Genomic DNA, 248,798 nt, shown 5'->3' on the forward strand with positions numbered 1-248,798 from the left:
GCGCTCTCTTCTCTGGCCCTCACTCGCTGCACAAACTTCTTTGCTCTAGGTCGCGGGGTGCAGCGAGGAGGGTGCGGGGCGAGGCTGGAGGCGCAGAGGCGAGAGCTGCCTGGTGGGCGGGGCAAGCGAGTGCGCGCCGCGAACCTGGCCTGTCTGGAACCCAAATTGGTGAATCTGCGTCCTGTGGAAAAATACAAGCACATCCTCGACCGCTAGTTAATAATGAGTCAGGACCCTTCCATTGTCCTGAGAGAAGGTCCTTCCATTTGACTAATGGCTTTGCATTCAATTGCTCTGGGCACCAATGGCGAAGCATTGCAGTAGTTCCGGCGGAATCGGCATTTAAAATATTTATTACAAAAAGAGCATGTTGCAAGATTTGATGGGGAGAGCTATACTTAAACTCCCCTTCTTTTAATTTTTGAATTTGAAGCTTTAATGTTTGATGTGCTCTTTCCACAATGGCTTGTCCCCGGGGATTATAAGGGATGCCTGTGTTGTTTAATTTGAAGCTGTAAACAAAATTCCTGAAAAGACTTAGAAGTGTAAGCAGGAGCACTGTCAGTTTTCAGAGCTTTTGGTAGGCCCAAATATGAAAAACAAGTAAAGAGATGTTGTATAACATCTTTAACTGCCTCTCCGGTATAAGACGTTGCAATAATGACATGAGAAAAGGTATCTACAGTTACATGAACAAAGAAAAGTTTTCCAAATGAAGAGACATGAGTTACATCCGTCTGCCAGAGTACGTTAGGTTTGAGACCATGAGGATTAACTCCCATAGGTAGACTATTATAAACAGTGGGGCAATATAAGCAAGAACGCACAATCTCCCTAGCAGTTTCTCTGGGAATTTGGAATTGATATCTTAAGGCAGTAGCATATTGATGATGAAGTGAGTGAGAGGCTCTGGCCTCCTCAATCACAGTAGCCACTGTATTTCTGGTTAAGTCAGCCAAATCATTAAAGGCATTTAAAGGGCCGGGCAATCCGGAATGAGCCCGAATGTGTCCAGTGAAAAATATTTTATTTCTTTTCCAAATTTGTTGCTGTAATTTAGTTAACAAATGAAATATGGTAGTTTTATTTTTAGACAAAAACCACAGTTTCAATGTGTGGAAACAACCTGACAATATACTGAGAATCAGAATAAAGGTTAAATTCTTCATCTGCAAACATAGCAAAAGCCTCTATGACTGCTGTTATTTCAGCTCTTTGAGCTGAAGTTTCCCGTGTTTCTAAAACCTTTTGGTGATTTTTAGTAACTATGGAGGCTTTACCATTTGTTGACCCGTCAGTAAAGGCTATCTGAGCATTCGGAATAGGAGATTGTTTACATCTGACAGGAAAAATAACTGGATGTCTGGATATAAAATTTAGCAAAACATGTGAAGGTAAATGATGCAAAAATTTTGACCAAAATAGTTTCCTATAGCAATCTGCCAATTTTCAAACATTAGAAGAGCATCAAGTTGTTCCTTATTATATGGAATTACAATTTCTGATGGCTCTTTACCAAATAATTCAATGCTCCACTTTTTTCCTTTTAATATCAACGTAGCTATCAATCCTGGATAAGAAGCCACTATTTTTTTAGCTTGGGCGGGGAGATGGACCCATTCTAGGGGGCCGTTTTGCCATAAAACTCCCGTAGGCGCGCAGTTGGAGTAGCTAAGCAGAGGAATTGCCAGTTTGTCTGTAAATTAACTCTTTTTACATAGCTATCAGATAGGGCTGCTTCTACTTTGTCTAAAGCTTCCTGAGCTTCAGCAGTTAATTGTCTTTTAGAAGTTGGGTCAGGATCCCCACGTAAAATATTAAAAAGAGGCTTTAATTCAGCAGTGGTTAATTTTAAATAAGGTCTGATCCAATTAATATCTTCTAAAAGTTTTTGATAATCATTTAAAGTAACAAGGTGATCTTTTCTCAATTTTAATGGGACATGAGTTACAGTTTCTGAACTGATAACCTGTCCTAAGTAGGTTATGGGCAGATTGACTTGAATTTTCTCTGGGGCAATTTTTTAGCCTCTGTCTGTTAATGCCTGGGTCAAATCCTGGAGGACAGTTTGTAAATGAGCCCTATCAGGGTGGGCAATTAAGATGTCATCCATATAATGGATCATATAGACTTGTTCATATTTACTTCTAACATCTTCTAAAGCAGCACTAACAAACTTTTGACAAAGGGTGGGGCTATTTTTCATTCCTTCCACTGAAACCATAAATAAGGCTGTTTAAAATTTTCTGATGGAAGACTAAAGGCAGATCGCTTTTTATCCTCAGTATTTTTATCCTCAGTATTTATGGGGGGCTGTTTCGCCATAAAACCAATTTTTTGTCTGGCTACCCCAATTACACCTATGGGGGTTTTATGGTAAAAGAATTGTCAAGCAGTTGTCAATTTAATTTTTTAAATTTTTAAAATTTACATTTTAACAACATAAATTTAGGGATATGTTAATTTAGGTCTAATGTTTAGTTTAGGTCTCTGTATAAATTTAAATAATAAATGTATAACCTCCTTATCTCATTTTGGTAAACAAATATATCTAAATGCAAAATGTATTTATATATGTATTTATACATGGCAACAAGTATAAACTTATTGACATAATATACTTGAATTAATCTTTATAATTAATATGTTAATTAATATATATTACAGCAATACAACACGTACACAGCTAATACCAGCCAACACAAACCAATGTACTACAATAATATATGTCACACATATATAATTATACAGTATATAGAACATATATCATCACAGCACATCAAACCATACCAATTAATATCAGCCACACACATTATATTACTGCAATATATATTTGATTATACAGTATATATATAATATGCATATACAGTATACATACTCTGTTTGTGGGTTGGATGTAAATGAGTGGTTGAAGCGCTCAAGGAGGGATTCATGCCTAACCTATCCAGGACCACAAGGTAACAGCATCCAATCTGGTCTCCCCGTCATCAGTCTCATCCCCATCAGTGAGTGAGGGTATCTGTTTGCAGGGAGGACCGGCCCCTCCCTGCATGCAGGCATCATGGCCCCCATTCTGCCCCTTGATAACACCGCAGTGCATGAGACTCCTGCATGGCCTGCACTGTTTCTCAGCTCAAACCTTTGCCACACAGCTCCCTGCTGCTTGGACCACCCTCCCCATCTTTTTTCAACTTCAGAACATCTTTCGTGATAAAACTCAGGGGTGAGAGCTGCATCCAAGGTTGCAAATTACCTCTGAAACTTTGAAACCAACTGTTTATGGTCTGTTTAAACCCTCCCACCACCACCACCACCTCCCATCCGATTATACCCAAAATTAAGGTTGGTGACTCAGTTATTTTTGTACTTCCTGGCATATCAATAAAGCTTTATTGTACTTAACTGTCTACGAGTTCTTCACCATGATTTTATTAAGTCAAAGAGAAAGCCATAACATTCGTCCTTTAAATCATTCTTGCTGGACTCAAGCCTCTATGAATGTCAACCAGTGTGAAGCCCCTTCCTAAAACACGTAGCTCCCAAGACCGTTGCCCTCTGGTCCCAGGCTGCGTGTCGGAAACCCTTCAGATCTGCTTGTATGCTGTGGAAATGGATCCTTTGTCACTTTCATTTGTTGTTATTCTCTCCCATTCTGAGGGCTGTCTTTTTACCTTGCTTATCCTTTCCTTTGCTGTGCAAAAGCGTTTAAGTTTAATCAGGTCCCACTTGTTTACTTTTTTTACTTCCCATGAATCTAGGAGGTGGGTCAGGGAGGATCTTGCTTTGATTTATGTCATCAAGGGTTCTGCCTGTGTTTTCCTCTAAGAGTTTTACACTTTCTGGTTTTACATTTAGGTCTGCCCTTTTTTCTTCTGCGTCAAGAGTTGCTTGTATCTGTGCCTTTTAGGCTTCAAATCCTTTTCGGAACAGGTTGAGGCACGGGCAACGTCAACGAGGATGCTCTTTCCCTTGTTCCCTTTAAGTGTCCCCACGTTGCCACGGTCTCCACAGCACCTGTCCGAAGGCTGAAACAGGAGTGCGTTACTGTTACTACTGTGCAGGGCCGCGGGCCTGGCCCCTCCAACTGAGCGCCTCCTAGATAACAGGACCGGTGGGAGCTGGCGCCGAGTCCGCAGCCGCGCTCGAAGCTCTGAGCGTGGCCGCGTCCGCAAGCAGCCAGGGCCCCGCGCGCCGGATGGCGCGTGCGCGCTCTCTGATTGGCCGGCGGAGCCGGCGCCTGAGCCAATGGGAGCGCACCTTGTTGTCAGGCGCGCAGCCGGCCGGCGCAGGGGGTCCGGCCGCCCTGGCGGTTGCTGTGGAGACGCCTGGTGAGCCCGCGGGCGACGGGGTTGCGGTGATCCGAGGTTGGGGCGCGACTCTGAGGGCTGGGGTGGGGGCGGAAGCCTGAGGTGCGGCGGGCGCGGGGCCCGGCCGCGAAGAGACCGAGGCCGGGAGCCGGAGCGGCCTGGCGGGGGCCTTTAGTCAGGTCCCTGCTCAGCCCAGCGGCCTCAGTGGGGGGCTTCGCCTGGGGACGGCGGTCGCGGCGCAGGGCCCCGCGCTGACCCCCCGCCTCGCGTCCTTCCATTTCACCTTCGCGGCGGTGCTGCGCGGTGAGCGCCCCTTGCGGGTGGTATCCCGCGTCCCCGGCTCCCCCCGCGGCCCGGCGGCTTCAGGCTGCAAGCCGTGGCCGCCCCGCCGCCTCCGGGCCGGATCGAGTCTCCGGACCGCGGCGGGGGGCGCTGCGCAGGCGGCTCTGGGGCCTCTCACTTCTCGGGGGCCTGGGTCACTGCAGGGCATGCTGTGTATGCGGCTTCCACGCGGCTGGGCTTCCCTCCGTGTGGCCCTTTTGGTTGTTGCTCAGTCGTGTCCGACGCTTTGCGACCCCAGGACTGCAGCACGCCAGGCCTCTCTATCCATCGCCAACTCCCGGAGTTCACCCAAACCCATGTCCATTTGAATCGGTGATGGCATCCAAGCATCTCATCCTCTGTCGTCCCCTTCTCCCAACTTCAATCTTTCCCAGCATCACTGTCTTTTCCAGTGAGCAGGCTCCTCTTTGTTTTTTTATAATATTATTATGTCTTGTGACTATAATGTGTATACTTTTAGTGATATAAGTACTTGGGGGCTCTGCATTGTCTTGTACTTCAGACACAGCCAAAGACAGTATGTAAGAGTGGGGCAGTGTTTTCATAACATCTTGTTTAAGGACACCGAAGTTTGAGTCTTATGTAAGTTTTATGTAATTTTCATGTGTCCCGAAGTTTTTCAGCCATTTGAAAATGTAGAAATCATTCTTTGCTCACTAGCCCACTGTTTTGCTACAGCCCAAGAGCAGAGGATGGTTTTTACATTTTTTAATAGTTGAAAAGCAAACTCAGATTAGGTCCATCGTCCCCCGCCACCCCCCATCCCCAAGATTGGGAATGCAAGGTCATGTGGTAGCTCTGTTCTTAGTGTTTTAAGGAACCTCCAGACTGTGCTCAGTAGCGGCTGCACCAGCTTACATTCCCGCCAACAGGGTGAGAGGGTTTTCTTTTCTCCATGCCCCCCAGCGCTTGTTGTTTGTAGACCTTTTAATGATGCCTGGGAAACAATGGCAACAGTGAGAGGCTTTGCCCTGGGGGAATCCAAAATCTCTGCAGATGCTGACTGCAGCCACGAAATTAAAAGATACTTGTTCCTTGGAAGAAAAGCTATGACCAACCTAGTCAGCATATTAAAAAGCAGAGACATTACTTTGCCAACAAAGGTCCATCTAGTCAAAGCTGTGGTTTTTCCGGTGGTCATGTGTGGATGTGAGAGTTGGACTATAAAGAAAGTTGTGCGCCGAAGAATTGATGCTTTTGAACTGTGGTGTTGGAGAAGACTCTTGAGAGTCCCTTGGACTGCAGGGAGATCAAACCAGTCCATCCTGAAGGCAGTCAGTCCTGAATATTCATTGGAAGCACTGATGCTGAAGCTCTAATACTTTGGCCACCTGATGCGAAGAACTGACTCATTGGGAAAGACCCTGATGCTGGGAAGGATTGAAGACAGGAAGAGAAGGGGACGACAGAGGATGAGATGGTTGGATGGCATCACCGACTCTATGGACATGAGTTTGAGTAAGCTCCAGGAGTTGGTGATGGACAGGGAAGTCTGGTGTGCCACAGTCCATGGCGTTGCAAAGAGTCGGGCACGACTGAGCGACTGAACTGACTGAATAATTAGTGACGTTAAATGTATTTTCGTGCGTGTTTTGCATGCTTAGTCACATCCGACTCTTCGGCCCCATGGACTGCAGCACACTAGGCTCCTCTTTCCGTGGGGACTCTACAGGCAGGGATACTAGAGTGGCTCACCATGCCCTCCTCCAGGGGACCTTCCTAACCCAGGGATGTGACCCAGGTCCCCGCATTGCAGGCGGATTCTTCGCGGTCTGAGCCACCCGGGAAGCCCCGTGTGTCTTTTGCGTCTGTGTTTTTATTCTTGGTGGTGCTGGGTCCCCGTTGCTGTGTGGACTGGTCTCTAGTTGGGGTGAGCTGGGGCCGCTTTCCGTTTGCTGTGCACGGGCTTCTCACGGTGGGGGCTTCTCCTGTTTAGGAGCGCGGTCTCCAGGGTGCCTGGCCTGCAGTGCTTGCGGGTTGAGGACTCCATGGCACAGGCTCAGTAGTCCTGGCACGCGGGCTTAGTTGCCCCTTGGCATGTGGCATCTCCCCTACCGAGGACTGAACCTGTGTCCTTGTTTTGGAAGCATGGAGTCTTAACCACTGGGCTGTGTGTCCAGGAAGTCCTATATGTCTTCTTCAGAGGAGTGTCTATTTAGAACTTACGCCTATTTTTTGATTGTGTATTTTTCAATATTGAACTGTGTAAGCTGTATTTGTATATTTTGGAAATTAATTCGTTGTCAGTTGCACCATTTGCAAATATTTTCTCCCATTCTGGAGGTTGTCTTTTAAACTATGCTTGGAAAAAAAATAAATAAATAAACTATGCTTGGATTTAGTGGAAAGTTGCAACAATGATGCAGTGAGTTTCCAAATGTTTCTCCCCCTGCTTCCCTAACTTTAACATCTTATATAATCCTAGTGCAATTGTCAGTAAAAGGAAAGTCATACTGATACAATATTATTAACTCAACTGTCATTTTTCTGCATAGTCACAACCCTAGTCCTTAAAGTTATTCAGTGTTTTATTAACTTCTTGGCCTTGCTACTTTTTGTCTAATATTGCTCAATTTAGGCTGTCTGCTGTTTTCTCATGATTAGAGAGAAATTATGCATTTTAGGCCAAAAAACACAAACATGCTCTACCTGTGGGGTAAGATTTTAGAAATGTTCGTATTCTGAATACTTTATCTTCCACTACGAACGTATTCTGTTACCTGTATACATTTTGTGGAGACGGGCATAGGCGTTCCACTGATGAAGTTTTCTCCTATTTGGCCACATGAAATGTCCGTTTCTCCTTTATGTGTGCACTGAATTGGTAGGTATGTTATATTCCCAAATAAGATGTGTATAAAGTTCTAGAATTCGAAGAAATGTCAGTGTTCTCCCAAATACACCAGGATGCCAGGCTGTACGAGGTTAACTCGGATGATTTTCCTATTGATGCAAAAATAAATAGTTGGATTTTAAAAGATCTGTGTTCTGGACGATACATAATCCCTTGGCACGTGCTTTTCTCTTGCTCCCTACCATGCCCCTCCCGCCGCCCCCTGACTGTTTGGTGATCACAGTGTCCATCCCAGCGTAGTTGATGGTGAAGCCAGTTTCCAGAGTTAATCAGCAGCATGTTTTGCTTGTTTAAATGTAGAAGCCAGCAGATGAAATAGCTATCGACCTAGTGGGGTTGTGTCTTCCTTGTCTGTGAAGGAGACTGTACTTTTTCCTTCCTTGTAAGAGCCCTTGGAGAACACAGAGCCCGTGTGGAGGTCGTAGCTGAGAGCTCTGTTGGCGGGAGTCGTGTCATTTTGTTTTATACGAGTAGAGCTCGTATTCAGTGCCTGCTGGGCCCGCACGGGGCTCTGTGCTGACCCCCGGGTGCGCCGTTTCCTGGCGCCTCGCTCTGCCCTCCCTGGAGTGTTTGGTGGTGCTGCGTCTTCATCCCACCCCTCAGGCTGGAGCCCGGTGTTCCCCGGCACCCTGCTGCTCCCTGGAGGCCCCCGAGGGCTCAGTTCTGTGGGTTTCCTCCTGGGGCGTACCCTCTGCTCCCCACGCTGCAGTCAGGCTCCTGCCCTGTCTTCCTTTACCAGACCCCACAGATCCGTGAGTGTGGGCCTGTCCACACAGCTGTGTAGCCTCCACCACTGTTCCCACCCCAGAAAGGAGCCCTGTTCCCCACAGGAGTCACCCCCGTCTGTCCCTCTCCCCGGCCCCCACCTCCTTCCTGCTTCTGTGGCCTCGTGGAGTCTGGACGCTGCACATAAATGGAAGCAGCGGTCTGTGGCATTGGTGATGGCTTCTTTTAATGGCTGTGTCCTCATGGTTCATCCAGGTGGTAGCAAGTGCAGCACTGTGGTCTGTTTTGTGACCGGATAATAATCCATTGGTTGTCTGGACATCCCACATTTTCTGTGTCCATCTGTCAGCTGATGGGCATTTGAGTGGCTCCCACCTGGAGTCTGTCATGAGTAATGCTGCTGTGAACGTTTGTGGGCGAGTTTTGCTATGGCCCTGTCTCCGTTTCCCTCGGGAGTGGACTAGCGTTCTGAGCAACTGCCACTGCCAGCAGGCTTCACTGCTTCATTCCCACCTGCAGGGTGTGAGGGTCGGATTTCTGCACGTCCTCACCAGTCCTGTCGTTTCTCTACAGATTTCACACTGGTCTGCCTGCCTCTAAGTTTTTGCCTTGTATTCCGCGTAGTTTTTTCTTTTGCATTGCCCTCTCGCCCTCCAGGCCCCTGCACCCCTCCCACCTGCCGCCTGCACCCCAGTCTTAGCGCAGGCCTTCCTCCTTCACTTTCCCCATCCCGGCGGGCGACCTGGTCTCTACCTGCTGCCTGTGTTTCCATTTTATTCAACTTTTGAAGAAATAACTGTTTGTCGATCTACTACTTGTGCTGAGCAGTGAGCCCTGGGGGCATGTCAGACTCACTCCTCCGTGTCCCCAGTTGTCTGGCCAGGGCAGGCGCTCTGTCCCTAGGCCAGGGGCTCCCCAGGTGGCAGACCACAGGGCGGTCCCGAGGTGCGCTCGCCTGTGTGCCCGGAGCCAGAGGCCGTGGTTTTGGACCCGGTTCCTGGTGGCCTGGCTCTTCTGGACCCCCCTCAGCCTGTCCTCCCTCCCTAGGAGCCCGTGGGCCGCCCTGCCCCGCCGCCACCGCCGGGTGGCGCCAGAGGCTCTGACGATGGTATGTGCTGGTGCTTGGCCTCGCCTCCCCCCCCCCCCCAACCCGGGCGAGGGGCGGTGCTAGGGTGGGCCCTGAAGGCCATCCGAGTGGGGCTGTGGGCACCTTCGGGGGTGTGGGTGTCCAGCTGGCAGAGCCGCGTCTCTGTGGCAGAGAGACACAGCCCGTGTCACTGGAGTCAGTTTCCCGATGCCTGGGTCTTCTGCTGCATCAGGCTGCTGCTGGGTGTCCTCAGCCTGTCCCTTCTGTAGTGGACATGTTCCCTAAGCAGGTTGGCGTGGTCCTTCAGAACGTTCCAGGTCCCCTTTCCCTGGGTGGTCCACTCAGCCCCACATCTGGGGAGGCCGTAGCTGTTTGAGGCGGAGTGTGTTACAGAGAGCTGTGCGCCTTGTAGGTTAGTGACGAGACGAGCCACGTTTTATCTAAAAGCAGCTCTTCTCCTCCCTCACACCTCTGCCTCTAGATCCGAATCGCAGCCTTAAACGCCAGCTCCACGGTCGAAGACGACCATGAAGGAAGCTTTAAAAGTCACAAGACCCAGACAAAGGAGGCACAGGTGTGTGGTCACGGGCTCCTCCTCAGCTGGCCCTCCTGGGGTCTGCGTGGTTCTGGCTGATGTGGCCACCCTCCCAGGAGCTGTCAGCAGGGCTCCTGGGACCTTGGCCTTGCTCGGGCTGTGCCCTTGGCGCGCTGCCTGCTGCTGTTCAGGCTCAGCTGAGCCCACCTCGCTCGTGTCCACCTGGGGGGCCGCTGAGCAGTGAGCCCCTGGCAGGGTGGGGCCTCAGGGCCGTCCCCACCGCAGCAAGGCCGGCTCACACGGCCTGGAGTGCAGCCCCCGCACGCGCGGTCGGTTGGCTCGAAGAGACACACCTTTGTGGTCTTGGAAAACGCCTCCCATCTTGGTTTTCAGGAAGCAGAGGCGTTTGCCTTGTACCACAAGGCCCTGGACCTGCAGAAGCACGACCGATTTGAGGAGTCCGCCAAGGCCTACCACGAGCTGCTGGAGGCGCGCCTGCTGCGGGAGGTGAGTGCCCCGGGCTTTCCCGCCTGCGGAACGCCCTCCTCGCGGGGGTGCTCCGAGGTTGGGCGAGTCCGGAGAAGCACGCGGAACAGTCGCAGGCACAGAGACCCCCAAATGCCCTTCCTACTGGGGCGTCACAGTCTACCGGGTGGGGCGCTCTGTCCCCTCTCAGTGTGGAGGCGGCCGTGTGAATGGCTCGGGGCCTTATGTTTCGTGAAGTGTCAGAGCCGGGCATGGTAGGGCCACCAGGCGGCTGGGCGCCAGTGCTCTGGACGCTGCCATCCACGCTCGGGCCTCAGGCGTGACAGGCGTGCTGGACGCGTCCCTTCCCTGTCTTGCTGCCCAGATGGCCTGCAAACTGCTTCCTGGGGGTCTGGCCTTTCTCGTCTGTGTGCTTGGAGCTGGGGCGGGGGCGGAGGGGTCCTTGAAAGACCCCCGGGGCCACACTGTTCTCCAGTGGAGGGTGGTTCCGGACTTGCCCCCAGGCCTGCACGGAGGCCAGGGGCCCTGCTGACGGCCTGCGGAGGCTTCAGGGCCTGGCTCTCACTTTGCGCCTCTCTGCCACGTTCCCAGGCGGTTCCGTCTGGTGATGAGAAGGAGGGGCTGAAGCACCCTGGGCTGATGCTGAAGTACTCCACATACAAGAACCTGGCGCAGCTGGCCGCCCAGCGGGAGGACCTGGAGACGGCCATGGAGTTCTACCTGGAGGTGCTCCCCGCAGGCCTCGGGCAGCCCCTGGGGGCCAGTGGCTCCCCTGTCGTCCCTGGGCACTCTGGGGGGCTGGGCCGGGGCTGTCCCCTCGGACGCCTGCTGGAGGGGCGGGGCTGACTGAGCACGCGTCTGTGGCGTTGCTTGCAGGCGGTCATGCTGGACTCCACGGACGTCAACCTCTGGTATAAGATTGGACACGTGGCCCTGAGGCTCATCCGGGTGCCCCTGGCTCGCCACGCGTTTGAGGAAGGGCTGCGGTGCAACCCTGACCACTGGCCCTGCCTGGACAACCTCATCACTGTCCTGTACACCCTCAGCGACTACACCAGTGAGTGGGGCGCGGCTGAGTTTTGCGCGCGCTGCGTTGGCATGCAGGCGGGCGGGCAGCTTGGCTGAGCTCGGGGCCTGCGTTGATGTGCAAGGGCTGTCTGCCCAGCATTCAGGGGAAATGGAGACGCGTTTGCTTCCCCACCATGCTCTGCTGGCTCTGCTGGCTCTCTTCCTCGGTCGCGGTTTGCCGCTGGTGCTGTAGTGGGAAGACAGGCTCCCTTCAGCCTTCACCCCTACCCACCCCCGCTGCCTCCTGCCCCACGCCTGCTCCTGTGATTTGCTGATGGATGGCCTGGCGGCTGCAGCCTCACTCCCAGTGCCAGAAGCGCCCTTTCTCCTAGCGGCTTCTGCTTCCCCCTCTGTAGAGCCGCGTGGCTGCTGGAAACACCTGTGCCAGATAACAGCCCCCTCTGCCTTGTGGTGGCGTCACTCGCTGCCCTGCCTGGCCCTCTGCTCTGCAGGGGGACACATGGCCCCTTGCGGGCCATCCCGAGGTGGGCACTGACGGGGTGCTGGGCCTCCTGGGCCGGCTCCTCCCGGCAGCTATGCAGGAGGGCCCTGGGCAGGACAGGGTGCAGGGGAGCTGGCCTCGGGCACAGACGTGCTCCAGCACCCAGCCTGGGTGAAGGTTTCAGCCAGGAGGCTGGCTCTGGCGGCTCTTCCTTCCCTTTCCAGGGGCGGGTGGGGCAGGACGGGGTGGCGGAGGCTGGGAGGCTGGGCCCACACCCCTCCCTGGCTCCGTGTGTTCGAACCTGGCCAGCTGCTGGGTCCCTTCCCTGTGGTGACTGCCCGAGGCGACCCCAGCCTCTCCCCAGGTCCCCAGAGCCAGCTCAGCCGCCCCTGCCCCCTCCAGGTGGGGCGGGCACGTCTCGCCGCCTCCGCTGTGGGGCCTCTGCTGTCTGTCCCTTCTCTGCACGTTTAACATCTCAGGCTCGCACGTGGGGTCAGCTCCGGCCGCGGGCCCTCGTGTCCCAGCGCAGATGTGCGTGTGCGTCTGTGGCCGTCCGCGTGTCACCCTGTTTCCCTGTTTTGACTCTGGTGCTTGCATCTTCCCGTCTCCCTGGGGCTCGTCCTGGAGCTCGGGCGCCCCCTGGAGGCCCGGCCTTCGGTATTCTGCCATCTCTGCACCCCGGCTCAGGCTCTGCGCTTGGTAAACCAGTCTTGAGCAAAAGATGGCCTCGGGGACTGAGTGGTGTGTGTGCCTGTGAGGGCGGAGGGCCGTCCCTGAGCCGAGGAGGCAGGCCTCCCTCTGCTGCAGGCACGGCAGCTCTGCTGCAGCCCCCGTCTTTCTCTCTGCTCCCACCCCTCCCCTGGGAGCCGTGCTCTCCTTCAGTGGGTGTCTGGCGGGGCGGCCTGGCTCCACCCTCCCTCCGGTGCTCCGTCCTGGCTTTCCTCCCCTCTCCCCACTCTGTCCTTCTCTGCTCATTCCTGATGGGAGTGCCTCGCATCCCCACTGACTGTGGAGCTGGGCCGGGCCCTGGGCCATCCCATCCAGAGCAGAGCGAGCTGGCAGTAGTGCTCCGGTTTGCAGGCAGCTGGGCCCTGTAGGGTGGGTTTGCTGGGTCAAGGGTCTGTGTGTGACACCGCCCCCCACCCCCCCCCACCACCGCTGTTTCCCAGAGAGGTTGTCCAGCCTGTCCTCCCCTCCCCGGCAGCCTCGGGGTTACTATTTTCAGAAGCGGTTCCTGATTGGATGGGTCCAGGTAGTGTCGCATCCTTGTTTCCCCGGCGTCTCTTGGGCCCCAGAGCAGGGCCCCTTCCCTGGCGTCGCTGGCAAGGCCAGGGTGTCAGAGTGCAGCCCGAGGTCACGCCTTTCTCTTCTCCAGCGTGCCTGTACTTCATCTGCAAGGCCTTGGAGAAGGACTGCCGCTACAGCAAGGGGCTGGTGCTCAAGGAGAAGATCTTCCAGGAGCAGCCATGCCTCCGCCAGGACTCCCTCCGCATGTTCCTCCAGTGGTGGGTCCCTTATGGTCTGTCCTGCCCGCGCCTCTGCTTCAGGCTCTCAGGGCTGCCTCTGTCCGCCTTGCTGCCCGCCTTCCCCTCTCCGAGGCTGGGCTTTCCGCACTGCCCGGCCCGCCTCTGACCCGCCCTGCCTGCCTCCGGGATGGGGCCCTTTGCAGCCTGACCGCCCAGTCCTCCTGTCTCCCTCCCCGGGAGGAGAGTGGGCCTGGGCCCGGCAGGCGCTGGGCTGGCCCTGCTGGCCCTGCCCTGTCCGCTTCCCTGGCTCCCCAGCGCCCTCACTGGAGTCCCCACCTCTCCCTGGCCCGCTCTCCTGCCTCTTTCGTGTTCTGGCTCCCAAGTCCCCCCTTGGCAGCTTGCCAAGCTTGGGCTGCCTCCCTCGCCACTCCCCCCGTCCGTGGTGTCAGCTTGGCCCCGGGAGTTTTCCACTGGGAGTTAGTGGTCATTTGTCCCGGTGTTTATGTGTCAGGAGACCGTGTCTCTTGTTCCCACCCGTCCGACGGGACTGCCCTTCTTTGGGGAGGCGGGTGATGAGCCCACGAGTGCCGGGGAGCCCTGCAGGGAGGGGCCTCTGCTGGCAGAGGTGTGTCCGTGGGAGGCACGCCGGGGCCTCAAGCTCCCGCCCTTGCTGTTGACTTCCATGGGCTTTGGTGAGCTTGGCTGCTCTGAGGGCTGTTTTTGGATGGGCAGTGTGGGATAGTTAAATCCTTATAAGCTCTTCAGCAAAGGATGGGAGTAGCGTGTGGTTTTTCTGCTGTCAGTGCGGTCCTGCTGAGGTGGATGAAGGCCCGTTGCCCGGTTGTGAGCAGATTAAAGGGCGTTAGTCACGCTGTGTACATGGGTGTTAAGGACGCTAATTACTGCCCTTTCCAGCCCAAGTGGTAATTTTATTTGTGGGAAGAATTAACACAGACCACAGGGTGTTAACTGCACGCCGGCATGTAGGATCTGCACCGTGGCGCTGTGCCCCGGTCACGCCTCTGTCCCTTGCACTCTCAGTGACATGTCCATCCACGAGGTGTCGGTGAGCGCGGCCGAGGCGCAGGCCATCGTGGACGAGGCCCTGGGGCTGCGCAGGAGGCGGCAGGCGCTGACGGTGCGCGAGAAGGAGCCGGACCTGAAGCTGCTGCAGCCCATCCCCTTCCTCACGTAGGTTGTCCGGGGTGCCAGGCGGCCGCTGGGCGCTGCATGGGCGGGGACACGGGGCACACACGGGCAGGTGGCCGCAGGACATGATCCGGGCCTCCCCTGCCTGGATTCCTGGGTCCATGCCGTCTTCTACCTGCCGCTTGCCACGCTCCTGTCAGCCCCGCTCACCGCCCGCCCCAGGAGAGAGGGGGCGGCGGACGGGGGCCCTCAGGGCTCTGAGGGACTAAGGGTGGGTGGGGAGCCCACCCCAGGGCCTGGTGTCCTGCTCGAGAGTCCACGCTCACAATGGGGCCACGCTGCTGTGTGGGTTGGAGAGGGTTTAGGGCCAGAGCTGGAGTGGGCATGGGTCAGGCAGGGGGAAGCCGGTGCAAAGGCCCGGCAGCGTGTGGGCTGTGATTTTGTTTGCAGAACTGAACGAAGCTACGCAGCTGAGGGTGTGTTGGGCGGGGTGGGGCAGTGACGTCCGGCAGGCAGCACCATGGCGACAGGTGGAGGCCTTGGTTTTTAGTCTAAGGGCCTGGGAAGCTGTTCAGGGATGGGTGGATGGGTACCTTATGCCACACTTTGTCATACCGCAACACCACATGGCACGCAACACGACACGGGATGACACGTAGAACACAGGACAGACAGCGGGCCACGTGGCCATGGCGCACCTCAGCACAACACAGCACGCGGCACGCTGGCTCACGGTGGCACACACGCTCTCGGCCTGTGCCCAGCAGGCTCCAGCCCAGGAGCTGTTGAGCCCCTTTGGAGCACATCCCTGTCAGTAGCCCTCCCCCAGGAAATCAGACGAGTGGCCGCCGCAGGGCGAGCCTACCGGGCGGTAAAGACGGGACCTTGCTTAGAAGGGCTTATCGCGTGAGCCCGCAGCTGCCCCTGCCTGGTGGGGCTGAGATGCCTTGGGGCTCCTGCGTGGAGTGCGGGGCGTGTGGGCTCCACTCCAGCCCAGCGGCTCCACCTCAGCGGTCAGTCGCCCTGGCCCCCCGCCCTCACAGGGATGGCGGCCTGGGCTCTGGGCCCCCTGTGGTGTGTGCTGAGCCTGCGTGGTGACCCTTTCCCTGCAGCTGGAAGTGCCTCGGTGAGAGCCTGCTGGCCACATACCACCACCTCACCACGTGCGAGCCCCCGCGGCCCAGCCTGGGCAAGAGGATCGACCTGTCTGACTATCAGGACCCTGGACAGCGCCCTGTGTCCCCCGAGGAGGTGGCGCCTGTCAGCGTGCTCCAGCCAAGCCCTGCCAGCGCCAGCCCTGCAGCCTCCGTGGCAGAGCCTGTGCTGACGTTCACCCCCGTGCCCACGGCCAGCTTCCCACTGCACAGCCCCAGCCTGCTGGAGACGGGCGTCCCCACCGGTGAGCGGGCCCCGGGGAAGGCTTCAGGGGACCCCATCTGCTGAGCAGCAGTGAGAGTTGGAGAGCCCTGCCCTCTCCAAAGGCCGGGTCCTGCCACCACCTGGCCCTGCAGGAGAGCTCCGGGCTGCTGGCCGGCCTCCCTCCACAGTGGGGCCCTGGGGGTGGGGTTGGCCTCGGGGACAGTTCCTCAGGCCCCTGCCTGCTGTGCTGCTGGGCACTGACACTCCCAGCTTAAGCAGCAGCCAGCAGTCACTGCCGTCTGTGGTCATGTCCATTGGAATGGCATTACTGATTTTTATCATCATTGGAGCCTTCCAAAAACACTTCGGACCAAAGCTTCTGAGCCTTTTCTTGATTTCTGTGTCACTGATAAAGCCTATGTGGCAGCTGAAGAAGGTTCTGAATGAACATGTATGTAATGGTTTCTAACTTTTTAACTTCATCACGAGTGACACCTGTCTGCTATGAATCACATGACCCTCTTGCCCGCATCCTGTCACTGGGCCTTGGGCCTGGGCAGTCAGGGTGCCTGCTGCTTGCTTAGCCCCGTCCCAGGACAGCCAGTGGGGGGGCTTTGACCCTGAGACCCTGGCATTCTGTAGCTATGGAAAGTAGTCTTGAGGCCTGGCCTGTGGGTGAGAAAGGGGTGAGGTTAAGGGATGTGAACTGGCCTTTCCTCAGGCTCTGTTTTGATAGAGGGGATGGAAATTTCCTGAACGTCCGAGGAGCCACACATTAAACGCGCAGGCAGGTTATAAAAGGACTGAGCACTTTGAGGTGCGTTTCCCTGGCCCAGCTCTCCTGAGCTTCCGACTCGCTCTCTTTGTAAAGGTGATGTCTCCGGGGGAGATAAATCCAAGAAAGGGGTGAAACGGAAGAAGATTTCCGAGGAGAGCGGGGAGACGGCGAAGCGGCGGTCTGCCCGCGTCCGAAACACCAAGTGCAAGAAGGAAGAGAAGGTGGACTTCCAGGAGCTGCTGCTGAAGTTCCTGCCGTCCAGGTGCGGCCTGTCGGTCTCGGCAGAGGAAGCACACAGCCTCCCGCCTCCCTCCCACCTCTGGTTCTGGGGCCACCCTCCCCTGTGGGTGCCTCCTCCGCCCCTGGATGGGGGCCTCCGAACGTCCTGAAGGCAGGAAGCGGGACTCGCGTGTCTTCAGAGCGGGGGCTGCCTGCTCATGCCTCACGCCTGGGCCTCCCGTTGTTCAGGCACAGATGCCAGGACAGCCCGTGGGAGGGGCCCATGCTCAGGGAGGTGCCCGCTTGGCTTCTCCAGGCTCCGCAGGGTCCCTGGAGCTTGAGAAAGTGGATGGCGGGTTTGGGAGGCGTCCCATTTCTCGGGCTCCTGAGAGAAGCCTCCCAGGAGGAGGTGGGCCCGGCTGCCCGGGGAAAGGGGTCTGCGCCCCGCGCTTGTCCCCTGGGTCTTCTCTGGCCCCGCTGTCTTGCCCTGTCCCCTCCCTCAGACACTCTGGGCCTCAGTGCCTGTGCTCTCCCGGGTACGGCACTAGACTTCCTACCCCCGCCCGAGCGCAGAGAGCAGGCGGGTTCTCTCTGCCCACCGACGTTTGAGGGGCACGTCTCGTAAGCCAGGGTGTCCTCTCCCGTGCCCTGTGTCTGTGTCTGTGAGACTCTACCCCGTTTTCTCCCTCCTGTGGTCCTGGGGTCTGGTAGGTGGCCGTGTGTCTGTGAGCATCCTTCTTGGGTCCTCAGCTGGCTCTGGCTCCTGACCGTCGGCTCCAGGGTGGTGCATTCAGGCTGACGAGGGCGGGGCCGGCCAGGAGCTTCCTGTGGCTTGTGAATCTCTCTGGCCACAGGGTTTGGTTTTCCTAGTTCTCTGCTTTTCTGTTTCTTTGGGGAGAGGGACGTGCCCGAGTGGAGCCGTTCTCAGCGGGAGCAGGACGTGGGCTCTCAGGTGGCTTCCTCCCGAGCAGAGCAGGCCTCCCGGCGGGAGCCCCGGGGTGCTTCACCCTACCCCCTCCCGCTGCCCTGCCTGGGTCCTTGTTCCCCAGCCCTGCTGGTGGGGAATAGTGTCTTCCTTCTCTTTTACCTTAGTTTCAACTGCTGGTTTCCTGTGTGGTTTTCACGTCAGCTTCCTCGAATGGCTGGCAGGGGCTCACAGTGGCTTGCTGGGTGTGGTCCCCAGAGAGGGCAGCGGTGCATTTGTGCATCCTTGGGGGGCGGCGGGGACAACTGAAAGCAGAGTCCCTGGGGGGTCTGCCAGGAGAGGTCCCCCTCCCCTGAGCCCAGAGCACTGTGAGGCATCGTGGAGGTGCTGCCTGCCCCCCCTGCTCCCCCAGCCTGCTTTGGCCTCAGCATGTGGAGGCTTGGCTGACTGCTGTCCAGGCGAAGTCCTGCGGCCGCTGTCTCCAGTTCCCTGTGGGTATGAATCCTATGTGGGTCCTTTCTGTGTTTCCCACTTGAAGGTCAGCTTCCTGTGGACAGGGGTCGCCGCAACCCCGGCTGTATTCCAACCTTGGCCTGATGCCTGGTGACCACCTAATGGGATGGGTGAAGGCAAGCATGGGCCAGACCTGGCCACGAAGGCTCGCAGAAGTGGAGCCCCCTTCCCTGGGGCCAGCCGGGCCGGTGTGAGTCTGGTGTGTTCCCTGCAGGTTGAGAAAGCTGGACCCTGAGGAGGAAGACGACCCCTTTAACAGCTATGAAGTCCCGCCAGAGGCCAAGCTGGAGAGCTTCCCCAGCACGGGGCCCCACAGGCTGTCCTCCGACTTGGCCACGTTCGTGGAGTCTGGTAGGAGGGGCCACGGGCGCTGCTGGGGGCATGTCTGGGCGGGGGCCCGGGGGTGGCCCAGGGCTGCCCGGCTCTGTCCCACCTGAGCTCTGAGCCCGGCCGGCTGAGGCGCTGGACCGCCTGGCGCGGGCCTTGCTGGTCCGATGGTGCGTCTCACTGTTGGGGGTGGCTGAGCGCTGGGCGCTGTTCTGCCGCCTGAGACCGTGCCCCCTCGGGCCTAGAGGTTCAGACAGGTGCACCCACAGCTGTGGGGGGCGTGGGCTCGCCACACTGCTGTCCTCCTCTCCCGAAGAAGGCAGGCCTGGCGTGGAGGACCCCCTCACGTCGGCCCCCCCAACTCATGTCGGGCCCCCCCCTCACGTCAGGTGCCCTCTCACGTCGGGTCCCCCCTCGTGTCGGGCCCCTCCCATGTCGGGTCCCCCCCTCCCTTCGGGGCCCCCTCACGTCGGCCCCTCCCTCCTGTCAGACCCCCCCTCATGTCGGGCCCCCCATCATGAGGGCCCCCCCTCACGTTGGGTCCCCCCCCCGATGTCAGGCCTCCCCCCTTCACGTCGGGTCCCTCTTGCATCTGGTCCCCCCTCCCGTCGGGCCCCCCCTCACGTTGGGGCCCCCTCTCCTTTCGGGCCCCCCACCTCACGTCAGGCCTCCCCACTTCACGTCGGCCCCCCCCTCCCGTCGGCCCCCCTCACGTTGGGTACCCCTCCCTCACGTCGGGCCCCCCTTGCATCTGGTCCCCCCTCCCATCGGACCCCACCCCTTGCAGTTGGGTCCCGTGTTGGCCCCCCCTCACGTCGGGCCCCACCCGTGTTGGCCCCCGACTCCCTTCAGGCCCCACCCCTCCCATCGGGCCCCCCCTCCCGTCAGCCCCCCATGTCGGTACCGCCCCTCACGTCGGGGCCCCCCCTCCCGTCGGGCCCCCCCATGTCGGCCCTCCCCTCCCTTCGGGCCCCCGCCCTCACGCTGGGCCCCTCCTGCAGAGGAGCAGGACGTGCAGGCCTTCCTGCTGGGGAACCTGAGCAATGGGGGCATCCTGGAGCTGATGATGCGTTTCCTGAAGAGCATGGGCCACAGGTTCCTGCTGCGCTGGCCGCCGGGCCTGGCGGAGGTCGTGCTCAGCACCTACCACAGCTGGCGGAGGCACAGTGCCAGCCTGCCCAACCCGCTGCTCAGGGACTGCAGCAACCGGCACATCCAGGTGGGTCTGCGGGGCGCTCTGGCCCCTCTTCCTTGGAGGAGGACAGCTGCTTCTAGGGGCAATGCTGGGGCGTTCAGGGCTCCCAGAGGTGGAGGAGCCCCGGCTCACAGGTGCTCAGGGGCCCCTGGGCAGCAGCCTCTCCTGGGACACTCCTGGGACTGCCTCTTGGCAGCATCTGCCCGGGTCTGCTCCCCCGGGGCAGGGTGGAGCGGTGGCGGTGCCGAGCTTTGGTCCCTGGACGGACTGCTTGGTCACTTCTTAGCTGTGCCCCCTTGGCTGGGCTGGCACCTCCTTACTGCTGAGCCTCAGCTTCCTGGTGTGCGGGGGAGCCATGCACCCACCCCGGGCGCTGTCAGGGCTGAAGGCCTGTGCTTGGCTGGTGGCAGGGCCACCTCTTGCATGGGATGGTCCCCAGGACCAGAGGCGGGTGGGTCTCACCGGTGTTCCTGAGTCCGTCCCAGGGAGGTCCGTCTGTCTGTCCTTAGATCCAGCAGCAGCCACTGGTTAGGACTCACGGAATGGATAGCCGGTAGAGAGCAGAGTGGCGTCCCCATCAGGGTCAAGTCTAGCTGAGGCTTCTTCTGTCCCCACCCTTGGCCCTGGGCCCCGTTGCTGACCCCGCACCCGTACTGCAGGAGATGATGCTGATGTCCCTCTCCTGCATGGAGCTGCAGCTGGACCAGTGGCTGCTGACCAAGGGCCGGAGCTCTGCAGGTAGGCCCCTTCCGTGTTCCCTGGAGGTCCACTTTCTGGAGTGGGCAGGAGCCGGGGACCGAGTCACTCCTCCAGGAGCACATTTCCTAGGTCACTTCATCAGGCCAGGAAAGACCTGGGTCTCTGAGAAGTGGCTGGGCCCCACAGGAGCCACCCACCTGCTGGTGACTCGGGACGAGGGCCGTGCCATCTCCGTTTCCTCAGTTCGTCACAGGACGCCTTGCGTGTCCCCAGATACGCCAGCTCAGTCCGCTTGGTGAGGGCCACGAGCCCAGGGTTTCTGCATCCCTGTTGGGCCTGTTGGGCTCTGACGCCGGCCACTTGGGGCCATGTGGCTCCGCGGGCTCAGGGCCTCAGCGAGCAGGAGGGCATCTGGGCCCCGCTCACGAGGTTGACTCCTTCCGGCCTGACGGTTTTCAGTGTCTCCTCGGAACTGCCCCGCAGGCGTGCTGAATGGCAGGTTCGGCCCCGACTTCCCAGGGGCCCACTTCCTGGGGGACCTCCTGCAGCTGTCGTTTGCCTCGTCCCAGCGGGACCTGTTCGAGGACGGCTGGCTGGAGTTTGTGGTCCGCGTGTACTGGCTGAAGGCTCGGTTCCTGGCGCTACAGGTTGGTCCAGGGGCAGCTGCTTGGGGAGGAAGCCTGGGCACCCAGCAAGGAGGGGAGGGGCTGGCCATGTGACGCAGAATGTGTGCACACGCCCGGTGGCACCTGGGCACTGGGCTCGGCTTCAGGAAGCGGGGTGTTGGGGGGACGTCAGGCCCCTGGAGCCAGCACGCCCACCGCCCATCTAGCCACAGCAGCGGGAGGGTCTCGTGGGCCCCACAGACCTAGAGAGGTTGCCTTGCAGCCTTGGCCCTTTGCTTGTGCTTCCCGAGAGCTGTGTGGAGCACCGGGGCAGGCTAACTGGCCCCCAGCCCCCTGAACACCGTGGCACCCTTCAGTTGGTTCTGGAGTGGGGCAGGGCCAGTCGAGTCACAACTCTGCCACCTTCGCTTGAGCTCTGGACAGGTTCTGGGCCGCGTGCCCCGGCCACAGGGGTCACCGTGCCCCCTGGGGCCCTGGTGTGAATCATTCGTTCATTCACCCATTCAGCAGATACGTGCTGAGCCCCACTCTGGCCAGCTGCTGTGTAGGGGGGAAGGTGGGCATTGGCCAGCCCACCCCCATGGTGCCCCCCATGTGAGGGGCTTAGGAGGCAGGCCCTGGCGAGCACGGTGAGTGCGCCTCCTCTGCCCAGGGAGACATGGAGCAGGCCCTGGAGAACTACGACATCTGCACGGAGATGCTGCAGAGCTCGGCCGCTGCTCAGGCCGCAGCGGGGGCTGAGCAGAGAGACGTGGTCATCCGCCTGCCCAACCTCCACAACGACTCCGTGGTCTCCCTGGAGGAGGTGAGCAGAGCTTCCTTGACGGTGTTTTCCTGTCAAAGGCCGGACCTGTCCGTGCGGACTAGGAGACAGGGCGGGAGGGGGCCTGGGAGAGGCAGCCCTGGTGTTCAGGGTGCCGTGGACTTGAAGGCTCCACCCTGATGGAGCACCTGCTGGGGGCCGGGGGCCGGGGGCCGGAACAGGGTGGGGGGTGTCTGCTGGGGGTGGGGAGGGTTTTTGCTTGGTCCCCAGGCCCGTGTGTGGGGGCAGCTCCAGCAGATTGAGGGGAAGCCCCCAGAAGCAGACCACCACTGCTCTGGCCCAGGGCTGGCCAGCGGCCTGTGGTTCTCCTCCTGTCCTCACTGTGCAGCCCCCGACCCCCACCCACAGCTCCGTGTCTGTGACACGTCCTTGGGCTGAGGGTGGCCATCAGGCCCTGCAGAGGGGCTTCAGGGCCAGGCCCAGTGCAGCAGCCTGCTACCCCTGTCCCGCAGGCCTCCTGGCAGAGAGGGCTCCAGGGGTCGGTGGTGGGTGCTGGCCTCTGGCGGGGGCCTGCTTGGTCTCTGAAGCCTCGTACCCCGGCCCAGGGGTCTGGGTTGCTGAAGTGTGACTGGGAGGCTGGCTAACTGTTTTGGCGCTCTCTGTCTGGAGTCTGTGCTTTTGGGGTAGTTGTGTTTTTCGGTGTATTTGTTCTTTGGAGACTGGAACGCCTTGACCCTCACAGAGGTACTGTCTGTAAAGCAGCCGCTTGCTGTGAATGCCTCTTGTCTGCGTCTGATAAGGGCAGAACCCTGGCCGCCTCAGGGGGCCCGCAACGGCTTGGTCAGCCAGTGATCCGGGCCTTTTCCAGATTGACAAGAACCTGCGGTCACTGGAGCGGTGCCAGTCTCTGGAGGAGGCCCAGCGGCTGTACGAGGCCGGCGACCACCGCGCCGTCGTACGCCTGCTGCGCCCCACCTTGCGTCCCAGCGGCTGCGACCGCGCCAAGCACCTGGAGTTCATGACGTCCGTGCCCGAGAGGCCGGCCCAGCTGCTGCTGCTGCAGGTGAGTGCTCCCGCCTCGCCCGCGCCCTCTGCCGTCTCCTCTGAGGGAAGCGGAGCGAATTCCTCCCCGAAGCGGCAGTGGGCGAAGGTGGTCAGAAGGTGCGCTCAAGGGAACCCCGCCTTTGGCTCTCAGCCTCGCGTGGCTAGTCGGGCTCAGCCATCCATTCACCTGATGGTCCATCTGCCTTTTTTTGCTTTTTATTTTCTTTTTTTCTAAATGCATTTTTCTACTTTATTGCTTGGTCTTCTTTTACTGGTTTTAAAATTAACTGTTGAGTACGGATAAAACTAGCTGAAACCCGTGTACATCGACAAAACAAAAGCACGGTGAGCTAACCAGCCCCGGAGGGTCGCGCCGCTGAGGGGAAGGAGTGAGCGTGGGTGAGGCCTGTGTGCGCTTTCAGCCCCTGCATGCCCCGCCCCCAGCGCCCAGGGCCTAGCCGGGCGTGGCGTCTGTGGGGCAGGGCATTCCCGAATCTCATCCCGGCCGGATGCTCGCCCTTGCCCCAGAGGCCTGCTGTGGGGCCTCACAAGCTCGGGCGTGTGGGCGTCCTGCCCGGCATGTGGGCGTGGAGGAGAATGCCCGGGGCGTGCTGGGCGGTGCGGGCTGGGCTGGCAGCTCCTCCCTCAGACTCGTTACCTCCCTGGGGCCTTCCGCTTGGGTTTGGGAAGGGAGCCCCGGCTTCTCTCAGGCTTCGTGAACTGGAAAACAGATAAGAGGTGTGGCTGGGAGCAAGTGGAACCAGAAGGGGAGGCAGGGAGTGAGGAGGAGGGGAGAGGAGGTCAGGCAGCCCTGCGTGAGGACGGGGAGGAGCTGCGATGCCCTCGGTGCCCTCACTGGGGGTAGGGGGCAGCCAAGTGTGTCCAGGGAGGGGCCACCCAGGGGCTCAGGTGCTCCTGCTTTGTGGTCTGGAGCTTCTGGGTGAGAGGACAGCACCACCACCCCCCCCACTGCCCACAGCCCCGGAGGGATGGGCACCTGCTGAGGAGGCACCACGCTGAGCTGGGCTGAGACGAGGCCGGCTGGCTGCCCGGGAGCTGCTGCTGCCCGCGCAGGAGTGACTTGATGTTTGCCCAGCTTCCTGTTGGCGGAATGTGCTTTCTTTTTGGTTTGGACGCTTCTGATAAATTAAAGGTCTTAATCTTTTCCCACTCAAGTGCTTTTGTCAGTTTTTTCTGATTTTAAATTGCAGCTTCTGAAAAAAAAAATAAATTGCAGCTTCTGTTTTCTTTGATGTACAGAAGTTTTGAATTTTTAGCGCATCAAATCTCTTGATGTTTTCACACGGTGGTGCATTTGTTCATTATGCTTGGAAAGCCTTTCCGAGGCTCGAGCAGCCTTCGTCCTGTGGTTGCAGACTCAGGGTGGAGCTCCTGCAGTGCGCCTGGCACGAGGCAGGTGGGGGCCCTCTGACGGAGCCTGCTCTCCACAGCGAGGCCGGCCGGCGGCGTGACAGTGCACAGGCGGGGGTCCGTGCGCTGGGCTTCTCCCAGCCACGGTAGGTGTGGGGTTTGTGCTTGTAACCCGCTTCTCCGAGCGTTTGTAGGGCGGGAGCCTGACTTGGAGCCCCCTCTGGGACACGCAGGAGGCTCAGTCGCCCCGGGTAGATGAGCTGCCTGCCGCGTTCTTCAGCATAGGGTGGTTTCCTCACGGTCGTGTGGATTCCAGTCCTGATGTTTTGGGTTGCTGTTTTAGCACGATGTTACTGCAGGTCGTTATGTCTTCTGACTGTGCGTTTTCAGTTTATAGGCACCCTGGTGAGTTTTGCGTGTTAGCTTCAGACGTAGCCGCTTTACTGCATTCCCATTATCCCTGGCGGCCTGTTTTGGGGGGATGGTCTGTTGCCCCAGGCAGGGGTGACCTGTCCTCAGTCGCTAGCAGGTACTCTTCTGCCTTCTGGCTTTTTCTGGCCTCGAGCACTGGGAGTGGTGTCACGCGAGGGTGATGCTGGGGGCCCCAGTCTTTTCCTTGACTTTGTCACAGCCTCACCTCCTGTGTGCTCTCATCGAGAGGGCTCGGCTCCAGCTGCGGCCTCCACCTCTGCCCATGGGCTCAGCACACCTCAGCGGCTCCTGCCCGATGCACCAAGAAACACAGGACGGCCCTGCCATCCCCGCCCCAGGCCCCAGGGCCCAGGGGAGCGTGGCTGCCGTGTGTCCTTACCCTCTCCTCCTGCGCAGGACTCCCTGCTCCGGCTGGAGGACCACCGGCAGTGCTTCGAGTGCTCCGACGTGGCTCTGAACGAGGCGGTCCAGCAGATGGTCAACGCCACCGAGACTGCCGCCAAGGAGCAGTGGGTGGCCACGGTGACCCAGCTGCTGCAGGGCATGGAGCAGGCTCTGTCGGCGGATGGCAGCACCCTGCGGGACTTGTCCGCTGCCGGTGGCCTCACCCGGCTCACCAACAACCTCATCCAGGTAACCTGGCCGCTTCCCTCCCCGCCTGCCCCCAGCCAGCGCCTGCAGCCTGGCGAGCTGCCCGCCGTGACACCCCGTCCTGCAGGTCATCGACTGCAGCATGGCTGTGCAGGAGGAGCCCAAGGAGCCGCACGTGACCTCCGTGCTGCCCTGGGTCATCCTGTACCGGGTCATCCGGCAGGAGGAGGACGCTTTCCGCTCCCTGTGCCACCAGCAGCAGCTCCAGAGCCCGGCGGACGAAGGTGCGGGGATGCAGGGGCCTGCCTCTTGTCTGTCTGCATCAAGCTACGAGCACGTCTGGGCTCGGGTGCCAGAACTTTCCTGGACGGAGGCAGAGGCAGCGTCTTCGCGGACCGGGTGGTGGGGCAGGGCCACGGAGCGCGCCCTGCTTCCCGTCGAGTGCAGGGGGCGAGCCCCGTGCGGAGTGGGGCCCCGGGGCCTCGAGCCACCGGCCGCTCCTGGCTGGGGGCCTGGGCGGCACAGGGCACGTGGGCACGGGCTCCACTGCGCGGCTGTGACCGCAGGCCAGTCAGGCAGCCTCGCCCGCTCTGGGGACAGTGGCACGTCTCAGAGTCGCCGGAGGGCAGCCGGAGCAGCAGAGTCGCAGCCGCAGCGTGGGCTGGGCCAGCTCCAGCGGCGGTGCTCAGGGTGGGCCTGCGGGGCGAGCAGGGCCTTCACAGGCTGGCACTGGAGCCTGGGCAGCACCTGCGGACCTGTGCTCAGAGGGCGAGGCTAGAGCAGACCAGTGGCTCAGTGGCGTTCGGCCAGGAGTGTCGATACCTCCACCAAGTGCGCTCTATCCTTCGGTTTTCTTGCGTTTTCAGTATAAACTTGATGAAGGTACACGTGACTTTTATATAGCTGTGATTACCACACACACGTGTATGTGTTTATTCACCAGCTTGAAACTGCATTTACTGGGGGTTTTCGCTAGTCCCTGGCCGGGTCAGCCAAGCGCGCGAGCAGTGCAGTCAGCCGTGTTGCGGCGCCCACAGAGCCCATGTGCTCTCCTGCTCGGAGGGCTGCACTCTGCAGCTGTCTGTCAGCGGCTCTCTGCTTGTCAGGCCTCTGTGAATGAGAACTTCTGGGCCTGACGGTTCATGGTCAGGGGGAGAAGCAGGACCACCAGCAGCACCCACAGAGCCCTGTCTGAGGCCTGGTGGATGGCCGGGCAGGGGGGACACGCAGCCGTGGGGTGGCTGGGCAGGGCCCCCGGAGAGCCGGGCGTGTGGGCAGGCTTGGGGAGGCGCAGGCAGAGGAAGGCGCCCGCCCGTCTGCAGCCGGGAGCTCCCTGCTTGGCCGGCGGCGCTGCTGTCTACTGGGCCACACTGGAGGCAGCACCTCATGCGCGCCTTTTTGCTTCTGCTAAATTGACCCTTTTGGATAAATTTTTAGAACAGATATCTTTAGAACTCTTGACAAGTAGAGCCTCTATGTTTTCAAAAAAAGTTCTAATGGTGAAAAATTAAGGTTTACACCTATAAACGTGGATTATTTTTTTATAAAAATAATACAAAAAGTTTTGTGGATTAAGAGTCTTCTGTTAATTATGTAAACACAATGTAGTATTTTTAAAAAATTGCCAATAAGCAAACAAGGAAAGGAAGACAGTCCAATGCCATAAACCTTGAACAAGTGGGTGGGGAGACAGGAATCCCAGTGGGCTGGCTGCCCGTGTAAACCAGAACAGCCAGGAGCATACGACTGGACCCGTGGGGGGCGGTGGAGAGCTCACGGTGCTGGAGAAGGTGGAAGACGTGGAGGACAGAGGTGGTCCAGTGTGGGGTGAGGGAGCCCCCGTGGCCGCAGGGAACCCTGTGTCACGTTCAAGAAGAGGTCCCTGAGTGGTAGCTTTAGCACCGAGCCTGCAGGTCAGAAGCGTGCGGTGTGTCCCCTAAAGGCTGATACACAGCAGTCTATATCCAGGTCCATCGTGGCCAAGGGGGTCTTCTGAGGACAAAGGCATGTTAGGTTTCTAAACTGAAGAAGCAGTTAAAACGAGGCTTGTTTCAGATTTTTCCCTGGCACGGTTCAGTGCCATTGGAGTGACGTCTGTGTGTCGACGTGGTTCTCACGGCAGGCACGTGTGGGCCGAGGCACGCAGCCGGGTCGTTTGTAATCACAGTGGACTCCAGCTCCTTGAGGGCGTCTCAGGAGCATGGCTGGAGGACAGTCAGTAATCCAGCGGGAGGCAGGAAGGGAGAGCGCCGGGAGGGAACGTGCCTCGGGAGGGAGCCAGCAGCCAGGCTAAGCGCGTGCAGAGCGGGACATCCGCGTTATCCCGGGCAGCACCGGAGCAGTGTGCACGAGCCGGCAGATGGAGCCGGGACAAGCCGCCACCGACCCAGGTGGCAGAGCATCCAGAGGGCTTGAACTTCCTCGTGTTCTGACTTTTTTAAGCAGTGCTTTTCAAAGCTTTTTTGGCTGGGACTGGCCAGTAATAGAAAGTCTGACACAGGTGTCGTGAAGGAGCCCTGGTTCTGCTGGGCGGGGCTCGCCCTAGTACTCTCTGTCCTGAGCCGACGGTTAAGGCTCAGAGTCTGAAGCACACCAGGAGTCCAGAGCAGCTGGCGACAGTGCCAGCGCGCACAGGCATTAGCCGGGACTTGGTCGCTCTTCCTCCTCCTGTGACAGTTAGGGAGACCTAAATGTGAGGGTTTGGAAGTTAAGCAGTGGTGTGTGCAGTGTGGGCTCTACCGTTGTGCATGACTTACCTGTGTCTTTCAAAGTGCCTCACATGTGCATGGAGAGATGCTTCCTGGGATGTTCACCAGATGTCAGCCCGGTTATGGCCGGGGCCGGCGGGCGGGGCGCCCTGCCGCCTGGGGATGGGCCCTCCCTGCTGTATACCTCCCCGCGTGAGCTGAGCTGCTTTCTGATAAGCGCCTTCTAGGGTGGTAAAGCCAGACGCGTCATCACTGATTTAAAAAGAAAAAGATGAGAAAGGAAAGTGGGGCAAGCAGGGGGCCCACTGTGGGGCCCTTGGTAGATGGGGCGGGGGCCCGCTGCTCCCCGCTGCGTGCACGCTGACACCCTGTCGCCCGGTCTCTCCCCAGCGTCGGCCGAACCACCCATGCTCCCCTCGTCCCTCATGCTGCTCAACACGGCCCATGAGTACCTGGGCCGGCGGGCCTGGTGCTGTAACTCGGACGGGGCCCTGCTGCGATTCTACGTAAGTGCCGCCCCCCGCCCGCCGTCAGCCCTGATCTGGAACGTGCGTGCACGTCCTGTGTGGCTCTCTGCCCTCTCCGCCTCTCTCTCTCTAACACTTAAACTTGTTGACTCTGTTTCTTTGGTGATTATAGATTCATTCAGACTAAAGTCTGAATTCATTCATTCTAAAGTCAGTTCTGTTTTTCGGAGTAGGGTTCACGTAAGCATGAAATTGTTCAGGCGTTTGCTTCGGATTTTACAGCCTCTGCAGTGCCCCTCCCCACTCCAGTGTTCCTGTCTGGAGAATCCCAGGGACGGGGGAGCCTGGTGGGCTGCCGTCTATGGAGTCGCACAGAGTCAGACCCGACTGAGCGACTTCACTTTCACTTCTCACTCTCATGCATTGGAGAAGGAAATGGCAACCCACTCCAGTGTTCTTGCCTGGAGAATCCCAGGGACGGGGAGCCTGGTGGGCTGCCATCTATGGGGTCGCACGGAGTCGGACACGACTGAGCGACTCAGCAGCAGCGGCGGCGGCAGCGGGGCCCCTCGTCCTGCCCATGTGTCACCACCAGCGTCCCTTATCTGCGCTTCCTCGTCCTTTGTTGAGAAGTCTTGCATGCGCTTGGTTGCAATCAGTTTCTTCACCTAAACCAGCTGTTGGCTAACCAGTGTTAACCAGCTGTGAGCCTGCTTTCTCTTTGCTTTCTGGGTCGTTGAGTAGCACTCTAATATTAATTACTTTTTACTGTGTGTGGATTTGCTCTGCTTTTTCTAACTTACTGAAGTAAACGCTTATGTTGATCACTTTCTTTTTTTTTTTTAATTTTATTTTATTTTTAAACTTTACAATATTGTATTAGTTTTGCCAAATATCGAAATGAATCCGCCACAGGTATACCCGCGTTCCCCATCCTGAACCCTCCTCCCTCCTCCCTCCCCTACCCTCCCTCTGGGTCGTCCCAGTGCACCAGCCCCAAGCATCCAGTACCGTGCATCGAACCTGGACTGGCGACTCGTTTCATACATGATATTATACATGTTTCAATGCCATTCTCCCAAATCTCCCCACCCTCTCCCTCTCCCACAGAGTCCATAAGACTGATCTATACATCGGTGTCTCTTTTTCAGTCTCATATACAGGCTTATTGTTACCATCTTTCTAAATTCCATATATATGCGTTAGTATACTGTATTGGTGTTTTTCTTTCTGGCTTACTTAACTCTGTATAATAGGTTCCAGTTTCATCCATCTCATTAGAACTGATTCAAATGTATTCTTTTTAATGGCTGAGTAATACTCCATTGTATATATGTACCACAGCTTTCTTATCCATTCATCTGCTGATGGGCATCTAGGTTGCTTCCATGTCCTGGCTATTATAAACAGTGCTGCGATGAACATTGGGGTACATGTGTCTCTTTCCCTTCTGGTTTCCTCAGTGTGTATGCCCAGCAGTGGGATTGCTGGATCATAAGGCAGTTCTATTTCCAGTTTTTTAAGGAATCTCCACACTGTTCTCCATAGTGGCTGTACTAGTTTGCATTCCTACCAACAGTGTAAGAGAGTTCCCTTTTCTTCACACCCTCTCCAGCATTTATTGCTTGTAGACTTTTGGATCGCAGCCATCCTGACTGGCGTGAAATGGTATCTCATAGTGGCTTTTATTTGCATTTCTCTGATAATGAGTGATGTTGAGCATCTTTTCATGTGTTTGTTAGCCATCTGTATGTCTTCTTTGGAGAAATGTCTATTTAGTTTTTTGGCCCACTTTTTGATTGGGTCATTTATTTTTCTGGAGTTGAGCTGTAGGAGTTGCTTGTATATTTTGGAGATTAGTTGTTTGTCAGTTGCTTCATTTGCTATTATTTTCTCCCATTCTGAAGGCTGCCTTTTCACCTTGCTAATAGTTTCCTTTGTTGTGCAGAAGCTTTTAAGGTTAATTAGGTCCCATTTGTTTATTTTTGCTTTTATTTCCAATATTCTGGGAGGTGGGTCATAGAGGATCCTGCTGTGATGTATGTCAGAGAGTGTTTTGCCTATGTTCTCCTCTAGGAGTTTTATAGTTTCTGGTCTTACGTTGAGATCTTTAATCCATTTTGAGTTTATTTTTGTGTATGGTGTTAGAAAGTGTTCTAGTTTCATTCTTTTACAAGTGGTTGACCAGTTTTCCCAGCACCACTTGTTAAAGAGGTTGTCTTTAATCCATTGTATATTCTTGCCTCCTTTGTCAAAGATAAGGTGTCCATATGTGCGTGGATTTATCTCTGGGCTTTCTATTTTGTTCCATTGATCTATATTTCTGTCTTTGTGCCAGTACCATACTGTCTTGATAACTGTGGCTTTGTAATAGAGCCTGAAGTCAGGTTGATCACTTTCTAATACACCTGCAGTAAAGATTATTGGTTTTCCCCAAGTACATTTTTAGGTGCATGCCATAAGTTTTGATATTTGCTGTCTTCATGTAACCCATTTCTAACTTTACTGAGTTACGTTTAGAGGATCTGGTCTGTACTGTGCCTGCTGCTGCTGCTAAGTCGCTTCAGTCGTGTCCGAGTCCTAGCGACCCCATGGACCGCAGCCTACCAGGCTCCCCCATCCATGGGATTTGCCAGGCAAGAGTACTGGAGTGGGTTGTCTGTGGAGACTCGCTTTTTATTTCTAGTCTTGATGGAAAATGCCACTGATAGTTGAAGAGGGCTTGCGTTTGCTAACAGCAGGGCATAACGATGTGGCATAATCTGTGGCTCTGCCTCCACAGATTCACCCATTGGCTGTTGAGATCACCTTCTCTGAGGGCCTCACTGGTGTCTGCCATAGGTCCCCGCGGCCCTAACGGGACTCACCGTCTGCCGCGTGACTAACTCTAATTCACACCCCTCCGGGGCAGCCTGAGGGTCCCACGGGCAGCGACGGTGTCCACCGTCATCCTGGACGGTGCCCAGCATGAAATGGTGCTCATGTAGAGGCCCGGGGGGTAGGCAAATGGTGACTTGAATGAGTGTGGCCAGAAGCCGCCTGGGTGCTGGCAGCAGGAGGCTGGGCGGGCCCTCCTCAGGCCCCGTGGAGTGGCCCCAGGGCTGGCGGGCCTCCCCCAGGCGCCTCTTCCCACCCGCCCGCCTGCTAGGTGCGCGTCCTCCAGAAGGAGCTGGCTGCGCCCACCCCCGAGGACGCCCACCCGTACAAGGAGGAGCTGGAGACGGCCCTGGAGCAGTGCTTCTACTGCCTGTACAGCCACCCCAGCAAGAAGAGCAAGGCCCGGTACCTGGAGGAGCACTCAGCCCCGCAGGTGAGCGCTGCCACCCCGGCAAGAAGGGCAAGGCCCGGTACCTGCAGGAGCACTCGGCCCCGCAGGTGAGGGGCTGCCACCCCGGCAAGAAGGGCAAGGCCCGGTACCTGCAGGAGCACTCGGCCCCGCAGGTGAGGGGCTGCCACCCCGGCAAGAAGGGCAAGGCCCGGTACCTGCAGGAGCACTCGGCCCCGCAGGTGAGGGGCTGCGGCGTCAGGGCAGCAGGCCCAGCAAAGGAAGGGCGTCCTTGCAGGAACGGGTGTGTGACTGTGAACTGATTATCCAGAAACGCGGCAGCGTGGCAGTTCTTCAGTAGATTTTTCCCCCTAGTTGGAGTCATACAGATAATTCCTTAGAGAGTTTCCATTCATTTGATGTTGGGTTTTCAGACTGCAAGTAGGTGTTAGCTCATGGCCCCTGAACACAGTCAGTGAAGCTTTGATCTGAGGGAGCCCACCCCCAAAGTGCGCGCTCCTGTGGGCACAGTCCTGCTGTGACCCCTTCGCTGTGCAAACTGCCCCGGCCCAGAGCAAGCCCTTGCTCAGTATTTGGCAGCCAGGTGACTGCCCTCCAGTGCGGCCGTGTGGACTCACTCCGGCGTCTGTCTTTGTGGAGGCCGGGCTCGTGTTGGTTCACGTCCCCCGTCACGCATGTGGGTGTGGGGTCGCCGTCCGTGAGCCGTGTTTCAAGTGCACAGGTGTAGTTTCCGGCTTTCCCGTGTGTGTGACCTTGCTGCCAGGGGCCACCGAGCGTTCGCATGAGGAGCTCTCACCGTGCATGCCCCGATTGCACTCCGACCGCCTGTCTGCCTGCAGGTGGACCTGCTGTGGGAGGACGCCCTGTTCATGTTCGAGTACTTCAAGCCCAAGACCCTTCCCGAGTTTGACAGCTACAAGACCAGCACCGTGTCCGCCGACCTGGCCAACCTCCTGAGGAGGATCGCCAGCATCGTGCCCCGCACCGCGCGGCCCGCCCTGAGCCTGGACAGAGTGTCCGCCTACATCGAGGGCACCTCTGTCGAGGTCGGGGTGGCTGCTGGCCGGGGCCCGTCTCCCGCACCGCGGCGCCTGTGCGCCTCAGCCCCTCACGCTTGCCCTCTCGCCTGCCAGGTGCCCTGCCTCCCTGAAGGGGCCGACCCCTCCCCTCCAGTGGTCAACGAGCTCTACTACCTCCTGGCCGATTACCACTTCAAGAACAAGGAGCAGTCCAAGGCCGTCAAGTTCTACATGCACGACATCTGCGTCTGCCCCGACAGGTGAGCGGCTGGCTGCGGGAGGGCGGGGCTGGGCGAGGTGCCCCAGAAAGAGGAGGGCGAGGGCACGGAGCCCTCTTCCCCGGTCCCGGGCGGCCCTCTGCTCCTGGCCCGCGGTGGAGGGGGCTGCCTGGCTCCAGCCTGCTTGGGCGCGGAGGGCGAGGGCACGGAGCCCTCTTCCCCGGTCCCGGGCGGCCCTCTGCTCCTGGCCCGCGGTGGGGGGGCTGCCTGGCTCCAGCCTGCTTGGGCACAGCCTCTGCTCCTGGTCCCGCCCCCAGCCCTGGGGAGTCGGCTGGACACCTGCTTCCTCCAAGGCCACATCTCTCATCGTGGCTGTTTGCATCTTTGGGGCGAGGCTGCCATGGTGGTGCTGATCTGCGAACCGGTTGTACCTGAGGCCCAGGCTCTCTTCCCAGTGAGCAGGCCCTGGTGGCCTCTGCCCGAAACACAGGGCCTGGCTTGCCCCTCCCGAAGGGCCAGCTCAGTCATGAGGTCCGGCTCGCTGGACTGAGAGCCAGCAGAGAGCCAGCCATGCCTCAGAGAGCCAAGGTCGAGAGAGGTCCCTCTGCGGGTGACCTGTGTCTGAAGGGTCTGAGGGGCACTCGTGGGCAGCCTTCCTGGGCGTTCTCGGGGATGGGGAGGTCTGCCTCATCAGTGAGTGGGGGGCTTGGGTGTGAGGGGAGAAGCCAGCATGTGCCTCTCACGGCTGAGGGAGAAGCCGCCTGGAGGAGCCCTTGGGGACCCTGTGACCCCGTGTCCGTACCACACACTCGTGTTGGTGACCAGGGTGGCGGAGCCTGCCCTGGCTGCAGGCAGGCCCGTGGGTGCTGCTGTGGCAGGTATGGAGGGACCTGCCCAGGCAGAAGGCCCCCAGCTATTCCCACCGTGCTCCCCCCAGCCTCCTCCCCCCGGCTGGCGAGAAAGGCTGCTCACCATCTGCTCAGGCCTCCCCTTCCCTCATCCCCAGGCCCAGGGGGCGGAAGTGCCCGGGAGAGAGCCAGGGAACTTTGTGAGCCGGCAGGCTCCCCGACATGGCATGGCCCGGGGACGCCAGGGGCCGGCTTTACGGCTCCGCTCAGATGGGTGGAGACTGAGCTACCGGAGGGCAGTGTGTCCATGTGGACGCTGCTTCTCTCTGTTGTGCGCTGAGAATGCTGGCCTCTGAGGGCCCACATGTGGCCTCGGGTCTGAGAGAGGCCCCTGCGTCCCCCCCGCAGCCTCTCTGGGGTGGTCTCAGGATGCTGGGTCTTGGGCATCCCATGGTCCCCGCGCTGTCATCTGGCTGCTGGGGCCTGCCCTGGGTCCCGGGGACAGCTGGTGGAAGCTGGGTGACGGGGGTCTCAGGGTCTGAGCTGCCCCAAGCTGAGGCTCAGGGAGGCTACGGGGCATGAGGTCCCAGCTGCAGGACAGCCCCTGTGCACCCCTCGGAGCTGCCCTGTGGGGCCACCTTCCAGGCAGGGAAGTGGAGGGCAGCAGGGTGGCAGGCCTGGCCTGTCAGGGTAGTGCCCGGGCGCTGGTGAGGGGCCTGGAGACCTGTGCCCTGCACGCTCCTCGGGTGGGTCTCTGGCTCGTGGTGCCTGTGGCAGCAGTGTGCTGAGCCGTGCTCCGCCGTGCCTGCAGGTTCGACTCCTGGGCGGGCATGGCCCTGGCCCGGGCCAGCCGCATCCAAGACAAGCTGAACTCCAACGAGCTGAAGAGCGACGGGCCCGTCTGGAAGCACGCCACGCCCGTGCTCAGCTGCTTCCGGCGGGCGCTCGAGATCGACAGCTCCAACCTGTCCCTGTGGATCGAGTTCGGCACCATGTCCTACGCCCTGCACTCCTTCGCCTCGCGCCAGCTGAAGCAGTGGAGGCCCGAGCTGCCTGCTGAGCTCGTGCAGCAGGTGAGGGCGGTGGGGAGGGGCTGAGGCCCTGCTCCCTGCACGCCCTGGCCGGGGGGTGAGCGCTGGTCAGCACAGGCTTCAGGGCCATGGCAGAGCCATTGTCTCCTCCCTCTTCCTTCCGAGGGGCTTGTTGAGTCCTTGTGAGACTGTCAGCACCGTGCTGGGGTGTAGGGTGGGTGCTGTCGGGGCTCCCGTGGCTCCTCGAGGGGACACAGAGGAGCTCCGCGGTGCGTCCAGGCACGTGTGGCAGGACATCTTTGTCCAGGGAGGTTTCCCTGGAGAGTAGGCACGAAGGGGCCTGCATGTGGACTGTCTGTGGTCAAGGCCGCTGATGGTCGTGGGGCCGCAGGGAGGCCTGGGGACAGCAGACGCTTAGCCAGTGGGACCCTCGCCCCGGGCGAGCACCGTCAGCTTGCGCTTGAGTGAGGTCTCTGTCGCCAAGCCGAGGACCCCCCAGCACCTGCAGAGCAGCACACGGGCTTGCAGGGCCTTGGCCTCATGCCTCCCCTGACCTCTGCACAGCGCGCTGATTTGAGGCGGCCTGGGCCTGCGGAGCCGTGAGGAGCGCGCAGCGTAGGGAGCCGAACTGAGGCAGGAATGCTTGCAGGAGAGGCTAGTGTAGAGCCCTGGGGACTGCCCCAGGGACTGTAGAGGGCTGGTGGGGGTCCCAGAGTCAGATGAGGGCCCAGGGTGGTCTGGGGGCCATCTCAGGGCTGTTGGGGGTCCCAGAGTTAGATCCGGGGGCCTCCTTCAGGGCTGTTGACCCCACAGTCAGACGAGGGTCCTGGGGGGTCCGGGGGCTGCCCTCAGGGCTGTTGCGACCCCACAGTCAGACGAGGGGCCCTGGGGGGTCCGGGGGCCGCCCTCAGGGCTGTTGCGACCCCGCAGTCAGACGAGGGCGGGCGTGTCCCCTGCAGTTGGAGGAGCGGCGGGACAGCATGCTGGAGACGGCCCGGCACTGCTTCACGTCGGCGGCGCGCTGCGAGGGTGACGGGGACGAGGAGGAGTGGCTCATCCACTACATGCTGGGCAAGGTGGCCGAGAAGCAGCAGCAGCCGCCCCCCGTGTACCTGCGGCACTACGGGCAGGCCAGCCACCTGCTGCACGAGGAGGCCGCCCGCTACCCCAAGAAGATCCACTACCACAACCCCCCCGAGCTGGCCATGGAGGCCCTGGAGGTGGGCTGTGCCGGCCCGGGCGGGCGCGCGCTCCCGTCCCAGCGGCCATCCCCTCCAGGGTGCTCACAGTCCCTTCTCGGGAGCAGCGTCAGCCCAGCACTGCAGCTCCAGGCCCTTGTACCTGCAGCCTGCTCCCTGGGTGCTCGGCGGGGCTCCCAGCTGGGGCACGGGGGAGCCGAGGAACTGCGACCCTCTGGACCCCTGGGTCACGGTCTTGCATGCTCCTCCCAAGCAGACTGTGCGCCCTGCCTGGGTGTGCGTGTGGGTTCAGGTGGCACGCTCGGGGTCCTCCCTGGCGCGCACGTAGTCCACGAGGCGGGTTCCAAGGACATGGTGCAGGCCTGAGGGCTCCTGGCTTCCTGGGCCTGGGGCTCGTCAGCGCCTTTTCAGGCTGCGTGTCCACCCCACCATTCCTCTGCCCAGAAAGCAGCTGGGAATCTGGGGCAGAGTCTGCTTGCCTACCCCTTTTTTGTATTTATGTATTTGCTTCAGTTTATTAAGTTAACAATCATTAGTGGTTAAGGAAACTAAGAATCGAATTGTTCGAAAGGATTTAAACTGAAAAGTTGAAAGTCCCCGGCAGTCCCAGTTCCCCGCTCGCGGTACTCTACGTTAACAGCTGGGTCCTGTCCTTGTCTTTCTGGACGTGTTTCCTGTTAACACGCAGACACGCAGTGACGTGCTCAGCACTTGATAACCAGTCTTTCTCCCCTGTTGAGACGTAGTGGGAGGGCCTGGCAGGCCCCCCCCGCCGCAGGCACCCAGCCCCTTCTCTGGTATGGCCTCTCGTCTCGGTGCCCGCGGTGCAGGGATGCCTGTGCAGGCGCTGTCCGCTCTCCACGGTGCCGGCCGGAGGAGGAGTGCAGGGAGGGCGGTACTGGATGAACCCTGGGGGGGTCGGGGGCGGGCAGCCCTGCTCGGCCTCTGGGGGCGCTGCTCACGCCGTGTCATCGTCGTCTCAGGTGTACTTCCGGCTCCACGCGTCCATCCTGAAGCTCCTGGGGAAGCCAGATTCTGGGGTCAGCGCGGAGGTCCTGGTGGGCTTCATGAAGGAGGCTGCAGAAGGGCCCTTTGCCAGGGGTGAGGAGAAGAACGCACCCAAAGCCTCAGAGAAGTGAGTGGGGTGCTCCTGGCGGCCGGGTAGGGTGGGGTCTGCTGCGCCGTCGAGAGCTCAGCAGTCAGGCCAGGCCCCAGGCACCCAGTGGCAGCTGGGGTCCTTCTGTTGAACCCCAGATGCAGAGGCTGCTTGAGCGCCCTGCACCTCCCCGTCACCTCCCAGCACAGCTCTGCCTGCGTGGACGCTGCTCAGTGCAGCGTCCTGCCCCAGACCCAGGCAGGGGTCCTCTCTAAGCCTCACTGAGCTCAGGGTGCTGGGGCCGTGGTGTGATTGCCTGGCGGGCCTCCCCGGGGTGTGGGTTACCTGGTGTCCATGTCCTGGAGCTCTGGCTCGGTTCGCCCCATCTCTGGGCCCACGCCCAGCCGGGCTCTGTGCTCTCAGCTTGTGGGACAGGTGGGCACACGTGTGGACGCCACCCAGGTGGGACGCAGTGTGCCCAGAGGTGATCGTCAGAAAGGGCCCTCCAGGCACAGCAGGAACAGGCTTCGTGTGATTACAAGTCTTTTTTTATTTTGACTTGAAAACTATACAAGTGATGCGCACAGACGCTAGTTGCAGCAGCTCCGGCGGGCGTGAGCGTGGACTGGCACGTGGCGACCTACCCGGCTGTCCCCAGGGCGCGCTCTGTGCGTTCGCACACGCTCCAGGGCCGCACTCAGCTCCCGGCTCCTGGACTCTGTGGAAACGCGCCCCCACAGGAGCTGGCGGGTTGGCGGCCCCGCAGTGGGTCTGGGACTGACTCTGAGACGCTACCCACCCGCGGGCACGTGCTACTCCCGAGCGGAGCCCCGGGCGCCGTGCTTTCTGCGGCCTTTTCCTTGTGCACATGTGAGCATGGCCACACACTGACCAGGATGAGATCCCTCAGACCCTGGGCGTCACACGAGGTGCTGGGGGTGTGGGTTGGGTGCTTCCAGGGAGGCATCTACCTGCTGTGAGACTTGAGCTGGCAGCAGGCGCAGCCGTAAAGATTGGGCTGCGACTGGCTAGGGCTGGTGCCCGAGTGGGGCCCTTGGGGCTACCCCTCCAGCCCTGGGACGGTGTCACTCAAGGAGACGGGTGCCACCCGAGGGGACAGTTGCCACCCGGGGACAGGGGTCACCTGAGGGGCTGGTGCCACCCGAGGGGAAGGGTGCCACCAGAGGCACGGGCCCCGCTCAGGGGAGATGGGCCCTGACGCACCTGCCTTCCGGCCCGCAGGGAGAAGGCCTGCCTGGTGGACGAGGACTCCCACTCTTCAGCTGGGACACTGCCGGGCCCCGGAGCCCCCCTCCCCTCCTCTGGCCCAGGTCTGACTTCCCCACCTTACACAGCCACTCCGGTTGACCACGATTACGTCAAATGTAAAAAACCCCACCAGCAGGCCACGCCGGACGGTACAGTCCCTGTTCCCCCTCCCGCCAGCCCAGGGCGGCACGCCAGTCCCGGGGGGGCGCTTCGGGCAATGAGTCGCTTTGTTGTGTGAGGGGGTGCTGGGTGTGGGGTGACACGGGCAATGTTGCGGTCTTCATCAACCTCATGGACTCACTGTGACCCTCTGCTCCCCACATGCTCAGGGCCGCCACCTGCCCTGCCCCCAGGGGCCTCCCCGAGCTCGCCTTGCCCGCTGGGGGCGGGGGACCTGAGAGGCCTCGGGGATGAGACAAGCTGGCGGGGGATCGGCCGGCACCCCCCGCGGGCCGGGCAGGCGGCGGCCGGTCACGCATTCTCACTGACACCGCAGGCCTGCATGCCGGCCTCGCAGTGCGGCCTCCTCGTGCTCCCCGCCTGCGCAGGGCGCACCTGCCCGCGGGCCTGGGGGCCGCCCAGAGCCCTGGTCCCGCGTCACCTGGCACAGCAGGACCCGGGCAGGGCCCCGAGGGCAGGCGCGGGAGCAGGGCCCGCAGAGCCGCAGGAGGGCCCGGGGCACGCTCGACCTCCTGGGCTGCCGTCTGTGCCCTGAGGGGAGCGCGTGCTGGCTGGGTCCCCGCCAGGGCTGTGGGTGTGCGTGTGCAGATCTGCGTGGGTGGTCTGAGTGTGTGCTGTGTGTCTCCGTGCCCTCTCACCCGCCCGCCCCGAGCAGGGAGCACGGATCCGGAGCTGGCCGGCCTGTCCTCCCACTACGACCCCACAGACATGCCCCAAGCAGGGCCTTCCCCACCCCGCACCTCAGGGTGAGCCCTCTTGGGACCTTTCATCTCGAGGACACTGAGAAAACACTGGAAACGGGTCCCTGCTCGGGAAGTCCTTTCTGCCAGGTGCTCTCTGGAGGACTCGGGGCCAGGCCAGCCTCAGGGTTGGCAGCACCGCTCGGGTGCCCCGCCCTGGCACACGCCTGTGCATGGCGCTGGGGAGCAGAGCACTGCAGACAGGTGCTGGTGTCACGTGTGCTGGGCACCTGGCTTTGGAAGCATGTGCAGGGAGCCGTGCACACAGCCCAGGCGCCACCTCAGCCCTCAGGCTACCCTGCTGCCCGCTGGACAGGGCGCTGAGCGCCGGGCCCACCTCAGGCCGCACTGCTCCTGAGGACAGCTCTGCCTCAGCCCCAGAGGGCGGATGGGTCAGCTCTTACCTGGAGAGACTGGGAGAGGTTCCGGAAGGTGGCCCTGGTCTGTGTAGGGAGTTTGACGACTGCTCACCATCTTCATGATCGCTTAGCATAGCGTCAAAGGCCCGGGTGCTCTCTGAACTGCCCACACCAGGGTGGGGAGCTTTCTGCTGCCCGCCCACAGCCCTGGGGAGAATGCCTGGAACCAAGCAGTTCCCAGGCAGCGGGAGGTGCGCATGGCTGACCGAGGGCCCCGGCTGGGCCAAGAGGGGCAGGCAGACAGCGCAGGGCCTCTGCTCCGCAGCCCTGCAGCCTCGCCTCTGCCCGCCTCGGGAGATGCTGTGGAGGATCTCAGCACCAGAGTGCGCTGGCGCCTTCGGGGTGCTTCCAGAGATGGCTGTTGACACGGGCTTGACCCAGCAGGATGAGAGCCCTGAGCAGGTCCTGTGCTCCCCAGCGCTGCGGTGGGGTGCCAGGTCCGGGTCCCTGCGGGAAGCTCTGTGCGGTGGCTCCGGGCCGGGTCCCAGGTGTGGCACCGGGCACCCGTGCTCGCGGTCACCTGGCAGGCTTGGCCGTGGGTCCTGTCCCCTCTGAGGGAGCGGGCTGAGGGCAGGAAGCTGCAGGGCTAGTTGGGGCAGGGCCAAGGGCGGCTGGGGTCTCAGGTGGGCAGTGGGGAGTCCCCACTGGGAGGCCCCTGCAGGCCGAGGGTGCTGGGTGTGTGTGTCTCCCTGGTGGGGGGTCGCTGCCAGCAGGGTCCAGGGAGTAGGCCTGACAGAGTGGCCCGGCCCTGGCATGGACTGGCCAGGGCCCTTGCTGTCTCCTTACTTCCTCCACGTCACCTTGGAGTCCCGGAGCGGGCGGGGGCCTCAGGTGGGCCCTCCAGGCAGCCTGTGGCCCTGCCCTTGGGGAGTCCTGCTCCCTGAGCCAGGTGTGGGCACCGCCCTGGCCCACTTGGATAGGAGCAGGTGTGAGTCTGTGAGCTGTGGACAGAGGGCCTCCCAGGGTGGGAGGCCTTGCCAAGGGCGAAGCTCAGCCAGGACGGGGGTGTGCGGGTCAGGAGGGCAGGAGCCGCCGGGCTGGGGGCTGTGGGGTGCCCGTGGGCCCGTGTGCAGCAGAAGCCCCGGGGTGGGTGGGCCGTGCGGGCCCTTGGGCAGCCCCCGCAGCACGCATCGTCACTGCCACGCCACCATTCCCCCACCTGTGTTGTGTCCACCTGTGCCCGTCCCTGTGGTCGCCCGCACTGCCTCCGCCAGCATTGCCCGTGCCACCCCTAACCCTGAGCGCGCTGCCCCGGCCGTCCCGCTTGCGCTGCCCAAGCTCGCTTCAGGGACCGAGCTGACGCATGCTGGCCCTCGGTGCGGCTCCCTGCTGCCCGCGGCCAGGGCGCCTCCGCGTCGCTGTGCTGTGTTTGGAGAATATGTGTCTGATGCGCTTGGCTTCCGTCCCGGCTCCAGCCGGACGCACCGCAGCCCCGGCCCCCTGCACCGCCCGCCTGCCCGGCAGGCCCCTCTGTCCCAGCTCCAGCTGGACGCACCGCAGCCCCGGCCCCCTGCACCGCCCGCCTGCCCGGCAGGCCCCTCTGTCCCAGCTCCAGCTGGACGCACCGCAGCCCCGGCCCCCTGCACTGCCTGCCTGCCCGGCAGGCCCCACCATCTGCACTCCTGTCGCTTTGCTGCTTTTCACTTAGAAAGGCTGCGAAGGCAGCAGACTCTTGCGTGGTCTCCCAAGGACAGGGCCTGGGCGTGTGTCTGGGTGGGGCGGGGCAGCGTCCTTGAGGACAGGTGGACGCAGGGCAGGCTGTGTTCTGGGCACAGACCAGCCCACGGCTCCTGGGCGCTCCTGCATCCCATAGGGCGGGCCCAGCGTCGGGCCAGGGCAGGGGCTGGGAGAGGGCTGGCCCCTGCGCCTCCTCTTCCTCCCTCCCCTGCGCCTCCTCTCCCCCACTCCCCTGCGCCTCCTCCCCCCTCCTCCCCTGCACCTCCTCTACCCCGCTCCCCTGCACCTCCTCCCCCCTCCTCCCCTGTACCTCCTCTTCCCCCCTCCCTGGTCCTCAGGCCGCAGCTCTTCCTGGTGTCTGGGGAGTGCCTGCTGGTGCTCAGCCTGGGAGAGGGCGCTGTTGGGGGAGTCTAGATGAGGCCTCGGTTGGGTCTGCGTGTCCCTGGGGCAGTGCTCAGTGCCCCGAGGGAGCGTCGTGAGCTGCCTCTGGGGTTTAGTGGGTCAGGAGAACTTCGTGGAGGAGGGCCATTTCAGGCGAGGGACCGTGGGAGCAAAGACATGGAGCTTGGAGTTTGTCATGGTGTTCGGATGCTGAGTGACCAGGTCGGAGAAGAGAGACCCTGAGGGGAAGCTGCTGCTGCCTTTCTTGGGAGTGTGGAGTGGGGTCCCGGTGTTTCTTCTCCAGGACATCTGTCCAGTCTCCTAGGCCTGTATGGGGGGGCCCCGTTCCATGGCCAGCCCTGCTCCCGGTGGACGAGTCCTTTCCTGGTGGTCATCAGGGCCTGACGGGGCAGACCTCGCCAGTTTAAAGAGTTCTGAAAATACTGACTGCGCTCAGGTTAACTTTTCTTAGAAGCCTGTTGTTTTCTGGCCAGCGGAACAGGGTCATCCTGTTGGGGTTCAGCAGCCAGAGTGGCCACAGTTCTGACCACACCGGCATACGGTTCTTTCCTTGAGCCTTCATGTAGCCCAGCTAAGGGACTGGATGGCTGTGGGCCATTTCCAGTCATCCTGCCAGAGCGAACGGAGAGAACACAGCAGGAAGCACGTGTCTTGTCAGCAGAGCTCTTTGGGGCTGGCCTGGGAGTCCTCAGAGTCTAGGGGGTGTGGGCTGAGTCAGACCTGCCTGAAGAGAGCCCCAGGGGACGGGCCCCCCCTTAGTCAGCGGGCCGGGCCCTACTCCCTGCACCCCCAGCTCTGTCCCCTTGCCCTGGGCCCTGGGCTCCCCCTGAAGGTTGGGGAGGGGTGCCTGGGTGGTGGGTGGTCCCCAGGGTCCACCGTGTGCCTCTCCCTGGAAGGCCCTCCCATCCAGCCCTGTGGGTCTCCCGGCTCTCCACTGGGTCTGGCCCTGCCTTAGGACTGGGGCCTGGAAGCCCCCAGCATAACCCCTGCAAAGGCCTCACGGGGGCTTGACTGGCTTCTTGGTGTGAAACCTTGCTTGCTTCGTAGTACTGGAAATCAGGATCGTTTTCAGCAGCCTCACGCTGACCCTCTTAGACACACAGAAGATAGGAAAGACCTGTCCCAGGGCCTGTAGTCCCCAGTGGTGGCCGTCTTTGCAGCGACACACGTGTCCTCTGGTTCGCAGGCATGAGCACCCACATGCTCTTGCCCCCCAGGCCCGTCTTCCCTAGAGCTGCAGGGCACTGTCCGACGGTGGCCCTGCAGGCTTCAGGCCCTTTCCCTGTCCCTGCTGAGCTGCAGCCTCTTGTGACGGTCGTATTTTACTTCTCTGATTGGTTTATTCACAAGTCTTTTTACGGAGTAACGTAGCATCTGCACTGGGGTTGAGACGTCTTCAGGGACTGAAGTCTGTCCTCGGGTGACGTGGTCCCACGTCATGGGCGGCGAGCCCCTCCCCTCCGTCAGGCTCCTGCCTCGAGCTCGGTCAGCTCACGCTGCGTGGCTGCGGTTCTTCTGCGGACAGCGATAGTTTAGATAAAGTAAACGTGGAGAGGAGGGGCGGGGCGTCTGTGACGCGGTTGTGTCGATTCCTTGTGTCTCGACAGTGCTCTTTCTACTTGTGTGTGTGTGTCTTAGATTTCTCGGGGACTTGGGATAGCACGTGTAGGACAGAAGACACTGAAGGCAGTGAGGTTCGTGCCCAGAACGGGCTTCGGTCTGTGCTCCCAGGCGTGAGGTGGAGGCTGGGCGGGGCTGGGCCTGCCGTCACTGGGCCTCCTCAGGGGCCCCCCGCCCCGGAGTCCAGTTCCCCCGACGCTGCCTTCTGCTCAGGGCCGGCTGGTCAGCCGGAAGGCTTCTCAGGGTCCATCTCTGCCTGCCACTCATTTCGGCCTCTGTGTGCCCCTCAGGGGGGTTCCTCCGTGTCCTCACCCCTCTCCCTGCAGCAGAGTTCTTGTCCTGGAGTCGGCACCTGCTGGCCTGGGCTGGGCCTGGCCGGTCCTCTGCGGTCTGGGTGCCGCCGCGTAGCCGGGGGGCCGGGTCCCTGCGTCTTGCGGTGGGAGCGCTGGGGCCCGGGGCCTCGTGCAGGGCAGGCGTTTCCCGCGGGGCTTCACCTGCCCTGTGCGGCCCGGTGCCTTTGGCTTTGCTCCCTCGAGGAGAAGGTCCAGCCAGGGCTTCACGCCCTTCCCCCAGCCGTGGCCCGCACCCCGGGCGGGGCCCCTCGTCTCCCCTCCCCTCTCTTCCTCAAGCAGCTGAGAGGTGGTGGAGAGGCACCCGTGGGCGAGCCCAGGCCTCTGTACTGTCACTGCAGACCCACCACACGTTGGCTAACGGCGTGGGCTGAGCCCTGAGCTTCTCAGTCACGTGTGCCTGTTATGGCAGGAACGCCCTGCGGTGGCGTACGGCCACTACCGCGCGTCTCCTCCCAGCCCCACGTTCCGCCGGATCGTACTGGCAATGCGTGGTCAGCCTCGGCTGGAGCACTCATGGTGCAGGAGCCAAGGATGTTACAAGCACAAGCTTGTCCCTCAGAGCCAGCTGTCAGACATGCACCGGAGCACCGCTCCCCAGGGAAGGAAGCCCTGGGAGACTGGTGCCTCTGGGAGGGGCTCGATGCCTCCAGGGCGGCAGGCCGGGCAGTGAGCAGTGGCTGCGGGGGGCTCCCGGGGAGGCCCCTCTGGGCCCCGCTGCGCAGCTCACCCACCGCTGCTCTCCTTCTCCCCAGAGCGCAGCCAGGACAGCACAGCCGTGGCACTCTCGGACTCCAGCTCCACCCAGGACTTCTTCAGTGAGCCCGCCAGCTCCCAGGAGGGCTCCCGGAGGCCCTGCGCAGAGAAGAGGCCGCCCGCTCCTATCTCCCAAGCAGGACTGCCTGGTAAAGACCTTCCGGCGACCACAGAGGAGAAAGGTACGGAGCCCTGACTCGGCACGGCTGGTCGGCCGGGTGTCCTGCGAGTGGCCTGGCCTCTGCCCTGGCGCCTCCGCCAGTGCCCGGGACCACAGTCAGCCAAGTCACTCACAGGCCGGGCCTTGGTGCTTCTCCCGAAGGGTGGGAATGACCCCCAGGCCTGCTTGTGGGTCGTGGAGTTCAATGCAGCATCTCAGGAAGGTGTGTGACGCTCAGTGAGCACTGGTGACCCTGTCCTTGTCAGACCCCCGGTGTCCCGTCTCACACGTGCTCCTTGTCAGACCCCCACACGGTGTCCCGTCTCACACGTGCTCCTTGTCAGACCCCCGGGCCCGTGCAGGCCCCACGGTGTCCCGTGCATCACTTGCTTTTTGGTCTGAACCCCCCCGCCTTTCTTGGCAGGGCCCTGATCTGGCCCTGGGGTCTGCCCAGCTCCCCACTCCTGTGATCCCCAGGCCCCACTGTGGAAGCCAGTGGTCAGCCCCACTTCTGGCCTTGCTGGGAGGCTGCAGGCAGGCGGGCAGTCCTGGCCATGCTCTGAGGCCAAGGCTGGTTGGCCAGCCATGGATTTTGAAAGCGTTTCCACGTTGGCCCAGCTGGGGCTCACAGCTGCTTGGCAGATAGCAGCAGCAACAGCCAAGCCTCCTAGCATCCCTGGGAAAAGCACTGGCTGTTCCCATTTACTGGACAAGTACCTGAGGTCCAAAGGGCTGAGTCTGCACCCTTATCTGCCCCCCATGCTGCCTGTCTGGTGGGAGGGTGGTAACCTGTCCTTGGGGTCCAGGCCTGGCTCCAGAGTCACCACACAGGCCCTGGATGGGACAGCCTGGGCTCAGGGGCTCATGTGTGGGTGTGGCCATGTGGCCAGAGCCGTGCGTGCTAGGGAGGCCCCCAGCTGTGTGCTCCCTGCCACCTGTCCCTGCTGCCTCACCACATCCCCGAAGGGTCAGGGACGGGGCATTGATCGCGGGTGGTGGGTGTACTGGGTTGGTGCAGAGTGCCTCTGGTCTTTCCCTAAGATGGAGAGGGAGACTGGGGTTGGGGCGCTGAGCCTGGAGCCGCTGCCCTGGGTGGGGGCATCTCGCCTGCCCCTGCGGACCGTGTCCTCGCGCCCCTGCGCCGCCTGGAGGCAGACAGCCTGTGCCCCATCTGCGGGGCGCCCTGCGCACAGCCCCAGCTCTGCTGCACACCACCTGGGATGCCCTGTGTTTTCAGGGAGGAGGCGGAGGCCACAGGGGCCTCAGTGGGCCTGGGGGCAGAGCCCCTGCTGCAGGGTCTCCCTGTCCCGCTGTGCGGCTGTCAGAGGCGTTCCTGTCGCTGGTGCTGCCGGCCACGAGGAGGGCTCTGGAGCCGAGGTGACGCTCTCTCCTTGTTCTCAACGCAGGGAAAGCCGAGGAGTCCTCAGAGAGCAACGAAGGCTCCCGGGCCACCGAGCAGGGCAGTCAGAAGCCTGCCGCCGACGCCCCGGGCCCCGCTGGCGGCCCTGCCAAGCCCCAGATGCCTGGGCCAGCCCCGGGGGACGGGAGGAAGCGGGCGGACACGCCCGGGGAGCTGCTGGCATTCCCACAGGGGCTGCCCACCGGGGCAGAGGAGCAGCGGCAGTTCCTCACTGAGCAGTGCGTGGCCTCGCTGCACCTCTGCCTCGGCCGCTTCCCACAGCACTACAAGAGCCTCTACAGGCTGGCCTTTCTGTACACGCACAGCAGGACCCACAGGGTGAGCCCCCGCAGCAGCCCTGGGCTCGCGTGGGCGGGGCGGCTGGGAGGGGGCGTGGCTCGCGTGGGCGGGGCGGCTGGGAGGGGCGTGGCTCGCGTGGGCGGGGCGGCTGGAGGGGGCGTGGTTCGCGTGGGCGGGGCGGCTGGGGGGGGCGCAGCTCGCGTGGGCCTCCTGGCCCTCTGCAGCCCTGGCGGCCTCCTCCAGTTCCGGAGGCAGACAGTGTAGACTCAGCAGCAGGGCCCCAGACGTAAGGGCTCCCGTGCTTCCCTCCAGGCCTCTCGTGCAGGCGCTTAGCGTTGGTGGGGGAGTGGGGTCTGTCTGCGTCCTTTTCTGGGCTCCCCACTCACCCGGAGGAGCTGGGGAGACAGCCCCCCAGAGCTGCATTCACACGGGGCAGATCTGCAATACACCAGTGAGCCAATGAGGCGAGTCCCATCGTGACGGGTCCCACAGGGAAAGTAGTGGGGCCCAGGCAGGCTGCGGTGCTGCTGTGTCTGGAGGAAGGCACCGCTCTTGGAGCCCGAGGGTGGAGGAGCCCTGGTGGCTGCAGGGAGGGGAAGGCGTTGCCCAGGCAGGCGAGGGGCTGGCAGGGTGGCCCCCGGGTCCGGCTGTGGCCTCCACTCTTGTCTGGCTCCCCCGCTCAGTAAGGCCCGGGCTCAGGAGCCGCTCCCCCCAGAGGCCCGTGCTGGGGGCCTGAAGAGGCAGGGAGGGCAAACAGCCTGAGCAGAGCTGACTGTGGCGGGAAGCCCCCTGACAGCTGCTGTGGGGCGTGGCGCGGTGTGGAGTGGCTGTGCGTGCGGCAGGCCGGCTCCCCAGGGCAGGGCACACGGGCACTGCAGCCTGGCGGGGGCTGCGGGCTCTCCAGCTTTCCCGGCCCCTGTTGCACGTCCCTGCCAGCCCGGCCGTGCCCGGGCCTTCTGCACCTGGCAGACCTGGGTTTGAATGAAGCTCCTCAGGAGCAGTCTGTGGGGCCTGCAAGCGCTCTTGCCTCCTCTAGAAGCAGGGCTGAGAAGGGATCTGGGGGGTGAGATGCCCTGAGAACGGAGGGGCGGTCACCGGCTGCTGGAGGGAGAGCGGGGCTGCCGCGCAGGCCCCGTGGGGCCCCGGGCGCCTCCGCACTCCCACAGATGGCTCTAATCTGGGCCTGGGGTTGGGCCGTGCGGGCTCCTCAGTCTGTGTCCTTGCTGGGCGGGTTTTCAAAAAGCAGGAAACCACACTTATGTCAGCTGTAGAACTCGGGGGCGCCGTCCACAGTCCTGCTGGTGTGAGACAAAGGCCGCCCTGTGTGTGTATTTGCACACACGACAGTGACCGTCAGTGGTCACATCCTCTGCTCGACGTCAGGCAGCCCGGCTCCCGGGGCCCAGCCGTCTCCACCGCGCCTCCCCCGACACTCACCGTGGGCCTGTCCCTGCTCACTGTTGGCCCTGTGCTCTTCTGCAAATTAGCCCAGGTCGTTTGGGTCCCCTGTGCTGGGCTGATGGGCTGTGGGGCCTGTGGGGTGGGTGTGGGCCCAGTGGCAGGGACGAGGCTGCCCAGCTGTCTGTTCTGTGGGGCCATACCGCACGTCTGCAGCTCCTCAGTCCCCGCATGTCCCGCCTGGTGGCCTGCTTCCCCAAGATGGACTTCCCTTTCTGCAGCAGCCGGGGGCCCCGCAGGCTGCTGTTTGCTCTGCACAGAGGCCTTGCTGGGTGGCTTTCAAACACCTCGCTGCCTCACAGGCTGAGCGCCGGGCCCGGTGGGGCAGCCTGCCGTCCTGGGGCCTGGCCAGAGCTCTTGGTGGCCTGTCTCTGACCAGCGGTGACCACCTCCCACACAGCTGTTGGGTAACAGACGCTTCCTGCTGTGCGGGCTCAGCAGCAGTCCGTTTCCTTGTCGAGCCCGCCTGGGCGTGGTGGTGGCATCTCCATGCTCCCCGCTTATGGCTCTGTGGCTGCCCCCGGCAGAGCGGCCCCAGTGGAGCCAGCCTCAGAGCCCTCGGGTCCTGCCCAAGGGCCCCACCCGAGGACCACAGCCCGTCTCCTCCGTGTTGGCACCACCCAGGCTTGCGGCACCCCCAGCCCTTCTGTAGTCGTCCGTCCCTGGGGACCCTTGACATCCCCCAAGGCTGCTCTCCAGCCCAGGGTCAGCTTTGCTATACACCAGACTCCCGCCTTGGGGCCCCCAAGGTGTGGCTTCTGCTGGCCCGCGGTGGGGGGCACGCCTGAGGACACAGGCTCCTAGGTGCTCCCACGCCTCGGGGAAGGCCACCGCCCCCGAGCCCGGTGCCTGCTGCTCGTGGTTCTCCAAGGGCTTGGTCTTGGCAGGAGTTGGAGTCCTAGGCCATGGCATTGCTCATAAAATTGTGGTTCCCACCATCCACGTGGGCCACGCAGAGACCTTGCAGCACAGGGGTCCTGGAGCTCACTGAAGAATGACTCTGTGTGCTCCACCAGCCTGCTGCCTCTGGTTCACCTGGAGAACCGGGGACCCCACCTGCTGCGAGGGATCAGGACTGAGTGGGTTACAATGTGCTCCTGGAGCCAGACAGTCTTGGAAAAGGACGGACCTGGAAAACTCACACGTCCCAATGTCAGAGCTCACTGCAAATCTCCAGTAATCAAAGCAGGGTGGAATATTATTCAGCCTTAAAAAGAAAGGACACTCTGATGCCTGCTCCAACACGCATGTCCTCAGTGAAATTAGTCAGACACAAAAAAAGAACAAATCCGGTGGAACTCCACACACGTGTGGTCCCAGGACCTGCTGTTGAATGGGGACAGGGCTCAGATTGGCAAGGCGAAGAGTCCCAGGGGGGCTCGAGACACGCTTGCACAGCGGTGTGGACGCACGATGTCGTGAGCTGCTCACTTGAAAGTGGTTCCTCTGGTGGAGTTTGCATTACGTGTTGCGTCACAGCTAAAAGGAGAACCAGTGTGGCGCTGCTCTCGGGGGCGATCACACATCAGCGCAGGCGAGTCAGGAGTCCAGCAGTGAACGGGTGCGTCTGTGGTCACTAGATGTTCAACGAGGCTGCCACAGTCCTTTCGTGGCAGAAAAGGACAACAAACGGCGCTGGATAACTGGACAGCCAGAGTGAAGTCGGAGGCCTGCCTGTGCGCTCAGTCGTGTCTGACTCTTTGCGACCCCATGGACGGCAGCACGCCAGGCCTCCCTGTCCATCACCAACTCCAGAGCTTGCTCAAACTCATTTCCATGGAGTAGGGGATGCCATCACAGTGTGTACAGAAGTTAACTTGAAATGGATTGAAGACCTCAATTTCAGAGCTGAAACTACAAGACTCCTAGAAGAAAACATACACGTAAATCTTAGTGATCTCGGGTTAGGCGATGATTCCATAGATACGACGCTAAAAACACAGGTGACCGGAACAGATGAGTAAACCAGACACCATCAAAATGGGAAACTTCTGTGCTTCAAAGGACACTGCCAAAGCGGGAAGAGGATCGGCAGGGTGGGGGAGAGATGTGCAGATCACGCATCTGACAAGAGACTAGTATCCAGGAGCCACGAAGAGCTCTGACAACTCGTTAATTAAAAGCCAGCCCAACTTAAAAATGGGCAAAGGCCCTGAATAGACATCTCTCCAAGAAGACACACGCAGGGCCAGGCAGCAGCAGAAGAGACGCCCCACGCGATGACCCATGAGGGAGATGCAGCCCAAGCCACACCGGGACGCTGGCGCCCCCATGCATGGCGCCTGGGTGTTGCCTGCCTGGAGGTGCCCGCCGACCCCAAGCAGCGTGCTTCCCCGTGCGGGCTTCCTGCTTCTCCCCCAGTGGTGCAGGGTTCCCGTGCCAGGCTGCTCTTGCCATCCTCTGCCCACTCTGGCCCTCCTGGGTCACGGATGTCCCAAGAGAAGCCGAGCCTGGGCCGGGCATGGTGATGGCCCGGCCCCTCCGTGCCGCTCCCTGCACCCCACCCAGAAGCAGGGGCTTGTCTGGGCCTCCTAGTGAGGACAGACAGAGGAGGGCCTGCCTGGCCCGGCCCCGCCCGTACTCCACCGCGGGGCCTTCCCCGTGCCCCCCAGCCCCGTGCCCCCCAGCCTTCCTGAGCCTTGCCTGCTTCTGGGGTCCTCCCCTCTGGGCCGTGGCAGTACCCTAACAACAGCTCCCACCGGCGTGTCACTAAGAGGCTATGCCCAGTGACAGAGAGTGAGGCTGGCAGAGGGGCCTGAGCCACGTGAGGTGAGGGAGGGGCCTCAGACCCCTGAGCATGGGCCAGCCCTCCCCCTCAGGCTCAGCTGGTGCAGCCCGCCCGGGTCTTGGGAGAGGGGTGGCCCACAGCCTCTCTGCTCAAGCTGTGTGAGGACAGGCAAGTTCATGCTGCCCGCCAGGTAGGGACGTGCGACCGGCCTTGTGAGACCTGAGGCATCCCCACACAGAGGGAACTCAAGGGAGACACTGGCCTCACGCCCGCCCCAGCCTCCTGCCTCCCAGGGATACCTCCCCGAGAGCTTGGCAGGGGGGAAGGCAGGGCAGGCCAGAGGCTCATGTCACCAAGGTCAGGGCAGGCCAGCTCCTAGGAGGAGGAGTGGGTGTGCAGACAGAGGCTTTCCTGCTGGCATCCTGGCCCTAGGAGTGGCCCAGTGGCCGCCGGCATCCTCCACGTGGGCAGCGGAGGCCCGGAGAGGGTGGTCTACTCCCCAGGGCTGCGGGGCACCCCCACACAGGCCAGCACGTGCGTGTAGCTCTGCCAGCAGATCCGGGCACCCGCGAGCCTGTTTGGGGGGCAGCGGGAGTGTTTCTAACAGCACGGCCTCATGCGCCAGCCTCCTGGCTCCCAGGAGCTGTCTGTGGGAGGCTGACGGATCAGCCCAGTCTGCGCTCCCCTCAAGGGCCTGGTGTTCAGGCCTCGCCCTCCCTGCTTCCACCGAGAGAACCGCGGCCTGAGCCGTGGACGGAGCCCCTCCCACAAACTCGCTTCCCCTGGCGGCTTGTAGCCCCGGCTCCCCCGGGCCTAGGGCTGTCATTCGCGGACTGACAGGTCAGCCTGGACCCTTTAGGCTGCTGGGGGACCCCGGCCGACAGTGGGGTGCTGGGTCCATGCAGCATCTTGCGCAGCTGGGCAGGGCCAGGCATCCCTGTCTGTGCCCTCCCTAGGCAGTCCGCGGCCGTGCTCTCCTAGGTCAGCTGTGCGGGGCGTGAGACCAGCTCGGAAATGTACCCGCGGCCGGGTGATCAAGCCAGGGCCGTGGGCGCCACAGGACGGCTGTCTGTGGGCGCTGCTGCTTGGCTGGCGCAGCCTGGAAGGACGGGACTGCCCCCCTCCCCGTGGGTGCCCGGAGCTGCCCACACACTCACTCCCAACCTACTTCTTGCTTCCCCAGAACCTCCAGTGGGCCCGCGACGTGTTGCTAGGCAGTGGTATCCCGTGGCAACAGCTGCAGCACATGCCGGCACAGGGGCTCTTCTGCGAGAGGAACAAGACCAATTTCTTCAACGTGAGTACTTTGCCTTGTTGATTTCCGCGGCTGTGGGCTGCTGGCGCCTGTCATGGGCGACGGGCGCGGGAAATGACCCCGGGGTAGGCGGGAGGGCGGCATCCTCAGAGGCCTTGCGGGGTGGCGCAGGCGAGAGCGCGCCAGGCTGGGGAGCGCGCCCTGCTTGTCGAGAGGCTCCTGGCAGGTGGCTGCCCCTCCCGGCACCTGTGGGAGAGGCCTGGGGAGCTTGGCGGGGCTCTGGGGCCGCACAGGGGGCTCCGTGCGAGGGTTCCCAGGCCTGTGCCCTGCTCCCCCCGTGGGGACCTGGGCACCGGGGTTGGCTGGGGCCGCGCTGCTGCAGAGAAAGCGAGTGTGGCCAGTGCTGGGCTCTGAGTGCCCTCTGGTGCTTCACACAGGGTGGGGTCCCGCCCCTGGGGCCCCGGGAGCTCGCGGCTGCCCCCCGGCCGGGCCTCGCTCCCTCGCTCTGCTGGCACAGAGACCGCTGGTCTGCACTCTCGCGATCTCACCTCTGGATCCCCGGCCTGCCCACCCTGTCCTCAGGGGGGTGCTTTGGCATGTCACACAGATCCTCTGAGCTTTGCTTTCTCCTGTGTTTTCCTGGGTTCCTTGTCACGTCTTGGGAAAGCGATCGGCGGGACTGGCCTGGGTCAGAGCTTGTGGGGGGCAGGACTTAGGTCTGGAAGGGTGCGGCAGACGCCGGCTCTCGAGCTGAGAGGTGACCAGGTGGGGGTTGTCTGGGTCCACAACACTTCCCCTCCTACTCAGGCGTGACCTGGGGTTGAGCGGGGCTCTCGAGCTGGGAGCCTGTCCCTGCCAGCCTCTCCCTGAGAGTGTTTCATAGGCAGGTGGTGGACAGAACCCACAGTCAGTCTGTGTGGTACTGGGGGTTTGCAATGCGTGAGGGCCTCCCTCCCACCCAGATGCCCAGGCTGCAGCCACCGGCCCTCGTCACGTGGGTGTCCTTCCATGGCCTGCCCACTGTGGAGCCCACTGACGGGGCTGGGGGGTCAGGATGACCCCTTTTCTCCCTCCCAATGAGCTGAGGTTGCCGCCTTGGCCAGGGGTGGGGCGGAGGCCTGGGGGCTGGCCCTGAGGAGGTACCGGCAGGGCCATTGTGGCCCCCTCGTCCTCGGGGCTGGGGCCGGGAGACCCATCTCCCGCTTGTCATGGGCAGCGTCTGACAGCCGTGGAGCCACGTCGGGCACGCTGTAGCTGCCAACAGCTGAGTCGCACAGCTGAGCCCAGCCCTGGGCGCCCTGCCCTCCGTAGCAGCATCGTGGGGGGCAGCTGCCGCTCCTTCCAAGTGTTCGTGCGCAGAATCAGGCGTGCCATTCACCTGAGAAGACATGCCTGTGTGTCTGTGTGGGGGTGTTTTCTGGTGGTGGTATCTTGACCCTGAGTCTTGGGGATGTTCCCCGAGGGCTGCAGGCCACCCGCGGCCGTGTGTGCGTGCTGGCTGCGGGGCTGGGGGCCCGATACTACGCGCCCCTGATGCGGCCCCGCCCAGACGCGGGTGGGAGGGCGGCCAGGGCAGAGGCAGCACCGGGCCCTCCTCGGGGCGTGAGGGGGCTGGGGGCCCACAGCAGAGGCCACATGCAGCGTCTGAGGGAGGGGCATGGACTTGGCACGTATCCAGCCCCCCTACCCCCGCCCCCAGCCTGACTGGGGCCCCGGCTCCCACCCACCCCTTCACTGCCCTGGAAAGTCCCACCTGTGGACTGAGCCGGGGCGGGCTGGGTCCCGGCCCAGGCTTGTCTCTGGGGCGGCCATGGCCCCAGCACCCCCACCCCCGACAGGCAGGCCGGCCGGGCCTTCACCAGAGCAGACCCAGGGCTGCTGCGCGGTGCTGGCTGAGGCTGCAGCCCTGTCCGCCTGGCACGGTCTGGCCTGGGCCCCAGGGAGGGACGGGCAGACGGCATGTGGCCGCGTGACTCAGTGGTGGCTCCTCAGGACAACCGTGCAGGGAGCGGGGAGCCCAGCGTGGGCACACAGGCTGGCGGGAGGCAGCGAGGCAGGGCTGGGCCTGCGGGCGGTGCCCTCCTGACCCAGTGCCAGCTTTGAGGGTCTGCAGAGCAGACCAGGGATGCAGAGGCCGGGGGCACGTTTCTGAGGCCCAGAAGCTTCCAGGGCTTCTCGGGCAGGCGTTTGCACGTCTGGTGGCAGGCCTGTGATGGCTGGAGCTGGGCTGCTCTGTCCAGGGCGCACCTCTTTCCCCTGGTAGTCGATCCAGAAACATTCCCATGGTAACGAAACCAGAGACGGCGCTCCTTTCTTCCCCAGAATGCTCACCGATTTTAGCAAGCAGGTTCTTTTCCTGTTTCAACCCAGTTTCCAGGCTGAGTGAAAGAAGGGACGGGAGCGCCCCAGCTGGGCACTCTTCCCGCATCCTGGGCTGTGCCGGCAGCGAGGCAGGGACCTGAGCGGGAGGGAGCAGAGTGGAGGCGCGGGCCACCCCTCCCCTCAGGCCCGCCCCCAGCTCAGGCTGCAGGGACCCACGGCACCCGGGCCGGTCTCTTGGCCTGGCCGGCTGGGCTCCCGCCCTGCCCTCCTCACAAGGCCCAGACCCGGCACAGGACTGCCCCCGGCAGGTGATCATGACAGGTGGGTGGGAGCCCTCGGCACGCTCTGGGCCCTGAGGACCGGAAGGCGGCCTGCTTGGGGCTTGAAGGTGGGTGCAGCGGGGGGCCTGGTACCAGACGGGCCCAGCTAGAGGGTGGGGGCTTGCCCGGCTCAGGTGGGGCAGCCTGAGATGCGAACGTCGCTGTCCACACGCACCCCTGGGCCCGCCTGTGCGGCCTGGCGCCCACGCCTGCCCTCCCGCCACGGTCGGAGGCTGTGGCTCTGCTGGTACGGCAGCGCCCCGACCCATCTGCCCCGCTGCCTGGGCTCTCAGAACCAAAGCAGCTTGCATCTTGGTCTGCCCGTGGGGTGCCCAGGGCGACAGGGGCCCCTTCCCACACCCAGGCCTGTCCCTTTGCCCCGGGGGCTCTGGCACACTCGGCAGGCACCACACCCGGTGGTCCTGTCCCAACTCCACGCTGCTCAAACCGACAGGAAGCACGGTCGTCAGGAGTCGTCTGTGTCGCGACGTGCCTGTGCCTTGGAGCTGAGTGCTCCCCAAGGGCCCTGGTGGGAGGAAGGCCCCTGCTTGGGAGCCCGCGGGGAACACCTGCCGGATGGGCAGAGCAGGAAGAGGAGTCCCTCCATCCCTGGCGCCCTTGCTTCTCGGCAGGTGTCTGTCCCACCCTGACTGCCTCCAGTGGTGGGTGACTGGGGGTCCGCCAGCCCCACCCAGCTGCAGAGGCCGGTGCTAGGGAGGGCCAGGCCCAGGTCCTGGCCAGGAGCCCCTGAGTTCAGAGACGGTGCCCAGCGTGCAGGTCAGGCCTCGGCTGGCACCCACGCCCCCGGGGAGAGCACTGCTGTGCCGGCTGGACGCGGCCTCCAGGGCCCAGAGCTCCCCAGCAGTACCTGGCGGGCAAACATGACCCCCTCCTGCCCTCGAAAGCCCCGGGGGTCTCTGCCGGAGCCAGCCGCAACAGCAGGCTTGGCTGTCCTCCCCCCGCCCTCCCTGCTCCACGCCTGGGGGCCGGTGGGCAGTCCTGCCTCGGGGGCTTGATCCGCCCCTGCCACTGAGTCACCGCACCGCCCCCATCAGCGGCCCCAAGTGCTGGCCCTTCGCAGGCTCAGCCCAGGGAAGAGGTGCTGCTCTGCACATACCGCATGTTTCTGCCCCCCCGGCGCCCGCTGGGGCCAGGGCCAGGCCAGTCCAGAGAGCACGCCGCCACTGGCAGCAGCCCCCGGCTTGTCCGAGGCTGGGCCCGCCACGTCCGCATCCCTCGGCTCAGCTGGCTGTGACCAGTCCCTCTGCCCACACCTCGAGGCGCGTGTCGCCGGGTGTGGAGCCGACTCGTGCTGGGCCGGGGGCAGCTGGGCTGAGAGAGGTCCCGGGGCCCCAGGCCCAGGCGTAGTGGAACAGGCAGTCCTGTCTCACGGAGGCGCCAGCAGGGGAGGCGCCTGGCCGGGGCCGCACTCCCAGTCTGGGCTGGAGGAGGGACGAGGGCTTCGCCCTGTCTCGTGCCGAAGCGTGGCTGGCGGGAGGGTGAGATTGGCACTGGCCCCACGCTGGGGTCAGCCTGTCGGCGATGAGGGGCGCATGTGGCCTGGGCAGGAGACCACAGCTTCCCTGGGCACGGCCCGAGGGCACACGGCCACAAGGGGCAGGCGTGTCCCTCCCCACGGCCTGCACCGCTCCGAGCCGCCGGAAGGGAGGCGGGGGCCGCGAGCGCAGCAGCACCGTCCTGACGTCGGGGTGAAGGGGGGACCAGGGGACACAAGAGAAGTGGGCGTTCAACCCGAGGACACCCCAGCCCGGGCTGTAGTGCCGGTCCACCCGCCGCAGCGGTATTTTTAGCATTGTTGAAATGATCGATGGGCTGGTTGCAGAAGCAGAGTAAACAGAAGAGTCACTTCAAGTTCTCCAGGGAAAAAAGGCCCAGTTTTTAAGAGCCTTTAAAAGGTTAGCACACTTGTGATTTCTTAGCTGCGCCGAGGTCTCCTTCCTTCTCGGCCCCTGGCTCTGCAAGCTTGGTGGACTTTGTGGCCTTCTCGCGCTGGGCCCGGTTCGGTCTGGAGCAGGTACCTAAGGCCTTTGGGTGCACAGGATGCCCAGGCCCCGCCCAGACAGGAGCACGGCGGTCATAGATCTCTGCACTCCAGGTGGGCTGCCCCCGCTGGCATGCTCGCCTGGCCCCTGGAGGCCAGTGTGGGCTCACCGTGCTGCCCCCTGCCAGGATGCTTGGGCAGAAACAGGCAGTGGGGGTCTTTAGCCCCTGGCATCCTTGAGCCTACTGTGACAGCCCCCCCCAGGGGGGTGCAGAACTCAGCTCGGGGCCCACGTCCTGCAGGCAGCCTCCGCACCAGTTTCTGACCAGCCCAGGCCAGCAGCTGGGAGCTTGCCATGTCATGTTCCTGAGAGCAGTCTCCAGCGGGGACACCTTTCCCACTGCAAGTCCTTTCTCAGAAGCCGGCTCCCGGGACTGGTGGCCCTGCTGAGGCTTTCTGAGGCAGGCACGTAGCAGGCTCAGCTTCGTCCCCTGGGATGCCGCCCCGGGCCAGGCGCTGTCTGGAGGACTGCAGGGGGGCAGCTTCCGGAGGAGGCCCAAGGTTTAGAGCTGCTCAGACCAATGATGGAGAGGGCCGGGGCGGGGTGTGTCTCCTGGGGCCACGGGAGCAGGACCCGGTGGGACTCCCTGAGGCCCTGGCTGGGGTGGTCGTGCCGCAGGGACCTGTGCTGGGGGAGGGAGGCAGGGCTGCGCCAGTCTGCTCGGTCCTCTGGCCCCATGGGGCACCCGGCTCACTCCAGGTCCAGGCCCTCCCCATGGCGCCCAGCCTGTGGCCGGGTGGTGGCCTGCAAGCCCGGGCACAGGGTGGGCGGATCCCCCAGGGCGTGGAGCCGACCCGCCATCGTTCCCTGAGCTCAGGAGTGTCCCGCGTGGTGGCCACCAGGGCTGGGCTTGCGGGCCGTCTCCCTTGCTGTGCTGGTCAGCCTGTGGGGGCCTCCATCCACGTGCTGCACCTTGTGGACACCCCGTCCACGCCAGGCCTGACCGTGGGCCTCCTGTACGCCCACGGGGGGCCTGGCATGCCGCCCTGCCCGTGGGTTCACCCTGCTGTTGACCTCCTGGTCCAAGCCGTCTGAGCTCAGTTTCCCCATGTCCAAAGGCCAGCCAGCTGGATGAGGTCAGTGGTTTTCCAGCCCTTTTTCCAAAAGCGCCTTCTCACACACCCCGTTGGCACACACGAAAGGGCAGCAGCTCCCAAAGTCAGGAAGGGTTGGGCCCACCTGCTCTGGCCGCGTGCTCCCTGTTGGAGGGGGCCTGAGCCCGGGGGAGATCCAGGGTCCCTGCCCTGCCACCCCTCTGCTTGCCAGCCAGGGCTTCCCTGCTCAGATGCCATGCTACCTTTCTTTCTACTTTTCCTACTTGGAAAGTTTGACCGAGTGGCTTCTGAGAGAGTGGCATGGAGTTTGAAATCCGAACCAGAGTGGCAGGCTCTAGGAGCCCCCCGCCTGGTTTCCACGGTGACAGGCTACAGCTCCCAAATGCCCCTGAGGGTGGAGCACGGGCTCCCTCACAGGCCTGGCCGGGGACACACACACACGGCCAGCCCCGGGCCTGCCCCACACCTGGCCCCACCTGTAGCTGGTGGCTTTGGACAAGATGGTCAGCACTGGTTAGACTGTTTCTTGTCTGCCGAGTGGGCCTTACCAGACTCACCTCGGGGTTATTGAGGACCGCATGTGTCTTGGGGCCACCGCATCTAGGAGCGGGTGCAGGGAGGCCCCACGGGCGGGCACAGCCACAGCTGGGACAGGGACCTCGTGGAGCAGAGCTCACCGGCCCACTGGGAGGGGGTGCAGGGGCTCAGGGCCAGGTGGGAAGGATGTTGCAGGAATGTGGTTGATTAAAAACAAATTCTGAAATGTCGACCCCTGATCACGTGTAGGAAGCTGGAAACTAGGGTGTGCCAGGGTAGGTGGAGCTTCCCCAGCAGGCCCAGCCCAGCACCAGGCTGGCACAGGCTCAGGCTCCGGCCCGGCCCGGGCCCCGGCAGCGCTGGCCTGGGCTTCATTTCCAGCAAGAGGCCCAGCTGGCCCTCCTCAGGTGGGCTGGGGCGCCCTGGGCTCCAGGAGCCCCGTGGGTGGGGATGACGCCGCACACCTGTGATGGGGGCCGGGCTCTGCGGGCCGAGCCTGTTCCCCTGCGGCCGTTCCGCTGGAGCTGCTGGCTGTGTCTGTGGTCCGTGCTCGATCCCTGCCCGCCTCAGCTCGCCCCTCCCCGCGGAGGACCCCAGGTCAGTTGTCCAGGAGAGACACCGGGCACAGGCTGAGGCGCAGATGCCCCCAAGCCCATGCAGGCCCGCGTGGAACTGGGGTTGGGGTGGGAGGAGTCAGCCTGGTTTCCTCTGTGTGCATGTCAGACCCGGCTTTTCTAGGATGTGGCCCCTCCTGAGGTGAAATGGGGTGGCTCAGCAGTCCCGCCGAGACGGCCGCTCTCGTTCCCAGGCCCCTGATGTGGGGCGGGCGTAGAGGAGCCGAGCCCTAGCACCCTCTTGTTCCACGGAGATGCTGGTGAGCCCCGGCCAGGTCACCAAGACCTCTGAGCCTGCCAGCCCCTTGCTCCATGCTGCCCACCCCTCCAGACCCCTGGCATTCCGCCCACGTGGGCCCCCTGACCGTCCCCCCTCCATTTGGGGGGTCCTCGGCCATCAGCACCCAGCCCGGACGCCTGCCCCTTCTTCCCGAAGCCACTCTGGCCCCCACCCTGTCCTAGACCTACCAGGTCAGCCAAGCTGGCCGTGGCCATGGCCGAGCCTCCCCACGGCAGTCTTGGCATCCACGGTTGGGCCTGTGGGTCAGGCCCTGGTAGGCGTGCTCAACGCGGAGCTGAGTGTGGCTGCAGGCACAGCCGTCTGCTGAGGTGGATGCCGCCCCAGGCCACGGGGACAGGGTCGTCCTTGCACACGGCCCTCCGTTTCCCCGGGTAGGCCCCCGTTCAAGCCCGTGTCCTCACTCACAGGTCAGATAGGCAAAGTAGCTGGACTCGGTGCTGCCCGCGACCCTCTGCAGAGCACAGTCTGAGCTGCTCCTGAGCACCAGAGGCTCTAGTGGGAACATGGCAGGGTGGCAGCTGGGGTCTGTGCGCCTAGGGGGGAAGGCAAGTGCCTTTCCAGGCCACTGGGGGAAGGAGAGGGGGCTGGCGCGCTTCCAGCAGAGAGGCTGCCCCGGCGCACGACAGACGGAGCCGGCACCCCACAGTGGGGAGGCCCACGCCTGCACGCCAGCTGGCAGCATGAAGGCCCGGCGCCGAGAGCGTGGGCTGGGAGCTCCGAGACGCGTTCCTGCCACTTGGGCAGAGCTGGACTCAGCCCTGGGAAGAAGGGGGTTAGGTCGGGGGAGGGCTGGGTTAACAGCCCGCAGGCAGGAACCGGAGCAGTCTGCAGGCCTGTGTTGGCTCAGGTCTTACAGGGTGGCTGTGCGGGGCCCCTGGGCCACGTGGTCCCCGTGGACAGCACAGCCGGGGGTGCCTGGGCAGCAGCCAGCCCTGAGTCTGGGGGTGCGGGCCTCAGGTGTGTGTGGCGAAGCACAGGTGCGTGTTTCCAGGAGGGGGTGGCCACTGGAGAGGCCTGCGCTGCCCAGCGAGCACGAGGGGTCCAGAGAGGTGCTAGCAGGCCTGCCGTGTGCCCCGCCGGCCGCAGGCCTGGGGCCTTGCCCGTGTTTGTCTGGGTTCCACACCCCGGGCCACCACACGCCTCTTGGCCTTGGAGTCTTCCTTTCCATTCGCACACAGATGACAGTCCCCGCCCGAAGGCCTCTATTCGTTCTCTGCTGCTCATTTGACAGGGACACCTGGAGACTCCTGGGCTTTACCTCTGGTCTTCTTGCTTTTGTCTGCCCTGCCAGGGGTTACTCGCGCAGACAAGTCGAGTCGAGCAGTCCCACCTCCTGTGGCTCCCTCTGGCTTTGGTGGCCACCTCTGGGCTCTCAGGCCCCACAGGGGTGCAGGTGTTTACCCGAGAGGTGGTGGGGAGCAGAGAGCAAGCAGGGATGGCCAGGTGGGGCCGCGCGAGGACAGCCGGTGGCCCGAGCTCCCAGCAGGTGACGATACGAGTGTGGACAGGGCGTGGCTGCTGCGACCTGACACGCGGCCCAGGCTCTCCTGGCCTGAGACCCAGCGCTGTGGGCACAGCCTCGAGGTGGCCCATCTCCCTGTGGCTCTGTGCTCTCTGGGAGCCCAGCCCAGGTCCTTCCAGTGCCAGGCGGAGTTATGATCCTCCAGGGGGGTGCCAGACTGCTGCTGTGGCCCTGGACACAGGGTGGCCCGGGAGTGCAAAAGCTGCCGGCTGAAGGCTGGCCTTGGGCCTGTTTGGATCAGGGGCACGTGGCAAGCCCGGGAAAGCTGGTGGGCAGGAGCCAGCCTCGGCAGGACAAGTGGAAGCTACTTGGCTTGGGGGGGCTGTCACCAGGATGGGCCAGGCGGCCCTGAGGCCTCTGGGTGTCGGTCAGAGGAGAACGGGTCAGTCCTGGTACTGCTGGGCTGGGGAAGCAATGGTGTGGGGGCTGGTGCCCGGCCTGGGCTGGATGCAGCGTCTCCCATCAGCTCTGCCCCTGCTGTGCCTCTCAGCCGGGGAGGGGGAGAAGCAACCAGGGGCTGGGGGGTGACTCCACGGGGCCGCCCCACGGAAAACACTGGGGAAGGCGCTGTGTGCTCCCGGCGGCTTTGGCTGCCCTTCCAGGAGGGACACCCACTCTTCATCCCTGAGCACTGCGGAGCTCTGCAGAGGGGTCCTGAGCCTGCCGGGCCTCTTGCCCAGCCCCGCTGCTCCCCCCAGTCTCATCTGCTCCTGGAACTCACAGCCCAGCTGGCGAAGCCGCCCCTCCCAGCTGGAAAGCCCCCTGCAAGGCGCAGTGGCTTCTAGCCTGCCCTCCCTGCTGGAGGATGGTCCTGGGAGAGTCGGCAGTCCAGCTCCCAGCGCCGCACTGGGTCAGCAAGGACAGCCCCCCACTCACCCAGGCCTCTGCCCCGCACAGGGCATAAGTCCAGGAGCCCCGGGCTCAGAGCTGCGCGGTGCAGGGTGTGGACAGCCCGGCCTGCCGCACGCTGGCTCCTGTCGCCCTGCCGTCCACCCTCCTGGACGTCCCTGCCCCACTGGGCCTGGGACGCCCGGTCCCACAGCTTCCCGTGGCAAGGGCTATGCCCCCGGTACCGCCGGGGGCCCGGCCCGGAATCTGCTCCGATTGGCCGGCCAAGTCAGTCGTGCCTCTGGGCCTGCTTCCAGGCCGAGCAGCGAGCGCCCGCGCCCCGCCGCCCCGCCGCCCCGCCCCGGCCCGCCGAGCGAGCCTCCGCGCCATGGCCCGGCGCCCGCCCTAGCTCCCTGCACAGATGCCACGGCGGAGCCGGCGGGTAGGAACTTGCCTGGGGCGGGCCGCGGCCGCCTTGCCCCTCTGCCCGCGGGCTCCCCGCACTCCGGAGCTTCGGCTCAGTCCCCGGGGCCGGCTCGCGCGCCCGACCCCCCGCCCGCCCACCCGCCCGGCGCGGCAGGAAGCCCGCGGGCCGCGGTTTCCCGGGCGCCGCGGCGGAGGAAGTCGGCAGGCAGCGGGGCCGCGGCGCCCCCTGCCCCCGGCCGGGGCCCGCACAGCGCCAGGTGGGCGGCGGATGGGCGGGCGCGCGCGCGGGGGCGGCGGGGGCCGGGAGAGAAGCCCGCCCGCGAACCCCAGGCGAGCCCAGCCGGCCCGCGGATGCCGCGAGTGGGCGCGGGGGTGTGCGCTGCGCCAGCCGCCCGAAAGCGAAAGCCGCCCGCCCGCCGCCGACCCGGCAACTTCGCGGCGGGCGGCGCGGGCCCGGAGCTGCGCGGGCCGCTCCCGGGGCTGGTGAGCCGGCCGGCGGGTGGGCAGCGGCGCCCGGCGCGGTGCTTCCCCGGCTATAAATAGCTGCCGTGCGGGGGCGGGAAGCTGGTGCCGGGTCCGGCGAGCGCAGGGCCTACTCCCCGCGCGGGCCGGGCCGCTGCCCCGCCGCGAGTGGGCGGGAGGGCGCGGGCGGGGCCCCGGCGCAGTTGCCAGGTGGGCTGCCTCCGCGCACTTCGTTGTTTGTCATTTCTGTTTCTCCCCGGAGGGGGAGGGGACGAACAGTCTGGCAGTTCTGGGGACCCCGTGTTGTGCGACGTCTCATCTGGCAGAAGAGCCTGGAAACGGGCGGGCGCCGGCTGCAGGCAAATGGCAGGCTTCCCCAGCCCCTGCCTGCGCGGGGGACTCTTCCCGGTGGACGGCGCGGGGACTCCCTTGCCCTTCTCGGCCCAGCCTGGAGAGCTCCCGGGGCCAGGGCAAGGGCGCCCCTGGCGGCTTCTGTGCGACCCTACGGCCAGAGGCGGCCCTCAGGGCTTTGCAGAGGAGGCCTCAGGACTTCCTGCCCCCAGGGGGTGCTCAACTTAGCCCGGCCCTGGCAGGCCCTTAACCCAGGGCCTGGAGCCAGCTGGTGGCCCTGACTGCTGTGGGAGGCGCCCGGCCCGTGGCTCAGCAGGGCTTCAGGGAGATGGGGAGCAGACAAGCTGGACACTCCGTCCTACTCCACCGGGGCAGTTCCTAGAGGAGATGGAGCCGTCTGGGCCTGAGAGGGGAGAGGTGGTGCCCGGCTGGCCAGCCCCGGCTGTGCCGCTGCCCCCCGTTGGGGACAGGCCAGGTGGATGCCGGGGGCGGGGCGGGAAGTAGGCTGAGATCTGCTGCCGCCGGTCCTGGAACTGGTCTCTCCCGGGGAGGTGTGAGTGGGGCAGAAATGGTGGGGCTTGCCCCGTGAGTACTGTCGGCCTGTGGGCAGCGGGCGCAGCCTTGCACAGCCCTTCCTGTTGCTCTCCAGGTGGCCGTGCTGTTGGGGAGGTTTGCATGGGGTACAGGTAACAGGTGTCTCCCCAGGACAGTGGAGGACGCTGGTATCCTCCCCAACAAGGCCGTTCTTGACCTCAGAGCCTCACTGTCCAGAGACCGACCCCTTCCTGGCTCCGCCCGGGGTCAGCCTGCAGCACCGAGGCTGTCCTGGAAGCAAAGTCTTCGTGTTTCTCTGGGGGAAGGGCCCCTGCCCTCCCACCCTGGCACCCACCCCCGCCCCCGGCGCCGCTGAGGGCTCCCCCTAGGCCCCTGCTGCGTGGAGTGGGCCGGCAGCAGGCTGTCCTGGCCTCGCCTGCTGGGAGCGCTGAGTCACCGCTGCGCCCTTGCCAAGGAGGGGCAGGAATCCCTCTGTTGGGGAAGCGGGTTCTCCCTCGGGCGCTCTGTGAACTGAGCAGCTCTGGGAAGGGGGCCGGCTCGGGGCTGAGGGCTGGGCTGGCCGGGACAGACGGAGTCCTCCCCGCATCTCTGGGCAGGCAGCCTCAGCCTCTGTGGGAGGGGTCCAGCCCCAGGGGGGGGAGAAGAGCCCTTACCTGGCCTCCTTCCTGCTGACGGTGAAGATGCCTCCCTGGAGGCCCCCCTAGAGGGCACTTGGGGAAGTAGGGGCTCCCCCGCGGGGTGATGTGCTAGGGTCACTTGAAGTGATGGGTAGTTTGTGATGACGAAGGAGAGTCTCACGTGTGCTCCATTACCGAGTTAAATACTAGAACGAGAACTTCGTGTTCTCCATGCCATCTGCGCAGGACACCTGGGGCACGAGGCCAGCCCTAGGGGGCTGTCCCTCCCCCGCCTCCCCACTGGGCTGAGGCTCCTGATGCAGGCTTCCTCCCTGGCTTTTCCTGAACCACCCCCTCCCCAGAGTCCTGGCTCTCTCCCCGCTTCCTCCTCAGCCCAGCCTCTCTCCTGTCCCCTCGCCCTGGGGCACAGACCACACCTCCAGGATGATTGCCCAGGTCCTGGGATGCACTTGGCTTTCTGTGCAGTTGCCCGGCCAAGCTGCCCTGGGGGACCCAGGGGCCCCCCTCACACCAGCAGGGCTCCATCCGGGGCGCAGACCGCCCAGGCCTGCCACCCATGAGCTGCCCCAAGGTGGAGGGCACTCGGAGCAGGGTTTGCGGCCTTGACCTGGAACGTTCCTTTTCTGGAGAGTTTTGTAGGTCGGCCAGGTACCCCCCCAGAAGGTCACCTCTATGCAGGCAATAGCAGGCCTACTGACCGAGAGGCACACAGAGGAGTTCAGGGTCCAGGGGGCCGAGGGGCAGGAGGCAGGTCGGCCCCTGACACCGCCCTGGAGCCCCTGCTCAGGCGGGCTGGGCTTGGGAGAGCCCCAGGTGGACGCGGGCCCTTGGGAGCCGCCTGCCTCTTTCCACCCGAGACCTCTGGGCCCGCGGGCCCGCCCTCCTTGCTCCCTCCCCCGGGCCCCAGGCACAGCTCTTCTCGGCCTTCCTGGGTGCTGCCAGTGGGGCTTCTCTCCCCTCTGCCCACCTGTTAGAGCCGCGCGGGTGCTGGGGCACAGGCGCGTCCCGTGCATGTGGCAGTGGGGGTCAGTGGGGGTAGCCGGCAGCCGGAGCTGGAGGACAGGCCCGCACCGGGGCCCTGGGGCTTGGTCAGGAAGCCTCTGAGGCCCTTGGGGTGCTAGGGAGGCCCCTGGCTTCCCCGCACGCTGTCCCCCTGGTGGGAGACTGAAGTGACTTGGTGTCGCTTCCTGGTTCCCCGCAGCCCCAATTCTCTGTAAGTCACAAGCCGCGTTGCTGACTTCTCAGTCCTTTGTGAGCGTCCAGGGAGGGTGCGCAGAGCCCAGGCCAGCAATCTGGCCCCGGCACCCTGGTCCCGGTCCCACCCCAAGCTCCCTGGGCCACCCTGCACACGGTTAGTTACATACTCCGACTGTCCCTGCTGGTGTGGACACGAGACGAGTCCGGGTCTCCACTCAGCCCCCACGGCCTGAGCCTCGCTGTCCCCCCTCCCAGAGGAGCCTGGCCCCCGGGGCTGAGCAGGGCTCGGGCTGTGTGTCTCGCGGCCTTCTCTCCTGGCGTTTCCCGGCCACATGCTTTCCCGGGGGAGGCTCTGTCTCCACCCTTGGTGTGAAGGGGCCTTGACTGAAGGGCAGGGTCCGTGAAGGCAACAGGTGGGCCTGGGGCCCTGGAACGACCCCGAGGTCTGGGATCCCGAGCGGTGGCCCAGCTGGTGGGTCTGCTGTGAGGGCCGGGACCAGTCTGGGTTGCTGCCCTCTGTCTGCCTGGCTCAGAGCCGGCCCTGGGCCCCATGGAGAGGCTGTTCCGGCCACCCTCCTCTGCCCAGGGAGTTGCGCTCCTCAGTGGCCCACGCTGAGGCGTCTAGGGAGGTGTGGACCGGCCGGCCAGCCGGGAACTCCAGGGCAGCAGGGAGAGGAGCCCTGGCCCATCCAGTAAGAGGCTCTCCTCAGACCCCGGTGTGCTTGGCTCAGGCTGAGCTGTGGGCCTTAGCAGTGCCCCGTGCCCAGGGGGGCCTCTCCCGTCCGTCCCCTCCCCAGGACCCCCCTCCAGGCCCCGCTTCCCAGCAGCCCTTGAGAGCGGACTGCCTGTCCGTGGATCAGCTGCTTCGGCCCGCTTTCCTCAAGAGCAGCAGAACGTGCCCAGCTCTGGGCTGCAGGGAGGGTTCAGGAGCTGGTGTTAAGCGCTTGGGGCTTTCCTGGTAGCTCAGCTGGTAAAGAATCCGCCTGCAATGCAGAAGAATCTCAGTTTCTCATTCCTAGGTGGGCAAGATTCCTTGGAAAGGAGATAGATTACCCACGACAGTATTCTTGGGTTTCCGGTGGCTGAGACAGGAAAGAACCCGCCCGTGATGCGGGAGACCTGGGTTCGGTCCCTGGGTCCGGAAGATCCCCTGGAGGAGGGCATGGCAACCCACTCCAGTATTCCTGCCTGGAGAATCCCCACGGACAGAGGAGCCTGGCGGGCTGCAGCCCATGGGGTCGCAAAGAGTCAGACACGACTGAGTGACTAAGCACACGCATTACGCTAGGCCTAGAGTCTGGGGCTCCATGAATTATCCAGTAGGCGGTTGCGGTTGGTCTCAGTGACCTCATCCACCCGCTGGCAGCCTGGAGCCTGAACAGCGGGCAGCAGGGTCAGCTGAGATCCTGCAGAGGAGCCGCCAGGCATGCGGGTGAGCTCTGAGCACGCTGAGGCCACCACTGAACCCCACTGCCCCCCAGTGCCCACGCGGGCGTCTTCCTGGCCAGGAAGGAGCCCCCGCCTGCCGCCCGGTGGCGGGCGCCTTGAGGAGCAGGCGAGCCGTGGCCCCCAGCCCCACCAGTACCACCGCCTTTGGTGGGGGTCCAGCTCCCCACCGTCCTGATCCAGCCTGTCCCTCGGGCCCCCAAGCGCATCTGGGTCTTCCTGTCGGGCCCTGCTGCCCACGCCCTTTCCTTGGTCCCAGTGTGACCCCTGCCTCCCCGGGGCCTGCACACAGCCCTCTCTGGGTGGTGCAGGGGCCTCTGCTGCGGGAGGGGTGGGACGTGGCCGCTTCCCTTCCCTTCCACACATGGCGTCCTCACCCGGTGCCTGGTCACTCAGGGGGCTCCCCGTCTCTGCAGGGGCTTCCGTGGGAGGCGCTCCCGCCCCACCCTGGGAACGGGACGAGGCTCACCTTTCCCAGATGCCGGGCTCAGCACAGCCCACAGAGGCGGGGGCGGGCCTGTGGGCTTGCTCACCACCTGCCCACCTGTGGCCCCGCAATCTGCCCAGGGCTCGTGGTAACCGCTTTCCTCTTGACCTTCTGTGCACTCTGCCTGATTTCTTTTTACCTCCTGATTTTCTGAAGTTGCTGGTCTTAATGTTCTGCCCGCATGTCTTTACCCGGCCTGGGGTCAGTAGGAAAGAGCCTTGTGTGAGGGGGTGGGAATCAGGCCCGCCCCAGGAGTGCTGCCCCCGCCCCAGGAGGCTGGGTGAGGGCTGTGGCCTCCAGGCTGCCTGCCCCTTGCTGACCTTGGCTCCCCCCGCCACCAAGAGCAGGTCCAGCCAAGCCGTGCACCCGGAGTCGTGATGGTGACACCCCAGACTGGGCGGGCCCCACTGGGAGGAGCAGCGTGTGGGAAGCGGGCACGGGGAGGGCAGCCTTGGAGGGCGAGATGGGCAGTCACCGCCTCCACGTGACCAGTGGGCGGCAGGCGACTCCTTGGTGCCATCCGGCAAGTGTCCTCATCGAGGCCCTCACTGCCTGCAATGACCCCATGGGCTGGCAGTGGCGGGAGGCCCAACCCCACCCCCCACCCCGCCGTGACTCTGTGCCCTCTGCGGAACATCTGTGTGCACCCTGGCTCACCTCGCACACCCCTCTCCCCACCCCAAGTGTGTCTCCATCACTGGCCCTGTGCAGACTGTGGCAGGGACCACGGGGATGCCAACAGGGGCACGGGGGAGCATGGGTCCCTCCTGGGTCTCACTCGGCTGCCCACGATGCCCTTCTAGCCCCTGCGGTTGCACCTCAGGTGGGCTGCACCCCCGAGCTGCTGCAGAAGCCGCGCCCGCCGGTAGGAGATGCAGCATTGGGACCCCGGCCCCATGTTGGCCGGATGGTGCTTGTCGGGCAGCGCAGGGCTGGCTGCTCGGCCTTCTCCAGAAGGGCCCCCGTGTCCACTGCAAACCGGTGGCCAGGCTGCAGGACCTGGCCCCGAGGGTGTGGAGTTCCTCGCTTGCCTGAAAGGCTTAGGGTAGGGGGTGGCCTCGCTTCCCCCCAACCCTACCCCGGGACTGCTGGAGCAGGAGGAGGGGCCACGGGCGGTCGTCCGGCTCCCCAGGACACGGCACCGTGGGCCCCACAAACAGGAGGCAGCGCTGGGGCTCATGGTGCCATCCTTCCTGGGCAGGAGTTTCTCCAGGGTGCTGGCCACGGGGCCCGCCTGGGAGCCTGCCCCGGAGACACAGTTCCTAAGGTCCAGCACCCAGCCTGGGGCAGCTCAGAGGCGTGAGCTTCTTCTGTTCACTGGCCCCCCTCAGCCGTGCTGGCCGTCATCCCCCCTTGACTGGTCCTGTGCAGGTGGGGAGGTGCCATGGGAGCCATACTGGGGGTGCTAGCTCTGATCCAGGTGTCTCCTGGGGCTAAGCACGGCACAGGGTCAATGGGGGGGCTCCCACCATCTGGCAGACAGTGGGGTCAGCCAGGAGGGCAGTGGAAGGGGTCCCGGCCGCACCAGAATGCTGGGCAGACAAGAATTGAGGGAAGGCGGCATCCAGTGTCCCCGGGAGCGGCCGCTCACTTTTGGAGGCCCTCAAGAGTCTCCAGCACTGCTGGATGGAGCGCTGGGGACGGCCAGGCCTGTGGCTCGCCTGGCCTGCCCAGCTGCTGCGGTTCACTTGTGATCTCCCACTAGGAGCAGGTGCCCCCGCACCGTCAGCCCGTGTGGTCCTCTCACGCCCGGCTTATCCGTTCCTCAGGGCATCTGGCGGATCCCCGTGGACGAGATCGACCGGCCGGGCAGCTTTGCCTGGCACATGAACCGCTCCGTCGTGCTGCTGCTCAAGGTCCTGGCCCAGCTGCGGGACCACGGCACCCTGCTCAAGGTCTCCTCCATGCTGCAGCGCACCCCGGACCAGGGCAAGTGAGTGCAGCCCGCCAGGGTCGGCCACAGTCCTGTGTGACGGCCAAGAGTAGTGGGCCGAGCCCACTCCCCAGCCCTGGGGCTCAGAGCCTCACCCCGGGGACCGGGGACACACGCAGTGCCGGTGTGCGGAAGGAGGCCCCGGGAACACTTCCGGGAGCAGAGGGGCACGGACCGCCGTTGCTGCGCGGCTCTGACCCGTGGCCTCCCCTGCACGCTGCAGGAAGTATCTGCGAGATGCTGACCGCCAGGTCCTGGCACAGCGGGCCTTCATCCTCACTGTGAAGGTGCTGGAGGACACGCTGAGCGAGCTCACGGAGGTGCGCACCCCACCCACCAGCGCCATCCAAGGGGCCCTCAGCCCACGCCCTCACCCAGCCAGCCCCCCTCCAGGAGCTGCGCTCACCGTCTCCTCGTGGCTGGGCACTCTGAGGCCAGTCACCACCCTAGCGGGGGGGTGACCGTGAGCCAGGGCTGTCGGCCGCCGTGCCCCCTGCCCAGGGAGCCTGGCTGGGCCTGGTGGGGGGCCTGGGTGGGCTCATCCCTGCAGCCAGCGCACTTGCCGGCAGGGCAGGGCGGCTGCTCCTCAGAGGCAGAGCCATGGCCAGGGCCCTGCAGGCAGTGCTGTGGCCCCAGCCCTGACCAGCGGGCAGACGGGCAGGCCCAGAGTGGCCTCAGTGGGAGAGGCCGGGGTGGGCACTGCTGGTGCCTGGGGCAGGAAACACCAGAGACCACTCGTCTAATTCTCGCTTTCCTCGTAGGGGTCGGAACGCCTCGGGCCCAAGGCCTGCGGCTTCCCTGGAGCCAGGATGACCACAGACGTCTCCCACAGGGCCAGTCCCGAGGACGACAAGGAGGGTCTCCCGCACCCCAAGAAGCCCCCTCTGGGCGACGGCTCAGGGCCAGGCGCCGAGCCAGGGGGCAAAGTGGGTCCCCTCAACCACCGGCCCATGGCCATGGATGCAGGGGAGGGCGCAGACCAGGCCGGGGAGCGCAAGGACAAGGAGAGCCCCCGGGCCGGCCCCGCTGAGCCCATGGACACGTGTGACGCCACCGCCCGAGGCGCGGACCCTGAGCGGGGGCCACCGCCCCTGCAGCCAGGCTGCCCCCCCAGGGACCGGGGCCCCGAGAGCCGGCCCACCGAGCTGTCCCTGGAGGAGCTCAGCATCAGTGCCCGGCCGCCTGGCCCACCTGCTCTGGCCCCGCCCACCGCCACCCCCACCCCCGGGCCCAGGCCAGGCACCCACCCCGAGGAAGCACCCCTGCGGCCCAGCCGCAAGAGGAAGCTCCTGGAGGACACAGAGTCCGGCAAGACGCTCCTGCTGGACGCCTACCGCGTGTGGCAGCAGGGCCAGAAGGGCGTGGCCTGCGACCTGGGCCGCATCGAGAGGATCATGTCGGAGACCTACATGCTCATCAAGCAGGTGGGTGGCCTCAGGCGGGCCCCCGGAGGCCTCGGAGTACACGTCAGGTGGCGCCCCGCAGTCCCTGATGGTGCCATCCTCGGTGCTCCGCAGGTGGGCGTCTGGTCATCCCTGGAGGCCCCGTGGGTGGGCGTCATCATTCCCCACCAGGCCCCGCCGGTGGGTGTCCAGTCATTCCAGGAGGCCCCACAGGTGGGCGTCCAGTCGTCCCCAGCCACTCCGAGGTGTCCTACTCTGAACCCCAGAGAGGTTCAAATATGTTACTGCTGCTGCTGCTAAGTCGCTTCAGTCGTGTCTGACTCTGTGCGACCACATAGATGGCAGCCCACCAGGCTCCTCCATCCATGGGGTTTTCCAGGCAAGAGTACTGGATTGGGGTACCATTGCTTTCTCCACGAATATGTTACAGTTTTACTTAACTATATCTCGGGAAAGCTGGGGAGGTATGTGCTGAAAGAGACAACTCTCTTCTAAACGTCTGTAACTAGTCTCAAAGGAAAGGAGGCCGCCTTGCAGAAGCCTGGTCAAGCCGGGCGGGGAGGCCCTGCCACCTCTCTCCTCTGCTGCCTTTTGTGTTTTTCAGTCCCTCAGGCATAGGTTTTTATTTTCCCTCTAATTAGAGAAAAATAGGTTCTTTCCACAGGAAGAGCCCCGGGCAGTGTCAGGCGGGCACAGGGTGAGCCCCTGACATCTCCCTCCCGTGTCCCTGTACTGCTGTCTCTCTCAAGCATCAGCAGTGACTTTGTTGTTGTTGCTGATAAACTAGGAAACATAAGCCCTGGATTTCCTGCAGGCGAGGGCAAGCCCTTTCCCCACCCCAGGCCGGCGTCTCCCCCTACCCAGGGCCACCCCCAGGCCCCCTCTCCCCGCCTCACGCCCACCTCTGTCCCCTGGGCTCCCTCAGCCCAGCCCACCACCCAGATTCCAGGGGGTCAAGGGGGCAGCTTGTCACCCAGGCCCCCCCAGCCTCCGCCCCCAAGGGTGACGTCCCGCGGCCACAGATGTGAACACAGCATGGCCAGCTGGTCCCTGAGCAGCAGCCCTGGGGGCTGGGGCCCGGGGCAGGGCTGGGACCCCCCAGGAGCAGCATGTGGGGCTTGTCTTGAGAGCCGTCATTGAGGCCCACTGACCGCAGGCATGTCCTTGCTCAGGTGGACGAGGAGGCTGCCCTGGAGCAGGCCGTGAAGTTCTGTCAGGCCCACCTCGGGGCTGCCGCCCAGAGGCAGGTAAGCGTGGCCCCACCCGTGCCAGCCGCCTGGTGTGTGGCACGCAGCCCCAGGCTGCAGGCTGGGACTGTCCCTGTGGTCGGGGGGCCCAGGGCAGGTGGGCGGCAGGCAGCTGAGCCTCAGGTCCTGAGGGAGGGACACAGGGTGGGGCCCAGACCCCGGCGCTGAGTGCGGGCCGCGTGAGGGTCCCGTCACCCCTGCAGCCCCCCAAGCCCGGGCACGGTCCCCGCCCCGTGGACCTCACCTGCGGAGGCGGCTCCTCGGCATGGAGGTGGCACTGGGGTGGGCCAACGGGAGCCCACAGGCAGGGCCCAGCCTCTGTCCAGCCTCCTTCGTCTGGGAAAAGCTGGCTGTGGGGCCGGGCTGGGGCAGGGCCGGCTCAGGTGACCCCGGAAGGTGGAGCTGGCCGCAGGCTGGTCTTGGTGTGGCCTCTCGGTCTTCAGGGCTAGCCTGGCCACCCCACCCCACCCCAGCAGCAGGAGGGCAGGGACCCCACTCTCACTTCCTGCCCCTGGGGGACAGGTCTTGTCTCGCCCGCCCTCCTGCTGGAGGTCCACTGGAGTGGCAGGGGCGTCCACACCAGTAGATCCAGGGACGGGGCACCTCCCGGAAAGCAGATGTCAGGAGAGACGGGGTCAGGATGGGGCGCCAGGTGCCCCCAGGACGCTTGAAGCTCCTGCAGCCTCGGGCCAGGGTCCCCCTGGCGATTCAGAGGGGACAGTGGGCCCAGGGCCGGGGCTCTGCCGCTGGGCACCGTGCGGGGCCCCTGCCCCACCTCACAGCTGCCTGCGCAGAGCCGTGGCCGTCACCCCCCGAAGTGGGGGGCTTCAGACGAGCAGGGAGCTGTGTGCCTGCGGGCGGGAGGCCCCGGAGGGCCCGGCTCCCTGAGGGCCGAAGGGCTGTGTGGGGGGCTTTGGGGCTGCAGCCTTGAGCCTGGGAACCGCCTCCGGCAGACCCCGCGTCACTCCCACTCTGAGGCCCTTCCCACCATGGCCTTGGGAGGTCACTCTCCAGGACTGACCTGTGCTGCAGCCGCCGCCTTGGGTGCCCCCGTCCTGTGCCCCAGCTCCCAGCTGCACCATCCTCCCAGCTGGCACCCAGCAATGGGAGGGTGCAGGTCCCGGCCAGCCTGGGGCCCCTCTGCCTTGCCCTGGACGTCCTCAGGCGGGGCCCCCGGCCCCCCCGGCCCCCAACGTTGGCAGGGTGTGCCCCCCTCACCCCCACTCTGCCCCCCCAGGCAGCAGGGGACATGCCCACCACCCCGAAGCACCCCAAGGACGCCCGAGAGAATGTTTTCCCCGCGGCCACAGCCCCCGTAGCCCCTGAACCCACGCCGGCAGACGCCCCGCCGCGGCCCAGCGACGGCCACGCCAAGCCTCGCCTCGTGTCAGCCACTGCCTCCACCCCAGACCCGGCCAAAGACCCCGGGCCCCCGCGGCTGCAGAGGCCTGAGGCCGCCCCCAGCACGTCCTCCCTGCGCCCAGGTGAGTCTGTGCCCTCCACCCAGCGGGCAGGCCGAGCAGAGCCGCGGCGGGCCCAGTCCCCCAGCAGGCCTGTTGCTGCAGAGATGTGGGCGCCTCCCGTCCGGTGACCCCCGAGTGCCATCTCCACCCTCTGCCCGCGTGTTCCTACTCCCATGGAGGCTCAGCAGAGTGCAGGGTCCGGACCCCAGGTTCACGCGCCCTCTCAGCAGTCTGCGCCCCCGGAGACGGGCCACAGGCCAGCGGACGCGGGGCTGGGGCTCCATGGGCAGGAGGAAGCCCCGATTCCTACCACACTCAGGTGCCCCTGGGAAGCGCAGCCCGTGGTGGGCAGGGGAGCCCGGCCGACCTGGGAGGGCGCACACGCACGCACGCACACTTGTGCCTCTCCCTGCCGGCTCCGCACGCCCGGGCCGGCGCCTGGAGGCGGCGGTCAGCTAGGAAGCCCCCGCCCCTGATTGAGCAGCTCCGTGGGTCACTCAGCCAGGCCCCCCGGGACAGCTGTGTGAGGACGGGTGTGCCCAGCCTGGCGGGGACAGCTCAGCACAGCCCCTGGGGCCACTGCGGAAGGGCCTGGAGCAGACGCCCCCGGGCCCGCGTCACGGCTGTGCCACCCGCTCCTGCTCCTGGCCGCAGGGTGCCCGCCACTCCGCCTGCTCTGTGAGGCCCAGCGGGGCAGCTCCGGGCCCCCCAGGGGTCGTGTCAGCCTCTGCCGCACGTGGACTGGGCCCTGGGAACCCAGAAACAGCTGGGCAATCAGAGCGAGAGGGCAGGGCCAGCCCATCGTCCAGGGGCTGGAGCTGACAGCCGGGTGAGGAGCAGCTGGCCAACCCCGCTCCTGGGGATGTGGCGGGCGTGGCAGGAGCGGCCGGAGGAGGAGGAGGACAGGAGGCCCCGGCCGGGGGCCTGGGGGCGCACTCCCAGCCCCCTCCTCGTCCGAAAGGTGTAGCCTGGCAGGAGGGACCATTTAGCCCGCTCCGTCCTCAGCTGGGTCGTTCGGGTCCAGCGGCCACTCCTGGGCGCTGGGGTGGGGCCCTGTGGTGTCGGGCTCACTGGGTGTTCATGTCCAGGCGAGTGATTAGCAGCCTGGCACCACTCGGGCCATTGTGTCGGAAGAGGCCTGCACGGTCACGGGCATGGTCGGGGTGGAAGGCCCTGTCCCGGGGGGTGGGGCGCACGTCCCCCACGGCCGCTCTGTGTCCCCCCAGGGGCAGAAGAGCCGGCGGGAGGCGCAGAGGGCCCGGGCTTCCCGCCCCAGGAGCCGCAGGACAGCGAGCATGTGAAGACGGCCCCCGAGGGCCCTGCGGCAGAGGCCGCCCCCCGGACTGGCGCCCAGCCCGCCTGCAGCCAGGGTAAGGCCCAGCATGACCCCGGGGCCAGCAGGCGGCGGGGGTGTCCCAGCAGAGGGACCTGGAGACGGCGGGGGCGGGGGCAGATGAGAAAGGCAGGGGCACCCGAGTCCCCTGCTCCACACTGCCGCGCAGATGGGAGTGGTTCGGGTGGTGCGAGGCCCAAGCCGAGGCCACTTGGCCCAGATGGAGCTGAGGGGAGGCCGGGGCGGCCGGGAGGCCGGGCTGGGCAGGGGACATGGCGTCGCGTCCACGGCCCTGCCTGAGTCAGAGCCAGTTCCCAGCAGCCAGGCCCCCGGGGACTCCGTGGGGCGGGGCCTCTCTCAGACCCCTCTTGGGACAGCAGGGCCGCTCCCGCTCCTTTTAAAGCCACAGGGCGGTGGACGGGCGTGGACATCAGCCAGCCTGCGGCTCCTGGGCGCACAGGGGTGTGGACGTGGGCCAGGGCGGGCTCTGGGACGTGAGAGCTGACGAGGTCTGGGAGGCTCGGGGCTCCCCGGCGCCCCCAGCGGACACACTGCTCCTGAGCCCCCCACCCCCACCCCCACCCCGTCTCCGCTTCCGCCAGCCAGAGCCAGGCCCTCAGGGAGGCAGGGAGACAGGAAGCGGCCTGGGAGCCAGCACCCTGCGGTCTAACACGGCCAGAGGGGAGCAGGGTGACGAGGCTTGCAAAGGACAGGCTGGCCTGGGAGGCTGCGGACCCTGCTCAGCCTTCTGGGTCCGTCCCGCAGTGGCCAGCTCCAAGGCGCCCGGCGGCGGGAGTGCCCCACCCCCCGAGGGCCCCCTGAGCAAGGCTGAGCCTGGCCGGGCCAAGTCACGCCTGCTGCCCAACATGCCGAAGTTGGTTATCCCCTCGTCCACCACCAAGTTCCCCCCCGAGATCACCGTCACGCCGCCCACCCCGACCCTGCTGTCACCCAAAGGCAGCATCTCGGAGGAGACCAAGCAGAAGCTGAAGGTGACAGCAGGTCCTGGGGGGCCCCGGGTCGGGGGCGCGGGTGGGCTGAGGCTGGGCCGCCACTGACCCCTGCCCGCCCGCCCGGCGCAGTCGGCCATCCTGTCTGCACAGTCGGCCGCCACGGTGCGGAAGGAGAGCCTGTGCCAGCCGGCGCTGGAGGTGCTGGAGACGTCGAGCCAGGAGTCCTCGCTGGAGAGCGAGACGGACGAGGACGAGGACTACATGGACATCTGAGGCCCGGCCCAGCCCTGCTGAGGACGAGGACCACATGGACGTCTGAGGCCCGCGCCAGAGCTCCACAGGGCCTTTTTTATGACCTGTCGACTTTGTAAACGCGCCCCCTCCCCGCCCAGGCAGCGCGTCCACGCTCCGCGGGCTCTGCCTGGGTCAGCGGTGGAGGATCCGTTTTTTTTTGGTTGCTTTTCTAATAAAGATGAAACAGTCACCTCGGTGTCTTTGTCCCTCAGGGCGGGGTCCCCATCCAGGGCTTCTGGGCCCCCTCCCCCGGGGACCGTCAAGGCAAGGCAGCCCCCACCCCTGGACGGGGCACAAGGCTGAGGGTGCAGGAGGGTCCGGCTGGGCGCAGGGGCTGGCCTGCACCCCTGGGTGGCGGGAACCCAGAGCGTGGGTCTGCACTGACCACTTGCACACCGCACTCCCCCTCCTACGGGACCGGCCCTGTGCCTGTGGGCTGAGTGTGAGACAGCAGTGTGGGCCCCCATCACAGAGGGAAGCGTCTGTAACGCAGCGGCAGGGCGGCGCTGGCCGTGTCCTGCCACCCTGAGCCCGTCCGTTCTGGGCACGCATGTGCTGGAGGGGCCCGGCCTGCCCCGGGGCCTTGTCTGGACGGCCAGGGTGGCACAGAGACCCTCCCTGCTGCCCGCTGCCCCTCTCCCTCCCAGCATCCTGAGAAGACAGACACCCAAGAGGCTGGGCACTGCCAGGGTCCCCAGCCCAGCACGGGCGGAACCACGCGGGGACCCGGGGTGCTGGGCTGGCCCTAACTCGGGCCCCTTCCCGGCCGCAGGGCTCCGCCGCTTCCCCACCCGGCCACCCCCACCGTGCAGTCCTGGCCTCCCCCGGCCCTCCCGTCCAGCTCTCCTCTCTGTGCAGCCAGAGCGCCCCCTCCCCCTCGTCCACAGACCCCCGGCCTGGAGTCAGCTACACCACGCTGGCATGCTGCAGCGGGGAGTCTGGCTAAAAGACACCAGGGATACCCCCCCAGTAGAAAGGTGCTCGGTGGGGCTTGGCCGAGAATACACCCCCCGCCCCGCGCAGCTGCGTGAAAAGGACTGGTGAGGGCTGGTTAACAGGTACCGGGCGGCTCTGCTGGAGGAATCTTGAGTGGTCAGCTAAGAGGCCAACCCGGTGCTTCTGTCAACACAAGGGGCACACCTTGGCCAGGGTCATGTCCGTACAAAACTTCCACTTGCAAAGTACCTGCTTAACTGGGGAAGTTATGCTAAAAGGAGATTCCCAACCTAAAACGAGCAGGTTGGGCTTCCTTTAATATTCCAAAGTTTATATTCTTGCAGTTAGAAAAAGCTGGCCATAAGATCAAACAGACTGAATGGATGACTGATATCTGGAAACTTCTCTTAAAACTATATCAGAACCAAAAAAAGGCTGCTAACGGCCTGTCACTGACTCACTCTCTCCCTCTACCTGTATCTTCTTCTATCTGAATTACTTGGTCAGATGCTATCTCATTTTTTTCCTTTCTCTTCCAACTCTTCCACCTCCTGCTGTTTGCCTTTACGCAGCAAAGGAGAAGTAAAGAGAGAGGGAAAAAAACCACCTTTTAAGGAATACTCTGGCTTGATACCCAATCATCATTCTCTAATCAGCACGATCATCCTTTGCTTGACTCCACCTTTTAGAAGGTTTAGACGAGGATGTAGCTGCTCTGGTCAGAAAGACGGTCTAGGTTGGTCCGAGTTACACAATTAACGCTTGTTAGACTGCTGGACCAACTTTTCAGAACCACCAAAAGAAAGAAAAGGCGGTAGCTACGAAAATTTATGAACGCTCAGTTGTGCCAGCTGAGTACACAATGCCAGCTGAACGTGAACCAAGTCCCAACCAGCTTAATTCCAACCAGTAGAGAAACTTAGCTTGAAAAACAAAAGGAAGTCCCGAGGAAATAAGTCCTAATGAGGAGAACCTGATTTTCTATCCCTGTTGCCTTGAGATCAGAGCTCCCAGGATCACTTACCTTATCATGAAAATGAAGAAAGAGAAACAGGGAATGAAGCCTTTAAAAATATTTCTTACATACTGGTGAGTTTCATACTGAGATATCTGATTCACGACTAAGTTGAGAAAGTGAGGCTAGGTCTCTTGTGTTTGAATGTATGGCTCTGTATGTGTCTGTCTGTCTTTGTAATTCTAATGAAGTTTAATTTGTAAGTGAGCTCTGATTTAATAGGCCTAAAGAAAAGTAATTGCCTACAAATCAGAAAAGGCTAAGTTCAAGAGAAATTAAGCTAAGTGAATTTCAGGTTCACATGAACTGGGAAATATTCAATATTAAATTATACCTAGTATTTAATGTTTAAGTTTGTTGGCCTAATTAATATAGAAATGTATGCATTTATCAACATCAAATATAAGACTAAGTATACTCCTATCATTCGGCCTAAAATAACATTATATCTGTTACAACTTTGTCAGCAAGGAAATTAATATGAAGAAACTTTTTAGGAAAGAAAATGTAAATGGGTTAAAGCTTTTCAATAAACTCTACTAAGAGTAATTATGTTTTAGTCTGTCCAGATTTTAGTAAATTGAATTTCTAGGGTTCTGCTAAATTAAGTGATGGAAGTTTACTTAAATGGGTAGGGTACTCCCAAATAAAATGATACATTAATCACTGATAACTGGCTTCCTCTTACAGAGAAACTCACGGCGTTTTGGACTATTAATGAATGTTTGATGCCTTCTTGAGATGTTCTCTATGAGAAAGCAAATGTTTTTTAGAAATTGTCATTGGTGTTTACGCTCACCAGTCTACAGAATGCTAATATAAAGGTCAGCCCATGGTTGCTTACAGAAAGTAGGATGTGTGTTCTCAGTACAGAAGGCGTGAGGAGTGGAATCACATTTTATTAAGGGAAAAGGAAGGATGTCTGACCTAAGAGGTGATTGTTTTTGAATGGGCAAATTAAGTGATGTCTGCAGAAAAGTTTTGGAAAGTGGACTCCAAGAGAAGAATTTTGTGCATGGTACAAGTTTTCTTAACATGTTGAACTGCCTTTGATAACAGACTGTAATTTCTTTACTTTTAGGTAATCTGCTCCGTATTTACCTTTGAAATCTTTTATTGTTACTTTGCTTAAGTGAATAACTTGTTTCACAATGGCCTGTGATTATCTCTGAGTGTTTTAAACCCTTTTGATATTCTTTGCAAAGTTTCCTAAGTCTTTTTGACCTCTCGCTGACTTTGAGTGCTTCAAAGAGCCTTCCTGAAATATCCCAAAAGTGAAAGTGAAACATCCCAAAGAGAGATACAGACTGGCTTCATCTGATGCGTGGCATTGCATGGGAAGCATTGTCAAATCCTAAAATCTCATACGTGGCATTGCATGGGAAGCATTGTCAAATCCTAAAATCTCATACGTGGCATTGCATGGGAAGCATTGTCAAATCCTAAAATCTGATACGTGGCATTGCATGGGAAGCATTGTCAAATGAGCAATAGTCTTCTCGGGCTATAGTGTATGGCAAATGTTACTAATATACATATTTTAAAATGTATATGGAGTTCCTAAAATTCTGACAGGTGCTGGTCAAATGTCAGTCATAATTCTAGTTATTACCTGCAAGTGAGGTATGTCACAGCAGTAACCCTGTTACTTTATCAACTGTAATCAGAACTTACTGGGTTGAATCTGTTTTACAGGAGTAAGGAAAACATTCCTTTCAAACTAATTATGACTTATAGTAATTTGGTAAATTATACTTTTGCAAGCAGAATTGAAATATTTAGCTTTTTTTTCTCTATTGGCTCCCTCCAGAGTTTGTAAACTCTCAGGTTTCCAGCAGCTTTAACAGACAAATTAGGTAAGCTACTTCACCATCAGGTATAAAAATCTCAAGGTATTTTGGCAACCTTGTAAAGGGAGGAATTCACCTCGATATGTAGGTGAGACATGTGATAAGCTCTTGGCCTGACCTTCCTGGCCCTGAGAGGTCTTTGTTTTTTTAAGAAGTTCAGTCTGACACTCCTTATAAAAAATTTCGGTAAAGCAAAACCCTATGACCAATTATAGTTGTATAAATTTTCAGGCCAAGGTTTTTTTTTTTAGATCAGACTTATTTTTGCAAACAAATTAGTTTTAATTTGAATATATTTGGTAGAAATTAGAATAATTTTAGAGAGAAACAGATTACGTTTCAATGAATGTTAAATCCCAGTTTTGTTAACAGAGGTCTGTATTTACTGACTCACTTCCCAGATAAGTTCCTTGCTGTTATGCTATGTTAATGGAAAGTTAATTGAATGATTAAAAGGACATTCTAAATTTTATTTCTGAAGCTTATCTCAGTAATCTCAATTTCCACAACCTCCAAACAGGGGATTGTGTATACCAGAAAGGACTGTCTCCAGCCTCGGTGGAAGGGCTTTCTATCAGTGACTCTTAACTAGCTCATGTGCAGTGAAAGTGAAGGGAAATTGACCCTTGCAGTGATTCCCTCTTCTATTGGCCCTGCACCAGCCTGGTCTACAGACAGCGCTGCCGATGTCAGACTCACCTTAAAAGGATGCTCAGAGGCAATTACACTTAGACCAGGACGAGAGGAAGATGACCTCAGAAGCAGCTCACCCAGGACGCTGCACCTGACGTGTATGATCGTTTATGATGTTGTCTTGACTTCACAGACCTTTGCGTATAAATCAAATGTTTTTCTGTCTTGAACATGATCCTATGCTAGTTTTAAAAAACCGATCCAAGTCCTGGGTTGTGGCCAGTCACCTGTGTCTAGAACGTCTAGGTTCCCTGGTGGGTTTCTCCACCCCAAGGCTCTAACGGGATGACCCTTAGAAATGTTTTCTAGAAGAAAGTCCAGTCCCCTGTGGGCTACTCTTGATATCACTAGGTGGGACCCTCTCAGCTGGCCAATTAAGAATGCCTGCTCTGACCCCAGCCGTAATATGGATCTCCCTCCAAGTCACTCAAGCTCAGTCAGAGTAACAAGCAAATTCAGTCAAGGAATAAAACAACCAGGCTGTGGTCATTTAAGATTTAAGGCCTCCTTTATCTTGGAGGCAGTTAAGTTATACTAAGGATAGCCAGCCTAGTAACACTAGGAAACACTAGGCTGGGAGCCTGATGCTAATATCCCTGAAAGATAGAGCTGTACTATGTCAGACGGCCTGAGGATATACTGGGCTACACCTAATGGAAATTCCTGGCTTAATTCTTACTTGTGACTTTAAAATACTGCTAGCTGTGTTAGTTGTACTTTGAATGTTTTATGAGATTATTGTCTCTTGTGTTAGTATTACCAAATGCGCGACTGAACCTCCGACAAAAATGATGACTAGGGGACGTGAAGCAGTTGATCCGCATGCGATCAACGATTGTGATAGTGCAACTCTAGATATGGCAAGACAGAACAGGCGGGGGTTTTCCCGGACCTTCCCACACGGGGTAAGACAGCTGGTCCAGAGTCCTCGGTTACTGTTGACAGACTTAGTCCAGTAACAGCCCACCAAGTGGCCTGTCTGCAAAGTCTTTGCAGACCCAGGAATGAGCCCTTCTAGCAAAGTGGCACAAAATGGTCGCAAACGGCCTGCGAAATGCCTCCCAAAGTACGGTCAAGTTTATCACCGTGAGGGAGTGGCCCCCGCCAAGGGTGCTCGCATCTGCCTCCACAAGGATTAAGTCATGTGCCCCTGCAGCAGTGACCTCCAACCCCCGCTGAAGGAGTTCAGGGTGGAGAGCAGGAACCGGGCCCTCTGTGCTCCAGGACAGAGGTCTTCTGGCAGGACAGGTCTTCTCAGGAGCTGACTTGATAAGCCCAGTTCTTATACCTCCTCATATCTAGAAAAGCTCTAAAATCCTTCATGGTGACAACTCTTCTTGTGACCAGCGAAGGCTTCACAAGACTCTGTAAAAATACGTCCTTGATTGCACGCGCCTCCCCTGCAGCAAAGTCACACGTACAGCGGGCTCCCCGCTGCTGCTTTGGGGCGGTCTCTCGCAGCCGTGTGAGGAGCTGTCTCCTGGCTGCAGGCCTCGGTTGTCGTTCGGTGGCTCCGTCATGTCCGAGTCTTTGCGACCCCGTGGACTGCAGCCCGCCAGGCCTCCCTGCCCCTCAGCATCTCCCAGTGTTGTGCCACGCGTTCCGGGAAACAAGCTCACTCAGAACAAGAACAACGCAGATAGCGGACTGCAGTTTACCGCACCGGCGGGCCCGAGGCAGTCTCCTCTTGGCCGAGGACCCGACCAGCATTTGTGAAATCTTTTACGCCCATGTGTACGTGTCTGAACCCACCACCCCAAAGTCTCCTTGAGACTCACATAAACCAAGGAAAATGCAACCCCAGTCACCCTCAGAGCAGTCACGGGCTCTGAGCTCCTGTGTCAGTCAAACAGTTAGCCGATAATCAATAAGCCTGAGGCTACACTCCGATAGATACAGAAAAATTTATGGCCTGTCTGGAGGAAAGGGTGATCAGTGTATGTTTTCTCTTGGGCTATGAGTCACCTAGAAACGATCTTCAAGGTTCCCCTGTCTGGAGGGGGTCTTATCCTTCTATTGTTGTTTTCATAGGCACTAAACACAGAGGAATATTCTGAAAGAGATGGGAATACCAGACCACCTGATCTGCCTCTTGAGAAATCTGTATGCAGGTCAGGAAGCAACAGTTAGAACTGGACATGGAACAACAGACTGGTTCCAAATAGGAAAAGGAGTACGTCAAGGCTGTATATTGTCACCCTGCTTATTTAACTTCTATGCAGAGTACATCATGAGAAACGCTGGGCTGGAAGAAGCATAAACTGGAATTAAGATTGCCAGGAGAAATATCAATAACCTCAGATATGCAGATGACACCACCCTTATGGCAGAAAGTGAAGAGGAACTCAAAAGCCTCTTGATGAAAGTGAAAGTGGAGAGTGAAAAAGTTGGCTTAAAGTTCAACATTCAGAAAACGAAGATCATGGCATCTGGTCCCATCACTTCATGGCAAATAGATGGGGAAACAGTGGAAACAGTGTCAGACTTTATTTTTCTGGGCTCCAAAATCACTGCATATGGTGAGTGCAGCCATGAAATTAAAAGACGCTTACTCCTTGGAAGGAAAGTTATGACCAACCTAGATAGCATATTCAAAAGCAGAGACATTACTTTGCCAACAAAGGTTCGTCTAGTCGAGGCTATGGTTTTTCCTGTGGTCATGTATGGATGTGAGAGTTGGACTCTGAAGAAGGCTGAGCGCCAAAGAATTGAGGCTTTTGAACTGTGGTGTTGGAGAAGACTCTTGAGAGTCCCTTGGACTGCAAGGAGATCCAACCAGTCCATTCTGAAGGAGATCAGCCCTGGAATTCCTTTGGAAGGACTGATGCTGAAGCTGAAACTCCAGTACTTTGGCCACCTCATGCGAAGAGCTGACTCATTGGAAAAGACTCTGATGCTGGGAGGGATTGGGGGCAGGAGGAGAAGGGGACGACAGAGGATGAGATGGCTGGATGGCATCACTGACTCGATGGATGTGAGTCTGAGTGAACTCCGGGAGTTGGTGATGGACAGGGAGGCCTGGCATGCTGTGATTCATAGGGTCGCAAAGAGTCGGACACGACTGAGCGACTCATCTGATCTGATCTGATCTGAAACACAGAGTTCAGAGTCCATTGGAAAGGTGGCCCAGTATGATCAGCATGAACAGGCCTAAGATGGAGTCCAGGCCCTATGAATTCCTTCTTCACCAGAGCTTGCTCAAACTCACGTCTATCGAGTCGGTGATGCCATCCATCCATCTCATCCTCTGCTGTCCCCTTCTCCTCCAGCCTTCAGTCTTTCCCAGCATCAGAGTCTTTTCTAATGGCTCTTCCCATCAGGTGGCCAAAGTATTGGAGCTTTAGCTCCAGCATGAGTCCTTCCAATGAATATTGAGGACTGATCTCCTTTAGGATGGACTGGTTGGATCTCCTTGCAGTCCAAGGGACTCTCAAGAGTCTTCTCCAGCACCACAGTTCAAAAGCATCAATCCTTCGGCGCTCAGCCTTCTTTATGGTCTAACTCTCACATCCATACGTGACAATTGGAAAAAGTCCTTATTTTGCCCCAAATAAAACTTAACTCTCACGCTGTGCATTTTTTCAAGTCCGTGTTCCCCAAGCCATGGTCAGGGCCCTGGAGCAAGTCCCAGTACCAGCCCCCCCAGGCTGGCTTGGGGACCTGAGGACCACCGGGGCAGCTGGCCCCAGCAGTGCTGTGGGTGCCCAGCATCTGCTTAGCAGTTGTGGCTACACCCCCCTCCCCCACCCCTGCTGGCTCTCTGGATCGCTGCGGGGGGCGGGGGGCAGCAGGGCGGGCCAACGACAGGGAACCAGGCTGGCTGACCCCCCAGGGCCCCGAGGCCTCTCACAGCCCAGGGCCCCCCCCCAACCCCCCACCGCTAGCGTCAATTCCCTAAGGGGTCCAGGGCCCTGTGCCCTTCGGTTGCCTTGAGAAGCCACCACTGTCCAGACCCAGCCCAGGTGGCAGGGCCCGAGTGAGTCTCCGACCTGGTTCCTCCCCGCCTACCCTGGCCTTGGAGGCTCCCGGAAACCACCTCTCCCAGTGACCTCGCCGCCTCTCCCCGTCTGGGCCTCAGTTTCCACACCTGCATAAACAGAACAGAGGTGTGGAACAAGGGAGAGATTATGCAAACGCAGAGTGACAGGGCAGGGGCGGCTCCTGTTTGGCTCCCAGCTTGGGGCAGAGGCGCCGCAGGAGAGCACAGATGACCTCGTTTCTTCCCAGAACCCCGCCAGCAGCCCAGAGAGCCCTGCAGAGAGGAGACCAGGGTCCGGGCCTCAGCCCCCCACCCTGCCCCCAGGGTTCACCTGCAAAGGGCTCCTGGCCCCGCCCCCTCCCCCCTTCTTTCCCCTCCACCCACCGGGGGCATCTCCGCCTTCGCCCAGCCGGGGCCCTCTCCTAGCGCCTACACAGCAGGCTGCAGGCAGGCACCAGCAGGAAGGTGCCAGCTCCCGCACCCCACCCCGGCTGTGGGGAGGACCTGGGAAGCCCAGCTCCCTGTGGGGCAGCTGAGGTGCGAGGCCTGTGGCCCCAGGACCCCGGGGGGCTGGAATCCCAGGATGGCAGGGACCACCGTACCTTCTCCCCACCGCAGCATCATCCCTTCCCCGGCGAAGAGTGTGGCCCGGTGGAGCAGGCCTAGGGGGTGGGGGGTGGGGACTGGGATCCAGGGTCTGAGCGGCCGCCCCCGGACGTCCGGCTTCAGGATGCCGGTCCCCTCCCCTGGGTCTGGGGCCGGAGGGCCAGGAATGTGCTAACGGGGCAGCTTGAGCCCTGCTGGCGCTTCGGGCACCTGTGGACTTTGAGAGGGGACCGGGAGGGGCGGGGCGGGGCGGGGCGGCAGCGCGGGGCGGGGCCGGGCTTGGGGAATATTTGACCCGCCACCTCCCGGCCCCTGCTGCGCCGTCTGCAGACGCGGGCCGCACCATGAAGCCGACCCTGTTGCCCTGGGCCCTGCTGCTGCTGGCGACTGTCCCCGGCCCGGACCTCTGGCCTGCTGCAGGTATGCCGCTGCCCTGCCCTTCCGTCCCCTGTCTGCCTGCTGCAGTCAGACCCAGCGCAGAACCTCCCCGGGCTCAGACTCTTGTCCATCCGTCTGGCTGTGACCACACTGGGGTTGATGCCGTTCAGTCGCTCAGTCGTGTCTGACTCTTTGCAACCCCATGCGCGGCAGCGTGCCAGGCTTCCCCGTCCTTCAGCATCTCCTGGAGTTTGCTCAGATTCATGTCCATCCTGGGGCGTGCTAAGAAGAAGAAGAAATTCTGGGGAGCCCAGAGCCAAGGAGCTGCTGGTCGGGATTGGGGTGGGGGTGTTCTGGGCTATGCCTACTCTAAGCTAGCTGGGAGCCAGAAGGCGGGTCGCAGGCCGGGAGGGAGGTCGCCAGGGAGGGTGAGCACAGCCAAGCCCTTGGACTGAGTGAGACCCGAGCCCTGAGAGAGGAGCCCTCAGCCCCACTGGGCCCCCTGGCCAGCTGGAGGCAGGACAGTGGGTCCCTCTCAGGGTGGGCTGAGCCCGAGGAAGTCCTGGGAAAGGCCCTGGACTCCGGAGTCAGGCCCCTGACCCCCGCCGGGCCGGGCCAGGCTGGTTTTCACCCGTTCCCCAACCCCCTCCCGGCCAGCTTCCCATCCTAGGAAGCAGCGACATCCCCCTGCCGCTTATCTTACTTGGGGCTTCACTTAGCCTCCTGCCCCACCCTCAGGCCATCACAGCCTCGGTCAATAAATATTTATTGACGCTCCTGAGTGCCAGGCCCTGCACTGCGCGAGGCACGACCGCAGTGGTGGCTCAGGCCCAGGCTTGGCCCTTGACCAGCCCCGGGGTGGGGGTGGGGGGAGGCTGGGACGGGCCAGAGGGGACAGGGGCCTGCACCATCCCCCGGGCTCCACCCTCCAAGCCGCGTGGCCAGGCCAGCCCCAGTGGGTCGGCTCCCCACAGCGCCCCCCCACCAAACTGCCCTCTCCCCTCTCCTGGCCAGGCCGAGTCCTCTGCCGGAACTGTCCCCTAAAAGGAGGGGAGTACCCCTTGCCTTCTCCCCCGAGGGTGGGGCAGGCTCCTTCAGGACCTTAACCCGTGGTGGGCAAGCCTGCAATGCCCAGCAGAGAGAGGGACAAGTTCAGCCCGGCACCGGCCCCTAGTGGGCCTCCAAGGGGACTCTTCGCAGCCACATTCCCAGACCCCAGGCCGGCGAGCGGGGGGGGTCCTTCTCCAGGCTGCCGGTCCACTGATGTTTTAGGGAGTGGACGCAGCTCCCGGCCCATGTGGGGGGTGGTCAGGCACTTGTGGCCATCGAACACACCGACTTGGATGCTGAGAGCCAGTCTGCCCGGGGAGGGAGGCGGAGAAGGAAATGGCAACCCACTCCAGTACTCTCACCTGGAAAATACCATGGACGGAGGAGCCTGGTGGGCTATACAGTCCACGCGGTTGCAAAGAGTTGGACACGACTGAGTGATTTCACATGTCCTCAGATCTCCGCCGATTCCAGCCAGTCATTCAGGCCCTCGAACTAAGAATTAACCGCCAGCACCTCCCCCACCCCGCCGCCCCCGACTCTGAGCCCTGCGGGTTTCCGCTGTGTCCCTGTGGTGGTCAGCGCCGTTCCCGGCCAGCTTTCTCCTGGGGCTACTTGTAAGGGGCTCCCGGGGAGAGCGAGGCGGGCACCCTGTGCCACATGGCCCTCCACGCCCTCCACTCCAGGTGCCCAGCTGAGCTGCTCCCAGCGCTGCGGAGACCAGAGCGGGCCATGTTCCTGCCACCCGACCTGCTTTGGCCTGGCCAGCTGCTGCGTGGACATCCGGGATTTCTGCCTGGAGATCTCGCCCTACTCTGGCTCCATGATGGGGGGCAAGGACTTTGTGGTCCGGCATCTCAACTGGCCCAACCCCGCTGACAGCGTGATCTGCAGGTGGGAGGCGCCCGAGGGGCACTCTGGGGCCCACCCCCTGGTGGGCTGGGTGGGGCCCCAGGACCCAGGGCTGGGGCTGCTGGCCTGATGCGTTCCCTGGGAGGAGGCTGGGAGCCTTGGAGAGGCTCGGCCCCCGCAGGCCCAGCCTGTCCACCCCCTCCGCCCCTCCAGCTTCAAGGAGAGCATCCAGACCCACGGCTACGTGGACGCCTCTGGCCGAGTGCACTGCGTGTCGCCCCTGCTCTACGAGTCCGGCCGCATCCCGTTCACGCTCTCCATGAACAACGGCCGCTCCTTCCCGCGCTCGGGCACCTGGCTCTCTGGTGAGCCCTGATGGTGACGCACCCTCCCGGGCCCGGTGCCCTCACAGGGACTCTCCTGGGTGATAATCTGGTCGAACCGGTCGCTCTGGAGGTCTGCCCCGGGTGTGGGCTCCCCAGACTCCTTTCTCCACCCACTGGCATCCACACAGGGGTTCCAGCCCAGAGGGAGGAGGACTGTGGGGGGCTCTGCTCTGGCCAGGGGAGGGGAGGAGCCAGCCCGGGGGCAAAGATCAGGGCCCCTCCTCTCCCAGCCCCTGACCTTTCCTACTACAAGGGCACCATGGCTCCCGAGGGACTGCCTTGGGACGTCCCCACAGCTCAGAGAGCCCCGGACCTCCTCCCCTGGACGCCCTGGGCCCCAGGCCTTCCCTCAGCTCACCTCCCGCCCCCCGCCAGTGCACCCAAGTAAAGTGTCGGACTCCGAGAAGAGCCAGCTGGTGAACGAGACCCGCTGGCAGTACTACGGCACTCCTGGCACGCAGGGCAACCTCACCCTGACCTGGAACACCTCGGCCCTGCCCTCGGACACCGTCACCATCGAGCTGTGGGGCTACGAGGAGACGGGTGAGGCCAGCAGGGGTCATGCCCCGACCCCCACCGGGAGCCTGGAGCTCACGGACATGGGAGAAAGGAAATTCCAGGTGGGGGGAATCCAGCCAGGGATTTCGAGCCGGAAGGTGTTGGCAGGAGAGGGCAGCTGGCTCGAGCGGCACAGGGAAGAGTGGCCGCCTGGGTACCAGGGCTGGAGGGGGGCTGGAGGAGGTGCAGACGTTTGCAGCTCCTGGATACACAGCTTGTCCTGGAAATAGAAAAGACGTGCCCCGCCCCATCCTCAGAGCCCCTGGAGGACTAGCAGGCCTTGGCCTGGCTCCCTCCCCCAGCAGGGCAGGCCCTCGTGTGGGGGCCATCTGTCTGTGGCACCCACCTCCACCTGTGCCCCCGGGGTTCCTGGGTCAGGCCCCGGGGCTGATGAGGCCTTCTCCCCCTGCCAACCCCTCAGGGAAGCCGTATTCCCAGCAGTGGGCAGCAGCGTGGTCATACCTGTATTCCTTGGCTACCAACATCCACAACTCCGGTTCCTTCACCTTCACGCCGAAACCTGCCCCGCAGAACTTCCAGAGATGGGAAGTGGGTTCCCTCCGCATCGTGGACAGCAGACACAGCGCAGGGAAGCCGTAAGGACCGCCCAGGAGGACGAGCCCAGGGCCTGTCTGCTGCCCTACGGGAGAGGGGGTGCGGGGCGGGGCGGGGCCAGGGCTGGGGCAGGGAGGGCAGCCCCCAGCGTGCGTGCGTCCCCCACAGGGATGTGCAAGCGATCTGGAGCAACGAGCACGCACTGGCCTGGCACCTGGGTGAAGACTTCCGGATGGACCCTGTGGCCTGGGCCCGAAACCAGTGCCTGGCCTGGGAGGAGCTGGAGGACCAGCTGCCCACATTCCTGGAGGAGCTGCCCGACTGCCCCTGCACCCTGGCCCAGGCCCGGGCTGACTCCGGCCGCTTCCACGTGAGCCCCCCAGCCCAGACAGGGACCGGGAGTGGGTGAGGGGCAGGCTAGGGCCGGCTGCCCCCACCAGCAAGGGCCACGCTACTGGAGGCATCACAGGGAGGGGAGGGGGAGGCCTGGGAGGTGAGGCTGGGGGTCCGAGGCCCCGGAGGGGTAGGGGATGGCGGAGCCCCGAGCCCGTGCAGGTGACAGCCGCCAGCCCCTCTGCAGACAGACTACGGCTGTGACCTGGAGCAGGGCAGCGTGTGCACCTACCACCCGGGCGCTGTGCACTGCGTGCGCTCGGTGCAAGCCAGGTGAGCCCGAGATGGAGGGGGGGGCGCAGGAGGGGCGGGGCCGGACCCAGGGCCGTCCTGACCCGTCTGTGCCCGCAGCCCCCGGTACTACTCGGGCCAGCAGTGCTGCTACACTGCGGACGGCACGCAGCTCCTGACTGCTGACTCCACCGGGGGCAGCACCCCGGACCGCGGCCACGACTGGGGCTCACCCCCCTACCGCGTGCCACCCCGCGTGCCGGGCCTCTCCCACTGGATCTACGACGTCATCAGCTTCTACCACTGCTGCCTCTGGGCACCTGAGTGCTTCCGCTACATGAACAGACGGCCCTCCAGCGACTGCCGCAGCTACCGGCCCCCGCGCCTGGGTGGGTGCTGGGCTGGGCGGGCGCTGGCCAGGGCAGAGGCAGGACAACCCGCCTCACCTTCCGATCCCCCCAGCCTCCGCTTTCGGGGACCCACACTTCGTCACTTTCGACGGCACCAACTTCACATTCAACGGACGTGGCGAGTACGTGCTGCTGGAGGCAGCGCTGACCGACCTGCGGGTGCAGGCGCGGACCCAGACCAGGGTGACGCCAGAGGGTGAGGCCGGGCCCCGGGGGCTCTGGGGGGCACAGGGTCATCCCTGGGGAGGGGGAGTCTGAGCCCGGTGGACCCCATTTTGCACCCATCATCCCAGGCTCTCAGGACCGAGGCACGGGGCTGACTGCGGTGGCCGTCCAGGAGGCCAACTCAGACGTGGTAGAGGTCCGGCTGGGGGACGGGGCGGGGGTCCTGCAGGTGCTGCTGAACCAGGAGGTGCTCAGCTTTGCGGAGCAGCGTTGGATGGACCTGAAGGGTGAGTGGAACGTTGGGGGCCCCATCTGGGGGTCCTGGCAGGAAGGGAAGGGGGCGCAGGGTGGAGTCAGGGTGTGAGGGCCGACAGCCAGTCCCCCCCTCACAGGACCCTGGTGTGGGAGCTCCCTTCAGGGCCTGGGCACTCAGACCCGCCACCCGGGGTGGGGGAGTGTCAAGGTAGGCTGGGCCCTGGGGACTCCCTCCTGGCCCTGAAGCCCACGGTGCTAGCCCACGCATCCCAAGGCTGTGGGGTCAGAGCCCAGTGCCCACAGGGGCGACCCTGACCCCACCTCCACGTGTGCCCAGGTATGTTCCTGTCGGTAGCCGCTGGGAACAGAGTATCAGTCATGCTGACGTCAGAGGCCGGCCTGGAGATCAGCCTCCAAGGGCCATTCCTGAGTGTGGCGGTCCTGCTGCCTGAAAAGTTCCTGACCCACACGCAGGGCCTCCTCGGGACATTCAACAACGACCCAGCCGATGACTTCACCCTGCGCAGTGGGGAGGTCCTGCCACCCAGCGCCAGTTCTCGAGAACTGTTCCGGTTCGGGGCGGACTGTAAGAGGCCACAGGCAGGAGCACAGAGGGCACGGCCCTGGGAAGGGCTTGGTGGAGGTGCGGGGAGCCCCCAGACCCTCCCACCCGCCAGCCCTGATGCTGTCTTCCCAGGGGCCGTGCAGAATGCCTCCTCCCTGCTCACCTACGACTCCAAGTTCCTGGTGGAAAACTTCAAGGAACGGCCTAAGCATGACCCCACTTTCCTGCCCCTCTTCCCCGAGGAAAGCTCCGCGAGCCCCAGCCAGGCGAGTGCGGCAGCTGACCTGTGTGGGGACGACAGTTTCTGCAAATTCGACGTGGCGGCTACCGGGAGCCTGAGCGTGGGCAACGCCTCGCGAGTGGCCCACATGCAGCACCGGCTTCGCGTGCAGAGCCTGCAGCCCGGTGAGCGGGGCGGGGCGGGGCTGGGGGGAAGGCGCGGGCGAGGGGGAGGGCGCCTGGCGCTGGGACATGGCCCCCCAGGCTGGTGGCAGCAGGCGCGAGCTCAGGTCCGATGTCTGCGCCCCGCCCCTACACTAGTGGTGTCCTGCGGCTGGCTGGCCCCGCCTGCCAACGGACACAAGCAGGGCGAGAGGTACCTGGTGGGCTCCACCGTCCGCTTCCGCTGCAACAACGGCTACAGCCTGGCTGGGGCAGACGCCAGCACCTGCCAGGCTGACGGCACCTGGTCCTGGCCCACCCCCACGTGCCAGCCAGGTGAGAACACCCCGCCCACCAGAAGCCCCGCCCACAAGTCCTTGCCCTACCCACACTGCCTAGCCCCGCCCATCAGCCGGCCTAGCCCCGCCCACCGGCCCCTGGCCTGCCCACGCACACTGCCTCGCCCCGCCCACGCGCCCGCGCGCCCGCGCCCCAAGTCCACCCCACGCGCACGTGTGCGCACGCCTGCGCCTGGTTGCTAGGTGCACTCACAGCCCACCACCTCTCCAGGACGGAGCTACGCGGTGCTGCTGGGCATCATCTTTGGAGGCCTGGGGCTGGTGGCCCTGGTTGGGCTTGGCTACTGGCTCCTACGCCGCAGGAAGAGCAACACGTGAGACCCCTCTCTCCCAGGCCCGGTCCACTCCTCCTCGGTTCTCATGGGCCCGCCCCCGCACCCCCACCCCCACCCCGGGCGCGCGTGGGACCACCGTGCCCGCGCTAGACCGCAACTCTGTTGCAGGGCCGTCTGGGGTTCGCAGCCCTGAGCGAAGCACACTTGGCCAGTGGCGCGAGATGCACGGGGCCTCCCCGAGGCCAAAGCCGAGCCTCCAAACTTCCAGGAGCCTGCACCCCAGTACTTGAATCCTCGGGTTCCTAGCGCCAGACACGTGGAACCCGTACACCCGGTACCTGAGCTTTTCAAGCCGAGTGCCCTGCTCTGTCACCGAAGGCCCGAACCCCGAACTGTAACCGGGAAGCTCCCGTGGCTCTGTTCCCTGCATACCCCAAACCCTAGTTCTCCAGGCCCTGGGCTCTGTACCCTCAAATCCTGAGGCCTGTCTCCCGAACCCTGACATGCCAGCACCTGATGTGCAAAGGCCAGTACCTCAGATCCCGTTCCCCTGACCCCCAGTGTGAGCCTGCTGACCCAGCAGTGAGCCCCAGGGCCGAGCTGCCTTGATTCCCAGGCCCTGAGCCTGGCTGCCCGGGACTGTGGCTGGGTCCAGCCTTGGGCATGGACCTTCTAAGCTCCAGTCTTGTAACTCCAAGTCTTACGGAACGTCTCCTGACAGACTCCTTGCCTGTGGAGGCAGAAAACAAGCTTTGGTGCCCCTCTGTGGTGTCTGTGCTCGTGGCGTGCCTTATCCCCGGGAGTCCAGTGGTCGCCCTGGGCGGTGCACGGCACCGAGAGTGACTGGCCTGTCCCCAGGCTCCGACTGTCCGTTTGTAAAGTGGGATCTAGAACAGTGACTGTGTCATGGGAGCGGAAGCGTGCATGGGGCACTACGCTGGGCACCCAGCTCTAGCCCAGCCCCAGAGGCAGTGTGGGAGCGCCATGCCCAGCTGGTCCAGGCCCCTGGACCCTTTGCCCAGGACTGTCCGGAGGCAAGTGTACAGGACCCAGGCCTCTCGTGAGGGTACTGAACGGGTGCTCTGGGGGGCCTGGGTAGGATGGTGCCGGGTTTCCATCAGAGGTCTCAGACGGGGAAGTGCCAGGGCTTGTGGGTTGGAGGTGGGTGCTTGCTGCCTGCTGCCCAGGGCTGGTGGCTCTGCCTGAGAGGAGCGAGGGTCAGGGAGCAGCCTGGAGACACCTGGCGCCCTGGGTAGGGGGCCCTGAGCAGAGCCTTCTCGCAGCCGTGCTGAGTGGCCACGTGAGGGCAGCAGAGGCTAAGAATTGCGGAGGTGGATGCTACCGGGGACCCAGGCCACCAGGGAAGGCCGGGCAAGTGCCCCAGCAGGCTTGTAGTCACCGCCTCGGCCAAGGTTCATGCAGGCCCACCTGGGTGGGGGACGCCTCGAATCCCCAGTCTTGGAAGTTGTACAGGTTACCCAAGATCCAGCAGGCTCTGACCTCCCTACCTCCTCAGCCCTGCCTTTGGCAGAGGGTCCTGGGCAGAGAGGCCTGGGCTGGGAGGGGGGCGGGCAGCAGGTCCCCCTGCCGGGAGTCTGAGGGTGCTGCGTGTGGCGGGGTGTGTTTCAGGGAACAGGGCAAAGGTGGGAGGGTCCCGGGGGTGGTACCCAGTCAGTGCGTGTCCTTCCAGACCCCACCTGGCACCTCCCCACCCCTGGCTTCCAGCTCAGGACAGGGGGGCTGAGTGCCCACTCCTTGGCCCCTGGGAAGGTACTTTCCTCCCTGGGGATGAGGTCAGGCTGGGCTGGCCCCCATCAGCCGAGCCCCGCACCTCCCTGGCAGGGCCAGGCTGGGCACTTGTGGGTGAGCAACATGAGGGCGGCAGCTGAGGCCTGAGAGGGAAGCCTGGCCTCCTCCTGGCTCCCCACCCACCCCGTCCCTCTGGGCCCTGGAGCCACCCCCCACCCCCACCCTGGGCAGGAGAAGGGATCCATTGTGGCCCTGGCCCCAGACGTCAGGCTTTCCCAGTGCCAGGGGCCAACCAGCCTGGGAAGCCCCAACACCTGGCAGAGGTTTTCCCAGGGCCCTGAGAGAGTCGGGGTGCGGCCAGGCCTGTGTGAGGGTGCAGGGTCCCAGGGCTGGGCACAGGGCCCCTGGAAACATCAGTGGTGGGGACCCTAGCCTCAGAGAGGTGTCCTCCCCAAACCGTAGCCCCAGGACATGACAGCCCCAGAGCCCATTGCAGGGGGAGGGGAGGAGGCCACGGAGCCACATGGGGGCCTGGGCCTCAGCAGCAAAGGCCCCTGACACCCCCAGCCTCCCGAGGAAGGAGCATTCACATCCCCTCCAGCTTCCCCCTCGGGTCTCCTGTTGGCTGAAGTCCGGGCAGGGACCCCTCGGGCAGGCTGCTTCCTCCCACAGAGCCCCAGGTGACCCAGTGCCCGCCCCGGGCCAGGCCCTTGCTGGGAGACCCCCGTCCCCGTGGTGTGTCCTGCTCGGGAGGAAGGGGTGACCAGGCCCTGCACTGTGGGGGCGGGCGGCGCTTCCTGGGGGAGTCCGCCTCCGGGCAGAGGACGGAAGCCATTTATCTGAATAGGGGCTCAGCAACCTCCAGCGGCCTGTGCCCCTGGAGCAGTCCCGTTGCTGCCTGCCCGCAGAAGCAGGTGGGGAACTTTCCAGGCTGGCCCTTAACGCCTCCCCAGGCAAACCCCTCCACCCGCCCTTTCCCCTGCTCCCACGGACTAGAAGCCGTGCCAACCTGTGAAGGGGCCCTCGCCCCAGCCTCTTCAACGCATCCAGTCCTGCTTTGGGAACAAAAAATAAACTTGTCTGTGAGTAAGCCGTGGCACGTTCTGGGTCTGTGTGCTGCAGCGTTTGGTCCTGTACACCAGGCCCAGAGGCGAAAAAGACCCTACATCTGTCACCAGCGCTGAGGACACACACTGTGCGCAAGGCTTTAAATCGTTCAGACGGACCCTCCAGTGTTCACAGCAGCAGAGTCAGTCACGACAGCCAGAAGGCGGAGGCAGCTTAAGGGTCCATCAGCAGATAGATGGGTGAACAGGTGCGGCGTGTCTGTGTACAACGGGATACCGCTGGGTCATACACGTGCTTCAGTGTGGATGAACCTTGAGGCTGTTGTGCTGAGTGCAATAGCCAGACACAGGACAACCACTGTCTGAGCGGGACCCTGAGAAGTGGTCAAGACAGTCCGCTTTCTGTTGTGTGTATTTCGCTGCTGCTCTTTAGTTGCTAAGTCACGTCCGACTCTTGGTGACCCCCATGGACTGCAGCCCACCAGGCTCCGCTGTCCATGGGGTTCTCCAGGCAAGAGTACTGAGGTGGGTTGCCATTTCCTCCTCCAGGGGGTCTTCCCCGACCCAGGGATGGAAACCCGTATCTCCTGCACTGGCGGGCAGATTCTTTACCACTGAGCCACCAGGGAAGCCCCACTTGTATTTTACTACAATTAAAAATCTTAAAACCCGAACGGAAGGATTTCCTTACCACTCAGTCCCCAGGCGGTGGACCTTGAGCCACGCCCAGGATCTTGTTTCTTCAGAACACTGCTGTTCTTTTTAAGTTCACTGCTGTTTTCTCTGTTACGCTTGGGGCCTTCTGCGTCCTCTTTGCCCCTCCCAGTCGCCGAGCTGCTCTGTGGGCTCCTATAGAGAAAGGCGTTGTGGCGTCCGATTTTATGATGAGACGTCTGTGCCGTGTGTGAGGCAGGTCAGGACACACCTGTCTCACGTGAATATCTGATGGACTTGGCATTGTCCTTTGAAACACAGTCCCTTCCGCACTGCACCGCTCTGTCTCCTCTGTCAGAGGTCAGGTTTATTACTGTACTGGAGCCTGATCGCCTTAGTCACCGTAGCTGGCTCCCGACCTCTGGTGATGTGCGTCCTCTGTGATGCTCTTCCTTAAGACCGACTGCAGTGTGGGAGACTTGGGTTTGACCCCTGGGTTGGGAAGATCCCCTGGAGAAGGGAAAGGCACCCACTTCAGTATTCTGGCCTGGAGAGCTCGATGGACTGAATAGTGCAGGGGGTCACAAAGAGTCGGACACGACTGAGCGACTTTCACTTTCACTCAGGACTGCCTGGGCTAGTCCTAGCTCTTGGTGTTTCCACATGAATTTCAACATCAGCTTACAATTTACACACACACACAAAACCCACAAACAGACCCCCCGGAAAAAGTGAGGACTTCTGTTAGAATTGCATCGGATTTACGGGTGGACATGGGGAGAATTGGTCTCTTCGCCGTCCTGACTCTCTTAGTCCGTGAACATAGTACAAGCTTCCGTTTATTCAAGTCTTCTTCACATCCTGCAGTTATAGTTCGCAGCCTTGGTCAACGTAGGGGTCTCGAATACCTGTTTCTTTTACTTTCAGGCTTGGATTTTTCAAAATGCTATCATAAGTGATTTCAGTCCAAAAAGAAATGTTTCCGTCTGGGAGGGATCCGTAGAGAGCGGTGATCTTTGCGTGTTTCCCTGGCCCCAGCGGCCTTGCACGAGTCACTGGGGTTTCTCTCGCTTCCCTGTTAAGCGCCTGCACACACGGACGGCCTCTGTCCTCCTTGCCAGCTCTTTCTCCTTCTGTTTGTCTTTCCCACCTGACTGCCTGGGCAAGGACTTCTCTTTCCGTGTGGAAAGAAAACAGTGAAAGCCAGCAAACGCCGTGTGTCCTTCTCAAGAGAAGCTGGCCTCGGTCTCAAAAGGAAGGCGGTCAGGTTTCGCCGTGACGTATGGAGTCCAGTAGGGCTTCATAGCCGCCATTTACCAGATTGAGGAAGTTTCCTTCCGTTCCTAGTTCCTGCGAGCTTTAGTGCTCAGTGGAGTTGGCAAGTGTTGCCAGACGCTTTTCTGCGTTTGTTGAGAGGGTGGATGTTTTTTCCTCCTGTTCTGTTCGTGCGTTAACACAGGGAATTGCATCGCTTGAATGTTTGCTTTTGTTTGTTTGGCCACGTTGCCGGGTTTGTGGGATCTTAGTTTCCAGGCCAGGGATTGAACTCAGGCCCTTGGCGGTCCTAACCACTAGACTGCCAGGGAGTTCCCAGAATTGCTTGATTTTGTAATGTTCAACCAATCACATATTCCCAGAATAAACCCAAATCGATAGTGGTGAATTCATGTATCATTTAGGAATGTTTCGTCTCTGTGAGCGAATGAAATCACTCTGTACTTTTCCTTCATGAAACGTTCTCGTCAAGTTTTGTTCTCAGGATTCTGCTGGCCTCATTAAAAGTTGGGCAACATTTTCTCTGTTCTGGGGAAGTTTGTGTAAGACTGTATTTTTTCCTGGTATCAGTGTTTGGAAGCATTCAGAGACGAATCCTTTGGGCTGCAGCTGTTTTTTCTTTGTGGGATCTCGTTGTTGTTTGAATTGGCACGTTTACCAGGGAGGTTGAACAACTGTGTGCGCTGAGATCACCATTTGTAGTTCTCTTCCCAGGGCCTCACGGGTCACATCCTTGTGCCTCTTTCTAATGGATTCTTGGTCTTTGCTATTAAATATTTAAGTATTTAAATATTAAAGAAACCAGGCTCAGGCCATGTTATGTATTGAAACTGTCTTTCCCCAAGGTTGTCGTTGATCTTTTAAAATATTTTCCACATCAACATTTTAAATTTCCATGTGTTCAGATCTATTCTCTTTTGAAAACAGTCTTGGCCATGCTGCTCGTCGGGTGGGATCTTAGTTTCCTGACCAGGGATTGGACCCCATCCCCCGCATTAGAAGCGCAGAGTCCTAACCGCTGGACCGACAGCGAAGTCCTAGTTAACCCTTTCTTTCTTTTTTTTTTAAAAACCTTTTTATTTGTGAGTTCCAGGTGACCAGTGCAGGGACTCAGCCACACACACACACACACACACACACACACACACCCCATCCAGGCGGCCACGTGGCACTGGGCAGGGTTCTGTGTGCTGTGCAGCAGGTGCTTTCCGGTCATCCATTTCAAATATAACAGTGTGTACACGCCCATCTCAATCTCCCCAGCATCCTTTTAAAAAAAAAAACAACATGGCTTCTTGATTTTATGTCATGCCCAGTAAAGGACTTCCCTACTCAAAGATCATAAATAGAACATTCTCTCATTTTCTTACAATATCTGTATGGTGTTTTCGGGGAGTAGTTTCATTTCTAATGAAAAATTTTAATTTTGGTTTTTCTTTTCAGTTTCATTTTTAAATGGGTTTATTCTTAAATCTTGGTCCGACTGGAGTTTAATTTGGTATAAATAAAAAGAGCAGGGGTCCCGCTTACTGCTTCCCCAGATGGCGGCTACCTGCGTGCTCTCGTGCTGATTGTTAACCATTCCTCTTCTCCCCACTGCTTGACGTGCTCCTCGAGCAGAGGCACAGAGTCCCGTACGTATTTGCGTGTCTCTGTGGACTTCGTGGTTGACGGTTTCTGAGGTTTACTTGAGTTTTTGTTTGTTTGCTTCACAAAAGCACTGATGCAATTTAGTGAGCAGGTGAAGGTCTTTATAATCAGTGACGCTGGACCAGCTGCCGAGGCAGTTATTTTATAACTTTTTCTTTCTCACTGGAGGGTAATTGCCTTACGACTTTGTGTCGGCTTCTGTTACACACAGCACTGAATCAGCCATGAGACGGTTCTACATGTATCCCCTTCCTCTTGAGGTCCCTCATCCCCACCCCCGCAATTATTTTAGATTTCCCATTTAGGCCTAGGGTTCATCCCAAATTAATTTCTGTATGTGGTAGGAGGGAGGGAGTCAAGACTCCTTTACTGCACCCGCCTCCCAATTCCACCACTTGGGAACTTACACTTACACTTACACTTACACTCCAGGACCCTAGGAGCTTTGGGACGTCAGTATTCTCAACATGGGCTTCCCCTGTGGCTCGGGTAGAGAATCCGCCTGCCAGTTCCAGGAGATGCAGGAGACCTGGGCTCCATCCCTGTGTCGGGAAGATCTCCCGGAGAAGGTGACGGCAACCCACTCCAGTGTTCTTGCCTGGAGAGCCCCACGGACAGAGGAGCCTGGCGGGCTACAGACCACGGGGTCACAGTCGACGCGACTGAGCGCGCACTTTCTCATTGCGAGACGGGGGTCATCGTGGCTCCCTTCCATTCGGGAGAATTACGTGGATTCGTACGTGGAAAGCAATAGAGCGGCTCCTAACCTCGGCCAGTGCCCAGCAGACGTTGGTGTTGTTTTGAGATATTTATTCACGTGAAGGGAGTACCCGTGGGTCTCTTTCAGCGTTTGAGTGTTAGGTCCATGGGCTGTTTTTTTCTTAATCCAGAATGAGTGTTGGCTTCCGTCAGACGCCTCTCCGTGGAGATGACCCTGGGTTTTCTCTGCTGAGAGGGGAGTCCAGGCCCTCACAGACATTCCCAGCCGTCCTGCTGTAGGGCCCGCCGGGGACATGCTGTCCTTTTGAATGTGTTGCTTGGAGTCTCCTTTCGAGTATTGTTTTTTTTGAGGACTTTGTGTTGAGTTTCCCAAACACAATTGGCAGGAGAAGCCTATGGTCCTAATGGCAGGACACTGGGGAACTTTCCAGAAGGGTGTTTGAGGTAGGCCACTGTTCCTGCAATGTTCTCAGCTTTTCTGTGTGATCGCTGACCCACCTAGATCTTTCCTCCTCCTGGGACCTGTAAGCCTGCCCAATTAAATCTGAATTTCTGATAAACAGAGATGTTTTTACTAAGTGTTAAGTACCGTAATCCTATTTATCCTAGAAAGGTTATTTTGTCAAGTTTCCAAATTTATTTTTATTGAAATGAGGCATCTTTTCTAGTACTTTTAACTTCCTCTATAGCTTACGTTATTTCCCCATTCTCATTTCATTCTTTGCGTATTTACACTTCCTTAATTTTTACTGATTGGCTAGCTAACAGCTGTATATTTTTTCCAAGATCTGTTCTGACTTCAAATTCTCAATTTCTGCTTCAGTTGTTCCTAAATTCTTCCTCTTGCTTTCCCTACTATTCTGATTGTTCTTTTACTAACATCTTACACGAGATGCTGTTTTGATTATTTTAATGTAACTAACTAGGACAATGGATTTTCCTCTGAGCCCTGCGTGCATGCGTGCTCAGTCATGTCCGACTCTTGGTGACCCCATGGACCGTGGCCCGCCAGGGTCCTCTGTCCATGGAATTTCCCAGGCAAGAATAATACTTGAGTGGGTTGCCGTTTCCTACTCCAGGGGATCTTCCTAATCAAACCCACTTCTCTTGCACTGGCAGGCAAATTCTTTTCCCTCTCACTATGTTCTGTGGGGACTGATCTGTATACATGTGAATGTTATTTTGAAGATACTGCAGTCTTGGCTTTGATTGCCTCTGTTTAACGAGATGTTTACAGAAGCTGTAAGAGTCACTAACTGGGCTGGGAACGTGCCTCGGTTGGCGTGGCTTGTGGCCCACGAGAGACGTGGGCAGGACCAAGCAAGTCTTGCAGGGTGGGATGAGCAGGGCGTGGGGACTGGGTTTCCTCCAGGGGCCCTGGAGGCCAAGGAGGGCCACGTGTGGCCTCCTCGCAGGATGAGGTATGCATTTGGAGGGTCACGGTTGTCTTGAGTGGGGAGTGGACTGAGGTGGTGGCAGCGGCCAGGAGGCAGAGAGAGGGATAAAGATGGAACCAAGGCCAGGCCACGCAGATGGAGGGAGAGGCCTGGGTGACCGTCTCGGAGCGGGGAAGGGAGACCACTGGAGAGTGTTTGGCTGCCTTAGAGCTGGCTTCTGGTTTGGCGTGTTGAGTCCGAGGTAGGTGCCTGAGGGTCCAGGTGCTCAGGAGGTGGGAGGCAGGTGGGTGGGTGGGTATGTGAGTCTGATGTTCCAGAAAGCTGGGTGAGAGCCTGGGCGGGGAGGGAATGCCGGGAGCCGGCATACTGCATATTGAGTGCATATTGCATATTGAGTGCATATTGCATATTGAGTGCAGCACTTGCCACAGCATCATCTTTCAGGATCTGGAATAGCTCAACTGGAATTCTATCACTGCCGGGAGCCAGCGTGAGGAGCTCCGCCCATGACAAAGGTCATGAGGAAGGAGGCTCGGCAGACGCAAAGGCGGGATCGAGCCTCAGGAGTCCCCCTGGAAATTCTCGAGCATCTACCCCCAAAACCAGAGTCTGCCTACTTTCTGCTTTGTGCTTTCACCTACACCTCTGACTTTACGGGGGGCTGTCCCCCACTACCTCTCTGAAAAAAGAGTTAACTTACAGCTCCAGTTAATAATTCCTGGGTGTGACAGTGTTTAACCTACAAACTCCTTTGGAAATCCTCTAGCCTGCCTGAATAGGTTTTTCCGGCCACATGGGATTGCTCAGAGCCTCCCAACTGTGAGAGGCATGAGATGTTCTAAACTGTCTAAATACAGATTCCTTTGAGCAGTTAAAAGATTGATTAGAAATTGTATTGGTGAAGGGATTTTCACTTGTTGGGCCAATGTTGCTGCTAAGTCTCCATATCCCTTACCTGCTGTGTCCCTGGCAGTGTATTGATTAATATAATTGGTGTAAGTAGTAGCTTTAATGTTTGTAACCTGGGACCCTTGAGTTAATTCTTTTTCTTGTTATAGCCCACCTCACCTTTGCTCTGTAGGAATGCAACTTTATCTAATGCTTTTGGAGGGTGGCTCCTGACCAATCACCTTTAGAGAAAAATAAGTTTTCTGAAGAAAGGGTCTTAAAATGTTAACAGGCCTCCGGGCCAGAAGATGATGCAAATCACCTAAGCTTTTGCATATGATAAGTTTGCAGGAAGAAAGCCTGGCTTGCTGCATGACTCTACCCCTTCCCCCATTATCCTCTATGCACAACTTAAGGTATAAAAACTACTTTGGAAAATAAAGTGCGGGCCTTGTTCACCGAAACTTGGTCTTACCACATCGTTCTTTCTCTTACCTTCTGGCTGAATTATTCAGCCTCTTTTCTCCACTGAGTTTCCTCACTGAGCTATCCTTATTCCATTACTCTTTATATCCTTAATTAAAGTTTAATTAAGCAGTTGTTTCCTGATCCTCGCCGACGCCGTCCCCGCTTCGAATTCCCTGGATCCACCGGGGCTGGACCCCGGCAAGGGAACCCACCAGCTCACGGGAGGTAACTGAGCTCCCAGTGGGGGCAGGAGCGCATCCACATGCAGGGACACAGTGACGAACGTGGGTGCCACTGGGAGGCCCTGCGGGCAGGCGAGCAGCGTGTCTGAGCCCCTCAGTCTGCTGCGTTCTGTCCCCCTGGGCACAGGAGCCAAAGCCCTCCCCTGGCCCGAGCGGCCGGACTCCAGCCATGCGGAGGTACGCCTCTGGGGGATGTTTGGGCTGAGACCAGAGTCCCCGATGCTCCCAGGAATCAGGGTGTGGGCAGGACCTCCCCCCAGGTCAGCCCACCACGAGCATTCCCTCAGGAAGGCCAGCCCGTCTGGCAGCTGGCAGCGCCGTCCCCAGTGGCCGGGGGCTCCTGGGTCCAGAGCAGCGGTTCTCAATCGGGGGTGACTGCTGACTGGCCGGGGCAGGGGGCTCGTTTAGCTAGGCGAGGCCAGAGACGCTGCTCTGCATCCTACATTGTGGGCACAGCCCCCCAAAACGTCAGCCGTGCTGAGGGTGAGAGCAGGTTGGAGATGCGGGCTGGGGAGTGCTTAGGTCTCTCATCTTCCAGCCTTTGCCCGGGACAGAGGACAAGCTCCAGGACGGGCCTGGGCCAGACTCCCAGGAGCCAGGGCCAGGCGGCCCCAGGCCACACCCCAGCCTTCCCCCCAAGCCAGTAGTCCAGGCGGCCATGTGTGGAGCCTTAGCAAGTGTCCAGGGGCGCCTTGGATGAGCGCCAGCCCGGCTCTGGTTTCCCTGGCCCCGTGGTGGCGTGTGTGCAAGACGGTTAGCTCTGTGCGTGGCCCTCTCCACCTCGACACCGAGTCAGGCATGGTGCAGTCTCTTCTTTAATCTCGGACTGGAGGATACACAGGTGGGGAGCGGGGCTTCCAGGGGGCAGGGGCACAGTCGTGGGTGAGGCCTGGAGCGGCCAGGGCCGGGGATCTGGTGGGGAGACTCGACCCCCACAGTTGCCCATCTGCTGGGCTGTCCACCTCTTTGCAGCTCCAGGCCAACCGTCCGGCCCAGGGGCCCAGATCCTGCCAGAGCGCTTGATCCCCAGGTCAGGCTGGCCTGGCGCACGCGGGGCGGGACCCCAAATCGGGAGGGAGCAGCCTTTCAGTAGCCCGAGGGCTCCCCGCCCTTCCGCGGGTCTGCTGCGGCGTGCACACAGGCCCCATCCTGAGACACAGCCTGGACCACGTTCAGGAAGAAGGGCCTCTTGTTCTGCTCTTGGCCCCGGTCCTGGAGCCCCTTCTGAACCTCCTGGAGGGGAGAGGAGGCCAGCCGGTCACAAAGGGGACGGGGCCCAAGCAGGGAGCTGAGGACCCCAACCTGGACAGGAGTAGGGGCGCAGGTCTGGGTGAGGACAGAGGGGCGCTGGACGCAGCCTCGTCTGCAGGACGCAGAGTCTGTGGCCCCCCACTCCACAGGCCCCAGAGCAGAGGCCTGGCTCCAGAGAGGACAACGGAGTCCGTGGCCCCGTCTGGAAGGACCTGAGACAGAGCCTCACTTCTGCCCTAAGTTGAGGACACCAGGGCCTCAGCGTAACCCCAGAGGAGTCCAGGGCTTCAGTGGAGAAGGTAGGTGGTGGTGGGGGACTCGGTTCTGAGGGTCTGGAAAGCAAAGCCTCTAGAAGGCAGAGCCTGGGCCCTTTGGAGCCCCGAGTCCTCCATGCTTAAGAAGAGCCCAACTCAACATCAGGAGGAATGGCCCTGCTGCCATGTTATTGGTAGCTTGGGATCCGCTCTCTCAACACCCACGAGAAGACGGGGGATCCCGGATGCCAGGGATGTGGCAGGAAGACTCCCCAGGGCCCTGCTGGTGGAGGAATCACTGGAGGCTTCTGAAGACCCACGAGTCCAAGGACACAGGCAGGCCCCAGGCCCCAGTGGTCCTCGCGGGTGAGGTGCTCTGAGCACGGCCCTCATGGCTCAGGTCTGAGACGGTGCGTCAGGGCCCAGGTATTGGTGTCTGAGGGGCCAAGTGCCCTGCCTGGCAGACTGGTCCCCACGCTTGCCCGTCTGTGACTCTTAACAGAGACCCTGGAGATGCATGGAGACCTGGCCCAAGGCATACAGGAGCTGAGGTCCCCACCCCCAGGCTCTGAAGGCAGGCATGGAGGCATCTGCCTCACCTGGCTGAAGCTGGGCTCGAACTCCACCTGGCCCTTGCTGTCCACGTGAAGGATGGGGGCCTTGATGGCGGCTTGCAGGTCAAAGCCCAGCCACAGCTTGTTCATGATGGCCTGCAAGGAAGAGGACGACGCAGGGAGGAAGGCGGGGGAGTGGGGGTACCAGCCACCCTCCCCAACCCCTCCGGGGACAGCAGGGCCGCCCAGCGAGGGCGCGTTCTAGCCGGGAGTCCCCAGAATCACCTGAGCCACCGCAGAGATAATGAGTTCCCCGCCGGCCCCGCCGATCACGAGCTTCGACCCCCGGGCTGTGCTGACCAAGATGGAGGGGACCATGGACGACGGGGGCCGCTCACCTGGAACTGGGGGCCAGACAGGAGTCAGGGCAGATTCGCTTCCCAGCCAGCCCCCCAGGGCCGCCCGCTCCGTCTCCGTCAACCGAGGCACGATCCACCGACGCCAGACCGGCCCGCCTTCCCTCACCCGGGGCTGGGGGCGGGGGGGGCCTGTGCTCACCGGGCGAGGGGGTGGCTCTAGAGCCCTGTGAGTGCCGCCAGCACAGGTCCAGAAGCTCGTTGTTGAGAAGGATGCCCGTGCGTGGTGAGTACACCATGGCTCCAAAGCTGCGGACGGAGGCGGGGCTGGGCGCCGACTGCGGGGTGCTGACTCACACAGCCGTCCAGGAGCCCCTGGCTTCAGGGGCCGCCCCCAGCACGCCGGAACCGCGCTCCCCTCCCCGGCCCCGCCCCAGAGCCCCCTGGCCCCGCCCCCAGAGTAACTCCCTGGCCCCGCCCCGGCCCCGCCCCGGCCCCGCCCCGGCCCCGCCCCAGCCCTCCTCAGCACCATCCTTCTGGTGTGAGGCGCCTTCCCCATCCGCTCTGAGACACCGGGTGAGCACCCGTCAGCCAGAGATGCCCGGGCGCAGGACCCCTTTGACAGGAGGAGAGGTACCGCCCCCCACCTACCCCGCGGACACAGCAAGTGGGGGCGGGGCGCCAGGCCCAGGGAACCCAGTGCGGCCCGCCCGCCCGCCTGCCCCGAGCCCCACGCACGGCGTGTTGATGGTGCTGGTGGCGGCCACGGCGCTGCCGTCCTCGCCCAGCACGGATACGTGGGCCGTGCCCATCCTGTGGGTCCAGGCCCCGGCCAGGCTGTAGTGGTCGAGCGGGTGGTCTCCCCGGTCGTCCATCTGCTGGCGGATGTGCTGGGCCAGGGCCTCCCCCAGCAGGTCCTGGGAGGCGTTCTGGGGACGGCAGACAGGTGAGGGGGTCCGTGAGTGGCCTGGAGGGGCCCACGCGGCCCTCCCGGCTCCCTGCTGTCCCCAGACCGACCACACCTTCCTTGCTCCGGCCACTGCCAGGCCCTCCCGTTCCAGAGCCAACCGTGTTCACCTCCCTCTGGCCTCACCTGCCAGGTGCTCGGGGTCTGCGCAGGGCGCTCACTGGCCTGACTCTGAGCCCTGGGGCGGGGACAGGGCTGCCCACCAGCCCAGGACACCTTACCTGGACCTCTGGGTGGCTTCGAGGGTCCCACAGCCGCCACCTCTGCCCCCCAGCGAACTTGAGCGTCTCCACGAGGTGATGGTACAAGTTCACTCTCCCCTCCAGCCCCGCCACCGACTCGGCGGTAAAGTTGAACCCTGGGGGACGGGGTGGGCGAAGGTGGGGGTCATGTCGTGCAGTGGGCTCGGACTCCGCGTCCTAACCCCCAGGACCCGTGAGTACTGCCCCCCACAGAAGAGTGTCCCCTTCTGCAGCAATCGTGTCAGTAGCTGAAGGCTCTTGGGAGGAGCGGGTTATCCCGTGGGCGCTAAATGTAAGACATCCGCGTAAAACAGACACGCAGGACAGGGAAGCCGTGTGGTCGCAGATGCTGACCGGACGCAGCCCCCAGAAACTAGAAGAGGCAGAAAACAAATGCTCCCCCCGCCAACCGGCCCTGGAGGGAAGGTGGCCTTGTGGACACCTTGATTCTGAATTTCTGGCCTCCAGAACTAGCAGAGCATAAATTTCTCGTGGTCTAAGCCAGCAGGTTTTGGTGATGGGTGATCATTTGTTAACGGCAGCCCCAGAGAACGTAGTCAGCATCGGACAGTCCCAGCCCTGGACACGGCTGGGGCCCCCGCCAGGGCCCCTCCCCCCCACCCTGCAGGCTGCTGTAGTCTGGGCCTCAGGCCTAGGTGCACACACTCGACGGGCAGCTCACCACCTGCTCCTCTGCGCCGGGTCGGGGTCCCCCGGGGTGGGGGTGAGGGGCTCCGCAGGAAGATGACGGCAGGCGCCCCTGCAGAGCCCTAGCCGCCCCCAGGTCTGCTCTGGAGCACACCGCTCCCCGGGCCCGACCCTCAGCCCCGGACTCCTGCGGGGCGGGGCCTCACCTTTGAGCACGTTGAGGACGAAGCTGAGAATGGCGCCCCCAGCAGGCGGCGGCGGCGAATACAGGGTATAATCCCCCAGGGGCACGGCGAGGGCATCCACCACCTCAGGCCGGAAGGATGCCAAGTCCTGCCGGGTCAGCCGGCTACCTGGGCGAGGCGGGGACGACTCCGTGTACAGACAGGGAAATGGAGGCACAGTGTCAGCCAGGGGCCCAGGGTCACACAGCGGGGCTCCCCTCACCCCCTAGCCTTCCAGACCCCCGGGAGGGGGTTGGGGGGGTGGCAATGCTGGGTCTGTGGGCAGTGGCTCGGGGCTGGGGGATGGGTGGGCAGACCGGAGATGGGCAGGTGGAAAGCAAGCAGGGAAGATGGGGGAGGCGCACTAGCCTCTGAGGGGGGCCAGCTCCAGGCCAGGAGCCCCCATGACCACCGATAGCTCCCGTGTTGAGGCCCGAAACCACGGGGCCCTGCGCCTCAGGGGTGTTGACTGCAGGGTCCCTGGGCCCAGCAGCAGGCAGGATTAAGGAACAGCCTCTTGAAGCCTGGGAGCCGCTGGCCCTCCCTCAGCCCCAGCACCCAGACCCCGCTTTCTCTGGCCGGGCAGGGCAGTGGGACCTCGCACGCTGACCTTCCTTGGCGATGTCCTCCAGCAGCAGCTGGCCCAGCCGCCCTGTGTAGAGGGCCTCTGCGCCTTCTGTGGCCACGGTCTCCAGGGTGGCAGCCAGCATGGGCCACGGCAGTGGGTCCTGAGACCTCAAGGGTTCTGTCCCATTGAAGAAGAGCTGTCTGGGGGGTGGGGGGCGGCCTCAGGGGGGGCCGGGTCCTGGAGGGCGGTCACACTTCCGACCCTACGGGAGGCAGTCCTGGTCTGCGGTCCTGCGGGGCTGCGGTGGACATGGGGGCGGGGGTGGGGGGGTGGGGGGGGCAGGTTCTCCAGGACTGGGTGGGGCTGACACCCTTCACGTCTTATCACCGGGTCCCAGGGAGGCCACAACCCCTGCCAGGCCTGCATCCACCCAGGGCCTGAGGTCCTGCCCTCCTGGAGGACTGGTCAGTGGGCAGCCTGGGTGGGCCCAGAGCGTGAGAGGGGGAAGGGCAGAGGGGAAGGAGGGAAGGGAGAGTGCAGGGGTGGGAGAGAGGACAGGACAGTGGGGAGGAGGGCCGAGGGGGTGTGCAGAGCCCAGATCTGTGCCCCCGGAGCCCCATCACGTGGGCAGAAACTCCCTCTGGCCGGAGCCCTCCAATGAGGTGCTACCACGTGGAGGCGGAGGTCTGTGAGCTGAGACCAGGACGCACTCATCATCCACGGCCCCCGCCCCACCCCGCCTCCAGGGTAGACCCTCCAGCTGGAGAAGGGGCTGAGGAGGGGCCCTGGGCCTCCATCAGCGCTCACCTCAGGGACGACTCCGTAAGGGAGGGGCGCAGGAACGGGCTGTGCAGGAAGCTGGAGAGGATGGTGGGCACACGGAAGCCCCCCCGGAGCAGCGCGATGGTGGGCATGAACAGCTGTGCCCAGGGCAGGCGACCGTGGCGGCGGTGGGCCTCAGCATAGCCCCGGAGCTCCCCGGGCACCCCGATCCACTGGGCACCTGCACGGCACAGGGTGTCAAGCCCCTGCCCCGGGGGCGACCTGTGCCCTCGGGCCCAGGGGCTCTCCATCACCCCACTCCTGGCCGCCTAGCCCCCTCCCAGCCATGGCAGCCCGAGTGAGCTTTCTGTAGCTCACATGGAAGCACATTCCTCTCCACTTGAACCCCCTTGACTCCCATGGACTTCTGCACAAAGTCCATGACCAGGTCCCTGGGGCTCAGGAAAACTGGCCCCAACCCCGCCCACCAGCCCAGTCCACCGACCCAGGCCACCGACCCCGCCCACCACCCCAGGCCACAGTCCCCAGTCCACCAGCCCAGCCCACCAGCCCCAGACCACGAACGCATCTCCACCTTAGTCTCCGGGGCCTTTGAAGTGGTCACTGCTTGGATCACCCCTCCCAACTCAGAGAGCCCTCCCCCAGGAAAAGAGCCCCAGCCTGGGGGTTAGAACCTCCACAGGGGCTCCCCATCCCCAGCTGCCGCCCCCCAGTGCCAGGGTGTCTCAGCCAGTCCAAGAGGCGCCCTGTCCCTTCGGGATGTGAGGTTCTAACCCAGTGGCTTGAAACTCCAGTACTTTGGCCACCTCATGCGAAGAGTTGACTCATTGGAAAAGACTCTGATGCTGGGAGGGATTGGAGGCAGGAGGAGAAGGGGACGACAGAGGATGAGGTGGCTGGATGGCATCACTGACTCGATGGACAAGAGTCTGAGTGAACTCTGGGAGTTGGTGATGGACAGGGAGGCCTGGTGTGCTGCGATTCATGGGGTCGCAAAGAGTCGGACACGACTGAGCTGAACTGAACTGAAGCCAGCGGCCTGGTGGGGTGGGGCAGAGGTGGGGGGAGGTGGTTCTCCAGGGTCTCACCTATGCCCAGAGGCTGGGCCTGCTCGCACTGGTCCAGCAGAGCTGGGATGGGGTTGGAGGGCACCGTCTCCCTGGCATTGATGACTTCCACCTTCCCTGGGGTTGGGCAGGGCGTTCGGGGTGTCAGGGGCGCCCCGGAGGCTGCCAGGCCTCGCCGCACACCACGACAGCCCAGGTGGGGCTCTGGGCCTCTGTGCTAACTCCTGGAATGGGCTCAGCAGGGTGGGCGTGGCGAGATCCAGTAAGGGGCGGGGCGAGGCCTTGAAGGGGCGTGGCGGACAGAGCCCATCCTCCCCACGGGGGGTCCCGAGAGGACTCACCTGTGGTGGCGTTGTAGATAGTGAAGATGACCCCTCCACCCAGGCCCATGCTCTGGGGGTTGACGACCCCGGTGCAGACCAGAGCCGCGATGGCAGCGTCCACAGGCGAGCCGCGCTGCTGGAGGATGGCTCTGGGGAGACCGGGCGCTGACTAAGCAGCCAGGCTCCTCGGCCCCTGCCTTCCCCCCACACCCGGGCTTGCTCTGCCAGCCTTCACTGGGGAGTGGGCACAGCTGGGTGGCCTGCCGACTGCCACCACACCCCAGGTTAGTTCAGAGACCACACCAGGCTGCCCCCTCAGGTCCAGCGGCTCGCAGACTCACTGCACTCTACAGGTTGCAAATTGCGATGTCCTTTACACTGCCTCTGGCCACATACAAGGTTCTTCTCAGTTTACAAAGTGCTCCTGCGGCTGTCCTCCCTGGTCCTCCCAGCGGCTGGGCCCGCGCCCTCCACCCCTCTCTGCAGCCCGGGCTCCTGGGTGGAACGTGGGGACCCTGGGAAGACCCCATCCTCCCTAGATTCCTCAGACATGAAGTGGAACAAGGATGCCTCCCCTGGGGACCCTGCATGGCATTTCCAAGTGGTCACAAAGCTAGGAGTTGCCGCCGACCCTCAGGTCTCCCTAGAGGGTCTCCCAGAGAACCCAGTGCTCGCAGGGTGGAAGGAGGGAGACGTGGTGAGTGGAGAAGGGACAGGAGGCAGCCGCAATGGCGGCACAGTGAGGGGAGGGCCCTGGAGGAGTCGCCCCGTCCTTCAGCAGCTGGGGCAGCTCCGGGCTCCCCCCCATCTCTCGGACTTCTGAGAACAGCAGCAGGAAGTGGAGTCACAGCTTGACAAGGACAGAAATCAGTTGGGAAGAAAACCACATCCGCTTCCTGGCCAGTGGGGGCTGCAGAGCACAGACCCTCTGCAAAGGCTTGGGGGCGCAGGGTGAGCCGGGCCTCCCGGCAGGCCCCGCCCCTGGGGGCCGCGTCCTCTCAGTGGTTCTGAGGCTGAAGCCTGACCTCTTTACTCATGTATTCATTTGCTGGGGCTTAACTGCAGCACAGCAGGACGCTGCTCGGTTGTCACATGTGAACTTTTGTTGCGGCCTGTGAGATCTAGTTCCCTGAGCAGGGATCGAACCCTGACCCCTGCCCTGGGAGCACAGAGCCTCAGCCACCGGGCCACCAGGGAAGTCCCCTGACTTGTTTTTGTTTAGTCACTCAGTCATGTGACACTCTTTGTGACCCCATAGACTGTAGCCCGCCAAGCTCCTCCGTCCTTGGGATTTTCCAGGCGTAAATACTGGAGTGGGTTGCCATTTCCTCCTCCAGGGGATCTTCCCAAACCAGGGATCGAACCCGGGTCTTCTGTATTGCAGGCAGATCCTTTACTGCTAAGCCAGCAGGGCCCAACTTGTTTGCATCTTTGCAAATATGGGTTCAGGGTGGGGGGGTGGCACAGCGCTTCTCGGGGGGGTCATTCCCCTCCTGGCCCCTGGGACCCCCCTCCAGAGACCAAGCAGCCTACCCTGCAACTTGTCCCTGTCATCCTTGAGGGAGCCATGAGGGAGGGCCCAGGACAGGAGGGGGCAGGGCCAGATGGCAGACAAAGGGAGGAAAGAATGAATGGAAAGAGGGAGAGAGCTGGGAAGAGGGGTGACCGTGGGACGTAGGGGCACAGACGCCCTCTGCCCAGCAGTGCCTGGCGGCAGCGGCTCAGCCACCATGCCCCTCAGTCCAGCGCTCTCCCTTTCGGATCACAAAGCGCTTCTGATCCTGACCATGGCCCTTGAGGCAGACATTCCGGGAAGCAGATGGAACCAGCAGGGAGGCGGGTGCTAGCCCGGGCTCCCGCAGCCCAGCTGGGTAGCAGGGCAGGGGCCAGGAAGGGTGTCCTCGTGGGAAGCCTCCACGGGCTGGGCTTCCTGGAAGAAGGTCTGGTCAGTCAGAAAACGCCGGCTGGGGCCCCTCTCCACAGCCCCCTTTCCCCGCCCAGCGAGCATCAGTCACTCTGCCAGCCGCTGGCCTGGCTCCGAGCCCTGACATGCAGAGGGGAGGCCGTGGGGGGACACAGTGCCATCGGGGGCGGGTTTCCCAGGGCCAGGACGGGGAGCCTGCTCTCAGGCATCACTGAGTGCACCCTGGCGGCCAGTCCTCACATACGGAGCCTGTGCCCTCCTCACCCACGTCCCGGGGAAGACCCAGCCTCGGAAAACGGTCAGGGCCTCCCTGAAGGCGCTGGGCCCATCATCGGGGTCAGTGAGGGCCAGACCAGCAACACTGTGGCAGTGTCCCTCTGGGCCTCCCAGCCTGAGGTTCAGGCCAGTCTCACACGCCACCTCCGCTCTGCCCGGACGGTGGTTACCCTGGGCCCTGTCTGCCCCCATGCACATCTGCTACCAGGTCTGTGCAAGGGCCCTGGGGCCTCTTCCCCCAAACCCACGCAGCCCCCACACGCCGGCACACACACACACACACACGTGTCTTCTCCACACTCTCGCCGCTGGTCACACAGTCTCTGGGAGGGGCCGGCGCCAAGGCCCACCCAGCTCCCACCCACCTCTTACTCACCGCCCAATGTCCGAGCATGTTTTGGAGTCCGCAGCGACTGCGGCGTGGGCAAAGGCCTGGGGGCCGCAGTGGACGCGGTGCCGAGAGACGACCACGGTGGGCACGATGATGGCCAGCGCCAGCACCAGCGCCAGCAGGACCAGGCTGACCGCGGCCCCGCGGCCCTGGGCCATGGCTCTGACAGGCCCAGGGGAGAGGGGAGGCAGGTGGGCACGCAGCTGGTGGACAGGGAGGTGCACAGGGAGGCGGGCAGCTGAACGGACAAGGTGAGCAGATGGACTCACGGGTGACAGGACAGGTGGACCACCAGACGGGGGCCACAGACAGACAGATGGGCGGACAGCCAGATGGCGGGACGGAGGAGGATCAGACAGACAGACAGACAGAGTTGGATGGGTGGACAGACAGAGGTTTCCAGATGAGCAGCAGGCAGCCAGGTGGACAGTGGGTGTGTGGACAGACGGCTGGCTGCGGGGCTGCTCCGTCCTCAAGCGTCCGCTGCAGAGGCAGAGCTGGCCACCCTCCGGGACTTCCAGTTTTAGCCTCTATCTTGGCCCTGGCAGGATGCCAGTCAGCAGGGCGTTTGTGGGGAGTTTTTCCTTCCAGAGAGAAGTCAGCGCTGCTGTTAACTCTCTGTCTGCCATTCGACCCGCTGCCCCTCCCGCCAGCTGCCAGTGCCCAGGGGGTACGCCGGCCCGTGTGTGCAAGGACTTGGCGCCAACTTGGCTCCCGGGAGGAGTTGGGGTGCAGGGCTCCCAGGACCCCGTGGCTGATCTCCGGCTCCCAGCAAAGCCAGGACAGTAGAGGACCCTTCCTGGATCAGGCTCAGAGGGCCAGGGCGCCTGGACAGAGCCCCAACCTGCCCCCTATTCGTGCCCCCCGCCCCCCAGCAGCTGCTCACCTCAGCATCTCCAGATCCAGAGGACCCTGGGGCTGCAGGGGACCCAGGCAGGGTCACCCAGGACCCGAGTTCAAGTCCCAGCTCAGTCGAAGCTGAGGAAGGGGGCTGGGGTGACCAGGAGGGGGTTCAGCTTCCCCGTCTATTCAGGGGAGGTGTCTTCACCGGGGAGGCAGACGGGCCTGCGCCCAGCGCCCACCGGACAGTCCACCCTGGGGCCTGCAGTCCTGGAAACGCCACCAGGCCTTGGGGAGGGGCTTCCCTTGCACCTGCGTCTCTACCTACCCCTGGGGGCGGCGTGTCCACCTCCCTCTTCCTGAACTGAGCACACCTCCTCCCCTGGGGACACCAGCCCGCACCCTGCCCCGTCCAAGCCTCAGGGTGCCCAGCTGGGACAGCAGGTACCCTGAGGTGCCCCCTTGACCAGCTTATCAGGACACAGAGGGTGCAGGGCCTGGGGGCTGGACTTCCAGCCCTCCCCACCCCCAAAGTACCCTGGCTTCCTTCCCAGCTGAGCTTTGCTGCCCCCTGGTCTATTTACCCCTCCAGGCACAGCAGAGAAACTGAGGCAGAGAGAGGGATATGTCCACACAGTCACACAGTCTGCCAGGCCCCATCCAGAGCCCCTGCCAGCCTGAGCCAGAGGGACTCCTGGGGCAGCAGGCTGCCTCGTGGGGTGGGAAGGGCTGCGGACTCCTCCCGCTGCCCCCCAGGGACCCCCAAACCGCAGTGACATTGCTCAACCAGGAAGCAAGAGTGCATTCCTGGGCTGCGGCCAGCCCACCCGCGGAGAGGCCAGGGCGGCAGGCACCGAGGGGGTGAGCCAGGGTCAGCGTGGGACCTCTTCTTCCTCTCCAGGAGGTGAGGGGCAGGAGAAAGACGGGAAGCCAGGACCCCAGGGGGCCCTCAGCCAGGCCCCACAGCGCCTGGGGAACTGGGGGTGCCCTGCCCGCCTGCTGGGGCTCAGGGAGCTCCAGGCCAGCTCCCACCTCCGCAGGAACAAGGCCTCAGTTTTCTCCCCTACAAAGGAGCTGTAGCCTCTCCTCTGGGGCTAAAACAAGGGCGGAACAGAGACATGCCCACCCCAGCAGCTCAGCCTCCATCCCATTCCCCAAGGACCCCAGGGACGCGCGGTCCAGGGCTCAGACCTGGGAACGGGGGATCTCTCGGATGCAGGGCTCCCAGGACCCCATGGCTGCTCCCTGGTTTCCAGCAAAGCCCCACTTCCCGGAGGGCACTTTGGAACCACTGGGATTTCCCTGCTTCCCTGAGGAGAGCCCAGACCTGGCGCCCCTGGCCGTGTGCTTGCCCAGGGGAGGGGGTGCTCACCAGGCTGTCAAACTGGGCCTCCCTCTGCCCTGCCCACCTCCCCAGGTGCTTTCCGAGCACCTCGCCTCCCACCTCACAACTCTGTGTGAAGGACGAGTTAAGAGGCCCGGAGGGCCGGCGGGAGGGGCCGCCCCATGGAGGAGGCTGGGGGCCTGGCATCTCCAGGTGCCCCCTCCCCACCCAGAGCCGCCCTAACCCCAGGCGACAGTCTAAGCCCTGACCCTCAGGGACCTGAGGACCTCTTCTAGCTCACTGATCCTGAAGAACCGGGCCTTCTTCTTGGAGCGCATCGCAGCTTGGATCTCACTCTGGGTTTCCACTTGGAAAGCCCCCCCCGGGGCCTGGCCCTGACCAGCATCTTTTTCTCCAGCCTCTTAACCAACCCCACCTCCCCCAGAGCTCGGTTTCCCCTCAGGGCCTGCTGGACGGGCATCGGGGAGCTGAGGAGGTCTCCGGGTTCCCGGAACCAGCGGACAAATCGCCGGGGGCCGCGCGCCCACTGGTGGCCGCCACCGGGACGTGTCCCGGGCGGCCCGACCCCGATGCCGGGACTCGGGGTGCAGCCCCCCCTCCCCCCCCGCCCGGGGCCCAGCGCGCGCGCTGCCAAGGCCTCCGAGTCCCGTCTCCATCCTCCCCGCGGCGGCCCCACCTCACACAGCGCGCTGAAGCCCAGGGAGTCGGGAGCCGGCCGGCAGGACAGCCCAGAGCCCGGCGCCGCCGCCGCATTTATTGCCCTGCTGCGCCGCTCCCAGGGGAAGCCAGCCCCCCAAGGCCCACCCCCGGCCCCCCGCCCCGGCGGGCCTCTCCTCCCCGGAGCGCTCAGTAGCCCGCGGGCTCCCCGCCTTTCCTGGAGTCCGAGGCGGCCGCCCAGCCGCCGGCTGTGCGCACGACGGCCTGGACCACGGCGATGTAGGTGGACGTCTCCTCGATGGCGTGGTGCCGGGTCTTCAGGGCCGCGACCACCGCCTGCGGGCGGGAGGGGGCGCGGCCTCAGGGGGGCCCGGGCCGCGGGGCTTCACACACCCCGGGGCCGCGGCTGCCGGCTGAGGGGCCAGGAAGGGCAGGCCGGGGGCCGCGGGGCCGACTGGCTCTCATCCGCGCGGGTGGCCCGGGCCTCTCTGGGCCTGGGGGTCGAGGAGACCCGGGCGGTGGGCATGAAGGCCAGCTGCCACGGGCAGCGGGGAGCAGCCACTGCCTGCTCTGCGGTGATCAGGAGACGCAGGCCCGGGGCCCCACCGGGGCTAGGTCCCCCTCCCCCGCCCCCACCCCACCGGGACCCGGCCCTCCCCCACCCCGCCCCGCCCCCACCGGGACTCGGTGCCCCTCCCCCTCCCCCCCCCACCCCCACCGCGGCTGGGCTCCCCGCCCCCGCCCCGCCCCCACCGGGACTCCCCCAGCCCCACCTGGTCGATGCCTTTCTCCAGCACCGTGGTGTTGGGCAGAAGCTGATTGTGCAGCCGGGGCTCCTCCACCGCCTGTTTGGCATCATAGCCGAACCACAGGCTGTTGATGATGGCCTGAGGGGTGTGGGGATGGGGTCAGCGTGGCCCAGTAGGCAAGGGGCTGGGCGCTCAGGCGAGGGCGGCGGGCGGGCACGTACCAGCGCCGTGGACGTGGTGATCTGGGTGCCCCCGGAGGCGCCCACCACCATGCGGACCTGGCCGTCGTCGCCCACGATGATCACGGGGCACATGGACGAGAGCGGCTGTTTGCCTGAAGCAGTGGGGGGAAGGGGGCCACAGCACCGGCTCAGCGGCTGCGGGCACACCAGCCCGCTCCCCACCCAGGCCCTGCGCCCCGCACCTGGAGCGATGAAGTTGGCTGGCGAGGGGGGCACCCCGAACTGGTTGATGATGTTGGGGGAGCTGAAGTCATCCATCTCATCGTTGAACAGGATCCCGCTGACCCGTGACCGCACCTTGGAACCGAAGCTGCCGGCCGGCAGGGTCAGAGCAGGGCAGCCCGCCCCGTGCCCACCAACACATGCTCCCTGGAAAGGCACTCTGCCAACGTGGAGCCCCCCATTCCTGAGATACGCGGGCAGCTCCTGGCCCTCCCGGCCGCCCAGCAGCCCTACTAGAGGTTGATGGTGCTGGTGGCCGACACAGCGCTGCCGTCCTCCGAGACCACCGACAGGTGGGCGGTGCCCCCACCGTCTGGCGTGTAGAACTCAGGCTCGTAGTAGGAGGCTGGGTGAGTGGTGCTGTCGGAGATCCGGGCCCAGAGCTGGGCGGCAAAGAACTCGGAGGTCATGTTGCGGACCACCTGCCGAGACCCCAGAGCTGCCCTGAGGAGGTGAAGGAGGCGAGGAGGGGGCACAGGCTTGTGCGAGCGGTTCTCAGGAAGCCCCCGACCGTGGCTCCAACCACAACCCTCTGAGTCTCACGTGGCCCGCCCAAACCCCCTCTCCCCAGGCTCTGTCTCTGTTGCTGCCCAGCAACTCTGAATGCCCTCCAAACCCTGACTCTCGCTGCACCCAACCATTCATTCACTCATTCACAGAGCTTGTAAGTTGTGTCCAGCACTGGGGGACCAGCAGGGAACAGACACGCCCGTCCCCACCCTCACAGCAGGGAAGACAAAGGCAGGCAGGGATGTACTAGAAAGAACAAGTGGAGGGAGGGGGAGGGGCGAGAGGGATGGAAGGGTGAGAGTGGTCAGGGAGGGCTTCTCAGAGGAGGTGACATCTGAAGAAAGCCACCTGACTGGTTATGCAAAGGCCCTGAAGCAGGCTTATGAGTGACGGGCAGACAGGGAGAGGAGTTAGGGAGAGAGGAGGTTGAAGATGCTGGCAGGGGCTGCTCCCACAGGTCCTTGCTTCTGCTGCTGCTAAGTCGCTTCAGTCGTGTCCGACTCTGTGCGACCCCATGGACTGCAGCCCACCAGGCTCTTCTGTCCATGGGATTTTCCAGGCAAGAGTACTGGAGTGGGGTGCCACTGCCTTCTCCCCACAGGTCCGTACAGGCCCTAAAAGGCCTTTAAAGCCTCCTGCACTTGGGGCGGAGAAGTGGCCAGCTGACGGGTGTTAACCCTCTGGCCCTGTGTGCGGGGGCGGAGCACCACTGGGCCGGTGGTGGGAGCCTGACTGGAGATGGAGGCGCGGGTGCAGAAGGGGCGGCCGGGGGGCAGTGGGAGCCTGACTGGAGACACGCGCCTGTTGGATCCTGAAGATCCTGTCCCGGGTGTGTGATGGGCTGCCCTGACCTGTGGAGTTCACAGGCAAGGCAGGGCCCTGGAGGCTGAGCAGAGGGCTCATGCAACACCCACGGATTAAGTGACTAATCCGTTAAGTTCAAATCTACTTCCAAGAGAGCAGCTGGACCAGGGACTGGGACATCCTATAATCTGACTGCCCCGGGCCTTAAAATCCAAAGGACAACAGCCCAGGGCGGCGGTCCGTCGAGGCTAAGAGACTGGAGGCGAGAAGGACGGGGCCCTCGGGGAAAGGCTGACCCAGGCGTCCTAACAGGAGAAGAAGCAGGCAGAGCAGAGGGAGCTGGAGGCGGGAGGGGGAGGAAACGCTGCGTGTCCACAGCCTTGCACAGGAAGCAGCTGAGGGGAGGAGGCGCTGGTGAAGGGGGTGGGATGCCGTGGAGGGGCCAGAGTGGAGGGGCCCGAGGGGAGGCATGGTCAGGGCCTGGAGGGGGTGGAGGGAAGGGCTCCAGGCGTAGGGGATGAGCGCCCTGATGGGGTTGGAGGTGGGGTGAGGGTGGGGTGTCCAGCCAGGAGCCCGGGTTGGAGGGGAGGCACCTGGGGAGCGAGCAGGTTGGGTGCTGGGGTCTGGGAAGCTGGTGTGACCGGAAGCGTGTGTGGCCAGGGCCTCTGCCCACCTGGATCGAACCTCGTCATCAGCCCTGTGGGCTGGGACGCCCCTGTGCGCTCGGCCCCCACCTCGGCGCTGACAGCTCCAGGGGCTTCCAGGCCAAGGACACGGCTCGTGCTGAGGCCCCGAAGCCGGAGGGTGGCGGAGGAGGCAGGCATTAAGGACCGCCCCCAGCACCCCCACTCCCCCAGTGAGAGCGCCCTGGCACAGAGGCCAGCACGCGGTCAGCAGTCCACCCAGCACCTGGTGGCCCCGAGCCCAAACTTGGCACTGTAAACCGAGGAATAAGCCAGAGTGGGGCTGAGCCCCCTGCCCCCTTACCTCAGTCACATTGACAAACTTGGGGTCCCCAAGCAGGGTCCTCTTGGCGTAGGCAAAGCGGAAGGCCTCCACGATGCGGTGGTAGGTCAGGCCCTTCTGCTCAGGCATCTCCACGCTCGCCCGGGAGAAGTTGTACCCTGGTCGGGCAGAGCCACAGTGACCCCAGCGTCCTGGGTTCCCTTTGCCAGGACAGTGGGGTCCCTGGGAGGCCTCCCTGAGTCACTCGGCTCACCCTGAGAAGGGGAACATTTACTATCCGATGGCAGTGCCTGCTTGGGAGGCGGGGGAAGGAAGCAAAGGTCCCCGTGTCTGGGCAGCACACGTCAGCCACAGGGTTACCCAGGCCCCAGGGTGGCGGATGACCGCCCAGATCCACCGGGCGTGCCCCCGGCCCGGGCCGCCCAGCCTGCAGCCTGGGACACGGCTGACCTTTGAGGATGTTGATGATGAGGGCCAGCACGGGCCCGCTGAGCGGGGCACTGGGCACGTAGAGCTGGGCGTCCCCGAGGCTGATGCTCAGCGGCTGCTCAACCAGCTCCGCCCGGTAGCTGTTCAGGTCCTCGGCCGTCACGATGCCCCCTGCAGCGGGGGGCCCGGGGATGAGACACACTCCTAGGGGACCATCAAGTGGGGAGCCCCATCCACCGCCCCCCATGCTCCCCGACTGTGCCACCTCCCCGGGGCCAGGCCCAGGCCAGTGTCCTCCACCTGCTGCACCTCTGGCCTCCGGGTCCGACACGTGTCCTCTCAGGGGGCCAGAGGTCCCCCGTCTCCCATCAGCCTCCTCCTCCTCTGACTAGTGGGTGGGTGGAGGGAGGGCCTTAATAATTCTCCAGGGAAACTGGCTCCAGACAGATGAAGTGTTTGAAGTATTTTTAGGCTAATTTCCGGCGTCAGTGGTAAAGGTCGATACGCTAATCGCCCTCCTCCCTGGCACACAGCTTAGGGAGGCAGGGGCGGGAAAGAGAGGCAACCGGGACTCCTAAATCCAGCAGAACCTGCCCACAAGTCCCCTGCATGCAGCACCCCCCACACCCCTCTCAGCAAGCCCACCCTCCTTCCCCGTGATCCTCCTGGAGAATCAAAGCCCCTCTCTCCAAGCCTCAGACTGTTCTCTCTGCCTGCAAAGTCCAACCTCACCTGTGGCTCAGGCGCCACCTCCTCCAGGAAGTCCTCTGGGGTTTGCACCTGCGTGCTTTCCCCAATCCTGGCTCCTGCCTCCAACTGCATTCCTGCCCACCCCTCAGTGCCCCCAAGCCTGCAGCCCCGGGCTTCCTGTCCTAGACTGCAGGAATTCCCTCAGCGTTGCCTTAACCAGGAGCTGTGAATCCATGCTGCAGACACACTTGTGACCCGCCCCCACCAGGCACTCCCCAAGGGCCCAGCGCCCAGACAGGACCCGGGGACCCCAGGCTCAAGGTTCTTGGCGCGGAGCTTCCAGCCACAGGCCTGCGGTGTCGCCCACTCACCGGCCTCCTGGATGTCCTTGACAATCTGGGCCGTGAGGCTCCCGTTGTAGAAGGCCTGGGCGCCCTCCGAGGCCAGCGTCTCCAAGGTGTCGGCCAGCCGCGGCATGGTCACGCGGTCCCCCTCCCGCATCACCTTCCCGTCGCGGCAGAACACCTCGCTGGAGCGGCGGGGGTGCTCTTGTGAGGCAGGCGTGGGGGCGGGCTCAGCCATCCAGCCCCCATCCCCACAGGAGACCAAGGGACGGGCGCCCCTGCCCACGGTGTCCAGCCCAGCTGGGGCCCGGACCCACCCCCGCCCCGGGCTCAGACAGTCAGGGCTCCGGTCCCCGGGTGGCCGCCCACGGCGGGGACACAGGCGTACCACAGCGCGGGGTGCCGCTCCACCGTCTCCCGCTGCCTCTGCAGGGCTCCCGCCAAGGCCTTCCCCACCGGGAAGCCCTGGCGGGCCAGCTCGATGCTGGGCTGGAAGAGGCGCGCCCAGGGCAGCCGCCCGTGCCGCTGATGCGCCAGCTCGTAGCCGCGGAGCTCGCCCGGAACCGCCACCGACAGCCCGCCTGTGAAAGGAGAGGCACCGGCCGGTGGTCCGCACGGGAAGGTCCAGGCACGTCCCGGGTGGGACCCGGAGGCTCAGGAAGGAATGCATGCTTGCGGTTGTGCCTGGTAAAGGGTAAAGAATCCGCCTGCAGGGCAGGAGACCCGGACTCAATCCTGGGTCAGGAAGACCCCCTGAGAAGGAAATGGCAACCCACTCCAGCATTCTTGCCTGGAGAATCCCGAGGACAGAGGAGCCTGGAGGGCTACAGTCCACGGGGTCTTAAACAGTCGGACGCAGCTGAGTGACTGACACACCTGACCTGGCAGGCAGGAAGGTGACTCTGCTCCGGGGGTCTGCTGGGGGCACGTGCGGGGGTCCCGCTGTCCCCCAGGCCTCACGTCTGTCCCGCAGCGGCCCCGTGTCTGAAAACCTGGCCCAGGCGCACGGCTGAGCAGCGAGAGCATACGGAAGCCGTACCTCACCCCCTCTTTGTCTGAGCCTCCGGGGTCACGAGCCCCTTCACCCTGTATGATTCAAGGCTTCCCTTGGAACCCGCCAAGGCCCCCAGTTGAAGCCGCAGACCACCCGCAAGGCTGGTGCCAAAGCAAGAGCCCCTCTTCCTCTGTCCCAGACCCCTGCACCGGGCCCTCTCTGGGCCTGAGTTGCCCCATCTGACCATGAGGGTTTTGGTTCCCAGCTCCGTCCTTTGAGGAGCCAGGATGCCACTGGAGACAGAGCCCCGGACCCCAGCTCTCCGCCAGGCCCCAGCGCCCGCCAGCGTGCCCTAGGGCTCGGCCCTGACACAGAAAGCCTCAGCACTGCCCAGCTCCCAGGCCCCTTCCTGCTTTCACCCGAGATGCGGGGCGGGGGGCGGGGGGGCGCGTTTCGGCCACTCCCAGGCTCTCGAGCGGCCTCTACCACCCTGAAGTGGGGCACGAGGTTCCTAGGGCCGGGTTGTTACCACATCACCTCCCGGAAGGTCTGCCAGCCAGCACACGTCCCTCCCCTTCACGTGTGGGCCTGACCTCAGGCCCGTGAGGCCCTGGGCCGCCCTCTCAGCAGGCAGCCCGGCCCCTTTCCCATCTCACCTGGTCCATCCCCCTCTCCCCGGGTTGCTTCTGCATCTCCCGGCCTCTCCTCTGTCTGCCCTCCTGCACACCAGGCTGCCTGGTCCAGAGTGCGTGTGCACATGAGGTTGTGTCCGACTCCTGGGACCCCATGGACTGCAGCCCGCTGCCAGGCTTCTCTGTCCATGGGACTCTCCAGGCAAGAACACTGGAGTGGGTTGCCATTTTCTCCTCCAAGGGATCTTCCCGACCCCAGGATTGAACCCAGGTCTCTAGCACCTCCGGCCCTGGCAGGCAGATTCTTTACCACTGCGCCCCGTTACGTGCTGACAGCCCCCAGGCTGAACTCTCGAGGCTGCTCCCCTGATGGCCAGATCTGAGGGTATCTGATCTCAAGGGGGACTCACTGGCAGCCTTGCCAGTCTCCGTGAGGGCCACTCTGTCCTCCCCGGGACCCCTGGCTGTGTGTCAGAGCAGACCCATCAGCAGATCCACGGCTCCGCCCTCTGAGTGTGCTGGGCACCAGCCCTCAGCATCCCTGCCCATCGCAGGACTTCCCAATGGGCCACCTGACTGGCAGCCCAAGGGGTCCCGTCACAAAAGAGCCAGATCCCCCCAGTGCCCTCCGACGCAGGGAACACCTGCCCCTCCTTCAGACACAAGGCTGGGTCTTCACGATGACCCACCACAACGTCCAACATGACTTGACCCTGCGTCCTCCTGCTCCCCCCAGACGCCCACCCCCCACCCCAGCCCCAGCCTCCGGGCCTTTGCACCTGGTAAGCCCACGTGCCCTCTCACCCTGCCCGCGTCCGCCTTCCAGGCTGTGTGGTGGCACCGGGCACACCCGTGCCATCTCCCCTCTGCTCCTTCTGGATGGTGCCCTTCACCTGTTCCCTTTGTTTCTACTGGCTGGGGAACAGCCCCAACACCCGACAAGCCCGAGTCAAACGCAGGAGTCTCAAGAATGCAAAACGCCAAGTCTGTAAGATTCTTACCGTCTCACACCCTGAATGATTTCATGGCTACACCTGGTGAGCTTCCCAGCGGGTAAAAATTCAAAGACTGTGTGTTGGAAAGAAAGAGAATTCCCAAAGGGCTGCTCCCAGAGCCCTCTAGGTCCCCCAGGAGCAAGGCCTGCAGGAGGGGTCAGACCCACTCGGGCCTTTAATCTCCATCCTCCTCCCTCCAGCCTTGTCTTACAGTCCACCGGGGTCCCTGCAGGGTGTACTCTGGGGCTGAAGGGCAGGTTAGAAAAGAAACTCCGCCGTAATCTAGACAGCTGACCCCACAACGACGAGGGACTTGGATGCTCTTTAAAAACACAACAGGTGTGTTCAAACTCAGCTTTCCCACCATCCAGCTGGGTGACCGTGTGTGTGTGTGTGTGTGTGTGTGCACGCGTGCACTCAGTCGTGTCTGACTCTTTGTGACCTGTGGTCTGTAGCCCACCAGGCTCCTCTGTCCCTGGGATTCTCCAGGCAAGAATACTGAAGTGGGTTGCCATGCCCTTCTCCAGGGGGTCTTCCCAACCCAGGGATTGAACCTGGGTCTCCCACACTGGGGGCGGATTCTTTACCACTGAGCCACCTGGAAAGCTGTGTGTGGCCTTGGTCAGTCTACATGGGCTCTCTGGGTGGGCCTCAGCGTCCCCAGCTATCCGATGGGAATCTGCACCGAGCTCCCCTGCCAAGTGTGCAGGGAGGGTTCAAGGGGCTCGCCGTGGGTGCAGATGACTGAGCAGGGCGCTGGCCCTGATCCATACGCAGTTGCAACAGGGATCATTCTGTTTCTCTAGCTCCCTGTGGCCCTGGAGGGGCCTGAGCAGAGAGGCCCTTTAGTCTGTGATGATGGGCTGGATCCTCCATGGTGGGGATGCTGTGGGCCTGAAGGGACGGGAGGGCCACCCCCAGCTGCAGGTAGCTCATCCTGGCCCCGCATCCGCCCCGAGCCCGCTCTCACCTTCCTCCGACTGCTCCGAGCTGTTGAACATGCCGGCGGAGGCCAGCCGCGGGGCCACCTCGCGGGCGTTGATGACCTCAGCCTTCCCTGGAATGGCAGGGCGGGTGGGCAGGCTGCACGGCCCCCGGCCCCTCCCCGGCCCTGGAGCCCACCCCGCCGGGCACTCACGCATGGTGCTGTTGTAGATGGTGAGGAACAGGCCGCCCCCGATGCCCATGCTGTGGGCATTCAGGAGCCCCATGCACAGCAGAGCTGCGATGGCTGCGTCCACCGCCGAGCCGCCATCCAGCAACGCGTCCCTGCCGGTGGCACGGGCAGGGGTGAGCGGCTCGGAGGGGCCACCCCGCCCCAGGGTGGACCGAGAGGAGCCCACAGGTTTTACTTTTTAACGCAAAAAATTTGTCGTATTTGAAAACCAACGGGCTTTTCACGCCGACAGATGGACATGACTTTGATAATCGGAAAAGAATGAAAACTTGTCACTTTTTTTTATTAATATCATCTTTTTCCCGTGTGAGACCTGACTTTTGTATGCGTGAATTGTGGGCCTACAAGGAGCGTCAAACAGCAGAGTTTCTCTGAAGAGGCAGACAGCCTTGAACTGAGAAAGGGGTCCAGCCGGTCACTAGGAGACCCCCACACTCTACCCTCAGCTCCAGGGTCCCCTTCACCCCTGACCGGAGGCTGCCGGGAAGGTCCACGGATGGGAGGGGCAGCCCCGTGTGCTCGAACACTGCTCGCCCAGGCAGCCTGATGACCAGGGCCGGCGGGGGCAGGGATTGAGCCCCAGAGGGGTGAGGGTGATGCCCCGGGGCACTGACGGGGACGGTCGCCTGGGCCTGGGGCCCCACTCACCTGCCGATCTCTGAGCAGAGCTTGGCGTCCGCGGCCACGGCGGCCCTGGGGTACACGTGGCTCTGCGGCTTGGAGGTCTCGGGCAGCCAGATGCAGAGCCCAATGATGAGGAGGACCAAGACCACAGCCCCCAAGGCCAGCAGTATGGACCGCTTCTTCATGCTCTGCAGGTGCGAGGCGCAGGGGTGGCAGGTCAGGGGGCCGACCGCCGACCGGACCCGGGGACACAGCCTCGCCTCCCGGGGCACGGCACACAGTCCGGCCTCAGAAGGACATGCCAGGCCTCCTTCCCGTCTTTGCTCAGGCCACGCCCTCTCTCAGCAGCTCCTGGCCCATCTCTGCCCCCTAAATCCTCCTGCTCAGACTTAGGGCCCCCTCTGGCAGGGACCCTTCCCGGGAGGGGAGCCCCCCCAGACCTGCCTGGCTCCTTATGGTGGCCGAGCCCTCACGGTGGCCTTCAGGTCACCCTGGGAGGGACAGGCCTGGCCTGACTCCTTCCCAACGCTGTCCTTGGGGCCCCAGGTGACTGGCCGCAGAGTGTGGGGCCAGCCTCCAGTGCGCTCAAAGCCGGAGCGGGGAACCCACGTCTCCTGGCTGCCGTGGGGCCAGAGCCTACCTTCTTCAGCTGGTGGGCGGCCCGAGCCTCCCAGGGAGGGGGCCACAGAGACGGTGTGGGCTGGACTGGCTGCAGAAATAGCTGGGGCCTCCTTCACGCTCCGTGGGAGCCCGTGACCACAGAACCTGCTCCAAGGAGACTTCCAGAGCACGCAGCCTGTTCGTCCTCCTGCAAATGGAGAGGGTGTCTCTGAAGCCTCTGGGTAGCTATGTGAGGAGTTTTTGTGTCTCCAAGAGGAAGCTGTCAGCCACTCCCACGTTGGTGTGAACTCCGCCTCCGAGGGCCTTTCTCCCAGGCATGGGGTGTGTGTGTGTGTCACAGGGAGCTGGCATGTGACCAACGGGTGAGGGCCACTGTGTCGGCCACGTGGGGTCCGAGGCCGGCCTGCCGCGTCTCACCTGCGTGGGGTCTTGGGAAAGTCACTGGCCGTCCGTCCAGTGCAATGAGAGATGAAATGGGTTGAAAGTGTGAATGTGTAAGTTGCATAGCTGTGTCTGACTCTCTGTGACCCCACAGACTGCAGCCCGCCGGGCTCCTCTGTCCACGGGGCTCTCCAGGCAAGGATGCTTTGGAGCGGGTTGCCATTTCCCTGCTTCAGGGGGTCTTCCGCACCCAGGGATGAGCCCTGTGCTCCTGCACCGCAGGCAGATTCTGTGCCCTTGAGCCAGGTGTCAAGCGTCAGCTACGTACTGGCTCCACTTGGGGGAGGCTGGAGGCCTGTGGGCAGGGCGGGGAGCCCGTCGGCCTCACCGCACCCTGACACCGTGGGCTTCTCTGGTGACTTCCTGCCAGGCTGGACATGGAGGGACAGCCATTGACCATGGGGTCCCAGTGGCAAGGATGACAGGTGAGGGGTGTGTAGCCCAACGGGTGTCAGAGGGGGAAGGCCCTCTCTCCCAAATTCAGTTCCCCCCCGAAGGGCGATGTTCTGCCAGAAAACCCCAGGCCGGGACCCCTCTGCCTCGCCCGGTTCCTACTCAGAGGGGCCCACCCTGGGATGGTTCCGTGCCCTCTGCCCTCCACCCTCCGCCGGGCCGGAGAGCCCTCAGGGCATGTCCTGGGCCCCAGGCCTGTTCACTGGGTCTGGCCACGCTGGGCACCTCGAGGGCATGCTGGGCATTTCTCCTGGGCTTGGGACCCTCAGCTGAGACCCTCGTCCTACTCTGCATCCTCTCCCCACCCGGGCCCCGGGGAGAAGCCAGCCAAGGCCTCCTGAGGTCTGGCCTCCCCTCTGTCCAGCTTTCTGCCAAGGGCCCAAGTGGGCTCCCCGGAGGGCCGGGGGTACCCGCAAGGCTTAGCCTTCCGGAGCATGCGGAAGCGGTGGGCCCTCTCCCTCTTCCTCTCATCCCAGGCCGGGCAGGCGGGAGGCCTGGCCCAGCCCCCACAGGAAGCCCAGAGGAAGACACCCTGCTGGGGGACTGGCTTTGGTCTCCCATCCCTGCCCCCCACATTTTTGGACTGGCCAAAACCACATCCAAGCCCCACCCCCCCCACCCCCCTGCCACCAGGCTGGCTCTCACCCAAATCGGTGTCAGGAGGGGAAACTGAGGCCAGAGAAGGGGTGCTGGGCCTCCAGTAGCAGCCGGGCTCCTCCTGACCCTAGCTGGCTTACCCGAGGCCTGGGGGGCCACGATACCCACACTGCTTCTCAAAAGAAGCTGGGCGACAGGCTGGGGCACTGGCCGGGGAGGCCGACTTGTCTGCCTGGGAAAGTCCCTCTAGGCACGGGCCAGGCCCCCCACCCCAGGAGCCGCCTGGAGCCACGCCCGCGGGCCCTGCAGGGCTCCTCAGGGGGTCCAGAGCTGGGCTGGGAGCTGGGAGCTAGGAGCTGGGGTGGGCTCCCCGCCCAGGAGGAGCAGAGGGGCTGAGGAACCCTCACCTAGTCTCGCGAGGGGCGCAGGGGGCCAGAGGCCCTCCCAAGGGCGTGGAGTCCTATCCCAAGGCCACAGCCCCAGAGCCCAGAATGAAAGTCTTTTCTGGGACAGACTGAGCCCCACTGGGACCATTGTCAAAAGCCTCCCTGATCCTTACCAGCCAGCTTCCTGACCCCCAGTGATGCAAAAATGCCCACCCGGTCCTCACCCTATAGCGCCCTAACTAATCACCTAATGCCACCCTTCCAGCGGGAATTTTCTTTGTCTCAAGGCTATAAATATTTTCTGCTAACCCATGGAAAGTGTCAGTTCTCCCTAGGCTGTCAGGAGGTCAGATGCTCCCTCCCTCCACCAGGATGAAGCCGGCAGAGATTCACAGTCTTTCAACCGAAACTCCAAGATAAGAACAGCAGGACAATTAAGGGAGGAGACTGGACCCTGCCTGGATCACAGATTTCTTCTCCCTGACCACACAGGCACAGAAAAGGCTCCTTGGAGGCCGACGGGGAGTCACGTCAAGGATGCTCTACCCGCAGTAGACTCCCTTTTGGCTGAGATGCGTGCACACACAGGGCAGGGTCCTGAGATATACCAAACCCGTGCAGGAGGCAAATCGCAAGGCCTGGCTAGAGGGGAACGGAAAGAAACGCCCCATAGAGTGATTTAAACTGCCAGGTGGACGCAGCCTGGGGTCTCTCCCTCCGAGCCCACTGTGTCTTTCCACGCGCACTGTACTCTCTGCCTGGCAACCACTTGACTTGCTTCACTGCTTTCCGTCTTGGTGGAAAACTCTTTCCAGCAAAGCTGAAGGGCCAGGGCTCTTGTCACTGACCACTGGTCTAGTGGCTGGGATCTGGTGGTCTCAGCACTGCGAACGGGCTCAGCCTCTGTTTGAGAACCCAGGTCCTGCTCCACGCCGCTGTAGGCCAAGCCACCCGTGATCAGGCCTGCTGCAGCAGGAGACCTGAGTTCAACCCCTGTGTCGGGGAGATCCCCTGGAGGAAGGCATGGCAACCCACACCAGTGTTCTTGCCTGGAGAATCCCCGTGGACAGAGGAGCCTGGCAGGCCACAGTCCGTGGGGTCACTAAGAGTTGCGACTAACACTTTCACTATCTCTGCTGTTTATTCTCAAAAAACTCACTCCTTTCCGAAATGCTTTCCCAAGCCGCGCTCAGACTGCCATGACAGGGGGCACTTTGAATCCCTGTGGAGAGTGGGCAATCCCCAAAGACAGAACATGGCAGGGAGGGCGGCCAGAGGCTGTGTCTGGTCCTGTCACGGCAGCCCGGGGACTCCGCCCATCACCAGGAGGCTAAAGTTCACGCAGCCCTGGGAGGGCCCTGGAGGCGGCAGGTGCTGTCAGCAGTGACCCCTGGGTGGTGGCAGCAGGCGAGGGGTGTGGCCCCAACGGGGAAGGAGCATCGCCTGACAGAGGCAAGGCAATCCTTGTCCCACAGGATGGTGTCTGTGGGCCTCTCTGCGAGCCCCAGGGTGGGTCTCCCGCCGCCCCGCCCTGTCCTGGCTCAGGGTGTCTGAACGCCAGGCCCAGAGATGGTTCCTGAGGCCATGCAGCAGGGCTGGGGTGGTACGGGCACCGGGCAGAACCCAGACCGAGAGGCCCACCACACCCCACAGCTGGGTGGAGAGGGCTCCACCTCCCTCCTGCTTCATGCCCAGAAGCTTCCACCGTCTATCCCATAATGGTGGCGCCCCAGGCCCGAGGAACCAGCTGCCCAGCCTGGGAAGGCAGGGTCCAGAGAGGGCCAGAGCGGGTCCAAGGCCGCACAGACCAGCAGGGCACACACACCTGGCCACCCTGTACCTGCCCCGAGGGGCTGAGTGTCCCGGACACGCGGGAGTGGAGTCGGGAGCAGCTCCAGACCTGCCCCGGGGATCTTGGACGATGCCCCACCTCGCTTTGGCCTTCATCTGCCAAGGGCAAGGATCAGCCGCTTCCCGAGTCAGGCCTCCCTCTCCTGGCGCCTGGCTCGCTGTATCTAGGCTGCCCCGAAGCCCCCAGCCCCATACCTGCACTATCTAATCTGCAAAAAGCCCACAGGGCTGCGCAGAGGCCTTGTGGAGGAGACAGAGGCCGAGCAGACACTGCCGCCCCCGGGGCCACACAGCCGGAACACACTGCTGCCCTCGGGCGGGCTCCGCGGGGGGGCGGGGGGGGGGCTGTGAGCTCTCCGCTCCCGTGAGCTCTCCACCACGACCCCAGGCTGGGAATGCCCCGACCGCTCTTTCCCTGGATGTCATCCTGTCCCCTGCAGACCAGGGTGATTGAGAAGATGGGACGAGGCAGGAGCCAGGGACCGAGGCTCAAGACCCGTCCCCAAGGGCTGGCTGCCAGCCAGCAACACCAGGGCACTTGGTCCTGCCTGAGCGGCTGCACGACCGGACCGTCGGCAGGGAGGCTTCTGTGGTAGGAAGCCACAGGCCGCTGCCCCGCCTGCCTGAGCTTGCTCAGTGGCTTCCTCCCTGCCTGGGGTGGCAGGGAGGTCAGAAAAAGGCATGAATGGACAGAGGAGGACCCAGACCCTACAGGTGACCCCAGCAGGAAGACCCTGGGCTGGGACCGGCTGGAGGGCCTGCCATGAGGCCCAGGAGGAGCCAAGCAGCAGCTGCAGGTTCTCGGGGAGGACGGCGTCTCACGGGCGGAGTCAACAGAGGCAAGACGTTCGGAACAATAAAGCCCATCCTCCCACGTCGAGTGTGTCACGCTCCGTCCAGGCTGGCCCCCACCCCCACTGCAGGGGCTCTGGGCTGGAGGTCCCCCCCAGACCCCAGGGCTCCTGTGTTAAGCACATAAGGTGGTGAGCTCCCTGCCCCCAGGAGTATGCAAGTCTCACGCACCCAGAGATGCTGAGTCTGCCATGCACCACCTGCTCCCAGCGAATGCACGCGCGCACACACACACACACACACACACACGCACGCACGCGCGCACACACTCACGCCCATGAGGAATCTGGGCTGAGCGAGCAGGTTCCAGGACACGCAGTGAGAGCGTGAAGAGATGAGGCACGCCGACAGCCTGGGGTTTCTCCGCTAATCCTCCCGCCCGAATCAGAGGGGTGAAACTGGGCAGAGCCCCAGAGCCGTTCAGAGGCCGGCCGGAAGCCGAGGCTCAGGCAGGGGTGACTCGGGCCCGCAGGCACGTGGACGGGCAGGTAGGCACCCCGCGCCCCACTTACCACCTGGCGGGCAGTGAAGAGTCGCGTCCCCCGGGTCCAAGAGCACAGTCTTGGGCAGGAAGCTCGGCACCACACCCGGACCGCACCTGGGGTCCGTGCCCTGCGCCGCCCACCCTGGTGGAACAGGGTTGAGAATTAGAAACGGCTCCTTCCGCCGAGACCCGATGACCCCTCTCGGCCGGAAGCCTGTCCAGACGGCTGTCGGAGCCTGCGAGGACCACAGGGGGTGGGCACCCCCTGGGGCTGCGCAGTCACCCCCCTGCACCACTGGCCTGCCCCTCCGCCCCCCAGAGCCCAAGGTGGGGGCACGGCGCCCAGCCCCCACCGCTGCCGTCTCTACTCCAGACCCCCCCAGCGACCTCACCATGAGCCCAGACTGCCCCACCCTTCCAGGCCTCAGTTTCTCCACGCTGGGCCACCCTCCCTCTCAATCCGAGAAGCCCATTCCCCCGGCCTCCTCCACCCACCCCACACCCGTGGCCAGGTCAGCCGGGAAGCCTGGTCAGGTGGCCTCAGACCACTTACCGGACGACAGACAAGAGGCTCCCAGGCCAGACCCGGTCAGGCCAAGGGCCTCAGGCTCTGCCCCTCTGCGCGACCTCCCTGCGCTATCCCTCTGCGTGACCCGGCGCACCAGCCCCGCCCCCATAACCCTGAAGGGCTGCCCACTCCCATTACACAGGTGCATAAACTGAGGCTCAGAGAGGAAGAGCGACCTGTTCAGAGCACAGCTGGAACAGAACAGAGCTGGGGCTGGGACCCAGCGCTCCGATACCCCCGAAAAGGCCCCAGGTCTGGGCTGCCCTGGGGTCCCATGCCCCAGCCCCGGCAGCTCAGAGAGGGTGAGCGACGGCTTCGGGGTCACACAGCAGCGGGGCACAGCCGGACCCCCGCCCTGCCCCAGCTCACCTGGCTGCAAGGCTGGTCCTCCGGTCTGCTCCAGCACTAGGCAAGGAGCTCAGTCCCGTGCCGGCTCCTCCCCTCTTCTCCCGCCCGCCCCCCGCGGGCCGGAGTGGGGGAGGCTTTAAAGGCACAGGCACCCTTCCAGGTGGGGGGAGGAGCAGCCCTGGGTCCTGCCCCAGGGGGCCGTGTGACCCGGACAGTGGCCAGCCTCTTCCAGCCCGGTGGATCCCCAGCCCGGGATAAAAGGACCTGAGTTCTGAGGGCCTCTGTGGAGCCGAATGAGGCCGGGCTTCCAGCAGGGGCAGGTCAGGCAATGGGTCTCTCCTGGCCCCTTAGGATATCCAGGGGGGTGGCCCCCACTTCTGGCCACGGGATGCCCTTTCCCCCAGCCCCGGGGCCGCAGGCATCCACAGGCTGTCACTCGAAGGACCCTGGTCACAGGGACAGAAGGGAGTCACATGACCCGGGGAGCCTTTCCTCAGCCCCCCAACTTTCTGGGGTCGCGAGCAGGCGGGTTGATGGATGACGGGGTGGTCTGCTCACACCCCTGCCCAGCGGGATGGGGTGGGGTGCTTGCCCCCACAAGGCCGGCAGGTGCAAGCCTGCCCAAGCCTCTGAGGGCCACACGCCACCTGCAGCCTGTACATACGCACCCATCATTCATTCGTTCCCTCGCTCTCCCCTCTGGCCCATGCCATTTCTTCTCTCCAGGAGCCCCCAGCTGGACGCAAGATGGGTAGCACGGTCTGCGTGGACGGGGAGCCCAGGACACCCCAGGCCGTCGCGGGGGGGGGGCGATGTCTAGCACCACTGGGATTGGACTGGGGAGGCCAGGCCCTGGGTGGGGGGGCATCTCTGGAGCAGAGAAGGCACAAGAAAGACCTTTGACCCTCCTGACCCTTCCAGAGCCGCGAGGCATCAAAGCTGGAGGGGATGGTGCTGAGCTCAGACCCTGAAGGCCAGGCCAGTGCGTCTGGACTTTGAGAGCCCGGGGAGGCCGATGAATGTGTCACTGGGCTGGGTAACCCATTAACCCTGGCTCACTCATTAAGGGCTTCCCTGATAGCTCAGCTGGTAAAGAAAGAATCCGCCTGCAATGGGGGAGACCTGGGTTCGATCCCGGGGTTGGGAAGATCCCCTGGAGAAGGGAAAGGCTACCCACTCCAGTGTTCTGGCCTGGAGAACTCCATGGACTGTGTAGACCACGACTGAGCGACTTTCAGCTTCACTCATTAAGACCTTGGTGGGTGACCACTAGTCCCGCAGCCACCCCAGGAGCCGGCCAGAGGGCGGGGCCGAGAGCTGGGCTCTGTGTCCTTGCTCCCAGAGGAGCTGCCTGGGTCTGGCCAGCCTCCAGCCAGGGGCAGCTGCCAAGGCAGCCTCGGGCCCCGCCCCACCCTCCCGGAGCCTTTCATCTGCTAATGATCCCGGAGAGCCTGCAGGGCCTGGCCAGACTGGAGACACCGGCGGAGCAGGGGCGGGGGGCAGGCACCCGACCCACCCCAACAACGAACGCCCTGGGAGGGCGCGCGAGCAGGGCACTCCTGGCCCAGGAAACCGCAGCCTAAGAGGACAAAGGACTTGCCCAAAGCTACCTGGCAGGACAGCAACCCAGGAAACAGAGAAGGCCCTGAAAACACTTCCTTCCGCCTGGGGCGCACCCCCCCCACCCCCTGCTGTCAGGCCTCGGGGAGCGGCTGGGCCTGAACCCCCGGAAGTGCCGGGTAAGCCTGGCCCCAAGTGGGCCCCAGCTGGTAGAGACACAACCTCCTGGGAGTTCCTGGCAGCCCAGTGGTCAGGACCCCGGGCTTTCATGGTTGGGGTTCAACCCCCGGCCAAGGAACTGAGATCCCGCAAGGAGGGTGACGTGCTCAGAAACAAAACAAAAAAGGAGAAACAACATCGCCTAATGCCGTCACAGTGAGAGAGCCGGGCAGGGGGGTCCAGACGCAAGGCGCACCCGACCCACCCTCGGAAGCCGTGGGAGCCAGGAGGCCTGATGTCGTCAGGGGCAAGTTGTGTACCCCTGGTCAGCTGGCTGAACAGAAGTCCGTCTTCACCAGCTTGAGGGTCACACAGTCCCAAGTGTTTGGCCTCTGAGCTTCCATCTCCATCACCCGAGAAAGTCTGGCTTGCATACCTGCCCTGACAGGGAACTCACTACCTTTCAGGACAGAGGACACGGGTCGCTGCCTGCTCTTCCCAACATCGAGCCCCAGCTGCTGCCTTCCTGGAACGCCTTCTACACCTGCATCAGGTGGGCCTGGCCTAACACCCTGCCCGCTGAGGCCCCCCACCTTATGGCTACTCAGCCACTGCCTCTCAGAGCCACGAAGGCCATACCGAAGGGATGGGAGGAGATCCTGGGCTTGGCGCAGGGGCTGGTGTGGCTCACTGGTGGCGGGAGGGGAGCTCCGGCCAACTGCACACAGGGGCAGGGCCCTGCTGCCCCCAGACACCCGCCAGTGGCCTTGTAGGGGCTTCCCACCTCAGCACCTGCCTTCAGTGTGAGGACAGAGGCTGGCGCTTGGCCAGGTGCGTGGGCCTCCAGGGCGATCGACTCGTTAACAACCGGGAGCTTCGGGCTGCAGAGCCCGCGTGGCACCTGGCGGACTGAGTCCAGCTCCCAAGCTCAGAGGCGGTTTGGCAGGACGACCAAGAGCACGGGCACGTGCAGGGCCTGGGTTCACGTTCAACCCCAGGCCCGACGGCGCGGAGTCTCCTCTCCTAACTTGCCCTCCGTTTTCTGTCTGGAGAGCACGGATCCTTCAAACAGTTGCTGGGCAGATGCGCTGAGATCGGCCGCACCCAGGGCCTGCCGCCGCCCCCTGCCTGCCCACGGCTCCCTGCACAGGTAGCATTTATCGCATCACCTCATAATTATCTGCGAGTCTGGGAGCTCCAGGGGATGGGGAGGAAGGCGGTGTCCCGTCCACACCCCAGCCCCAACCCCCACCCGGGTGCATCTCCAGGTGGGGGGCGGGTGCGACCCTGCACGGGGCTACGTGGATGTGCGGTTTCACCGATGCTGACACCTCTGTGCATGTCTGGCTCAGCCCGCCTGGGCTTCTGGAAGCTCTCCCCGCCGGCCCCTTCCTCAGCTTCTCTTTGACCCCCTTTACGTCTCAGCCCTGGACGCAGTTCCTCTCTCTAGCTGCATCCTGCTGAAACACCCTGTTGGCTGATGCTTCAACCAACAAGCCCGAACCTGAGCTAAGTGGCGACCCTCCCCAGACCTCCACTGGCCATGGTAGGCAGAGCCCTGCCCTAGGGAGGGGGCCTGGGCATCTTCGCTGCCCTGTCCAGTGGCCCCAAGCCCTCCCCCTCTCCGCTGCCCCCAGCCACACCTGACCCCAGCCACCCCTCCCACCGCGGCCTCCCCTTCTCACATGGCAGGAAACCCAGAGATCCCCAGGCGCCCCTCTCCTCACCCCCTGCAGCCCCGGTGCTCAGATCACATCCCTCCCCGACTAGGACACCCTTCAGAGGTGCACGCTACCCTCCAGGTCAGCGCCTGTGGCTGGGCTGGACCCTCCTCCGAGCGGTTCACCCGCAGCCTGGACTCTTCTTCCCTCAGGCCCAACCTCAACACTGCTGCCTCCTCTTGGAAGCCTACCCTGCCTCCTGGTTGGGGGCTGCCCCGGCTCCCGCAGGGCCCCGGGACCCCCGTCACAGCTCCCCACCTCTGCTCTCCTGTTGGCCTCCTGCATCTGTCTCGGGGGTGCCCATGGCGGCCAGTGACCATGGCTAAATGGACGTGATGGCTGTCGGGTGGCTGGGAGGCTTGGGCACGGGGCCACAGAAGCGTGATAGAGCCACAGGTGCTCAACGCTGACCCGTGAGTGTGTGCTGGATGCCTTCCTTGCTGCATCTAAGCCTCCGCCTTTCCCAGGCGGGTATCTTATTTTCCCCCATTTTCCAGAAGAGGAAATGGTTTCGCAGAAGCTGCTACAGTGGGTTGAACAGTCTCCCCCCAGATCCTCATCCACCTGGGGGCTCTGAACGGGACCCCATCTGGAAAGGAGCTCTTTGCAGAAGTCATCAGTAATGGTGAGGTCATCCTGGGTGGGGGCGGGCTCCTAAGTCAGTGAGCAGCGTCCCGTAAGAAGGGAGTCATGTGGCTTCCCCGCTGGCTCAGCGGGTAAAGAATCTGCCTGCGATGCAGGAGACACAGAAGATGCGGGTTCGATCCCTGGTCGGGAAGATCCCCTGGAGGAGGGCGTGGCAACCCACTTCAGTATTCTTCCCAGAAGCATCCCGTGGACTGAGGAGCCTGGCGCATTACAGTCCACGGGTTGCAGAGTCAGACATGACTGAGCGACTAAGGAGACGCCAACACAGGACACAGGGGTTCCGGTCCCGACCGGGAGGGTCCCACACACCAGGAAGCAGCCCACCCTGTGCTCTCGAGCCTGTGCTCTGCAACAAGAGAAGTCACCGCAGTGAGGAGCCTGCGCACCACAGCTCGAGAGTAGCCCCTGCTCTCTGCACCTGGAGAAAGCCCACGCACAGCAACAGAGACCAGCACAGCGAAAGACGCCTAACTGAAAAGCCAGGAGACACAGACGCAGGGAAGGAGCCCCGGGACCAGGGAGGCAGAGACCGGCGGGAAGCCGCTGCAAGGCAAGGCAGGTGAGGACGCTGGCCACCGCCAGAAGCTGGCGACAGGCAGAGAAAGAGGCTTCTGAAGCACCTTGGAGGGCACAGCCCTGCCAGTGCTTCGGTCGGTTTCCGACTGCTGTCGTTTTAAACTATCACCAAGTTTGTAGTTCCCGTGTCATGAGAGCCGTAGAAAACTCACAGCACTACATGTTTCTGTTCCCCCACAGGGGCAGGTCCAGGGGTTTGGAGCCGGGGCCTGAGGCCACCCCGACCCTGCAGGAAGCTCCCAACCCACCCCTTGGAGCCAGCTCCAGGGGAAACGGTCTCCGCAATGTCCGTCTGCTTCCTCCCTCCTGTGAGTGCTCCCTCGTCCCTCTTTGTGGTGGCTGCCGGGAGGCTCCAGGGTGCCAGGCTGCTTGCTGAGGTACCCGGGCTGGCCTTCCTCCTCCTGGGCTTGGACATACACGCTGGGTGGGCAGGGAAGGGGCCCGAAGGTGGGACACATCCAGCGCAGGGCTGCCCCAGCCCTCCCCCCACACCTGCTGGGTCATCCAGACCCTGGTTTCCTGTCATAGCAGCTGGGCCACCAGCTGTCGGGGCTCCTGGTCTCCTGGCAGGTCCCACTCGGGGCCCAGGATGTCCTCAGCATCACCCGCTCGCCTGACTCTCCAGCTCCTCAACCTCCCAGCTCACTGGCTCCCGGGGGCGGCAGGGCCGCCCCGCGAGGCTGGGTGCTGTGCTCAGTCCTGTCTGACGCCTGTGACCCCGTGGACTGGAGCCCTCCAGGCTCCCCTGTCCATGGGATTTCCCAAGCCAGAAGACAGGGGTGGGGTGCCATTTCCTTCTCCAGGGGAGCTTCCCAACCCAGGGATCGAGCCCGAGTCTCCCAATCTTCTGCGTTGGCAGGCAGGTTCTTTACCACTAGCGCCAGCTGGGGAGCCGGAGACACTGGGTACAAGTTTCTGAACCTTGACCTCAGCCCTGGGGGCTCAGAGGGCAACACCACAGCTCCCACCCCATCCCACGGGGTCTCCCCAAACACAGCTCAGCTGCCCAGGGCAACTCCACGCATAGGGAGCAGCAGGCTTTAGTTAAGCACATACGAGAGCCAGCCTGTGGGGGACAGTGCCCCACCCCTGAGGGCACAGCTCTGCCTCTGGAGCCTCTGTCCAACGCAGATTGGGACAGTCAACCTGGCCACCCCCACGGGAGGCCGGGGGAGGCCCGTCCAGGGATCTGAGCCCAGATGCCACCCTCCCCCCTTTCCTAGAAAACGCCCTCCAGGAATCTCTCAGCCAAGGACACAGAGGGTGGGGCGGGGATGAGACTCAGGGCTGGGGAGCAGTTCTCCACTTCCCATGGGACTCCAAGCTCTGGCCGTAACCCCCTACCCCACCGCTGTCTGGCTGCCCCTTCACGACATCCAGGCTTGGCCCTCCCCTGCCCACCCCACGCCCCCTCCTCGGCCTTCTCACTCTCGGGGGGGACGGGGTCCAGGCCTGGCTCAGCCTCTGGAAGGATACGGTCAGGACCTGGGAGGCATCCCAGCTCTGGCTCCGGTCCTGGGATGGGGTGCGGTGTGAAGTGTGTGGCTTACCGGGCCTCCGGCTCTGGGAAGGGGTCTGCGAGGCCCCCAGGGCCGCGGGGCCGCTGAGGAAGGCCCTGGCCGGGGCCCCCACCACGTCACTTCAGTGTGCCGTCGACTTGGCCCCGGAGGAGGGCAGGCCGGCCGTCCTGCTGGTTTGCCAAGGAGGAACCCTGTGGTGCCAAGGTGGCCCAGGGACAAAGCCGGCTACAGAGCCAGGGGGAGGGCGTCTGGGTCCAGCCGTCTGACGGCAGGAAAGAAGGGGCCAGGATAGGAACAAGCCCAGCGCGGGGGGAGGGACGGCGGCTGTGGCGGAACTGCGGCTGGGGGGGCGGGGGCCGGCCCCTGCCTCCTCTCCGGGGCTCAGCCCTCAGGACCACGAGCCCAGCACGGTCCTCTCAGACCTTCTCCTGCGGGGGGCGGAGCGGTGCTTAGCCCTGCAGAAGGAGCTGAAGTCTGCCTCCCCCCCCACCCCCCCGTGGGCCGGTTCTCCCCCATCACGGGCCCTGGGCACCCTTCCCAAGCTGGACACACACCCTCCCTGCTGTGGGAGTCGGGGCTCTGGAGCCAAATTCCCCTGCGCTGGGATGCGAAGGGGCTGGGGGGAGGAGCTATAAGGGGCAGCGGGCCCCCAGGGAAGACCCCTCCAGCGAGCGGCCCCCACCACGCACACAGACGCTTCCCCCACTTCTGCCTGGGAGGGAGCCTGAAGGCAGGCAGGTGCTGCCAGCCTGCCCAGAGCTGGGGTGAGATCAACCAGCACCCCCAAGGCCCCTGGCTCGCCCAGCTCTGCCGCCAGCCAAGGAGGGAGGGAGGGTAAATATTTGTCAAGGCAGGAGAGTCTGCGAAGGGTGAAAAAGTCAGGTACTATTGCTGCGCTGCGGCGGAGGGCTGGGGGGAGGTTCTGAGAACCGGTACCGGCACCGCCTGAAGCCGCCCCCCACCCCGCCCTGACCCCCAGTCCAGTCTCCTTCCTTTCGTCGCCAAAACGACCGACCCACGGTCAGCCCCGGATGCCCGAGGCTTTGGAGGCGCCGAGCGCCACCCCCCTCCGGTGACCCCAGTCCCTGGCGACACAGCTCGAGCCAGGACGAGCGCGGGCCGACGGCCTCCTCCAGCGACACCCCTAAACCGAGCGTGGGATCTCCGGGAACCCCGCAGGGGCCCTCCTCTTTCCCCCGCCCCGCTCCGGCCCGGCCAGGGCGCGCAGCCTCGGATCGCGCGCCCCGCACGCGGCGCATCCCTGGGCAGGAGCAGGGCCGGGGCGGGGCCGGGGCGGGGCGCCGGGCCGCCGGGCCTCCCGCCCGCTCTACGCCCGCCGCGCGGCGGCCATGGGGGCGCGGCTGGGCCGGCGGGCCGGGCCCGACGCGGGCTTGGAGGCCGGGGCGGCGGCGGGGTGCGGGCCCGCGCCTTGGGAGCGCTGGGTGCGCGGGCTCCGCGAGATCCAGTCCACGCTCCGCGAGTGGCGGCCCGAGCGCGCCCGGCAGCTGCGGCGCCTTCTGCGCCAGGCGAGAGAAGGAGCGGGCCGGCCGGGGCTGGAGGCCGGGGAGGGGCCGGGAGGCAGTGCCGAGCGGGGGCGCGCGCGCCGGGCGGTTCCCAGGGGAGGGGACGATGGGGGTCTTGTCTAGGCCGCAGGGCGAGGCAAGGACGGAGGGCAGTGGGCTACAGCTGGGGAGGGGCTCCCTGGACCGTCCGCTCATCTCAGGGGTTTGAGGTCGGCTGTGGCTCCTAGCCTGGAGCTAGGTGCCTGCCTTCAGACCCTGCCAAGAAAGGAGGCCAGCTGGGGGCCAGTGGTCTTGTCCTGGGGGGCAATGGGGAGACGGGAGGCCGGGCCCTGGATCCTGCAGCCAGGACCTGGGGGAGCTGAGCTGCCGCCCGGCTGGTCAGCGGGTGCAGCAGCCTCACCCTAGCAGCCCAGACAAGGGCCAGCCTCCTCGCGGGCAGTGCCCCAGGCCACTGAGGACACACGGCTGGCACCCTCTGTGCCTTCCCAGCATTGGGTCGGGGTGGGCGGGGCCCTGGCTCCACAGACGCCAGCCCCCAGCCCCAGGCTCCCAGGAGTCACCACCGAGCAAGCCGCTGCCCTCTCTGCCGAGTCCTGGTGCCCTGCGGCCGCCACCGCCCACCCCGCCCCGTGCGCTGAGATCGGCCTGGTGCACAGGTGGACATGCTCGGGAAGACGGAGGCTTGGAGAAGAGCTGCGAGCCTAGGGCCGCAGAGCAAACTGGGGGCCAGCCGAGGCCGCAGCCCACCCCTCTGGGCTCCGCAGGCTAGAGGCTGGCCCTTTCGGGGGAGCTGTCCGCACCTGCAGAAGGCAGGCTGGGGTCCCTGGGACCCGGTCTGGGTCAGCCCTGGCTTCTTCTGGACCCTCCCTAGCTGGCATCTCCCACTTGAACCGTGTGTGAAGTGCAAGCAGAGCAGCATGCATCAGCCAGGGCCCCGGATCTCCGTCTGGCAAGGAGCCCAAGGAGCACTGGCTGGGTATTTTAGCTGGGTGTCCCAGAGTTGGTGCCCTGCCCTGTCCCATGGCCAACAGGGCCTCTGCAGTTTCGGCCCTCGGGCACTGGGGCCTGGCTTCCTGTGCCCTCCTGGGCTTTACGCACAGAGCACGCTACTTTCTGGCTTGGGGTGGGCAGAGGCGCCTGAGGTCTGGAGGCCCATCCTGGTTGTGCCTGTCGCATCCTGTAAACGGACCCCCTAAAAGACAGCACGCCGGGTGCAAGGGGATAACAGGAGGAAGCCAGGGGGTGGGGGGCGGGAAGGACAGGGCAGGCCAGGGACCTGAAGGGGGATGTGCATGAGGCTGGGAGGCTGGACGGGGGCTGGACAGGGGGGCTGGTGGGTGGGGGAGGCCGTGGAGGCCAGAGTCTGAGGCTTGCAGACTGTCTCTGCCACCCCATGGCTGTGAGGACATTTGATCTCCACCGAGGGGGTCAAGCCCAGGGGTGTCGTGGAGCTGGCTCTGGCTGGGAGGGGCGGGAGGCCAGGGCCCCTGGGAGGAGGCTGTCGGGCCGAGGCCTGAGGCTGCTTGAGCGGTGCGCGGGCTGGGCAGGGGGTGGAGGGTGCAAGCGGGGTGGTCCCTGTGCTCTGCAGCGAGCCTGGGAAGACGGGGCTGGCAGCGTTCTCTACTGAGTGAGGGAACAGGAGCGGAGTGCCACCCCGACAGGAAGGGTGTGGACGGCAGCCATTGCGCAGGACTGCGGCCTAGGTGGGTAGAGGCGGGGGGACCCGAAGGGAATGCTGGAGGGCGGGGGCACTGGGGGGGTCATCAGAGCAGCCCCCCAAAGACAAGCCCAATCCCAGGGAAGGGCGTCCTGCAAGCCTGGGGCGGGGGCAGCAGTTGGGAGGGCGTCCAGGGCAGGGAGGCCGCGGCCCTGGCTCCCTCTACTCTCAGCGGCCTGCAGGATTTGGGCCCAGAAGGGGCCCTGCTCACTGGCCTGCTTTGCAGGAACGCCGCCTTCCTCAGCCCACGGCCTGCTTGGGCCCCTGGCCCGGGACCTGCAGTGCCCCGAGGCGGTGAGGCCCACGCCCCAGGCCGGGCAGCGTGGTGGACGGGGGCCTGGAGTTGCCCTCGGGGGACCCCCCCTGGCCTGCTGCATGCGTGGCCTCAGAAGGAGGGTCAGCGTCCCTCTCTGGGACCCCGTGCCGGCGTCGTGTGTGAGGCTGGCCTGCAGCTGCAGCCCATGGGAACCCTGCTGACCCCGCCCCGGGGTGTCACCTGTCATTTGGACCCGTTTCCTGAGCCGTGGGCCCGGCCCTGGGACCCAGGCAGGGGGTCGCGTGGGGAACCCTCGGGATCCAGAACACCCTGACAGACCCACTGAGTCCCAGCGCTGGGAGAGCCGGTCCACATGTACCCCTGTGGACAGGAGCCCACCGCCTCCCTGGGCAGTGCACGACGGGAGCAGATCTCTCCTCCTGCTGGGCTGGCCCCTGCCACCTGCCGTCCACCCCGCGGGCCCATCGGACGTCCCGCCGTGAGGCTGGCAGGGGCCTTGCTCCTGACAACCTGAGGCTGCCGCAGCCCCTGTCACAGTGAGCCCCGGCGTGAGACAGGGGCGCCCTCCCCCGGGCCCGGCCGGCTGTGAGCCGGCCCTGTCCAGGTGCAGCGGTCGCCGCAGGCGCCCCGAGGCTGGCCTGGAGCCGTTGCGGGGACCCCGGGCTTGCTGCCACTGTGCACGCACGCTGCTCGCAGAGCCTGGATGAAAGAATGTGCTGGGTGGCGGAGTGGGCTGGGTGCCGGCTCTGCGGAAAGCAGGCCGCCCCACATCCTGCCCAGCTGGGCCTCTGCGAGGGCCGGCTTAGGAGCGAGAGAGAGAGGGGGCCAGGATGGGGGCGGGGGGCGCCGTCAAACAGCCACCCTCCCCCGGCAGCCCAGACCCAGTCCACGGGCGCCGGCCCGCTGGACGGGGAGAGGGGGGAGGGCGTGCTGACCTGGCTGGCTCCTGTTTCCTGGGGCGGCGTGGGGGCAGCGGGGCTCCCTGGAGGGGCCTGGTCCCGGGGGGCGCTGAGGGCGTGCGGGGAGCCGGCGGGTCGCCCGAGGCTCTGGCCCGGGGCCTGAGGACCGGGAACAAGGGCCCATTGTCTGGGCCTCCTCCCGCCGGGCCCCGCGGGCCTCGGACCAGCCTGTCCAGCTCCCAGCGGGCAGCCTCTCCTGGCTGCGAGCCAGGCTGCGGCGGGGGGTGGGGGGGGTCAGCCAGTGGGCGGCCCGAGGTCGGCCGGCCGGCTGTGCGCATGCCCACGCTCGGGCCCCCAAGGCCAGCCTCCCTGACCACACTGCCCCCCGCAGCACCTGGAGCTCGGAGTCCTCCGGGCAGGACCTGCCAGCAGCTGTCTACGGCCTCGGCCCTCATGACAGGTGGCCGCGGGGGGCCCACCCGCCCTGGAGGGAGGCTCAGGGCTGGAGAAGGGGCAGGCACGCGGCCCCCCAGCCCAAGGCACCCCCCCGGCCCAGCTCCTCTCCGTGGGAGCTGCCGTCCCCACGCCTGGCCCAGGGCCCGGCCCCCTGGACCAACATGACCTCAGTGGTGGTCAGCTGAGTCCCCGCGGCAGCCTGGGAGGCAGGCGGCACCCAGGTCCTGTCACCAGGAAGGAAACTGAGGCTGGGGCAGGCGTGTCGTGCCCAGGGCCACACCGTCCTCTGGGAACCCCCGGCCTGAGCGGGGGCTCCACGGCCAGCCCAGCGGCCCGCGCTGCTGCGGGGTCCCCCTCAGTCAGCCCACCGCGGCCTCGTGCGCAGACTCGTTCTGGCAACAGGCCACTGGCCCCCAGGCCCTGGAGCGCCTCCTTGGCCTCAGGCCTGAGGGCCCACGCTCGGTCTGGGGCCTGTGGGGGCTGTTCCTTGCCTTGGCAGGCGGGGGCCCTGGAGGTGCTCCCACCACTCTAGGCCCCCAGGCAGCCAGCCCCGGGCTCAAATGACAGAACCACAGGGTTCTGCGGGGTGGGGGACCCTCCTCCGTCTCGAGTTCCAGCTTATGACGCAGGGAGCCTCCCACAGGGCAGGTCCCAGCCCACGTTCCCCAACACGGCCCTCTTGCTTAGCCTGGGTCTGTTCCCTCTCTGGCCCCCAAGCCTCGGGGTGGGGGACACCAGTCACCCTCATAGGAGCATCCATCCTTCCAAAACGGTCAGTGACCTTTGAGGAGGCACGTGGAAACACTGACGGGTGGGCTCGGGTCCAGCACCCTGATTTGGAGACCTGGCTGTCCCTTAGTGCCATGTGGCCGTGGAGGAGTCGGGTCACCCCCGCCCCCAGCACCACGGGATAAGCAATGCCACCCCACTGGGTTGGCGTAAAAATCAAGAGACAACCATCGTGACAGGTGTGGGGAGGCTGCAAACAGCGGGTTTTTAGAACGGCCTTGATGAGCACAGGTGCATCGAATCCTCACAACCAGGCTGCCTCTTAACCAAGGGGGAAACTGAGGCTCAGAGCTCTTGCCAGCATTGCCCGTGGCCACTCGCTCAGGAAGTGGCCGTGCGCAGGGGCCTGGGCCGCCCTGACTGGGGGTCGCCGCCTGTGGCCAGGGTGGTGGTGGCGGCGGGGCCCTTGTCAGTCCCTCCCCACCCGTGACTCTCCCGCAGCCTCCGGACGACTCTGCCGGCAGGTGAGGCCGTGGACCTGTCGGGAACCCCCGTTGGCCCGGGACCCGCAGCCCGTCACGCGCTACTTGGGCTGGCAGGGCTGGCCCTAAGCTTCACAGGGTTCAGCGACAGGCTGCTGTGCCCGCTGCTGCCCAGCCTATGAGCCAGCACCCCTTGCCGCCCACCATCCACGAGGGCCCGGACCCGGGGTCCCGGCCCTGGCATCCCCCTGGGGCTCTGTGGCTGTGGGGCCCACGCCCCAGGCCTGCTGCACCGGGTGACCCGCCGGCCGCCTGGCTCCTGCCTCCAGAGCTCGTGGGCGGATGGGATGATGGGGGCGGAGGTCCCCCGGGAGCCAGTGTGCGGAGGAGGAGGGGGGCCGGCACGTATAAAGGGCCACGTTCCTCTCCACCTCAGCCTTTCTGCACCGTGGGCCTCGGGGGCCACTGGGCACCAGCCTGGCCCCTGGGGTGAGGAGAAGTGGGGGCCTGCAAAAGGGAGGGACCAGACTCACTCTGACCTCCCCTGGGTGCTCCCTGGACAGCGTCCCCTGGGAGGCCGGAGAAGCGGGAGGTCCGTCTGTGGGCGGGGACTTGGAGGGGACCTCCGGGGACTGGCCCTCAGGTCCGGGCAGGGCCTGGGCACCTGGAGGACGGGACCCAGAGCGGGGCAGAGCTCCTGCCTGAGCCCAGGCTGCTGAACACCCCCTCAACCGGGATTCCCTGGGCCAGGCACACGACTGTGCCGATGGGGCGAGGCCTGTCTCCCGTGGGGCGAACTGCTGCCCACCAGCTCTGGTGCCCACCCTCCAGGCCTCCTGCACTTGGTGAGTGGGCGGCTCCACAGGGCAGGGGAGGAGAGACAGCAGTCAGAGACAAAGAGCCCTGTGTTCTCTGCAGGCCCTGGGGGCCCCCATGCGGAGTCCTCCCCCGTGGGGAAACCCAAGGGCGCATGCGGGGGTGGGGGGTGGGCACAGCTGGCAGCAGGAGGCCCGGGGGAAGCAGGACCCACGGGCGGGCTGCAGACCAGGCGCCTCCCTGCCCGCCCAGGCCTGCGTGGGGGGCTGGGCAGGGACGCCAAGCTAGTCGAACGGTGTCCCTGTGCCTGGCCCAGGGCGCCCCTGCAGGCCAGCGCCAGGGGCGGCGGGATCCCCCGCCTCGCGGAGCGCCCCAGTGAACCCTCCCTGGAGCTCCGGCCCTCAACGGACCGCGAGCTGGCACCGTGACACTCGTCTGTAGGCCGCCAGATGCCCGGCAGCATCTTGGGCCAGAAGGGCGGCGTCAGGCCTGGGAGGGTAGGAGGGGGTGAGGTTAGGCCCCTGCCTCCCTGCGCCTGGGGGAGCCCTACCCAGAGGGGCTGGAAGGCGTGAGCGGACCCGTTCAGCCCAGCTCTGCTCCCCTCTGTGCAGCTCTCCGCTCTCTGCTGTGGGGTCCTCGCCCTTCCCCAGCCTCCTTGCTTTAACGACGTGGACCTGCCCAGTGACCCCCACTCTGGGACAGTGGGCTCGGGCCCCAGGGGAACTGGAGGATGAACAGGCCGGCCCGGGCCGGGCGAGCTGCTGAGCTGCATCCTGCGACTCCAGGCTGTGAGTCTGTGGCCTCCCCCCACCCCTCCTCCCTGCCCACCCCAGGCCCGCGTCTGCCAGACCTGGGCCTGACGACTGCGACCGCGTGGAGGGCGTCTCACCGGGATGCTGTGAGGACCGTGGCCGGTGTTGCTGGCTGAGCTCTGGCTGGATGCAGGCGGTGGCAGCTGGTCTCAATCTCCCGGCCTCTCAGATGGATGCCTGCGATGCCCCTGGCCAGGCAGGGGTGTGAAGCGGCTCTGAGCCAGTCTGCCCTGTTCCCATGCAGGTGTCCAGAGCCCCTTCGAGGGGCCCTTGCGAACCCCAGAGAGGCTTCCTCTGTGGGCAGGGACACCCAGGAAGCCGGCTGCAGGCGGAGGAGACACCAGGGGGGCCTGGCTGGGGCCGGTCCGCTCCTAGGCCCAGTCTCAGAGGCGGACAGACCTGGCCTGGTCCCGCCCGTCACCCGTGGACGGTGCGGTCCTCTCAGGGCCCGGCCCCTCATCTTGGGAACAAGGGTCACCGAGCCGCCCCTTGTCCCGCTGGCGCGAGGCTGACAAGGCTTGGAAAGGGCCTGCCGCATGGGGGGCACCGGGCAGAGGCTCTGCAGCGTCAGCGGGCCTCCACCCAGGGCTCTCTGGGTGGGAATGGCAAGAGCCCAGGCCCCAGGACAAGGCAGGGCTGACGCCATCTATTTATTTAAGAGCGCTCTGCAGCCTCGGCTGGGGCCAAGCACTGTTCCGATGGCTTTACACCACTTCAGTTCTCTCTGCATCTGCAGGAGGTGAGCGAACTGAGTCAGCAAGAGGTTGAGAGACCTGTCTGAGGTCAAAGGGCTAGGAACGGGGAGGAGCCAGGAGGTGAGCCAGGCAGCTGGCTTCAGTCTGGGGTGCTGCCCGTCTCCCAGCCATCGGGGGCCGAGGAGTCACCCAAATTCCCGCCAGGGGCGCCCCAGCAAGCCAGAGGCCATTCGGCCGTCATGACGGCCCTGCTGCCGCAAGGGCCAGCTGGGATCTCCCTGGGCCTCTGTCTCCTCGCGTGCAAGACGGGGCGGTGGGGGGAGCACTAAGGAGCAGTGAGGGCCAGTCTTCCTCTTCTGGGATGGAGGGACTAGTCAAGAGTGGGCTGGAAGTACTGACGATACTTCTCAGACTGAGCCCCGCTCAGGCGTGTGGGATCCGTGCCCGCTTCTGGCAAGCTGGCAGACAGCTGCAGAAGCCTTCGTCCCTCCGGCCTCCGCTTCTTGGGTCGTGCCAGCGTGTTGAGAGCATCAAGAGGAAAGAACGAAAACACGCCTGTCCTCTGCAGGACGGAGGTGACCAACGCGCGGGAACTTCTGTCCTGGAAGGAAGGACGTGTGAGCCCAGACAGAATGCTTTAATTAAAAACCCTTCCTCCTTGGAAGAAAAGCTGTGACAAACCTAGAGAGCGTATTTAAAAAGCAGAGACGTCGCTTTGCTGACCAAGGTCTGTAGAGTCAAAGTTAGGGTTTTCCCAGTGGTCGTGTACAGATGTGAGAGTTGGACCATAGTGCAGGCCGAGCGCCGAAGAATTGATGCTTTTGAACTGTGGTGTTGGAGAAGACTCTTGAGAGTCCCTTGGATAGCAAAGAGATCAAACCAGTCAATTCTAAAGGAAATCAACCCTGACTATTCATTGGAAGGACTGATGTTGAAGCTGAAACTCCAATACTTTGGCCACCTGATGCGAAGAGCCAATTCACTGGAAAAGACCCGATGCTGGGAAAGACTGAGTGCGGGACAGTCTGTGTGGAATTGATATCGCGCTTGTGTGTGCTCAGCGGCTCAGCTGTGTCCAGCTCTTTTGACCCCATGGACTGTAGCCCACCAGGCTTCTGTGCACGGGATTCTCTAGGCAAGAATGCTGGAGTGGGATGCTATTTTCTCCTCCAGGGGATCTTCCTGACCCAGGGATTGACTCTTGCATCGCAGGCGGATTCTTTACCATTGAGCCACCTGGGAAGCATTCCCAAAGAATTGATCATTGATATTATCTCTTCCTTAAATATTTGGCACATTTCCTCAGGGAAGGCTCACAAGCCTGACGTTTTCTTTGTGGGAAGGTTTTCAACTACAATTCCAATTTAAGAGAAGTAGGGATATTCGGGTTAGCTGTTACTTCTCAGAGGGAGTTTTTGCATTTTCGATCTTCCAAGGAATTAGTCCATTTCATCTGAGCTGTGGAATTTGACATGAAGGTGTTCATAACTTTCTCTTTTATTCTGGCTGTACCGAGAGGCTTGCAAGATCTTGTCCCCTGACCAGGGATTGAACCCTGGCTCACAGCAGTCAAAGTGCTGAGTCCTAACCACTGGACCGCCAGGGGATTCTTCTAGATTCTTCAGTGATATCTTCTTGTCCAAGATTGATATAGCTGAGACCATTGACCCAAGACCTTTCTTTTTTCCTAATATAGGTGTTAAGTGCTGTCTATTTTTAAAAAAAATCACTAACCTGCTTTGTTCCTGTGAACTTGCCTGCTGGACATTTCATATGCACGGAATCATATTTTGTGTCCTCTTTCACTTACCTTGCCTTCAAAATTCATCCATGGTATAGCATGTGTCAGTAATTCATTTTTTTTTAAGGCTAAATGATACTCTGTTGTATGGATAGGCCACTTTTGCTTATCCATACACACATCAGCAGGTTAGTGATTTTTTTTTAAATAGACAGCAAGCCTCTCGGTACAGCCAGAATAAAAGAGAAAGTTATGAACACCTTCATGTCAAATTCCACAGCTCAGATGAAATGGACTAATTCCTTGGAAGATCGAAAATGCAAAAACTCCCTCTGAGAAGTAACAGCTAACCCGAATATCCCTACTTCTCTTAAATTGGAATTGTAGTTGAAAACCTTCCCACAAAGAAAACGTCAGGCTTGTGAGCCTTCCCTGAGGAAATGTGCCAAATATTTAAGGAAGAGATAATATCAATGATCAATTCTTTGGGAATGCTTCCCAGGTGGCTCAATGGTAAAGAATCCGCCTGCGATGCAAGAGTCAATCCCTGGGTCAGGAAGATCCCCTGGAGGAGAAAATAGCATCCCACTCCAGCATTCTTGCCTAGAGAATCCCGTGCACAGAAGCCTGGCGGGCTACAGTCCATGGGGTCACAAAGAGCTGGACACAGCTGAGCCGCTGAGCACACACAAGCGCGATATCAATTCCACACAGACTGTCCCGCACTCAGTCTTTCCCAGCATCGGGTCTTTTCCAGTGAATTGGCTCTTCGCATCAGGTGGCCAAAGTATTGGAGTTTCAGCTTCAACATCAGTCCTTCCAATGAATAGTCAGGGTTGATTTCCTTTAGAATTGACTGGTTTGATCTCTTTGCTATCCAAGGGACTCTCAAGAGTCTTCTCCAACACCACAGTTCAAAAGCATCAATTCTTCGGCGCTCGGCCTGCTCTATGGCCCAACTCTCACGTCTGTACACGACCACTGGGAAAACCCTAACTTTGACTCTACAGACCTTGGTCAGCAAAGCGACATCTCTGCTTTTTAAATACGCTCTCTAGGTTTGTCACAGCTTTTCTTCCAAGGAGGAAGGGTTTTTAATTAAAGCATTCTGTCTGGGCTCACACGTCCTTCCTTCCAGGACAGAAGTTCCCGCGCGTTGGTCACCTCCGTCCTGCAGAGGACAGGCGTGTTTTCGTTCTTTCCTCTTGATGCTCTCAACACGCTGGCACGACCCAAGAAGCGGAGGCCGGAGGGACGAAGGCTTCTGCAGCTGTCTGCCAGCTTGCCAGAAGCGGGCACGGATCCCACACGCCTGAGCGGGGCTCAGTCTGAGAAGTATCGTCAGTACTTCCAGCCCACTCTTGACCAGTCCCTCCATCCCAGAAGAGGAAGAGCCTGGCTCCTCACTGCTCCCCCCACCGCCCCGTCTTGCACTCGAGGAGACAGAGGCATGTATTGTAATTCAAAGCCAGTGCTGAAGAGAAAATTCTAAAAAAAACTGCTAGAGAAAAAAAGTATTGCCTTAATTCTGTTTTGTTAGTGTTACTTTGGGGTTTGTATTATACATTTTTAAAATGATCACAGACTTCAAGTAGTACGCCGTTTCTGGTGTAAGTATAATAGTATGTAATATTCTCCTCTCAGCCTTCATGGTAATGTCATGCGTTTTACATTCACACGTCAAGAGGATGATGGTTGGATGGCATCACTGACTCCATGGACATGAGTTTGAGCAAACTCAGGGAGACAGTGAAGGACAGAGGTCTTCACTTCTTTGTGTATATTCAGATTTCCATGTGCTCTGATTTCCCTTTTGCTAGATGAGTATCGTTTAATGCTTCTTGTACAGCAGGTCTCCTGGTGATTTCTTTCAGCCTTCGAATGTCTGAAAATGATGTATTTTGCCTTCGTCTTAAAAAGCTGCTCCTCTAACTACTGGATCCTAGATTGACAGCTTTCTGTCAACACTCTGAGGATACCGTTTCATGGTTTTTGTGTCTGCATGGTCCCCAGTGAGAAATGTCATCTTGTTTTTCTTCTTCTGATTATAACATTTCTTTTTTTCTCTAGCAGTTTTTTGAGAACTTTCTCTTCAGCACTGGCTTTGAATTACGATATACGCCTGGATCTCATTTTCTTGTGCTTGGAGTTCACTTGGCTTTTGGGATCTGTGGGTTTATAGTTTTCATCCAGTGTGGGAAGTTTTGGGCCATTATTTCTTCAAACACTTTTTCTGTCTCTCTCATCACCTCTCCTTCGGAGACTCCAACTGCTGGGGACCAGCCCCAGCTGATCCAGGGTATTCGAAGGAGAGACGGCCTAGGCGACTATTTATATGCTAATTAGAGATATAGAGAACAATAGAATGAGGATAGCTCAGTAGGAAAATTCAGTGGAGAAAAGAAGCTGAGTAGCTTGGTTTACGCGGGAGACCAATAAAACTTCAAGACAAGAAGTTTGCACCACTGACGTAGGTCGCAGGCGCCCTCTCGAATAGCGGAAGGTGTCTCACCCTAGACACCTTCTCGAGTGGGTCTTAGAAGCCCAGGCATGATTAGTCAGCGTGGTGGGTTCCGCGCTCCAGATGGAGACTCAGCTGGAAGTTAAAGGGAAGAATGACATGGGGAGACCAAGCGCTGGTAAACAAGGCCCGTAGCTTTATTTTTAACAGGGGCTTTTATACCCTAAGTTACACATAGAGGATAATAGGGGATGCAAAGTCAGCAGTCTTTGGTTCTTATCAAAAACCAAGGTTTCTTTCCTGCAAATGTATCGTATACAAATGGTTTAGGTGATTTACATCATCTTCTGGCCAGAAGGCCTACTAACATTTTATGACTCTTGACAAGGACTTATCAACAAAGACTTACTTTCTCTAAGAGTAATTATTTCAAGGTTTGGCACCATCTTCCAAAGATAAAATTGCATTCCTATAGGGCGGATGTGTAATGGGTTTACAACAAAGAAAGAATTTATTACCTTAAGGGTCTAAAGTTACTAACACCAAGGCCACTACTTATTTTTTCTACATACCCACTATTAATTGATACATATTCAAGGATACAATTCAGGGGATGTGAAAACTTGGCAACAAGCATTGACTCATCAATGAAATCCTTTACTAGTTTATTCTGACAGTTTTTAACTCTCTGAGAGGCTCTAAGCTATTTGAATATCTTAAGCTTCCCATGCCTCTCCAGGCTAGGAGACTGTAAACAATCGTATGCATAGCTGCAGGAGTCCGGGTAAACTTGTCAGGCGAGTTAGAGAGCCATCAGAGGGGTTTGGATTTAAACACTCCTAATTGCCCAGGAACTTTATTAATTGGAGCTGTAAGTTAACTCTTTGACACACAGAGAGAGAGATGGTGGTAGGGGACAGCCCCCAGTAAAGTCAGAGGTGAGAGCACAAAGCAATAAAGTAGGCAGACTCTGGTTTTTTGGGGGAAAATGCTCGAGAATATCCGGGGGGACTCCTGAGGCTCGATCCCGCCTTTGCGTATGCCGAGCCTCCTTCCTCATGACCTTTGTCACGAGTGGAATGCCTCACCGGCTCCCCGCATCCAACCACCCATATATTAGGAAACTTGAAATTTCCCCATAGTTCTTTTTTTTTTTCCAAATTTATTTCTGGCTGTGCTGTCTTTGAAGCGCTCCGTTACTGAGTGTGGGCTCTCTCCAGTTGCAGAGCATGGGGCTCGCGGGCGTGGAGGCTTCAGCAGCTGTGGTGCAGGGGCTCAGCTGCCCCTTGGGAAGCGGGACTGAGCCTGTGTCCCCTGCACTGGCAGGCAGGATTCGGAACCAGTGGACCACCACAGAAATGCCCTTCCCATCCTTTTCTCTGTGTGTCTCATCTCGTATAGTTTCTATAATGTGTGCTGTGTGTAGCCGCCCAGGTGTGTCTGACTCTTTTCGACCCCATGGACTGTAGCCCACTAGGCTCCTCTGTCCATGGAATTTCCCAGGCAAGAATACTGGAGTGGGTTGCCACGCCCTTCTCCAGGGGATCTTCCCAACCCAGGGATCGAACCAGGTCTCCTGCATTGCAGGCGGGTTCTTTACAGCTGAGCTTCTATGCTGTGACATTCCCTGACCTTCTCTTCTGCACCGTCTCATCTACTATGATAGCTTAAGTTCAATGAGAAATTGCTTCTCTTCCTTCTTTCTCCTCCCACTACACCCTTGTCCTTCTTTACAGACCTTCCATGTCTTTTAACTTTTTGAATGTTTGAAAGAGCTCAACCAACCATCTTAACTGCCTTCCCTGCTCCTTCTAACCCGTGAGTCAGTTTTAACCTGTTTTGATGATTCTCACTACGGGCTGTGCTTTCCTGGCTCTTTTCATGGCTGGTAATCCTTGAATGGATGCCAGACACTGCGAATTTTACTTTGTAAGGTGCTAGATATTTTTATGTTCCTATAAATCTTTTGGGGCTTTGTTGGAGAATACAGTTAATTGACTAGACACAGCGTGATCCTTTCAAGTCCTGTTTTTATGATTTGTTAGCTGGGTCCACAGCCATGCTCAATCTAGGGCTCAAAGTTCATTTTTGAGGCAAAACTTTCCTGGATACTTGTCTTAAAAATACATCATATTTTTGTATTATTCATGTTTAAATGTCATTTACTGAGTATTTCAAAAATTTTAAAACCTTGGAGCCTTGCTACAGACTGCTCTTCCTAGAGCCAGTTAACTCCCAAATAGTAAACAGCTTGCTTGCACAGCATACCTTTCACATACAAATTAACCAAAGTCTAAACCAACCACCTTTATTTAACTCACCCATCAAAGCCATCACCTGCCGTGCCAGATACCACGCAACTGGAGACCACCCCTATAGCCCGGAGCCCTCTGCTCTGTTCAATCATCCAATTTCAGATGTCCTCAAACCGGCCTGCCTTGCCTCACCCCTGCTTCCCCTGTGGAGTCCACACTCAGGCCCTGGGTCGTGCCTCCCCACCCCTCCTGCCCTTGACCCACCTGGGGTTTCCTCGGGTGACCCCGTGCGGCGTGGCATGCCCCTTGCGCTTGGGAAGTGTCGTCTCCACGTCTGTCACCTGTTACACCTAAAATAACATTCTTGGTCTAACAGTGTGCCCACTGCTGTGAGTCAGGGCTTCCTCTGGCCGGGGGGAGCGGGAACCGTCCCCACGTCTGTGTGGCGCCGCGTCTTCCCCACGGCTTCCTTCCTGGCCCGTCTCCTGGGTATTTAAGAGGAGCCTCTGCAGCCCCCGGGGTCCCTGTGCGGCTTGCTTCTTCCTGCTGTCTGTCCCTGAACTTGAGCTGCCTGGGGGTCTCTGGACTCTCAGCTGGCTCCTCAACCGGGGTAGGCTGCAGCTCCCCTCACTGCCGCAGCCTGGAAGCCCTCACCAGGCGGTAAGGCCACCTCGTGTGTTTCCCAGCTCTCAGGGGTTACTCTCCTTCAATGCCCTGAGTATTTTTTTTTTTAAGGCATGAGGGTAAGTTTCCATCTTGGCCAGAAGCAGGGGAAAAAAAAATCCTGTGTGCTTTATTATTTTTTTTAAGCTTATGAAACACTCAGCAGGTGTGTCTAGAAGCAGGGATGGTATCAGTGCATCCGCCGAGTCTGCACCCCCTGGTGCAGGTAAGAGGCTGGCATCCCTCTCAGGCTGTGCATCCGCCGAGTCTGCCCCCCCCCCCCCCCCCCCCCCCCCCCCCCGTGCAGGTAAGAGGCTGGCAGCCCCTCAGGCTGTGGCCCAGCTGTCCCTGCGACACCGCCCTTGGATCCATGTCTTCTTTAACAGGCCACGTTGCTTCCAACCTTATTGTTTTTCTTAAACTGCAATTTTCTATTTAAAAATTTTTAAATGTATTTTAACTTTTGAGGGTTGTGCAGGGTGTGGGATCTTAGTTCTTTGACCAGGGATCGAACTCAAATTCCCCTGCAGTGGGACTATGCAGTCTTAACTACCGGAGCCCCAGGGAAGGCTGGAGGCCCTATTAACGAAAAAAAAAAAAAAACACAAAACAAAAAAAAGGGACTTTCAGAGAATCACCTAGGAGAAATCTACAAAGGAGACCAAAAAACAATGGGGGGTTAGGGGAGGCAGGGATAGGAAGAAGTAAAACAGGCAAAGCCCTGGAGATCCGACAGCCGAACAACACAGATTCCAGAGAGAAAACCAAAGGAAGGAAATCATTAACAAGCAATTCAAGAAAGCTTCCCAGAAACGAAGGATTAAAGTCCGTTCTGAAAAGGTTCACTGACCCACAGACCTTGGCTGGGGCACGCTGGTGTGAATCCCGGAGCCGGGAGAGACAGTTACGTACAAAGGTCCGTGCTCAGGTCAGCCCCGGACTTCTCCACTGCAGCACGGGGTGCCTGATGGAAAGGTAACACTGCCTTCAATATTCTAATGGAAGCAAACTCCCGCCTGGAGTCTCATCCTCCACGGAGTGAGAGAGGAGAAGCAGCTTTCCAACACATACCCCTTCTACAGCAGAGGTGGGAGGAAGAAGTTACACAAACCACAGGAGACCTCAAGAGAAAAGCCCGCAGGCAAGGCCTTAAGCACAGAGGAAAGCCGGCCCAGCCTGGGGCCAGCCGAGGAGAGACGGACCGGACAGGGGGGATGGATGTCTTTACACAAGTCTGGGCGGGCCAACCGAGGAGAGACTGACCGGACAGCGGGGATGGATGTCTTTAGACAAGTCTGGGCAGGCCAGCCGAGGAGAGACTGACCAGACAAGGGGGACGGATGTCTTTAGACAAGTCTGGGCTGGGACTAGCACCAAGCAGGCAGGAAGCGAAGCAGGAAGAATGTCCCGGGCGGGCCAGAAGTTCACTCATCATGGAAAAACCCGAACAAACCTTCTGGCCCACCCAATAAGAGGATTACTAATTCTAGGAAAGAGAACGTTCTGCATGAAAGCGATCCCATCTGCCACCTGGCTCAGCTGTAATCAAACACCCGGGCCTAATCCCTAATAACAGAAACACCGAATATGATCAAGTCAGAATTACAGTATCGGGGAGATGGGCCACAGGGAGCCCACTTCGGTAGGCAGGACGGAAAAGCTAAAAGATAAATGCCCGAAACGAAACACCAAGGAGGAGCCACACAAACAGGTTTAAATGGAGACACGGAAGCAAATACGGACAAGCAGCCCCGAGCTGAGAGGGCTGGGCGGAGGACTGAAGGACGGCATAACAACAAACCCCCCAGAACCACCTGCTCTTTCAGTACAAGTAACGAATCTTTTTTTTCCTAAAATGCGGGACACAAAGCTGTTTATAAAGCTGTTTTAGGGTAACTTTATTGTTTTATAAAACTTCCAGGGAATTCCCCGGCAGTCCAGTGGTTGGGCCTCAGCTGCCGAGGGCCCAGGTTCGATCCCTGGTCAGGGAACCAAGGTCCCACAAACCATGAGGTGCGGCCAAAAAAAGTTAACGCTCACATAAAACAAGGCACTCTAGGCCAGGGTCAGAATGTGGACGTGGATATGCTGAGCCGGAATCGCTGAGTGGGGACAGCAAGGGCACAGCTCAAAACAGGTTCCCGAGCCCCCATCTCCAGGGGAGGCGCTGCGGGGGCTTCAGTCGTCTCTGCGTGCATCTCAGCAGACCTGTTCCTTTTCAGAAACAGATGAACTCTTGGTCGCATCGAAAGCAAATTACCTCCTTCCACAGGGAGTTCACTGGAAGCTGCCCCCAGCCACCCTTCATTGAACCTGTGGGAGGAGCTCCGGGGGGACGGTCCTGGGAACTGACCGGAGGGCCGCGACCTTGTGGCCGTGCTGCGACCTCGGGACGGAAGCTCGCTAGGGGACCTCCCGCTCCCCCAGCACCGGGACATCTGTCCAACAAGCACCATCTAGGGCCGACGACCGAGTCCCTCGCCTCCAGTTTCTGCCGCAGCTCATCCTACACAGGAGCCCTGCTGGCCCCTCTCCGGTGTCCGACTTCTCCATGCTGCTTTTCCAGTTCGGGGCTGCCGTCAGCTACCGGTGTCACACACCCCGTCTCTGCGTTAGCAGCCGCCGCTGTGCCCGTCCACGCCAAGCGCTGTGATAAACACACAGAACCTGTCCCCCGGGTCAGCGCAAAACTGCTTATGAAGCCAGTACCCCAGGAGCCACGGACTCTCTGAATGACCTTCTCATATCAGATCACCTCTGCTAGACACTGACTCACTGGGGTTTGTAGGTGGCAAGGTCTGGGTCTCGGTTTTTTCCCCACAGGCATGACCCGGGTGTCCTGTTGTTCAAGCTGAGCTGACACTGCTCCCGAAGAGGCTGCCGCGTGCGTGACCGCGTGCCAGCAAGGGAACCCGTGCGCCCTCGGAGCCCCTCCAAGCACTTAGCCAGTGCTGGCTGGGACGGCGGCCTCTGCGCTAATCAGTAACTGCGCTACTTCAAACTGGCGCTTCCCCAGCACATCTCCCAGGGTGTCAAAGCCTAAGCTGCGGCCAAAGCAAACACAACAAAAAGCTACAAAAGGAACACAGAGTCCTCAGATTCTCAAAAAGAAAAAAACCACCATATTTATTTAGTTCAACATTTTATCCACATCTAAAGAAAACGATGCCTACAAATAACCTAGAACATAGGCACGCATCCCGACCCTGATAATCTAAAAGAAAAAAAAGGAGCAAAGTTCTGTCCAACAGATAAAATTTATCTTCGCTTCTGGAAGATGTTTCCACGTCCCATTCCGCGTCCTCTCCCTCTTGCGGCCACTGAAACGGGAGAGAAAAGATGAGGCAGGTTGGTGAGGACCCTCACCACAGAGGAGCCAAAGCCCAGGACGCTGGCCACGAGGGGCCTGAAGGCCCCCAGTCTGGCAGCAGGCCCGCCCGCCGCACCTCACAGGGAAAGAGCCCCGGGAAGGGCGGGTGCCCGGGCAGAGCTGGAGCGGACACCGTGAACCGTCTCCTGGCCCAGCACTGCCCACCAGAAGCTGGGGGCAAGGCCCTGCGGTGACAGTGGTTGGGGAGCCCGTCCGGGAAGCAGAGAAAAGACGAATTCTCAGAGCTGCCCCAGGATGAGCAGACAGAACACTGCAGGTGCGTTTACTTCACACGTAAAACTCTGAAACAGACGTGAAGTGTTAACGTCTATTCAATGTGGGTGAGGGATCTTGTTCTCTGAGCTGTTCTGCATGTGTGAAATGTTTCTGAACAGGGGAGGGGGAAGACCACCCCTCGATGAAGACCGCTGTTCTCTGAGACTCAGGTCGGAAGAGGGGACCCGTGGCTTTGAAGAAGAGAAGATGCCCTGCCGACCTCTGGACTCTCCTCTCAAGAGCCTGGAGCTGACCCGGGAGGGAGGGCAGGCCGTGAGAACCCGGCTGCCGGCTGGGGGCGCCGCCTCCTAGAGCCCCGACAGAGACGCACAGCAGCCGCTGCAGCTCAGCCTTCGCACCTTCCCAGGACGGGCCAGGGCGAGGAGGAGGCCGCCCCTCGGAGCCCCAAGGCCACCTGAGTGGGACAGGCCTGGCGCAGTTACAGGCCTGAGGAGCATCGAGGGGCCTTCTGGCTCTTCATCGACAGACAGGCCACTCCTAACAACTCACCGGTTTCCTAGCGGATCACCGTGCAGAACCCTCCAGGACCCTGACACACAACACTGGGTGGGCTAACCCAGGGGAAAAGGCCGGGCCAGTCACGGGGAAGACCCCGTCCCACTTCTGGAACGCAGTAAAGGAAAACTTCGTTTGGCTTCCTCTAACGGGTAAAAGACGGCTCCAGACGGCTGACTTCTGATCCAAGAGCGCCCCTCCCCACACCACCTCCCTCGCTCAGGCTGGGTGTCAGGAGACACCCCAGCCGCACAGGGACCCAACCCCAGCCCTTCAGGGCCCGCGCCTCTGCTCGACAAGCAGAGCAGGGCAAGCTCCCTGCAGTCACCGCAGCAGACTCATCCACTCTCATCTGAGCCCCCCTTTCTTCTAAGGAGCCGCTGTGGATCTCACATACGTCCTGAGTGGGGTCGAGTGAGGCAAGACAGAGAAGACGGGGCCTGGGGATCCCCAAGACTGCGGGGGCAGCGGTGTGGAGCCAGCTGCCCCGGTCACAGGGCCTTCCTAAAAGGCCACGACATGCCCGTCCACCACAGCCCTGCGCCCGCGGCACCTACCCTGGGCCTTCAGGATGGCCGCCTTTCCCCGGCCGGCGCCCGAGCCCTGGTTTTTGTTCTTCATGCTCTTCAACATGGGCGCGTTTTTCAGCATGTCGGGCAGAATCAGGAAGCGGATCTTGCTGCCCCGGATGTACACCTGCTCCAGCTGGGCCACGCGGCCGTCTCTGTACGTGACCGTGATGTTGGACATCTGCAAGGAAACCGCCCTTGTCAGTAAGGTCAGGGGCACCGGCAGAGAGCAGGGGCGTGAAGGCGAGCCCTGGCTGGAGGGAGGGAGACCACAAATGCAGATGCGCACGTCACAAGAAAAAGCCGGGGACCCCAGAGCGCCTGCGGGGTGTGCCGGGGTGGGGCTGCGCCGAGCACCTCGCAGTACGCCAGTTCCCACTTGAACGGACTGAAAACCCAAGGCTGAACGGCCAGCACGCAGAGACTCCTAACTGGAACCTGGGCCTGGCCCCCAAGCCCCGATTCTGCCATCCGCAGGCCCCCCGTCAGCGTGTGCCACGGGTCAGCTGCTGTGAACGGGCCGCAGTGGCTCAGCACCGCCTGGCCGAGCCTCGCGCACCCCCGCATTGGGCTGCAAAGGTGCCCCCAGGGTCGCGAGTGCCCCAGATGCGGTGCCGCCCACAACTGGACCACACAGGACTCAGGAGCAGGGCCGTCGCCGCCACTACGCAGCCCCTCCAGCCTGTGGGCAGATGTGTATGCCGGCAGCGGGGCAGTGGGGGTAGCCAGAGGAGAATCCAACCAGGAGACTGGCCGGTCGTGGGAAGGCAACACAAACCTGCCCGTGCCAATCTCAACAGGCACCACGTTTAACAGCGAGGGCAGCTCACTCCACCAGCCTTCTGGGCGGAAGAGGATCACAGTGTATTCACAGCGGGTCAAGCCCACGTCGCACAGCGGAGCGCTGGTCCCTGCTTCCTGACGCGTGTCCTCACCTTACCCCGACCTGCTCTCTCCTTCAAGTGCTAGCTGCCCCCTGCCCCGGCCTGTGCTGGAGCCCCTGGCCTGCAGAAGGGGCAAATGCACTCCCAGCTGGCCTGCGGTCTGCTCGGGGGCTCTCTGCCCCAGGCCGCCTCTCCTCCAGCCCACCCTGAGCACCCGGACAGGCCGTTCTGAAAGATCAACGACAGTCAGACTGCGTGCTCTCACGACCGGCACGTGTCCGCCCAGGCTGGAGCTGCTCACGTCAGGGCCAACAATGATGGCAACGATCGTAACCCCTTCACAAACACACGGACAGTGTGAGCCCACATGGAAAACAAGCGCATGAATAAACGGAGAGGCACGCAAAGCAGACCCAACAAACACAGAGTACCACGAGGAAAGACATCACTCTTGCAAGGGTTATAATAACACCGAGATTCAGGCAGGAATCTTCACTGGAAGCAAAGCAGGGCTGACCACTGGGAGACCGCTGAGAAACAGTGTGTTACAAGGCATTCACTTAAAGAACCTCCCCAGGAAGCGCTCATCAGTTACAAAAGAAAAGGAGCCCACGGTGGAGAGAACACACACTGCCTTAACCAGAAGATCAAGGTTCACGTCGCACAAGGGGCACACAGGGGTCAAGGGGCACACAGGGCTTTCGGGCCTCAGTGACGCCCCGAGGAAACAAAAAATCACAACACCCCAAAAAACATAACCCAAATCTAATGAGAAAACATCAGAGAAGCCCTAATCAAAGGACAGCCTAACAAAACAACTGGCCTCTAGTCTTCACCAAGTCATCAGTGGTGTGAAAAATCAAGCCCGGAGCAACTGCTGCAGGATCTGCTAAGCGCACTGAGGGGTCCGGGCTGGGCGCGAGGGGCAGCCTGCAGACCCGAGAAACTGGAGGCGCTGCAGGGGACAGAACGGAGCCCACGCCGGGACGCCGGGCTCAACAGCGCAGCAGGAGGAGGCACACGCATGGGCGCACAGGCACACGGGCACACAGTGAGGGGCTGCTGGGACCGCAGCCCGCTGCCCAGCAGCTCAGAGAACACCGCGGGAGGCTCCCACAGACCACCGTGCCACGGCAAGAAAGCGCCCGCACCAACCTGGCCCAGAAGGGGTGAGCATGCCAACGCCCGCAAAGCATCACTTCCACGGGAGCCGTGAACCATCACCTTCCCCGCAAAACGTCTGGGAATTGTGCTGCTTTAAGTATAGTCAGATTTTGGACTTGGCCCGTACTTTTTTTTTTAAAGATAACATTTACTGTGCTTTGATGATCACAAACTTAACACACGATTTGTCATTTCAAAATGAGAAAAATATTTTTAAAAATTGTGGAGAAGGAAAATGGCGACCCACTCCAGTACTCCTGCCTGGAGAATGGAGGGAGGAGCCTGGTAGGCTACAGTCCATAGGGTCGCAAACAGTCGGACACGACTGAGCGACCTCACTTTCAATAACATATCATGCCTCACCGAAAAGCAACTACTCACATGAGTCTTCCTCAAAATCTTTTTTAAGCATTCCATTTATCATTTATAGCCTGGCTCTCATTTTCATAAAACCGGGAGCACTGTGGAGCTCTGTGTCTCCCCACTATGTCCGTGGCATTTTACCACGTTAAATACTCTTCCGCACCACCTTACTGGGTGAGTAATATTCTTCACAATGTGCACCAGTTTGGGTGATCATAACTTTTTTACCTTATCAGCAACGTTGGCTGAGCTGAGCATCCTCAGGGCAGTGCCGCCATCTGAGGCTCTCCTAGTCACCACCCGCTTCTCTGGGTCAGACCCGCGCCCTAGATTGAAAGCTCTCCTGCTCCTGCCCTTGGCCCTCTGCAGCTCCCCCAGTCAATCTCTTGCCAAGTTAACTCTGTCCGCCTTTTACAGATGAGCAAACAGGTAATTAACGTTAATTAATAAAGCCAGCTGAAATTCAAACCCACACCAGACTCCAAAGCCCAAGCTCTTAAACAGAAACTGCATCCCACACTCTGTGAAGTGATGCTACACGAATCCACGCGCCGTGGGAAGGGAGCCACACCAAGCAGTGGGTCCAACACGTCTCAGCAGAGCCCTGTGCAGCGGGGAGTCCTGTAACCTCGTTCCTTCCATTTTATGGGTAGAACTATCACCCAAACCTGCTTGCCCGGCCAAGTATTTGCTCTAAGTGCGCTCACACGAGGCGCTTCTGCTACAAAAATGGCTGATACACGCAGTGTGTGAGGGAAGAGTCGGCTAACTGCAAAGCATCACGCAAGCACGCTTGGAGGGCGGGGGAGCTGAACCTGACGGCTCCACTGAAGGCTGTGCTGCTTCTCTTAAACGGGCCCAAAACGTGTGAGAAGACGGCCACGGGACTGGGAGAAACGGAGGATGAGCGGTCCAAACAGCCCAATTCTAGGAGGTTACACATTCTCAACCTCCAAGTGGCCCCTCACCGAAGCCCGCCTCTCTGGTATCTCCAACAGGGCCTGGCACAGCCTGGGCACTCGGCGAGCAACCGCTGACCAAGAACTCCAAGGAGCGCCCAGCCGCCCGCATCCCGCCCTCCAGGCCTGCGCCCGCCCCGGGCCCGCCCCAGCCCCGCGCAGAGCAGGGCACCTGGCAGTTCATGTTGTCCTCCGCCTCGATGAGCTTGCCCCGGTACACCTCGCCCGTGTTCGTCTCACACGTCACGATGTGACCCTCGGCCTCGTGGAGCACTTTGATCGGCACGCCAATGGACATCTCGGCAGGAAGAGAGCTCTATGGTGAGAAAGAGACAGCAGTCACTTCATCTTTCGAAGCCCGAGAAGGCATGCGGCAAACACAAGCCCTCAAAGCTGACACTCTGGAAAACTTAGCAAAGTTGCCAGAGGTGCACTATTTTGTTTTAGCTGAATTCTGAGCTTGAAGCACCTATCTGGCAAACACATGCAAGATGTGGGTGGGGAGGAATGGGGGGCTAAACAGGGGGAAAGCTAACGGGAATGAAACTGCCTCCCATTTTCCTTCCACCACAGGTCCCTTGAGTGCGCGTGTTAAGTCACTTCTCTGACTCATTGCAACCCCATGCACTGTAGCCCATGAGGTTCCTCTGTCCATGGGATTCTCCAGGCAACAATACTGGAGTGGGTTGCCAAGCCCTTCTCCAGGGGATCTTCCCGACCCAGGGATGGAACCCGCATCTCTTACACCTCCTGCATTGGCAGGAGGTCTTTTTAACCGTGCCGTTTGGGAAGCTCAGAAAGGGCTGTGCGTTTAATTCAACCCATTAAGCGCTCTCTGACCGTCTACTTACTTCTCCATTAAGCTAAAGAAAAAATATCCAAGTGTTCACAAAGTGATGGTGTGCTACAAGTAGGAAATGCTCATCCTGGAGGGAAAATATAACCAGGGAAAACCCTGACTTGATCTAATTAAGAGAGAAAAAAAGCAAGTGGATTTTTTTTTTTAATCCCAAGATGGGTGTATAAAACAAAAACTTCTATAAAATGAAATATTTTCTGCTCTCCAGTAAACAAGCCACATCGCAGCCATTTGGTATTCCAGCCTTCCAAATGCAAATTTTTAAGCCCAAGTAAAAACCATAATGGCTTTTTGGCAGCCGGCTGAGGAGCTAGGGGATGTGAGAAGCACAAGAGGCAGTCCCTCGAACCTTAGCCTTAGGGTAAAGGAGGAATTAGGATGTGAATGACCAAAGAGCAGGATTTGGCCCCAGATAGCTGATATGCATATGAAAGAAAAGATTTCAGAAAGCCCGGACTCTTGCATCTTCCCAAATAACAGAAAAGTGTTAAATCTCTTCAGGCAGGAGACCTGGTCTCCGTTACTCAACGGTCATCTTTTAATATTCAGATTACCTGCCCCTTGCTGCAAACTTCTTCGCAGCCTGACTACACCCCACCCAACATTTCTCTCTCCCGAGGGTCGCCTGAAATCCTGTCTTCCGGGCTCGGAGTCCTCATGATTCCCACCGAAGAAACCTAATTCTCAGCTTTTAGGTGGCGGTATTTTTTTCGGTTGACAGGCAGCAGGAGGTTGGAACACAACCATGTGTGGTCAAGAGAAGAAAAGGACTGGGAGAGGTTAGGAAAAAACAGGTTCCGTTCGTGAGGACAACGCTGAACCGCAGCTGGGGGAGCCGGGGCAGCACAGAGACCAGGCCATGGAAGGGCAGCCGGAGTTACAAAATGCACGCAGCACGATTCAGAAGCAAGGAAATGTGGTAACTTGTGTTTTAAGCGTGAGTGGATCAGGCCCTGGAAGGGGGAGGGGGGCAGAGATGACAAGGGCTTTGAAAAGCATCAGCCGGGTAGGGATCTGGGGGAAAGGTGGCCACCAGCCAGGAACGATCTCAAGACCACTGCCTGGATAGTTCGAGAAACACCGGCCTGGAGAGCTTCGGAAACCGAGGAGCAAGTACTTCGGGGGAAAAGCTAGCGAACGCAGCTCCAGGCGCCTGTGAGGCGCCGCTGAGGGTCTGGGTGGCCGGGCTTCCCACGTCTCTCCCTCCCCGAGCCCCGCGGAGCTCCCCGGCGGCGCGTCTTCCTCCAGCCCCCCGGCCGCTCGCGGGACCTCGGCCCAGCCCTCGCCCGCCCCCGCGCCCCCGCGCCCCCGGCCCTGTCCTCACCGGCTCCGGTCTCCTCTTTCAGAGGCTGCAGGGTAGACGGAACTCAGGCGACCGCGAAGGCGTGAGGTGCGCGAATGGCGGGCCGCGCGCTCCCAGAACACCACGCGTTCCCAAAATGCCTCGCGCAGTGCCCGCCCCCTTCCTTTTCCCGAGTGGCGGCGGGCGGGGTCTCTCGCCTTCGCGTTCATCCTTCTCGCGCCGGCTGGGGAACCCGAGCTCGGGTACAATAGTTCCGGGCCCGGGGAAGAGCGGGGCGGATGACTGGACCCAGGTGCCGCCGGAAACAGCGACCCTCGGGCCGGCCCGGGCCGAGGGGGACTCGCGCTCCCCAGCACCCGACGCCAGACGCGGGCTGGACGGCGAGGCGGGCGGCGGGGGCGGCGGGCGCGGAGGCCCGGGGCCGGGACCTGCCCCCACAGCGGAAGCCTGCGAAGCCGACGGCGCCAGGGAAGGGGCGCCCTGAGCGAGGCGAGTGCCCCCGGCGTGCGGACAGGGGAGGCGGGGACCCGGAGGAGCGGGCCGGGGGGCGGCCGGCGTGGGGGCCGGGGGCGGGCCGGGGCGGGGCTTGGGGCCGCAGCCGCCTCCCGCCCCTTCTCCCCCCGGGGCGCTGGTGCTGGCGGCCCGGGAAGCCGGCGCGCGCGGGCCGCGCGCTCTCGTCCCCAGTCGACGCCAGAGCTGCAGCCGGCGCCGGGCCGGGGCCATGGGAGCCCCGCGCCGCCCGGGTCATGAGGACGGAGGTGGACGCGGAGGCAGCGGGGCCGCCGCTCGAGCCCGGTCAGTGTGGTCCCTCCGTCACCCCGGGGATCGCGGTGGGCGCGGGGCAGGACCCCGGGGATCGGGGGGCGGCCCTCACCCCGGGGATCGGGTGGGCCCGGGGCAAGACCTCGGGGATCGGGGATCAGCGGTGGGGGGCAGCCCTCACCCCGGGGATCGGGTATGGGGGAGAACCCAGCCCGAGCGCCGGGCAGGGTCCAGCCGCGCGACCTTGGGCCGACCGCCGCCGCGGCCCCTGCTGTTGAGCTCTGAGCGAAACGTGGCCAGGTGTGCGCTCCGGCTGGTCCCGCCGGGCCGGCCACGGTCAGTTGGGGTTTGTTTGTTTTCCTGATAACTCCCGGAGCAGGGACACCCCTGGGCATCTCTCGCTTGCGGTCATGGAGGGAAGGAGGGTCCTGGTTGAGCCGCCGGGGCGGGGGGAGGGGTCACCTTTCCCAGGAGGGAAAAGTCCTCTTTAGAGCTGCTTTGAGGAGACCCTGTCCCCACTCCGGGAACTGAGGCCTTAGAAGGGGCAGGCAACTGGGAGGGATCGCAGAGCAGTGAGGGACCGCCGCCTGCCCCTGGCCTCCCAGACTCCTGCGTGGTGTCTTGCTACAGGGTCTTCCTTCTCTAGTTCCTCCTTCCAGGCGCCTGAGTTCCTTTGCTGCGGCGGGGGGAGGCGGGAGGGCACAGACTGATAATCAGTGGCCAGCCTCGGTGTGCTCTTCTGAGTGGGGGGGGGGGGCAGTGGTTCCCCATCCCCTGTGCGGCATACAGTTGACGAGTGAGGGGCCCACACGGGGAAGACCCCAGCCCTGAGGCATCCGTGGGACACGACTGTAGTTGCAGCAAGGAGTTGGGTCCAGGGCTGTCCCCGGGCTTTGCTGTCTCGTCCTCCAGTTGTCTCACTTTGTGATCTTAGACCAGACACTTGCCTTTCTGGAAGAGCCTGAGTGGAGTAATGACTCATTTCCAGGGCGCTTTCTCTGAGCAGGCACTCTGCCCGAGTTGTTTGCATGCAGGGCCTCGTCAATCCTCATAACGACTTGGGTGAAGCTGGTTCCAGTTGTCACCTGCACTTTTGCAGATGAACCGACCCAGAGCTTAAGTATTCAGGACCAGGAAACTGCCTTCCTTCTTGAGGACAGCTGCCAGCTGAAGCCGGGTCAGCCCCTTCCAGGCAGACCCTGGCCCTCAGGTGGGATGGGCTGTGGCTCCAGGTGCCTGGCAGCAGCTTGGGGCTTGGAAGGCCTGCCCTTATTGGGTTGGCCGACTTGCTTGTGCCTGGATTGGGGGTGGCCCCAGGCGGGTGGTCAGGCACCTCAGGGGTGTGGGCAGGATCAAAGGGTAAGAGATAAGGGCGAGAAGAGGTGGGGCAGAGTTCCCGAGGGCCCCAGCCAGCAGCAGGCGGTGCCACGTTTTACAGCGAGGGGGGGGAGGCACAGACAAGAGTCGGAGCCTGGCCACAGGTGGCCCAGCCAGCCAGTGCCAAAGCCCCGGCCGCAGAGTCAGGAGGAGCCGTGGACAGAGGACCATAGTCTGGAAGCCTGGGGGAAGGGGAGTCCTGCGGTGACCCGGAGGCTCAGGCCGCTCAAGGGAAAGAAAAAAAAAAACAAAAATGCCTTCCATTCACCGCCGAAGCCTGTCTGCCGAGGTCTCCAGGCTGGGAGGAGGCAAACGCTCCGTGCCTGCCACTGAGGAGTTCCCCACGGGTCCAGCGGGCAGACAGATACCAGCTCCGGTCCTCCAGATGGAGGGGAAGGGACTGACGCGTTTACATGTTCAGAGATGGGAGACAGCCTTCTGGACGGAGGGATATGCAGGAGCCAAGGCTGGGGAGTAAACAGCCCGTGGAGAGAAAAACGAGAAGGCAGTGTGTAGCTTTGGGAGGGGCTCTGGAAGGGCGGGACACAGGCCGCAGAGGCCAGCAGCCTGCGGAGGCCTCTGCCTCTGCTCAGCCTTCGGGGGCGGGGCATTGCTTTGGGACGTGAGCACCTGGATGGCAGGGCTCGTCCGTGACCTAGTGTGCCCAGGGCACACCGTAGTGGGCGCTCGGGAGTTCCTTTCTTTCCAGCAGCAGTTTCTGGAGTCACTGCTGCATCAGACAGCAGGCACTGGAACCACGGCGAGTACGGCGAGCCGATTCTCTGCCCTGGGGCCGCTTACAGTCCAGCGGGGCGACAGGCAGGCTTTTTGTGTGTTTTTGTCATTTTTGCCCAGTACTGTGAAGGAGACACTGTGGAGCAGCCCCTGCCCCCAAAAGCACAGTCAGTAAACACCTCTCACAGGCGGGGGGACTTGGAGCCAGGACCTGAGTGACAAAAAGGGGCAGGCTTGAGTCCCGAGGGTGAGAGAGCTCCCCCGGGGCGAGGGGGGCAGGTCCGGGAAGGCTTTGTAAGGGGTAAGAACTGGCTCCTGAGGGCCATGGAAGACTGTGGAGGGACCCCTGCGGCTGCTGTGGACCAAAGCCGGAGAGGGACTGGGGGGGCGGGGGACAGGCAGAAGTCGGACAGGTTGGGGCCCACGGGGCCAAGTCCGTGGCAGTGGGCGGAGGCGGATGTTGAAAGGCCCAGAGAGGTGGCCTGGGTTCCTTTTGGGGCCTCCTGGGGCCAGGGGAAGGAGAGAGCGAAGCCTGAACCCCGACTGGTCTCAGCGCCCCAGGCCCCAGCCAGATGGAAGACGGGGCTCCCGGCAGCACCCATGCAGGGGCCCCGGGGACAATCTTGCCAGGGGCCAGGCGGCTGGCCAGCAAGCGGCTCGCACTCAGCCGTGCCTCCCTGCTTTCTGCGGGCCTTGTGGGTGAGGCGGGAGAGGAGAGAGGCCACGGCGGTGCAGCCAAGGCACAGTCCTGAGCCCTGCTCCGGAGAGGGCGTGGACAGTCCAGCAGGGAAGGGGTCCACATGGGGGCCCGGGCCAGCGGAGTGCCAATGAACGAGGGGGCACGGCCAGCCTGCCGTCCCGGGAGGCCTGGGAGGTGCTGGCCTCTGAGCCAGGCCTTGAGGGCAGGGGAGGGTGTGGATGGGAGAGCAGGAGCTTGGGACCCCTGCAGGCTACAGGAGGTCACAGGTCACAAGGCCAGGATGGACCACAGGGCTCCCGGGCGCCCTGCAGGTTGGTGCACGTGGGGGTTGGGTGGGGAAGGGTGCTGGGGGTCAGCTTTGCGCGGGCCGGTTGTGAGTTCTGGAGCGTTGCCTGGAGACCTCAGAGGTGGGGAGACCACGGCAGTGGGAAGGGTGTCCTGAACGAGGAGAGTGTCACGGCCAGTTCTTTAGCTCTGAGCTCCATGCAGATTCCCGGGACCCCCAGGGCAGGAGGGCCCCCCAGGCCACGGGACAGGGGCCTGCCATGGCCCCGCTCTCCGGTCTTAAGGCGCGTCCTGCACGGTCCCCGGCCTGGCCCCTAGTTTTCCTCCGCCGCCCGTGTGTGCTGTCCGCCCAGGCACTCGCCACCGAGTTGCCAGTCCGCAGGCTGGGCACTCATGGGTCTCTGGGGCAATGTTTGTTGACCAAAAGGGAAATCAGACCAAAGTCCCCACTTGAGGGATGGCCAGACCCAGCCCACAAGTGAAAGTCAGAGGCCCAAGCCAGTGGGAGAGCCCAAACTGGAACGCCCAGGCCAGGCCCTTGCTGCTCCGCCCCAGGTAGCCGGCCCTGGCTGATGTGTGACCGCCCCCTCCTTGAAACCCTGGGGGCTGTGGAGTCAGTGGCCTTGGGAATTGAGACAGGAGCGTCTGCCGAATGCCTCTGGGAGCCCCCTGCCACAGAGGGGCTCCAGAGAGGGGCCACAGGGGGGGCATGGTGCCCGGGGTGGAGGCGCCGTGCACCATGGGGGCAGCGTTGTGGAGAAGTGACGTCTGCAGACAGGACTTGACTCCGTGGCCTGGGAGGCTGAGCCAGTCTAGGCAGGAGGGAGCGGGTATGTAAAGGCCCAGGGGCCTGTGAAGGCTCCAGCCTGGGGAGGGCGAGGGGAGGCTGGGCAGCAGTGGGCCCCAGGGCGGTAGCCACGCAGGCCTTGTCCTAGGGGGTGTGGGAGCCACCCCACCGGAGGCCTGTGCATAGGGCTGACCTGCTCAGACCGGCGTTTTGGGGGGACCGCCGCTGTGGTGAGGAGAATGGGTTGAGGGGCCTGGTAAGGCCGTAGACCGTCCTCGAGTGGCCCCTTGGGACCTCAGCAGGCGCTGGTGACGGCGGCTCCAGTGGGAGTGGGGTGGCGGGCAGGCACTGCGCTGAGGGTCCGTGACCCCCCCATGCCCCTGCCACCCGTGACCTGCCCGTGCTCCTCCCACCCGTGACCCCTGTGCTCCTGCCTGTGACCCCCCCACCGCGCTCCTCCTGCCCGTGACCCCCCCCTACTCCTCCTGCCCATGACCCCCCGCTCCACCCACCCGTGATCCCCCCTGTTCCTCCCGCTCGTGACCCCCCCACCGTGCTCCACCCGCCCGTGACCCCCCTGCTCCTCCCACCCGTGACCCCCCTGCTCCTCCCGCCCGTGACCCCCGCGCTCCTCCCACCCGTGATCCCCCTGCTTCTCCCGCCCGTGACCCCCCTGCTCCTCCTGCCCGTGACCCCCCCCACCGTGCTCCTCCCGCCCGTGACCCCCGCGCTCCTCCCATGCAGGGGACTTCGTGCAGCTGCCGGTGCCCATCATCCAGCAGCTCTACCACTGGGACTGCGGCCTGGCCTGCTCCAGAATGGTGCTCCGGTGAGTGCGCCGGGCCAGCCCTGATGGAGGGGTGGGGGTGCACGGGGAGAGCCCCGGGCGGGATTCGTTGTCCAGGCGGCTGTCTCCAGCTGGGGCTTGGGGGAGGCCCAGCATCTACCCAGGCTCCACCCCACCTGTGGAAGCCCGCGGCGGTGGACCAGGCCCCAGCTCTGCCTCCGGAGGATGCCCAGAGTCTGGAACGGCCAGGAAGTCACAAGTGCCCAGGCCTGCCCCACAGACTGACCCCCACGGCCGAGATGCAGGGCCCTCCTGCAGCCCCCTGACCTCGGACTCTCGGCAGACGGGGTCACTGGGCAGGGCAGCCTCCTGCTCCCCTTCCTGGAAGTCCAGGCAAGATAGGTGTTTGTGCCTAACGCTCAGGGGACTAGGGATGAGGTGTGCTCCCAGCACTTAGATGGTCCTGAGACGAGGCTGGAGAGGCTGGCGACTGGCCCAGAGTCACACGGCCCGTGAGAGACGCCAGGTGCAGAGTCCAGGCCCCGGACGGGGACCTGCGTGGTACCCGGGAGGCCCCAGGCAGTGTGCGGTCAGGACCTAGGAGTTCACGACGCAGGGCGGAGCCTCCCGGGGGCACAGGCTCACACGGCGGGCCCTCAGGGGGAGGCTGCCCCGAGGCTCAGCAGGCACTGTGCCTGCAGGTACCTGGGCCAGCTGGACGACGCTGAGTTCGAGCAGGCCCTGCAGGAGCTGCGGCTCACCAGGAGCATCTGGACCATCGACCTGGCCTACCTGATGCGCCGCTTCGGCGTGCGACACCGCTTCTGCACCCAGACCCTGGGCGTGGACAAGGGCTACAGGAGCCAGGTGCGCGCCGGCCGCGGCCTTCCCGGTGTGGGGCCAGGCCCCGGCGCCCAGCAGCTCAGGCGCCCCACCCCCACCTGTCGTGGACGCACCTGCCGACTTGCGGAGGTGCCCTCGCGACTCATGCTCCTTCCCTTTGTCGCGGCTCCAGCCGGCCCGGCCTCCGCACCTGTCTTCCTCCGGCCGTCACGGGCCAGTTTTCTTCCTTCGTACAGGGACAGCCAGCTCCAAGTTGGGTCTCTGGTGTTCTAGAAGGAAAAAAAGTCTACCGTCTTTCACTTTTATAAAAAAGGAAGGCTCAGACACGGTGCTTCCAACGCAGAGGGCGCGGGTTCCATCCCTGGCCGGAGACTAAGACCCCACAAGCCATGTGGGACGGTCAAGAAAATAACTCGAAAAATAAAAACAAAAAGCACACAAACAACAACAAAAAAAACAGAATGCCCGGCAAAGCCTCACTGAGACCCCAGTGCACCCTGCCGCCCTTAGAGCCAGGCCTGCCTCCCACCTGGGCCGAGCAGACAGTGCCTGCCGGCCTCGTGGGCGACAGGACCACTACCCCGTGGCCAGTGCCCGTCTACCTAGCTCTCCTTTGAGCCGTCCAGGCCAGGGGGAGAGGCTGGTGGATCTGGTGTGGTCAGCGTGGCCTTGAGGTGGAGGAAAGGCCCAGAGCAGGGTCTCTTCTGCCTCCCCCATGGGGCCCCTGGCCCCCCGAAGGCCCCTGCGCCAAACAGACCATGTCCTTTGCTAACACGAGCCGGCTGAGCCAAGTGGGTGGTGTCCAGACTCCCGCCCACCCCCAGGGTACCGGCCCGAGCCTGCCGCCCGCCCGTCTCCCGAGCACCCTCGCCAGCCTCGGGTGGTTCTGCCGCCCACGGGCCGGGCCCATGTCCACTCCCGACCCCCGTGCTGTTTACATCCTCCCTGGGGGGCGGGTGTGCAGACAGCCAGGGTGGGCAGCCTCTGCAGCTGCTCTGCCTTCGCAGTCCTTTTACAGGAAGCACTTTGACACAGAGGAGACCCGGGTGAACCAGCTCTTTGCACAAGCCAAGACCTGCAAGGTGCTGGTGGAGAAGTGGTGAGTGCGTGCGTCTCCCCCACCCCCTTCCTCGTGCACCTGCTGCCCCGGGGCTGGCAGGGGGCGGCCTCCCTTGGGAAGGGGCAGACCTGAGCTTTCCCGCCCTGCCGGCTGTGGGCACTGACTTGTCCCTGCCCCCGACCCCTGAGCCTTAGTGTTTCCATCCATAAAATGGGAACAGGTTGGGGGCTACGTGACCTAGTCTACACAAAACTCTGACCTGGGGTGGCTCCTGAGCCGGGGGAAAGAGGGACAGGTGAGCAGGACAGATCTGAGCCATCCCTTGGGCTGCTCGGGGAGTGCTGGCCTTGGGGCAGAGCACAGGGACCCTAGTGGCGGGTGACGGCCTGGGGAGCACGCTGGCACGGTGAGAGGCTGGCAGGGACGGCCTGGGTGTCAGCTGTCAGGGAGGCCTGGCCAGACCTCCTCCCGGCTGCCTGACCTTAATAGGTCTCCCTCTTCTCCACACGGGGCGGGGGAGACTTGCCCAGACGCAAGCAGCTTCCTCCCCAGCCTGCTGTGGGCACTGTGCCCAGCAGGCGTCCGGCTCTCAGACCTGGGCTGGTCTCTCCCTGGGTCTCCCGTCCTCCCGGATTTCTGTCTTCACGATCACCTGACCCAGGCACACAGCCCTCTGGGCACAGGGAAAAGTTCTCCACGTGTCCCCAGGCCACGTGAGCGCGTGTTGGAGGGTGAAGTAGCCGGTGTTAGCTCCATGGCACCTGACCAGCTGCGTGGCCATTCCCGTCCCCCCCCAGCGGTGAGTGCCACGGTCACCCCAGTGGCCCAGCCATGCACTGACCCGCACCCGGAACCCCCACCCCGGGCTTCCTGGTGGCTGAAGTGCCCCTCAGGGTCATACCTTCTGCTGGGAGTTGAGCCAGCTGCTTCCTCTCAGAGACCCAGTGGAAAAATGGCACACTTCCTGGGCCACAGCATCAGACCAGGCTGCTCTGTGACTCGGTGGGGCTGGAGCTGGGCCCGGCCACCAGGTGCCCACACGCACCCCCGAGGGGCCTGGAAGGAAGGAGGGCTCAGTGTGGCTGGGCGTTGGCCCCTACCCACCGGTGAAGACGGTGGGGCCCGGGCCCTGGGGAATCCCCCCAGCCCTCCCGCCTCGGGTCTGTCTTGGACTTTCCTCCTCCCGGGGGCCTCAGAGGGGCCGGGGCCTAGGAGTCTGGAACAGCCGGCTGACCTGGGGTTCCCCTGCAGGTGCTGCCAACTAGTCCTTCCCAGCAGCCCCTTCTGCCACAAGGAGCCTCAAACAGAAAGAGAAATAACCCCTTGCTTGGTTCCAATTCGGGGAAGTAAATTAAACCACCCGTTTATGTTACTAATGCAGCCTTTAGGGTAAAAGACCAGGGCAGTGGGGGGCAGGTCTGGAGTTGTACGGTCACCCTGTGAAGGGCCTGTGGGCCCAGCGTGTCCTGGGCACCCCCCGTCCATGCTTGGTCCCCCGCTGAGCCCCGGCCACCATGACGAAGCAGGTGGGCACCCCCCGCATGGAGCTCAGGGCGGACGCTAGGCGCGGCCCGGGCTCTGGGACAAGGGGCAGGCCGGAGCCCGGCGGGGGTTAGGGTTAGGGTTAGGAAGGGGCTGGGGCCCGGTGGGGGGCCCAGCGGCGCCGCTGACCCCGTGCGCCCTGCAGCAGGGTGAGCGTGCAGGACATCCAGGCCCACCTGGAACACGGGGCAGGCCGGGGCCCGGCGGGGGTCCGGGGAGGGCCTGGGGCCCGGCGGCGCGCTAACCGCGTGCGCCCTGCAGCAGGGTGAGGGCCCGGGCCCAGCGGCGCGCTGACCCCATCCGCCCTGCAGCAGGGTGAGCGTGCAGGACATCCAGGCCCACCTGGCGCAGGGCCACGTGGCCATCGTGCTGGTGAACTCGGGCGTGCTGCGCTGCGACCTCTGCTCCAGCCCCCCAAAGTACTGCTGCTTCACGCCCAGCGGGCCCCGCTGCTTCTGCCGCTCCCCCGACTACCAGGGCCACTTCATTGTGCTGCGCGGCTACAGCCGGGCTGCCGGCTGCGTCTTCTACAACAACCCGGCCTACGCCGACCGTGAGTGGGGCAGGCGGGCCCCACCGCCTTCTCCCTGGGGCCCCTACCCCCCAGCCCCGGGCCATCACCAAGCCCGCCCTCTGCCCCCACCCAGGGCCCAGCCCAGGGCTGCAGTTCCCACCACCCCCAGCCCCCAGGCCAGCCCTCCGTGCTAGAAAGGGAGGTCGGGGGACCTTGGTCAGGGGACTAAGAGGCCACACGCTGCGCAGAGTGGCCGAAAGAAAAAAGTAAAGTCTGCCCGGCCCTGGCCCTGGTCGCCGCCCACCCCCTGCCCAGACTCCCCACGGCCCCGGGGACAGGGAGGGACCACCTGCCTGGCGCAGACAGCCCTGCGGCCCCCAGCGAGTCCCCTCCCCTCTAACCCTTTCTCCTGCTGAGTCACAGAAAGCGCAGAGGACAGGCTCACAGGGGCCACAGCGGCTGCAGGGAGGGCGTCCCGCGTGGTGGGGGGCAGCTGGGACGCCCCTTGCTGACCGCCCCGTCTTCCTGCCGCAGCAGGAATGTGCAGCGCCAGCATCAGCAACTTCGAGGAGGCCAGGACCAGCTACGGCACAGACGAGGATATCCTCTTTGTCTACGCGGACAGCTGACGGCGGGCCCGCTGTGCGCTGCCCTGCCCCCAGAGGCCACTCCAGAGGCGCTGGCCCAGGCCCGGGGTCGGGCGAGGCGCCGCGTCCCTGCTGGCTGTTGACGTCGTCCTCCGGGCCCGAGGCCGAGGCCGGCTCCCACTGCGCTCAGGGCACGTCTGCCCCTCGGGCTCCCTGGTGCCTGCAAGCCAGACTCAGGGCAGTCAGGGGCGCAAGAGCCCACCTCCCTGCAGACCCGGGACCCAGCCCCGAGAGCCGCGGGGCTGTGTGTGGAGTAGCCACCCTGGGCCCTGGGGCTGTGTCAGCTCCAGCCTCCCCAGGGTCTGGTCGGAAGGCAGGCACTCTGGGCCCGCTGCCCCCTTCCCCCACCCCCGCCCGGGGGGCCCAGTCCCCGCAGCTGGTGGCCAGGCCCCTGGGGAGGGCTGGACCTCAGGCAGAAAGGCCTCAGGCCCCTGCGGCCTTCCTTGGAGCGGACCCCTGGGCTGTGGGCGGGACCCTGGCTCCCGGTGGCAACCCGAGGGCCAGGGCCAGCAGCCTGGGCCCCAAACATGCTCCCTGCCCCCGCCACAGCGCCTCCTGCCTCAGTGCGGGCAGCCCCATGTCTCAGGGTTGGGTGCTGGGGCCCTGGGCCTGCACACCCGATCGCGGCCGGGGGCAGCCTGTCGCCTCCCCCCAGCCCAGTGCTCACACCTGGCGCTCTGCACAGAAGGCCAGGTGGTCTCTGTCGGCAGAGGGAGTAACCCTAACCCAGGATTGCACAGCGCGGACCCCCGCATGGACTAGAGCAGCTTCCTGCTCCTTCCTTTTTTAGCCAGAGGTGTGTGTGTGTGTGTGTGATTTAAGTCTTTTTTTTTTCGCCGGGGGAGGGTGTTTTTTTGAGATTGAAGTTTTCACTTTTGGTGGGGTGAGACTCAACCTCAAGCAAGACAATAATAGTGGGGTCACAGGTACTTTGGAACCACGGACACCTCTCTTCACGGGCAGATAAGCCAGGCCAGGGTCTCTTCCAAAGCCAAGGGGACCCGGGGCCGCAGGCAGGCTGGCCTCGCGCCACAGCCAGAACCTGACTCAGGACAGAGGTGGGGCTGCGTCTTGAACTTGGGTCTGCGCCCCTGGAGAAAAAAGGGAAATGGGCCATTCCCAAAAGGGGCTGGGACACCTCCTGCCCCTGCCCCGGGTTACCTCTGGCCAGGGGGGCCGGGACGCCCCCGTCAGCCACAGCACCTAAGTCTTGGTCGTCGCTGCTGGACGCCTGATGCTGGGGCGGTGGTTGCTGCCACTTCCCCAGGCTACAGACCACCCAGGACCACCCAGCCGTACAGCTCCTCGACCCAACAGCCTTGACCGAGAGGCAGGCGCTTCTGGCCAGGCAGCCGCCCTGGGTTCAAAGGCTAGTGCTGCCTGCGGGCCCGTCTGGTCCCGTTGCCTTAACCCTGGGTGGCCTGAGACCCCCGAGCCCTGGTTCCCATGCCCGGAGGGCCACACGGGGCAGCTGCGGGCTGGGTGCCCCGGGAGGCCCGGGTGACCCCAGCGAGCGTGGCGGCGTCCAGGGAGACAGCAACAGGAAGGGGCAGCCGCCCTCTGGTGAGGCCCAGTACTTGGGCTGGTAGGGGCTGCCCAGGGAGCAGCCTCCACAGACAGTGTCCACGGTGCCTTCGTCCATCAGAGACACTGTCCCCAGGTCGGAGGAGCGAGCCTCTCGGGGCAAGCTGCAGGTTAGAAGGCACCCGTCTGGAAGGTTCACAGGAGCTGCCTGGTCGCGGGGCCGCTGCCACCCGCCTAGAGCGGGTCTCGGAGGCAAACCTCACCCTGTTGTGTCCTGTTCACACACAAATCATTAAAACGGGGCTGGAGACAGCAGGACTCGTCACGCGGCGCCGTGACCCCTTGGCTGCACGTGGAGGGGGTGCCCTGGGCCGCTGGTTGTCTCCCCGGCCACCTAGGGGCAAAAGGGATCTTACGCATCACAGGGATTTTTATACGTGTTCTCTTGTTTGTAATGAGCCATTCTCAATAAACATGATCCTCACTGCAAGACACTGGCAGCCCCCGGCCCGCCTCTGTGATCCTGGTCTCCTTGGGACGGCCGCTCCCAAGCGCACGTGTAGGTGTGCTGGCCACCAGCCACCCGGGCGTTCTCAGGACGTGACTGGAGGTGCCAAGCGGGGGAGAGCTCGAAACCGAGCATGAAGGATCACTAGGGATCTGGGAGACCAGAGCGGGGAACCTTCCAGAAACCGTCATCTCTAAAGCCCTGTGCTGAGAGCCAAAGGTGCGAAGCTCTATCTGTATGACGGTGCTGTGACCAGGCCAGCTCGGCTAGCAAGGCGTGTGTGAACCCCGCCCAGGCAGTTAGGAGGTGCAGAAAAGGCTCTGATCCTATAGCGTGGGGACCCCATTCACTCAGGGGCTCCCCAAACTGCTTTGCCACACAGTTTGTTTCTGTGGAACCCTGGTCTTCCCTGAATGATGCTGACCTTTGGGTAAGCCCTGATCCAGTATCCTGAGGTCATCACTCAGGACTTGCCTGGTGGCCCAGTGGTTGAGAACCCACCTTCCGATGCGGGGCCCGCAGGTTTGGTCAGGAAACTTTTAAGATCCCAAGTGCCGTGGGGCAACTGAGAAAGCAAGCAGACGGGTCAACACACAGGCTGTTGATCCTCTGGGGACTTAGATCACTGGTCCTCCCACCAAAGCAAAACCACTGGCCCCACGGTGACCTCCACCTCCACCAAACGCCGGGGTCTTGTTCGCTGGTGGGACGACTGAGCTGAAATCTGACAGGTCCACTTGCGGCCAAGCTGTTCACCCAAAGCCACACAGCCCCGAACTGGAAGTGGGCGTGGGCCCTCCGCTCAGGGGCTAGAAGCCCAGGCCAGTCCTCCACCTGGTAAGCTTTGCTGTGCTTTTACCCGCTCTGCCACCCAGACTGTCAGACTGTCCCGGTCACTCACATTGAGGCACAAGGCGAGAGCCTGTCCACCCTGATGGGCCCACTGGGACAAGGCTGGTGACCGCACCTCAGCACCACCTGACGGCCTCCTGGGCCCGTCCCTGGGCTGGGCAGAGCAGTGCCCCCACCACAATGGACCCCGCACGAAGGACACAGCGCTTTCTGATGCGGAGGCTGCCACTGCACGCAGACAGGTGATTCTGGCCAAGGGCTGGCCCGTTTCTCCTGCAGGGAAGGAGGGCACTGTGTCCAGGGCTTGGCCCTGTGCAGCATGCCCCCAATTCCATCACACCTCCCACCGCCTCTCGGGGCTATCTGCGGTGGACACTTATTAGGGTCACGGAGGTGCTGCTCTCATCCAATCAGGCAACTTTGAGCTCACCGCTGTGACCCTTGAAACTCATCCGTGTGGTGTTATTGGCTTTCAGGGCCGCCTTCAGCCTGACGAGGGTTCGCCTTTCATCACAAAAGCTCATCAACGAGGAGCGGGAGTCAAGGCGCTCGGTGGGCCCTCCGCACGCCCTGCCGTCTGTCCGTGGGCACCTGGAGCCCTTCAGCACGGGAGAGCCTCCTCATGGGCCGGCCTCCCTCTCGGCCTCCTGGTCCACTCACCCTTGGGAAGCAGTGTGCTCACTGCACGCACCTGTCCCTAGAAAAGCCACTTCCCAGGGACATCTGGACGGAGGTAGTAAGAAGGTCGGCAGGACTTATTTCAAACTTTGGGGCTGAGCGGAGGCTGAGGTCCACGCCAGAATTCCCTCCTGGTCCGGGAGTCCCAGCTCTGCTCTCGGGGCCTTCGGCCGGATTAAATCAGGCCTACCCAGATGATCTAGGATAATCTCACTTGCTTGGTTAACTGCCTACAGGCTTAAATCACGTTGGCTAAATACCTTCACAGATTAGCGTCTGATTGGGTAAACGGAGACAGCAGCCTGGCCAAGGTGACGGCTTCCAATGACCGTCCCCCTGTCCGCAGAAGTCGCTGCCAATCTAAATGGAAGGCTCTCTGGCTGCAGAGCATGGGCTTCAATGGTCGCGGGTCCCATGCCCTAGAGCCCAGGCTCAGCAGTTGTGGCCCGCAGGCTTTGTTCCTCCACGACATGTGGGATCTCCCTGGTTCAGGGATGGAACTACATCTCCTGCATTGGCAGGTGGATTCTTTACCACTGAGCCACCAGGGAAGCCCCTCACTTCTTTCCTTTTTAGAAGATACTTATTTGGCTGTGCTGGCCTTCCAGCGAGATTTTCCATCTCTGTTGTAGCACGTGCACTGTCCAGTGGCAGCACGTGGGATCTTAGTGCCCCGAGCAGGGGTTGAACCCGGCCTCGGCCTACAGTGGAAGCGTGGAGTCTCAGCCACTGGACCACCGGGCAAGTCCCCCATCTGTCTCGCTTCAAACCACCCTGCACGATCAGTGCCTGGGATCATCTTTTAATTGAATTTCTATAACTCACCCAACAAAGTTTAACCACCTCAAAGTGACCAGAGTGACCAAATTCATCTCCACCCCGCTCCCAAACATTTTCATCCCCAGAAGGAAACCCGGCGCTCGTGTGCCAGCCCGCCTCACCTGACCAACCTCCCCGCCCGCCAGGGGCAGTCTTAAAACCAGCCTGGACAGCAGCGCCATCGGGGAGTCAGCAGGGAGAAGCCAGGCACTGCAGAGCCTGGCGCCCTGGCGCATCTGCTGCGGGCAGAGCGGCGGGCGGGGGCTGAGGGCCGGCCGCTACTCTTTCACAATCTTGGGGGTGTAGTCGGGTTTGACAGCTTCGGCAAGTTCCCGAGCGTACATCTCGTATCTGCCGGTCATCTGAAAGCGAAAACGGCAGGACTTTGCGCAGTTCCCGTTTGGTTCTCAACGCCCTCATTCGCGCACCGCCGCCTGCTGCCACTAGAGGGCAGCTGTGGGACAGAAACGCGGCCGAAGGCGGGCCGGAGGCCAGGACGGCCTCAGGCTGGGGTTCGGAGACGCCCCGCGCCCCGCGTGTGACCCTCCGACCCCGGTTCCGGGGCGGAGGCCGACGTGACTCACGCCCCAGCGCCTCCTGCTGGAACACCTTTGGGATCTTCCCCTAGAAGGTGTGGCGGGCTCCCAGGCAGCGGGGAGGAGGGCCGTCCTGCCCCCCTGCGCCCCCCAACCCGAGAGGGGCTTGACCTGCCGCCGATCCCTGGCAGGAGTGGGCCCCCCGGATCCACACCCCGGCGGCCTGGCTCTGGAGGGCCATCCGCTGCACGCGGCGTCTCATCCCGGCCGCGGCGGCTGGGGAGAGGCCTGGAGGGGGCCGTAAAACCCACCCAGGGCGACCACACCGCCCCCTCGCTCCCAAGGCTCTGACAGGACCTGGTGCCCATCATCACAGCCTGGGACGGCTTCCGCTTTCAGAAAGTTACTAATGAGAAGTCATTCGGATTACTGGCTCCGGCTTCCCATCCGTGCGGAATCGGCATCAATCTAAGCTTCCCAGGAGGACGAGAGACAGGAGACCTTCACGTGGGCAGCGCCCTGTCGGTCTGGCTGGCCCCGGGCACCACCCCCCAGCCCGCCCCCACCCCCGCCCAGGAGCGCTGGGCAGTCCTCCCATCGTGACAATGTGACGTGTATTTGTGTGTATGATCTGCTGAGAAGTGGGCGCGGAGTTGGTGGAAACAGCCTGGGAGGCTGACACGGCGACACTCCATCTGTGTGCCTGACGCGCTGTATTCCGGGGCGAGGGGTCCCAGGCCGCAAGCACCCCGTTCTAGGAGGCGGGCACTTACAATCCTTGGAGACCCGCCACCTTCCTTACAGGGTGTCAGGTCCCCAAGGCCTCCTGTTTTACAAGCGGGTGCATAAGGCAGGGAGCCGAAGTGGCTTGCAAGGCAGCGGCACCGCCTAGGCCCACTTCCCTCCTCGACCCACTTCCCTCCATTGTCCGGGCCCAGACTTGGGGCCTGGCCACAGGCAGAGCCAGACACACACATTCATCTTGTGCTAAGTACAAGTGCCTGGGAAGGAAAAGAGGATTAGCGAGGCCAAGCCACTCTACTCTCTGGACAAATGAAATTGAGACGAATCTGCTCGGAGGCGCCCAGAATCTAATAAATCAGATGAGTGGAGAATTTATCGAGGCCTGCTGCCCTGGGCAGCGTTTGACCCCGTGGTTCCCCTCCTAGGCCCCAGCCCCCGGCCTTCTGCGCGGCTCGGGGAGGGGGGCCCACACGGCTGGCCCTCAGGCCGCCCGGAGCCACGCAGTTCTGGTGCTGGGAGCAGGCCAGCTGCGCGGAGGAGCAGGGGCCTGGACACCCACCTTGAAGCCCCAGATGTCGTTCACCTGCCGGCAGAGGTTGAGGTCCAGCTCGGCGACCAGGAGCCCGTCCCGGGTGCGGGAGAGCCCGGGGGTGCGGCTGCCGTCCGGGGCCGCCACGTAGCTCGAGCCGTAAAAGTAGCCGAAGTCCCGGTGAGCTGCGGGGCAGCAACCGCAAGGCCCGTGAGCGCATGCAGACACGGGTGGTCTCCGCACCCATGTAGGGGAGATGCCCAGGACGAGGGCCCCCACACCCTGCCCAGTAGCTGCTGCGGCCCCGAGGACCTGCCTTCCTTGTCAGGCCTGGACGCCCCGCCGCCGGCTGCAAGTCGCCCTCAACACCCTCACCTCTGCCCCCGGAACCTTTCTTTTTATTATTTTTAATTAATTTATTTCTATTATGTATTTGGCTGTGCTGGGTCTTAGGTGCAGCACATGGGATGTGTTAGCTGCGGCATGCGGGATCTTTAAAACTGAAATGAAAATGCTGTTTTATTGATATACATACATATATGTATATAGTTTGTTTGCTTATTTTTCTAGTTGTGGCATACCGGATCCTGTTCCCTGACCAGGGGTTGAACGCAGTTCCCCCGCACCAGGAATGCAGAGTCTCAGCCCCTGGATCACCGGGAGTCCCGCGCCTGGGAACCGTTCTGCAGGCCTCCCTGGCAGAGCTGTTGGTTCCCGGCTCCAGCATCAGCCACCGTGGCAAGGGAGTCATGGGGCCCCGACCGTGAGCTCGGCCCTGCCCAGCCGTGTCGCCCTCACCCCGCTCCGGGCCTTGGGCTCCTCACCAGGAAAGCGGGGTGCCCACCGCCCCGAAGGTGTGCGGGGAGTGTGCGGGTGCCGCCCAGCGCCGGCAGGACCCCGGTCCTGTGACAGGAAGCCCCGTGGGGCCGGAGGCTCCGGTCTCCCAGGCCTCAAGTCGGGGGATCTGAGCTCTTTCAGGAGATCCTGCTGTGGGACGCACGGCTGCTCAGCCCCGCTCTGCTTCCCAGACACCTCCTTGGAGATGGGGGTGGCCCCCTCCCACATTCCAGGCCAGAGAGGAGAGGCCGGGCGTGGCGGATTCCAGCCCTGCCCGCAGAGCCAAACAAGCTGTGGGTTCTAGGAACCCAAGGCAGCCATGCTGGGCTCTGGGGGCACCTGGACAGCTAGGGGTTGAGGGGTGTGGTCTGCAGGGTGGAATATGCACCCCTATTTCAGGGAGCTCACAGGGGGTGCCCCAACAGCTTGGCCCATCTCCACCCCAGTCCCCACTCCATAATCTGGGGTGCCAGGGGGTCACAGGCCCAGGGTCCACACGAGGCGGGTAGGGGGGCAGGTGTGCAGACACGGTCTGTGGGGTGGGTCCTGCTGGGAGACAGCAGATGGAGAAGGGACAGCCAGGTTCTCCCCCACCCCCCTCCAAATCAGCCCCACGGAAAGTCAGCTGGACGCACCTTTCTTGCCATCCCCAGAGGTGAACTCGTTTGGGAAGTGCTCCTGGGAAATAAAACCAAGGTAAGAGACACTTGGCACGAGGAGTGAAGACCCCTCCTGCCGACGCTGGGAGACGTGAGAGATGTGGGTTCGATTCCTGGGCCGGGAAGATCCCCGGGAGGAGGAAACGGCAGCCCACTCCAGTGTTCTTGCCTGGAGAATCCCATGGATGGCGGAGACTGGCGGGCTGCGGTCCATGGGGTCACAGAGAAGCGACTTAGCGTGCATGCACAAGACGCACCTCTAGGGGGCGCTGGCGGGACGCTCACCAATGTTAGACGGGGCAGGCCTTAGGACACAGTCCCAGCCGTGCCCCCCGGGTCCCAGACCCAGGGGGAAGAACCCCGATTTTGCCTTTGGGAGCTTATCGTTTGCCGGGAGAAGAGAAAGCCGTGGTGGAGACTGGTTCCCCGGGGCCGTGGAGGGCATCTGGGGCTTCACAATGCCCAGCCTGGGGGCAGCGCAGGCCCCAGGGGGTACCCGCTCTCGATACCTTCCCCAGGACTGTGCATCCAGCCGGGAGGGGGCGCCGCGTGCGGGCTGGTTAAAACACCAAGTTTCTTTCCTGTAGATCCACTTAGGGTTATCTCGGGCTGATCAGATGCTCTGATTAGAGCCTGACATCTGATTAGCAAGAATGCGGAAGAGGATTTGTTACGTGGTAAATACCCGGTGTTTGTAGTCAAATCTTTCAGTGCCTGAGGTCAAGGTTGGGGGGAGGACGGGAAGAAAGCAGGTACTGGGTGGTGGTCATGGGCCGAGAGCCTTTGAAAATGGTTTCAGCTGCAAGCACAGCAGGGCTCGAGCAGCGCCAGCTTTCCCGGCGACAGGCCCAGCCAGGGTCCCCATGCCGGGACCCCGGGGTGTGGGGCGTGTGTGCCCAGAGGGGGTGCGACCCCGGGGTCCCCACCAGGGCCCCCGCAACTGCCGCTCCTCCCGCCTGGCTTCTGCTGGGGCAGTGGCTGGGCCTGCTGTCCTCATCCCTCTGTCCGCTCCCCTGCTGGGGGTCCCCCGGAGGCCGAGCCTCGGGACTCACCCGGCCCACGCGGTTGATGGCGCAGGTGAAGCAGTGGTTGGCGATGGCTGCGTTCCTGGCCTCGATGGGCCACAGGGACTCACTGTGCGAGAGGAAGGAGAGGGACCAGCTTGCCGACCGCCCAGCCTTTGACTCACGGATGCTCGGCTGTGAGCTGCGGCCGGGGTGCCAGTCTTGCTCACGGCGCCCACAGGTGACCCCACACCCACCACCAACAGGCCCGCTCGTCTCGGGCTCGGGCCGAAGCAGCCGTGTGGAGGGCACCTGACGCATCAGCCGCAGCCCTGGATCAAAGCCTTGCCTGGGACTCCCCGGGCGGTGCAGTGGTTAAGACTCTGCTCTCCCACTGCAGAGGGCACAGGTTCAATCCCCGGTTGGAGAACTAAGATCCCACAGGCCATGCAGTGCCATCAAAAAAAAAAAAAAAAGTTTCCTCTTCTGAAGCTTCCCCAAAGAGAGGCCGTGCAGACAAGCATCGGCTCACAGCTTTGGGAAACATCCATCCCCTTCTCCGGCAGCTGAAGCGTCTGGCAGAGTAGAGGGTGCTGCCTGGCGGGACCCCCTTAACTGCTGCTTCTGCCTCATTCCCTCCTGCCAGGTGGGGTCAGGAACTCAACCGCCGCCCCCCAGGCTAGTAGACGTCAGAAGGGAGCTGGGGGCCTGGGGGCCTGGGGGCCTGTGTGCCCCCCAGACCCTACCCTTGTGGTACAAGTCATATCCGACTCTGCGACCCCGTGGACTGTAGCCCACCGGGCTCCTCTGTCCATGGGATTTCCCAGGCAAGAATACTAGGGTGGGTTGCCATTTCCTCCTCCAGGGGAATTTTTCAGACCCGGGGTGGGGGGCATTGAACCCTCAGCTGGCGGGTTCTTTACCACTGGAGCTACCAGGGGAGCCCTGCCATGCCGCCTTGCAAAGCCGTCTGTCTCTGCAGGGGAAGATTTCAGGCCCGGCAAACAGTAAACCCGAGAGGAATTCAGGCTGAAGGCAGGCATCACCTCCCCTGAGCTGCCCCCCGCTTCCCTCTTCTGAACCCCGAGCCTCGAAGCAGAGCCCCCATCCCGGTTCTCCTACGGGCACAGGACAGGGACATCCCCACGTGGGCACAGCTGAGCTCCCCAGGTCCAGCGCCTGTTGGGGGTGGGGGACCCGGTGGGAAACTCTGCTCTGGCGGACACGTGTCCGTCCACAGCCCACCAGCAAAATGTGCCACGGAATTCAGCGGGCCTGCTGGCCACTGACGGTCTGAGGAACAGCGCCATCGGGGTTCTGGATGCAGAGCTGCGATCCCACTCAGAAACGGGCTGCCTGGGAGCGGAGGGCCCCGGAGCCTTCCTGTCAGCATGCACCTGGCTGAAACTGGGGAGTAGGTGGAGGGGTGGGTGGGTGCTTGTCACAAGCCTAATTCTCAGCAGCGTTCACGAGTCTGGAGGGGGAAAAAAAAAATCCCACCCTTGACGGAGGGACTCATTTTCCTGTTTTTCTCCCCCTGCTGCTCGGCTGAACTGACAAAACTTTTAAGAAAGGATTTTTACAGAAACACGCCCGTCGCTGACATTTTCGGGAATTAAATAGACAGGTGCGGAGCGGGCGCCACAAAACACGTGTCTTGCGGTTCTCCAGGGAGGATGAGGGGGCCAGGACCCAACCCCCAGCCGGCAGGACACCGAGACTCTCAGATGAGGCCGGAGGTTCCTGAGAGCTGGCCCCTGAAATCCATCACAGTGGGGAAGGGGAAGGGTGGCCCGAGAGGGTGGGAGGGCGGAAATCTCTGACCACTCGGGCTGCAGGGCTCGCAGGGTGACTCGGTTCATCAAACCGCACTGTGCCTCTACTGGGTGCTCGGAACTGGGGGACCCTACGTGCGGACACCCTGCCCACTCCCGCGACGTGCCCATGTGTTTGCACGCGCCCGTGTGTGTGTGGAGGGGTAGGGGTGCTGATACAGGAGGCGGGAGACGTCAGAGAAGGGGATGGGTGCTTCTAGAAGCTGTGAGCCGAGGCTGCTGTGCAGCTGGTGGGTCCTGCCGGGCCTCATGCTTGTAAACCCTCAGCGTCGATTCCACAAACAACCCTTCAGGATTTTAAGAAATTCACCCTGTGGCCCCTCGACCTAGCGAACCACCTGTTGTACCGTTTTCCACACTCTACCGCCATCCTCAGCAAGGAGAGTCTTGGCAGGGTTCTGACCCCAGCCTGGAAACGTCCTTTCTGCTCACAGGCGGGGGTCACGGAGCTGTGTTAGCCCCGGGACGGCTGGGTGATAACCGCTGGGGGAGAGGAGCTGACCGTGACCACTCTCTCCCCTCCGGCTTTTCCCTGTTGTCCATCACATGGCCCTGAGCAACGTCAGGCAGGAAGCCCTCCTCTGCTCTCGCCACCGTGCCCTCAAGCCAAGGTTTTCAGGCTGTAATTATCTGGTCAAGGGTGTAAGGGCTTCCCCGATGGCTCAGCGGGAAGGAATCTGCCTGCAATGCAGGAGATACAGGAGACACGGCTTCGTTGGGAAGATGCCCTGGAGGAGGAAATGGCAACCCACTGCGGTCTTCTTGCCTGGAGAATCCCATGGACAGAGGGGCCTGGTGGGCTACAGTCCACAGGGCCGCACAGAGTCGGACACGACTGAGCGACTGAGCACATAACAGGGTGAACGCTGTGGGAGCTGCTCAGACCTGGGGCTTCCAAAAGCCCCAGCTCCCAGCAGAAACGCATCCTCCTTGGAGGGCACAGGTGGGTGGGATCATGCTGTCCAAGGAAGGAAGACGGACAGCGTTTAATAAGCAAGGACATGAGCCATCACCTGTGCACCACGTTGAGCAGCTTCTGTTTGCTTAATTGGGGCTGATAAAAGCCCGGAAGTGCTCCGTTGGAGAGGTGACATCTGAGTCCAGGCTACGGCTGTGTCCCTCCCAGCCTGAGTGCGGCTGTGCATGGGGGGGTGGCACTGGCTTCAGGGACCCCTCTGGGGTGATGCAGCTCGCTGGGTGTGTAACACGTGGCTGGCAGGAGGGGCTGCTCCGGGGCGTCTGTCCAGGCTTGCTGACTGGACAGCCAGGAGCCACTCTTCCTCACGACTGTCAGGGGACGTTGTCACAGTGGCCACGCTGCCCGCTGCCTCTCTGGGGGTGGGGAGGAGACCCCAGACGTGACTGCCCCCTTGCGCCCGAGAGCGCCCCCCCCCCCGATACAGACAGGACGGGGTCGTTCTGTAAGGGACAGCCGTGCAGATCAGCGAGCTGAGGGAGGGGGCCCCACTTTCAGCAGCAAGTTCGAGGTGAAGTGACGGCCACATCCCCACATTTAAATTTCGGAAATCTTGTGGTGAGCGAGGGCAGGAGTGAAAGGGTGGGCCCCCAGGGGACTGCAGGCTGTCCCTGAGCTGCCCCCCTCCACTGGGGACAGAGACTCCCCTTCCCCGTCCCCGCCACCCCCCCGATGACACAGCAGATCCCGGAATGCTCTGGGGGAAGTGAGCTGGGGAGAGAGGCATTCACACAGATGCCCCGAGCTCTCCTGCTCCTTGATGAGGCAAAGCTGGAAACCACCCGCTGCTGGGGAGGGCAAAGCTACGAAAGGGCTCTGGTGCCGGTCACTGCAGCCCCGCTGCAGCCCAGCGAGTGCCCCGGGGAGGCCCCGGAGCCCGCCACCCCCTTCCCCCCACCGGCCTGTGACAGCAGCTTTGTCTGCTCAGGGATAAGGCTAACACCACATGGCTGGGTAAACACAGATGCCAGAGACCCTTGACTGATCTCTCAAGGACCCCCTCAGCTCGGACCCCTCCGTCGTCACCCGCCCGTGTGGGACGGGAGGGGAGCCAAAGCTGCTCAGGCAACCCCCGATGCTCCGGCCCTAAGAAGGGGAGCTTTCCCGAATCCTGCTGGCGTCCCTGCCCGAGACCTCGCCACAGCCAAGGACGGTGCTTCGTAGCATGGCACTGCTGTTCAGTGTGGGTGTCCGAGTCTGCGCGACCCCCGGGGACTGCAGCCCGCCGGCCTCCTCTGTCCATGGGGATTCTCCAGGCAAGAATACTGGGGTGGGTTCCTCTGCCCTCCTCCAGGGGGATGATCTTCCCGACCCCGGGATCGAACCCGCATCTCCTGCGTCTCCTGCATCGGCAGGTGGGTTCATGACTCCGTAGCACCACCTGGGGAAACCCCTTGGCTTCGAGGGGGGACTGTAACGGACGCTTAAGCTGGCTGACCCTACCACTCACCGTCCCGGGGCTCAGGGGCGTTGCACATCCCGGCGGTCACCTGTCTGCTGTTCACCCACCCCGCCTCTGCGCCCCGAAACCCGGCCCCCAGGCCCCCGCCAAGCCCCCTGGGCCCAGTGACCTGAGCGCTCCGATGGTGGCGGAGGGGTTGAAGATGATCTCGGCCCCGTTGATGCTGTACATCAGCCAGTTGAGAGGGTGGTGCCGCCCGTAGCAGATGTTGACGGCGATCCGCCCGAACTGGGTCTGGAACACGGGGTGGCCCAGGTTCCCCTCCATGTAGTATGTGGACTGGAAGACAGAGGGCCGCGGGCGGGTGCTCTGAGCCGCCAAGCTTCCCTTTTCTTAGGCTTGGCAGAAAAATGAAAACATCACCCGTCCTCCCTAAGGGACACTCCTGGCATGACTCTAAACTCCAAAATTTCAGACCACTTATAAACTAAAAAAAAAACACCAAACCTGAAAACCAGACACATCACGAACAAGCTTACCCGAGGGAGGATCACCGTGGCTGGAGCACTTGCCCACAGATCTGCGGTGACACGTTAGAAAGTCCCCAGAGCTTCTCCCCGCGGTATGCCAAGGATAAACTGGGCTGAGGTTTCATCCCAGCACCACTAGAGGCTGAGGCGTGTGGCCGACGTCCACACCACCCATCTGGTAGGACAGCTAACCGCTTAGGCCCTGAGCACCGGCCGAAGCCCCAGCCTGCACACCTGCGCTCAGACGTGCAGCCCTCACGGCCACCTGACCCCACGGGGCCACAGACAAGGACCCCTCCCCCGAACAAGGACCAGACGTTGACGGACGAGGCGCTCGGGCCTGCGGGGCCCAGCAATCACTCCACGCTTGTGACTACCGCTTCTGGTTTTAACTTATGTGCTACTTTTTTTTTCTCTTTATTTTTTAAATTATGGAAGTGTGATAAGACACTTACAGGAGATTTGGAAAATAGAGAACAAAGTTACTTACGGTTCCCCTATATATTACAATTATTTTTTTTTAAAGTAAACTAAGATTTTTAGCTGGAGTTTCAATATCAAACTCACAAAAAACTGAACAGAATGAATATCCAGAAAAGCAGAAGGTCATAGTAGACCTGAAAACATGCTCCTTACTTTCAAGAAGAATTCCACGCGGCCAACTCAGGTTATATTTTTAAAAATATTAATATATGCAAGAACATAGCCCTCTGTGCTAAAGACATGTGGGGACCCGCCCGGGACTCCCACCGCACCCCAGCCGCCCGCGTGACGCAGGGCGACGCGGGGAAGTCACACCGCACGGCGGCCGGGGTGCTCACGGGCCCGGGCGGGCGGCTCACCTCGTTGAAGTCGCCCACTCTGGGGATGTGGTTCTTCCTCGTCTTGCCCAGGACCGCTCCGGAGCTGGCAACGACCACAGCCGTGTTCCACAGGACGTCCCCGTGGTCCGAGTCTCGCTCCAGGACAGGAGACACCACCACCATGCCGTGCTTCCTCGCCAGCTGGAAAAACAGACGTGGCATCGCCCTCCTTTCAAAGCACTCGTCGGACGATTTTACGGACGGACTCGAGGGTCCTCCTAGATCGTGTCTGGGTTTCGAGCTCTCTCTGTGCTTGTCCTTTTAAAGACCAAATGCCAGCGCTGTTCTGATGCCCAAGCTTAGCTGCATAGGAACCGGCATCGTCCTCGGGCACTCCTTCTGGGAGTGGAAGGATGATGCAGCTGCTGTGGAGAACAGTAGGGCCACGCCTCCAAAGTCAAACCCAGGACGACCACAGGACCCCCTAATCCCACTTCTGCTGCTGCTGCTAAGTCGCTTCAGTCGTGTCCGACTCTGTGCGACCCAATGGACAGCAGCCCACCAGGCTCCCCGTCCCTGGGATTCTCCAGGCAAGAACAGTGGAGTGGGTTGCCATTTCCTTCTCCAATGCATGAGAATGAAAAGTGAAAGTGAAGTCGCTCAGTCCTGTCCGACTCCTAGCGATCCCTTGGACTGCAGCCTACCAGGCTCCTCCGTCCATGGGATTTTCCAGGCAAGAGTACTGGAGTGGGGTGCCATTGCCTTCTCTGAATCCCACTTCTGGATCTCCCCAAAGACCTGAAATGCGTCCTTTTTCTCTTTCCGCTACAAGTGAGAAGAACCGTCTCTTCCTTCACTTCATTTACTACGTGCCATGTCACAAACAGCGGGACACGACTTAGTGACCGAACAACAGCAACGTCTGTGCTAACAGGCGAAATGCGCTTCCTCTATTCTTTTTTTAGATGTTTTTTTCATATGGCACAATTCCATGCCATCAGTTTGCATTGCTTGAATATGACATGATCGTATAATCTTTTTCTCCCAGACATGCTATAATTCCATCTTTGATTTCTCCTTGAGCCACGATCTAGGAGAGAGAGTTTCAGTCTTCCAGTGGCCACATTTTCACATTGCTCTGCGTTGTTGTGGTTTATACTTTGACGGGTGGTTGCTGGTTGTGTGTAATATCGGCCTGGGATCGGCTGGTGTGCAGGATATGAGCTCCCCAAGCAGGGGCTGAGCCCTGCCCCCGGCAGGGAGAGTGCAGAGTCTGGACCCCTGGACCGTCATGGAAGTCCCACTCTCCTGATCCTTAAGCAGTCTACACTTCAACAGTTCTAGTCAGAATCAAATGACTTGACATTTCCATGAGCCCGGGGTTATATCAGCAGTATGCGGGTTATATCAGGATTTCTAAAATACTGAACATAGCCCTGGGGACCTTTCTAGTGTGGCTAAGGCAGATTTCCTAATTCTAAAGGGTGCAGAGAGCAAAGTCTTACGTTTTCCAACCCTGGGACCCCTCAACAAAGATCACAGACCCTGCAGTACAAATGAAATAAAAGCAAGCCTTAACGCCACTTCCCACAGACCTTCAGACCCAGAGGCAATAACGAGACAAAACGAGAAAAGCAGAGAAGGAGCATTGACAAGGGTGTGGAGACGGGAACCTTCATAAAATGCCAGCAGGAATATAAATGATGTTGGGTTCCCCACGGAGTTAAACGGAGCTGCCACAGGGCTGGCAACTGAGCGGGAGAGTGTGAGCGCACACCGCATCCCCAGCAGCGCTGCTCACACCAGCCAAGGGTGGAAGCAACCCCACCAGATAAAGCGTGGCGTGCACATGCAGTCGGAGAAGGCAATGGCACCCCTCTGCAGTGCTCTTGCCTGGAAAATCCCACGGACGGAGGAGCCTGGCGGGCTGCAGTGCCTGGGGTCACAGAGTCGGACACGACTGAGCGACTTCACACATACACGCAGCGGAGTAGTTTGTCATTTTGTTCAGTTTCTGAGTCACGTCCAACTCTTTGTGACCCCATGGACTGTAGCCTACTAGGCTCCCCTGTCCTTCACTATCTCCCGGAGCTTGCTCAAACTCATGTCCATCGAGTCGGTGACGCCATCCAACCAGCTCATCCTCTGCTGCCCCCTTCTTTTCCTGCCTTCGATCTTTCCCAGCATCAGGGTCCTTTCTGATGAGTTGGCTTTTTGCATCCGGTCGACAGAGTATTAGAGCTTCAGCATCAGTCCTTGCGACAGATGTTCAGGGCTGATTTCCTTTAGGATGGACTGAACGGAGTATTATCCAGCCCTGAGAAGGAAGGCAGTCCTGACCCACGGGTAGAGTGGCTGTGGTCTCTGACGTGGATGAAACTGAGCGCGTCGTGCCGAGCGAAACCAGCCGGGTGCAGAAGGACCAGCAGGCAGATGTGCCCTCCGGTGGGACATCGCACGTGGTCGAATTCACAGAAACCGAGCGGGACGTCAGCTACGGGCAGCTGCAGGCGGAGGGGAGCTGATACGCGGCTGGAGGGTTTCAGGGCTACAAGACGACAAGTTCTGGAGGCCTGTCTCGTCGCGCTGGGAAGGCGCTCAGCACGACGGAGCTGTTTGCTTAAAAGTGCTGAAGGCGCCCAATGACGTGTTCTCCACCAGCGTGCACGCTCAGCCACGTCACAGTCACCGCGTGGACTGCAGCCCGCCAGGCTCCTCGTCCCTGAAAGCACCTAGGCGAGCATACTGGAGTGGGTTGCCACTTCCTCCTCAGGGGATCTTCCCAACCCAGGGATCCAACCCTCCTCTCCTGCATTGGCAGGCGGATTATTAAGCACCAAGCCACCTGGGAAGCCCTTTTAGTGCAATAAAGAGAAGAAAACAAGGGATTTCTGTGGCAGTACAGTGGTTAAGACTGCACTTCCTCTGCAGGGGCACAGGTTCAACCTCTGGTTGAGGAACTAAGATTCTACATGCCTCTTGGTGCAGCCAAAAAAAAAAAAAAGATTAAAAAAAAAAGGAAAAAAAATCGTCATATGTCTCATCTACCCAAAAAAACTCAGAAACCCAGAACCCAACCAAACACAACTCTTGGACAGCAAATTCCTTTTGTCTCAAATAAGAACTACAGGATCTGGGGGCCAGGAGGAGCAGCCGCAGCTGGTCATCTGTCCTCAGCTCTCACCAGCCCGTCGCCACCCCCGACCCCAGTGACAGGACAGTGACGGCACAGCAGGATGCCAGCAGCCACGAGGGGGCGGCCGTGGGTCCTGGGGCCCTCGATGCAGACACGGGTGCCTGGAACCAGCGCGTTCCCACCCTCCTTCTGCCCTTTCTTCCTCCCGTCCTGGTTCAGGCACGCCGTCTGCAACCACTTCCCGCCCCGTCCTTGTCATCTTCTTGTCCAAGGCACAGAACCAACCGCCTAGTGGCTGGGAGATGTCCCCCTACAGCCTGGGAAGAGGGCTGCTTGGAATCACGGCTCCGTACTGACAGGATCACTGTGGTCACAGCGCTGCTCCAAAAGCCCCGGAGTTTCCACAGGAATGAAGGGAGTTTTCCGAGGTGAGAATGAGCATAAGCCACCATGTGGGACGTCATGGGGGTTTTTGGGGTGACTGCTCCATGAAGACGCATTTCAAGGAGCATAAAGTCCATCGCTTCAAAGGGCAGCATTCCGTGGGTTTCAGTACACTCAGAGTTGTGCAACCGACACCACAACCTAATTTTAGAAATTTGTCAACACCCCAAGTGGAAACCCCGTCCCCGTGAGCATCCCCGCTCATCCCTTCTCCCCGCTTAGCCCCTGGCAGCCACGGACCTGTACTCTGCCCCAGCACAGCTGCCCTTCCTGGACAATGCATGTAAACAGAATCTCGGAACACACATTATGAGGTTTAAATAAAGAAAAATGAGGCCCAGTTTCTACACTGATGAGACGGGCCACACCCGTCAAGCCCCGGCAAGTGGGGTAACAGGGCTCTGGCCAGGGACGCGGCCTTGACCCTTGTCCCCAGGTGCCAGGGCCGCCTCTTGCCGGCTGCAGACCCTGCTCTGGGCGGGTCACCCCCACGCCCCCTCTGTGGGCTGCAGCTCCCTCAGTTAAAAAGCCACGAAGGGGAACTTCTCTGGGGGGTCCAGTGGGGAAGAATCGGCCTGCCAAGGCGGGGAACACGGGATCGAGCCCTGGTCGGGGAAGATCCCACCCGCCGCGGAGCGACTGAACCCGTGCACCCCGACTACCGAGACCGCGCTCCAGGCAGCAGCGGGAGCCGCCACCGCCGAAGCCGGCACCCCGGGAGCCCGGGGGCCCAGCTCGAGAGGAGCCCCCGCTCGCCTCGACGCAGCAACGGAGGCCTCGCCAGCCATGAATAACACCGGCTCATTAGTGTCGTTTTTAAAGAGGCATGCGGGGCCCCTCTGGCTCTGAAGCTGATTTCAAGTGAAAGGGCACTTAAGGGAAAAAAAAGGGCAATAAACAGTCGCATCTACTCTTATCTGGCAAAAACAGGGCCAGGCCGGCGCACGCGCCCTGGGGCAGGGCCACCCGGCCGCGGCGGCTGTGCTCTGACCCGCACGTGTCCGGCCGCCCCAGGCTGGCTTGCCGGCTGAAGGCCGGTTAACGTCCTACCTCCTGACAGAACTTGATGGTCGGCCCGTCCTCTGCTGACTCGGCAAATTCCGTCCAGGGAAGCTTCTCTCTCGTACAGAAGGCAAAGGGCATCGCTGTGGAGAGGAGAAAGGCCAGAGTCACACCCAGCCTCAGGGCCTCCGAGAGGGCCCCTCGGCCTGGTGTGGGCCTCTCTGGGCCTTCCGGGCCCACACCCGGCTGTGGACGACGGGCAGACCCTCCCCTTTCCCGGCTTCTAGGGGTGAGGCCAGCCATCCCGCCTACGATCTTAGACACACTTGCAGCAGAAGGCTGAACAAACGCTTGCACACCCAGGCTCACAGCGGCCGCAAGATGGAAACCCGTGTCCCCCCGAGGATGAATGGCTGACGGTGGTCCACCCACTCGATGGGACACCGTGCTGTGTGCTCAGGCACGTCCGACTCTCTGTGACCCTGTGGACTATAGCCCGCTAGCCTTTTTCATCCATGGGGATTCTCCTGGCCAAGAATACTGCGACGGCCAGCCACTTCCTTCTCCAGGGGATCTTCCTGACCCAGGGGTCGAACGCACGTATCCTGCATTGGTGGGCGGATTCCTTACCGCTGAGCCACCTTATTCAGCCTTAAAAAGGCAGGAAATTCTGACTCTTGCTCCAACATGGGTGAGCCCTGAAGACATTACATGCGGTGAAATAAGGCAGACGGAGGACAAGCGCTGTACAGGTCCACGCACACGGGGCGCCCAGGACAGGCGGGTTCAGAGAGACAGTGCGGAAGGACAGGCGCCGGGCCTGGGGCCGCGGAGAACGACAGGCTGCTGTTCAAGGGCTGGAGCATCAGTGTGGGCGGATGAGAAAGCTCTGCATGTGGACGGTGGCGATGGTCACACGACAATGTGAATGCACTGAGTGTTACAGAACTGAACCCACAAAAAAATGGTTAAAATGGTAAACTTTATGCTATGTCTATGCTACCGTAATTTCAACCACACACACACACATATAGGGATCCCCTGGTGGCTCAGCGGTAAAGAATCCGCCTGCCAATGCAGGAGATGCGGGTTCGATCCCTGGTTGGGAAGATCCCCTTGGAGAAGGAAATGGAAATCCACTCCAGTACTCTTGCCTGGAGAATCCCATGGACAGAGGAGCCTGGGGGGCTACAGTCCATGCGGTTGCGAGAGTCAGACACAATTTAGTGACTAAACCATATGTGAAACAATTCTGTACAAGGTACAGCCAGAAACTGCTGGCTGACCTGCAGGCTGCTACAAGCAAGGCCGAGGCTTCTTGGAGATGGTGTCCGAGGGTCCCCGAGGACGGTGCCGGGACCCTCCCACGTCAGTAGGAATGCTCCTTCTCCCGGGGGCCGAGGCCTCTTCAGGAATGAGGAAAGCCGTTCGTGTAATGACCCCAGCAGAAGTCTGGGACACGCTGGATGGGCTGAGTGCTCCCCGGGGATAAAAGCATGATTTCTGTCCTCTCTGGATAGATGATGCCCCACCATCGAGAGGGCTAACTCAACAGGAAGGTTCATAACTCGCTGAGGTACATACACGTGCAGTAACAATTCAAAGAATGCCAGGGCACCAGATTCTCGATGGAGGTTTCCTCTGTAGGGCGGGGGGCTGGCAGGGGGTAGGCACCGGGGAGAACGCACTCCGGCTGAGCGGGCTCCGCCCCCCTCGCGCACACGCTTGCACATCCGCCGGTCTGACGGCACTCTCCTGCGTCCCCAGCGAGCTGGAGCCCCGGCCGCGTGGTCACTGGCTCTTCTGGATTCATCCTCCAGGTGATCTCTTCCGTACCCTTTGCCCGCTTCCTGCTGAGCTGTTAAGTCTTTTCCTTCGTGACTTGGAACACGGAATTCCTTCTTCGGACCAATTCCGTGCAGAGTTGGCCCTCTGTACCTGTGGGTTCCCCCACCGGCTGAGGGTGGAAAATGTTTGGAAAAAAAAAAAATTCCACAACATTCCGAAAAAGCAGAACTTGAGGTTGCCACACAGAGGCAACTATTTACTTGGCATTTACACAGTGTTAATGCCGCTGGACGGCTCTGAAACCGACCGGCCTGCAGGGAAGGTTTGTGGGAAAGCTGTGGGACGTGGCCGAGGAGGAATCTACCTGGTTGCAGCACGGGCCGTGTGTGGCCTCTTTGTGGGTGAAGATTGTCAACTGGCGACCACAAATTGGCACCTGCCTGGGGGGCTTGCCATCTACCTCTGCAAGGAGATGATTGTGCTGTGGTAGCTGCTGACCCTCAGCACCCCCTGCAGGAGTTCACTGTCAGAGCAGAAACGGGGCACTGTGCCCTGGGAAACTGGCAGGACAGGTTTTCAGGGAGTTAGGTGTTCTCAGGGGCTGATGTTACGAGCCACCTCCTGTGTGCCCTCGTGTCTAGAAAAGCTCGAAAATCCTTCAGTGACGACTGTTCCCCTGAACTGAAGCTTCACGGGACCAGCAGAAACTTTCTACCAGAAAACACACGCATGCACTGCCCCGTGACCAAAATCACACAGAGACTGCCCCCCCCCCACCCCTTCGGAGCAGCTGCTCAGAGCTGAGGTGCTGTCTCCTGGGCTGCAGCCCTCATATTGCCCCCAATAAAACTTAACTCTCACGTGGTGCTTTTTTTTTTTAAAGTCATCACAGCCTTTCCCAAACCCAGGCCGTGTGCCCAGCACGGTGCCAGGCCTGGTGAGAGGCAGCCTGTCCCGATACCCCTGTGAAGTGAGTGACTCCTCATCCCACAGAGGAGGAAGCGGGGCACCAGGCTCCCCGGTCCCTTCCAGTCCCTGGCAGCCTGGGCGACGGTGGCACCTCAGTCACCTCGGCCGCCCGGGACGTGGCCCACGGAGGCAGCGGAGGGGCAGCAGACTCTGGCAGCAGCCCCAGGGGCCTTGGCACCCGGCTCGACTCCCCAGGCTCCTGGGGTGAAGACGGATGAGCTATTTTAAGGAGGCCAACAAGGACGCTGTTGATAACAAAGAAAGATCCTTAGTGACCGCTCACTCGCAGCTTTCAGAGCATTAGGAGAGACTCAAGTGCCCCAAGAGGATAAAACCTCCCTTTCCGATTTCATTTCAGGTTGCTAAGCTCTCCACATTTCTCCATTTCCATTTTAATGGTTTCTTTTCCTGTTTTCACAACCCCTGTAATATAAACAAACGTTCAAAAGCAGCATGTGGAAGGCAGGTTGGGGGAGGCTGGCTGCAAAGTTCTAACCACATTTTCCAAATCAGAGGGAAAAGGGGGGTCCCCCATTCATTGAACCAGCGCTCCTCAAGGCAGGTTCTGGACTTAGACCCCGTCCTGCCCTCAGGAGATGCCAGCCGAGATGCGGTGCTCAATGGGAACCTGGTGGGGCGCTCAGTTCTGTGCAGGGGAGTCCCCAGGGCCCCCAAAAGGAGGGGGTGTCCACATTAAACCTTGATGGATGAGTGGGAGTTTTCCAAGAAAGAGAAGTTGGTTAAACGATCCAATAAATATTTTTAGCATCTGTCATGTACCAAGGATTATTCAAGCCACTAAAGACAAAATGGGGGTAGGAGAAAGAATGGACAGAATGTGATCCATGCAAACCACGGGATATTATGCGGCCATGAAAAGGAAGGCCAGTCTGATGCTCGCAACAACACAGATGGATCTTGAAAACACAATGCTCAGTGGGACAGCCAGACACCAAAGGTCAGATACTGAGGTTCCATTTACACGAGGCCCCTAGAGCAGTCGAATTCATAGAGACAAGAAGTAGAATAGAGATTTTCAGGGATGGGAGCGTTACTGATGAGTTAGTGCAGAGTTTTGGCTGGAGATGACGAAAAAGTCTGGGTCGAGACGGTGATGACAGTTAAAACAACTTTGCGACTGTGTTTAACACCGCTGACTTATACATGTACCGATAGGAGCAACATGCATGCTTTACGATCAAAATTTTTTGAATGTTAAAAAAAATGGGGGTGGGGTGGGGATTGGGATGGGAAAAATTACCACCACCCAGGCGCTGACCACATGGAGTGTACAGTCTAACGGAAGACACAGACATATCAAAAGTGTCAGCCGAGAGTGCAAACACACACGTGCCGGGAAATGTGAAGAGCGGGATGACCTGCCAGGCACCGGAGGCAGAAGGGATGCACACCTTTGCTCTCTGCTGTGTGTGTGTGTGGGTGTGTGTGTGTGCACGCGCGCGTGTTCAGTCGCTCAGTCCTGTCCGACTCCTGAGACCCCATGGACTGCAGCTGTGCACAGCCTCCTCTGTGCAGGGATTCTCCCGGCAGGATGTTTTGCGAGGAAGAATTAAAAGGCTCAGAGGGGAGCCTGAGGCACATGAGGAGTGGGTTCCGGGGTTGCTTGTGCTGTTGACAAAGAACCTCTCGAGGGATGAGAAACAAAAGGAGATTTTTAAGAAATCACGTAGCAGATGCTCTCGGCGACGTGGAGATAAGACAGTGAGGTTTTGCAAGCAGCAGAGAAAGTGTGGGGAGAGGGACTTACTCCACGCCTCCTGGAAGCAGATGATGTTGACTCCACACATGGCAGCCACCTCCACGACGGCCTCCATGCGTCTGTGTAGAGCGGTGACCTGGCGAGTCAAACAACGAGCGTGAGAGCCCATCGGGTTCTACTGCTGCTGCTAAGTCGCTTCAGTCGTGTCCGACTCTGTGCGACCCCATAGACCGCAGCCCACCAGGCTCCCCCGTCCCTGGGATTCTCCAGGCAAGATCACTGCAGTGGGTTGCTATTTCCTTCTCCAATGCATGAAAATGAAAAGTGAAAGTGAAGTCGCTCAGTCGTGTCCGACTCTTAGCAACCCCATGGACTGCGGCCACCAGGCTCCTCCGCCCGTGGGATTTTCCAGGCAAGAGTACTGGAGTGGGTGCCACTGCCTTCTCCTCAGGTTCTACTGGTTGAGGCCAACTTTAACGCTCATCCTCCACCGGGCCTGCTGCAGGAAGACGCACGGGGTGGGAGGTTCTGGGATGGGGGACAGTCTTCCGGCTCGAAGCCGTGGGCAAAGGCGGAGGGGCAGAGGCCCTGGGGTCCCCCAGGCGCTGGACGCCGCCTCGCTGAGCTTCGGTTTTCCCTGTCTGGAGAATGGGGAGAAGGCTGCCCGCCTCGTGGCATTGCTGAGATGTGAGCTGCTTGCTGAGAGAGGGGCCCACCACCCTCCAGAGCCCTCCCCCGGGTCACCTGCCCCTTGGCCCCAGCGCTGGGACCCGGTCACTCAGGACACCCTGTGTCTGCGGCTGTGGGGAGGCCCAGTCCTGCCAGGTCTGTCCCTGCGTGTTCCTGATCTTCCCAGGACGCCCAGCGGCGCCCTCTAACAGCACGAGCCCCCTCCCCCGACCTGACCTGCCTCTCGTGTGTTCTCATGTGTCGTCCACGGCGGGGCCGAGAGTCGGGGTGCGCGCGCCCGCGGCGGGGCCGAGAGTCGGGGTGCACGCCCACGGCGGGGCCGAGAACCGGGGTACGCGCGCCCCGACAGCGGCACCGCTCCCCGCCGGGCCTTCCCATCCCAGGACCCCACGAGCTCCTTGGGACTGGCATCCTCAAATTCTCCGTGTCCTCAGCCCGCGGTCTGGCTCCCAGGAGACATTTGGAAGTTTTTTTGTTTAGAGACAGACCAGTGGAACCCGGTGGGGCCAGGCTGAAACCCAGAGACACTGGGTCTCCCCACTACAGGGCCCCGCAGATGCTGGGCTGGGAGCAAAGTTCTAGGTGCTGGAGGCGGGGTGGGGAGGCAAGGACCACATCCCTGACCCCCCACGACCTCCTGACAACCCGGACTGGCCAAGGAGACAGATTTGCAACCCGATGGAGGCTGGGCGGATGACTCCCGCACCAAGGAGCGAGGCAGAGGCACACGGGCTGGACAGACGTGTGCTGGCCGGAGCCCAGGAGGCAGGGCTCCAACAGAGAGCGCAGGAGCCCGGGGGCGGCCTCCTCCCTGGCAACTTAAGTTCCACCCCAGGAGAGGGAGGCAGAGAAAGGGGTGGGAGCCAAAGAAAAAGAAAAGAAACATGGCTGGAGGGTGGGGGGGGGCACACCAGGGCAGAGCAGCCGGTCGACCACCCGGGGACCATGGTCAAGTCTCTACAGGTGGGAGAGGCCTAACCTGTTTCACCACGGGGGTGTCCGCGGGGAGCGGGGTCCTGTTCTGAACGAGCCCCACACGCACAGTCCGGGGCCTCCTCTGCTGCTCCGCGGCGGCCTCGAACGCATAGCCCTGCAGCTCGAAGTCCCCTCTGGAGGCGGCCTCGAGAGCAGCGCCGGGCAGGTCGAGCTTCCTAGACGCAGGAAGGCAGAGGGCAGGTGAGCTGAGCCGGTCCGCGGCACGTGATGACACTCACAGTCGCTCCTCCGGCTGAGAAGGGGCGCGTGCGGCGTCCTGGTAGGAAGGCACAGGAGCTGGCCAGGGCCGCGGCCACGTGTGGGGAGCTGGCGCGGAGCAGCAGGACGGGGGGGCCACCCACCCCCAAGGGCCCCGGCGGGCAGAGCGGTGAGGCCCCACAGAGGAGGGCCGGGAACCTAGTCAAGAGGTTGATGTTCAAGCTGCTGAAATCGGGGGCGGGGATTAAAGTCTCAGCATAGGCGGGAGGGGACAGAGTCCCCCAAACGTCTGTGGACTGGAGTCAGAGGGCTCTGTGAGCTGGGGGGGGGGGTGCGGTCACAGCAGGTTGTAAGGAGACAGGCGAGCAGGAGGCCAGGACTGATGGCAGGACGGAGGGTCACGAGCATCTGGGGACCCCTGCCCTGCTGGGACCACCAGCAGAGAGGGCGGCTCCCAGCCCGGTGCCGGACGGGCGAGGTGGGGCCCAGGCGTCCAGACCGAAGGCTGAAGGGCTCATCCCGGTGTGTGGTTCATTAACAGAGGTAAGTGGATTATTGACAAAACCTCCCACCAAAGTGACCATGGGCCGAACGGCAAACACTGATGCCCGTTCCATGCCCCCGCCCGGGGTGGAACCTGCAGGAGAGGGCCCAGGAAGTGCTGACCATCTAGGGGGCGAGAGGGTTACGAAATACCCCGAGAATGCCTCAGAAAATCGCCTGACAGCCGTTATCTAATAATACTCCTCTCCCACTTTGAATCCCTTTCTTAACGACTTTTCTTTCAAAATCACAGCCCTGTCAGCCCAAGCCCCCGGTCACCGCCCCCCTGCCAGGCGCTTTCCATGACGGCTCCCTGACAGCTTGGAGCTGGGTTCCGCCCCTGACAGTCAGCCTGCTTTTCAAACTCGTCAGGGCTCCGTGCGCTGCGGCGGGTTAGAAATAGCTGCAGAGCACACACCTTGCCTCCTGTTGCTGTGGGGGCCTCAGAGACGGTGCCCCGCCCCCCAGGACAAGTCACCGCTGCAGCTGGGGGGCCGGGCAGGCGGCCCGTCCTCAGCCAGGAGGAAGACGTCGGCTGGGAAAGCTCGCCCAAGGTCCACAAGCCCCCCAGCTGTAAGCTGGTCCTGCAGCCTCTGGCCGGCCCGCCCCACCCCAGCTCCCTGGGGACACCCAGCCCTGAGGCCGGGTGCCTGGAGGCTTTCCCTGCCCTCCTGTTATCCTGGCCTGCCATCACCTGGCCCTGCCCCACGTCCTCCTGGAGAACCCACCTGGCCCTCAAGCTGCAGCCCCCAACCGTGTCCCATGTCCACCAAGGGGCTCGGCTCAGGAGGTGGTGGGGCGCCAGACAGCTGCGGCGGACGGAGCCCAGCCAACAGGCCAGGACCTCACACGCGGGCTCTCTGCGGCCCTCAGCCCTCCCTCGGTGCCTGCAGCGGGCTCTCTGCCCCTCACCCTGGTGGCTGAGGCCCCACCCTGAGGGCCTCACTTGCGACTCCAAGAAGGAAAGCCCGTCACTTCCTGTCCTGGCCCCACAGACCCCTTTCCAGTGGGGTCAAGGCAGGCCTTGCCCAAGGGAGCCCAGCCCCTGCCTCCTTGGCAACCTCTGGCTTCTGGAACTTCTCCTTCCCTTCTAATGGATCTGCATTTTAAATAATTAAACCAGAGCTTTGTTACAAAAGAAACACAGGCTCGTGGGGAGAGAAAGAAATGAAAAATCAAACAGTGGAGAATGTCAAGTGAGTTCCCCTCCGTCCCGGATCTGGAGACAGCCCCCTCCACAACGTCTCCCGCTTCTTTCCCACATTTTTCCGTGTGTGCCACACGCACAGAGGTGCCCTTCTGTGCACTCCACTCTTCCGTCTGCACTCTTTCGCTGGGCACGACACACGTTGGGCGCCACTCCCTCTCTCCTGCAGACCGGCCACAGTTCCCCGTGACAGCTGTTTGAGGCTCTCCTCTCCTGTTTAGGAAGCACCAGCCTTCTGACTGCTCAAGCCACCTGGACTCCCTGAGGTCCCCATCCTTCCAGACCTCCTTGAGCCGCCCGACAGCCTGTGCCCAGTCTGAGCTGCCTCCTCGATACTGGCCCTCGGGTCCTGCAACCTCTCATCCTTGCCTCTGGAGTCTCCCACAAAATCTCCGCTTCCTCTGCCCCCTGGACTTCTCCTCCACACCCACCCCTTCACCTGCAATGGCCGTCCCTAGGACAACCCCAAGCCAGCGCCCCCACCACCTCTCTGGAGTCTCTAACGGGCCGTGGCTGACCTGTGCGCCCCTTCCCCCAGAAAAGATAGCCCAACGTCCTAACACCCAGAACCCGTGACTGAGGACTTTTGGGGAAAAACAGGGTCTTTGCAGACGCCATTAAGGATCTCAAGATAAGATCACTTGGTATTACCTGGGGGAGCCCTAAAAGCCAGTGCTGGGTTTTAAAAGGAAGGCGCAGAGGTGAGACATGGGGAGAAAAGAAGACTGTGTGAAATCAGAGGCAGAGGCTGGCGTGATGCCGCCACGGGCCAAGGAACGCCAGAAGCCGCCAGAAACCAGAAAAGCCTCGGGAGGGCGCTGCCCGGAACCTTTGGAACCGTGCCCCTGCCAACACCTTGGCTTCTGTACTTCTGGTCTTCAGAACCACGAGGGTACATTCCCCTGGTTGAAGCCATGCGGTGTACGGTCATTTGTCACAGCACCCCACCGCGTCGGCCTGCCCCCCAGCTGCACCTCATCAGGTGAACCCACACGGGCCACCCAAGGGCCCAAGCCCCCTCTGCCAGGCTGGCTGTATGCACCGCCTCTTGAGACTTCCGGAACCCTTCCTCCTCTCTGCCCCCAGGCACTCTACCCGCTTTAGGCCTCTCCACCATCCACCTGCTCTTTGCAAATGCTCTGAAGGCTCCCAGCCCCATCAGGACAATCCTGCCTCCTCTGCAGAGGAGGAGCCCCCAGGATCCACCCCGACTACTCCTGCCTCCTCTCCTAGGCGAGCCCCCACAGTATTCTACACCCACAGCCCCCAAACGGGCCTGTCCCCTGCTGTCTGCACCTTGGCCCGGAGCAGCTGAGCCCCTTCCTGTCTCCAGACCAACTCCGCAGTCTCTTTCAGGACGCAGCTGAAGCCTGGCGCCCCAGAAGCCTTCCCCACTTGCCCCAACCCCGTCCATATAAAACCCCCCAGCTCTCCCTGCACACTTTCTTGCAGGGCGGGACAACCATCAAAAGACGGAAAGCCCCTCGAGGGCAGGAACCGTGGCTAACTCATCCTAGGACCTCTAGTGCTTGAGACAAAAATAGACGCTCAATTAATGTTTGTTGAATGAATAAATGCTTCTTGGTTCTGGCTGTCTTAAACTGTGCCTTGACGTTCTTCGGGGATTTCATCTGCCTGGCACAAGCAAAGGCCCATTTAGCTCACTCACTCAGTAAACACTTGCTAAGCGTCACCTTTGTCTCGGGGGCAGTAAGCACTCAGAGAGAAGCCCGTCTTGTGTGGAGTGAAGGAGGAGTCTAGGGGAGGACTCCATCAGGCCCCCACAGAGGCAGCCATACCCAAGTCAGGCCATGAGAAATGAACAAAAGACTTGGTTGAATATATTTTTTATGTGGATAATTTCTTTAAAGTCTTGATTGAATGTGTTACAATATTGCTTCTGTTTTGTGTTTTGGGTTTTTGGCCCCTAGGCAAGTGGGGTCTTGGGGTCTCCCTAGTGGCTCAGACAGTAAATAATCTGCCCGTAATGCAGGAGACCTGGCTCGGATCCCTGGGTCGGGAAGATCCCCTGGAGAAGTGAATGGCTGCCCACTCCAGGATTTTTGCCTGGGGAATTCCATGGACAGAGTTTACAGTCCATGGGGTCGCAAAGAGTCAGACACAACTCAGTGACTAACTCTTTCACTTTTCGTGCAGGATCTTAGGTCCCCAACCAAAAACCGAACCCATACCCTCTGCACTGGAGGTGGATTCTTAACCATGGGGCCTCCAGGAAAGTTCCATGAACAGATGAACTTTTAAATGAGTAAGTTTCTATCTTCACTTTGCAATCTGTTCATAGCCAAATCCCACCCAATCATAAGTACAAATGGTTAAAACCCCAGAGTGAAGCTTGGAAGGGCTTAGCACAGAGTGGAACAGAATCAAGAAGAGGGAAAAGTAGAAAGAGTGGAAAAGGGGGGACCACTGACTCAGTTACTGTGAGCCGAGCCCCAGGAAGAGGCCTGGTGGTCACTGATACATGCAGTGTGGCTTCCACCCAATCCTTCCCTACTCTGGAGTGATCCAGATGTGCACACAGAGTCCTTCCCACAAGGCAGCCTTTACCCTGAGCTCTCGAACGGGTCCTGGCCTGTCACCTACGTGGGAAACTTACTTCTCTTTTCCCAGCACTCTCTCTGACACCCACAGGCTCTGTCTTTTCCCAGGGGAACGTGCCTACCTCACCTTTAAACACTCCCTGCTTCAGGGCACCTTCCTTAGGAGCCCCAGTTCTCAGAGGTTTCCCCCATCGTGGGCCTTCACAGGTGCCACGGAAGGCAGTAATCCAGCATCAGCCCACTGGAGGGGCCAGGGGGGTCGGCAGTCCCGGGCACCCCTCTCTGGGTATGAAGAGCCCTTTTGGACACAGTTCTGTACCACGCTAACCCCAAAAACAGCTGCTCTGCCTTCACCATCCACTAGCTGTGGAAACACCTGGGGCTCTGAGGTCCGGTCCCCACCCCTGCCAGAACGCCACACGAGCTGCTGGCTGGGACCCTCTGATCCAAGTAACCCCCTCCAGTTTCAGGGGAGCTGCCCAGGAGCCTCAAGGCCACTGCCACAAGGTCAGGGAGTGTGTGGTGTGGCTGGATGGGGGGAGCCCACAAACGGGCAGGAAAGTGGAAGGATGTCTGGTCAGGAGTTGCATAGGGTCAGAGTTCATTTCTAAGGGCCGTGGGAACCCCTTATAGAGTTTTAAGCAGGATCTGAGTTACATCTTCCGGTTGCTTTGAGAAAAGTGGACCGAAGAGAAACCGGAGCAGAAGGGCAAGTGTCTTCCAGCCCTGCACTCCCGGCGTGCAGGAGTACACTGCCCTTGGAAAGTCCCAGAGATGCCCACAGCAGGCTGGGCGTTAGCTCCGAGCGTGGGAGCCAACTCCCGGGACCTGCCCGTGGGAAAGGTCCCTTCGCCAACCAGATTCAGGGGCCTCTCCGTCCCAGGACCCGCCAGAGGCCGGTCACTGCGGGAAGGAGGAGCTGGGGGCAGGACCTCCAGTGGGCCTGGGGTGGGATGGGGGCTCTGGCTGGAGGTACCGACCTAGACAGCCAGCCAGAGGACAGGCCTGGTGCCGGGGGAGAAGCGGGCCACTGGAAGCTGGAAAGAAAGCTGGGTGCTCACAGGGAAAGCACAAGAGAGTAAAACTGTCCCTTCCCTCCAGGCTTGTAAGGGTCACGCTGGGTTGCACACCTGAGGTCCCATCTATAGAACTCAGGGTCTCAGCTCCAATCCAGGATTCACCACCGCCCCTGCAGAGCCCTTCAGACCCTGAAGCCCCCTGTCTGGTCCCCCAGACCAACACCCGCTGGCCCCAAGGGCCTCCCAACCCCCACCCCAAGCTCCCTGCCTGGCCAGTTGGGCTCCACGCACCTGGTCTCTTTGCCATAGAGAAGGCGTTTGACCTCCTGCAGTTCTGCGAGTGGCAGATGTTTTTCCAAGCACTGCTCCAGCGACTCAAACCCGGACCCGGCCATGGCTGAAGTCCGCACGTTTGTCCAGATCTAGACTGCCTGCTGCCCTTCGCCCCCGGGGGGAGGAGGAGGAGGTGGCAGTGGCCAGGCCAGCACATGCGCTCTGCCTTCTACCCCCGTGCCCTCGCCCCGGAGGACTCCTGAGGGACCCCGCTCCCTCTGCTCACGCCCCTGCGGGGCGCAGCCAATCAGTGCCCGGGGCGGTGTGCAAGGTGACCGGGAAGGTGAATGGACCCTCCCGCCGCGCCTCGGACTCCGGCCCAGCGCCCTGGACACGGACTGAGGGCACCGGAGGAGGGGAGCCTGGGCTGGAGGCCGCGCCGCCGCCCTCCGAGGCCTGGTTTCTAGAGTTAAGGGAGGAAGGCCGCGCTCCCCTACACAGGGACCCTTGCACCATCGGGTGGCCAATAACCATGGAGCGGATGCGGTCGGCGAGGGGGGACGGGTGGGTGTCCCCACGGGCTCCCTGGGTGAGATGGGGAGGGGATCTGGACTGCCTCCCAGAGGCCAGGGTGAGTTCCCCAGGACGTGAGGAGCCCCGGAGTCCGGCCCACCCGAGAGCCGGGCAGTGCGGCCGGATGGGGCAGGCGCCTGCAGGGACGGGCTGGTCAGCCACTTGCAGGCCCGGCCACCCCGGACGCGGAAAGAATCGTCGCGGAGTTGTTCGCCCGTCAAAGGAGATGGGGAGAACGGGATGGGGGGCCCAGAGCGGGTGCCGTGGGGCGGGGCTGGACAGACGCTGCAGAAGAGCCTCGCGCAGGTCTGGGGCGTTGATTTGATGCCTGCTCACGGGCAGTTTCCAGTATCTGATGGAGGTGCCTTTCACGAATGCAGCCTTTGAGGGCTGGCAGTGCCTAAGGCTCCTAGATAAGGGCCTCGGGCAGATCAGTAAGACCTGGCACCTTTCCCCATGGTTTCAGGTAGGCCCCAATTCTGCAAATACAGCAGATTAAAAACCAAACAAGCCACGACTCATTTATTTGGCTGCCCCGGGTCTTGGGTGGCAGCTCGGGCTGTCTCTAGTTGCAGCGCCTGAGCTCTTGGCTGCGGCTTCTGGCCAGCAGGACCCAGTTCCCTGTGCTGGTTGCGGTTTGGTCGACAGATGATGCCGGACTCTGTGGTACTCCATGGACTGTAGCCGGCCAGGCTCCTCTGTCCATGGGATTCTCCAGGCAAGGATACTGGAGTGGGTTACCATTTCCTCCTCCAGAGGATCTTCCCGACCCAGGGATTGATTCCCTACCGAGCGTTTTCTGTCTCCTGCCCTGGCAGGTGGGTTCTTTACCAGCACTGTCTGGGAAGCCGTGGATCAAACTGGAGCACCCTGTGTCGGAAGCACAGTCTTAGCCAGTGGACCACCAGGGAGGTCCCAATGCAGCAGATTTGAATAATTTGGTTCGAAAAACACACGATGCCTTGGAGCTCACAGGAAAGGGTGATTTCTGGCATAGAAAGGGAGATAATTCAAGACCTCAAAGTAGAGGCCTTATTGCCAACTCAGAATGCCTCAGAGGGAATTTGAGCCTCCCTTCTTCCGCCTGCTCTTATCTTCTATTGTGGTATTTCCTAGTTTAGTTAATGGCCTCACTGCCCACTCATTTGCCAAGCCTTTGAGAGTCATCCCCGGCTCCTCCATGTTCTTGCTCCCATACAATCAAGTTCTGCTAAATTTATCTCCTGCCTTTTGTTAAACTCTTTCCCTCTCCCACCTCGTGCCTGCAATCATGTCATGTTTTGCTTGAATCACTGCCAGTCTTCTAACTTAACTCCTTACCCCTGATGTCTATCCTGGGTTGTCCTTCTAAAACGAACATCGTAACATCCTTCATACGCTCTCTTTTATTATCTTCCTGCTTAGAACGACCTGCCATCTTCTGTTTTGTGACCTCTTACGCATTCTCCAAGACAAAGCTTACATATCCCTTCCTGTTAAGTCTCCTCCAGTTGCTCCAGGAGAAGTTAGACTCCACTAACCCTTTATGGATACCTCTATTAGAGCATTTATCAAACACTGTTATGTAATTATTTCTGAGCTCTAGGCAGGAACTGGATCTGATCTACTTTTGTATCTTCAGGGCTTTGGCACTGAATAAATGACTGCTGAGGAATTAATGCTGAAGGGATCAAGGACAGATTCATTAAAGTGACGACATTTGAGCTGGACCTTGAAGCAGAAGGAGAAACTCTTATTACAGTTAAATTGCTTAATCCATCTCGCCCTGTTGTTCGGTGACAGGTCACTCACCCTAGGCCATTATAAACCAGAGCTTCACAAATATGAAACATGTATTTGAGAAGGATTAAGAAAATTATGTTAAATTTTTTTTTATTTACCCAATTAATTTTCATTCTAAATGATAAGACGCTTGACTAGATTCTCCTGTGGTAGTGAGTAAAGCAGATAATGGGCTCTGCCCTGGTTCTCTTTGCAAATCCAGCCAAATCCTGAAGGTTCTAACTGCATGCAAACACTACAGGGAGGGGCTCTTGTTATGAAGACCAGCGCTCTCTGTGGCGACACGGTTTGGTTTATGGATGTGTGATAATTCAGTAGTTGTATACAGCATGAACAGGAAGGATGCAATAGGGGTCATTTGCTGATGTATAGTTCTTCGAAGATTCGAAGCATGTGATACTAACATTTTAAAAATCTGGGTTTTGTTATATTTTTGTTTGAAGTGTCACTTTATAGAGGAAAAAGGAGCCTTATACCAGGAGTCAGGAAGTTTGTAGTTTAGTCTGGCTTCTACCATGACCTCAGTCTTCCTGTTGTAAGAAAGATGGGGAAGGGAAGAAATCTGGGAATACAGTGTGTAGAAACTAAGCCTTTTCTAATTCTAATAAAATATGAGTCTAACAATCTAGTCACATATAAATTTATCTATTTACATGCATGTTTATGACAGAGTTTCATTCTAGAGGCTGGTTTTATAGAAAGAGCTGATTTGTTAAAGATGTATCTCCTTGTTTTAGGTGTTACTTTTAAATTCATAGAGTACATTACTTTTAATTCTTAGGGGAGGCCCTTAAGGTGCTGTGGACTCTGCTCATCAGCATTTGAAAGATTTGAATGATTTTATGATCATCGCTGGTGAGCAGTCCTTGCACAAGCCGTGACATGGAGACCCCATCTACCTCTTTTCTCCTGTGAGCCACAGGGGCTGCTTGTGACCTTGTTTAGCACTTTACAGCACACAAAAGCTTTTGCCTCTTTTTCTCCCATTTGATTCTCTCAGTATTACTGTGAACTGTGGGGCAGCAGAAGATATTAAGAAGAGGTGGCAAGAATACACAGAAGAACTATACAAAAAAGATCTTCACGACCAAGATAATCACGATGGTGTGATCATTCACCTAGAGCCAGACATCCTGGAATGTGAAGTCAAGTGGGCCTTAGAAAGCATCACTACAAACAAAGCTGGGGGAGGTGATGGAATTCCAGTGGAGCTATTTCAAATCCTGAAAAATGATGCTGTGAAAGTGCTGCACTCAATATGCCAGCACATTTGGAAAACTCAGCAGTGGCCACAGGACTGGAAAAGGTCAGTTTTCATTCCAATCCAAAAGAAAGGCAATGCCAAAGAATGCTCAAACTGCCGCACAATTGCACTCATCTCACACGCTAGTAAAGTAATGCTCCAAATTCTCCAAGCCAGGCTTCAGCAATACGTGAACAGTGAACTTCCAGATGTTCAAGCTGGTTTTAGAAAAGGCAGAGGAATCAGAGATCAAATTGCCAACATCCACTAGATCATCGAAAAAGCAAGAGAGTACCAAAAAACATCTATTTCTGCTTTACTGACTATGCCAAAGCCTTTGACTGTGTGGATCACAATAAACTGTGGAAAATTCTGAAAGAGATGGGAATACCAGACCATCTGACCTGCCTCTTGAGAAACCGATATGCAGGTCAGCAAGCAACAGTTAGAACTGGACATGGAACAACAGACTGGTTCCAAATAGGAAAAGGAGTACGTCAAGGCTGTATATTATCACCCTGCTTATTTAACTTCTATGCAGAGCACATTATGAGAAACGCCGGGCTGGAAGAAGCACAAGCTGGAATCAAGATTGCTGGGAGAAATTTCAATAACCTCAGATATGCAGATGACACCACCCTTATGGCAGAAAGTGAAGAGGAACTCAAAAGCCTCTTGATGAAAGTGAAAGTGGAGGGTGAAAAAGCTGGCTTAACGCTCAACATTCAGAAAACGAAGATCATGGCATCCGGTCCCATCACTTCATGGGAAATAGATGGGGAAACAGTGGAAACAGTGTCAGACTTTATTTTTTTGAGCTCAAAAATCACTGCAGATGGTGACTGCAGCCATGAAATTAAAAGATGCTTACTCCTTGGAAGAAAAGTTATGACCAACCTAGATAGCATATTCAAAAGCAGAAACATTACTTTGCCAACAAAGGTTCATCCAGTCAAGGCTATGGTTTTTCCTGCGGTCATGTATGGATGTGAGAGTTGGACTGTGAAGAAGGCTGAGCACCAAAGAATTGATGCTTTTGAACTGTGGTGTTGGAAAAGACTCTTGAGAGTCCCTTGGACTGCAAGGAGATCCAACCAGTCCATTCTGAAGGAGATCAGCCCTGGGATTTCTTTGGAAGGAAAGAAAGCTGAAACTCCAGTACTTTGGCCACCGCATGCGAAGAGTTGACTCATTGGAAAAGACTCTGATGCTGGGAGGGATTGGGGGCAGGAGGAGAAGGGGACGACCAAGGATGAGATGGCTGGATGGCATCACTGACTCGATGGGCGTGAGTCTGAGTGAACTCCGGGAGTTGGTGATGGACAGGGAGGCCTGGCGTGCTGCGATTCATGGGGTCACAAAGAGTCAGACACGACTGAGCGAGTGAACTGAACTGAACTGTGGGGCAGGAGCTCTTGGTATTTGTCAGATTTCCAAATTAAACATGATACTTACTGGAAGTAAAAATACAGGCGCCAATGTTTCACTTGTAGTCAGTCAAGAGGGAAAGGCCTTAAGGGACACGATTTCGAAAGACCCAGTGTCTGGGTTAGCTTGTCCCTGTATGGTGCTCCTCAGCTCAGAAATTACAGTTCTTCTTTGCTAGGGTGTATTTTATTGTTAATATTACTATCCTTGTGTAGACTTAAGTGACTCACACGGAAGAGTTTTGGCATAGTGCACCCAAGTTGCCTGAAAATGGATTTTGTAGCAGAGCAGGGCCAGCCCAGGCAATACAGTGACATATGGAGTTTTCATGGTTTTTCCTGTCACGTATGGATGTGAGGGTTGGACCATAAAGAAGGCTGAGTGCCGAAGAATTGATGCTTTTGAACTGTGGTGTTGGAGAAGACTCTTGAGAGTCCCTTGGACTGCAAGGAGATCCAACCAGTGACTCCTAAAGGAAATCAGTCCTGAATATTCATTGGAAGGACTGATGCTGAAGCTCCAATACTTTGGCCACCTGATGCAAAGAACTGACTCATTGGAAAAGACCCTGACGCTGGGGAAGATTGAGGGCAGGAGGAGAAGGGGACGACAGAGGATGAGATGGTTGGATGGCATCACCGACTCAATGGACATGAGTTTGAGCAAGCTCCGGGAGTTGGTGATGGACAGGGAGGCCTGGTGTGCCGCAGTCCATGGGGTCGCGAAGAGTCAGACACGACTGAGCAACTGAGCTGAACTGATGGAGTTTCATTGTCTCTTTTTGAGGAGCTTAAACTTTTGTTCCTTGTTTTTGCTTCGAATCCATTGCTTCAGCCTTCATGACTAGCCCTGCCCATCCCTGCAAGGCCTTCTTTACCCTCAGTAAACTTTCATAGTCCATGTTAATGTTAGCTGACCAACACTAAAATGCAGTGATCACCTCCATTTTGTGGGAGATCCGACAGAAGGGAGCTCTGATGACAGAAGTGTCAGGTATGAGAAAAAACCCTAAGATGAATATTTAAATCAGGAGACCTCACCCCTCAGGAAACGTCATTCAGTAGCCTCATTTTTTTCTGGAATATGACCTATCTGATACATCTTATACATTCCTATTGCTACGTATACATCCATGCACAGGCTCTCATCATCTGAATTACTTGAACCAATGCACAGTCAGTCTTCCTGCCTCCCAACTTCAAATTCCTCCTTCTCCTTCGTTCCCAGAGTGATCTGTTCTTGAGCGGCACGTCATTAGTTTAGGCCAAAGCCCAGGATGCTCGGCGTCAGGCCCTCTGCCTCGGCCTCGTTCTGGGCTGTAACCCTTCCCTGCCCGCACGTTGGGCTGCAGCCCCGTCCACTGCTTCTAGCTGCTCAGATGCTGCACTGTTCCATGCCTCTGTCTTTGCTCAGCTTTTTCTTCAGCTGGAAAATTCCCACCCAGACCTTAAGATTCAATTTGGGTGTCTCCTCTTCAACAAATCCTTTCCTGGCTCCTCAGGGTTGCTGAAGTTCCCACTTGTGTTTCCATATTATTGAAGCTATTAAGTTTCTTGAGGATAGCAGTATGACATGCCTTTGGAAATAAAGCGCTTTGTGTATAATTGGTGCTCAACAAATGATTGTTGAAGTGAATTAAACACCATATAAATATTTATAAGTGTTTATATAGTCACAGGGTCCTTTTGTAGCTAAATATTTAGCCTGCTTTGTAAAAAGACCACCCGTAGCTGTGGCAGCCTCATAATTGTCTCCTTTTCCGCTGTCTTTACACCTCTTTACATCTCTGACCCAAGTCCTGGATGGATGCACACATCCTTCCAAGTCCTGGGGCAGCTTCTGTAACAGTATTGTTGAGGGGAAGAAGTCTGCCTTCATGGGCTACCTCACGTAACTCTGTTTACTGGGAGGTTGCAAGTTCAACCTGTCATCGTCTGTCCCTCTTTGATTATCTCCTCACCCACAGTCCCTTGAATTAGGAGTTTGGCAGGATCTCTAGCCATCACTTGCCTGAGTTGTAGATAACACACAGCAGGCCCCATCTTCAGAAGTGTCCTAGCTATAGGTAAGACACAGATCCCTGTGGCTTCCAGGTGGTGCTAGAGGTAAAGAACCCGCCTGCCAGCGCGGGAGACGTAAGAGACGCGGCTGCTATCCCTGGGTCGGGAAGATCCCCCGGAGGAGGGCATGGAAACCCACTCCAGTATTCTTGGCTGGAGAATCCCATGGACACAGGAGCCTGTCTGGCTCCGGTCCATAGGATTGCGAAGAGTCAAACAGGATTGAGACGACTTAGCATGCAAGGTAACAGACAGCTGCCTACGTGCGTCTTGAGAAACAATGTGGTATAAAGAAAGCGCGTTGAATCGGGTGTATAAATAGGCTCTAATCCTGGTTTTGCTATTAAGCGACTGCAGCTTTAGACAAATTACTTGATATCTCTTCCTGATCTCCAAAGTTAAAGGGACTAATTCTCTTACATTTTATGATGGCTAGAGTTTGGGCTCTCTTAAGTGTTGTGACAGCTTTTCACTGAGCCCCCCCACCTTTTTTTTTAATCTAGATGGCAGGGGCAAGTGGAGCACGTGTGGCTGGCAGCTAGAGGAGCGCTCCTTGGCTAGTAGTGCTCTGAGGCCAGGAGCAGGACACTCTTGTGTTAGAGCGCCATGGCCTAGGGGGAACTGCACCAGACTAGAAATCCCAGGGCTTGGGGTTCCATCCTGGTTCTCCCCCAGGACAGGTCATGACCTTTCTAGCTCTGTTTCTGCATCTGTAAATGAGTATGACAATACCCACTCTACTTTCTTTGAATTGAAATAATCAAATAAGCGAAGTGGAAATATCTTTGAAAATCTACACAGGAGTATTTTTTCAAGATATTTGTAATCAAGGAAAAAGTGTTCAGGTATAATATTCCCATGGAAAATCATAAATATACCATCCTTAATGTACTGGATGCTTATCTTTGGGGTATTTTTCCGTGGTTAGTATCTTTGTATTGAATCACTTATACTCTTTCTGCCAGTTCTTCTGGTAATCAAAAGCATACATGTAAAAGACGAGTAACTTTGAAGAAGGCGGCATTCCGAGGGAAGCTGAAATAAATCAAAGTTGACTTGCCTAAGCTGAAATCTAGTCCATGACCCATCATTAGTGTGTCTAATCATTTGGGCCAGCAACCTAAGCACAGGTTGATGCATTATTAGAAATGCAAAATCCTAGGTTGAATTTTTGGGACCCAAGTTTCATGAAGTTTCAGTGTGGTAAAATGAACCTTCTTAAATGAACCTTCCTTCCAACTTCCTACTCTCCCTAAAACAATGACATGAATATGCAGTGAGCTTAGCAGCCATATGTGTGGCATTTAGGGGTGTTTAGCTGTTCATAAACTCAGTGTGAGTCGACTGAGTGTTGTAGCTGCAGAAAAGCTGATTTAGTCTTCAGGCTGCATTATGAGAGGGTTAGTGTCCAGAATACACCTGTAATCTGTCTGGCTCTGGGCTATATGTGTGGCATATAGATCATTTTGAGTACAGCCAGAAAAGAGAGAGATGACGCTGGTGAGACCATCTCATAGCAGCAAATGGTTGAAGGCACTGGGAACATTTATCCAGCAAGACAAACACAGGAATGATATTGTCACTTGGTTCAGATCTCTGAAGGGGGCCGTGTGTAAGAGGTTTATATTTGTTCCATATGGCCCTAAGTATGGAGTCAACGGGTAGAAACACAGGGAGGTGCATTTCAGCCCCAGTTCTTCCGGCAGGGGATTCAAAGATGAAATTGACTGCCTCTGTAGGCAGTGAGTTCTCAGTCATTCTGAGTGTTCAAGCATGGTCCCCATGGCCACTTGGTGGGAGTGTTGTAGAAGAAAGTCAGCCATCAGATGGGCAGTTGGACCAGATAGTCTGTGATTTGAACATATTGCTTTAACGTGAACCAAAAAACAAACAAACAAAAAAACCCTTAGGGATATCAAATCCAAAGAGCCACAAACAGACCGTAGACCAGTAAGACAGTTTGGTTTCTGAAGAAGTGAAATTCAAGGTGAATTTGTTACTGAAGAACCAGGTGATGGGAAGAGTTTAGCAATGCTCGCAGCAGCAGTGGAAGTCATGTTTGTCAGAGTGTATTTGTTTGGCTTGGTTGGTTTTAATCGAAAAGGAGCACTTTAACTGCTAGCAGTGTGGACCTAGATTCCGGGACCTAACAGTGCCTGGATAGGATTTTGGTCCCGGAATCAGGATGAAACATCTAACCTGTGGTTGTGAAGAGTGATGTCACCTTGAAAGTGGTTGTGTCTGCCGATCAGTTAGGGCAGAAACACCACGTAGGGATTGAGAGACCCTGCATGCAGCTGCACGCAGCCCGAGGGCAAAGCGAGTGAACATGGGTGGGAAGGTATTTGTTAATCCAGACCAATCAGGTTTGTGTTCCATCCACAGACAACCGGTATCTAAAGGTCCTCAGCGCTGAAGCCAGGTAGACTGTGCTGGAGAGGCGGTGCCGTGTGCTTCTTATCCACTGCAAAGGGCTTGCAGGATCGCAGTAGGCGCCAGATTCTCGGCTTCCCCAACGGCTTTCCCGGTGGCAAATTCTGTCCTTAGTCCTGGGATCTGAGTCCCACTTTAGATTTCAACCTTGCTGCTAGCCCTGCCTGAATAATTAATGTCCGAAGTCAAATAATAGTCTGCTATGGTTGGGGCATTAAACACGTTTGCACTCCAGTTCAGTAACTGAATTTAGGTTTTGTTTCTTGGATCCAATCTCTTTCTGGCATGCCTCCTTTTAAACCTAGCACTGCCAAGGGCTTGAGTCTCATCTGCTCGCTGGGCCCTGCTAGCTGTTGACAGACTCCAGCACAGACCACTCCCTGCCACCGCCAGATCCCGGCGCCCCAGAGGCGCACCTTTGGGTCTGTGTGTGCACGGCAGGTCTAGGCTTCCATTCTCTAAGACATGAAGAACCCCCTTCGTCATCAGGAGGCTTCTTACAGCCCTAAGTTTCTCCCTGGTCAAGGGAGTTGATTTGACCATGCCCTCTGCCTCTGGGAGCCAAACTGGTGCCGGCTTGTGCCCGGAGAGTGCCGCAGGAGGCCATTTCCACATCAGCCTCTTCCGTCACGAGCCAGCAAGAGCTTCCTGAACGTGAGACCATGCGTCCTTCTGAACCTCCAGGCAGTGCTTCTGGGCTCCCCAGCCCCATCTCTGTTGACTTAACTGGGTGATTTTCCTGTCTAGACTCCAAAGAGTTAAGTTTTAGCTGTCCACGGCAATCTGCACAGCTTGTCTCTCAAGGATCATACAGACATTTACCATTTATTCTCTTCACTGGTTAGATTTGTAAATGTGTATTGAGTGAGCCAGACAACTGGGCCAGGCACTGGGGTCAAACGTGGGTAAGTCCTGTGGTGCTCTTTCTCCTAATCTAATAATGGTACCTGTTTATCGAGTGCCTGCTGTGTGCCAGGCCTCCAAGTGACACTCTTCACAGAGGGTGTCACGTGTCACAGGAGTGTTGTGAGAGGGGAGGAGGAAAAGCTGGGCGGTTTGTATTACAGACATGAGGCTCCAGAGACAGCACATGCTTAGTGCTTAATAAACGGTAGCCGTGTTTACCATGTTGGGCGGTAACGTCACCAAAAGGGCCACACAATCCAGAGGTGGGGGAACAAGCGTCTGAGCCAGAAGGCTATGTGGAGGACACAGGACGGTCGATCCAAGAAGGGGGAAAAGCAGGACTGCAAGCAGAAAAGGGGTGGCGTGACAGAGTAGCCGGTGTGCCTGGGGCACCAGCGAAGATAAACAGCCGCACTGGACCAGTGTTCGGGAAGACGGAGTTCTAGAGACATGTGCTGAAGAAAGATTCTAGCCAGGAAACCTTGTACTGTACTCACAGGAGAAGATGCATGGAGTTGTAAAAACCGGAAGGGTAAGACAAGCCTGAAAATTATCCAACTAAAGGAAGGAAGATTGCAGACTGCTTAGTCACCTGAAGAGAGAGAGAGACCTTGCAAAATGAGAAGAGATGATTGCATCACTTAAATGAACATTGATCAATGTGTTTGGCAGGACAAGTGGAAATGTTTTTCTCTTAAATAATTCAAGCCTGCCAGGCTTCCAACCCAGTTTAAGATAGTATAATCATCTGCTATATCTCCTATATATAAATGTGTATGGTGTTCCAGTGTTGAAGTAGAGTTTAAAGGAGGATAAATAAAACTTTCTGTATTCAGCAGAGAGCTCATGAATAAAGCCCTGCTGGCAGATACATGAGAACCTTCAGCTGAACACATTATCCTAAGGAGAGGGGAATACTGTTTGCTTGTTGACCTGGATTGTAACATACTTAAAACCATATCATCAGGAGACAGGCCAGATGGCTTAAAGATATTTCTGTTCCTAATGTTCTATATTTTTATGAGGTAGACTTAATTCAAGATCTGTTACAGACTTCTCATGACTAGTTGTTCATGTTTTCTCAAATCAGTAGATACAGAAAATGATGGGGAGATAAATGAAATTAAAAGACTATGACAACCATGACCATACAAGACAAGATGATATGGTAACGATGCTGTTTAATAACGTCCCCATACATTGGGTCATTTTATCAAAAGCGGCGTGGTACGGTGGTGAAATCATGTTTTAAAATTCCCAACTCTGCTATGTATTAATTTTATAACCTTGAGAAAGTAACTTTTCTGAGCCTTCTTTTTAATTTTTTAAAAAGTTTATTTTTAATTGGAGGATAATTGCTTTACAATATTGGGTTGGCGTCTGCTTTGCAATACTCTCTTCAGCAGCGTGAGTCCGCCGTAATTGCACGTGCCCGCTCCTTCTTGAGCCTCCCGCCACCTCCCACCCCTCCGGGTGCCGCAGAGCATGGGGCTGCGCCCGTGTCCCACAGCAGCTCCCTGTCACCAGCTGTGTCGTGCGTGGCCGTGTGTGTGTTCCAATGCTGCGCTCTCGGTTGTCTCACCCTCTCCTTCCCCCGTCGTGTCCAGAGGCTGTTCTGCACGCCTGCTCTCTGTTCCTGTCCGCACCTTCTTTTACTCTTCTTTAGCATAAGATGACGGAGAAGGCATGGCACCCCACTCCAGTACTCTTGCCTGGAAAGTCCCATGGACAGAGGAGCCTGGTAGGCTGCAGTCCATGGGGTTGCACACGACTGAAGCGATTTAGCAGCAGCAGCAGCATAAGACGATAATACTTGCTTCTATGGCTGCTTCAAGAGTTAAATGAAAACCGGGTCTGTGAAATAATCAGCAGTATGATGCCCCACTCTCGGGAGGGATATCCCTTCCCCACGGCGATGGAGCCATTCCTTGGAATATTGGGAAAGGCCCTGGGGATGTTGCCTGGGTCACAGCTTCTGGAACAACTTTAGTGCTGATAAGGTGTTGTTTTTTTTTTTTTTGAGAGTGGATTTTATTTTTGAAAAAACATCAAGAGCTAAATTATTGGATGATGAGGTTGGAGGTTTTAACAGAGTGTGATGGTGAAGTCTGGATTGTAGACTGACCATGAATGCAACTCTGACAGAAGAGTTTCAGAGAAGTGATGAGCAAACACAGCGTTTTTCGAATCGGTTTTGGATAGATAAATTCTTGTGTGTTTCAGCTTTGTTATGTTCTACCTCATTTCTGTAGAAAGGATGATACAAGACAGAATTGATAATAGAGACTAGCAAAATGTGAGGAGAAAATTAAAACACAGAGGCCATCCTACCGGCAGAGAGTTTATTAAAATATTTGAAATTCTTTCATTATGTACAACTCGGCGCTGCGTGCTAACAATGTTAAAAAAAAATCTTGTTTCCAAGTCTTAGTATATTGGGTTTCCCTAGCGGCTCAGTGGTAAGGAATCTGCCTGCCAATGCAGGAGACACGGGTTTGATCCCTGATCTGGGAAGATTCCATATACCGCAGAGCAACCGAATCGAGGGCCGCAGCTGCTGAGCCTGTGCCTTAGAGCCCGGGAGCTGCAGCTGCTGAAGCCTGCGCACCCGGGGGCCGGGCTCCACAGCAAGAGAGGCTGCTACCGCGCGAGGCCTGAGCACCACGGCTAGAGAGCAGCCCCTGCTCGCCAACACCGGAGGAAAGCCCTTGCCGCAACAAAGACCCAGTACAGCCAAGAGGAAACAAAATGCTTTTCAAACACATCTTCCTGTGCTAAGGCCTGTCACGTTCTCCAGCCCTGCTTTGTCTTCAACTCAGTGTCGCCGTCAAATGAACCCATCGCCTCTCACTAACGTCCTCCTCTCGGGCTCCCAGGCGTAAAAACGTGTCTGATTCTCTTACATTAATCGTTTCTAGAATTAGAAATCTAGAATGTTCTGTCTTCTGCCTCTTTTCCGGTCTTACTGCATCCACCATCACTGCTTCACTTGCGGGCTTCTGCCTGGGTGACTGTCTTCTCCAGGAGGCTGATTTCCTAATTTCTCCAATTCTGGTGCTTTTGTCTGACAGAGCCTTTTGCTTTAATCTGATACTTTTACTCCCACATCCTTATGTATTTGTTACAGCACCCGACACATGGCTGTGTGAGTGACTGCTTCTGAGATATTCATTGGCGCCCATCTCTGGACACTGAGCTCTCTGAAAGCAGGAGTGATCTTCTTTGCCTTTGACTCCAGTACTCTTGCCTGGAAAATCCCATGGACGGGGGAGCCTGGTGGTCCATGGGGTCGCTAAGAGTCGGACACGACTGAGCGACTTCACTTTCACTTTTCACTTTCATGCATTGGAGGAGGAAACGGCAACCCACTCTAGTGTTTATGCCTGGAGAATCCCAGGGACGGGGGAGCCTGGTGGGCTGCCGTCTTTGGGGTCGCACAGAGTCGGACACGACTGAAGCGACTTAGCAGCAGCAGCAGCAGCATAGTGCTCAGGACTTGCACACAGCTCTGTGGCCCCAAGCACATTACTGAAGGGCTCTAGGTCTCACTTTCTTCATCTGCTAAATGAGGGTAGTAGTGTCTGTCAAAGCACCGCTGCATTGAAAGAGTGTGTGTGTGTGTGTGTGTGTGTGAAAAGGTAGCTTCTGTATTATTATATGGAGAAGGCAATGGCACCCCACTCCAGTGCTCTTGCCTGGAAAATCCCACGGACGGAGGAGCCTGGTGGGCTGCAGTCCATGGGGTCGCTGAGGGTCGGACACGACTGAGCGTCTTCACTTTCACTTTTCACTTTCACGCATTGGAGAAGGCAATGGCAACCCACTCCAGTGTTCTTGCCTGGAGAATCCCTGGGGCGGGGGAGCCTGGTGGGCTGCTGTCTTTGGGGTCGCACAGAGTCGGACGCGACTGAAGCGCCTTAGCAGCAGCAGCAGTATTATTATAGTTTTTGTATATGACAGTTTCTGTATTGTTAGAGCACTCAAAAAAGTTACTACTTTATCTGGTCAGACTCCTACTTCCTTGACCTTCCAGGGCTTCTGTTTTCTGACTCACCTCTTCTCTCCGGGATGGCCTCACTGGTCCCCAGCATCGCCTCCCATTGCCGCTGGCCCAGGCTTCTTTCTGTGGGCAAACACTCTGCCCTTCCCGCCCCGGAGCGCCCGTGCCTTCTGTGGCTCCCTCGCCGACCTCGCCTCACCTTCCCTTCAGGCCCTTGGGAAGCCTTTTTCCTCGTGCGGTCTCCACCAGACGCTCCGCCTTACGCTCCAGAAGCCCCGCCTTACGCTCCAGAAGCCCCGCCTTATGCTCCAGAAGCCCCGCCTTACGCTCCAGAAGCCCCGCCTTACGCTCCAGAAGCCCCGCCTTATGCTCCAGTAGCCCCGCCTTACGCTCACTCCTCTCCGCTTGAGCTCCCCTGGCATTTAGAGTTTGCATCTCAGCTTAGGCACTTAATAGCCTTGGGTTAGTTTTGTCTCTCCAAAAAGAGTAAAAGCTCTTTGAGGACAGGAACCACCTTATATCCTTTCATATTCTCTACTGCACACGGCATGGTACTGGGTTTGTATTCATATAATAACCTTTCTCTTTTTATTTTATTGACATACAGTTGACATACAATGTTCCAGGTGCACAGCAGGGTGATTCAGTGGTACATATATACATACATTATTTTTGAAGTTATTTTCCATTATAGGTTATTACAAGATATTGACGATAGCTCCCTGAGCTGTACAGTAAACCTTTGTGGCTTGCTGCCTATTTTTTTACATTAGAAATCTAGCATTCTATTCCTACTAAGTCAAACAAATGGAATCAAAATGTCATAATTTTTTTAGTTAGGCAACAATTTGTAAGTTTTCTAAAACATATATATTATACATATATATATATATATACACACACAAAAGTTTTTCTACTAAAGACTTGAGAAAGAACACCAAAAAAAAAAAGATGGAAAATTGGAAAACATAAACTAAATGAAATGGGAGCACTGAATATGAAGTGGAAGAAGTGGGACAAACAGGATAAAAGTAAAAGATCGTCATATAGTCCCATTGTTTTTAAACATGGATGCTCATTAGAAACACATCTGGAGCTCTGGTGAAAAAAGCAGTACCTGGGCATGTGTATTTTTCAAAAAATACCAAATAATTTTGTTATGCAGAATTTTAAAAAATAATTACAAGTTTTTATATTAAAGGGTAGTTTGGTGATCTAGAGTTATATTATTTTTCTGTTGACCAATCATGATACAATAGTATTATGTAACAGTTGCATAATCACAATAGTAAAAGATGTTTATCAGTTTTCATAACCAACAGTCACACAAAAAATAACTACAGTTGCAAGCCATAATGGAAACGTGATTAACCTAACAATATAAAATAATTACATATAAGTTTGACATACAAGTCAGAAAGTGAAGAGGAACTAAAAAGCCTCTTGATGAAGGTGAAAGAGGAGAATGAAAAAGTTGGCTTAAAGCTCAACATTCAGAAAACGAAGATCATGGCATCTGGTCCCATCACTTCGTGGGAAATAGATGGGGAAACAGTGGAAACAGTGTCAGACTTTATTTTTTTGGGCTCCAAAATCACTGCAGATGGTGACTGCAGCCATGAAATTAAAAGATGCTTACTCCTTGGAAGGAAAGTTATGACCAACCTAGATAGCATGTTGAAAAGTAGAGACATTACTTTGCCAACAAAAGTCTGTCTAGTCAAGGCTATGGTTTTTCCAGTGGTCATGTATGGATGTGAGAGTTGGACTGTGAAGAAAGCTGAGTGCCAAAGAATTGATGCTTTTGAACTGTGGTGTTGGAGAAGACTCTTGAGAGTCCCTTGGACTGCAAGGACGTCCAACCAGTCCATTCTGAAGGAGCTCAGCCCTGGGATTTCTTTGGAAGGAATGATGCTAAAGCTGAAACTCCAGTACTTTGGCCACCTCATGCGAAGAGTTGACTCATGGGAAAAGACTCTGATGCTGGGAGGGATTGGGGGCAGGAGGAGAAGGGGACGACAGAGGATGAGATGGCTGGATGGCATCACTGACTCGATGGACGTGAGTCTGGGTGAACTCCGGGAGTTGGTGATGGACAGGGAGGCTTGGCGTGCTGCGATTCATGGGGTCGCAAAGATTCGGACACGACTGAGCGACTGAACTGAACTGAACTGGGGGGGTGTCAAGCAGGGTGATGTGTAAGTGAAAGTGTATGCGTGCACACGTTGCATTCACCCAGCCAGTCTGTGTCTTTTTGTTGGTGTGTTTAACCCGTTTGTGTTTAAGGTGATTATGGATATATGTGATCTCATTACTGTTTCATAATTGTTTTGGGTTTATTTTCTGTAGGTTGTTTCCTGGCTAGAGAAGTTCCTTTAGTATTTGTTGTAAGCTGGTTTGGTCGTGCTGAATTCTCTCAGCTTTTGCTCGTCTGGAAAGCTTTTGACGTCTCCATCAAATCTGAAGGAGAGTCCTGCTGGATAGAGTATTCTTGGTTGTAGGTTCTTCCCTTTCATCACTTTAAATATGTTGTGCCATTCGCTTTTGACTTGCAGAGCTTCTGCTGAGAAACCCGCGGATGGCCTGATGGGAGTTCCCTTGTATGTCATCTGCCATTTCCCCTTTGTTTCTTTTAAAGCTTTTTATCCCCATCTTTAATCTTCGTCGGTTTGATTACTGACTGTCTCAGTGTGCTCCTCCTTGGGCTCACCCTGCCTGGGCCTCTCTGTGCTTCCTGGACTCGGTTGACCATTTCCTTTCCCGTGTTAGGAAAGTTTTTCCGCTGTTATCTCTTCAGATATTTTTCAGGGCCTTTCTGTTCTCCTTCTGGGATCCCCGTAGTGCAAATGTTGGCGCGTTTAGTGCTGTCCCAGAGGTCTCTTAGGCCGTCTTCGTTTGTTTTCATTCTTTTCTGTATTCTGCTCTGTGGTGGTAACGTCCACCATTCTGTCTTCCTGGTCACTTATCCCTTTTCTGCCTGTTATTCTGCTGTTGATTCCTTCTAGAGTATTGTTCATCTGTGTTTGTTCTTTAGCTCTTCTCGGTCTTTGGTAAACGTTTCCTGCATCTTCTCCATTGTTTTCCCGAGATCCTGGATCATCTTCACAATCATTATTCTGAATTCTTTTCTGGAAGGTTGCCTATCTCCATTTCATTTAGTTGTTTTTCTGGAGTTTTATCTTGTTCCTTCATCTGGGACATAACTTTCTGCTTTTTCATCCTGATTAATTTTCTATACTGGGGTTTTTGTTTTAGCCACTGTGGGACTGTGGTTTTTCTTGCTTCTTCTGTCTGCCCTCTGATGGAGGAGGCTAAGAGGCTTCTGTAGGCTTCCTGATGGGAGGGACTGGCAATGGGAAAAACTGGGTCTTGCTCTGGTGGGCAGGGCCTTGCTCGGTAAAGCTTTAATCCAATTATCTGCTAATGTGCTCCCTCCCTGGTCATTGTTTGGCCTGAGAGACCCAGCCCTGGGGTCTGCAGGGCTCTATGGTAAGGTTAATGGCGACTCCAAGAGGGCTTATGCCAAGAGGGGACCTTCCCAGGCTGCTGCGGCCAGGGCCCTGTCCGCCGGGTGAGCTCCTGTTGGCCTGCGCCTGCACAGGAGGCCCTCCAACGCCAGCAGGTCGTTTGGCTCAGCCTCCAGTGGGGTCGCCGCTCCTTTCTGCCGGGGCTCCGTGTGGGCAGGATTTGTTTGTGCCCTCCAAGACTGGAGTCTGTTTCCCCCCGTCCTGTGGACGTCCTGCAGTCAAATCCCGCTGGCCTTCAGGGTCGGGTTCCCTGGGGGTCCCCAGTCCCCTTGTTGGATCCCCGGGCTGGGAAGCCTGCTGTGGGGTTCAGAGCTGTCGCAGCAGTGGGAGAACTTCTTTAGAATTATTGTTTTCCAGTCTGTGGTCGCCCACTCAGTGGGTGTGGGGTGTGATTTTTATCATGACTCTCCCCTCCCACCATCTCACCACAGCTTCTTGTTTGGACGTGGGGTCTCTTTTTTGGGGGGTTCCAGCATCCTCCTGTCGATGGTTTTGACAGCTAGTTCAGCAACTCTTGCAGCAGGAGATGAGCACACGTCTTTCTCCTTTGCCATCTTCCACATGATAACCTTTCTTGATGCATATTTTTGGGTGCATATTACTAATGTACTTTAGAAAGTATATGTATTTGCAGCAAGATACGGTAATTGAAAACGAGGTGCCTTCATTCTAATAGGGAGCTAGGAATATAAATATTCAGGATGTCCCTTGGTCACTGCTATGGAAGTTTTAAGAAAAGATGATTAATATGCTCAGATCTATTAATTAGATAAACCATGGATCTGTGCAGAGGGTGAGCAGGGTGAATAACTAGAAGTAAAGGCTTCCAGTCTGCAGCATAAGCTGAGACATGGCCAGACCCTGATCTAAGGAGGTGGGGAGGTTAAATTCAGAAGATACTGTGGAAATAAAAATCAAAGAGATTTGTGTTCACTCAAATGGCGTATGGAAGATAGGGACATTCGAGATGAGTAGGCTGCTTTCTTGAGCCTTGGCTTAATGATGACACCATTTAGGAACCAGGAGCCATGAGTGAAAAAGCAAATTTGGAAATTTAGATGCTCATGGGTCTTCCAAAGACAGATCCCTGTGAACAGTTGGAAACTTGGGTCTGGGGCCTACCCTTTAGAACTGGGACTAGAGAGAGTGAGAGTCGGAGGTCTAATAAGCATGTAGTGATTGCTGAATCCATGGGCATAGAAGAGACCACCCAGAGACAGGGCGCAGGGAGATGAGAGGTGGAGAGCGGTGAGAGAAAGTTCAGGGGAATTGGAGGAGATGCAGAAAGGAGCAGGTCATCCGAGGTCAGAGTGCTGGGCGGTGGTTAATGGTGCAGTGGCGTCAGCTCTCAAGCGTGTATCGAACTGGGGAAAGTATTAAAATGGGCTGAGCTGGTCCCTGGTAGGAGTTCAGTGCATAGTGGCCAAAGTGAATTGAGTAGGGGAACAGAAGGGCCCAAAGTGAGGATAAAGTGTGAATCTGCTTGGAGCGACAGGAAGGAGAGAGAACAGGTTATTGTTTGAGGGTGAGACACGGCTTTTTTTTCATGAAGGTGTTTTGAACATCTTTTGTGAAGGGAGGAAAGGGACCTGGGAGAGAGGGGACAGTGGCAGCTGTGTGCGGCTGCTAGGTTGCTTCAGTCGTGTCCGACTCTTTTGCAACCCCCCGGACTAGCCTGCCGGGCTCCTCTGTCCATGCGGTTCCAGCAAGAATACTGGACTGGGTTGCCTTTCCTTCTCTAAAAGCTCTTCCCCACCCCGGGGTTGAACCCACGGTTCTTAGGTCTCCTGCGTTGACGGGGTTCTTGACCACGAGCGCCACCTGGCAGGCCCATCCGTTGTGTGCTGGGGGGCCCTTTACACACTCCTTCCACCCATTCTCATGTCACCTTGAAGTGGGGCCCCCATCCACATGATGTGTGAGGCTCGGCTCAGTCAACGAACTTGACCAGAGGGGAGAAGGTTTGTCTGACTGCAAAGACCAGACTCCACCAGCACGTGTTGCTCCTTCCACACGCTCACTGCCCTCGGTATAATCTGTTGGTCTGGGCGAAGAAGGGAGTGGGAAGGAATGGGGCCACGGTCATTGTGTCGCGATGACCTGCGAGCAGTGGGGACACCGTCTCCATGACAGGAGGCAGGGCGAGGCCTGAGCACGACCTGCAGAAGCTGAGTGACACGGCGAGCCTTGGTGGTCTCCTCTTGAGAGGGAGGGGCAGGGAAGGACACTGAGGTCGGAAACACTTGCTGGACGATTGACAATTAGAAATTATAAATGGCAACCCATTCCAGTTTTCTCGCCTGGAAATCCCATGGACAGAGGAGCCTCTTAGGCTGTAATCCATGGGGTTGCAAAGAGTCGGACAAGACTGAGTGACTTCACTTTCACTTTCAGCTGTGTTTAAGGTACTTTGGTTAAAAAAAAGGTAAACTTAGTTAAACGATATCAAAGATTCTTACAAAAACACCTGTCGGAAGTTGCTTTCACTTTCTTGGGATTTCAAGGAGAAGGCAGAAGAGAGGCAAGTTAATACTAGAAAAAAGAAGTCCCTTTAAAAGGGCGGGAAGAATTGAGAGGCCAGTGTATTATGAAGAAAGCCTAGGAAAGTATTTTTATGTTTATATAAAGCTCCAATCCCTAAAGAATACAGAGTAAGATGTGAATGAGCTCCAGACCCTTAAGATGAATCAGAGAACCCACGGCCTCTGATACAGCAGAGAGAGGGCATTGGACCTTGGAGTGGAGAGCCCTGCCTCAGCGCCCGGCTCTGTGACCAGGCATGCCCCATCCCCTCATCAGGCCTGTTTTCTCAGCTGCAAAAGCTGCGGGTCGGTCTGCGATGTCTAAAGTGCCTTTGAGCTCGGAGAGTCTGTACTGGCGCTGGACACAGTCCGGCACGGTGGAGAGGAGCACAGGCTCGGCACAGTGCTTACGTTAAAATCTCCCTGCCTCACGCCCAGGCTGTGGGACCGGAGGCGAGGTATCAGCTGCCCTGGGCCTCGGTTTTCTCATTTGTAAATGAGGAATATTCCTAGTAACACCCCCACTGGGTCGTTGTGAAGATTCAGTGAAAACAGTCAATACACAGAGCCTGACAGCAGGAAGTACTAGATAAACATAAGTTGGTGCAACCGCAGATGCTGTTACCCTGGTACCCTTTTGCCAGCAGAGAGCACACACCACTTTGCACCTACATCTTGAGGAGAAGAAGGCAAACGGAATTAACCAATCGGAGTTTGCCAGATTCCCCTTTGGGAAAGGAATGAAAGGAATCTTCAAAGATTTGAGTTGTCAGGACCTCTGGGTTATGATCCGGCCACAGTCGGCTGTCAGAATTTTCCCACAGCTCAGTGGAAAGTCACTGAAGGCTTCCGGAAAGCCGTGCCGCCGCCTCCTGTTTCTCTGCTAGGAGGCACCGCTGACCGTGGAGTCTGAGTCTGCTGGTATCCAGTAGGGGCAAGATCTGAGCAGCCTGCTGGGCTCGGCGTCCACAGCCCTGAGTGTCTGCCGCGCTGCAGACTGCAGACTGTGAGTTTGTTGTCAACCCAGAGGTAGGGCGTATAGAAGAGAAGTCAGGGCCCAGATTATTTTTCTAGGCAGGAGCAGTGACGTAGTAACTCAGGTTACTTTGGAATTCAGAATCTCGCCTCTCCGTTGTGCACGCTCTTCTCTGCCCCTCTCTGTGCGTAGACTTGAGATTATGGATGTGACCTCAGAAGATGGCGTACATTACTGACAGTCACGAAGATTTTCATGTTTTCTCAAATTACCCCAGCAGAGCCTTCACCCGTTTGTGACTGGCCGTAGTTTAAACAGAAATGGAAACATCTATACATTTGCTTTTAGTCCTGACATCTTTTGAAATCTTTCTAGATCACTTTCCCAAATTTGAATTCAGTGTCTCTCTAACGGACTGAGTGTTTCTCAAGCTTCCTGTTCTTAGCCTTGCAGAGGAAACTAGTTTCTTGATCACCATGATGTTAAAGTAAAAGCTGCTGATCTGGGCCAGTGCTCACTTTCTTTCTCATGGTTCCCTTTCCAAGAGCAGCCAGCGTAGGTCCAGATCTGGCCTGGATATTCCCGCACATTGAAGCTTACTCTGTATACGAATAAAATTTGAAACCGAGGCCTCTTGTTTAGGTATGAACTCCCTTTATGGCTAACCCCAGACTTGATACTGGATGCCATTCACACGCTGACATTGGTTGTCATCACACCTCTTGACAGGATTTAGCGGTTCTGGTGCCTCCAAGCTGAAAAATTCTGCCTTTGGCCTCATTACCTGTCTGTGTATTCTTTTGCTTTAAGTAGATCACTGGGGTCCCTCCCTGCCCTTTGCAGAATAATTAACTTCGTGGTACTTGAAATGCCATATAATATACAGCATTTTTACATAAAGAAAATGAGGCCCAGAGGCTTCCCTAGTGGCTCAGTGGTAAGGAATCCGCCTGCCAATGCAGGAGACATGGGTTTGATCCGTGATCCGGAAAGATCCCGCATACCGCGGAGCAGCTAAGCCCGTGGGCCACAACCACTGAGCCTGTCCACAGAGCCCAGACCCGCAACCGCTGAGCCTGGGCCCCACGTCACGAGAGTAGCCCCCGCTCTCTGCAACTAGAGAAAAGCCCACACTGGAGCAGAGACCCAGCACAGCCAATAAATCAATAAGCAAAATTACTTTTTAAAATGGAGGCCCAGAAAAGGTAATGACTTGTCCAGGTTCATATAAGCACTTCTCCACAGGGGTCAAGCCCAGAGTGCTGACTTTTCTAGATCCTGCACCATACTGATGGTGTTGACTAGCAAGCATCTTCTTTTAAAGGAGAGGTTAAGCTGAGTGGAGGGAAGGAGACCTTCGTGAAGAAAGGACAGGGCTGAAGGAGGTTGGAACCCAGGCAGGGGTCGGGCACTGTGTAGGCAGAAGGCCCGGGGAAGCAGTGAGTGCCCGACTGCGGGTGGAGCAGGGGGTCCCCAGGCGAGCACGCACGCAGAGTGAGCTGGGAGACCACCGCAGCGCTCTTGGCCGGCTTGGGAACGCTCACCCGGCCAAACAGATACAGCTACCCATCCGGATCTTATTATTTCCACAGCTGTGATTTAAGTGCTGCTTATCTCTCCTCTAGGAGATTCCTTGGAATGAAACCAATGGGAGATGAGGGTTTGGAGGAGTCTCATCAGAGCAGATGGGCCAGCAGCAGCCAGAAAGCTTGTTGCCTTTGGCCGAGAGCACCATCCTGGATCTGAACGTCTTGTGAGTAAACCCCAGCAGGCTCAGCCTCGAGCCCCAGTGAAGCTGTCCTGCTTCTCCTTGAAGAAGGACCTCATGTGCTCTCACATCTTCCCTCCCTTCACGCTGATGCAGAAAATCACGTTCTCAGAGAACTCTTCCGTTTGAACTATGGTGCCGGGAGCAACCCCAGCTGGATTGCTTCTTAGTTCTGTTGGCCCTTGGGTATATTTAGAAGTTGGCTGCACGGAAGGTCAGGAGACTGGGTTCTGGTTCTGACTGAGCCACCCATTTTCCTTGGGACCTTAGGTTTTCTCACCTGAAACGTTGTTTATAGTAACATTATCTCTGTTTGTGAAATGGTCACTGTTATCTACCAGACTTAATCTCATAAGTACTGTTATTGTCCCTGTTACAGATAGGAAACTGAGGCTTGGAATTCTCCTACCCTGACCATCTTATTTCAATTGCCAACCCCTACCCTGGCCAAGGTCTTCCCTGTAGCTCAGATGGTAAAGAATCTGCCTGCAATGAAGGATACCTGGGTTCGATCCCTGGGTCAGGAAGATCCTCTGGAGAAGGGACTGACAGTCCACTCCAGTATTCTTGCCTGGGGAATCCCACAGATAGAGGAGCCTGACTGGCTACAGTTCATGGGGTCACAAAGAGTTGGACACGACTAAGCGACTAATCCACACCCACACACCCTGGCCGAAAAATCGATGCTTTTGAACTGTGGTGTGGGAGAAAACTCTTGAGAGTCCCTTGGACTACAAGGAGATCCAAACAGTCAATCCTAAAGGAAATCGGTTCTGAATATTCATTGGAAGGACTGATGCTGAAGCTGAAACTCCTATACTTTGGCCACCTGATGTGAAGAGCTGACTCATTTGAAAAGACCCTGATGCTGGGAAAGATCGAAAGCAGGAGAAGTGGGTGACAGAGGATGAGATGGCTGGATGGCATCACCAACTCAATGGACATGTGTTTGGGTGGACTCCGGGAGTGGGTGATGGACAGGGAGGCCTGGCGGGCTGCAGTCCATGGGGTCACAAAGAGTCGGACACGACTGAGTGACTGAACTGAGCTGAACCCTGACCAGCACTCCTTTCTCTGCCTTACTTTAGCCACAGCATTTCCTACCACCTGAAATATGATATATTTTACTTTTTGGTTTTCCCTCTGCCTCTGCAAGCTCTCTTAGGGAATGGATTTTGTTTTGTTATTGTTGTCACGCATTGCTATGTTCCCAGAGCCTAAAAAAATGCCTGGCACACAGTAGCCACTCAAATACTGGTTGAATGGAAAAAAATGAATGAACGAATTCTTGGTAGCAGTATAAATTGGTAGACTCCATAGAAAAATCGATTTAGCAATGTTAATATTTAACATGCATTAACCTTTTGAACCTGTAATACCAGAGCTAGGAATTTATCCTGTTGATGACATATTCATGCCTGTATCTAAAGCTGTAAGTGCAAGGATGCTTCCTGCAACTGTTTGCCATAGGAAAAGGCTAGAAACCGTCAAACTGTGAACATGGAGGGAACTCGTTAAACAAATCGTGATAATCCTCTGCAGTGGGAGTTCTATGAAGAAGTGGAAGAGAATGAAGTAGATCTGTGTGTGCTGATACGCAGCAATCTGAGATATGTCAGTAAGTGAAAGAAAGCAGAGTCCTGAACAGAGTGTCACTTTCTTTTAATTTGCATTAAAAAGAAAAAGACATGATTTAAAAATATACTTGTTTATGTCTGGACTGTTTCTAGAAGGAGAAACACAAAATAGCTGCCCCTGGGGAGAAATAGTTGCCCCAATCAGTTGGATTGAATACTTTTCTCTTTTAAGATCTATTTGTTTCTCGGCTGCGGTGAGTCTCCGTTGCTGTCAGCAGGCTTTCTCTGGCCGTGCCTAGCGGTGGCAGGTGGGGGCTGCTCCTCGTTGCGGTGTGCGGGCTTCTCCTGCGGTGGCTTCTCTTGTCGAGGAGCACCGGCTCGAAGGGCACGATGGCATCAGCAGCAGGGGCGCGCGGGCGCAGTGGCTCCATGGCATGGGGGATCTTCCCCGACCAGGGATTGTCCCTTGTGTTGCAAGGCAGATTCCTTAACCACTGGGCCACCAGGGAAGCCATTAGAATTCACATTCTTAGAGTATACTCCTTTTTAAAGTTTTTAAGCAGTTTCATTGAAATACAATTCACTTATCATAGATCCATCCATTTAAAGTGTATAATTCGGTGAGTTTTGCAGTATGACATTCGTAATTTTTAATAATTGTGGTAAGCATATATGACATAAAAGTTGCCATCTTAACCATCTTAAGCTATCCAGTTGAGTGGCACTGAGTACATTCCCAGCGCTGTGCAGCGTCCCCGCTGTCTCTTTCTGAAGCTCTGTTAGCCTCAAACAGAAACTCTGTAAGGGTCCTGGTACAGTCGTTTGTAGTATTTGACTTTTTTAAATTGCAGTGTGGTTGATTTATAATGTTAGTTTTGGAGAAGGCAGTGGCACCCCACTCCAGTGCTCTTGCCTGGAAAATCCCACGGGCAGAGGAGCCTGGTAGGCTGCAGTCCATGGGGTTGCGAAGAGTCAGACACGACTGAGCGACTTCACTTTCAGGTATACGACATGGTGATTCAGTATTCTTGTACATCACCCTCCGTTTACAGTTATTACAAGATAACGAATGTGTTTCTTGGTGCTGTACGGCACGCCTTTGTTCCTCACGTTGTATGCGTAGCGTAGTACTCTGCGTCTCTTAGTTCGAGACCCTGTCTCCCCCGCTCCCCTTCCCTCCTCCCGTTGGTAGCCACAGCTTGTTCTCCACACCTGGGAGTCTGCTTCTGGTTCATTATATACATTTCTTTGTTTTTTAGACTTTACCTGTAAGTGACAACATAGCCTAGTTGCCTTTTTCTGCCTGAGCCATTTCACTAAGCATAATACTCTCTAGGTCCAGACACACTGTCGCAGATGGCAGAGTTTCATTCTTTTTATGGCTGAGTAATGTACTATTTTATACACACACACACGCACCACGCCTTCTTTATCCGTTCGTCTGTTGATAGACACCACGTTGCTTCCGTATCTTTTCTGTTGTAAATAACGCTGCTATAAACACTGGGGTGTATGTGTATTTTTGAATTAGCGTTTTCATCCTCTTCGTGGACGAGCCAGGAGTGGCGTTGCTGGATCGTAGGGTAGTTCTGCTTTTAGCGTTCTGAGGGATCTCCATACTGTTTTCCACAGTGGCTACACCGAGCTGCATGACCAGCAGCAGTGTCCCAGGGCTCCCATTTCTCTGCGTGCTTACCAGCGTTTGTTGTTTTTGATGCTGTTGTCTTTGACGACAGCCATCCTGACGGGTGTGAGGTGATGCTTCACTATGACTGTGATCTGCGTGTCCCTGACGGTCAGCAGTGCTCAGCATCTTTTCACGTTGGCCACTATGACTGTGATCTGCATGTCTCTGATGGTCAGCTGCCGGGAGCCGGCATATTGCATATTGAGTGCATATTGCATATTGAGTGCAGCACTTTCCACAGCATCATCTTTCAGGATCTGGAATAGCTCAACTAGAATTCTATCACTGCTGGGAGCCAGTGAGGAACTCCGCCCATGACAAAGGTCATGAGGAAGGAGGCTTGGCATACGCAAAGGCGGGATCAAGCCTCAGGAGTCTCCCTGGAAATTCTCGAGCAATCTACCCCCAAAACCAGAGTCTGCCTACTTTCTGCTTTGTGCTTTCACCTACACCTCTGACTTTACGGGGGGCTGTCCCCCACTACCTCTCTGAAAAAAGAGTTAGCTTACAGCTCCAGTTAATAATTCTTGGGTGTGACAGTGTTTCAACCTACAAACTCCTTTGGAAATCCTCTAGCCTGCCTGAATAGGTTTTTCTGGCCACGTGTGACTGTTCAGAGCCTCCCAACTGTGAGAGGCAGGAGATGTTCTAAACTGTCTAAATACAGATTCCTTTGAGCAGTCAAAAGATTGATTAGAAATTGTGTTGGTGAAGGGTTTTTCATTTGTTGAGCCAATGTTTGTTGCTACGTCTCCACATCCCCTGCCCTTACACACATTAATGAATATATAGAAGGAATAAGTATTAACCTTTGATATTAATCACGTTAGACCTTAGGCTAAGTAAATTCTTTCCTTAACTAAAACCCACTACACCCTCACCCTGTAGGAATGTAACTTTATTTGGGTGGCGTCTGTTTTGAGAATAATCACCCCTGGAGAAATAAGTGTCCTGGTTGACTGACCGCTGTCACAAGGAGAGGGTCGTAAATTGTCAGCAGGCCCCCCTGGCCAGAAGATGAGGTAACACCCCTAAGACCTCTGTATACATTTGTATGAAGCACCTGACTTTGATAAAAGTCAGGACTGCTGACCCCGCGTGACTTTTGCATAACATCTCAGTGTATAAAAGTAGACCACGGAAAATAAAGAATGGGGATCAGTTTCTCGAAATACTGGTCTCCCCATGTCGCTCTCTCTTTCACTCTGGCTGAGTCTCCATCTGGAGCGCGGAACCCACCATGCTTACTAATTATGCCTGGGCTTCTAAGATCCGACCGGGGAGGCCTCAGTGTCTCCTCTCCTTCGGGAGAACGGAAGGACGCCTGTGGCCTACGTAAGTGGTGCAAACTTCTTGTCTTGAAGTTTTATTGGTCTCCCGCGTAAACCAAGCCACTCAGCCTCTTTTCTCCACTGAATTTCCTCACTGAGCTATCCTCATCCTATTACTCTTTATATCCTTAATTAACATTTAATTAAGCAGTTGTTTCCTGATCTTCGCCTACGCCGTCTCTCCTTCGAATACCCTGGATCAGCCAGGGCTGGTCCCCGGCAGTCAGCGGTGCTGAGCATCTTTTCCCGTTGACCATCTGTATGGCCTCTTTGGAACACTGTCTGTTCAGGTCTTCTGCCCATTTCTTAATAGTGTTGTTTGTTTTTTAAAAGCAATATTTATTTATTTGGTTGCATTGGGTCTTAACTGTGCATGTGGGCTCTAGTTCCCTGACAAACGGTCAAACCTGAGTCCCCTGTATTGGGAGCAGGGAGTCTAAGCAGTTGGACCCACAGGGAAGTCCCTGGTGTTTGTTTTGATTTGTTTTTTAATACTGTATGAAGTGTTCGTGTGTTTCGGCTATTAACCGCACTTGGTCATATAATTATAACTTGCAAACATTCTCTCACGTTTAGTAAGCCCTCTTTTCATTTGTCAGAGCTCTCCTGTGTTGTGTAAAAGTTCTTAAGTTTAACTAGGTGTCATTTATTTATTTTCAATTTTATTTCTTTTGCCTTAGGGGGCAGGTCCAAAGAAATGTTGCTATGATTTATGTCAGAGTGCTCTGCCTGTGCTCCTTTAGGAGTTTTATGGTTCAGATCTTACATTTAGGTCTTTAATCCATTTTGAGTTTATATTTGTGAATGATCTAAGGAAATGTTCCAACCTCATTTTGTTACATGTAGCTGTCCCGTCTTCCAAGCAGCACTTACTAAGAGACTGTCTTTTCCTTGTTGTATGTTTCCGCCCCCTCTGCTGTAGGCTGATTGGCTGTAGCTGTGTGGGTTTGTCTCTGGGCTCGCGATTCTGCTCTGTTGATCTGCGTGTCTGCTTTGATGACTGTAGCTTGGTAGTATAATCTGAAGTCGGGGCTGTGATACCTCCAGTTTGTTCTTTTTTTCTCTCACTAGCAGTGAAATTTACTTTGTTATTAAAAACCAAAAAAAATCCTAGCAAACAAAAGTGCAGGACTGTATGGCTTTACCAGGGGAATTCTACCAAACATGTAAAGAAGAGTTAATATCTATTCTTCTCAAACTGTTCCAAAAAATTGGAGAGGCTAGAATACTGCCAAATTCATTCTACAAGCTCTCCATTACTAAAACCAGAGAAAGACAATACAAAAAAGGAAAATCACAGGCCAAAATCTCTGATGAACATAGATGCAAAACCCTCAATAAAACATCAACACAGTGAATTTAATCGTATACACAAGAATCAAATTTTAGCCATCTTTCTGGGTAAGGGATGTTGGATGCCGTCTAACCCCTTCATTTTACGGATGAGAGAACAGACTCACAGAGCTAAGGTGGCCCCAAGTCAGGAGGCTCCTCGGTAGCAGTCCTCCCAGTCCAAGGGACAGTGTTCAGGGAAGGTCACACAAGAGGACTCTTGCTCCCTGACAAGAAGTGGGGCTTGTGTCTCTCCTGGCCCAAAGGGGTTTAGGAGTCTCCCACGGGAGTCTCTCTTGTGTGCCCCAGGTAGCCGTCTGTCTAGTGTGGGGAACGGGGCCTCCGCACCCTGGTACCCGTGTGTCTGTTTATCTCAAACTGTGCAGCAAGCCTTCAGTTCGGTTCAGTCGCTCAGTCCCGTCTGACTCTGCGACCCCGTGAATCGCAGCACGCCAGGCCTCCCTGTCCATCACCAACTCCCGGAGCTCTTCAGGGCCCATCCAAATCCCCACTTGATTCTTAACTCTTGGAAACATTGTCACTTAAAGCATATAATTAGCAGTCAGAGAATGGTGAGGAACATGCAGTAGCTGCGCAGTTTCTGAGTTCCTTCTGCCCCCGAGCGCAAGCTCCAGGGAGGCGGGAGCTGGTGGGTGGCTCACTGTAGTATGTGCCCAATCGGTGGGTCATGGCTGATTGCGTTAATTGAGCTGTGCTGTTCTGGAGAAAAAAAAAAAAAAGCTATGGTGTGAGATGTGAGTTCCTCACAGAGCTTCTCTGTGCTGCCCAGCAGAGACGCCTGTTGGGTCTCAGGACACTGGACCCGACAGAGGTTGTGACTGCCCCCTGTCACCGAGAACCACGCATGACTCCTGCTCTGCGGTGCGTACCTGGTGTCAGTGACACCCTCGTTCACGTGGCTGCTTACAGTTCATCTTCTCTCTCCTCTCTCTGCTGCCTCACCACCTGTCAGCACCAAGCCTGGTGAACAGCCGGTGCTCAGAAAGCACTTGCTGAAGGAGTGGATGAAGGAATAGATCAACTTGTTTTATAGACGAAGAAGCAGAGGCCCAGGGAGGTCGGGCTTCTCGGTGACAAAGCTGGGACCAGCAGTCAGGCCTCCTGGGCCTCAGGCGGGTCTGCGACCCTCCGCCCTCCTTTGCGTTCGGTCAGTGTTGTGGTCTAGTCCGGCCTGCTTGTTTCCAGAAGGGAAACTGAGGCCCAGAGAGGGGAAGGACTCGCCCACAGTCACGGAAGACCACGACAGAGCCAGGCCTAGAGCCGAAAGCTCTTGACTCCCAAGCCAGTGCTCTTTCCTTGTAAAGGCGCAGAGAAAACAAAGCTGGATCGGGCTGATTGCCAAGCCCCTGTGGGAGGTCACATAGCCGAGCGGCTCTCAGAGCTCCTCGTCTATTCTTAGCCTGAACTTTCAGTGACTTTGGTCTGCAGCAGCTTTCCCCCCCTTTTCCTCTGCACTTGTTTTTTTGTGTATATGTGGAGCGGGTTTTATAAGGGGTGCTACGTGGAGGAAGTGGGCTTTGGCACCGTCCTGCCACAGGGGCCCTGAAAAGAATAAATCTGAGAGGGGCCCTGAGAAAACAATTAGCTTCGCTCCTCTGAAGTGACCCCAGAGCTGCCCTCCCTGCTGCCTCTCACAATGGTCAACGCAAGGCTGAACTCCTCACACAATGAGGAGGAAATGGCCAGAAGGCATTTACAGAGAGGGCTGACTGTTAGCATTGGCCACTGCTGCCTCGCTTTGATGAAGACTGAACACGAGCTCTTGCGAAGCCAGAGCCCCTTCTGTAACTTCCACATCGGCTTCCCGCTGCCGCGTCATTTATGTCAGCCATCAGGTGTGAACTGAGAGCCCCTCTCTGCACAAGTTCTCAAAACCCCCTTCTCTACTTTGCCAAATGCTTGCTCTGGACAGGGACACACAAGAAATTCAAGCAGCTACTGACTTTGGGTTACTTGGAAAGGACCAGAAACCCAGAGGATAGAAGGCGATCAGTGCTGAAGTTCAGAGGAGGCAGAAGCCGCTCTGTGCTGGCCTAGGTGAGAGAAGTCGCGGGCGGGCAGTTTGAACCAGGGCTGGCGTGTTGGCTGTCTGTCGCTGTGTAACAAATGACCTCAAACCTTAGGAGCTAAGAGCACAAGTATTTATTATCTCACAGCTTCTGTGGGTGAAGGATCGGATCCAGCTTAGCAGGATGACCCTGGCTCAAGGTGTTCTGGGAGGCTGCGGTCAAGCTCCTGGCCTAAAAGCTCACCGGGACGTAGAGGGGAACCCAGTCTCAGGCTCACCGAACTGGTCATTGGCAGGCCCATCCCCTGTGACACAGGCTTCTCTACACGACGGCTTCCGCCTTGGAGCTGGCTCCCCCCGGGTGGACAGCAAGAGAGACCTGAGAGGCGCACCACGCCCTTGGTAACCTGATCTTAGACGCGCTCCCCGTCACTTCCGCTGACGCTTCACTGGAAGCAGCACGAGGCTCGGCCCACCGAGAGGCAGAGGCCGTGGGCGCCGTTCGGGGGCTGCCCCCCCAACCTTGCCGGATGGGCAGGATTTAATGAAGGCGCAGACAGCGTTTCAGGTGGAAATGAGAGCGAAAGCACAGAGGCCTCAGAGGTTTGAGTGCGGCGACTTGGTTGGAGCAAAGCACTTAAGCAGGAGTGTGGGCAGTAACTGGAGAAGTTGTCTGGGCCCAGATTGAACTGGGTTTAAACAACATACCGCGCTGCAGAGTTTTACTTCTGCCCTTAGGCTCTTGTCTCCGCCGCCCCACTCCACGGCGAGCTCTAAGTCTGGGAACCACTTCTGCTTCACGCTCAGTACGTCTCTGCGATCTACAGCAGAGGTGATCAGGGAGACGTAAGGAATAACCCTGTGAAGTCAGGTGTCAGGAGAACGCGCAGTGCCAGACGCCTTCCTCCTTTAAGGATTCAATGGAATTACTTGTGGAGCTCCTGATCAAGATTTAAACAGTGTCCCTTATTTCTGAGGCACCGCTACGGAAATTCATAGCACACAACCCAGAGGGGGGTTGGGCTTTGGACCACAGTCCGTGCGGTTGCAAAGAGTTGGACACAGCTCAGCGACCAATCAGCAAAAGCTCTTTCATCATCTCATCATTCTGTTGAGCCTCAGAATCTTGGTGCCTTGGCAAGAGAGGACCAGCTTGGTGTCTAAGGCAGACAGAGCTGGTCTCCCTCAGCAGCGCAGGAGCTGGGCCGGACCAGCGCAGCCGGGCTGGGCAGGCTCCTCACTCGGGTGCTGACCGCTTGCCGCGCCGCCTGCTCCCGTGGCCGGCCGGAGCGCCTCTCCGAGCTGCTGTCTTCATTGCCCTTTGGTGTGAAGGGAGGGAGAGCCTATTCTGGGGAAGGAGTAGAGGAATAAAACTGTCAGGTGGCAGGTGTGTCTGGGGCCGCCCCGGTCTGGGAACTTAACCGGTAGCAACTCCTTTCTCCAGTTCTGGCGGCTTCAAGTCCAGGGTCGCGTGTCGGCAGGCGGGTCTCTCCTGAGGCCCTCCTCCGTGCCTCATGATGGTGTCCTCCCGTCTGGAGGCCTTTCTTCTCTGCCCACACCCCTGTGTCTTTTCCTCATCTTACAAGGTCACCAGTCCTGCTGGATCAGGGCCCCACATTCATAACCTCCTTTAACCATAAGAGCCTTGTTAGAGGCTTGTCTCCACACCCAGTCACACTGGGGTTAGGGCTTCCTCATGCGAGGGGGAGGGGCCCAGGTCGTTCCATAACGGGGACCAAAGTTTATTGCGCATGTGCCTTAGGTCCTGTCATCTGGGTTCTTCTAAGGGAATGATAACCTCCCGTTGGCAGAGATGGTGATCGATTATCCTTCTTGTTTTCCAAGGCTTTCCTTTTATTTATTTTTAAATGTGTGTCTTTGGCTGTGCTGGGTCTGTGTCGTCGTGCACGGGCTTTCTCTAACCGTGGTGGGCGAGGGCCACCCCCTGGTTTGTGGCGTGCCGGCTTCTCCCTGTGCTGGCTCCGCTTGCTGCTGAACACAGGCTCTCGGGCGCGGGCCCCGGTGGTGCGCTGAGTGGGCTCAGTATTGCGACTCGCGGGCTCGAGAGTTGTGACCCACGGGCTCAGTTGCTCTGTGGCATCGGGATCTTCCTGGATCAGGAATCGAACCTGGGTCCCCTGCCTTGGCAGGCGGATTCTTATTCACTGTACCATCAGGGAAGTCCTGATCCATGGCTGTTAAAGACGCTTCACAGCCACCATCCCCCATGACGTTACAGGAATCTCCCGGTTAGCAGAGATGATGTTATCTCTCGTCTACAGAAGGGGAAGCCAAACCGGGAGGGTTCCCGGGTTCCCGCCCAGTTACAAAGTGTCTGGACTCTGGTTTCCGGATCCTGGGCCTCTCTCTGTCCCCCGCCTTGCTGTAATCTGCCCTTGACCACTCGGGACCAGCCCCTTAGCACCCTGACCTGGATTCTGACTGCCCGCTTCTTCCTCCTGCCCACTCCGTCGGAACATACGCCCCCCTTCAAATCCTTCCATTTGATTATCAAAGCGACAAGTAGCTGGCTGAAGAAAACTGTCATTAATAATCCATGTTGACTCGTTGGTGCAAGATTCCCCAGGGGGGATCCTAGCCACGGGTAACAACCTGCGATACTTTATAGCTTGTGAAACACTTTCTTCATATCCGTGTCTAACTTGCTTTCACGCCCACAGGGGTTCTCTGCAGTGGATGCTACTATTATCCACGCTGCTTAGACTCAGAGATGGGAAATTAGCCCCGAATCACTCAGGTGAGGTGCAGAGGCTGGCCTTGAACCAAACACTGGTGCTCTCTTTCCTCCGTCCTCCTGCACCTCCAAAGTCCACTAGACAGCTCAGAACAGTGTTCTGGGCACGGATGCTCTCCTCTAAACATCCCAGCCTGTGGCCCGCACGCCTCCCTGTGCATTCCTTCCTGACCGCCCTGTCGAGCTCCCACAGCGCTGGGACTTGAGACTCTGCTCCGGCCCTGCTTAGCTGAGGTGACCGCAAACACGTGTTCCCTCCTCACTAGGCCTTTGTTTCTTCATCTGGGATTAATTTCATCGACGAGGGTCCTTTTCCAGCTTTAAGAGTCTTAACAAACCGATTGTCTCTATCCTCTGTTTCGTCCATCCTGTAAACAGTTATTGAGTATCTGCTATGCATCAGGCCCTGTGCTATGCACTTTCCCCCCCTTTTCTCATTTCTTTTTAAAGTAAACTTGGACCTTTGACTTTCTTACCAACAGAAAACAATAGCAACAGAAGAGAAAACCCAAGAATGAAAAAGAAGAAAAGCTTCCTCTGCAGGTTCTCGCACTGGCGCCCCACCACGGGAATGCATAGGCCTGGACAGCAGGTCAAGCCCTGCAGGGACCCTGCCCTCTCTTACCTGCCAGGATTGCCCCTGGAAAGCATCTGGTTGGGTGCTTTTAGAGAAAAGCTCAGACATGCAGATGAATGACTGAGGAAGCAAAGAAAGGGCCTGGAGTAAGACGTGGCAAAGAGGGGGCCTGGGAAGCTGGGTCTTTCCGTCCGGAGTTTGGGGTGCTTTTCTCCCTCACTGTGCCTGGCATTGTGAGCTCTCCCTTCTCGCCTGCTGCTGAGCCTGCGGCCTTTCTGCTGGGTGTTCCTGCCGAGATCTGGCCTGTGCTGCTGTGACAGGCCTCATGGGTCACCGTGTCAACATGCAGATGTCCAGTCGCCACTGAAACTTAAGACACAAGAGTGTAAGGAACAAAGCCTGATGCCCGGGGGTGAGCCCGCTCACAAGCAGGGCTTCCTTCTGGCCCTTTCCATGCTGCTGGGGCCACAGTCAGTTAGCCCTCTCTAGGAAACGGCACGCTTTTCTGTCCCCCTCACTACACTTCTGCCCCCTGCTGCTAAGTCGCTTCAGTCGTGTCCGACTCTGTGCGACCCCATAGACGGCAGCCCACCAGGCCCCACCGTCCCTGGGATTCTCCAGGCAAGAACACTGGAGTGGGTTGCCATTTCCTCTGCTGCCTGCTTTTCTCCAAATTAGGACCGGAGGTAGTGGCCTGTAGATCTAGGCTCTGCTCACTCTGCATCCCACAGTCATTTGCTGAAAAAACGTTCCCCACTGCTTGTGTCTGGTCTCTCGAGGAGACATTCCGAGATTTAGGCCACCGAGGAGACAGTCAGCTGCGGCGTGGGATGAGATCCGTGCTCCTTTCCATGTGGGAGCACCCTCATCCGTGCATCTTCATAGAAACAGCAGCCTGGTGCCTACGTGTACACAAACAGCTGTTTGCACTGTCGGCCCTCAATTAGGTGAACGTCACCACGCTCATTTTAAAATTGTATTTGATCAAAAGCAAACCGGCATGTGATTTAAAAAGGCAACTTCTACAGCCCTACAAGGTTTGTTAAGACTGAGAGTGCTCCTTGGCCTCCCTGCACGCACCCCATCCCCACTTTGCCTTCCCTAGAGGGACCATTTTCAACTTCTGGCTCGTTCTTTTACTAACACCTGTCTGTACGTATCAGCAGCAGGTTTGTACTGCTGCTTCCTGGCTTTTCAGTTCAGGGGTTATCTGTTGACGCCCCGCCAGGACGTGAGGACTCGGCCCCCTCTTCTCCCCTACGTGCGTGTGCGCTCCCCACGCTCCCTTGCTCCCACCACAGGCGGAGTGTAGTTTCGGGTAGACCCATAGCTGTGTTCTTGCCCTTACGTCAGAGCTAAGCCCTGGGGTCAGCTAGGATGGCTTTTCCTTTCCAGCGTCTCTCTCCGGTTTGATTCTTGTTTTTTTCGTACATTTAGGTTTCTAAGATGTAGCACTAATTACCTCTCAACCCTGCCAGGTGTCCAGATCTCTCAGCGTGCCCTGGGAGGCTTCCTTCCCTCCCGCTCTGGGGGCAGGGGTGCGTGGCTGCCGTCTCAGGAACCCCCACCCCTTACCGTCAGCCCGAAATTCCCTTGCCTCTTTCTTGTCTTGGATCACCTGTTTCTGGATCTCATGTCTTCTCATTTTTTTGCTTCCTTCCCTCTTTTTGATGACTTATATTTTCGGAGACTTCTGAGAGTGCATGAAAGGGAAATTTTTTTGAACCATGCATGTCTGAAACGTCCAACTCCTGCTTGATTAAGTGTGGGATCCTAGATAAGAAGTCATTTTTGCCTCAAAACTTCGACAGCATGGCTCCATTGTCTTCTAGCTTTCAGGGCTGCGGTGGAGGCCACGCCTTCTTTGCATGTGACCTGGTAGGAATTCTTTGTCTTCAGCATCAAGAATGTCACCAGGTCACACCTGTCGTGTTGGCCACTTGGTGGCCCTTTCAGTGTGAAAGCTCACGTTCTATGATTCTGGAGTATTCTCTTGAGTTATTTTATATCCTTCATTGTCGTTCTAAAACTCCTGTGATTCAGCTGTTGGGATGAATTTCTCATCTGTTCTTCCCTTTTTTCCTTGTCTTTTTTATCCTACTCTCTGGGAAATGTCCTTAATTTATCTTCTAATGCTTCTATTACATTTTTAAATTTCTGATGTCTTTTTTTTTCCTTTCCAAGAGCTTAGAGACTTTTCCCTAAAAAAAAAAACAAAAAACTGTTTTCAGTGGAGTTTTCGATATAGTGAGATTTGATGCGTGTGGTTAGCCCTCTATTTTTACCCAGTGTCTCTAAACCATTGGTTCTCCAACAATTCCTACCTTCTGTTTGTATCAAGTCCATTAGGCATTTACAAAGGTGTCCCACTAGTTAATGTATTTGCCCTCACAGCCTGGAATGTGGTGTCTGTACAGAACCTTGGGGTCGTCCGGTTCATCCCCATCCCTGATAGAGAGAACACCCAGGTCTCCGAGACGGGAAGGGTCCTCTTGGAAAACACTTGTTTCCGCCAGAACTCACCAGGGCGGGTGAGAGGAATGATTTCACTATACTCCGTACCTCGTTTGTTTGGGCTTCCCAGGAGGCTCTAGTGGTAAAGAAGCCACCTACCAATGCAGGGGACACAAGAGATGTGAGTTTGATTCCTGGGTCGGGAAGATCCCCTGGAGGCGGGCATGGCAACCCACTCCAGTACTTTTGCCTGGAGAATCCCATGGATGGAGGAGCCTGGCGGGCTGCAGTCCACGGGGTCGCAAAGAATCGGACACTAAATGTTTACTCTTTCCCAAAAAGTGTTACTGATTTGTAATTGACATATAATAAATAAACTGCACATATTTAAAGTGTGTGCTTTGATCAATTTGACCCACACACGTATGGCCCACACACATATATACGCACATACTTAGGAAACCATCATCAGTCGAAATACCGATCACCCCTCAGAGCCCCCATCCCCGCTGTCACCCCCGCCTCCGCCTCCCGCGGCCTGCCCAGGCAGCCGGGGGCCTGCTTTCTGTCACTGTGGGTTAGTCTGCATTTGCTCGGTATAAATGGAATCACAGAGTGCGGTCTGTCTTTCTGTCCGGCTTTTTCTGCACTGGTTTTGCTGGGTCCTTTGGCGGCCACGCCTGGCTGTCCAGGTGAGACGGCTTCCCCAGCTCCAGCCCTTCCACAGCCTTCCTCTTGCGCACGCCCCCCATCTCGCCTCCCACAGGGGCTCCCACTGCAGTGTCCCGGCCTTCCCTTCTGCACTCAAGCCTGTAGGCAGGAAAGGACAGAATTAACACCCGCAGTGAGGTGACTGATACGATTCTATATGTATGATTTGGGTGATGGTACAGAAGACAAAACCTCACGTGTGGCTTGTGCCCAAGCAGTAAAGCTCTACTGATGGACTTCCGAGCATGAGCACGTAAGTTCGGGAGAGATTTTTGGACAAAGGCCTCCCCTGAACCTCTGGACTTGCACCCTGGTAGCAGAATCCCTGCGAATTGAAATCCTTTCTGGTTCCATTCAGAATTTTGGTTTCCTGAAACGTCAGCCATTGAGAAGCTAAAAAAAGGACTAATGTCTTGCTGGCCTTCCTTCCTTTCGGTCTGTTTGGCAGAGAAAGAAACCCTGTGGCGATAAGAGGTCACTCGTGAAGGCAGGTTCCGTGTTTTGTCCCCGTGTCTCTGGTCTGGCCACCGAAAGTAGTCCCGGGCCGCCAGACCAAAGTCTGAAGCCGGCAGACCAGCCTGGCTCTGGAGGTGCCCTGGTTCTGCCCTTCCTTCTTTGCACGTTTAATCTTTAATTCTTCATCAGTTAATACACATTTCATTCTTGACAGTGCTGTGAAGGAGGAGAATTGGAAATATTTCTACATGTTAAACACGAGAAAAGAGGGGTAGCACAATCTTAACTTCAACGCACTGCTCAGCGGTGGCCCCGTCCGAGGGGAACCCCAGGCCGCTGCCCTCACCGGGGACACGCTGGTAGGAAATCGTGGGCGGAAGCGGGGGAGCCAGGCTTACTTTGACATGCGGCCTATGCACTTACGGTTTGTAACAGTTGCCAATGCAGCGATATTTATCACGTTACATGGTTGTATTTGTTAAGGCAAACTATCTCTGTGTTCTTCAGGCCGTGCGTTAGAACTCCACGACTTATTCACTAAAGACGAGTTTGTCCTCTTCAACACCAGCAGCGTTGCCACAGACACACAGCCCCCATCTCCTAGCACCGTCATCTATTCTGCTTTTCACAGTTTAACTTTTCTAGGTTCCACCTGCGAGGGGTCTGTACTGCTCCTCTTGCTCTGTGTGACCTGCCTCAAGGTCCGCGATGGGGGTCCTTCACTCAAGGCCCCGCGCTCGAGCGGCACGGTGCCCTCACGTTCCGGGGTTTGTTTGCTGCGTCTTTTGTGCCCATTCACCCATCGATGGGCATTTGAGTTGTTTCCATCTCTTGGCTGTTGTGACTAGCGCTGCGATGAGCGTGGGAGTGCAGATGTCTTGCTGAAATCCTGTTTTCGTTTCCTTTGACTGTGTGCCCAAGAATGGGTTGCTGGGCCACAGGGTGAATCTGTGTTTTTGAGGAGCCTCCATAATGTTTTCCATAGAGGTTGGGCCAGTTTACATTCGGAATCACCGATAATGTACAAAGGGATGGAATGTGTTTTCACATGCTTATCGATCAGCTGGACTTCCTCGTCTAAGCTGTCTGGTTGTAACCCCGCCCACTTAGCTAACAGGTGATTTTCACAGGAGCTGCGTCCTATGGACCCTCAGCCTTTACGGATTGTTGGCTCCCTGCACTGTATTACTTTCTCCAAGTCTGTGGCTTTCCTTCGTACTTTTTGAATGTTTCTTGTGGAAAAAAAAGTTGAAAATTTTAAATAAGTAGATTTCGCAGTATTTTCTCTTACAGCTTTTGTGTTTTAAGAAATCCGTCTTTCCCCAGAGATCATAAAGTTATCTTTGTTTTTTTGTTTGTTTCTTGTTTGTTCAGAGTTAAAGCTTTTTTAGCCACCTTTATTTGGTTTGCAGTCTTACTTTTCCATTAAGAAGCTCTGTTGTCTCCGAGCCATTGAATGAGCACCTGTCCTCTTTCTGTGATCTGTAATGTCACGGCTGCCCACGCAGGACACCTCTGTCTCCGACCTTCAGATCCCACCCACTTTGTCTGTCTGCCTGTCTGCCTATTGTAATGTCTGCCTTGAGCTTTATACTTTATATATCTGCTAAGGAACATTTTCACCTTCAAAAGGAGGGAAGTTATGTTGGCTCTTTTTGGTCCTTTTTTTTTTCCTCACATGATTTTTTTTTTTAATCCAGATTGTCAAATTTCATGAAAACCCTCTTGGGCTTTTTTAGAGGTTTGTATTTCATTTCAAATTAATTTGGGAATGATTGCCAGTTTTATAATATCGACTCTTCCCGCTCTCGAGCACGGCACGTCTCTGCCTCGGTTAGTCTTCTCTTCCTGTGCATATTTGTTAGATTTATTCTTAGGTACCCTCTAGTTTTTGTTGCTATTGTAAATGATGTATTTGTAAATCGTTTCTTAGAATGGCTTTTAATTTTATCGTTATTTTGAATTTATTTCTTTCAGTATCATTTTTGGCTGCACCTCGTCTTCGTCGCTGCGCGAGGGCCTTCTCTGGTTCGGCAAGTGGAAGCTGCTCTCCAGTTGCCGTGCGCGGGCTCCTCGTTGCGCGGCTTCTCTCGAGGCGTGCGGGCTCACGGGCTGTGGTTGCGGCTCGCTGGCTCTGGGGCCCGTGGGTTTCGGTAGCTGCAGCACAGCTGCGCGTTAGCTGTGGCTTGCTGGCTTAGTTGCTCTGTGGCACGTGGAATCTTTCTGGGCCAGGGATCGAACCCGTTTCCCTGCATTGGCGGGCAGATTCTTATCCACCGCGCCACCAGGGAAGTCCTTTTATAGTAGTTTTTGATGGTATGTAGGAAGGCTGTATTTTTTAAATATGGGCCATCTATCCCGCAGCCTTGACGCACTCTTGTTAGTACAGTCATCTCCAAAGAAACTTTTTGAATTTTTCAATATAGAGAGTTAATGCAACTAGTATCACTTTATTTCCTTTCGCAGTCTTGCATCAGTTTCGTGCTTACTGTGATCTCTCAGACCTTTATTACAATATTGAATAGTCTTTACTAGAAAGAGAAGGCTTCTAATATTTCAGCACTGAATATGATGTTTGCCGTAGGTTTTCAAAAACTACTGTTTATTGGGCTAAGAAATGCTTTTATATTTCTAGTTTACAAAGAGTTTTCACTATGAATAGATGTTGAATTTTTAACATCATAATAATTTGCTGTGTCTATTGAGATATGTCTCTTTAATTTACTAATGTGAATAATATTGATTGATTATCTAATGTTAAGCCAGCCTTGCATTCCTGGGATAAACTCTAATGGGTCATGATTTATTTTTGTACATTGCTAATACTGAATATTTTGTGTCTAAATTTGTGGATAATATTGGTCTCACGTTTTCCTTTTCCATACTTATAGTGTTTAGAAGTGTAAACTATTTTTAAAAGGATTAGAGCCATTAGAATTGGAAGGGAATTTAAAGAGCATCCCATTTGATCATATCACTATAGAAGGAAAAACTGGAACCCAGAGAAAGGAAATGCCTTTCCAAAATTATATAGAGTTACAAACAGAGTTGGGACTAAAGTACTTGGCAGAGCACTTATAAACTTCCAGTTGCTCTCCCATTCATGGTCTTCTTCTGCCTTTATAGCAGCCTTGCAGGAAGAGTGTTGGTTATTGCCCCTCGGTCAGTAAAGTACCCGCCTGCAATGCAGGAGACCTGGGTTCAATCCCTGGGTCAGGAAGATCCCCTGGAGGAGGGCACGTTGACCCACTCCGGTATTCTTGCCTGGGAAATCCTGTGGACAGAGGAACCTGGCGGGCTACAGTCCACGGGGTCACAAGGTCAGACACGACTGAGCGACTGAACCACTGCATTCAAGGTCGGGCTGAGGACCAGGGAAGCCCCATCGTGAACCGTGTAACTGGAAGCCAGGCATCTGACTCCTAGACCTGAGCGCCGTCCAAGTCGCTTTTGTTCTCTGCCCAAGCCCCTGACAGACCCACTGCAATGAGGGGAACCCTGAGACCCACATCCAGGAGGACTGCTGTTTAGGAGTCCCGCAGTGTCTTCACAGGCTCGTCAGACAAGCGGCCCGTCCGCCTGAGCGTCTGTCTGAGCGGCCACTCCAGCGGGCAGGGGTGAGGCCTTCGTGGTCCCCAAGGGTTGTCGGGTGAAGGGACACCCTCAAGGCCAGAGTAAGTCCGGGGTCTCAGGCTATCCCTCATGGGGTCTCTGTTACAGAGTCAGCGCACGGGTCCCTGAGGGCCTGTCCTCGCCGGCAGGTTCCCTCCCAGCCCCCCAGTCCGCCCCTCCCCCGGGACCTCTCCGCACCAGCTTCCTGCACCGGTGCCTGGTTTCGCTGGTGCTGTTTTTGTCTGCTGCTAACAGCTGGCCCAGCCCGGCAGCCCCTTGCTCGGAGGATTATCCAATTATCCCATTAGCCCAGCGTGTCCTTCCTTCCTCCAGAGCCATTAGCTCCCGTCCCTCCCACTCCCTCGCTCCCTCCGAGGGCCGGTCTGCAGCCTCTGTCGCTCCTTCCCAGCCAGGCTGAGGGCCGGGTCAGCCCCCAGTCACACAGACTCGGGGAGCCCCAGAACTGGAAGGGGCACTCTGCATGGCGGAAGGAAGCTGGCCGCCGAATTTCAAGTCACGTGAACCCACTGGGCCCCACGCAGGCCTCAGGCGCCACGTTCACGGCCGTGCTCGTCCCTACGGCACCCGGGCACCATGCTGTATCAGGCGCTCACCGTGCTCGACCCTGGGCTGGAGGGGAAACTATTCCCACTACATTGTCTGGAAATCTGTGGTTGGGATGAGAAGTTACGGTCTGAGAGAGCACGCGCCGGGGAAAACCAGCACATTTCCCAGGAGCTAAGTCACCTTAGCAGAAGAGATGTCAGCGGGAGTAGATGTCCGGTGCACGCTGGGGAGGGCGAAGAGGCTCCCAGCCTCCTGGAGGAGGTCGTGGTGGAGCATGGGCTGTGTTGAAAGTAGGGGGATTCAGAAGGTCCGCGTTTGTTCCCGGCAGAGGCCTCCCTGAAAGGGAGAGACAGGGAGTGGGTTAGGATGGGGAGAGCGGTTCAGCTGGCTCATTCGGGGCGGCTGGGGGACAAGTATGCCGGCAAAAACAGAGGTCCGTCTGGAGCTCATCTATGTGGGTGAGAGGATGAGGCCTTGCTAACGCCATGACTGTGGGGGGATCCCTGGAGGTAGGATGGATGGAACAGATTCAGAAGACGTCTGGAAAGAGGAATTGGCACGATACCATAGACTGGGTCTGGGGAGACAAGGATCCCAGCAGTGGGAAGAACTGGGCAGAGAGGAGGCGGGGTGGGTGAGGACCCTCCCCTCTGCACCCTCGGGCACACGTTAGGTGGAGTATGTCATAAACTGGCAAAGTCTGCTTAACCTGCGCTGCGTGATGCCTTCCCTACCCCACATCCGAGCTCCTCGGGCTTCTCCAGACGTCCATGTGCTGACCTCAGCAGACGGCAGTGCATTTCAGAGAAGCCTTCACTCCCCCGGCCCCAGCCTTTAACTGTGCGGGACAGGATGGGGCTGGAGACAATAGAGGATCCTTGTCTGTGTCCCTTGCAGGCCAGCAAGGCGGGGGTGTCCTTGAAGTGCCCGCCCACCCCCGAGGTCTTGAGCACCTTCCTGCGGTCACTCGTTGATTGCGCCGGGTGTCGCTGAGACTCCCTTCTCCAGGTGGGCGCGTGCTCACTGGGGACTTGAGTTTGCTGACGGTCGGCTGTGATGTTGAGACTGGACCACCCTCCTGCCTTGAGCTGGGACCCAGACCCCGTGGGGCTCCTCCTCCTCCCTGGGGCTCCCGTCAGCCGAAACGTGAGGCCGCTGGAGGCTGCAGCCGTTTCCTCGTGGGGCACCCTGCACAGAGTTCGCCACTGCTGACCTTAGCGGCGGCGACGTCCATCGTCACGGCGGGCACTGACGCTGCTGGCTGGGCTCCGTCTTCCCACTCGCCCTTGCACGCTTGCCTTTTCGGACTGGCTACAGGACTGTCCTTCGTTTCCACTGATCTTTGCTCAGTTTTCTCTGCCTGGCCCCTGAGGTCGTTTTGAACCCCAATTTGGCAGCCCAGACACGTATAGCATCCCTTCTGTGCTCCCTCTGTGATAAGCTGTGGCTCCCCTGGACTTGAGACGTTTGCTGGATGGGACGGGAGGGGGCCCAGGCCCAGATGACCGCTGTTCGTGCTCCTCGCCGAGGCGGTCAGCCGGTGTCTGCTCCCAGCCCCACAGGAACCAGAGGCTTCCGGGCGCCCGGGTTAAAGCCACGCTTGCCGCCTCCCTGAGTTGTGTTTGCAGCGGGTCTCTGTTCGTGCACACAGGCTTGTGTCTAGTCGTGAGAGCGGGGGCTCTTCCTTACTGCGCGGCACAGGCTTCTCGCTGCAGTGACTTCTCTTGTTTAGAGCACAGGCTCTGGGCGCACGGGCTTCCAGCCGCAGCACGTGGACTCGGTGGTTCTGACTCACGAGCTGGGGGGCACGGGCTTAGCTGCTGTGCGGCACGTGGGATCTTCTGGACCAGGGATCACACCTGTGTCTCCTGCATCGGCGGGCGGATTCCTGCCCACTGCACCACCGGAGAAGTTTGCCACGTTTCTTTATCTCACAGTTGGGCATTTGTGGAGCATCCCTTCCAAAGCACTTTCACAGCTATTATGTTTTATCTAAACGCAGGCATGGCAGGTCAAAGGGGGACTCGCCCGCAGTCAAAGAAGTCAGCGGCAAGGCTGTGTGAACCTGGTACTGACCCCCACACAGAGCTGCGTGAGGCAGGGTGGTGGTTCCAGGAGTGAACCGGGGGATTTTTTGGCATCTCTGGATGAGGCAGAAAAGACAGTCAAGCCGAAACCCCAACGGGCAGGCTAGGGATGACCGCAGAAGGCCTGGCCTGGTCTCTCCAGTCCCCTAAAGATTCTGCAGCTGCCAACAGTTGTAACGGGCTCTGGGCATGAGTTTTCCCAAGAGAAAACTACATAATTTTTATAATTTTATAAAACTTTATAATTTTTACCTGATATTTCAAAAAAAAAATCTCTGAATCTAAACCAGTTTCTGTCACCCTCATTCCCCCTTCCAACCCAACTAGAGAGCGTGGGTGGATTGAGAAAGAGCAGAAAAGAAAGATCAAAACTGTGACAAGCCTCTGACAACATTTTAACTTGAAAATTGCCTGCAAACGGGAGGCGTAATCCCACGTGGGCAGATGCAAGTCAGGCGTGTGTCTGCTCAGCCTCCTCCGCAGCTCTTGACAAACACCCGGAAGGCACGTCCCTGGACGCGACCAAGGGTCTTGGAAAGATGAACCCACGTCGGCCGGCCTGGTGCCCAGTGTCCCCAGCAAACTCCCGGGGCCTGTGTCCTTCTGCTGCCCCGGTTGGCAGCACCTCTGCCCGCCCACCCCCGACTGCCCCTCCCCAGCATCGCCAGCAGGTGCCCAGGAAGTGCTTGAGAGGAAGAGAGGCAGGAGATGGGGCTCCAGGCGAGCCTGCTCCTTCCCACCCCAGCCGGCTCTGCACACTTCCTGGCCATTAGACGCCGGTCCAGATGGCAAGTCTCTGTGTGGCTCTTAACACACACACACACTTCCCTGGGCAAGGCAGAGGCGCATGGATGGTTCTGCATCCAGCCTTTCCTACTGGCGGGGAAAAAAATCCTTCCCCCAGAGGAGACGGATACCTCATACCCGTCACCTGTCCCCCCTGCCCCGGAGCCTCTCTCCAAGCCCGACTCACAGGAGGGCAGAGGCTTGTCGGGGAGCTCTGCCAACTTGCCCTTTCCCCTCTGGCAGAAGACGGGGTGTAGCCAGAGCCCCTCAGAAGGTGCCTGCACACCCAGGCTCCATGCTCTGCGTGTCCAGCCCTCTCCTCAGAGTCTGTAAGTCATCCGACGTTCTCCCGCCCCTCCCAGCCCTGCAGCCCGACGGGGGCTGTCCCAGCCGTGACAGCTGCTGCTCCTGATGAGTTTCGGTGCAGTGAGGGATGCCTTAGGCCGGGGGTGAGGTGGGTGAAGGGAGGAGGGGGCCGTGGTAATCCGACCTCCGGATTACCACGTTTTCCACTTTCCAGAGGACACGGGGCCCT

The 248,798-nt window shown here is 59.6% G+C and overlaps 7 protein-coding genes, 2 long non-coding RNA genes and 2 other non-coding genes across 36 annotated transcripts; 5 read left to right on the top strand and 6 right to left on the bottom strand.

Moving 5' to 3' along the window:
- The first annotated feature begins 4,263 nt into the window (after positions 1-4,263).
- Positions 4,264-75,829, top strand: CABIN1 (calcineurin binding protein 1). Of its 5 annotated transcripts, none has more exons than XM_059876452.1 (37): positions 4,264-4,610; positions 9,277-9,337; positions 9,798-9,890; positions 10,245-10,358; positions 10,929-11,063; positions 11,214-11,394; positions 13,223-13,352; positions 14,355-14,504; positions 15,575-15,861; positions 16,693-16,861; positions 18,471-18,607; positions 19,585-19,802; positions 20,438-20,516; positions 20,937-21,124; positions 21,756-21,908; positions 22,735-22,929; positions 25,110-25,346; positions 25,432-25,588; positions 28,403-28,518; positions 31,628-31,789; positions 32,605-32,811; positions 32,899-33,044; positions 34,662-34,923; positions 35,841-36,101; positions 37,064-37,215; positions 38,419-38,594; positions 44,589-44,771; positions 46,156-46,487; positions 51,818-51,931; positions 68,783-68,946; positions 69,170-69,266; positions 69,708-70,370; positions 71,522-71,596; positions 72,834-73,080; positions 74,286-74,429; positions 75,158-75,384; positions 75,475-75,829. In XM_059876452.1, the coding sequence occupies exons 2-37, from the start codon at positions 9,335-9,337 to the stop codon at positions 75,616-75,618; spliced, it is 6,498 nt and encodes a 2,165-aa protein (XP_059732435.1). In that variant the 5' UTR covers positions 4,264-4,610; positions 9,277-9,334; the 3' UTR covers positions 75,619-75,829. The 5 variants fall into 5 exon arrangements, with proteins under 5 accessions (XP_059732435.1, XP_010812565.2, XP_010812564.2 ...); XM_010814263.4 differs by having other exon boundaries at positions 4,264-4,364; XM_010814262.4 differs by having other exon boundaries at positions 4,264-4,328.
- On the top strand, positions 23,497-23,557 carry MIR2893 (microRNA mir-2893). The gene has a single exon (NR_036360.1). It is a non-coding gene; the product is annotated as a microRNA mir-2893 (primary transcript).
- A 6,776-nt stretch (positions 75,830-82,605) lies between the features above and the next one.
- LOC132342661 (uncharacterized) lies at positions 82,606-88,494 on the bottom strand. The gene is made up of 3 exons (XR_009491132.1): positions 88,405-88,494; positions 86,509-88,162; positions 82,606-85,378 (listed from the first exon to the last, which is right to left on the bottom strand). It is a non-coding gene; the product is annotated as an uncharacterized lncRNA (long non-coding RNA).
- Positions 85,063-92,634, top strand: SUSD2 (sushi domain containing 2). The gene is made up of 15 exons (NM_001205675.2): positions 85,063-85,138; positions 86,833-87,040; positions 87,212-87,363; positions 87,760-87,927; positions 88,364-88,538; positions 88,666-88,867; positions 89,078-89,163; positions 89,242-89,510; positions 89,584-89,727; positions 89,825-89,983; positions 90,289-90,537; positions 90,649-90,921; positions 91,057-91,233; positions 91,468-91,570; positions 91,700-92,634. The coding sequence occupies exons 1-15, from the start codon at positions 85,063-85,065 to the stop codon at positions 91,722-91,724; spliced, it is 2,466 nt and encodes an 821-aa protein (NP_001192604.1). The 3' UTR covers positions 91,725-92,634.
- Positions 92,635-102,439: 9,805 nt separating this feature from the next.
- On the bottom strand, positions 102,440-111,968 carry GGT5 (gamma-glutamyltransferase 5). Of its 4 annotated transcripts, none has more exons than NM_001191219.3 (12): positions 111,455-111,627; positions 108,897-109,027; positions 108,577-108,672; positions 107,513-107,708; positions 106,748-106,905; positions 106,120-106,266; positions 105,245-105,381; positions 104,795-104,985; positions 104,221-104,365; positions 103,986-104,117; positions 103,746-103,856; positions 102,440-102,874 (listed from the first exon to the last, which is right to left on the bottom strand). In NM_001191219.3, the coding sequence occupies exons 1-12, from the start codon at positions 111,625-111,627 to the stop codon at positions 102,728-102,730; spliced, it is 1,764 nt and encodes a 587-aa protein (NP_001178148.1). In that variant the 3' UTR covers positions 102,440-102,727. The 4 variants fall into 4 exon arrangements, with proteins under 4 accessions (NP_001178148.1, XP_005218331.1, XP_059732164.1 ...); XM_005218274.5 differs by having other exon boundaries at positions 102,441-102,874; positions 103,986-104,104; positions 104,259-104,365; positions 111,455-111,968; XM_059876181.1 differs by lacking the exon at positions 111,455-111,627 and adding an exon at positions 109,220-111,448 and having other exon boundaries at positions 102,441-102,874; positions 103,986-104,104; positions 104,259-104,365.
- Positions 111,969-114,354: 2,386 nt separating this feature from the next.
- GGT1 (gamma-glutamyltransferase 1) lies at positions 114,355-130,353 on the bottom strand. 3 transcript variants are annotated; one of them, NM_001206214.2, is made up of 15 exons: positions 130,312-130,339; positions 129,399-129,516; positions 124,330-124,497; positions 123,714-123,877; positions 123,027-123,157; positions 122,859-122,945; positions 119,656-119,848; positions 119,295-119,452; positions 118,255-118,404; positions 117,826-117,962; positions 115,759-115,946; positions 115,485-115,612; positions 115,282-115,394; positions 115,085-115,198; positions 114,355-114,647 (listed from the first exon to the last, which is right to left on the bottom strand). In NM_001206214.2, the coding sequence occupies exons 4-15, from the start codon at positions 123,872-123,874 to the stop codon at positions 114,501-114,503; spliced, it is 1,707 nt and encodes a 568-aa protein (NP_001193143.2). In that variant the 5' UTR covers positions 123,875-123,877; positions 124,330-124,497; positions 129,399-129,516; positions 130,312-130,339; the 3' UTR covers positions 114,355-114,500. The 3 variants fall into 3 exon arrangements, with proteins under 3 accessions (NP_001193143.2, XP_024833225.1, XP_024833224.1); XM_024977457.2 differs by having other exon boundaries at positions 114,359-114,647; positions 129,403-129,516; positions 130,312-130,353; XM_024977456.2 differs by having other exon boundaries at positions 114,359-114,647; positions 129,403-129,516; positions 130,119-130,353.
- A 16,060-nt stretch (positions 130,354-146,413) lies between these two features.
- TRNAQ-UUG (transfer RNA glutamine (anticodon UUG)) lies at positions 146,414-146,486 on the bottom strand. Its single transcript has one exon. It is a non-coding gene; the product is annotated as a tRNA-Gln (tRNA).
- Positions 146,487-155,099: 8,613 nt separating this feature from the next.
- On the bottom strand, positions 155,100-162,352 carry SNRPD3 (small nuclear ribonucleoprotein D3 polypeptide). The gene is given in 4 exon segments (NM_001076479.1): positions 155,100-155,320; positions 156,720-156,912; positions 160,274-160,417; positions 162,285-162,352. Coding segments are annotated over 3 exon segments (381 nt in total). The 5' UTR covers positions 160,400-160,417; positions 162,285-162,352; the 3' UTR covers positions 155,100-155,258.
- Positions 162,353-162,507: 155 nt separating this feature from the next.
- GUCD1 (guanylyl cyclase domain containing 1) lies at positions 162,508-174,320 on the top strand. 12 transcript variants are annotated; one of them, XM_024977239.2, is made up of 7 exons: positions 162,508-162,752; positions 167,654-167,738; positions 168,398-168,563; positions 169,547-169,638; positions 170,308-170,398; positions 171,453-171,694; positions 172,193-174,320. In XM_024977239.2, exons 1-7 carry the CDS (start codon positions 162,542-162,544, stop codon positions 172,383-172,385), a joined length of 1,080 nt encoding a protein of 359 aa, XP_024833007.1. In that variant the 5' UTR covers positions 162,508-162,541; the 3' UTR covers positions 172,386-174,320.
- UPB1 (beta-ureidopropionase 1) lies at positions 173,953-203,229 on the bottom strand. 6 transcript variants are annotated; one of them, XR_009490946.1, is made up of 11 exons: positions 203,103-203,229; positions 197,267-197,438; positions 195,646-195,733; positions 191,169-191,263; positions 186,578-186,739; positions 185,375-185,544; positions 181,041-181,122; positions 179,965-180,007; positions 178,523-178,677; positions 176,806-177,045; positions 173,953-175,459 (listed from the first exon to the last, which is right to left on the bottom strand). XR_009490946.1 is itself a non-coding variant. In NM_001101050.1 (10 exons), the coding sequence occupies exons 1-10, from the start codon at positions 203,204-203,206 to the stop codon at positions 176,962-176,964; spliced, it is 1,155 nt and encodes a 384-aa protein (NP_001094520.1). In that variant the 5' UTR covers positions 203,207-203,227; the 3' UTR covers positions 176,651-176,961. The 6 variants fall into 6 exon arrangements, 3 of the variants coding, with proteins under 3 accessions (NP_001094520.1, XP_024832820.1, XP_024832819.1); NM_001101050.1 differs by lacking the exon at positions 173,953-175,459 and having other exon boundaries at positions 176,651-177,045; positions 203,103-203,227; XM_024977052.2 differs by lacking the exons at positions 173,953-175,459; positions 176,806-177,045; positions 178,523-178,677 and adding an exon at positions 178,994-179,476.
- LOC104974710 (uncharacterized) lies at positions 197,438-200,832 on the top strand. The gene is made up of 2 exons (XR_812501.4): positions 197,438-198,024; positions 199,453-200,832. It is a non-coding gene; the product is annotated as an uncharacterized lncRNA (long non-coding RNA).
- Positions 203,230-248,798: the final 45,569 nt, after the last annotated feature.

The sequence above is a fragment of the Bos taurus genome, chromosome 17, assembly GCF_002263795.3.
Source record: "Bos taurus isolate L1 Dominette 01449 registration number 42190680 breed Hereford chromosome 17, ARS-UCD2.0, whole genome shotgun sequence".
Taxonomy (NCBI): domain Eukaryota; kingdom Metazoa; phylum Chordata; class Mammalia; order Artiodactyla; family Bovidae; genus Bos; species Bos taurus.

What these genes read in the sequence shown, in the direction of transcription:
- CABIN1 (XM_059876452.1), top strand. An exon ending in GGCGACCACAGAGGAGAAAG is followed by an intron (nt 44,772 to 46,155) that starts GTACGGAGCCCT and finishes TTCTCAACGCAG; the next exon opens with GGAAAGCCGAGGAGTCCTCA. An exon ending in CGCTGAGCGAGCTCACGGAG is followed by an intron (nt 69,267 to 69,707) that starts GTGCGCACCCCA and finishes CTTTCCTCGTAG; the next exon opens with GGGTCGGAACGCCTCGGGCC.
- SUSD2 (NM_001205675.2), top strand. Translation starts at nt 85,063, where the DNA reads ATGAAGCCGACCCTGTTGCCCTGGGCCCTGCTGCTGCTGGCGACTGTC. An exon ending in GTGGGGCTACGAGGAGACGG is followed by an intron (nt 87,928 to 88,363) that starts GTGAGGCCAGCA and finishes CCAACCCCTCAG; the next exon opens with GGAAGCCGTATTCCCAGCAG. An exon ending in CACCCCCACGTGCCAGCCAG is followed by an intron (nt 91,234 to 91,467) that starts GTGAGAACACCC and finishes CCACCTCTCCAG; the next exon opens with GACGGAGCTACGCGGTGCTG.
- GGT5 (NM_001191219.3), bottom strand. Translation starts at nt 111,627, where the DNA reads ATGGCCCAGGGCCGCGGGGCCGCGGTCAGCCTGGTCCTGCTGGCGCTG. An exon ending in ACCAGCACCATCAACACGCC is followed by an intron (nt 104,366 to 104,794) that starts GTGCGTGGGGCT and finishes CTCCGTCCGCAG; the next exon opens with CTTTGGAGCCATGGTGTACT. An exon ending in CGCCCCCAGCCCCGGGTGAG is followed by an intron (nt 104,118 to 104,220) that starts GGAAGGCGGGCC and finishes GCCCTGACTCCT; the next exon opens with GTCTGGCCCCCAGTTCCAGG.
- GGT1 (NM_001206214.2), bottom strand. Translation starts at nt 123,874, where the DNA reads ATGAAGAAGCGGTCCATACTGCTGGCCTTGGGGGCTGTGGTCTTGGTC. An exon ending in GAGCGGCACCCCGCGCTGTG is followed by an intron (nt 119,453 to 119,655) that starts GTACGCCTGTGT and finishes CCGCCGCTCCAG; the next exon opens with CGAGGTGTTCTGCCGCGACG. An exon ending in AGCCAACTTCATCGCTCCAG is followed by an intron (nt 115,395 to 115,484) that starts GTGCGGGGCGCA and finishes CCACTGCTTCAG; the next exon opens with GCAAACAGCCGCTCTCGTCC.
- GUCD1 (XM_024977239.2), top strand. Translation starts at nt 162,542, where the DNA reads ATGACTGGACCCAGGTGCCGCCGGAAACAGCGACCCTCGGGCCGGCCC. An exon ending in GAAGGGGCGCCCTGAGCGAG is followed by an intron (nt 162,753 to 167,653) that starts GCGAGTGCCCCC and finishes CCTCCCATGCAG; the next exon opens with GGGACTTCGTGCAGCTGCCG. An exon ending in ATTCCCGTCCCCCCCCAGCG is followed by an intron (nt 170,399 to 171,452) that starts GTGAGTGCCACG and finishes TCCGCCCTGCAG; the next exon opens with CAGGGTGAGCGTGCAGGACA.
- UPB1 (NM_001101050.1), bottom strand. Translation starts at nt 203,206, where the DNA reads ATGGCCGGGTCCGGGTTTGAGTCGCTGGAGCAGTGCTTGGAAAAACAT. An exon ending in GCCACCATCGGAGCGCTCAG is followed by an intron (nt 181,123 to 185,374) that starts GTCACTGGGCCC and finishes CCTCTCGCACAG; the next exon opens with TGAGTCCCTGTGGCCCATCG. An exon ending in CTCTGGGGATGGCAAGAAAG is followed by an intron (nt 178,678 to 179,964) that starts GTGCGTCCAGCT and finishes GCTGCCCCGCAG; the next exon opens with CTCACCGGGACTTCGGCTAC.